Source organism: Anguilla anguilla, chromosome 3 (genome assembly GCF_013347855.1).
Source record: "Anguilla anguilla isolate fAngAng1 chromosome 3, fAngAng1.pri, whole genome shotgun sequence".
NCBI classification, from domain to species: domain Eukaryota; kingdom Metazoa; phylum Chordata; class Actinopteri; order Anguilliformes; family Anguillidae; genus Anguilla; species Anguilla anguilla.
The window spans coordinates 42748185-43036542 of NC_049203.1; the positions used below are offsets into that span (position 1 = coordinate 42748185).

At 43.0% G+C, this 288358-nt stretch overlaps 5 protein-coding genes and 2 long non-coding RNA genes across 17 annotated transcripts in view; 5 read left to right on the forward strand and 2 right to left on the reverse strand.

Moving 5' to 3' along the window:
• LOC118223255 overlaps window positions 1-1271 on the forward strand; it is a 4017-nt gene extending 2746 nt beyond the window's left edge. Inside the window, exon 3 of the long non-coding RNA XR_004764416.1 lies at window positions 1-1271. This exon is cut by the window's left edge and continues 484 nt beyond it. This is a non-coding gene — a long non-coding RNA (uncharacterized LOC118223255).
• Window positions 1272-3012: 1741 nt separating this feature from the next.
• On the forward strand, window positions 3013-180763 carry LOC118223253 (syntaxin-binding protein 5-like). 8 transcript variants are annotated; one of them, XM_035409522.1, is made up of 30 exons: window positions 3014-4037; window positions 26273-26370; window positions 87280-87361; window positions 95501-95601; window positions 110079-110213; window positions 122955-123018; window positions 125409-125492; window positions 126838-126961; window positions 130994-131072; window positions 133042-133199; window positions 134997-135069; window positions 136811-136958; window positions 137758-137825; window positions 138911-138951; window positions 139556-139770; window positions 141365-141528; window positions 145465-145590; window positions 146959-147110; window positions 149542-149613; window positions 151328-151393; window positions 156452-156556; window positions 159537-159590; window positions 162407-162583; window positions 168678-168782; window positions 170946-171185; window positions 171626-171989; window positions 173903-174068; window positions 176035-176146; window positions 177386-177606; window positions 178008-180763. In XM_035409522.1, the coding sequence occupies exons 1-30, from the start codon at window positions 3870-3872 to the stop codon at window positions 178047-178049; spliced, it is 3804 nt and encodes a 1267-aa protein (XP_035265413.1). In that variant the 5' UTR covers window positions 3014-3869; the 3' UTR covers window positions 178050-180763. The 8 variants fall into 8 exon arrangements, with proteins under 8 accessions (XP_035265415.1, XP_035265416.1, XP_035265413.1 ...); XM_035409523.1 differs by having other exon boundaries at window positions 3870-4037; window positions 133045-133199; XM_035409524.1 differs by lacking the exon at window positions 159537-159590 and having other exon boundaries at window positions 3013-4037.
• Window positions 51661-60464, forward strand: LOC118223256. Its single transcript, XR_004764417.1, has 3 exons — window positions 51661-52153; window positions 59326-59604; window positions 60230-60464. It is a non-coding gene; the product is annotated as an uncharacterized LOC118223256 (long non-coding RNA).
• A 525-nt stretch (window positions 180764-181288) lies between the features above and the next one.
• Window positions 181289-192714, forward strand: LOC118224351 (interleukin-18 receptor 1-like). The gene is made up of 11 exons (XM_035411807.1): window positions 181289-181850; window positions 182304-182354; window positions 183057-183135; window positions 183426-183597; window positions 184208-184355; window positions 185947-186015; window positions 186446-186575; window positions 187207-187355; window positions 187613-187759; window positions 188988-189140; window positions 190090-192714. The coding sequence occupies exons 2-11, from the start codon at window positions 182312-182314 to the stop codon at window positions 190467-190469; spliced, it is 1470 nt and encodes a 489-aa protein (XP_035267698.1). The 5' UTR covers window positions 181289-181850; window positions 182304-182311; the 3' UTR covers window positions 190470-192714.
• Window positions 192715-196628: 3914 nt separating this feature from the next.
• On the forward strand, window positions 196629-214320 carry poglut2 (protein O-glucosyltransferase 2). Of its 4 annotated transcripts, XM_035411852.1 has the most exons (10): window positions 196630-197198; window positions 197848-198053; window positions 199449-199654; window positions 200118-200195; window positions 201370-201542; window positions 203854-204091; window positions 205788-205997; window positions 207283-207372; window positions 212932-213036; window positions 214133-214320. In XM_035411852.1, exons 1-10 carry the CDS (start codon window positions 197008-197010, stop codon window positions 214148-214150), a joined length of 1515 nt encoding a protein of 504 aa, XP_035267743.1. In that variant the 5' UTR covers window positions 196630-197007; the 3' UTR covers window positions 214151-214320. The 4 variants fall into 4 exon arrangements, with proteins under 4 accessions (XP_035267742.1, XP_035267743.1, XP_035267744.1 ...); XM_035411851.1 differs by lacking the exon at window positions 214133-214320 and having other exon boundaries at window positions 196629-197198; window positions 212932-214126; XM_035411853.1 differs by lacking the exons at window positions 196630-197198; window positions 214133-214320 and adding an exon at window positions 197254-197301 and having other exon boundaries at window positions 212932-214126.
• A 1705-nt stretch (window positions 214321-216025) lies between these two features.
• On the reverse strand, window positions 216026-220572 carry slc10a2 (solute carrier family 10 member 2). Its single transcript, XM_035408707.1, has 6 exons — window positions 219905-220572; window positions 219207-219325; window positions 218302-218390; window positions 217801-217976; window positions 217355-217512; window positions 216026-216890 (listed from the first exon to the last, which is right to left on the reverse strand). Exons 1-6 carry the CDS (start codon window positions 220303-220305, stop codon window positions 216727-216729), a joined length of 1107 nt encoding a protein of 368 aa, XP_035264598.1. The 5' UTR covers window positions 220306-220572; the 3' UTR covers window positions 216026-216726.
• Window positions 220573-222405: 1833 nt separating this feature from the next.
• gtpbp8 (GTP binding protein 8 (putative)) lies at window positions 222406-231320 on the reverse strand. Its single transcript, XM_035407768.1, has 7 exons — window positions 231169-231320; window positions 229920-230292; window positions 228259-228357; window positions 227953-228083; window positions 225673-225772; window positions 224538-224656; window positions 222406-222617 (listed from the first exon to the last, which is right to left on the reverse strand). Exons 2-7 carry the CDS (start codon window positions 230247-230249, stop codon window positions 222506-222508), a joined length of 891 nt encoding a protein of 296 aa, XP_035263659.1. The 5' UTR covers window positions 230250-230292; window positions 231169-231320; the 3' UTR covers window positions 222406-222505.
• Between the last annotated feature and the right edge of the window lie 57038 nt (window positions 231321-288358).

Below are 288358 nucleotides of genomic sequence, written 5' to 3' on the forward strand. Positions count from 1 at the left end.
AGAATCATTAATGATTTAAAAAAATGGTCACAATGATAATCACACCAAGAGAAAAGAATACAATAGTATTATTGGGTTGATGTTGTTTTCTGATGTGTTCAATGTGAACAGGCCTGGAACTAGAAGTCTCACAATATGCGATTAGTCAATAATGATACGCCTTATTTGTGTGTGCATGTGATGTCTGTGTTAATATCACTATGTGTGTGGATGTGGACGTGAACATGCATAGTATCACTCTACATAATTCTACATCATTCAACATACAGGTCTTAAGTTGTTCACTCATGTCCCATCCACTAAGCAATCGTAACAGATTGTTAAAATGCAACACTTCAACATTTCAATGATTGTTGTTCAATGATTGTTGTAAACACAGTGAGCTTCATGATGTTTGTGACAAAGACATTATCTCGATTTGGCTCTGTACTCAAAACATTATGGAGCGCACTGAATATTTACTGTGCAGCAGGGTCTGTCTGAAACCATAGGTTACTCAACCTCTATAAATAGATTTGAGATGGTCAATAAAAATCAATAATTGCTTTAGAACATACATTATTAGATTGTTTTGCCATGTTCAGATATTTTTGTCCTAAAAATATAGTGTTGCACTGTGTATGATGAAGCTAGCATACAGAGCAGTGACAGTACATGATACGAAAAAGAGAATTTAAAGACACTGCCATATACAGTAGTTGTTTAAAAATTACCTGAACTTTCTATATAAAGCTGAAATCATTTACAAAATCTGGGTGGACAGACTAAAATCTGAGGGTTGGGGAGATAGTGTTCTATAAGGTATAGAGAGACAGGTGGTGTTGTTCAAAAACCTGAGGATAGCATCAAAGAATTACTGGGCTTTTTATGAATAAGCCTAATATGTGAATGCTGCTGCTCTCCATGGTTCTGAAGAACCTTAAAGTTTGGGCAGCATCAATAAACTCTGATGTCATCCCCTAGCCTCGCTGCAGACTTACCTTTAATTAACTTGAATATCTGGCAGACATTGATCAATTCCATTTTTGCAATACTTGTTCTGCCTTGTTAAAATAAACACAAATTTAGGAGATACTTCTGAAATAGCATGACCTTCATATAAAGTGTCTCAAATTCTCTCCATAAACTTCTTGATCCCAATGACAAATGGCTTTGTCTTGTCTCCGGCTTTATAAAATGTTTATTATGACTGCCTTGTTCAATGACAGTTCACTTCAGGGGATTAATATTTTTTTTATATCTGAACTGCTGTTCCTCCAGTTGTATTCTGTCCGCCAATCTGTAATTATTTCCATATAAACTACTGTAAAATCAATTAATGCGTGCGTTATATGTATCTGCCATTTTGTCCTACTGTATTTATTTTCTTATATTTTGTAATGTCTCATTTTCACTCATTTTGGTTGTCTGTCACTACGACTGTTTTATTTATTTTTATTTTTATTTTTTTAAGGAAATATAAACATTTTGACCGGTCCAGGCGTGACCGGTAAATGTGAGAGAAATTCAGTCATACACAGTAACACACACCAACAGGCATGCGCTGTATCCATTGCTTAAATTCGCTAAAAGTAATTTCCATAAGAATAGGATGACGATCACGTACATCGCGTCGCCGTTGGCAGGAACATCCACAAAAGAATTTACACAATTGTGTTTTCTTAAGAACATAATGCAGAAGTTTGGCTGCTGGAATGAAAAAAAAAGTTTCACAGCGCTTATGGAACCTTCCAGCTCCCTCTTGTCTTCCATTAATTCCCTAGTTTCTTTCTGGGCCACCTGACGTGCTTGTGCCCTAATCCCCGCCGCGAGGTTTTAGTTGTAAGATTAGTCATACCCCCTACCAGGTTGTTCAGCTCTATGCTGTTGTCTAAGCAGGTGCGTTATGTTGAATGTTGTGTACACAGGTGGTGCGATGAAGAGGATTATTTTGCCTGTTTGTTGCCGCCTTCCGCACCCTGCATCACCTATCTCATTTCATCGTTGGATTTGCTTTTCTAACGGTGCCACAATGTGCAATTAAAGAAAAAGTCAGACTGTGCAATTTTGCTGGGTCTTCGGTACAACTGTAATATTGCTGTGTGCCCGTAAGAAATTTAACAATAGCAGAACAATAGTGAACATACGGAGTGTCCTGATTTTGTGTCCATTTAAATAATAACAATAATGACGATACTACCTCCACTGCTGCTGCTACTACTATTGCTACTACTACTAATACTACAGCTACTACTACTACTACTAATACTATTATTATTATTATTATTATTATTATTATTATTATTATTAACAACTGCATGCATTGTTGGATGAGTAATCTCACATTTTTCTACACATTTTAAAATTAAAAATATTAGGGTGTGTTTCCCTATATACACACAGCTTATTGTATGATTGTGTTATAGTTATTAGATGATTTTCTGATTGCTCTAGTGATGACGACAAGGATTTATTTTTCTTAGTGCAGTATTTTTAAACAGCAGACAAAACAAGTTCATGTAGTCTTCATGACTTCTTAGGAAGCGCTGAGAAGTAAGATTGACGAGGTACTAGGATACAAAACGTTCGGTTCAGTGCGGCATGTCCCATGACCGCGAGGCTGTGGAAATGACTGAATGGATAGGTATTAGCCACAGGAGTTGGAAAACTCATGTTTTCTGGCTGTAGTCTTCCAGCGCTTCCGCTGACGATATACTGTGCAACATTAAGCCTCGAACTTCCTTTTGAATTGTTATGACAGCGATTAATTGCACAGCTGTCAACTGCAAACAGCTGGGAATGGTTATAGCCGACCAATCCGCAGAAGGTCTAGCCCTACTGCGTCCAGACGTGGTATTTACCTCAGGGCTAGAACAATAGGCCAATGCGGGTGTCTGTCTGCCAAGAAAAATGGGTTTGGTGGAAAACACAATAATAAATAAACATACACAAATACATTCATCTTCAAACGTAGGGGGATATACAGAACCGAAAGTAATGTACAATGCATTCATTTTTAAATCACCAGTTAAATGACTGGAGTTTTTCTAATTTGCCCAATCGGAGCGTGGAAAGGGCGGGGAGTCTAGAAACGAGTATAGAGGCGGAGCACAGGCGTTAGATTTCAGTACCGTGGACAGCGCCTCGCACTTTACTGCAAGAAATGTGAATCCGGAGATTTTTTGTTTACTCTGGACCTACCCCCTTCGACATGAAAACAAAATTGAATGCGCGAATTCTAAAACTTCCTTCTTCGACGTGTGCGATTTATTTTTGTTTTTGAGCGACGGAAACAAGCTTTCTGGAGCTGCAGTTTGTATGTGTGTGCGTGTATGTCTATGGGTGTGATTATCAAATAACCCTGAGCGAAACATAAAGGATTAATTAAGTTAAGCTTTAAAACCTTTTTCAACAGTTTAAGGAATGTTGCTATCAGATAATCGCTTCTCATAGCGTTCACCTACGAAATCCTCTTCATTGCGTTATTTATGTGGTTTTAAAAAGGCGCATTATCATGCAGTTAAAAACATAAAGTTTCTCAACCTCGAACCTGCAGTGCATTAGAATGTATCTATAAAATACGTATATATTTCAATTTTTCGTTTTATTTTGAATAATCCCCCGGTAACCGCTGCCTTATGGACCTAGATTGTTTTGATGACATAACCCTCCTGAAAAAGATGAAGTCTCTCCACTACTTTTTGAATTGTGCTTGGAAGCGTAGGGGAGCGTAGTGGCGCGAGGATCTGCAGGCGAAGCGCGTTTTACTCTCGGGAGACTCTCCTGAATTTGCCGGTCTCCTCGCCAATGTAATTTATTTTTGACCCAAGACGAATTTTATCTAGATTTATTTTATTTTTAAAAATATTTTTTTGTATACCCCTTCCAAAATGAAGAAGTTTCGGAAGGTTTTGGACGGACTGACAACCTCCTCCCCAGGCAGTACCGGCGGAACCCCGCTGTCCGGCAGCACAGCCGGTACGCCAACCGCAATGCCATCTCCCAGAGAAATAGAAGTACAGGAGACGTTAGTATCTGAAAACTTTCATATTTGTAAGGTGAGTTTTCGACTTTATTTATTTATTTATTTATTTATTTAAAAGGCTTTGGTTGAATTATTGTCTGTTAAGGTGAAGACACGTGTGCCGCCCATTTCGTTGATTGACACAGTTGTCGTGATGCTTTGTGGCGATTAAAAACATAAAATCACACACTCCAGGCAACTGCTCAAAGTTTAACTGGCGAAACCATGAGGCCCTGCTAATCATAAAACCCATGCCTCCGCACCCCGAAGTGAACATTATGCTGGAGTACAATACAGCATGTTGGCTTGATTTCATGCGATTAAAATAAAAAAAATAAAATAATAATAATTTTATAAAAACCACTATTTTTGTTTATGCCTTTAAAAAGCAATTCAAACCAACACACCACATAAACGTCTAACAGATGGATCTGTGTTATTGTCTTTTGATCATTTGCGTGTGGTGTTCTGTAGCCGTTAAACGGATATCGTCTGTTCGCTTTGCTTACCGACGGGAGGATAAAGCCATTGGCGTAATACACGTTATTATTTACAGTATCACATGTCAGCGATAGTCAATATCCCTCCAGCAGGATCCCATTAGCACGCTTTACTGCCTAAATCGGGGCACAGCAGAAACGCCTGTTCACGAGACAGGCTCTGATTATTAATTCGACACAGGCTCCCGCGTCGGGTCTCCGCCTCATCCATTCAAGCTTTTCGTCTCCGTTTGTTGTATTTCTGCAACGATGCGGTTCCACTCTCGCGGACTCGGGACCTCTATCTGCAGTAAGAAAAACTTGGGTCTAAGACTGATGACATAATTGGCCTGCCTCACTTGAATAAAAAGTGACGGTCCTGCAGTTAATGTGGTTCTCGTTTGGGGTTATTTTTAGAAGCAAGGGCGCCCGTTGCTGATCCATAGGGCGCTGACTACAGCGATTATTCCTCCGCTTTCAGGAGCGAATTTTTGAATCTGAAATGAATTATTCATTGCAGAATGAATGAGCTCGGGTATCTAAAGCAGCCAGTACGGAGTGCCGGGAGGAGGGCGAGAGCAAACGGGAAGGGAAAATAGTCAAACGGGGGCCGTCAATTGGCTTCCAGCTAACGGTTGCGGCAAAGTGGTCGGGGCGTGGAAACGGAGAAAGAACTGGAATGAACTGCTGGTCGCCGGTTAGACCACGTGGAGTCGATCTATGTAGTCGGACAGCGCCCCGCTATCAATTGAAACGCTGTCTAGTTTCAATTAAATCAGACTCTTTTGACTGCAAGGTGACTTTAAAAAGCATTGTTTTAGAGCTAGCTTTTGCTCCACATGTTTATGCATGTTTTATGACAATGCAAGACTTTATATTTGTCGGCTTGTAAAATAACTAAGTAACTGACCAACTAACTATATGAGTTTCGAGTGTTGGAGTTGTTCCAGCAGAACTTTCCATTGTAAAACTTTAATACTTGTTAAAATAATGTACTCCTCATTCTTGAAAAGATAAGAGCCCCATTATGCTTTTAACACGAAGTTTTATGACATAATCTCTCTCTCTCTCTCTCTCTCTCTCTCTCTCTCTCTCTCTCTCTCTCTCTCTCTCTCTCTGAATGTGTGACCTTTACTTTTTGTGATTGCTTGTGGGCTAACACGGCAGAGAAAGATGAACCTTATACTCCGTAGAGAGGACAAAGTGAGGCATGTGAGCTAACAGAATTCAAATATTTGTTTGTCTGTAATATCCATATGGTTTATTTAAAATATATGTATATGTTTAAAATAAATATGCGTAACATAGCATAGATCTCATCGCACGTGCACATGAATAGTTATATTTGTTGTTCCTGGTTCTAGGAAGTTATGAGTTATGGGCCAGAGGGGTCATGGTGTGTGTGTAGAGCTGTTGTGCAACATTAGGATAAGTCTGCGCTTTGATTTGATTGTTGTTTCGGAACTTCAGTAGCATGGTGAACATGGGCGATGGCATCATTCCATTTTGCTCAGCTTGACATCCTTAAGTTTTTATATACACACAGACACACACTCGTGCTCAAAAACACATGGACTCACGCACACCTGCGCACATGCAATTCACACACACACGCACACACACACACACACACACTCATATATATTCAAGATGCATCGAAAATTGATGTCATAATGGACATATTTTAAATGACAATAGTAACTGCAATAACTGAGTCACTGATGCAAATAGATTTTTAATCCGGCTTGGAGGAAGAAAAAGGAAATGTGAAACGCAGACGTGAGTAATGGAAGAGGAGTTACAGATGGTGGAGGGTGGGGGTGTGGTCAGAGTGGGAGAGATTTCTGCACAGGAAGTCCCTGCCTCGTGGCCAAAGCGCTCAGGGGAAATTTCCCCCCCCCCCCCCGTTTGATGAATGGAGCGGAGCACGGGCGCTCTTCTCTTCTGCTTGGCTCCTGCTTCCGCTGAGCGCATAACCGTCTCGGCCTCCCGGGCTATTCATTTGCAACGTGGGCGTCTTCGAGTGCCGCGTCTGTGGGCCAGGGGTCCCTGAGTGCCTGTTAATTCTCTTTAGCGCTCCCCGTCGCCCCCTGCGCTGCTGAAGAAAGGCCACGTGCCTTTGAGTGATGTCATGCCGTTTTTTTTCACCCCGACGAGCGTTACGTCTTCTCGGAGCGCCCAGAATTCCCGGCTCACGAGGAGCCGGAGGCATGTACCGCACCGGGACTTTGGATTTAGGGGCTTCAAGGGTCCTCCGGGGCGGTACTCGACAGAGCGGCCCTGAGTGGGGGGATGTGCAGGGGGCGTGTCCTGTCCGTCACGTCTCATTGGTCCTGGCCGCTGCCGCTGTGGCACCCGCCCCCTGAATAGAGGCAGGAACCACTGCGCCCGAAACTCCGCCCACTTGCCCACGGAACCAGTCATGTTTCTATTTAGCCATGAGTTAGGGAGAAAGCCGTACCCACACTGTCACTGCTCCCATATGCGCTGAGGATCACATCCCTCTCCATGATAGGGAGAAAGCCGTACCCACACTGTCACTGCTCCCATATGAGCTGAGGATCTCATCCCTCTCCATGATAGGGAGAAAGCCATACACACTGTCACTGCTCCCATATGCGCTGAGGATCACATCCCTCTCCATGATAGAGCGAAAGCCATACACACTGTCACTGCTCCCATATGTGCTGAGGATCACATCCCTCTCCATGATAGGGAGAAAGCCATACACACTGTCACTGCTCCCATATGCGCTGAGGATCTCATCCCTCTCCATGATAGGGAGAAAGCCATACACACTGTCACTACTCCCATATGTGCTGAGGATCACATCCCTCTCCATGATAGGGAGAAAGCCATACCCACACTGTCACTGCTCCCATATGCGCTGAGGATCACATCCCTCTCCATGATAGAGAGAAAGCCATACACACTGTCACTGCTCCCATATGTGCTGAGGATCACATCCCTCTCCATGATAGGGAGAAAGCCATACACACTGTCACTGCTCCCATATGCGCTGAGGATCACATCCCTCTCCATGATAGGGAGAAAGCCATACCCACACTGTCACTGCTCCCATATGCGCTGAGGATCACATCCCTCTCCATGATAGGGAGAAAGCCATACCCACACTGTCACTGCTCCCATATGCGCTGAGGATCACATCCCTCTCCATGATAGAGAGAAAGCCGTACACACTGTCACTGCTCCCATATGCGCTGAGGATCACATCCCTCTCCATGATAGGGAGAAAGCCATACACACTGTCACTACTCCCATATGCGCTGAGGATCACATCCCTCTCCATGATAGGGAGAAAGCCATACACACTGTCACTGCTCCCATATGCGCTGAGGATCTCATCCCTCTCCATGATAGGGAGAAAGCCATACACACTGTCACTGCTCCCATATGTGCTGAGGATCACATCCCTCTCCATGATAGGGAGAAAGCCATACACACTGTCACTGCTCCCATATGCGCTGAGGATCACATCCCTCTCCATGATAGGGAGAAAGCCATACCCACACTGTCACTGCTCCCATATGCGCTGAGGATCACATCCCTCTCCATGATAGGGAGAAAGCCATACCCACACTGTCACTGCTCCCATATGCGCTGAGGATCACATCCCTCTCCATGATAGAGAGAAAGCCGTACACACTGTCACTGCTCCCATATGTGCTGAGGATCACATCCCTCTCCAAGATAGGGAGAAAGCCATACACACTGTCACCCCGTAAAACACACATCTATGGGCGTTACATTTTTTACATTCTATTTGGTAGACGCTTTTATCCAAAGCGACGTACAATAAGTGCATACCGAAGGTCATCGGAGCAACAGAACACTGGTTCGATAAGGTGCAATCAAGTACCAGTTATCCATAGCCATGAACATGAAGGCTAGTTCACACAGTAAACGTAGGCTAAGTCAGCGGAGCTACGGCTAGTCAAAATTAGAGCGGGTTCCCTTCGCTCGGGCCCGCTCTGCCCCGCAGTGGAGTGGCCGCCCGCGGTTCCTCTGTAGTGCCGTTCCGGCTCCGGCGCCGGAGCGGGAGCCCGAGCGCGGACAGGAGGACGGAGACGGAGAGGCCCGGCTCTGCGATGGCGATCAAACGGCCGGACGCGGCGGCGCCCCGGCGCTCGCCTCTGATCTCGCTACGCCGGCCCTCGGCCAAACGCGCGCTAATAACGGAGAGCGCGGCGGGCGAGAGGAAAGCCGCTCCGCCTTCGGCTACGCCGAGCTGGCTTTCCTTCCATTCGGGGCTTTCCTTATCGCCACACCTCTCGGTGTTCCTCGTTATCTCTGCGGCGGTGGGTGAAGATTCAAACGAGCGTTTTTTCCCCCTCTGATCCCGGCCGGCCCTGCGTCATTGGCTCGGCTGGTCTAGGGTGGGCGGTCCTGGAGTGACGGAGCACACGCTGTGAAGTGCTGAAGCCCGCTCTTAATTAAGCTTCATTACAGGGCGCGTGGACTCGCTGCGGCCACGCCTTCTGATGCGCGGAGGCAGCTCGCTGGGTGTGCGAATCACGCGCTGAATTGACAGCGTCAGTCACCTGTGTTGCTGGGGAGATTTGGTGCCTGCCAGAAGTCATGTCCCTCCCATCTTTCCTCCTAGAAATGCTATTCCTGTGTTTTACCCTTTTAACCCTCCCTTTAATCTTTAGTCAGCACGCTTATCTAAGACACTTTATAAATATTGGCTCTGATCTAGGACCAGTTTTGTCTTTAGCCCATATTAAGAAAGGTTAGGTTACGGAGAGGGAAAAACTGATCTCTGATCTGCAGCCCTACGCTCAGAAGCTTTACGAACACGGGCCCTGCTTTCTGTGGCCGGTGAGTCTCCACGCTCGCGGCATCTCTGCCAGTGTCTGTGTGTCTGCGGTCCCACCCCAGGCAGAGACAGCTTAGCGTGAAATCGGGAGAGGGGTTTCTGTCATGTCCCCTGCCGTCTGTGGGTTTGTTCTCTCTTCCTTCCGTTCGACGGAGCGAAAGCTCACGCCGGCGACGCGCGGTGGCATCAGTCACGGCGCGGCGTCAGACACGTCAGTCATCGGCGCGGGCGTCGGGGGAATGGCGGGCATCACTTTGGCAGCCAGAACTCCTGATCTGAAAGCATTGCTGCACAGGCCTCTTCCTCAGGCTGTACCCTCTCACCACGTTCTGCTTCCGGAACTTTCCATCCTGTTTCACTCGCTTCCTCATTTGCTCACTTTCAGAGGTGGAAAGTGACAAATTACGACTGCTCTCATTACTGTACATAATTACATTAAGCCCTGTAATGGCACTTTTTTGACTATGATTAAATAAAAAAAAAAGCATTCTACTTTCCTATTTTAATTTTGATTACTTTTATGCAGAACAGAAATGTATTATGCAAAGACTAATGAACCAATTAGAAAAAAATTGAGTTTGAAGATTTGGTTTTTTAAGCCAGTCGAATGAAAGTAAGGGGCCGAAATACATACAGCTGGTCACATAGGGATATAGGTAGAGCCAGCAAGGGGGAGAACAATCCCATTTCTATCACTAGTGTGAATAGGTCACACTAGCTATCATTGCTATTTCATTATTTCATCGTCAGCAAATTATATTTAGTCATTGTTTCCGAAAGAACAGCAAAGGTCTTTGGCCAAACTGAACTGAATAGGACTCGAGTGCTGTACTGTTACAGCTACAGAGTGGTGCGAATCAGTGGTCTGAGGTGTCATTCCCCGACATCATGACATCATCCCCTGGTAAGGAATTACATCAACTACATTATGATCCACAACCATGAAAAGGTAGACCAACATTGGATAGCATTAAATATCAGTTCAGTTTTCACAAGACACGCTAGGTGAGCTATTAAGCTAATAGAATTGCAATTTTAAAAATATGTGATGCTCGTATATAAATTGCCATGTGGCAAAGGAAAGAATGCTAGGCTATTCTGCCCTACAAAGAGCAGTAACTACGCAAACAGTGAAATTGAGAGAAATGGAGAGAGATCAGTGTCCAAACATCCTTCAGCAGTAGCCTGGATGGATGTCAGTGTACTCTTGTCTCACCATCTTAGCTAGCTCATACTCAAGTTTTCAGGATATTTGTATTTAAATCTGAGTTCCACCATTGCTTTCACTCTGAATGGTGCCATCTTTATTCTGGTTAACTAGCTAGCTAAGTGGTTTTCTGGATGGGTGGGTGCCGTTCTAAAATGGCAAAATAAATGTATTTATTGATAAAGTGCATTTGTCCTGGTTGCTTACGAGGATATATCCTAGTAAGTATAATATTGCCTGATTTTTAGAGATATAGTTTTGTTGATTGTAGATGAGCAAAAAACAAAGTTAATTCTGTACTTTTGGTGAATGGACTGCATTTATATAGCGCTTTTATCCAAAACACTATACAATTGATGTATCTCATTCACCAGAGCAGTTAGGGGTTAGGTGTCTTGCTCAGGGACACTTCGACATGCCCAGGGCAGGGGATCGAACCGGCAACCCGCCGACTGCCAGACAATCGCTTTTACCTCCTGAGCTATGTCGCCACTTTTTTTGTGTACTTATTTACTCTTATTTGAGTCATTTGTGGTATTAATATGGAGAGTTGGTATAAATGTAACAGTTTTTGGATTTTGCTCTTACCTTTATTGAGTCGGATACAAATTAAACCAAAGTACATGTCCGATGTTACATTGATATGACCTGGTCTGCATAATTGTAACAGAGGGGCGGGATAATTGTAACAGTAAATTGAAACACCCTATGATGTGCGTATGGAGGTTTTTTTTGCAAATACTCATGTTAATCAAGTAACCACTTTTACAATGGTAACATGAGACTAGCCACATTCTCAGATTATGAAGCATGGGGCTTTATTCATGAAAAAAGACGTAAACAGAAGCAAATTCGTAACTTAAGGTGCAGTGAGTTGTGATAATGTCCAAGTAGATTAGGAAAGTTGCTTTTGTTTGTTTCTTAACACCCAGGTAAGCTTTTACAAAGCAAGACCAATCTGGTGTATGCTCATTATAAATGCCTGTGACCAGATGGCTGTTTCTTTTACATTAATTACTTGGAGCATCTAGAAGATGAGGCTATGTCAGGGCAGCAAGCACATTAGCTGAACACATTTAACATTAAACGCTGAACGAACAGAAAAATTCAAACATGATGGGTACAATTAATTTATTTAGCAAATATTAAACACTGTTTAAAATGCCTAAGGGCTCCCCAAAAGAACATTACATTGTAAGTGGTTTTCAACAGCATCTAGTATCCCTAATCTTCTAATCTGAAGCCCTTTTCATGACCTCTCTTGCCACCAAACCACTCGTTTTCTCATGATGGCATTCTGGAAACATATAACAGCAAAAAAAGCATGTTATTTGTTATAGCAAATCAGAAGTGGCATAACTGTAAAAGCTGTTACATTTATACATACATCATGTTTTTAGTCACCTAGCAAACAATGCACTCAAAAAACTATACTAACTTTTCAAGAACAGATGACTACTTAACCCCTTAAGTCACACTGGCCCGTACTTGGGCCAGTGTGGATTTATTTGCATTCATTCGATGTTTTTATGGTGAAACTTTCAGTCAGCCTGGTCACACGATATACCATTTGAAAGATTTAAAACTTAGAGTTCCTTGTTTTCTAACATGTGGGATGGCAAAACAAGCTTGCGGGTCCTCACCTTCTATGCGTTTTGGATATCCACGGACTACATGAATCATGGTAGAGTTGGTGTTTTTGTCACGGCAAGGACCCAGCGAACAAAATCCAAAGTCATTTTTATTTTAAAAAATGTAATCAAAGAACACGGGGAAGCATCTCTGGTTTGGATAGACTCTCTGAATTAATATGAGGCCACCCATAAGCTTCTGTGACGAGTACTGGCCAAGCAGTCCCTCAGTATAGCCAATGGAACCCACCGTACACCAGCAAATACTCGCCCTGGACAGTCTATCTTCTGCCCAATACAACCAGCCAGTGGTGAGATATTATAGTGACAAATGAAAAGCATTTTAGCCAATGGAATTACATTTCTAACGCTGTATAGTTTGTTAGGATTGCATGAAAGGACACGTTTTTTTTCCTGTGTAATCAAACAATAAGTTATTCAGTATGCTCGCTGAAAATGTTACACACCAGAAATTTTTAAAAAATTAACGTGGCTTTATGCTTAAAAGGCTGTTGTTTTACAACAAAAATGGATGACTTGGCATTTAGAGGCCTTAGAAGAAATCACTCGTCTGAGTTAATATTTCTGAGGAGGACAGAGAAGACAGCTTTGACTCCACAGCAGAGGGCATGTGGAACGAAGGACTTGATCCCATTTTATATTGACGAACATCTAAATAAATTCTCAAAATATACTAAATATGAACGTGAAATTGTGGGACATGCTTAACATTTTTATGGAGGTGGGATATTTTACAAAAGCTTGAATCAATGGACCTCAATCATTGGATTAGTAAACTATTTAGCTAATGTAGTTATTTTCTATAAGCTTCCATACCTGCTGCTGCCAGAGGTGGTGAGGGGACAGCAAAGTGAGAAGGTGGAGAAAAATGGCCTTTTCGGAAACTTGCCTACACATAGCTTATAAAAGCAACACAGAATGCTCATTTTAGTGATATTGTCATTAAACCTGAATCCGGATTTGTCCAGTGTTGTGGCTGTGGCAGCATTGCATTTCTAAATCCACCAGGCACACTCACATCTGTATCCATTAAAAAAAAAAAGATATTTTAGGTGAGAAAACCTGCCACTTCCACTGTGTTTGAGCTTCTCTTCCTTTCTTTCAGAAAAATGTAGCATATACCCCCAAGGGTTACCATTCAGAAGAGACCAGGATTATGCCTGCAGTCACAATGGTTCAAGAATAGTAACCATTTCATTTTCGTTATGTCATTTTGTCATTGTGTTTAAAAATGGGGGTGATACAGAAGGGCTTAAAATGTTGAATGATTTGATTCATTGTAAATAAAATAATGCCTTATAACCGAAAACGACTTGCAGAAGACATTTTACTTGCCTCAGTCAAATAATTCTTCTGAAATATTTCCCATGAAGGTTGTTAAATTGCTACGTTCTTTTGGCACACGTTAGAGGACTGAATTACGCATATACATATCTGAAATGGCTATGATTGCAGCAGTGTACAAAAAGTTATTGACCATGTTACAGTTATCAAACGTTACATTCATAGTGACTCTTCCCTACTTCTACTTTTACTCGGGTGAATTTTCACTGCAGTAGCAGTACTCTTACTTAACTTGGAATTTTCAGTACTGTTTCCACCTCATTGCTCATTTTCTGTTCACGGTTTGTCATGAAAATAAATTGGATGAGTGACTGTAGGATGGCAGATTCAAATCAAAGCACAGAATTGAAATATCAATACCACTCAGTCAAACGTTTCAACTTTTCCCACAATCATTCATGTACTTCATTGTCTTTCATCCTCCATTCTCAAATTTCCTAGACTTCAGGTTTTGGGGTAATTTTGTTACAGACATATGAATTAAATATATGGTCTGCTGGGTTATTCTCTCGTACTCGTGATCAAAGAATATACCCTGATCTCCATCAGTAAATATTCAGTTGGATAAAGATACAGCATCTACCGTAATTGTACGGGAAATTATGCAGAATGAATGTGCCTGCTTGGCTAATCAACAATAGCATTGTTTCATGGCTATAGTGGTTTAGTTTTGCTGAGTTCTTCCGGCAAGTTGCTTTGCTTCAGTGCTAATACCACAGCTTGGGCTCCTCATAGCAAAATATTAGTTCTCTGGAGCAATAAGAAGACCTGCATCAAGGACACATGAGCCAACAATTACCCCCGACACAAGCACTGATAGGCCAATGATGGACAAATTTAAATTGCTCTTCAAGGTCAGAAAGACTAATGAAAAGCATCTGAATCAAGGACGATTGAGATTATTTAAACTGTTATGTCATGTCAAGGACTGACAGAACAGAGAAATACCTGCTTCTAGGACATGTGCAATAAAAAAAAACCTTTATTCAGCGTGAGGTAAACCAATGAAAATCATTGCTGAAGGACACATGAGCCAATGAAATGTTTGCTTCCAGGGTATGAGAACAAATGCAAATGCCCGCCTCAATGTCAGACAACCGAGAAGCACAGTTTCACTGTTTCACTCCTTCAAATGAAACACCTTGTATTTTTTTTAATGATTCAGAGGCTTCCATGTTTAATCTCGCGTGCAGCACGAGGAGCGGCCATGTGACTCTGAGAAACCCCCAGCCTCCCCTTGAACGAAACATTGTAAAAATAAATCACCTTTTTTTTTTTTTTTTAGGGCCGGCACAATATTTCTTTAGCCCTGATGCACTGTGCATCCAACCATAATTATGTTTCCTTGTAAACTACCGGCTGTCCCAGAAAGAAAGAAATACGACCAGGTGCGTCTCCCTTAGTGATTCACTGCCGCAATTTTCTACAATTTAACACGCTGCATTACTTTTGTATTTACTGGCAATGCATTTTTTTTTTTATCCCCCTCATCCTAGTTTGGAATTGCCAATCTTAATTGCAGGCTTGTACCTCCTCTGCAAATTTTGCCAGGAAAATCTTCTGGCTGTGCACACAGGCAGGCACTCTGCTTTAGTCTCTTCGGTCAGCCGACAGGGACGCAGAATTATGCAGCTGGCGCGGTGGGTTTATCTATGTATTTATACAGAACTTTTCGAGCCTTGCCTTCAAAACCTTCAAAACCTTCAGAAGGGCCCCAGGCAGAATAAAGGTAAGACATACATGCGTATGAATAGCCAGATTGCTGGGACCCCATTGAGGATTTTTCTATTGATCAATAAGACAATGATAACCTACTGGCAGAAACCTTCCCTCCTTGGGAGGCATGAATGCTGATCTCCCATCACCCCACGGGGCTCACCGGCACAGCTTTGTTTCTCTCAAGGTCACGTGGCACAGTACTGTACAACTGCCAAAGCAGGGTGTTCCATAAGGAGACTAAAACAATGGTCTTTCAATGTCGCAAGCAAGCGTACATGTCACACAGTTCTGGTCTACTATGATTTCTACCGCCTGGTGCTTCCAGCCCTGGAGCTACAGTTTGTGGACTCCATTTTGGAGTCAGAAGACGTGTTTTCATTTTCTGGTCTTAAAGTGACAGAAAATAATAGGGTACAAAGAAGGCTTGCGCCCATCCAAATCAATGGTTATTCCCTTTGTTCAAAATGGGTCCTATTCAGACCAGAGATGCACACGGAAAAGTCAACTTCAGTCCTCAGTTCTGCAGCTCAGTAGCTCAAGCAACATTAAACTTGGGGTGTAACTGGTGCGTAAGAGAAGGGGAGCACATTTCATCCAAACACATTTTACAAACAAAAAATGTGCAAGGTCTAGTGAATCCCATCAGGGAGTCTAGCTGCAACTGCAAGTGGGCTCGATAAAATATATTTATTTCATGTAGAATGCATAATCAATGACATATATTTTGAAATTAGGCATAGAAATGTACTTTATATTGTCAAATCTAAAATTATTTCAGCTATTGTTGGGTTTAGAATTAGAATCATTCTTTAAATTTAACCTCGCATCTGTGTAAGTAGGAACTACACAAATGTTCTTTCAATCGATTATTCAGTAATTACCCCAGAAAATGTTACGCTCACCCAGGTCCTTGCTAAAATGAACCTTGAATTTTTCAGTCTTTGCAATCTTCGTTACTTGTAGATTTGAATTTTCTTGACCATCATCTTAACCTGTCAAATGACTGGATTAAAATGTTGATTAATGCAAAATTAGCCTTTAGAATAATGGAATTGTATAATGCTACTTTAGAATCCAAGGATAATTTTTTAAAGTAACTGTTCAACTTAAGTTTCAGTAAACTAAACATTATTATAATAAATAAAATAAAAATGCATAAGTGTAAAATATATTTATTCGGAAGAATAATTATTCATATTAAATTAAGTTTATATATCTATCACCTAGAAATTCCCGCTATGGCTACCAAGAAAGCTAGTTTAACATTATTTCATTTCAGTGGTTCCCAACCCTGTTCCTGGAGATCTACAGTCTCGTTGCTTTTCATTTCAACACTAATTTGGCAAACCTGACTCTGGCAATTAGCAGCTCAATGAGATCTCCAGCTGTTGAATGTGGTGTGCTTCGTTAGGGTTGGAGTGAAGCCTGCAGGTTTGTAGATCTCCAGGAACAGGGTTTATTTTATTCGTAATATCAGAGCCAGCTGTTGAGCTAGGGAGCTGTTATAGTTTTGCATGCAGGATGACATCAGCTAGACTTGACTGTTGACAGGGTGGGCCTGTCATTCAAATTTGATTAGGTTTAGTTAAGTTGAACACTCTTGTTTAACACTGTTTTAGTTTATGTATGTTATCGTGTTAGTTGTTTTATTCTGTGTGATACTGTTGTCATTGTTGTTGTTTTTTATGCTGTTTTATACTGCGTTGGCCCTGTCTTGGCTAGGTCTCACTTATAAAAGAGGTTTTATTCTCAATGTGACTTCCTAGTCAAATAAAGGTTTATTATTATTTTATTATTAAGTTCACAGCACACCAATTTTAAATAGTCCAAAAAATTTAATAAAACTAATTCAATCAAAAAAATAAATAAATTATCCCCCCCCCCCCCCCCCCCCGCCCCCCACAGAACAACTTTTCCTGTTTCAGCAACCATTACAATAAGTTCTCTGATGATTGAGGTCTTTGACAGCCCCAGCTATTATTGAAATTAGAATAAAACTTATTTATACCCTGTGATTTATTTAGCCTGATAATGCATGCCAGTAATATCAATGATAATGTGTGACTTTTTGACACAATCTTGGCAGGCATGTAGCTAGCCTCAGCATGCAAGCGCCCATTGCATTTTAATCTCCCAAAGGCATAAAATAATCTTGGTGCTTGTTAGTTAGTGATGATTACCGTGAGTTGATGCTTAGAACCATGGTACTGTACACAATCATAGTCCATAGAACTGCCATTGCAGAGTATCTCACACACCCACCAGGCTTTCTCGCTACCCTCGGGTACAAATTCACTGCTGCTGCATGATATTCATGGGTCAGGCAGAGTTGTTTTCATCTGAAGAATTTGTCCACATCTTCCATTTGAAGACAGGTAGCTAGGCAGCTTGAACCTTTTTCATGCTGCAGCTGTTCTTGACAAATTAGCCGGCTAACGATGCAGTCAGGAGTTGCCACTATTACCAACACAGAGACAAAATGCAGACAGCCTGCTGTCAAGAAAGGCCAACACTCTAAATACCCTTTAGGGGATTTAATTGTATCCCCTTTGCGTATGTATTTCACCCATTTGTTCATTCAGCGTAAAGTGGAAGGAGAGAAAGCTTTTTTCCAAGGCGGTACGCTGCTTTACTATTTAAATGATCAATTTGCCCCCCCCCTGTTTCAACACTCAAGCATTCCATGGGGAGAGGCACTCTCATCACATTGGTCAAGCAGAAACAACATACGGACTGTAAATCAATACATAAATGGATCTGCTACGTAGCGGGGGATACTGTCAGGTTTATGGTGACAAATTCTGTGAATGTGCAGAAACCTTTTTATTTCAGGAGGGCTTTGATCTCATAGTTCTTCATCATAAAAGTGTCCAGTATTTGCACAGTAAAATGTCCAGTGTTAATTTAACTCGAACAGAGTCCAGGCGGGACCGTTTGTACTCTGTAAAAGTTCATTTAACGCTGAACATTGTTCTGTGTAGAGGAATTACTGAAACAGCAGTGAAACTGGAAATCCAGTGTCAGTAATTGTGTGCACACACAGGCCCGAGCAACTTAACCTGAGCAAATTTACATTTTCTGGTTCGCGGAAAGAAGCTCCATCCGGGATTGAAGTTAAACAGGCCCACAAGGTGGCCCTGAATACCTGATTAGGAAAGAGATTTTTTTATTTTTCTTTGCCTAAAAGGGCCCGATGTGCTTTTGGCTTGGCTTTTTTTTTTTTTTTTAGCTTCCCCTTGCCGTCATGTCTTTCCTTTTCAATAAGCTTCTCACTGCTTTGCTGAAGATGCTGAAACATTACACGCATCTATGAACCTTAACGTTTTACTGGTTTACAGTCATCCTTCTCGTAAGCTCAGCTTGATAGCATTTAGAATGAGTTATAAATTAGACCGCAGCTTGTAAGATAATATCACCTTTCTGTCTCTCTGTGTTGCTGTTTTTAATTTCAATTGCGCACGCTCTGGGAACATGCAACCTGGACACACGTTCACATGCACCCGCACACACACGCACGTGTCTTTTTATTTTTTTGTTTTATCTCTGTAAATGTACTGTGGTGAACTTGTTGTTTTTAAGCAATGTTTGTATGTTTTTTGACTGACGCATGCCTTCTTGGCCAGGTCAGTGTCGTAAATGAGAATTTGTTCTTACTTTGACCTGGTTAAATAAAGGTTAAATTAAATAAATAAACATGCACATGTGCACACACACACACACACACACACACACTTTCTCAGTATAGTGTCAGCTGCACAAGCACGTTCACTCTGTCTCCAAGACATACCATAACTGGATTTATTACAACCAATTGATGACAAAAATGGAAAACCCTGCCAGTTCCAGAAGTAGGATTGGACAAACACAATTACAAAGATAGTCTTGATGCTGTAGAATGTGTGGCTTTCTGTCCCAGCGAAGAACAAAAGTAGGCATGACTGGAAGGACCCAGTAACCCGTACCAGTAATTTATTAAGATTATGGAGTACTTATTGATCCGATGTGTTGCACGAAACATGATCAGATTAAGGTTCTCCCCGGAATGACATGGACTAATTATTACAGAACAGGATTGCTACGCGCAGACACACACACACACGCACACACCCAGACACACACACACACACACATTCCATGAATTATTCAACACACTTCAATGAGTCCCTACTTGCATTTTGCCTGGGAGTGTCCACACAGATGACTGAAGATGTAAATGCCCCTAAAACGGGCCCATTTTGTTCTTACTGCCTTACCCAGAATGTGCATTTATGTTCTGCACCCAAGGTTGTGCACATAAGCACAGGTTATATTCAGAGTGCTGCACTTACCTGGGGAGGACGTGCACTTACAATACTACCTCGCAGGCTTGGCCTGCTCCTGCCGTCTTTGTCATTCTTTTGTACGCTCTATTTCATTAGGATAAGGACTGCATTGTAAACGGCTACTATTTGAAATGGAAGTGCAGGTTGTGAAGACCGGCCATTTTAATGGGGTAGTTCTGGTGATGAGTACATTATGTATATTTGAGCACAAAGATGCATAGATATAGAGTGAATGAGTAAGCCAATGAGTGAATGAGTGAGTGAGTGAGTGGGTGAGATAGACAGATAGATAGATAGATGGACCAGAGAGAAAGAGAGCAAAAGAGAGAAGTCACTGAAATGCAAATATTTCTGTGGGAAATAATCGTTCTGCTGGAATATAAAGGCCGTTGCACCGAGGAAGTTGTTAGTATGCATGACTGAAGATATCAAATCGAAAGTCAAATGAGGACCCAGAATTGAGGATGACAGAAGAAAACATTTTTCATCACAGTGACTCACAAGTCACTTCATTTAGGTGATTTCTGAACCATCCAGGCTGTTTTTGAAGGGAAAAAAAAAGATTTCTTTGAGAGCCAGGGGTGAAGGGAAATGTTGATTGGACACAGAGTGACTGCTGTGATAGGTCACAAATTAAGGTGTTCTCCACAGTGCTGTGTTCCATTGGTCCAATTAAACGGCACACCTGTGACTGCGCAGCCATTCTCCTGCCGCCGTGTATGCTGGGACGGGGGGCAGAGGGGCCACGGGCACTACACAAAAAAGCAGCTCCCCCGATCCAGGCAGGTCAGAGCGAACCTGGCCAGAAATAAGAGGGAGCCAATCCCAGCCATGTTCAGGAATAAATGGGTTTAGACACAGGTCAGAAAAACAGACTGAAATGTATTATGTTACAAAATGCAGCGTACCTCTCGAATGAATGGTATCTATGAGCTGAATGAAAAGCAGGCCGGTGGATTAAGCCAGAGGAGGCTCAGGGCCTTGTTTTGACTACCTCTGAGAGAAAAGGGAGGGAGAATACCTGACACTCATTAAGGGGAACGGGTGGGGAACGGGTGGGGTGGGGGGGTGGGGGTGAGGGGGTCCAGTCCAGTCCTGACTTTGTCAATACCAAAGAAGGGAAGAAGTCAGTGGAATTGTACTGAACATGTCAATAATAATAATAATAATAATAATAATAATAATAATAATATATGTGTGTACCATTATTCTTTGCAAATGTCTAACTGTTTGACATGCACAGTATCACAAAAATAGCAACAACAACAAAAAAACAATTAGGCCATTTAGTTACAGCACACACTCATGTGGACAATAAATTAAACAAAACCACTTTACCGGCATTTAGAAAACACTTCAAGTCTTGTATCCAGTGTGACTTGCAATGTAAACACAAGTGTAGTAATTCCCTATAGAGGGAAAGTGGAGTCCCAAGAGAGACTAAAAGCACAAGACTTGATTTACAACTTAACTCAATGAACATGGACTAAGTTATGCAAACAATAATAAAGCTATTTGGCTGAATACTGACTCGATCTAATAAGTAACCTGTAGACAATTCTTACCGCTTAAAATAAATGGTTTTCATCGCTCTCTGAAGGACTATATGAAGGTGAGCCCCTCGCCGGAATATCAAGTGGATGAGAACGCTGGTCTGGAGTTTGCCTCTCTTCTGAGTGTGTTTCACTCCTGGGAAAGTGGCCCAAAGCTGCTTTTATCCTTGTCACATCCCAGCTGTCTGAGATTGATTTATTTATGATTGCGCTTACTTTGCCCAGTTAGCCTTTAATCAAGATTTCAGTTTCCCTTTCTGGCTTGGAATGAAGGGGGGGGGGGGGGGGGAGGGAGCGGAGGCAAGTCCTGCTTCTGTCTGTATTTCAGCCTGTACCAAAAAAAACCCTTCTCCTTGCTCCTGGAGACCACGGCCCCGAGGACGTTTCTTGCAGCCGGGCCCTATCCTGGAGCCTCGAGGAGGCTTGCCGAATGGTGGGGAACGGCGTGAGGATGTAGATGTTTGGCGCTGGGTGGGGCGCACGAGGGGATTGATCCATGGTGTTTCTGACGGTGACTCGCCGGACAGAGCTGCCAGCCGTCGGTGGATTCCTCTCTCGGCAAACGCGGGCATTTATTTACGTTTTTAACTCCGTAACCCAACCAGCCAGAGCCTCACTCTGACGCGGCCGCAACAGATACAGACGGAGAGGGGACGAAGCACAGAGGTGGAGTGTGCGAACGTTTTCAATTTCAAATCCTTACTACCCCACAGGGAAGCAACCTTCACAACCCTCAGCTTTTTTTCATTTTTTTTTTTTTTTTTTTACAAACGGTGATATAACAAGGCCGGCACCCTGACGCCGGCGAAACACAGATACATTCCGTCATTAAAATTAACGCGCCAGCTCGGCGGGGGTGGGGGGGTTGGGGGGGAGTGGCGGTCTTAGCTTCGAGACAACAGCGGCGGTCTCTGAGAGAGAGAGAGAGAGAGAGACAGAGAGATGGACAAAATTGAAATATGAATGAGCGGAGGGCCGAGATTCGCCATCGCGCCGCGTGAATCTTTAATGGCCTTATCGCTCTCCGCGCGGGAGCGAGGGGTTGTCTCTATCCGCGGGCCTGATGAATGGGGCAGGGTGTTTTATCGGCCCGGGCGGAGCGGGAGAGCCCACTCCGGGGGCCGCTGCAGTCTGCGCTCTTAATTATTTAAGTGTTCTCATCAGCTGGATTAGATGTCAAACCGCCGGTGTTTTTGCAGGTCTTAATTGGTAGCTAATTAAAAGGTTCATATACAACCAGCTGGAAACCGCGCAGCTGGAGGAAGGCTGTTAGAATAAACACACACACACGCACGCACACACACACACACACACAGACAAGCACACACACACATACAGACAAGCACACACACACACAAGCACACGCACACACGGACAAGCACGCACACACACACACACACACACACACACACACGCACACAGACACACACACAAGCACACACACATACGCACACACACACACACACACACACTGTATATGTACTGGTCTAGCCGCAGAGACCAGACTAAGTCTGTATACGCTGTTCCAGCAATAGACTCAGTTAACTTTGTCTGCACTGTTCTGGCAGTAGAGACAAGGCTTTCAAGTACTGTTTGAAGACGTAAATTTCAGAACTCTGCACTATACTGTTTCTGAGGTTAGGGATTGGCGGATTCTGCACTGAACAAGACACTGTAACGGACTTCCCTGCGCTTAGCCATAGCAGTGCAGCCGTTTTCTGAGGCCGGTTTGACTCATGACGTTCTGCAGGGGTTGTACCCTGGGAACGATGCCAGATGTTTTACTGTAAGGATAAATCCAGTCTGAGCTGCTGGGAACCAGACCAGGAGTGCAGAAGAAGACTAATGCACTGCTACCAAGGAGGACCTTTGGGGGAGATTCAATCTAGAGTCCATTTCACACCAGTATTGAAAAAGGGGGGAAAAACACTCAACATTTGTAAAGATTGGTGCACTGTTTTGAGACTGCCTAAAAAAAAAAGGATTTTTGGCTTTTTATGCATGGAAATGTGCCTCCCAATCTCAGTGTCTTATAAAAATGCATTTCCCACGAACAACCACCTCTCCCTGACTCCTACAGAGAAGGAAATATTTTAATGCAATGTTCTTATGTTAATCTCTGTGTTGCAAACCACATTGGTGTTGCAAAATATATAATTGTGGGAATCCATTTTCTCACTGGAAAAGCTTCATCTCGTGCCTATTAATTCAGACTGAAATTCCAATTGCTACGTTGTTTCCCCTTTATTTCTCGCCTAAGCAACCTTTCCCATTTCAGCTGATGCAGTCGCTTCGCAAAACCTCTCCTCCCATACTGCTGAGGCTTCAGGTAGCGCTGTTGCTCGGCATCCACAGTTGCTCTGTGCCCTTTAGCATTCTGGGAAGGGTCAGGGGTCAGACAGCCGGTGCATAAACATCGCGTGAACGGGGCCGAGGTTACGCGCCGCCGCGGGGGTCCGCCCTGCGGTCGGCTGTAGCCTCCGGAAGCCTGGCTGTGTTCACCCTGCGGTCGGCTGTAGCCTCCGGAAGCCTGGCTGCGTTCACCCTGCGGTCGGCTGTAGCCTCCGGAAGCCTGGCTGTGTTCACCCTGCGGTCGGCTGTAGCCTCCGGAAGCCTGGCTGTGTTCACCCTGCGGTCGGCTGTAGCCTCCGGAAGCCTGGCTGTGTTCACCCTGCGGTCGGCTGTAGCCTCCGGAAGCCTGGCTGTGTTCACCCTGCGGTCGGCTGCAGACTCCGGAAGCCTGGCTGTGTTCACCCTGCGGTCGGCTGCAGACCCCGGAAGCCTGGCTGTGTTCACCCTGCGATCGGCTGTAGCCTCCGGAAGCCTGGCTGTGTTCACCCTGCGGTCGGCTGTAGCCTCCGGAAGCCTGGCTGTGTTCACCCTGCGGTCGGCTGTAGCCTCCGGAAGCCTGGCTGTGTTCACCCTGCGGTCGGCTGTAGCCTCCGGAAGCCTGGCTGTGTTCACCCTGCGGTCGGCTGTAGCCTCCGGAAGCCTGGCTGCGTTCACCCTGCGTTCGGCTGTAGACCCCGGAAGCCTGGCTGCGTTCACCCTGCGGTCGGCTGTAGCCTCGGGAAGCCTGGCTGTGTTCACCCTGCGGTCGGCTGTAGCCTCCGGAAGCCTGGCTGTGTTCACCCTGCGGTCGGCTGTAGCCTCCGGAAGCCTGGCTGTGTTCACCCTGCGGTCGGCTGTAGACTCCGGAAGCCTGGCTGCTTTCACCCTGCGTTCGGCTGTAGACCCCGGAAGCCTGGCTGTGTTCACCCTGCGGTCGGCTGCAGACTCTCTGGGCCCGGCGGGCTGGTTGAAGCTGCGGGGAACGGGCACACCCAGGCCCGCTTTGGAGGCGTAATGAAACAGCTCCCTGAATAAAAAATCGATGATCCGAGGCTTTCATTAGCGGGAGATTGAATGATGACTGTCGGGAGGTGGGAGGTGGGAGGTGGGAGGTGGGGGGGGAGGGGTGGAGGTGAGACTGATTGCCGGGGTTACACGGTCACCCGCTCGCGGCACCTCGGCCCCACGAGAAGGGCGACGCACGGTGAACGCCCGCACGTCTCCCTGTAGGCAACCGCTGTGGCTTTCTCTCCCTCCCTCCTTCTTCTTCTCCCCTTCCTTCGCTTTCTCTGTATCTCTGTATTGCAACCGCTTCATTTTACTTATTTATCTGTGTCCGTACAGTATAACAGTGCAGATGGACAGGAAGAATTAGGAGGGGAGAGAGGGCGGTCGGATTCGAACTGCCGACATCGCGGCTCGCGTCGAGCATGTGGTTTGCACTCTACGGGCTGCGCCACTAGAGGCCCCCTGTCCGTGCGTTTTTTTTTTTTTTTTTGTTTTACATTCATGAGCGAGAATGCATTATTGATGAAGGGGTGAGGCCGCAAAGCAAGTCAGCGCGTGGAGAAAGCCAGCGTGGCCGTGCGATTGCTCCGGTGCCAGAATGGATGGGGCGGGGGGGCGGGGGGGGCGGGGCGGGGGGAGGAAGTCCATCAAACGAGCCCAGAAGGTCTGATCCTGGTTGCGGTTCCTCCACCACCTGCTGTTCCTCCATTCTTCAAAATGTTACAGCAGGGATCCGATACATCGATCAGCAGTCCGTAGGTGTGCAGCGGGACGCCCTCAGGGGAAAAAAAAAAAAATGATGTGAAAACCCCCGAGATGGAGTGGCGCACGCCTCTCACTCAATCACGCCGAGTTCAGCCAATCTAAACCTCGAAGAAGAAAAAAAAAACTCTAAACTCTAAACATTGGTTGTTGATTAATCGTGAAATGCAAAGTCGAGCTCCCACGGTGGCCTTTACAGTACGTCTCCGTATATGTGTCAATGCCTTTTATTATTTTTTGACAAAATTGCGCCGTATTGCATTTTTATAGTCCTAATTAGCGTCGTTCTTGAAAGTCCATTTCTTGAAAATCTGCATCTGCTGTGTGAAGACGTGCTGTTCTGTGCATCTCAGTGTTTTTCCAAGTGTTCAGCCCAGTCACCACTTACTATAATGTATACTATACCGTAATGTTTTACCCACACTGGTGTTTTTTCCCCTCAGGAAAAAGCCCACAGCTAGAGCTTTGCAATAACCTCTTTTTAAGAGGTGCTATACGAAAGAATGATTCTTTTTTTAATCCAGGGGTTCTCAAACTCTACCCTGCACCCTGTGTTTGATGTTTTTTGTTCTAGCCACAATCCCAACACCCAAATCATACAGTAAAGAACTGTGGAGCGCTCTTAATGAAACACTTTTAATGTCTACCATGGATTGATTTGTCCACATTCTTTCAGAAACGGCTAAGCGTGTCATGAAACGAATGTCTCAATCGACTACCGCCTTCTTATAATGTGCTGTATAACAAATGCTAATTTTAGGAAGAGGGTAATTTTGTATTGGATCAAATTATAGGTTGACAGGGGACATTGGTGGCATTCTAATTGCTGAAATGAGTGACTGCGAAACATTCACTGAAAGGAACTGGTGCAAAATGAAGATATCGAGGCTAACTCAAAATAGAGACCAAAGCAAAGGCCATCAAGCCAAATCTGCTCACAGAAAGTGGCTCCAGGAGCAGGTGTGAGAGCCGCTGGTTTGGTTTGATTGAAACCTGCCTGCATGTATTCGTTTTTCCGTCTGAAGTCCTTGCATGTCCTTTGTGTTTTTCAGACGGTTCGTCACGGCTTCCCGTACCAGCCCACTGCCCTGGCGTTCGACCCGGTCCAGAAGATCCTGGCCATGGGGTCTCGGTCTGGCGGCGTGCGAATGTATCCTTTTCCCGCCGTTTCCTTCTCATTTCACTCAGCTTTTTTTGTGCCGCCACGTGGGCCAGACCGCTCACCGTCCCAAACCCCACGGGAGGGGGCGGGGGGTGGGGGCGGGGGTTTGGAGGAGGCGTGGAGCCAAGCGGAGCTCCCGTCCTGGCGTGCTCAGCCCACAAACAGGTAAGATATTCGCTCCCCGATGCGTCCCGCTGCCAGCCGGTCTCCGGGGGGAGCGTCTCCGGGGGAGCGTCTCCGGGGAAACGCTGATGGAGTCTTTCCTGTCTCGCGGGTGGCGTGACAGCGCTGGACTCTGGAAACGGGGAGGCGAGCGGGCCTGCGTCTGTGTGCGGGCTCGGGGGGGTCGTGACTCAGCGCCGGCGGACCGGAGCCCGGCAGCCGCTAACGCGGCGGTTCAGGCTGGAGGCGCCGCGAGCTCCTTTGAGCCGGGCCTATTCCCGTGAGCAACGCGACATCTCTGACACCTCCTCTCTCCTTTCCATCTCTCTCTACCTCTCTCTCTCATTCTTCCTCTCCCTCTCGCAATTTTTTCTTCCCTCCCTTGCCCTCGCGCCTCCGTCTCCTTTGAAGAAAATGACGGATTTCATTTTCGGTTAATTTTTTGACAGTTCGGAAGCGGTTAATTTCGGTTTCGCAAGCCTGGCGGGATGAGAAGCTCGTCGCATGCTTCCTGTGTGTCCTCCGCTGAACCCCGTCCCTCTTTCTAGTCCGCGTTGTAAATATTCACATCAACGGCATCTTTCATCTTTCCGTCTCTGAATTCCTCTCTCTCTCCAGTAGCCCCCCAGAGGAGCTGGACTCCTCTTCCGCGGCCCGGCGTGCGTTACTCCCGCTGTCCTTCTCCTTTATTTATGGAGGAACAGCGGCCGCTCCGGCCCGATATGTCTCTCTTTAGGACGGCGAGGGCGTAAATAACACGGTTTCTTCCAGCGATGTGAGCAGCGATTGGTCGAGATTGAGGTGCTGACAGATAAGGGGGGGCTACAGGCTTTGATGAATTCATTCGGGGTTTGTTGATTTATTTATTTATAATGTGTCGGTGGTGTAGCTGTTACTATGAACGGGTTTGGAGCCTTTTAAGACGCAGATGGGCTGCGTGTGAGGAAATGTGTGGAAAGCGGTAACGCCTCTCCGGTCAGGTCACAGGAAAGCGCTGCTAAAGGCCTTCCTAAGCTCTGGGGGGGGGGCGTAAACAGCGTTTCCTCCTCGGTGAGCACCGCCTTGCAAGCGTGTGGTGTGACTCGGTGGGTCAGGAACTTGTCTTATAACCACAGGGTTACCGGTTTGATTCACGTGTGGGGATACGTCGTGTTCCCCAGCAAGGTCCTGTGCTAATCCATCTTAGATGTGGACATGGGAGAAGAAAAACAAAGACTTAAATGGAAAACAAAGATTGTGTTGTTTATTAAAAAGGTTCATTGATGCGTGTGTGTGTGTGCGTGCGTGTGCTCGCAGGTGTGTTGGGTTCTTTGCGTTGAGAGCATTGGTCCCGGTGCATAAGAGGAGAGAACAGTTCAGTGGATCGATATTCTTTCCGAAGAGACTAGCTGCTCGCGGGTTCACAGAGACCGGCGGGGGGCACAGTGGGAAAAAGAGCCCGCGGCAAGAAGGAAAAGAGGGAGGGAAAAGAAGGAGGGAAACAGTATGAGAACCTCACTCACTTTATTATGCACAACCCATCGATCAATTAGCAATTAGCATGGAACCGAGATGAGGCCCTCTGCCGTGGTGGAGATCTTATGCAATCGCGCTCATGAGAGATTAATGCGGAGAGGGGCGGAGGGCCTCCGCGCTCAGAGGGGAGCCGCTCTACGCTCGTCCCCTGCCGGCCGGTAAGGGGTTCACAGGACGAGGTCCGCCGGCCATTAGGCGTCTGAGGAGGACGCCCGATCGGGGGGGCACTAGCGAAAAACGCGCCGCGGGGCAGCGTGCGGTCGCCTCTGCTCTCTCCGGAGATCGGAGCCTCTAATTGGCTGCGAGTTCGCCGAGCCCTGGTTTCCCGGATCGCACGCCGGGGCCCTCGTCTGCGTGGCAGAGGCCCGGCCAATCAGGACCCTCGATCGCGAACCACCTGAGACGGATGTCACGTGTTGCGTCCATTAGGGATGGTGCCAAATACAAATACCATATTCGGCAACATCAGGCAATGATAATTTGGCACAAGTGCATTCACTTCAAATGTTTTCTCCTCCTGAATTTGGCCAGTATTGTATAGATTTGAATCTTTTCTTCCCATCACTTTGGTGAGATTTGCTTAGAAGTCAGCACCACGTTTCTCAATTAGACACACACACACCTGCAGAGAGAGAGAGAGAGAGTGAGAGTTTCCCTTAACAATAGATAAGCCAGAGCGACACCGTCACACTTTGGAGACTTTAAAATGAGAATTAGTCAAACGCTGTAAATGCGATATCCTCCTCCTTCCGTGACTTTCCCAAATATTTGAGATTAAAATAACTGTGTTTTTTTTAAATCTGCAAAAACTCAGTAAAGAAATACAGGTAGTTTATGTCATTTTCTTCACAAAATCCCCCGCCAGACAATATATAACAACAGGTGCTTTTATCCGAAGTGCTAACGTGTCGCTGTCTACTTGCTATTTAGCATTTGAATGACCGGTGCTTTGATACGACTTCCCCATAAAGCGCTATTGAAACTAATTTCCCGCGCATGATGAATAATTGTGGAAGCTGTAGTTATGGAAATGATAGGCTTAGAAAACTGTGGAGATAACGGCACCAACATATTTTCGGGTTTTCACTGAGACTGAGACTTTGACCAAACTGAATAGAATAACTACATGACAACCGCGTGAAATGTAGCCAATTTGTATGCGTGCAGTCCCAGCAATCACAAAATCTGCGCATTCCCTTTGTAAATCATAAAAGGACAGCGACGGTACATAGACTATGTAAAAGCGCACTCCAAGGAGAATGGAAGGAGAAATGTGCTGAACGACCGAAGAAATTACTTTTAAAAAAATATTGCACTTTGTATTTCTTTAACTACATTTCCACCCGTTGTGTTTTGTCTTGCACATTTTAGCACTTTTCTCAATGTTCCTGTAATTTGCCTCCAAAAATGTTCCCTTAGCCTAAATAACAAAACCACTATAATTTCGAAATACAAACGTTGAAATTGTTTGAGTTGTGTCCTTTATTTCAAGAAAATAGTTTTGCAATATATGGTATTGTAATCTTTATGAAATTAGGTCGCTACTGGTGTAGAAATCGATGCTGGATACGTCTGAAGCCGCTGGCCATCAGCACAGTGGTAGTACGTAGTAAACTACCATTTTTTATTTCATTAGGGGTTCATTGCCTACATTGGTTCATAATGAAGATGAGGAACTATTTTTTTGTTATGAAAGCATTTTTTCAGTTTTTATTTGACTTCAGTATTCCTCGGGTAGCAGTGGTGGTGGGGTTCATGCAGTTCGTACTATGCAGCTCAGAGTAAAGATGAGTAACTATGTTTTGATTTATACATATATTTAGCCTATGTTTGAAACTTGATTTGTCTGTTTGTTTACCTAAGTGTTATAAAAGTCTGTTATGGCTATATAACATATAAGTCATCATTTGTTAAATACAGCTTTAAAAAACAAATTTCCTGTTGTTAAACTGGATTATTATTGATGTCATTGTAACCCATGACTTTAATGCTTTAATACCTCAATAACAGAAGTTCTATTTTTATCTGAATACAAATACATCCATCCATCCATTATCTATACCCGCTTATCCTGGTCAGGGTCGCGGGGGGTGCTTGAGCCTATCCCAGCATGCATTGGGTGAGAGGCAGGAATGCACCCTAGACAGGCCGCCAATCTATCGCAGGACACACACACCATTCACACACACCTATGGGCAATTTAGGGTCTCCAATCGACCTACCTGCATGTCTTTGGACTGTGGGAGGAAACCGGAGTACCCGGAGGAAACCCAAGCAGACATGGGGAGAACATGCAAACTCCACACAGAAAGGCCCCAAGCCGAGATTCAAACCCACAACCTTATTGCTGTGAGGCAACAGTGCTACCCACTGCACCACCGTGCCGCCCAATACAAATACAAATCCCAGTAATTTTGTTGGTTGAACAAATACAAATACAGATACAAATACAAATAGTGGCATCTCCCTCCACCCCTAGCGTCTATACGCGAGTGATGCATAAAAGCAGAGGACCCACACCTTTTCAGAGAGTCCCCCTGCACATCCTGTCTACCTGGATTCCATGAGTATAGTGCCAAAAGATTTCCCTCCCATCTTATTTTGCTCTCGTACAAATAATTTGTGAGAACCGGTAAGACGCGCAAATGTGAGAGTTTTAGGTGGTGTAAATAATGGGGTTTAAGAAAAGTCGGGTAGTGGCCATTGTGTACCTGAATAAGACTGATCAAACCTCCAATTTTCTAGGGAAGCAGAGCACTGTCAGGTGAGGACAGCTCGGTGCTGATTCAGTCTGTTTGCATACCAGGTCTTTTATTATCATTTTGTAAGAGGCATTTAACAGTCTTTGTCTGCAGCAGTTCTGAGGCTTTAGAGCTCAGATAGCTATGCTCCTGCTCTGTTTTAGATTCATTTTTCAGTCTTTACAGATTTCTTTTCCTTTTGATCCCTCTGTCAGGGCAGCTCAGGTGAATTCTCTATCTCTCTCTCTCTCCCTCTCTCTCTCTCTCTCTCTCCCCCCCTCTCCCTGCATCTCTCCCTCTCCTTTTGCTGTCCTCCTCTACACTGACTGATTCGTAGCTGCCTCTCCATCTGTTGAAGCGGGTTTGGCTCGTCGCAGTGAACAGCAGGCACATTTCGAGAGAAGGGAATGAGCAGAGGCAACAAAAGTCATGGCACACTTCTATCTAACACAGGCTCCGTAAAGCTGCAAGGCTGCACATGCCTGCAGGGTTATTCAGTGACCTGGAGGTCAGGTGGGTCATCAGGAGCATATGGCATAGGGTGAAGGGTGTAGGGAATAAGGCACTGGGTATCGTGCATAGGCCACGGGGTGCAGGGTACAGCTGATAGGGTCCTTGGCATCATGCAAATGGCACTGGGTGCAGAACGTAGTGCACAGAGCACAGGCTGTAGGGTGTAGTGTAAGTTGCTGTTGCTGAGTGTAAGAGGGGCAGGTGGGGAACATGTGGGTGGGACACTGCTGGGCAGTGAAGCCATTTCAAACAGGAACACCTGGAAGCCACTTCCCAATGCAGATTAACAGGAAAATGGTCCAGAACAAATACACGGTTGCTGCACATTCCAACTAGGTAGCAGGACCAAAGAAAAAAAGAAAAAAAGGAACACAGTAAGTCTGTACGCTGCGGTACATCACTTCTGCGCTGTTCCCTTGTGATGGAAAATAGTGTCACCCATCCAAACAGGGCTGGGCTCTGACAGGAAACCCCATTAAAGAGAGGGGATCCAGGCTTCCTTTTGAAACCAGCTGGAGATGCCAAACTGACAGGAAGCCAAACAAATATGAGGGAGAACGGCTGAGAACAACAGACAGTCGCGCGAAGCGGCTGTGCTCCCGTCGGACGAAATCCAGGCAGTTCCGCCTGAATGGTAACCACGGCAACGCACGAAAATATGCGCGCGCGTGGATCTGCGTCAAAAAAAAAAAACCCTCCAGAGATGCGCAGCGAACGAAGGCAGAGCGGAAAAGAGCGCTTCGCTCGTCAAAGGAAAACGAGCGAGAGCCGGGGAACGTCGTCCGCCCGGAGAAGGTACGGCCGAAGACGCGCTCCGTCAGGGCCTTCTGCCGCGTCGACGAAAGAGCGTCACGGCTCCGCGCGCCGTCTGCCGCTCTTCAGAGAGCGGGCGCGGCGTCGAATTCGGGCGGGTTTACGAGGAGGCCCGGCGGCTCGCGGTTCCATTGCAGTCTCGCGGCGCGGGCTCTCGTTAGCCCCGGCGGTTTACTGAGCTTCCAGACGTCTCCTCGCCCGGAAGCAAAGCTGTTGCTCTCTCTGCCGCAGACTTCTTGGGGGGAGGCCATACTGTGTTTGCAATGGGCCTGAGATCACACCGCACAGTCAAACTCTAGCTTCGCTTGATCTTTTTTCTTCATCTGACATCAGGCTGAAGCTAAAAGCTAAGCTACCCATGGCCGCACAGCTAGCGATACTATTTTCATGAATGAAATCTGAGTTGTGATGAATCACATTAAATAGCAGCAATAGTCCCAGTCTAGTTGTATGTCTGGCTGCTAAATAAAACTCAAATGACACTTTTTAATAACACGCTTTGTGTCTGTGTGTGTATGCATATGTGTGAGTAGGTGTGTGTGCCTGCGTGTGTATAGAAGTGTCAGCAAGTATGTTTGAGCGAGATTTAGCTTGTGTTAATAGGTATTTTTTCTGAATGTATGTGTTTGTGTGCGTGCACATATGTGCATGCCAGCACGTGTGACCGTGTATGTGAATGTGTGTGTGTGTGTGTGTGTGTGTTTGTATGTGTGTAAATGTGTATCTTTGTTGTGTTTGTCATGTTTATGTGTGTGTGACTGTTATTGTGTGCATGTGTGTTTGTGTGTATTAAGTGTGAGATTGTGAATGTGTGCTTGTGCATGTATTGTGTACTCTTTTTGTCTTGAACTGATCACCACTTCCTATAAAAGACCAGGTGGTGGAGATGAGTCAGGAGACGCTCTGAAGGGATATGTAGGGAGATTGGATCAGCATCTATCTATCTACCTTTATTTTTTATAGTTCTTTTTGGATTCAAGTTGTCATACAGCTCTTCACAATGAAGATTTTCACAAAGCTAGAAAGAAAGAGAAACCATTGAGACAGACAGAGTAGAGCACTATTAAGAGTGACTGGGCTATTCAGGTCCTGTAATTCAGTGACAAAAAAAGACCATGGGATAATTTTAAATCTCATCAGCACAACTAAAGCGATACCTCAAAAATCATCTTGACATCCAGCAACTCTGAACGCGTGTACAATATGATGAAGCCGCTATGCGCGATGATGTCAATTTGCTTTCACCACCTTGTGAAATTTGGCCAAAGATCCGAACGCGAGATGAGACTGAGACTGGCTGTTGGTAGCGTGCGGGCTTTAATAGGCACCGCGCACCCCTCCCAAAAGCTGGCGCACGCAGAGAGGCCGGCTCCCGCGCCCCGGCGCTCCGATGTCTCAGGCCGGGAGGCGGCGGATCAGGAGCGCCGGGCGCGTGTCACTGGGAGCGGAACCAAAGCTGTCGCTCTCGCCGCCCGCCGCGCTCTTCGGCTGCCAAGGCCACCGGCGCGCCGAGACGTGTAAAATGGCAGCTGTCACAACAGTCGAGCGCTGCGTTCCCTCCGCCCTCTGCTGGACTGTGTGTGTGTTTCTGTGTGTGTGAGTGTGTGTGTGTGTGTGTGTGGGTGTGTGTGTTTGTGTGTGGGTGTGTGTGTGCGTGCTTACGTGTGTGTGTTTGTGTGTGCGTGTGTGTGTGCGTGCTTACGTGTGTGTGTTTGTGTGTGTGTGTGTGTGTGTGTGTGTGTGCGTGTACATGTGTGTGTTTGTGTGTGCGTGTGTGTGTGCGTGCTTACGTGTGTGTGTTTGTGTGTGTGTGTGTGTGTGTGCGTGCTTACGTGTGTGTGTGCATGCGCATGCGTGCGTGTGTGCATATGTTTGTGTGTGCGTGCGTGTGTTTTAATGCTGTTAAGAAAAAAAAAATTGTGTTGAGCTTTTGGCTTTGAGACCACAGACTAGATGAGCTGTTTGTAAATCTTTGTCTCTGATAGGTGGGGGGGAAACATATGACCAAAGCCCTCCGGGCAGGTGTCTGACCACGTATGACTGGGTCTCCTACTGTACATACTGCAGAGTCTTTGAGGACTGAGAGAGGACAGGCAGGCCCCAGGTTATAATCATAAAGTGAGACTGGGCACAGCACTCTGGTTATTTTAATCTGCCCCCGTCTCACTCACTGAACACAATTGTACATTTAAATTGGCAATCTGCCTAGTGCATTATGGTCATTTACTTTGTATTCTCATTTGATTACAGTGTGCCCATCTCCCATGCCTTATACTCACCCATTTGCATTGTGAAAATGCTGCAGTTGAACACACAGATGAGCAGTCGTGTAATTTGAGGTCTTCAATTAGCCGAGAGCTTCCCAGCTTTTCAGTTAACTGAATCGGGGCCTGTTAGTGCTGCTGGAATATAGAGACCAGTGCAGACATCTTTTTTTAAATCGAGATTGACCAACTAAGATATTAACAAAGATATTAAACAAACTGGCTGACTATTTTAGAGCTTTCCCTCGACCTCTGGCTGCTGTTCGAGTTATTCCTTTCAGAGTGGTGGGATTAGTTTTTGATTCCGTTCAGTCGTATCTGAACCACAAGAAGCTTTTCACACTGAGCCGCATTAATTTCAGATCTGGCTCCGTAGGATTGCTGTGGAAAGTGTTTATACTTCACATTAAGGTTCCGTTAATCACCCATTGATAAGCACATGAATAAATTATCATTGAGATTCATTGCTGTGACCGCCCTAAAGAAGATATCACCGTCCCCTCGCAAACGGATTTAGGACAGGCAGGACAAATCAAGTGTTTTTGTTCCTCTGTCAGGCGTAGGCTTCGGTATGTGCACGTTGGCTGTGGTGCAGCCGTAGCATCAGTTCAGCTAATTACTCATGGTGTTAATCAACTTTGGATGAAAATGTTAAATTATTTATAGGGGATGCACACTGTTAATTTAGGAGAGGCATTGCAAATGGAGGAATTAATGTTAAAAACAACACATTAATAACATGAACAATGTTTTATTAAAGGTGACGGAACCACGTAATGAAATGTTACCTGATATTTATTCAGTGAATGCAAAGACCTTGAGGCTAGCAGGACCCCCCCTGGGCTGGGCTACTGTGTTCAGGGTTGAGTTTGTGGAGGGGTCACTCATAATGATGGGCCACATTGTCTGCCCTCGCCCACCAGTGCTTTAGGGTTTCACACTGCTACCCCACCGGTGAAGGGGGCTAGCACTGTGTGTGTGTGTGTGTGTGTGTGTGTGTGCAGACCAGAAACATGACCAGTGGTGTACCTATTTTAGCACTGCACTTTGCACTTCAGGATTTATATGGTCAGAAGCATTGTTGTGAGATAAATTCATAGTTCGTTAACCATAAACTTTAAAGCAGAGCATTTCCTTAATATGCACAGGCATGTTGTATGGAACTCCTACCCCTCATTCAGTGCTAACAAGTTCCATGAGACGTAAGGGAGGTGAAAACATTGGGGAAATCTATATGAGTAATTTAATTGCAGGCACTTCTACCCAGAATGATTTGAATACATTACATTTTTACTTATGATCCAATCATTCAGTATGGATACATGCTGTGGAAATGAGGCTGAATCGATACCCCCCCAACCTGCAGCTTCATAGCACACACAGCTCCTTACCCAATCCTGCCACGCCACTACTTAATAAATAACTTATGGCATTTATACTGTGCTTGATGGGTAATTAGCAGCACCCAGTTTGAAAGCAGCCAGCAGGACCCTGTCTGACCCCCCTCCCCCCATCACCCACTTCCCTCCCTCCCCCTGCAGTGCCATTGAAGTGTCTGTCTCTGATGAGAGCTTACACTGGGAAAAGAAAAGCACCGCTGGTTGTTTCCAGAACTGTTACCCATCCTCCCTTGGGGAAGGAAGTAGATTTTTCTCTTAGAACCGGCGAATAAACATATGTTTGTTCTGAGCGTGAAACTCACAGCTGTGGGCTATGTGCATGGAGAAAAAAAGTCACTGCACTTCCAAATTTCTCCTCGGGAAAAGATCAGGAGCATATGGCATAGGGTGAAGGGTGTAGGGAATAAGGCACTGGGTATCAGTATCACGTGGTGCAGGGTACAGCTGATAGGGTCCTTGGCATCATGCAAATGGCACTGGGTCAGAACGTAGTGTATAGAGCATAGGCTGTAGGGTGTAGTGTAAGTTGTTGTTGCTGAGTGTAAGGCACATAGGGTGTGGGGGTTGTGTTGTGTAGGGTTCAGGCAGACCTAGACTAGAGATGAAAATAAACCTCCGACTTAACTCTGGTACAATTTACTGGGTGCACATTGTCAAATCATACAGTCTCTATCCTGTCAAATAAATAAGCAAATTAATAAGTGACTCATACTGTAAATAATGACATTGTTGAAAATATTTGAAATGGTGACAATAAGCAAATGCTGCTGTCCTGTTTTATCGAATGAAAACTGGTAGTGAGTCATCGCGGGGGGGGGGGGGGGGGGGGGGGGAGTTGTGAATTCTAGATGGGTCCTCTGTGGATTTGAGAGGAGAAGAGATTCAGGTGATTCAGCTCCATAGTGTCCCCTTGGGCGTACATTACGAGTGTATGGGTTATGGCATGTGTTACTGTTTTAGACCTGTTTTATATCTATTATTGCTGTTTTAGACGTGTTTTATATCTATCTATTGCTGTTTTTGGTCTCTGGCAGCTGTGTCTCTGTCATGAAACAGGGAAGTGAAATGGAGAGACAGGAATCATGGAGGCACAATCTGAATACTAATGTAAAATAAGGCAAATATAAGTCAAACAAAGGAAATGTACATAATTACTGCAATAAAAATGAGGGAAATGCTATGATATATCCATAGCAGCACAGCAACCAAACCTCTGTGCCTTGATGGGTGTAAACGAGAAAGAACATACTTTAATCCCATTGATGTTCAGCTCTTTAAGGCATAAGCAGTCGTGTACTCTCAAAATATTTAAATAATAGAAAGTCCATGTGTAACTAATGAGCTAGTTATGAATATTGAAAAAATATTGATATGCTTGTCAATATTCAAGATATTGCAAAAAAAACTCAACTTAAATGATTTTGCAAATTATATTTTATTATACACAATGGCTATATAGTTTATAGACTCCTCTATTGGTTTATTTATTGACTTAGGATATAAGATAACATAGTAATATTCGGTAACTAGAATGCTCCCCACCTTTGAATCTTTAATGAATAAATAATTGCCTTAGTTGTGAACCCTATGATGCTAACACACTGTTCTGTGTCATCCGCTTACATTAATTTAAGCAATTAGCAGTCATGTTTATCCAGAGTAATCAACAGAAGTGCATTAAAAAAAGTACATCCAGCATGGAGAGAACATGCTTCCGGTGTGACCCAAGATTGCCTTGCTGGGCTAGAATAGGGATATTTATGCCGTAGAGCAATGGGAGCCTCATCAATAAGTATCGATTTTTCCAAAGTGGAGTGTCGTGGTCCTTGAAGTGGAGTGAGATAGTCCTGCCTTCAGTAAGGGATGGAGAGAGCCAGTCTCATGAGGTCACAGAGAAACAGGTCCTTGTACGGAGAAACTACATAACTCAAATAAATAAACACTCATGAAAAATATAGTGGCTTGCCCCACAGCATTGTTTAACATGCAGGTTAACATCCAAAACAAAGATTTTCTGTTCGACAGTCGGAAAAGTAACCTTGGGTCACTGCACGTTTGAATTTTTATGTTCTTTCTGTACAACGCTTAGAGGTGGTGGTGCACAGAAAGCAAAAAAATAAAATAAGTCTTTGAGAATGTCATTGCATGTACCGACCTTTTCAGCCAAAAAGGTCTCTAAAGGTCTCCAGTGCTGTTTGCTTGGATTGGAAGGTGCAAGAATGCTGGTTATCGGGTGACAAGGTGTTGCTATGATGCAAGGATGCCCCTTGCTGAGTTACTTCCATAGTGTTTGGTCAGTAGGGCTAAGGTTGACAGTGACCTTGCACTGCAGGTTAATTATGATGTCACAGAGTGTGGGAGGGGTTTAGCAAATGCTGTGTAATACGGGCATAGATTTGGGTAACTGGTAACCAGATGGTCAGCTCCTGAATTCCTTGCATCACGCTTACTTCTAGATCATAACTCTAATCATTCGTATTTTGAAAACTTTGCCATTATTACTTAAAAGCAACCATTTCAATTGCACATTTAATTAATACTACTGCTAATAGAATTTGGACTTGTATTTCATTGTTACTTCATAAACAGGGTTCTCAAGCTGCACTCTGTGGTATTGATGTAGAACACAAACCTAGCCACAGGTTTATATGATTTACCCCATGGCATTTCCCAGATAGATTTTGAATGGTACACACAGTGAATGACTTCATTCCACAAAATACAGTTGGCAATGAAAAACTTATCCAGAATATGCTATACATACTCAATTATTCTCAAATCTTGGTGACTGGTAAGGTCAGGACATATGGACATCAACAGTGATGTGTTTTTCAAACTATTTGTTGACAACTCAATGAAATATTTTAACATGAGGTTAAGATTATCACTCCATTTGATAAAAAAAACCAACATCAAACTTGCCTTCTCAGGAAATAAGTGCAGTCAAACCACAGCAGGAAAACGTGCCCAACCCTGTAATGTCGAAATGCAGTTTTTCTGTTTTATATACAATATATTTTTGTTCCCTAAATGTGTATACATCTAAGCAATGGAAATAACCTCCCCTTACTCTCCATATCAATTCACATTTCTCCTTTTAGAATAATAATTGAAACCATTTTTGGAGGTTTTTTTTAGTAGCAATCACAAATGACAGTGCAATTAACAATGGGGTAATTGTAATAGCCTACAATAATATTCCCTATGCTGCCACTTATTTAATTAAATGAACACGAATAAATATCTGTGTGCAGTCTGCTAAAAAGCTACTGTTCAAGGCTAGCCAGCAGTTCACATCAAAAGAAGCACATTGTGCATTTGGCTTTCATTTCTTTTTCAAATAATAAATACTTTTGGTCCCTCTCTTCGGGTACTCAAAATATCCTATCTGAATGTTTCTCAAACAGCACCTTCAGTCCCTTTACTGTGTGTGTATGTGTGCTTGTGCATGTGCATGTTTATAGTATGTTTGTGTGTGTGTGTTTATGTGCTTGTGTGTGTGTGCAGGTTCATTGTGTCTATGTGTGTGTGTGTTTGTGTGTTTAAGTGCATGTGCTTACTCTTACAAATATTTCACTCTGATTTGTCACAGTTTGTATTTTTTCCAGTGAACTTAAAACAAACCTGATGTTTTCATTGACATCATTGCTAGCTGGTTAGCTAATGTCGTTACATGGACTATGAACTACCAATGCAAATAATGCACGAAAGGTCACTGTAGGCCATGATCCATGCAAAATAAATACATAAATAAATAAATAAATAAATAAATAGACATGTTTACAGTTACCTAGATATAGTTACAGTTACCTAAACAGCTGTCTCTACATAATGATCACTTTCTGCAGATCTATAAGAACAACTAGTGATTAGCAGCTAGCTGGAGAGCTACCGGTGATGTGGTGTGTAGGGACGAGCTGGAGAAACACTGTCTCCTGATGATTTGCCCCCAGGCTTGTGGAATTTACAGAGCAGCAAGCTGTGCGACGGGCTGCTGTGGTTAACAATTATCAGGAACTGGGCTTGCAAACAGAAGGCTCGGATCCTGGCCGGGGCCATAAACAGATGTTCCAGTAATAGTCCAGCTGTATTCATGTAAAACAAAACAAAAAAATATGTGCAAATGAGGATATCTGTGGTAAATTATGTGGATGAAGCTGCATACTTATCAAGTAAATGCTCTAATATAATCTTTTGCAGCTGTGTTTTGCTGGAGTGTACTGTACAGTGTACCGAGTGTGCTATTGCAGTAAGAGTTTATTGTATCAAATGGTTATTTTCAACCGGGTTCGTCTACTTACCGCCGCTAAAAATATAAGTATTTAGTACTCATGGGAATGGTTGAGAGCCAAAAGGCGCAAAGCATTAAAAAAAACTAACTAACAACAGAGCATTCAAACTGTCCAAAATATGCACTTAATAAAAGCACTTAAAGCAGCAGCGTAGGTTAAGCAGACTTTGAACCAGAAAATGCATTTGTGCTTGCCCGTCCAGCGATACTACGGTGTCACTGAAAAAAGCTGCGAAAGCTTTTGGAGTCATCACATTTTGCCATTATTTTAGGGTCCCTTGTCTTTCGGCAATGGCTTGCAATGAACGATTCAGACTTAATTAAGTCACGGCTGTCGGGAGATAAAACGAATCCCGCTGTTATTCGATGTATTTCATTTGCAGAAATATGACATGGGTCGCTGCAGTTCAGTTTGCCGGTGTCTGTGCTCGCCGCGTCTGAACGGTTCCAGATATCAGGTGTCGTTGCTAAGCTCCTGCTGTACAAAAGCCTGTTTGTGAGGCAGGTGAGGTTCTGTTCTCTCTTTGGTGTTTGATAGCACACACCGATACGGAGGGTTTATCCTGGAACCCAGACGTGCAGGAAGCTGAGCTGCAGCTCTGATTGGCTCCTGCCATGTGCAGGAGAAAAAAAAAAAGAGGGAACAGCTCACTGCACTGCCCCCTTCCCGAGCTCCACCACCCCCCCTCTCCGAAAAAATAATAATTAGGTGGTTCAGCTCTGACAAGAAAAAGGCAAGGCACATGGGGAAAAGAATTACTCCCCAGTGACCCCTGACCTGAGATTTGATTTTCTGTGAAAAGAACAGAACTGTGTGTGTGTGTGTGTGTGTGTGTGTGTGTGTGTGACTGTGTGTGTGTGCAGTGCTGCATTTATCAATTTTGGGGCTGCCAAAAGTCCTGACAATGTGCTGACATAGCAGTTTTCTCTAAAAGCTACAGTAGCTTACATGAATTCTGCCATATTGGTCACACTGTTCTGTTTTCTAAACAAACCAGCTCTCTCCCTCCCCTGCCTGTAGTAAGAGGCACCCCCATCACTTGCTAGTGGAACGGCTCCTTCGGCCAGATTTTGATAACAAACATCAAGAAAGGAGGGGAAACTGCAACCTAGCTGGCCTGCACGTGTGGGTATTGTTGGTAGCATGATCTTCATAGACATGCTACTATTTTATCAACTATTTTAACTTTTGGGTGAGTGACTGTAGGCCTAACATATCTCTAATGTGTCTTAAAAATATCGCTTTTTGTAACTACTGTAAGTATGGAAGCAGGATGAGTTTGGTTTATAAAATCAAATGTTTTATATTAATATGTCTTTGAGTAAGTTGTAGAGTTACTTTTCAATGATATATGTACCCAAGGGTGTCACTTCTCATCTCATCAGGTCTATACAATGCGTATGCTATTATATTACTGATTTCCAAACTTGAACAATGGGCTAGGTGATCGCTGGCTGGCTAGCTATATAGCATGTCTTGCTACAGCCAAAAACTACACAAAGGTTAACCATACTAGCTAGCTAACAGCCTAATCATCTTACAATAAAATCCTTTTCTTACCACCTTGACTTTCGCTGTCCTCAATTACTCAAAAGCTACAGTGGGCAATGTGATGATACTCTCAATTCTAGGACATCAAGATGACAAAAAACACACAATCCCCAAGATTGCTATGTTGGGATCATAAAAAAATGGAACTGTAGTATACCCATTTCTTATCTGTTGTAAGCAATTTTCAAGATAAGAAAATATTATTTAATAAACCCACCATCACTGACCCGACACACAGTTCTGGATCTTGCAAATTACTGGCGCTTTCACTTTTAGAAACAGTGCATGTGGATGTTATCCTTAATCCAGATTTCTTGGTCCAGACTAACAGAGAACATAACAACTTTTCTCACAAAAATTATTATAACAGACTGGCATGGTGGCCAGTCTGTTATATCATAAAACCCTGTGTTGAGCGACCTCAGCTTTAAAACTTCAGCCATCTTCACTTTGTGTTTGTTTTGTATTCAGTCTTGCCTTCAGCAAGTGAAATGCATGTTCAGTTTGATTCAGGTCGGGCGATTGATTTGGCCAGTCAAGGACTTTCCACTTTTTGGCCCCAAAAAACATCTTGGTTGCTTTAGCAGTATGATTGGAGTCATTGACCTGCAGCAAGGTGAGGTGTGCCATCCAATCAGTTTTGAGGAATTTGGTTAGATCTAGCAGATAAGATGTTCCTGTACACTTAATTTCATTCTGCTGCTGCCTTCATCATGTTTCACAGATGAGGTGGTATGCTTTGGATCATGGATCAAGTTTCTATCTTTTCCTGCAATTTCCTCTTTCCGTCACTTTGGTACAGGTTATTACAAGGGCTCATCTGTCCAGAACTCAACAGTTTTTTTTTAAAGTACTTTTTTTTAAGCAAAATGTTAACTGGCTGCTGAGGCTTACCTGTGGTTTGCATCTTGCAGAGAACCGTCTGATATGCTGATGTAGTCTCCTCTTTGTGGTAGTCTTTGACACATCTATGCCTACATCCTGGAGAATATCCTTGATCTGTTCGACAGATGAATAAGGGTTTTTCTTCACAAAGTGTACTTCATTCGTCCACTATAGTGATCTTTTGTGGTCTAGCTGGTCATTTGATATTGCCGAGCTCACCCGCGTGTCCCGGCTTGTGACAAACGGCTGATTTTGATGCAGGCAAGGTTTTCGGCTGTCTTTCATTTTTCAGCTGCTTGATGGCCTGCTTTACTGGCGTTGTCACTTCTTTGGTCCTCATGTTCACAGACAACAGGAGCAGACTACAAATGCAAAAGCCTCACCTAGAATCAACTCTAGACCTTTCGTTAGCTTCCTTGCGCATGAACTAATGATGCAGCGACAGCGCAGCTAGCCCACAAACAGACAGCTGAGCAGCCAATTGTCTAATTGCTTTTGGTCCCATAAAATGGGGGGACTATGTATAAAAATGGCTGTAATCATCACCCTTTATGGATGTAAATACCCTCACATTAAACCTGAACCCATTCGCTGTTTCATTTCACTTTAACCTTATATCCATTGTTTCATTTGAAATCAGATGTGCAGGAATATGGAGCCAAAACAACAACAATTGTGTCACTGTCCAAATTCGGACTGCACTGTGTATTCTTAGGCTATGGTATAACATGACATATAATCTGATAATGAGCTTCATACAACAGTTTGTTCTGAGTTACTTGATTGGGCGGGAGGTACTTCGTGAGTGCTGCACTACAAATATTTACTGTGATGTGTCACTGGTTTGTTTACATTCTAATCGATACATTTTTGGAAAATCTTTTCAAGAAACTATTTTTTGAAATCTTGAAAGAGATTTGTTAGCTGAGCCAAATAAATGACATAATCATAATCTGTTGTCCCAATGATTACTTGATAGTTTATAGACTAGCAGAACTGGTGTGTAAAAGCTATACCACATTCAAGGTTGTGCTGCTGTACTGTATATCAGCGCAGCAGTGATTATCTTCGGCACTGAGCCATCGGCCTTGTGCCTTCAACCAAATCACAGCTGTGGTGATATACAATTTTTAAAATAAACAGCACTCCCGCTTGTGTGATATTTCTTAAGATTGCGGTAGTACATTAATGCCAGTCAACCAGTGTAAAGAGAAACCAAGAAGAGGATACGGCTTATATTTTTGTTCTCAAACATGCAGGAAAAGGATATACTTTCACATATATTCTTAAAAATACTCTTTTGAATAATAAAAAAAATCTGCAATTAAATTCTGCTTAAGTTCATTTCATCTGACAATACAGGGACCTTTATTGTGACCTACCATCACTTCCTGTAGGGTATAAAAAAGAGGTAAGACACATGTAAAATCTCGTTGTCATCCGTCACCATGGAGAAAGCCACAAAGCATGTCGGTGACAAAGCAAAATAGGCAGATGGTTGTTGACCTAAGCAGATCAGATAATGAGTACAAACAAAATATAAACCATTAAACATAGCACTTAGCAGTGTTCAGGCAATAATCAAAATGTCTAGAACAGCTGCAAACTTGCCAGGAAGAGGAGGCAACATCTTTGGAACTATACCTGGAACCTGGTACTATGGTCAGATGATCATGAAAAGAATGAAAAAGTTTGTTGTCAAAAGTGGGATGGATACGAGGAAAAGCACCGCACACCTACCTTCATATATGGTTTTGGATTAATCCTTTGGGGCTGTTTTACTGGCAGTGGCCCAAGGGCACTGAAGGCCAATGGCATGGTGAACTCCACAAGGTACCAGCCAAAAATCCAACAGCACCCAGCTGCAAGTGTAGAGCGCTGCAGTTTTAGGCAACCGCAGTTCTAGACTTGCTGTTTGAGACAAAGCATACGCAGTTTAGACCAATGGTTTCAGACGACAGAGTTGTTATACTTTATTCTAGTTTTTTTTATTTATAGTTATTGCTAATATATGCACAATTGAAAGATTAACAGCAAAAATGACTGGTAATACCACAAGGAGCAATAATACCAACCTGTGATTAGTGAAGCAGTCTTTTGTGTTTATTATCATTGCTGTCCGTTTTGGAATTGCGCACAAACCAAAAATTTTGTGTACAAAGAATATTATTTTCTCCAGTATGTATAGATTCTCTGGAAAAAAAGAAAAAGGCCCACCGATTAGCTTCTCTGACCAGTACTGGCCAAGCAGTCCCTCAATATAGCCAATGGGACCTGCAACAACTCTACATGGAGATACTTAATGCCTACAAAGATTGTTTTACAACAAAAATGAATTTTGCAATGCCTAAGCCTAAATAGAATATATTTGGAGGTCTTGGAAGACGATTTTTGAGGAGGATAGTAAAATTAGCTTTAAGCAGTTAGCATCTAAATATGTTCTCAAAAAGAAAAGAAAATTCTATATATATAGTGGGCATACTGAATAAGAAAACAAATATTTTGAGAATATTGAAAATTATTAATATTTTCACATGTTAATGGGGGTGGCATATTTAACATAAACTTCAATCAATGGACCTCATTTAACAGAAACTGGATAGCTAACGTATTTATTTTCTACATATCTTCCAGACCTGCTGCTGCCAGAGGTTGTAAGGGGAGAGCATGGGGAGAGAGGTGGAGAGGGTGGGGGGAAGGAGAGGGAGAAGTAGGGGGAAGGGCAGGGAGGAGAGGCTGACAGGCAGGGGGAAAGCAAGCCACTACTTCTTCCAAGAGCATATCGTATAAAATATATGACATTTTACACCTCCAATAACCCATCATATCATTTGGTTACCAAGTGTCCTTTTGGAGTCTCCAAATGGCTTTTTTGGAAACCTGCCTTGACGTAGCTCAGAAAAAAACAATACAGAATATTCAGTTTTCATGGTCATAAAATACGAACCACAATTTTTCCAGTGTTGTGGCTGTGTTTGTGTTGTTTCTACCCACTGGGCACACACACAATTCTTTTTATCTACTCAAAAAAAAAATCTTTTAGGTGAAAAAAAAACTTCCACTGTGTTTGAGTTTCTGTTACTTTGTTTCAGTCATAGTTAAGAGTATAATTTAGATTCTGACACTTGGAATCAAACTCCCAAGGGTTACCTTTCAGAAGAGACCAGGATTATGCATGTAGTCAAAAGGGTTCAAGAACTGTCACCATTTTGTTTTGGGCATGTCATTTTCAGGCTTGCAAATCTTGCAAATATAGTAACTACAGTTGGGCAGGTTGTAATTTGTTAAATTCCTTCTATGAAAGAAGAACAAAGAAAAATCCACTATCGCTGAAACTTATATTGCCAAAATGAATTTCAATGGGGATTCCATAGTGCACATACCCTGTCTAAAACTGCAGGTCTAAAACTCTGGTTGTCTAAAATTGTAGCACTCTGCAACTCCAACTGGATGCATCTCCAAAAATTTGCTTGTCCGTGGCAGGAGGCCAACATTTTACCATCTGTGCACATTCCACCAAGAAAATGACCCCAAAGATACCTCAGAATCAACACAGAATTGATTCTATGAAAACAAAACCATGTTATGACTGTCTCAGCCTCTGGACTTAAAACTATCAAAAAACCTGTGGCCTGAATTGAAGAGGGCGATCCATAAGCACAACCCAAAGGATATCAAGGATCTTGAAATGTTCTGCCAGGAAAAATGACTCAACATCCTTCCCAATGTTTCTCTGATCTTATCATTCATATAAAAAAAGGCCTTGTGCTATCCTTGCTGGGGGAGGCAGCACAAAGTTATAATTACTGGGATGCCAATGTAGAGTGGTATTACAGAAGTGGTGCCCCTTATCAGACCCCCAAAGAGAAACAGGTTGTGTTTATGGTGCTGACAGGGAGTCAGCAGGGCTTAATAATGTGATAGTGCTCAGTTGCAAAATATTCTACTGGATTAGCATTATGTAAACCTTAGGTTCTCAGTAATACAGTGTGCATACTTGGTATTGTTGGAAAGCCAATGTCACGAGGAACAAGTTGATGTCTTTGACGTTGTGGCATAGTGGATGCAGACAAAAGATCTTGATACTTATGGGTCAGTGCCCAGTCAACTACAAATGTTAGCCCGGTGTGATAGGCTTACAACAATAACGCAAGCAGGATAACTGATGGACTGTTTTGTAATGATTTTGTCTTTATTTCATCACTTGGGGTTTTTCATTGGTTCGGGGAGACTTGTCAATATGGTCTCCTGTGCGCCATACGTGTATATCCATTCAACTACACACACATTTTGCACCATTGTATATTTCCATTATTGACTCTTTACCACTGCACACCTAGCAGTATTATGGTCCAAACATACACATAAAACTCAGGCAATCTGCACCCCGAAGTCACACGCCTATACGCTAGTGCTGTAGCAGGATACACTTACCAGAGGCGTGTCTGTGTCTACCAAGATAGATCGCGATCCGTATAGAGCCACACTAGTGGCGGAAAGCAGCCTCCTCCTTCTGTGCATAACGATTAGCACAGAGGAAAGGTGAAAGACATTATTTTGGAGTCAGATAATTGTGATAACATTAAATCACACCCGTTCCAATACCACCGGGTAAGACTGTACGCGTTCCAGCGCCACTCAGCTACTTCCGTTGTTTGGTGTACCATAGGAGATTCTTAAACCGGTAATTATGAAACCTATTTTAGAAATAAATTAATAATTTCAAAAATGTGTTATTTTGGTTGATTCCACTCCACTGGAACATTAATAAAGTACAATATTCTATAATAGTACAATAAAGTACAATATTATATAATAATACATGCACATGTGGCAAATTATATTTCAGTAGTGGTGTTATTTGTTTTCTATAGTGTTTTATCTGCATCGTTTTCAAGAGTAAAACATGTGAATAGTGTGCACACCACAATTACTGCCACCATAAAAGCTTTAATCTTTTTATTTACCACACAAGAATCAATGTTTCCACCCACAGTCTTCATCTGGGTGCCAATAATTGTGGACCTGACTTTATTTTTCTGTTCTACCACACACTGTTCATAAAGCACATGCATATGATTATAGCATTATTACAGTTATGTCTTATGTCTATCGCAATCATTTTCACATTTCTGTCATTTGCACATAATCATTGCAATCACCTTTCATAATTCCCTATTTATTAAATTCCAGTTTTATTGGTTTGATAGATCCAGTCAAACTGAGAGAAAAATTATATTTTGTTATTGTTTGGGCATGTTTGGCTGCCACAGGTACTGGCTCACTTGTGTTCAGTGATTATGCAACTGAAATGAATTATTTATGATGTGTGCAGAAGCATCTTATCTGCTCATGTTCAAGCAAATGCCTCCAACCTCATTGGAAGGCACTTCATCCTACAGCAAGACAATAGGTAAGTGCTGTCATTTCTACATGGTGACTTAGCAGTGTTCAAGCAATAATAAAAATATCTAGAGCAGTTACAAACTTGCCAGGAATGTGCCACTGTATACACATTTGAACAGAAATGTAGAGATTCAGTGATACAAAATAAAAGTAAGACATCTCCAGAGATAAAAGGATGTGCATTTGGCATACTCCTCTACTTCGTCCTCTCCCAGGAAATTGGGAGGGGGGGCTTTTGACCTACCCATACCTGCTCTCTCTCTCCAGCAGAGGGTGGATCAGGGAGCAGATCGTGCGATTATCCGCCCCCCCCCCCCCCCCGAGAGGACCCTATTGACTGAGCGTGTCCACTTATCTCCAGGAACTGAGAGACAGCGCTGTCTCATCTCCTGCAGCAGGTCACTGCGATTTTCAATTACTGGCCTGTGGGACAGGCTCAGGGGTCTGGCTCTAATCACAGAGATGAGTGGGGGAGGGGGGAGGGGTGTGGTGGTGTGAGATGAGGTCACATAGAAAGGTACCCTCCCCTCCGCTGTGGGGCGTGTGTCTTTCGCGAATCCCTAGTTTTTTCCTAAACTTCAACAGCAATGCTGCTTATACTTATAACTTATGTACTTATGTGTATGTAACCTAGTGAGGGGTTTGTCCTGATAGCATGGCTGTAGCAGGTGTACGTCGTTTTCAGCTTGTAAGCATTGTAGGATGCCTTTAAAATTTCCCCTCGTTTCTTTTCCACGATGGGACTGCGTTCGCATTTTGAAACGTTTTTGTAACTCAAATGCAGATGGGAAAAAAGGGGTTGACTGGCAATACAGGTGTCCACTCAGAGAAGGGTTTTGTGAAGTCACGTGTCTGCTTGTCTGTGTTAAATGTTAACACTGAGACAGACGCATCCTCTGGCCTGGTCCTGCTGTCTCTCACCCTTTGTTAGCCGCCGCCGCAGGAACAGGACGTTTGCCCGGGGTGGGGGTGTGGGGGAGGGGGAGTGAAATGTGCTCCAAGCTCCTTGTGTGGGCAAAGAGCTGTGGTAATGGTAATAAGCGTGGGCAGCCGGTGTCCTGCCCTTTACTCGAGAGCTCCTCTCTTTCAGTCCCGCCGGCTCCTCCAGCTTGTTGATTCTCCTTCACGTCGGCCTCGTGATTGAGCCACTGTGGAGCACCTTGCCGATCCGAGGTAGGCGCGCTGCAGGATGTAATAGAGTTAGCAATTCCAGGGAGGGGGAAGGTGCGATTCTGTCGCTGTGAGAGAGAGACTGTAATCAGGCCAGGGGATAATGGCTTGCAGATTGAATAAACAGGTGGTGGCAGTCACGTGACTGGATAAAGGGGCGGTAGGTGTTGTGCGATTGGCTCGTTGGTGCGAATCCCAGCCCCGAAGGAAGAGTGAAGTGCTGGTGGGAGTGTGAGGTCTCCGTAACCTTTGACCTTACGCTTAGCGGTGCCACAGTGATGCGGTAAAGTGACCCCAGGCTAAAGCTCCCACATGAGAGCTGTGTTGGTGTACTGCACGCATATATGTATGTATGAGTGTGTCTGTGTATCAGTGTACGTGTGTGTTTGAGAGAGAGAGAGTGGAAAAAGATAGAGTGTGTTTGTGTGTATGCTTGTGGCCAATAGAAAGAAAAAGAGAATGGAAGACAGAGACAAAGTGAAAGTGTGTGTGTAGGTGTGTGCAAGAGAGATAGGGAGGGAGTGAAAGGGAGAGAAAGAGAGGGAAGGAGAGCTATAAGGGAAATTTAAATGTAAAAAGGAATATAAATGATTCTGGTGAATGATGCAAGAATAGACTATATGAGGCCATCCTAATATCAGCATGTATTTCGAAAAAGATATATTGTTTTCAATGATGCCAAAATGTGGTTAGTTTCCAATACAAGCCAAACAGTATTACTCTAGGGAACAATGAATATGGAACTCAACAGGGCAGTATTCGGTCAGGAGTTTATATAGAATATATCTACTGTATATATCTATTATATATCTAATTTTTGATGCATTATGCATTGTACTGAGGTTTGAGTGGCACATTTCTTGAACAGGCATTAACGTTATGGCTTCAACAATTGTGCAGGCACTAAAATGACTGAAACTTACAATGGTTGGACATCAATCTGGATCTTTCCAGTGCCAACTGTTGCCAACAGCCCAACAGGTAACAGACAATTTGCACTAGCATCACCAGGGATGGGAGAATTTCAGTCGGCTGCGATTACAGTATCATCTGTATCACCCGCTGGTCAATCAGATGCCCGTAGGTCCAACTGTTAAAATGTGCATGAAAAGTCTTCCTCAGACTCGTGTCTGTGAGAGCCCAACTTCCGAACCGTGGTGTGTAAGAAGTGCGGCTGCCCGAGCTTCGTGGCTGGGGAAGGCGTCAGTTTGTTCTGAATGATTTATGGATGTTTTTCGATTTTCCTTTTCTTTTTGTCTTGTTTTGTGGGGGATCTCACTTTGTTCCGGAGCGTTTTCTTGTCACAATGATAAAATGACCTCAAAGAAATTAAAAGCGCACAATTGGCAGGAGAAAGGGGTGAGAGAGAAAAATCGAGAGGGAGGAAGGAAGAGAGGAAACAAGCTGTGGTGTCTGGAGAATCTGAGTGATTCATACGTGTACTTACTTGATGTTATTATAATTGTTTTCAAAAGAAGATAAGTTGGGTCCATAGAATTCTTGGATGCGATTTAAGATGGCAATGACAGGTGACCTGTGACGTGTGAGAGAGGGCAGCTCAATCAGGAGAACGCAGGAATGATTCTAGGCCCCAGCACTGATGGAGGCGTGTCCACGCTCCATGCCACTCAATTAGGATCTCCGCTCCATCCTCAGCTGTACCCCATCCTTCAGAGTAAAACGTACAGTGCTGATTCAACTCTAACAGAATACAAATTGGTCTACTAGGGACCATATGTACTCTGTAGGAGTTTATTTAACACAGAGCATTTTACTGAGCGGCTGCTTTAGAAAAAGCACTTCCGTGATTATTGAAAACTATAGATGAAGGTGGAGGTCCAGGATATGTTGCCTCTCTCTTATGGAAATGGATGCCATATATTGAAATGACAATATACTATTTCAATATATTGCCAGATATAAGCAAGATATTGGAACACTTCTCAATATGGGGATACATATTGAATGACTGTCTTTTTCATAAATTGCAATATATTTTTAAAATACCATAGTGATATATTAATAGTGATTTATTGTCCATATATTTTCACTATATTCAGTTTCCATAAGGGTCTTGCTCTCTCCCTGGCTTATTCTTCTTTTTCTCTTTTATTTTTATGCTTTCCTTCCCATCTCAATTACATTTATTTCACTTGACCTTCATTGACATTACGTTGGCTCGACAAAGACACATGTACTGCCAATTCACAATTTAGAAATCACAATTCACAAAACACCCAGAAAACTCATAAAATAATGATAATAGAGCTGTCGAGCAGAAACAGTACGTGAATGTACAAGATAGACTGAATAAAAAATAGGATGCACCAATGAGCAATGGCAATCTACCAAAATGATTAAACTTTAACAAAACACCCTTAAGTAAAACAGTATTTTGTTAGCAGATTCTTTAGGTAAACTCTTTTGATGATTTGCTTTTGATGATTTGCTATTCTGATGAAGATTGTCCACAGGGAGGACTGGTTGTTGCGGCTGTGCACGATTTTTGTAGTCATGGTATGTGTGCACGTGTGCTTGTGTACCCATGCTAGATACTATACCTGGATAACGTTATCTTGATGTAGCCTGAGTGGCCTCTCACAGACAATGAATCTACGACGAGTTTGGCGTTCCCCATCGTCACTCCAGTACGTAGGGCTATGTGGCACGACAAATTGTGAGACTTGTGCCCGCACATCGTTTTTTATTTACGTAATAGTACATAGAGGAAATGTTTTAGCTGGGTTTTCTTTGCCAATCCACTACGCATGGTTTATTCCGGGAATGCGCGGTTTCCGTCCTCTCCGTGCTCTCCGTGTAAACTACTAATGAGATGGCGGGCGGGGGGTTTCGTTCGACCTTTTAATAAAGCGGTCTCTGCTCAGCCGCGGAAACAGCTGGCCCTGTTCAAACTGATGTAATTAATGACGACGTAGAGTACAGATGAACATTGCCTGGCCTTCTCCATCCGACGCGATGAATTATTGAGGCAGACGGTTCCCCGAGGCACTGCGTAACGTGAGCTAGCGGGGAGATCTTGCCTCACTCCGCCGAGAGCGGTGAGTTCCTACCTACATCATTAAAAGTAAGTAAATGATAATAATACGAACCTGAGATGCAGAAGGCATCGACCGCGCTGACTCAGAGAAGAATTCAGCGCGGCTGAACATACGGAAGGGGAAACTCTTCCCCCAGTAAGCAAGGAGTCGGCGTGGGTGTCTTTTCAACGTGCGCTTGTGAATGCAACAATACTTTGAACAAGACGAACATGTATTTGTTTTAATAATCGACTTAGTAAATAATGGCATGTTTGGTCGCGCTTGGTTTGTAAATATAATGCTAGCTAAAGAGCGTGAGGGCTAAATTGTTAGCCTACGGTAGGTGGGTGTTTTTATGTCTTAAGTATGGTACTGTAATGTGTGTTATTAGCGCCCCTGTTAGTGTGGGATTGCACAGCAAGCCATCCGTATCCTCCTGAGACCCGGCAATTAAGTTTTGTACCCTGTAGGGAACATGAGTCTCTTAATCTGAAGAATCATATATTCTATTATGCTGAAACCTACTCTATAAGGGGCAAAGACCCATTTGGAAGGGGTAAATCTTTGATTAGCTTGTGAGATGTCCTATATTTCAGCCAAAAATCATTTTCCCTGTACAGGAAGCCATTTGTTCCATAGCCTATATGTCACTTTGTGAATAATTTACCAAATCCATATTGCTATAGGGTTACTGTGCACTGCAATGCTATGAATTATTCCTATGAAATGAGCAATATAGGCATAGTCCACTTTCTGGAGTAAAAAAAAAAAAAAAACATCTGTTTAAGTGTAGGCTATGTTCTTGATTGGCCCAGTCAGTTTTTGTGTGTAATGAAGGTTCTTGTGATCTGCTGGCTTCACAGTGGCTAATACACTGGTCAAAAATTTCATCCACAGTCTGCAAAGTTGAATCAAGTGAACTTGTGTATTTCATGGCCTTGTGTTCTTCGTTTGGGCAATGGATATTACCAGCATGGTTGGTATACTCGATATGAAAATAACTCAGCCGTTCGGAGTGTTTATGTGATTGGTTTTGTTCTTTTTTTAAATTTCAAAATTATTTGAAAGTTTACGCACACAAAAAGAGGCTTTTAAACAGTATTTCAGTTGAGATAAGAGCATCATGAGAATCTGGGAGTTTAATGAGAAAGGTGTGTTTCAGCTGTGGTGTTAAAGGGAACACACGCCCTCTCTCAGTGGAAGAATGGATATTTTTATAAGAGCTGTATACGTTCCATTTGGAAAGGAAAGCTCAGAGTAAAATCTCTTGCTGTTTTTGGGTTATAGCCAGACCTGCTGTGCTAGGCACAAAGTCCTGTCTCATTTCTTTCTGTTGACTCTGATGCTGATTTACCTTAGCTATTTGTGCCATGAGGTAGTGTTGTAAGATAGTAAAGATGAACACGCGCACATGCACACACACACGCGCACACAGACACACGCACAAGCACAAACACAAACACAAACACATTTTTAATAATCTGCCGTTTTGCGACTACCGTTAGTTTACCCAGGTTCTCCTCTCATTCAAGTGGTTCTGTTTCCTCTGTGCGACTGAGAAAGATGGAGAGGGAGAGTGAGATGGAGGACAGGGGGCAATTGCCTCACACGGATGCGGATCTAGGCTGTGGCATGGTGTGATTTGATTGAGCTGTTCGTGGGGAGGAGCACAGCCCTACTACAGCGATGAAGTTCAGCAAGCTGTAATTACACTTGACTCAGTCTCTCTTGCCAAACAAGACAGCCCGTCTGAGCGAGAAAAAGCTAATCTGCTTGGAAAAAAAAACACTCAAAAAACACCCATCATTATTCAGTCAAACCCACATTTCGAATTGCATATTGCAATTTAGCATTTTCACCACCCCCCTCAAGAACCACAACGAAAACAACCTCGACAATGTAGCCCCGCAGCCAACTGAGGAACATGGATATGCCCTCGTATACAAATAAAAGCAGCTCATATGTGCCAGCCCAGTGACCTTATCTGAAGCCATTTCAACCACACGGTTCTGGTATTAATCTGTCTATGATGAAGGATCTCAGGGCAGTTTGGGTGTGGGTGATGTGATCCCCTGACAGGGACCAAGTCAGTGTGCGTATGCAATCCCCTGGATATTTACTTTGCAATTAAGCATTCAGTCAATCACTAAATCAATCAGCTGGGTATAAATACACATCGGCCTGCACACTGTATACACAATTCTGTTACAAACAATGCAATATAGAGCGAAATAATTGAAACATAAGTAAACCATTGTTTTTAAAAAAACATGAAATAATCTCGGTCAGTGCAACAGAACCAGCTGTGCTCATCTGGGACTGTGTCTATTCAGGCTGATGATGAAGGCCCAGCTAGCAGAAAATGTTTGCTCGATGTCACTGAACTGTTTTGTCAACGTACCACAATATAACGCTGCCACCATATTGAAGGAACATTGTGAGAATGTTCTCATCCTTTATCTCCCTTTCTCTCTCTTTCTTTTGCACTCTCTCTCCCTCCCTATACCAAAAAGCTGAAATCGAAATGTTGGCGGCGTGGGTTGCTTTGCGAGTGGCACAGAGGATATAGCCAGGCGAAGTAAGAGGCGAGCAGTCAGCGTTAGGTAACAAACGCGTACAAATGCACATTTCAAACGGGCGTATTCAAATGCACTGGCCACCCCTGTACACAGCTTTTTGTCAGGCATAGAGCACAGCAGCCATAATGTCTCATTGTGCGGGCCAAGCATGAGCGTGCGTGTGTGTGTGTGTGTGTGTGCGCGCGCGCGTGCGTGTGTGACTGTTGCATTTCCTTTTTTTCCCTCTCACACTCAAAGGAAAATCAGGAATTAGCAACCCACATCATGAGTCACAGCTTGCGAGTCGTGGTGCAAAAATTTTCTAAAGAGCGCTGGTGAAGGAGAGAAAGAGAGGGGGAGGAAAGAGAGAGAGAGAATGGAAAAGTGAAAGCGTGCGTGTGAGCGTCGAGCGCCGGCCCGGGGTTTCGGCTAAGTGGCGGTGGCCGGCGGCGGTGGCTGAGCGGAGCTCCCGCGGTCGACGCGGTACGGCTCCTCGCCCTGTGGCCGTGCGCGTGGCAGTGATTGGCCCCCGAGGGGACGGGCTGTCATTAGTCGCCGGGCAGAGGAAGCGGAACATCCAGTGGAAAAAAAAAAGGCCCCTCTGAAACGCAGCCATGATGCCCGTCGCCCGTATTCCTGCCTCGGGCCTGCGTCTCCCAAAAACACTTCAATATGTCCGCCGCTGAGTCGTAATTATGAAGACAACATACCCGCAAAAAAGAAATAAAACCTATATGAAGAATCGTATTAAGAGGCGTCCATTCTGTACCCTGGTTTGTTTGTCCCCTATTGCTTTGTCTTAAGGGCATGGCTAGATGAAGTGAAATTGCTTGTGAGGCTGTCCCTGATACGCACGTAGTTTTTTTAAACCAAGATATTTTCTGTACTTCACTCTGCTCTGTGTCTATAGTGACGTTGTCTGGATATGACTGGCAAACAAACAGGTGAGAGAGCATGAGATTGGACAGAAAGCAAGGAGCTTAATTGTGCTGTGTTTTATTTACATGCACACAGTATACACCAGTTATTTTGTGTATATACCTTGGTGCACTGTATATCTTTCTGTATACTTACCTCTTTGTGTGCGTTTGTGTGCGTGTGCTGTATACAGTATGTTTGTGTATGTGCGCGTTGATTAATTTTTTCTGTTTGTATTCTCTGATTTGGCAGAGCACGGATGGCACATGGCGGTAAACAGAAATGCATTATGGTCAATTTTCGCAAGTGACAGCCGTGTGATTGGCCCCTGCCTGGGCTTTTAAACACATTCAGCTCTGATGTTTCTGAAAGCTTTGCTCACTGTCCACCGACATATTCATTTGTCAAATCTGTTGTGCGATTTGATGAAATAACATGATCACATTGTGTGTGTGTGTGTGTGTGTGTGTGTGTGTGTGCGTACGCGCGCAAAATCCTTTCAAAGCGCTATTGTAATGATGTCATTAGTCACAAAGCAAAGTGATTCATTCGGAACAACGAGTCATAGACAGGTCACTCTTTTCAAATGATTAATGTGTCACTCTGAATTGATTCTTATTGTGCTTTGTGTTAAATGTGTGCTCAGAATTTTTTTTGTTCTAGTACAGTTTGAGCACACTTTGAAGACTAGGATTTTCTATGTGTACATTTGGACTGACAGACAGACAGAAAGACAGTTGTTCGACAGATAGATAGCCATACAGACAGATGGGTGATTTAGACAGATGTTGTTCAAATCCAGAACTAGCGGAAGTTCTGGAAGATTTTAAAAGATGGGTTTTGTAATACCATGAGCATTTCTGTTGGTTCATGACGGGGGACCCTTTGATGTAAATGCAAATTATTCAAATTTGCTCTGGATATCCAATTAAACTGTGCAATGCAACACGAGTAATGAGGGTCTCATATTCACATGAAATAAATCGCATCATAAATTGCAAAGTATTTTTAAATGCAGATGCTCTGCCAGGATTTACTCCACAAGTTCAGCAGTAGAGCGCACGCTTATGCAATGAGTGGCACATGCATGTTTCAGAGGTACACAAATGCACGTGTTGTAATATGACTTGTTTTTCCTGTCCCGTACCTGCTGGTACAAATCCACCTGTCATCCCACCAAAGCTTAGCTTTTCATGGAAAACTACACACACGCTCACGCAGTACTCGCACACCCAGACGCACACTCACAACACACGCTACTTGAACACGTGTGAGCGTGACCATGCCGGTATAAAGATCTTATCCCCTCAGTGGGATTGTTTGAGGCTTCAGAATCTGAATGAGCTTTAATTACATTCAGAATGCACGCGCGTATGCTGCGATTATGTAAAGAAGCTGGGGAGTTTAAGCGTTTATTAAGATGTTACCTAACATAAGTAAATCCTGTTAAATCAGCCCACGGTTTTGAGAGAGGACGCTAACTATCAGGATGAATACACGCTCGTTGCCGGGAGAAGGGAAACTGTGGATGTTTTAGCCCGCGGTCAATTGCTGCACTGCACCCTCTGTCTCCCCTCATATGTCTCAATGTCCCCCCCATTCTTCTCTCCCTCTGTCACCATCGCTCTTTCCATTTCTCTTTCTCTCTCTCTCTCTCTCTTTCCTCTGCCTCCCTCCTCACCCTCTATTTTGCCTGCTCTTTTCATCGTTTCTCTCCTTCCCTCATTGTTTCACTTTCTCACCCTCTTTCTGTTTTTCTGTCCTTCCCCTCCTTTTTTCTCTTTCCCACTCCCTCCCTCTTCTCCTCCTGCGCTGTGCAGGGCGAGCCCACAGAGATAGAAATGTGCGGTAATGACGGCTGCTTGTTGCTGTAAAAAGCCTGAAGGCGGAGAATCGATATCTCCTCATGGTTTAGCGACTCTCTCACACTCTCTCTCTCTCTCTCTCTCTCTCTTTTCTCTTTCTCTCTCTCTGCTCCTTTCTCTCTTTCTCTCTCTCACTTTCTCTCTCTCTACACCTCTCTCTCTCTCCCTCTCTCTCTCTCTTTCGCTCTCTCACTTTCTCTCCACCTCTCTCTCTGCCTTTCTCTCTCTCCCTCTTTCTCTCTCTCTACACCTCTCTCTCTCTCTCTCTCTGTCTCTCCCTCCCTCTCCCTCTCCCTCTCCCTCTCTCTCTCTCTCTCTCTCTCTCGCGTGCGCCGGTGGGCGTGGCTGTTCCAGCAAACAGGGCTGCAGTAAAAACTGCTCTTAAATCCGCGGAGCAGCAAATGCAACATGCCTCGCGTCTCCCTGCGGGCCCGCGAACGCTGCTCGTGTAAGATTTGAGGGACGAGCCGCCGAGGAGGGGAGCGAGGAGGGGAGGCACTCGCTCACAAATGGAATCTTGGGAAGGCCCGGTTCGCCGTGATTCGCTCTCCGAAAAGAGGCTTTGGGATGGCCCGTCCCGCAGCCCGACAGCCCGCGCGTTATCCAGCGCCTCGCTCTCGCCGCTCGGGAAATTGCGCTCGGCGAACCCGTCTCGTCGGCGCGCCGCAGATGATGATGGACCGCAAGCCGTTTTCCTTCTGGTCGCCCCTGCAGCAAACGCTGTGGCTTTCCGCTCGGAAAGCCTGCAAAAGGGGAAACGACCGCTCTAACTCCCACAAGCCCTGGGCGGTTAATAAATAAACGTGCGTGTCTGAGTGTGTGTGTGTGTGTGTCTGAGTGTGTGTGAGTGTGAGTGTGTGTGTGTGTGCGCGTGTGTGTGTGTCTGAGTGTGTGTGTGTGTGTGTGTGTGTGTCTGAGTGTGTGTGTGTGTGTGTGTGTGTGTGTCTGAGTGTGTTTGAGTCTGTGTGTGTGTGTGTGCGTGCATGCGCGTGTGCGTTCATCTTTATTACCTCACAACACTACCTGACGGTGGGGATAACTGAGGTAAAACAGCGTAAGAGCAAACGGCTGAAACAGTTTGCGACAGCACTTTGCGCTTCACCTCTCCTGCTTAAAAAGCAAAGTGGATGTGTCTGCAGCCCAGAACAGTGGAAGATCTCCCTTTGAAACTTTCTTCCTAATGGAAAGCATACAGCCATTACAACAGTATCCATGAAAGAAGAGAGCGAGAGAGAGGGAGAGAGGGAGAGGGAGAGCAAAACTAATGTGTCTCGTCCCATTCATCCCCACGAGACGAGGCATGTTTCTCCCTATCTTCATACTGGCGAAATGCTTTTCTCATTCAATAATAACCCGTCAGAGTTCTCCCTGGCGGGCCCGTAGCCACCGCCGCTCTGTTTATCAACGCTGCAGATTTTACACCAGGGGACTGCCCTCCAGACTGTGCTGCCATTGACCGAACGCACCAAATGCATACAGCGCGTTGAAAAGATGCGAAGTCGGGGTTGTTTTCGTTTGGGTTTTTTTTTTTTTGTCCTGGGGTGTGAAGGTTAGCGACGCGTTGGACTAACGAGCCGTGGGGCAGCTGCTGTAGTCTGGGCCCGGTCTCATCGTCGACCCGGGAGCCGCGACCGTTTCTGTAGCACGACGGCAGCAGAACATCGGGAATCCGGCGCACGCTCGTGAGGGAGAAGGTTGTTGGCGTCGGTGTCGTTTTGGTTGTGCATCTTTCATAGTTCTGTAGCCCCACCCCCCACCCCACCGCTACCTCCACCTCAGGGTAGTCTTTGCTTGTGATGCATTCAGTTTTAACGGTTCGATTTCTATTTAAATATGTTTTTTTTTTTTCTAGTTGAGGGGATGTGCTATGGAGACAGAGCGTGAAATACCTGGATCCCGACAGCAAAGCGGCCTACTCTGCAGTGTGCCCTTCAGCAGGAAGGGGATCGTAGATGAAGCGATTGCTTTCATCACGGGCGCGGTCGGGCCATGTGTACCCCAGGCTTGAGCAGAGATCACGTGTCGACGGCTGGGGCTGCTGCTGGGTGGAAAAACTCTCTCCATCCCGCCCACCTGCGTTTCTTTCAGATTAATAGCCAGGCCCACCTTTCTGGATTTAATCAAAATCAAAGTATGTATTTAGCATCTCTCCCCTTTCTAATTTCATGCCACTTCATTGGCACAGCTTTAGGCGCTGTTGGAAAAGGTGAAAAAATCTAACAAAACAACAATATAGGAAAAAATCATATTTTTCTCTCTCCGTCTCTCTCTCACTCTCTCTCTCTCTCTCTCTCTCTCTCTCTCTCTCTCTCTCTCTCTCTGTCTCTCTCTGTCTTTCCAGTTTTCAGGGATAATAGAGCTTTTGGCTTCTGTGCCTGTGGGGCGCAACTATGTCTGATTTGGTGGGGGGGGGGACCCTGTCCCAGTATCATTTGAACTGAGTCGATTCAAGTTTTCCCAATCAGCCTACCCATTTTGATTTACCATGTTGTGATAGCTTTGAGCCAGAAACCATGGCGCTATTGTTAATATTAGACGTGTTTATTACGTCCGGAATCGTATTATTTTTATATGTCATGCCGTGTCCTATCTTGACCCCGCCCGCAATCCGGCGGCTGGTCCCGCCCACAGCGCCAGGGCTGGGATGTCTCAGCGCTTCTTCCAGGAAAAGCAGCGGGCGGTGCCTTCTCTCGCTATTGTGTTTGCCTTAAAATCATTTGACCATTGATTTAATTTTTATTTTTTTTTATCTCCAGAGGCAGAACATCTTGAGGGCAGCGAGGACTGTAGATAATGCTCATAAAGATGGAAGAAAAGGGGTCAAGGGACACATTGTTAGAGGCATGTTATTTTTTTCTCCAGTCATGCCGAAAGATGATTCTTGGTAGGTTTGAGTAAATAAATATCTCTGTGAATCCCCACAGTTTTTCGATAGACAGTACAATAATATACCAATTATTACCTCCACCGAGGAGGTTATGCGATGATGTACATCCGTTCGTCTGTTCTTGATGTTTGTCTATCTGTTCGGAACAGATATATCTAGACTCCATGACCTTTCCTTTAGTGCCACCATTAGGCCAAACTTTCAATTGTGATCGAAAAGCTCGAAAAGCCATGAAATTCGCTGTGCACATTCATGTTCTCAAGAGGAAGAAACCTGTCAATTTTGGTGACCCCGTAACCTTTCTTCTAGCTCCACCATCAGGTCAAACATATCTCTAAAAGTAATGACTGGATTGCTAAGACATTTGCTGCGCTCATTCATTCGAGGGGAGATTGCTGTGCCTTGGTGGAGGACTGCACTCTACTAGTAGTAATAACATCATTTAGGACACCGCTTAGTATATACTTTTTTTAAAAGCATGTTTTATTCTTGACCACTGCTGTGTCGGTTTGCTACAGTCAGTGGGTCATGGCATTTAGACTCGACCAAAAAAACGTGTCAATCAACCAATCAGTGGCATTCATGCCAAGAGGCTCAGCTGGGAAGTATCCCCTGCTGTTGGTGGGTTCCCCTGCTCCCTGTTGGTATTTTCAAGGAAGCTGGCAGGCCTTTCCAGTCAGATTAATAATTGATTTGGTCACTGAAAAAAACAGATTGTTAATTCCAGCAGAATACAGTGGCAGGGTTAGAATAAATGTAGATAATGTTCAGAAATTTAACCCCCCCCCCCCCCCACTCCCCAGCCTCCTACCCATAATGCAAGTTCATTATTCCTAGCATGCAGCTTACATACTGTGGTCAGTTTCAGGGAGAGAAGCAGTAGATCTTTAACAGACACTTCTTTCTTATTTCACATCTCTCCATAACTGAAAACTCTCTGTTTCAGTTTCATCCTATTTCATTCTTAGGGCCATATTTACTAAGGATTTGTGGGGCTTTTACAGACACTAACGAAGCAATTAGTGTTTTTCCATATTTGCTAAGGTGCCGCACTGGAGGTTTGCACTGTTAAAACGACAGAGATACGGCATCCCTATAATGTGTGTGTTTGGGTTAATGCATATGTATCTTATGGTGGTCTGACGTTAGACCACAACAATATGGGAGGAGAGAATGGAAACGTATGCATATGACCTGCTACAGCCGATTTATCATGGCTGGTTGCCATTGCGGCAAAGGTAATTGTGTCTGTTTTTTTCCATCTGTGAAAAGCGGTTAACTTCTTGCCAGTGCAAGATCAACATAGCCATTTATAAGAAGAGACATCATCAGCGTGTTCGAGTAAGGGAGAGGCACCATAAATGCAACAGTTTTCAAATTTTCTTCATTTATTCAGAAAATATTTAGCCTGGCACTATGAAATTTTACTTCAAACAGCTGTGACATGTCAGCAGTCTAGTCCTTAGTCGATTCACTTACAATCATAACTTGAACCGGATACAATTAAAACCAAGTGTGACTATCAGAGCTGCAGAGTAACAGTAAATGAAAATAGTCTATAATGTCCGTATGCAGGTTTTGTCTGCAGAAAATACTATTATTAATCAAGGATACACATTTACAATGGTAACGTGAGACCAGCCACATCCTCAGATTATGAAACAGAGCTTTAGTCATGAAAAACAAGCTGTGTGAAAGCATTGATGCACGAGGATGTTTGTTTCTTAACACCTAGGTAAGCTTTTACAAAGCAAACAGCTGACCATATGGACCAATCTGTTCTGTGCCTATTATAAATGCCTGTGACCAGGGTGCTGTTTATTTTCCATTAATCACTTGGAGCATCCAGAAGATGAGGCTGTTAACGCAGCAAATTAGAAGCAAACACATTTAACATGAAATGCTGAACTGACTTAAAAAGTCAATCATGTTGATGGGTAAAATTTATTTCTTTAATATGTATTACACACGATTTGATTAAGGTTTCCCCAGAAGGACACTACGTGTACAATATATGTTTTTCAATACATTTATCCATGACCCTCTCCATGACCTCCCTGGGTACCAGCCCTCTCATTTTCTCTTTAGATGACTCACATTGTTTGTTACAGCAACTCTGAGGCAGCATAACTGTAACAGCTGTTACATTTATACAGATTTTTTATCACTTTTTTTTTTGGTCACCTAGCATCCAATTCCCAGTAGAATACTCTCCGAAAACTATACTTACTTTTCAAGGACAGATGACTTTAAATGAGGTATTATTTGATTTATTGCAGCCTTAAACTCCAAAATTACTCCGGAACAGTTTTTGGAAGTATTTCCAGCAAAGGACATCACATTGCTCTTTTCATTTGGGAGGTGGTAGAGGACTGAAATGTGCATATACAAATCTTAAATGGCTATGTTAGCCACATTGTACATTAAGTTATTGACCGTGTTGCATTTTATCAAGTGTTACATTTATGGCAACTCTTCCCTTTGTTTGTAAATGGAAAGAACCTTTTAAAATCTTTTTAAAACACATGACTCCTTCATCTTTAGGAACGGTTGTGTTAGAGATGCTGGTAGACAGTCACTCTGGAGATGGTTGGCCATTCGATATGGAATTAAACAACTTGAAATATTAAAACTGTTCTTAAATATATATATATATATATATATATATATATAATGAGACGTGTTAACATTTTGCTCTCATTGCTTTACCCTTTCTATTATATTATTCTTTCGTATCTCCACCTTGTTCTTGTTCTACCTTTTATTCGTCTGCATCATATTGTAAATATATGAACTGTGATAAATAGACCTGAAATCAGTACACTTTTGCAGTATGTAATATTCACCCATAATTGTGAAGTGGTGTCACATGAAGTGAATATCTTTCCAGATCATGATAAAATATTTTATTTCACTATATTTGTTTTCCACACAAGCATTGTCCATGCTGGACATTCACAACTGAAGCACAAGCGGAAGCTAAGCTGCACGCCGGAGGAGTCAGGATAAGGGGGGAGTTAGGCCTGTATTTAGGATAAAATTGGAAAATTTGCTCTAACTGTTTTTTGCCATGTGCTTTTCAGCCAACAGTGCTCGTCGAGCTTATCTAATCCTTGTACTAGCAGAAGGATGGATTTGCAAGTCGATAAACCAGTGTCAGCCCCCATACCCCCCCTTCACCACCCTCCCTGCCATCAGCCATCACAAACAAACTACCCACTGTAGGACATTAGCACAGGCGTTGGAACCGCCCTTTGCGCGACCCGTCCCGCTGTCTTTAGCTGTGTAATTTAATTGATTGCAGTCATTGCGGCCGTCACCCTTCCATCCGTATCATTGCTACGGGGGACAGTGGGGGGGTGGGGGGTGGGGGGGATGGGGTAGGTGTTCCGGGCGATTGTGCTCTGGAATGCCGGGTGCCAAGATGCAGCTGTGTGCCAGTCAGGGGAGGGGGAAAGGGAGGAGGAGGGGGGGGCGGGGGAGGGGGAGGGCGGGGGAGTCTGAGGACGATGTCTACCCTGTGATTATGGAACAGCTGGGCCCGTTTCAACTCTCCATTCTTCCTCTCCGACAGTCAGTCAGCGCCAAGCCGGCTGCCTTTCAGACAAAGTCACCTTTCAGGAGCCGGAACGATCTCGCTTTAATGGACAGCGAAAGCGGGAGCTGTCTGAGTTACGGCTGTCATCTGCGTAGCACTCCCAGTGCCTTCCAGCATTTTAATTACGGAGCGCAGGTAACGTGCGTGGGGCTGCTGCGGGTTTCAGTCCGCGCACGCGGCACAGCGGACGAAGATGAACATCGCGCCGAAGGCCAAAGGTCCCCAGCAAAGTGTGCTAATCGCACTCTGATTGCCTCGGCGGGGGTGATGTCACCTTCCGTAGCAGACATTCACACGCTCGCTGACATCTCTTAACACACAGAAGCTTAAATTACACAGAAGCAGTCCTTTCAAATCTGTCATTCCCAAAGAGTGCAGGAGCAGGCTTCTTGCTTAAGAGAGCAGAAACGGCTATCAAGCACCTGGTATTTACCCCGACAACATTCTTGGCCCCAAATCTCAAAGCACGGCTTCACATCGTTAAACCAAAAATAATTCACGGAAGGATTTTTATGCCCGATCTTGATAGAGATATGGGTTGAATATATGAAGGATGCATTTCATGGCTAAGAGTGGCTGAGTCTGTTTGTCACAGAGGGGCTTCTCATTTATTACCACTCTCTCAATCTCACGCTTCTTCTCAGGTCGTCCTCAATGCGGTCCTTACCGCTCCCCTGCCTGCTCTTTCCCTCATTAAATGGAGCGTGTCAGGGAAACGCACTCATTTACCTGCTCCCTCAACACCTAGATTTTGGAAGGGATAGGGTGGTGGCAGGGGGGAGAAGAAGAAAAGGGGAGCATCTGTCTTTTTTTAATCTCCGTGACCAGTGGCGTAGGTTTCGTTTGAACATTGGGGGGGACACATTAAGCAGGGGGTCCAGGAAATCTTGAGCGTCAAACACTTCATTTCCTGCATTCTGGTGAATTTTTATGCACTAATTTGTGCCTTTTCTGCATCAATTTATGGTGGAAATGTAAAGGAAAACACAAAATTCAGTGGGACAAATGGACATGTTCTAAATATTGAGGGGGAGCTAATGTTAAAAAGAGATATCGATAGCTAAAACAAACTTATGATTTTACAAGCTATGTCCATAACCTTAGACAAAACATTGGCTAAAATACTAACACTGCAACATGGGGAGTCACATTAATTCCCTCCTTAGCAACTGAGTGCAGCTATCGCCAGGTAGTTTTCTAAGTTCTGTGAACATCACATTCAGACAGTGTACCGACAGCTATTAACTAGCTACGTATCATACTATCAGATATTATAGTTCATTCATTGACAACTAGCTAGCTAACATTGATGTTAGCTGGCATATTGATAGGTAACGTTACAAATATAAGATTACCATTACCGTTCTTTCCAACCATTCTGAGTAACTGACTTTAGCTGACATTGTCATAAAAGTTTTCCTGACCATGTAAACCATAGACATGTATATATGTCTGTGGTGAAAACTGCCTGTCTTGTTTACATTTTGGACAGATGCTAGTGGGTAAATCTATCGCTGTTTCTGTCGCAGAACTTTCGACACAAGCAAAATCGGAAGTGCTATCCTAAAATTTCTTCCTACCATTTTTATTTCTATAAGGGTTATGGGAAGTGAAGTCCATAGTATGATCGGCTTGAGCAATCACCTCTAACTGTTGACTACATATCCCATTTGTGCTTTCGTAAGCTCAAACTTTTCGTGGCCATGGGGGTAAACTATTGTTACTCTGTGAAGAGGGGAGTCAATAATTCACGTTATGTTTACAGGCGTTACAGACCTTTCCGCATAATTTTGAAGTAATCTTTTATTGCTGTTGAAGCCTTTATTGTATGAAAGCTTTACATGGGAGAGGAATTAGATTCTTTACAAATATTGGGGGGGACACGTCCCACCCGTCCCCCCTGGTTCCTACGCCAATGTCCGTGATTTATTCTCCCCTCCTTCTTTCTGCGTTTCGAGCGCAATGTCGCGACCGCGAATAACCAGCCGCGCTCGCCCACCCGGTCGCAGCCCGGCTCCTCATGAATGATTAAAGTCACGGACGAAAAATTGAAAATTAAAACCTGCCAATTACTACCTGACGGCCCTCGCCGCTTCATGCATATCCTACCCTTTATTGTAATTGTTTTCTGCTGATGTGAAAGGGACCTTAAAATTGGAAAAGAGGAACAGGGGGAGAAATCCAATCAAGCGCCGAAATGCCAATAGACATCGGAGTGTCAGCGTAGGGTTATCGCACGCCGAGGAGCCTGGGATTCTGTACCGACGCCAGCCTCCAATCAGCACCCCAAGGCAAAAAAAAAGGACAGATAATATTTGCCATTTTCCAAATTCTCATCTCGGCCACCTGTATCTCCCCTTATCAGCCCCGGTTTGGCTCTTTCCAGACGGGGGGCCTCTCACCTTGCACCATCTGGCAGATATCGTCAGCCGCTTGAGCATGGAGATTGTGACATTGCTTTTCTTTTTTTTTTTTTTGTCTCTTGCTAACAGGTGTATCAGCTGGCCACCAGATTCTGCTCCCCCAACTGAAAAATGCAATTAGCGAAGATAATTAAAAGCAATGCCCCGGCTACTTATGCATTAGCACAGCTCATCAGCCGCCCGGACAACTGCTCCGAGAGAAAGAGAGAATGAAAAAGGGAGGAAGATGATGGGAGTTACAGGGAGAGATGGGGGGGGGGGGGAGAAAGAGCTAGAGAGATGAATAGGGACAGGGCCAGAGACAGAGAGAGAGAGAGGGGGTAGAGCGGGAGGGCGTCAGTGAGAGAGGATCTGGGAAATAGGAAGCGATACATGAGACCGGAAGAGGTACCTTGGGCACTTGAGGTCAATACCATATTTCCAGTTTGTTACACGATACCTCCTTTTCTGCAGGGACAGTGTTCTCTTCACTTCTCTAGCTGAAAGATATGACATGGAGAGAAATAATCACCATGCATTTCCTTAATGCTCTATAACACATTTAAAACATGCTTAATAACATGTACATTACGTATAACCATCAATGGTGTGTTTGTACTTAATAGTATAATGTATAGTTAAGTAATGGCAAACAATCTGTTAAACTTTGTTTTGTGTAACACCAATTGTAATCAGATTGTCACCCAGAATATCACTGGCAATCTTCTTTAAAACAAAATAAATAAATAATAATTTAAACCCCTGTGGGACCACTGAAAATGAATTCTTTAACCCACATAACAAGTTGCTTAATTAAACTGAAAATCAATACAGGGGGATACTTCCGAAAGGAATAGTGTCTTAAGATACTGAACAAGGTTAATACGTTTGTAATACATGTACCTGAACTATGCAGTCAATACAACCTCGTTTCAAAATTAGAATTAGAAATCCTGTGAATGTTCCATAAAGCATTTCCTTTGTTCTCATAAGAAGTTACTTAATCAAAAAAGATCACCATTAAATCACATCTCTATATTCAGACCAAACATACTTTAGTTAAACTCTTCTTCCCAATACTTCTGTTTGTCCTTGAAGGTTTAACTAATCTTGGGAATAAGAGACTGGTGCTTTCTGAAGGCCGTGCTGCACATTTGTGATTTAGTGATTGGCTGGGCTCTGAATTATTAAAGCCAGTGCTTTAACCAGACAGAAATTCTGGCACAGCGCACACTCATAAAAACCGTCTACAAGAAAGGAATTCACCCAAGGAACTACCAAGGCCAAATGTAGCTATGTAGCACACTCTTTCCCAGTAAAATTAAATAAAAAATATAGATCATCTGCAAACTTAATGAAACAAGTTTACACATTTGTATTATTCTTCACCTTCACCTATTTCTTTTTCTTCTTACTGCAGAGCATTTTGCATGTGAGATGTTTTTGGCTCCAGAGTGCCTGACATGTTAGTTGCCTTGACTGCCCAGTGCCATGCAAAAGTCCAGCCTCCTGAAGTGTTCATAAATATCATCAGATGTACTGACATTGTAGTATAATGGGTAAGGGCGGCAGTGTAGTATAATGGGTAAGGAACTGGGCTCGTAACCCTAAGGTCATAGGTTTGAATCCTGGGGTGGACACTGCTGTTGTTCCCTTGTGCAAGGTACTTAACCTGCATTGCTGCAGTATATATCCAGCTGTATAAATGGATGCAATGTAAATGCTATGCAAAAAGTTGTGTAAGTCGCTTTGGATAAGAGCATCTGCTAAATGTCTGTAATGTAATGTAACATTGACCAACATGTCATGGGCTGTCTGTCTGTGAACTTATACTAACGCCTCACCCATCGCAGGAAGTGTGTGGATTTCAGACGTAGGGGTTTACAGCTGCTTCCCAACATAAATACCAACAGGTAACCGAGGCAAACTGTTGCCTGTGACGACCCTGGACAGAAGCTGGTAGAAAATGGAATTCGGTAATCATTTCGAATGCACGGAATAAGAGAAAGACAGGGTCTATTGATTCTGCCGTGTTTCGCCGTTGTAGTTTGTTCGTCTCTTGTTGCTGTCCTTTACCTCTGTTCAGGCGCAGCGCTGGCCCGATGTCAGGCTAATAGAGCTGCAGAAAATGCGAAGAAAAAGGGGAATGTAAACAGATTTATTGATTTCTAATGGGCGCTGTGAGAAATGCCTCAGCCGTTGCCTTCCGAGGGCATATGAGAGTGAAGTCCTGTGCGTCCCCTCGCACTCTCAGGCAAGGCATTAGCCGCAGGTGCGCGCAGAATAGAAACAGCAAAATTACTTTTTTGTGGAAATGAGCATCGAGTTATACATTGATTTATTTTGCTGAATACATCGCAGAGCCACAAGATTAGCAATATTGGCAATTTTGTGTGTGGGTGCGTGTGCGCATGCGTACGCATTCATCTTTATTACCAACGCTGCCTGATGGTAGGGGCAACTAAGGTAAATCAGAATCAGTGACTTAAATGTGTTTGTGTGTGCATGTGCGTGTGTGTGTGTGTGTGTGTGTGCTTGCAGAATTATGCCAGAATTATGGTTTCTTGTTTCTTGTGCTTGGGGGTCTAATTCAGTTTTTATTTATTGCTTTATTCTCTTTTTCCTTATTTGGAATGCCCAATCATATCTAGTGTCAGTGCAGAAACCAAACGATTTAGGAGAACCATGCGTGCTCCTCTTAAGCATGTGATATCAGCCTCCGATTGTTATCACACCATGGTTTACACGTCAAGCTCGCACAGACGTGAGTTGGAGGAAGGTGCTTCTTGTGTACCTCAGCAGGTGAAATCCTGGTTCCCTGTTGACCAGGGGTCGCTACTGCATGATCAGACACTGTCATCCAAGCCAAATGAAACCCTCCCTTCCCTGGGTGATATATATAGCACTGGCACAGCTGAACAGAGGCCCAAAAGCAGAACACGAAGCCCATTCCCTGACGAGAGCTGTGCGAAATCTCTGGTTTATTTTGCTTTGTAGAGTCTGTTCTTTCCTTCTGAAGAGATCAGTGAAAAGCGTTCATCTTTTTTCGAAACCCCTTTCTGACCATGTGGGCGAGAACCTGCAGGGTGTGAGTCAGGCTCTCAGCTGTAAGCTGATCTGGGGTCAGCTGTGACGCATTAACTGAGCCTGACCTGCAGTCCACACGACTGCCTCTCAGCGGATCAGGGAACAGTGAGAGGTCGGCCAATACTGAGCACCTTCTAGGGGCCCGGAGAAGAAAGAGCTTCAGAGGAGATGTGGGTGTGCTCTCCAAACCGGCAAGGGATCTGTTCCATTCTTCACAAAGAGACAAAAAACCAGCGAGTGAAGTATTAACATTCCTTGTTGCACACTCAAACACACACACACATGCACACACATTTGTGTGCACACATACAAAAAGGAAGGCTTTATGATATATATTTGAAACTATGAGAAGTAAATGCCAAAATTAGAGCGAATCTTTAATTTTTCTTATTGTCTTTTCTCAAAAAGTATTAATATTTTGTTTTCAGAAACAGGTTAACAAAAAAAAACGAGATAATTGCTGCTTGCTTGACTGGAGAACAACCTAGAATCTGTACTCTCTTACAGGGCTTGCCTTTCTTGGCGTTGATTCTGTTTGACAATAGCTGTGAGGCTAATTACTCTCTGTGACATTTCTGTGACCTGCATGTCATCCACGTGCCACAGCTAGGGATGTCACCCGCCCGCCCGCATCCGCTGCTCTTCCTCTCTCAAAACTCCGCCGCCCAGCTCCGGATCCCAGGCTGCACATGGGCGTCAGGTCAGCGATTGCGCTTATGCACTTCACACCTAGGCAAGACGGAATTCTGAGCAACAGATTTCCTAGCAGAGCTACACATACGCATACGCACACCCTGACATGACCATGCACGCTGCACACACGCGTACACTCTCACACGCACCATCGGCCAAACACACAGACACGAACGCTCGCACACACACTCGCACATGCACGCGCACATGCATGTATGTGCACACACGCGTACACGCACACACACAAATAGGCGCACACATGCTTACACACACAACCATGCGTATATGTACATACATTCAAACACGTTCACTCTTGTGCATATAACCGCACACAAACGCACACACATCCAGTACTGTCTCTTAGCTGAAGCATGCTCTGTCGGTACAGGACAGTGCAGGCTAGCGCGCATTCCTCTGGCGCACATGCAGCCACATGCGGCGCTACACCCGCAGAACCGCGCAGTCACTGCACTGGAAGCCTGCAGCACTTCAGCAGCTGGCTCAGGCAGCACACAGGCGGTCATCCGGGAGATGCACAGGTGTCTGAGGCTGAAACCTCCCTTCCCCCAGTGGCACTACGGGCAATTACACCCCGACCCGTGGGGCAGCCAGCGCAGTTAGGGCCAGCTTGCGGACAATGGCTCCAGCGCCTCATCTGCATACACCTCCCCGACCCCCGTAACGGTCTCATTATTAAAAAAAAACACCTTTTGAAAAAACAGGTTAAAAGCATTCACCTCTTCCTCAACTGCAGCCCTGAACAACACTGATCAAATGAAGCGATATTATAAAGAGAAACGTCCCAAAAGTTTATGACGGGGAAACGATTCAAAGCAACAGGACCGGCCTGTTCCGTGGGGCCGTGGGAGGAGAGGAGTGGCGATGCCCGACAAACACTGGCACCGCGCCACGCGCCTTGGCGCCACAGGGAGACATGCGGAGAAGCTTGGCCCTGCCAGACCGGGCGGCGGGGCTGCGGGCGAGCTCGGCAGGAAGGGAATTAGGAATTTACACCCTGCTGAACTTTTACGGCGCTCAGACGCCGCCTTGATCAAGCGTCCTTCACTCAGGATTAGGGGGCTGTCTCCCATAATTCCTTTAGCTCTCGCGACGGGCCCCGCAGGAAGCGCCGCTTTATCAGGCGGCTCTGGAGACGCCTCTGAAGGGTGACTGGTCCCTTACACGCTCCCCCCCCCCACACCCCCCACCCCTTCCCCAACACAGTGTTTTAAAAGCAACGTACAGAAGTGGGCTGGCTGAGCCCGTGGGTAACTTTTAAGTGACAGGTGGGCCTTGGGCCTGGATTCAGTCAGCCTTTGTCCTTCGCTTTGACTGACAAAGGAATGTAGATGTCGCTTTTATGCTTTCTAGAGTTTTCTGTGCAGATATATTTTACTGAGTTGGTCTTAAAGTACAAAGAGTGGGGAAATAGTTTTTAGAAAGGAAGGGGTTGAGGACTGGACTGAAGTGGAAGCTCTGATATTAGCTTTAAATATGTATATTCTGTGAACGTATATCTGCATATACGTTCCTTGCGCTTGTACATAATGATACGCCATGTGACCCCACTGGGTGGGCGACACAGCAAATCCAGTTTGACTATGATTTACCTCATAGGGACGGAGGGAGAGCGTGTCCCACAACCACAACAGACACGGAAACATAACAATTGTCACCCTTCCCCCTCAGATGTTTTGGTAAAGTAAACAAAATAAGTGAACAAATACAAAACCAAGCAAACACTGTGAAAGCTTTTCAGTTTTTAAGCTGACCAGCTCCTCAGCTTGTCATCTACATCACTCTCTCGTTGTTTCTCAAGAACAGCCTCTCTCTCTCACTGCCCCTTGTCTCAGCTTCATACCGTGAAGTGGAGCACACCTTTAAACTCCTGGGTTGATTAGTTAACACAATTAAGAAGGGTATACTCACCGAGAGGTGGATTGAGACCACTTTGACTCTCTTCCCAATCAAACCCAACTTGCAAACAGTGAGCTCCATAATGTTTGGCTCAAAGACATTTTTTTCTTGATTTTGCTCTGTACTCCACAATTTTAGATTTGTAATCAAACAATTCTTGTGTGGTTTAAGTGCAGATTCTCAGCTTTTATTAGAGGGTATTTTTTATATATTTTGGTTTCACCATGTAGAAATTACAGCACTTTTCATACAGTACATAGTCCCCCCATTTCAGGGCACCATAATGTTTTGGACTAACGGCTTCACAGGAGTTTTTGATGAGTCAGGGGTGATCAATTGCCAACATGAGGACAACATTTGTCAACATGAGGACTAGAGTTTTAATGATAGTCAAGGAAGCCATTATGAGGCTGAGAAATAAGAGAAAAATCATCAGACACATAAGCCAAAATCTACTGTGTGGAACATCATTAAGAAGAAAGGGAGTACTGGTAAACTCAGTAATCACTAATGTCCTGTTAGGCCCTGGAAGACCTCTTCAGTTGGTGACCTAAGAATTCTCACCAAAATGAAGAAAAACCAACAAACACTTGTGTGACAGATTAGAAACAGTTCAGGAGGTAGGTCACAGAAGACCTCATGAACAGAACTACAGAGGGTGCACTGCAAGATGCAAACCACTAGTTAGCTGCAAAAACAAAATGGCCAGGTTACAGTTGAAAATAAATACCTAAAACACCTGTAGGGTTCTGAAAAAAGGTACTAGAGACAGATTCACTTGTATCAGAGTGATGGCAAGATATTGGGAATTTATCTATGAGCATTCTTGCGCTGAAGAGTTGTTGGCACCCTGACCGCTCACAGTAGTTCCTTGCAGCAAACCTAACCTTCACCTGAAATGAGAGTCACACAGAACTTGCCTGGAAATGTAACACTTGCATTTAATTATCAAAGCTAAGCTGTTGACGGTTGTTGCTCCTCCTCCCCCATGGCTACATCAGAAGAGCGTGATAAGTTGACCCAGGAATTTCCCAGTCTGCTCTAGCCCTCGTAAAACACATTATTAATGCCTATTACGGTTGTGCGTGAATGGCAAAATGCCATTTTGACCTGGATGCTCATAACCAACTCGAAAATAATCCTTCATGAAAATGCTAATCTAATTATTACCAGTGAGCAGACCCTCTTAATGCAGTTAATAATGTTACAGACCATGTCAGAGCCATTAGCAGTAGTAGACTGTTTTTCTTTTGCTGGGAAAGTTAATCTGTCACATAAAAAGAATATTGCCCAATGGGATTGCGAGTCAGTTGCCTGTTGTTTGAAGGAAGTTGTCTCTGAAGGCAGTGCTAAAAACAGAAAAGTCCCTCAATGGGAAATGTATTTAGGCGGTGCTGTGATGGTACAGTTGCCACCGTGAGCATGTGAGCGTTGCAAACAAGATCAGTGTTTGCAAAATTACCCAGGGTTTACAGTCTGGCATAAAAAAAATTGTTTTTTTCAACCATCTCTACCTACATTTCTTTCTTTCTTTATTTTCATTATAATGTTTGTTTTGGTAAAATTTATGTTCATGAATATCACAGTTCACTAGCTAACCTTTATTAGCTAGCATTACTAATTACTAATAGCTATTAATTAGCTTACTGAAAACTCTTACTTGAGTCACAAAATATCAAACCTACAACCCATTTCTCGACTGAAAGGTGGTATCCCCCAGCCAAAACTCTGCAGAGGCTAAACCCCAGTTACAATTCCTCAGGCAAATGTGTTGTCTGAAATTGATCTGGTTCCAACAGAGGACATCCCGAGGAACCCATTTCAGCCTAGTTTTACTGAGTTAGTTTTACTTCCTTTACAGAAGATCCAGATTTGTGAGCTCTGGTATGCAACTAAGGGCATATATATGGTAGTTTTACCCCAGCTACAATCCCTAGGGTGAATGCATTACTTAAAATGGATCTGATTTACACTTTACACTTTAGTTATAGAGCAATCCATTCCCCCTAACTTTTACTCAGAATCATTTGCTTTTGCAGGAGGAAAAGATTTGCTTGGAGTATTGCATTGCCTTAAATTGAAATGACCTAAATTGTGGCTACCCATGTAATAGTTATACCCCAGTAACAATCTGTGCGATAATACAGAGATTTGAAACCTGTTTTAGAAACTAAATATTTAGAAAAATCAGATTCACTACACATTTTATTTGGTATCTTTTTTTTGTAATAAGATTTTGAATTCCCCACAGTCTATAATACATATGGTAATTACATAAAATATTTTGCGCAGTTGATAATTTGCCGGGTAAAGTAATGGATGTGCGCAGTTGGGAATTGGCAGGGTAAAGTAATGGATGTGAGCAGTTGGGAATTGGCAGGGTAAAGTAATGGATGTGAGCAGTTGGGAATTGGCAGTGTAAAGCAATGGATGTTGGCTGTTGAGAATTGGCAGTGTAAAGTAATGGATGTGAGCAGTGGGGAATTGGCAGGGTAAAGTAATGCATGTGAGCTCTTGGAAATTGGCAAGGTAAAGCAATGGATGTGAGTTGTTGGGAATTGGCAGTGTAAATTAATGGATGTGAGCATTACCTCAGAATGATGTGACACTGGCAATGGGCAGACAGTTGCAAGTTTCCAAGGTTTGGTGTTTACTCTGCCCCCCTGTCCAGCTTTAGATTCCTCCGGTATATGTGCTGGTCTTAGTTTACAGGAGCTGAAAGTTTTACCGCTTGTTTAAGAGGATGCTACATATACCTTCTGTACTGTACCTCTGTGAGTCAGCCTAGACCTCTGACACTGACACTATTCAGCATCGGCCTCCTACTCTCTCCTACTCTATCAGCCTCTTCATTCTCCCTCCATCTCTTTCTCTCTCAGTCTATCTCTTTCTCTCTCTCTCTGTCTCTCTCCTCTCTCTCTCTGACTCACCTGGCTTGTTAAAGCACTCCATCTAATCATTTTTGGTCTCTGTCTCCATCCCTCTTTCTCTCTGTGTCTCTCCAAACCTCTCTACCTCTGTCTCTCAACAGTCACTCACATTTACATATCCCCTCACTCATGTGCACACACATTGTCACTCTTTCTTTCCCTTTTCCTCATTTATCTTGTTCTTTCGCATCCAAATACGCCATCCCCCCCCCCCACCAGACACCTCCAAACACCTCCGGTCTCCAATCTTTCACACACTGATCCTTGGGAAACGGACACTCCGGCTTTCTCCAAGATCACTTTGTCTTTCGGCTCTCTAGTGGACCCTCTTTCCCTAACTTTAAGCCACAGCAGCTTTCCCAATTCAGTCCTGTTCATCAGATTGTTATTGGCTGGACAAAATTGGCAGGGCCTCTATTTCTACCCGTTAACCTCTCTCCCCGTCTCTGTGATGCCTCTCATCTTCTCTCAATCTCTGCCTTTAACGTCTCTCTCTCATACCTACACTCCGCTGTTTCATCCTCTCCTACAATATCCACCCTAGCACTCGTACCGCAATCTGGGGCGTTATGACTTACACGAGGTTGTACTTTGGAATCCTGGTAATTTCATGAGCACAGCTGATGAAGAGAGGATTTTGATTTGTCCTTTTAGATCATCTTTATTGTTTCTGATTTTCTTCTTTTTATTTTATTGCTGTTTGCTTCTGTGTGGTTTTAGTTGCAGGGCTTTGTAATTGTTGATGAAATCACGTGAGGCTGTTTTTCATTTGCATTTGTGCATATTCAATAATGACCCAACAAATCTGGATTGAATTCTCAGTATTTAAACGTCCCTATCTCTATTCCTCTACATCCATCTCCTGTTACCCATCTTTACCTCTTATGTTCCTCTATCTCACTATATCCCTTTATAATTTGCTCTCTATACCTCCTGCCCCCTCTCTTCCAGCCCTGTCTTCAATATATTTCCAGCTCTGTGTAATTCCCAATGTTCTACTACCTCTCTACTCATTCCCCCCTGCATCCTTCCTCCTCCTCTCCTTTAACTCTTTCATCTCCCCACCCTTGTCTCTCTCTGACTCATTGCTAGTCATCCCTGTTGCCACCTTCAATCTCTCTTTTTCCCTTTCTCTCTGTCTGGCTCTCTGTCTCTCTGTCTCTCTGTCACACTCACAATGTCAAATTAAACAAACGACTTCAAAATTAGACGGATAAATGCAGAGAGCTTGGTTCCACGATGAATCACTGGCCATCCCTCCCCCCCCCCCCCCCTCCCCCCTCCCCGAAACATGCTAAACTCTTTCCTCTCCTCATGAGATAAGTATGTCCATGCTAATGGAGGCCACATCGAGATAAGGCTGCGATCATCTGCTAGGGAAAAGCCATCGCCATAGAGGAATGTCAGGCTTTGAGAGCAGATCGTTGTGTAATGGGATCAGACACTCAGTCGAACGTGTACAGGTTCCAGCATTGTACTGACACATCTCGCCTTTAGCAATGTTTACATCTATTTCGGGAATAAGCCCACGATTTTTCCCCCCCTATTCGCCGGAGAGCGTGTTATGCGCTTGCTTGCTTCCTCCTCTATACTCTCAAACAGCATTATTAATTTTCAGGAAAATTAGGACAGGATTTTTGTTCAAGCTTTTGATGGGTTTGGAGCCAGTTTATCAGAACGATTATAATGAATGTTATTTAAGGAAGGGCTCATCTCATCGTGTTTACTCATGGAGCCTAGACCGGTCCTATAATTCACAAACTCTTGTTCCTAATGAGCCAGTCTGGGGCAGGCCAGTTTGCTCTTATGCTTCTCACAAAGACAAAAGGGTACCATGGTCTCTTTAGCTGGTTGGAATGTTGACTGAGAACAAGCATCTCTCATTGTGAGCAATGCATATAATAACATGTAAAGTATGACATGTAACACAAGTAACTATGATTCTAAGCTCTCTCAATGACTCGCATTTCTCTCTCACTTTTTTTGGTAAGCACTTTATCTCATCTAAGCATTTCACCTGCAAAGAATGCTGAGAAAGCAAGCTTTAATTCACCCCCTGCAAAGTGTGGAACATCCCTACATCACTAAAATACCATAACATTCCAAGTTAAAGTTCTACATTTTCTTTATCATAGTGGTGTTTTGCATGGCATATGCTTAAACATTTAGCAGGGACTTCTCAGGACAGGAATACTAATCTAAAAATAATATTTTAAAATATTATGAGATAAAAAAAATGTGGTGATGGCATTGAAACGGTGGGATTTGTGTAAAGAGCCACAGAAGCTGACAGATACACTCTCCCAGGGGCTCCGAGCCACAGGAAGTCAGAGGAGAGTCTTACCTGCATATCTGCCCTGTGGCTCGTGACAGCTGTAAGGTCTGACTGGCTTTAGCGTGTAACTTCTCTCTCGCTATGCAGTGACCTACACCGGCTGTTTTTCATTCCAGTATGCCATTGAGGAAGAGGGGTGCGAATCATTCTCTCTTTTTTTAGAGAGAGACGGCAGAGACCCAGAATTGTAATGCAAGCTCTGTTTCTCCTGGACCTTTTGGCTTCTCCGTGTTATTGCACCAACTCGCACGGAAATATTCACGATCTCCTTTTGAATCAGAATGCTTTTAGCATCACGGTGATACAGACAGAAATTTCAGCATTAATCGGATTAGTGCGCAAAAACATCCTTTCTGGCAAACGTCGGCGATGCTATAATTGTATTAATCCAGATGAATCCCGCTGAGGCAGAAATATATTTTTTGAGGGAGACCAGGTGAAGAGAGCACTGCGTGTAAACGGTCACACGTCACGGAGTAGCGCAGGACATTGCTAAAACAACAACCATAAAACAGTCTTAATCTTAACGATTTTACAGTTTAACAGCACTTTAATTGTTATAGCAAGAGCCTATCTCAGTCGCTGGGGTTTATAGAGAACGCTTGAGGGATGAAGTCTAGAAGATGAGCTTATTTCTCAAGCAAATTCACGCACCACGAAGCATATTTAAAAGCAGTTTTCCGAAATTTCGGAGAAAAGTCTGGGCACTGTAAAAGCGACAGTGAACTAGCTATATGTAACTAATTACATGCAGCTGGCATGCTAGCAGCCTGGCAATGACTGCAATCTGCTATAAAGCAATATGCAATTCACTCAAGGTACCTGTCTATTTTCTTTAAGTCTCACTACTTTCCACCACAAGAAAAAATACTGTCCACTGTTTACTAGCCACTCAACACACAGTATAAAGTTTAGTGTTAAATCGACACTGATGAGATACATTTTATTCTGAGAGAGTGCATTTGATCCCTCTTGGATTCATATAAACTCTAAACACTGTGAAATGTACTTCGCCTGTTACTTGTGTGAATATGCCATTATAGTGCTAGCGGTTGCAAAGATAAGTCACAAAATGGTAGGCTTAATTGTTTATTTGGACAGCAGTGATATGATGTTCTTTTTTTTTTTCTTAGAAATGTTTGTCCATCCTGTGTTGTCTTATTATATTAAAGCAATCCAAGTCATACGCACTGAGTAAACAAGCAAATGAAAATGACCGCTTTTCCCTCTGACTCACAACGATAGCCCACGCAGAGCAGCCCCAGTTCCTTTCTATAGTCCCACTGATGTCAGCGACAGCCAGGAAGATGCCCCCCTTATAGACACTAGAGGTTTCATTTGACGCCCGCAGTTTTCCGCAACAGCGGAGCTGACATGTCCCGGGTTAACCCAGGCTTTCTCAAAGACGGGTTTTGAATGAAAGGTGGTGGTGTAACGCAAGACATGCGTCATTTAAGCGATCACACTCCGCCTACCATTGGCCTTCTACCCAGGAGACAGTCAGACTGGCACCCCTGAGTATATTTATAAAGGTAATTAAGGTGAAGGAAAATTAACAGACAGTCACGCACCATAGACAATTAATCCTGTGATGCCAGTACCACACACACGCGCGCACACACACGAACACACACGCACGCACAAAACCTGCTCTCATTAAGAGCTGTGAGAAAGTGCTAGCGATGACACTGTCTCTCAACCTAGTGAGAGACTACACGTCCTCCAGAGATAGAAAATGTTCTGTATAAATTTAGCAGTGCAATATATAACTGCCTGCCAGATGGTGACACTAGTTGTATGCCTAAAATATACAAACTCACCTGTTGAATACACAATTACATTTTATTTCACTTGCCCTGTATTTATTAATATTTTCACACAAACATGCTTCATTTGACGTATCACATTATGCAATATCGTTTTGAATAGGCTATTGCATTTTGAAAATATTTGGTCGTTATATTTGCATAACGTTTAAGTGACAGCTACGTATATTCAAATGTGCTGTGCCATTGTCGCACGTTTTGAACGTTTACTTCGTCCAGGAACGAACAACTGCATTTTCATTGCTTATTCGCGGAATTGTCTTTTGTAGATGTTATCGAGTTTTAAAAAAATAAAAATAATGTATTTATTTTTGTTTGGTTGCTTGTTCATTGAAGTATTTATCAGAGTTTAAATGTAATGCCCCACCTCCCCCTTGCTGCAGTCAGTACGCCTGCAGAACAGTGCAGCTTTGCGCGGGGACGTTTGTATATTGAATCTTGCACCCTTGCGCTCTTTGCATGTTGCTGCGCCATCCTGTCAGGGAAATGAAAGAGAACGGCCCATTTCATTTGTACTTGGTATGCAAGAGGGGGGGGGGGGGGGGGGGGCATGAATTACACAAGCTGCCTGCTTGTGCTCAATGTGGTCTCCCTCTGGCCTCTAAACCCCCCCTCATTCCCCCACCCCTCTCTCGACTGATATGTGACAGTCCCGGAATGTTAATTTAGATCGCTTCATTTCGCCGGCTGCCTGGTGTTTTTTTTTTTGTTTTTTTTTTTTGCTTGCGAAAGGACTGGGACTCGCTAGCGATTAAACGCGTGGAAATATATAAACGAGAAAAAAGAAAGCTGGACGTTTCCTCGCTCTGTAAACAGGCGTGCAGAATGAATGAATTCCCCCCAGCGCCTGCCTCCGTGATGTCGCTACCGTCGGCGCTGCTTTTTCGGCACGCCTCAGAAACATGGTAATTACTCCTGCTTATTTGTATGCTCGGCAGACGCCCGCGGTCCTGGCCATCCATTCAGCTGGATTCTGAAGCGTGTCAGGTTAAGTACTTTACCCAGGGGTACTGCTGCAGTATCTTGCCCGAGATTCTAACTCAACACCCTCTGGTGACCGGGGCTAATCCACAAGCCCTATACTGCATACTGCCCCCCGCCGGGCGAGTTGAATTAACACTGGAAACGTTCTTCAAAGCATTCATATTTATGTGCTTACACGTACATTAATGCATTTTCAAATGCAAGCACTAGTAACTACAGACCTATATTTACAGGTTAGGGTGGGCTGCCCCCTTTTGATCGCAGTTGTGCAAACACTCCCAGGCACAAGTGAAGTGCTAATTTCGTTGTTTCGTTTTCATAATTTGGTATGTAGGTTTGGTAGGTTTGGTAATCTGCAGTTAGTCCGTTTATGTCAGCATGGGCTGGTTTCACAATAGTTGGTGTGTCAGTAAATGAATTGTACTGCACTGTGCAGGTTTGGTTTCTCATAGGCCTAGTTCGTTTGTGGTTTTAATCCACTCGGACCACCTTTTAATTTCAATTTTGGCAGCAAATGGTACTTTGAACATATGGGGCAGCCAGTTGACCACACTGTCTGGATGTTTAATGGATCTTGAGAGAGAGAAGCCATCTCTACATATTGTATAAAATATACCTTTGTAAATATGTGCAGCTGAAACTTTTTGGAAAGTTTTTATTTTTCTCTGTTTTTACTTTAATTTATGCCAATTTAAGGAATTCTAATGCTTTCATTGGGTATTTTACTTGCATTACTGTTGCTTTAATTATGAAAAGGCGGCTTCAATTGTATAGCCCTGAACGTTAGTTTGAATTGTCCAATAATAAAACCAGATGTAATCAGGTACTGCTAATTTCATTAGAACTGCTTTCGGCATCTGTTTTCCGAACAAAGCAGTGCTAACTTTATTAGCAGCCCCCGGTCTCAAGGTTGGTTACCGAACAGGATCACACAGTGACACCCTCAAACGCGTGCAACACAAAAAGAAAAACACAAATAAATGATTGTAATGTAATTACATATGACAGAGTAGAGTACATTTCTTTTGACTGTTGCAGGAAATTCTTTGGAAAGATTTGCAACAGTCAAATCATGTTTCCTGTACTCCTTTTTTATGTTTATAAGCACCTTGATAATTATTTATTTAGGTTTTTCACTGGCATACATTGGAGCACGCTTACTGTGTAGCCATGCAGGATGGGCAAACGTAATAGGCTAAACTGCACTGTTTAAACAGCAATATAGAGTGATCATATTATTCATCCTTTGAATATAAAGTTGTTATGGCTTTTTAAAGTTAACCTTGTATTCCACTGCATTTGCTACAATTTCACTTTTTTCCAAATTAAATTTTAATAGTGCTAAAATTTATTTTTTATAGCATTTAAATTTTTTGTGAATGGAAAGTGATTCTTTTTGGTTTAATGCTCAGGTTTTCACATATTGCTAAGGCATGCTCGTATACGCTGCTTCGGGTTTCTTACAGTTTTGATCGACTGGGATGGATCTGTTGGTTATGGAAAATCTGAAGTTCAGCAATGAAATGTAATTGAAGTGGAGAGTAGGCATTGTATTGTTTAAATAATCTGATAAACTCAAAAAGTAGCACAGTCTATAAACACATTTTAGCACACCTACTACAAATTATGAAGAAAAAATAAATAAATTGTGAACAATAAACCAATGGGTCAATTCAGGCTTATGTCTAGCTATGAAAAAACACACAAAGCCATGCCACATTTTCCTTTTGTAGTTTGCAAGCTATCTTGGCCACAAAACCTGCCTGAGGAGGCTTTTTTGAAGTGTCGAAAAGAGACTGTGGAGAGACTGCATCTCCCAGCATCTCCAAGTATGCCAGACGTGATGGGGCCGCTGCTTGTTATGGCCCAGATGCAGCTGTAGTAACAGGAAAGAGGGTGATCTGACTCTAGGGGTGCTACAGTCTCTCGACTGAAATTGCCGAAATGAAGGTGGACGTGGCTCCATTCAGCTCCGCCTTGAGTTACTGCTAGAGCTTGAGCGATTGTGCCTCGGCTGTGAAAATCGGGCCCGCTAGCTGTGTTCGATAGTGAACTGCTGTTCTGCTAGTAGACAAGGTAGGACAATGCAATACAGCAAAGGAAGAATAAGAAAAGTGTTTTGGGAGGGAAATAAAAGAAGAGAGAGAAATATCTCCTATTCTGCTTTGAAACAAGTGATAAAGTTCCTTGTATGTGTCTGCAACTCTCAGTTTCTTCTTTAACTAAGTAATAAATTGATTATAAGTGGGGTGCAATATACAGAAAGAGTACATCTACAGTAGGGTGGCGTAGGAGTCCTGTTAGAGAAATTCAGACAATGATAATGAGGCACTTCCTCTCGTACAACGGGGGGAGGAAAGAGTTCATCTGTAAATCTGGCCTTGGTGCGTCATTCTTCCGTACAGTAGATATGGAGAAATGGGGTCAGAGAAAAGCAGAGAATTAAATCTGCAGTTTTGTTGATGGGAAAAGCACCTTTCAATTTGAGCGCACAGCAGGGAGGTGTTTTTTTTGTGTGCAGGAAACCCTACTTTTTTGGCCTGGTGTAAAAAACAATGGCCAGGAGGACCATTGAAGTAGGCAGGAAATGGGCCTGCTTGTGGAGGTAGACTAGGCTGTTAATGGTAAGCAAAAATGTAGGATTGAGAGAAAAATGATTTGCATCGCAAATGAAAAGTCCAAATGTTTTGAGTTAAGGAGGAGTTCCAAGCAAATATTCTCTTTATTCACAGGCAAAACTTAAATCTAAGTGCAAGAAAAAAAAAAAAATGACTGAAGGAAAAAACTGTTTATAAATATTTTGGCCTACAGTTCCACCACCATTGGTTACCATTCCCAGAACTTTTCCTCTTTTTAGTTAATTATTTTTAGACATTTTTTTTGACAGATCTCACTAAGAAGAGGATGTGTTGCCATATCTCTATTGGTCATTCAGGATTTTGGAGTGCCAGCTCCCCAGGGCTGTTACCACGGCCACTCAATGAGTCATCACGGGATTGACATTGAGCGCGCGAGCATAATCACAACATGGCGGGCCGGGCTCGACCGAACGTTACCCGGCCGTTTTTTTCCTCTCTCCGCGCGTTTGGAGTTATCTCTCGTCTGCGTGTGTCGCACAGAGCATCGCCATTTCCCCGCCGTCTCTCAGAACGCGCTTCGGCGCTCGGAGGCGCCGCGTTTCATCGCGCGGGAGGCCCGAGTCACGCGGCGCTGTTTCGCCCCGGGCCCGTGCTCTCCTTCCCCTTCCGTTTCGCCAGGAAAAAGGGCTTCCATTCGTCCTCGGCTCTTGTAGAAGAAAAAAAAAAAAAAAAACCCCCTCTCGAGTCCCGCTCTTCAGTCTCGGCGGGCGTGCTTGTGTGTGGTAAAGCAGCTGAACGCAGGGGCAACCGCGCGCGAGAGAGCTTCACCTCCGTGAGTCATTCAGCCTAAGCAGCGCTTTCCTCCTGCCAACAGTGTGCTCCTGAGGCCAGAAGGGATTAGTCATCTTTTTTTATGTGTGTTTTTTTCCAGGATGACAGTAAAGAGAAAAGTAAAGACAGCTCTGTATTTGTGCCACTATTAACCATTGTTTGCTCCGCTCAGTGAGAGACCCCAGGTAGCCTATTAACTCAAACAAGAATAACATCTAATGAAAAAAGTTTAAGATGAAAAGAATATTAATAAAAAGAAGTCATCCTGTCCAAATGAAGTTCATAATGATGCCGGCAGGTGGTAGTTTTAGCAAGGATCCATGAATTTGGTTTGAGTCTCAGAATAAAAGACATTCTGTCAAAAATTAGGTACATTTTTCATTTACATATGAATATATTTATTTATATAATCTGACGACCAGCCACAGTTTTTAATTGTCCACCTTGAAAGTAGACAAATCACACAGATAGATTGTTTGTGCGTGTGTCCATTTGCCGATTGACAGCTTCACTACGTTCGATAAACTCCCTGTTGCACCAACTTGCTGTTAACCACAAAATACTATTGCTTGTATTGAGCAACAGAATCGAGAATAGAGAGAGACTATTCTTCAAGCGAAAACATACAGGAGAAGGAGGGGGGAGAGCGGACCCGTAGTAGGGGAAAAAGTACACCGATGGAGAGCGAAAGAAAGGCAGAGAGAGAGCACAGAGGAGTGGATAGTGTGTCTGTGTGAGTGGGGGAATGTATGAGTGATCGTTGGAGTGTGTCTTTTGAGACCGGCCTATCAGCTCGTACACCTGTTCTCCCAGCCTGCTCAGCCAGAACAGAGCCACTGAAGCTCGAGGCCTCTGTTCACCCGAGATGGAGAACAGTGCGATGCGTGCGGGCCGTGGATCAAGGTGACGTCAGACATCTTATTACTATTTCAAGTCTTAACATTGATCAATTCTGTTATACATTTATGTGTTTTGTGTTGAAATATTCAGGATCGGGGGATGTTTGGAGGTCGGACAGGCCGTGGGATCGGGGGGGCTTGGCAGATCAGATCAGAGGGCTGTCCCGTACTCTGGCAACTTTCTGGGACTATTTTGTTTGGACTTGGTAGCTTTACCCAGTGGTAGACTTGCTTAGAAGCTTCTGGTACATGGGCAATGATTTTGCTATATCAGGACCATGGACAGTGGCCTCACTGGCACATGCCACACCCTGGACAGTGGGAGCCTTGGCTACAGCCATGCACAGATAAGGCTGCTTCGCACTCATCCCAGGTTTTGCTTATCAGACCTGAGGTACAGTCTGCTGCAGCATTAGTAAGGGACCAACATTAGCAGAGCAGCTACCTCTGGCTCTCTTGCTCACATGACCAGAACAGCTTGACACTTCTAGAAGGTTTACTGTACTTTCAGCAGACCCAGTATAGAGAATGTTTCCCCCTTATTTTCCGGTCTCATTTTTTTTGAGTTTGTTTTGCAAGCGATGGGGATCAAAATGGCCGCCTCTTATGTGGTCACCCGCGGTCACGGTGGCCACACTTGCCTCTGTGCCGCTGGTCATTTCATGGCTGCCATGGCGACCGGACAAGGAAGCAGCCTGGAGCCTGAAGCATATCTGCATTACTATTATTATTGTTATGAAAATGATTGTTCATGGGAAAGTGAGATAGAAGACATGGGTAGAAGTAGAGAGAGGAAAGAAAAGCAGAGAAGTTTTACCCAGGCGAATATACTGTAGAAACCACTTAATATCACTTTATTCATATTCATTACTTTTGACTTTGCTGCTATATATTATCAGCTGTCAGATATAATATATAATATTCATATAGGACAGCCTTTCTGTAAATCTATAATACATCCTTATTATGAATTATTCTGACCTGAAAAAGTTTGAGCAAAATCATCTTGACTGTTCAAATATTTGAAGTTGGAACCCTTACCCCATATAGAGAGAATGTTCCGGTGTCAAATGATTAGGCATTGCCAGGCTGAGGAGATGGGAAGCTGAGCTCAAACAAATGTGTTTGCCAGGCTGAAGATTTCAACTGACTGAAAATATAACCTTGAGATCCCATCCCAGCTCCTTGGCTAGTTTTCACAGTATGAATTCGCCATGAAGGTTTTTTATTTTCATCTCCCTTTCCCCGATATATTCCCCTAGCCTTTCTGTGTTCAATATTGTATACATTTATCTAACCAGTAGTATTCACAGTAACAGCATTGCCAGAATGTACTGGCTCCACAGCTTTTATTTAAAAAATAAATAAATAAAGAAAATAAAGAGTAAGTAAATGAATATGCATTATTGCCATGTGACTGCCAGCAATGCACTTTCCTTCCCTCCTCATGTTGTTGTCAATGACAAGAGTCTTTGCCTTTGTTTGCCATTAGCTTCGCTGATTAGCCTCAGCCGGGAACACCATTAGGATCCTTTCTTCATCTCTCTGGATGGCCAGTTCTCATACACAAGTGCATGCTGGTCTTTCTCTTGCGTCTCTATGACAACATTGGCTGCCGAGGGAGAGGGTGAGCGGGTTGGACGTCTGTGCATGTGCGGGTTTGGCGGGCTCCAGCAATGTGGTCCTTGTGCAGTGTGGTGCTGTCGGCCTACTACGATGTGAAAGGAACTCGCACAGTACACTTAACTAGACCGTCTCTCCAGGCCTTGCATAGCTTTGAATGCAAAAGACATGCTCTGTGTATGTCTGAGCAACGTTTTATTGGGATGCATGAATTAACGATTGAGCCTGGGGGTTTATGGAGTTATCTCTCAGACACAGTGTCAGGCTCTTTGTGTGTGTTTTGGTTGTGCGATGCTAGTAATTTGGGAACATTTGTTTTGGGGTAACACACATTTAGGGACATGCGTTTCAGTGTTTTTTTTTTATGTTGTCTGGTTTGTTGTGTGTTTTTTGGGGTGGTGTACTTGTTAGACTTGTAAAAGTGGGGAGGGGGGGGGAGGGTTAGGTAGGGTGTTTTTTGAATGGGAGATGTGCTATATATTGTGTAGCTGCCTGTTTATGATTGAAAGATATAAAGTTTGTTTTAAATGTAGAAACATATTTTTATTGCAACACATAGCTGATGAATATACTTTTATTAAACGTGTATGCAAATCTCAATGTTACTGACACTTACTGACACGTGAGCCCCTCAGCAAATATAAGAGCAACTCCATGTGGTTATTCATGTGAGAGAGTGATCAGAAAAGAAACTCCTCTGGCTTGAAAAAAGCAGCCGCTTGGCTAGCATGCAGATTACTGTCCTGACTTCTGGATTGCTTTCCCCTCGCCTGGAGGTCCTATTTCAGATCTCATACTCAATTCTCCAATTACACGACTCATTTAATGTTTGGAAGGGTGTGACTTTGTTGAGTGGTTACAATGGATGGAAGGTTATCCACATCATTTAAAAACTGACAGGACAACCAAGAGACAGAACTAAGCTTGATGCAGGTAGAACTGGTAGACTAGAAGTTTCTTCTTTTTCTTCATTCATTATTATGATTATGATTATAACTATTAGTATTATTATTGTTGTTTTTTTTGTTGTTGTTGTTATTATCATTATTATTATATAATGAAGCTCTTTTTCAGTTCTGTTTCTGTGGCAACATTCCTCAAGCATCACCTGAGATGGACAGAGAGATGAAGTACCTAATGAAGTACTTGTCTTTTAACTGGTCCCTGATTCTAAGCTTGTGTCAGTCAACTTCCTTGACCTGATGATGTCATCAGACTGGGACGCCCTGGCGTGGACTGCTACTGCCAGCATGACAGCGGAGCGGCCGTCCTGCAGCTGCAGTTCCTCATTAACGAGGTGAGTCTGACCCCCCTGGCTTTACGAGCATTCTGTGGTACGCAGGATGTGCCTTTGATCTCAAGGACTCCAACTTTGTGCACTCAAAAGTTCTACTGTTAAATATCAACTCTCTTATGAAATGCTGTTCTCATTCTCACCTCAACCTCCCTCATCTGCATTCAGAGTAAGAGTAGATACATGAGCTTTTGCAGCAGTTTGTTCTGCTGAACTGGGAAGGACTTTTATTTTGAAAATGGGGTGGGGAGGGATGGGAAGGATTCTGTCCTGACTTTTCCTCCCATGCCAGGAAACTGCTGCTCTACCACTAATTACGAATGTGCCAATGAAGGACTTGGCACTTGGGGCAGAATCATTGTAGTGCCATGCACATACAATGGACCTGCACACCACAGGCAGTGGAAACATTTCCCGAAATGTGCGGTTTGTCCTCTAGGCCTGAGAGGCGTCTGGATGGAAGCTATGTGGAATATCTCCATATTCATGCTGAAGCCGTGAGCTGTGGACATTACAGCTGAGCTTTCCTGCAGAAAAACACCTGTTCCAAATTGTACAATAGTTCCATGATTATGTTTGAAAACAAAGAAAACAGAGTTTGCTGTCTTCAGCACTTATTTAGATAAGATTACTTTACAGATTGCGTGTGTTCTAATCAAATCCCCAAGGTCTTTATAAAGATAAAGCAACCGAAATGCATTGCTGTAGGTACCTTTCTCAAGCAAACAGGTGCACTTCCCTGATAAGGAATTAAACCTTATTAAAATGAAACTCCTGTACACAATACCGCCCTGCCTCTTGAATGGCTGTAGGCATACCTTCTCTGAATGCAAAAATTGATTAGTCTGGCATGAACTTTCATTTTTCTGAATTATACTGGTGAAATGAGAAAAATCCAAACAAAATAAAGCAAAAAAATGTGGAAACATAGCATCTATGTACGCAGTATATAGTACCTTCATACGCACTACATAATCATTTATAAATGCCATTGCCAGTACCTGAAAATAGATACATTGTGTCTTTGCAGTCACCAACAAAGTGCCATTGCCAGAACATACCAAAGGACATACACCAGATGTCTATTTACGGTCATTTAAATAAATATTATTGAATGTATATGTGGTGCTTAGGACGGTTCTGCGCAGTGCTCATGAAGGAGCTACGTAGCCGATGACGTCAATAGGAAGGTCTGGCCAATAGGAAAAGTTTGTGGAGCCCAGAGGAAGCTGTGAGGGCTGGGAAGGAGCTCCGAGGGTCGCCAGAACAGCGCGTCCGGGCCCCCCCGCTCAGACTCTGTAATCAGCCGCCCGACGCCATCAATCACTGTCGCGCGTCTGGCTGGACGAGAGCAGCTGCAGCCCCGCGGGCCCCCACAAACCCACCCCCCCCCCCCCCGACTCAGACACCAGGGCCGACGCTCCCCTAATAACCCTGACAGGAAGGAAGGGGCTAATTAAAGGGGCCGCTAATTGCAGCGCGCGGTTAGCGACCGCGCGATCGGCCTCCCCGCGGGGAGAAACAGAGAGGTGTGACGACGGCGGCCGAGGGGAAAGGCGCAGGAGGGGCACGGCTCTCTCAGAATTCCATGGTAACGGCGAGAGGGTGACGCGCTCGCGGCGCAAAAAATCAATACCTGGCTGCTTGTGCGTGTGTGTGCCTTTGTGTGTGCGTGTGTGTGTGTGTGTGTGTGTGTGTGTGTGAGAGAGGGAGAGAGACAGACAGAGATGGAAAGAGAGAGTATGTGAAAGAGTTCAAATTTTCTGGATGCAGAGGCTTCCGTTTGACTAAATTCTAGCCTTAACTGTTTTTCAATTTTGACCAAAAGGGTGTGAATCACACCTTTGCCGCTTTTTTTTTTTTCCTCCAGTCCGGAAGCCGACCGTAATCTGCGCGGTTTGGCAGGGCTTGCAGGGCTGCAGAGGTCTGCTGCGGGGTCCTCTAACGGCGTCCATTTTGATTGGGTCAGAACCAGTTTGCGAGCGGCTCACGCGCGGTACAACAGCCGGCCGCAACGAAAGGCGCACACGCGCCTCCGTTGTCCGCTGCGTCTCCCTGTGCTTCAGGATAGCGGTGCGCGGGGGCCTCTGGGCCGTTAGCCTGTGGAGCAGGGGCAGTTCAGCCATGCTGCCACCGGGGCAGGCAATCTCCCTGGCAATGCACGCTCAGTTTGAGCAGGTGCAGGACAGGGGTGACGGGTGCAAGCACATGCGCACGGACACACTCACACATGCACACATATGCACATGCACAGTCCTACAAACACGGTCGCAAACCACACAACAACATGTGTGCATTATAGACGTCTGCTTGTGTATACAGCACATATGCATATATATGCTCATGCACATACACACAGACACTTACACACATCCAGGCACGCACGTTTTACTCAGAAAAAGAGGTGCAGTTAGTCTAAAATAATTTCAACGCACTTAGCATTGCGAAACTTCCGGTAAGTTCCTTTGAGACGTATTAATGTAAAAAAAAAAGCAGAGTTGCGGACGGCGCCGAGTGACCCGGCGGGTTTGTGAGCGGCGAGCGAGTGTGACCGCCGCCGCGTCCCCGCCTCCTCTCTCCTCGCCGCGCCCGGTTGGTTTACGGGCTGCGGCGTAGCGGCGCGTGGCCGCGTAATGAAAATTTGGCCGTTAACTTTTATTGGGAGGCGGTGAAGCCGGTGGCTTTCCCGGCCCGGGGGCCCCGCGGGCGTTCATCCTTGGCCGCGGTACGGGCCCGGCGGTGCGCAGCGGCGCAGCTTTACGGCGCCGATCCGTACGGGCCCATGCTCCTCGGTTGATTCTTCTCCAGCGCTTCTACGCTCGCTTGGAACGGACTACATTTCCCAGAGAGGCTCTCCTCCCGAGGTCGGTTGGCGTTATGAAAGAGAATAAATCCCCGGCCAAAACTTCACCACGCGTTCGGTTTCCGAATAATTTTATGCATAGAGGCAAGGAGAGTGTATGTAAACCATAGTGCTGGAAGCCAAGCTTGTACTCGTAACAGGTCCAGAGGTCCAGCCGTCTTTACGCTGCGGAGAGAAATTTCAGAGATTGCGCAGAAGCTGCAGGGGCTTACCGATCTTCATGCCATGCGGATGGGCTTGCAGAGCAGGCTCATCTAACTGGGACGGGACCCATTAGGATACTATACAGATCAGGGAATGCACACAAGCCATCAACTCAGCAGCGATAAAAAAACATAAAAACAAACAAGAGAGACAGGCAGCCGAAGCCCACAGGCTCAGACGTAATATGTCACGCTTCGGTTTGATTTTTGCGGTTTGATTTTTGACACCAAAGAACGTGTGACATTTTTCTAGAAAAGGATCCGTAACTCTGCCAAGCATTCAGCTAAGTGCTGATCCCCTTGGATCAGCAGGACCGGGCTTGGCCGCCCCTGCTCTAATGGAAGCTGACAGGACGTGTGGACAGAGAGAGAGAGGACACGACCGCAGACCGTGCGCGGTCACAAGCCTGAGGGCTGCTTTTCAACAGCAGGAAAAAAGGCCACAAATATACAGAACGCAAAGGAACCTGGGAAAATTCAAGGGGAGAAATGTTCGTTTGGATGGGATCCTGGTGCGTTGAGCGGTGCAGCTGTGGGAGGGCGCATTGTTACTGTTAAAGGCCTGGTTTTGGTTTCTCTCCTACCGGATCTGTGACAGCTGTCTGGCAGCTTGCACATGATGTATGCCCAGTGGTTACTTCTCTCTGCTTCTGCACTGAAGGGTTGCCATGTTGATTCCAAATGCCCCAAGCGATATGATCAGTCAGCCAAAAAAGGGAAGCCGAAACCGTGGCGATGCATGGGACAATTAAAACATGTATCCCACAATTCCATTGTCTGTTGGGAAAAAGCCTGACTGGTGTCTTATAAACAGTGCAGTTGGAAAGTTTCCATTCACTGGAGAAGAGTTCACATTGGCTAAGACACTGTCTAACAAAACAAATTTTTAAAAATCTTGTGTTGATGGAGTCAAGTGAGTATATAGAGAGTTATGACTGAGCATTGTGTTCTAGAACTTTCTTCTCAAGTTGCACCCACTAAGTTGTATCTAATGGTGCTTATATTTTCTGGAGAATGCATAGCAGACCCCTCACAATCGGATGAATAAACGAGCTCACTCACTTAAAATCAGCAGTCAACTTCGTATTCTTCGAGAGATGAATTGTTGAAAAAACACTTTATGATTATTTTATTGTCGGCAACAATCGTGAAGAAATGCGCCCGTCTGGCTCATGACTTGCAGGCTGTTCTGTAAAGACTCGTACCTTCTGCTTTACGATGGTTTCCCTTTAGTTGGATAATGTCCCCATTTTTCCTGGATGTCTCACGCTTCGAAGGTTATATTTTTATTTTGTTTGGGGCGACAATTTTCTGCGTAACACCAAAATTGCTACTGAAACTATACTAACTCACCAGAAGCTGGTGGATTAATTGGCACAAGTTCAGCTAATCGGTTGCCGCAGTTCAAACAGTGCTTCTTAATAATACCTTCAACTGTTCGTTTCCATTGACAACAAAGCCTCAAAGAAATGGTCTGTCAAAACAAGATCGATAACTAAGGAAACAGTGATGGTTAGCCCTCTAGAAATGACCAGGTATGGTCTTCACTGTCTGTTTGATCGGTAATATGCTGATTAAAATCAAGGGAGTTTAACACATTTTAAAATCCAATTTTCAGTAAAACTAATAACCACAAAGCTTTGTGGCCTCTCTTACATATTGGAAGGGGGCCCAGTATAATTACCTTCTTGTAAGGCTTTTATGTGGACCACATGAGGAAATGAAATGCCTTTTCTGTATTTCTGATTTATGTCATCAGCGACATGCAATCGCAATTTCCACCTCACCATATTCTTTTAAAACCTTTTTTTTGCAATACTGGCTACATCAAGCACCCTTGCACCCGGCAAGCATTTAGTATGCACCCTTACCCTGTTAACAGGCCCTTATCTCTCATTCCAGACAACGGAGTCACCAATCAATAAAATGTCGTCCGAAGTGGAATGCAAGCTGCCACAGTCACTTAGAGCATCTTATTTCTTACTGAGCAAAATAAACACAGTTCCCACTTGTAGCGCACGACTGAAGACACACCGACTGTCTCTGCACCCTGCAGGGCTTCTGCTTTTTTTAATGAGTTGACGTGATTTTATATTTGAAAAAAGCTGAAAAGGCCGACATTGCCGGCTTGTGCCCAGCCCCACAATTCAGTGGGACGTCTGACGATTTTTTGGCAGGAAGAGGCAACGTTGGCAGCTTCGGTTAGCGAAGCCGAGTGTAGCTTTCATCCACGCAGCCTTCTCCTTCCCTCTCCTGGGCTCCGGGCCTCTTCAAGGTTTTAGACTCCTTTGAAAATCCGAGCGCAAAGTGACATTTTCTGTCTGCCAAAGGAGCCAGCCACAGCCACTGCACGGACACAATATAAAGGCCAGCACAGGCAAAACCGTTCATTCTGGAAAAGTCCAAAATGGCACCCGGCTGCCAACCGCTAACTAATCACAAAGGAAACACATTTTTCACAATTTCAGCCCAGGAACGAGTCCATCTTTCAAAAATTTTGTACAATTTTAGGCGAGAAGAAAAAATGCCAGTTGGCTGTCTCACCCCAGTCGCTGGTGCGAAATACCGGATAATTCAGCCGGTTCTGACGTATAAAAAACAAAACAAAACGAAAAAAAAAAAAAAAAAACCCCTAGATCTGCATCCAGTGGCCCCTTATGAGAGAACAGGACAGGCCTGGCAGATTGGTCTGAAAATCCCCTGTTGAAGGTGATATCATCTGTCAGGCAGAGAAGCTAAAGCCGTGATGTTTTGCCACCCGTATATAAGCCAATAACCACAACACCGTTCCTTTTGGAAAAAGCCAGAAATGCCTACTGGCATCCAACAACAAACCAATCACTATGGAAACACAAGCACTGCCATTTATACCCAGGAATGAGCCATTCTTGCCATTACAACACAAACAGTGTGTTTTAATTAAGTTGACATGATTTTAGGAGAAGAGCCAAAATGCCAGCTGGCTTTTTCAGTCCTACAGCTCAAAATTAGCAACAGTTCAGGCAATCTGGCTTAGAGACCGAAAGCTGGTGACACTGGATTGCAGTGCAGCCTAGCCTAGCTGTTTAGTCACAGTGTAAGGGGCAGTGAATGGGAAGCATGGTGTCAGACTGAACGCGGATGCTGCCTCTGGCCCTGACAGCCACTGGCCCTGGCCTCCAGGTCTGCTTCTTGCTCTATGGTGCTGATGTCACATGATGTCATCCCCCTGGGGAGATTTACGTTTGCTTGTAACTGAAGAATTTAACCTTAGGAGTTGCCCTTAGTGATGTTGGTTCTCAGAGCAGGGGGATCTGATACACCTGCACTGTCTGAGTACCTGCATGAATTTTCAAGCCGGCAAAAACACAGTGGGGGAGGGGTTAATGGAAGGAGATGTGGAGAAGGTTGTTAGGAAAGGGTGCGGGGGGAGGGGGGAGGACAGAGCTGCATGTATCCAGTGTGAGAGGTCCAGAGCCAGAATTGTCTTTGGCCCACAGCCCCATGCTGAGGAAATACGACCCCTGTCCACTGGTGAGTAATAAACATCCACTAGACAGCCTCCAGAGTGTGTCACTACATTGTGTCCGAACCGTTTTTAGAGCTAATTACACAGTAATGGAGTTCAGGACCTTGTTTTTCCCTTCATTCATCTCCCTCCCTCGCCTTCACTTCCTATGCCTCCTCTTTCTTTCAGTTTCCTCTGTCCCTTATTATCTTTCTCTCTCCCTCTGCCTCCCTCCCTTGCTCTGCCTGTCGGTGTCCTCCCCCCCCCCCCCTCCCCCTCGCTCGGCGCGTGCTCAGTGAGCTCACCAGCGCGTCTGAGAGGTGAGACAATAGAGGCCCGGGCCGGCTCCAGTCTGTAAACACAGACGCCGCCGCCGCCGCGGGTGACAGTCACCCTGGAGACGGCTCTCGGAACAACGCGCTCCGGCGTTAACGCTGATGCTCAACCACTAGAGAGAAACACAAAAGGGTCGCGCAGGGAATACAACTGAACTCTAATAGGACATACGCATTTTATGATGATGATTATGATGGTGATGATTTTTTCGCCTAGGGAGTCTTGCTTATAAAACATTTGTAGTTATTTCTGAAAAGACTAACATTGATTAAACATCATCTAAGGTGGACTGAGAGAATTATTCATCCACTTATGTTAGTGCAGATCATAAGTGGGTGAAGAGCAGATGGTCACTTTGCATTTGGACAAGGCACTAGGAACCCCTTCTTTCCAATCAGTGGCATTTTTAATGACCATTGTGAAATCCAGTACGGTTTAACTCATTTATATTCTTTCACTTGTTTTTAACTATTTTTTCTACAATACCACCTGGCTGTACTAAAGTAGTATATTGGAATTATTGGTACTTATGGGTAATAAAAAATGGAAACATCAGTATGACGTTACTTAATTAGATGTTGTGGCTGGTGAGGCCTGTATGCACTGTGGCATAGTCAACCAGTCCTGATGTCTGGAGGAGGACCACGATGCTGTTCTTTCATGAGAAAGTCAATCAACTCACGCAAAGCTGATGGAAGTGGGAAAAGCTGTCTCTGGTATTCCAGTGACCTTGCCTTCTAAGACTGTCTTTCACCAAGGTCCCACACAATTACACAACCATCAGAATCGTTTGCTGTTGAAACATCATTGTTACTTTTTAAGGGTTTATTTCAGGCACTTTAAGATTTGAATACATTTTTTTAAAAGTTTCAAAAAGCACATATATTTAGTATCCAAAAGCATATTTACAACATTTTATTATCGAATGACAAATCTAATAAAAAGAAAGGATAACGCAGATTGTATACTGTATATAAAAATATATAGTTTGGGTGGTGTGCTTTCTGACTTCTCGTGGTGGAGAGAATGTAGGAATATGACCCTCTCAGAATTAAATGCAAGCAGCACCTTTTCCCTTCAGACGTATTATTTTTGTATCACATCTTATTTTCAGACCTTCCTTGTCCACATCATGACTCAGCTCTAGTTCCTGAAACATAGAAGAGACACTGTGTTGCTGGTATGGAAGAACATGTTTTTTTTTTCCCCGTATTTACTTGGGTGTCTCTGCACTTCCTTCTGTTGTCTGGCAGGGGGCGCTAGTCACGGCCTGTGCAGATGACACACTTCACCTGTGGAACCTGAGACAGAAACGGCCAGCTGTGCTGCACTCTCTCAAATTCAACCGAGAACGGTGAGTACACACACACTCACGCGCATGCACATACACACATACGTTAACGTACTTACGAAACATGAATACATGCGCATGCACACACACACACACACACACACACACACACACACACACACACACACAATCCAGTATTTGTGTGTAACCCTCTTATGCTGTCACACAGACATGTGCACACGTGTCTGTCACTCACATTCTGATTCAGTCAGGCATTGGTATGCAAATTCATTCATGCACGCAGAAGACTCATGAACATGATGCATGAGCAGGCACACACACACGCACAGACACACACACACACACACACGCACAGACACACACACACAGACACACACAGTACAGGCCTCCGGCCAGAAAGGTTGCATAAAGCAGCTGCTCGGTACAGGCTGAATCAGTACCCGCAAGTGTTCACAGCTCTCCGCTTACGGATGTTTTTTTATGTTAAAGGTTGTGTTTGTTTGCAGTCGGATGTCTGCTCTAAAGAAATACCAACTTTAAGCCAAAGGGCATATCTCCTTATTCAGACCTTTCATGCTTGTGAAAGGAACGAAGACCCTCTTTGGCACTTGATTTAGTATTTTCCTTTTCAAGGTTCAGGTAAAAGAGTGGAAAAGAAGAAGAAAAAAAAAAAACGATAACCTTGTGCTATGAATTTTTTTTTTTGTGGGAGCTGCGTAGGTTGGGCTTGATTGAAAGCCAAGGTCTCTGAATGGAAATTTCTCACATTAGAAAAATGTGAGTTTTTGTCAAGAACAATTTGGTGATCATCAGAGCTAGACTTTTAAGAGGAATGGAATATAACCACACAGTGCAGGTGCTATGCAATAATGTTGTACAGGAAATCTCTTCTTTGAAGACTGTGTTTTTTACATTTAGTAATTTTTCACTTAAATTCAGTAATAGCTTAATTTTCTCAGAAATTCACTGTTTATAGCGTATACATAGAGATGGAAAATTTCAAATATGGTCATTAAAACTGAAAATCTTTTATAGCTGTTTTGTACAATATCACCACTAACATATTAGCTTGGCAGTCACAGTTTGCTTTCACTGAAACTATCCGAACCTGATTGGTCAGTTCTCATCACAGGTCTGTGGTGTAAATTTAGTATGTTATATATTGCAGTATATTTATTTTCCTTTCATCAGTTCAGGACAGAAGGGTCTTGTTGGTCAAATGGGTAATTATTTTGCCTGTGTCTGTTCATAATGTGCTGCCCTGTACAGTCAGAGAGTGTTAGATGTACAAACTCCATATAGTGTCACCATAAAGTTGAAAATCATTGTCTGTACCTGAACAATGATATATGTTTTATCTAAGTCAATGTATACATCTTTTTTTTCATACCAGTTTAGGATGCTCGATTATATCTGAAAGACAGACAGACTCAAAACAATAACCTTCCAACCTTCTTCCATATCCTTGAATGAAATTGATAAACTGAACAGTGACAGAACAGTTATATGTTTTAAAGTAATGAGCGTATGACTGAACAGCACCTCTTACAGCTCCCCTCAGGGAGGTGCAGGTTTCCCTGCTGTGGGTAGTTTCTCCAAAGGCATGATGGGAGAAGGCATGGGAGGCTTCTTTCCTGATCACATCAGTTTGATGATGGTACAGCACAGATGCATGCTCAATCAATGGAATGGATTGGACAGAAATGGATTGCTGCTAAACATGTTTATTGTTGTAAATACGTTTGTTTGTGTTGCATTGGACATTCACACACACAAACACACACACGCACAAAGACACACACACACACGCACACAAATGCACATGCACACACACACACACACACCAAGTGAGTCAGTTTTTTTAAATCCAGGACAAAGGAGGAAATGAGATAACTGCTAAAGCCAGCTGTAAGAATGGAGAGCATTTAAAAATCTATGGTGTGAACATCACTCTGGATAAGGGTGCCTGATAAGAAAAGAAATACCATATATTTAGAAATAATAAGATATTTTTTTGAACCCCATGGGGTAATTTGTCCTCTGCATTTGACCCATCCTAGTTACTTAGGAGCAGTGGGCAGCCACAGGTGCAGCGCCCGGGAACTCCAGTTCTGAGGCCAATGCCTTGGTCAAGGGCAACTGCAGGAGCGCATCTAACATGCATGTCTTTGAGTGTGGGAGGAAACCGGAGCACCCGGAGTAAACCCGTGCAAACACGGGGAGAACATGCAAACTCCACGCAGAGAGGATCCGGCCGGACCCGGATTCGAACCCGGAACCTCCTTCTTGCAAGTGCTAACCACTATGCCACCCTGCCCGTAATGTAGTGGCTTCACCTCGGTCTGCATCCATCCTGTGAGTGACAACAAAGAGAGTAACCAAAACGTAGTTAACCCTCTATTTCCTCTGGGTCACTGCCTGTTCATAAACACACATTTTCCTCATGGTCAGTGAAAGACTCTGGCAGCCATGTCATTTCATTAGGCTTAGAGGCTCTGTTATTTATTTTGATTGAATTGTTTCTGAGCTCAGTGTGAGAGATATCTGATTGGTCAATTAGTGTAATCCAGAGCTGGAGATTGCACCAGTTAGATCTGCTGCATCTCATGTTGCACTGTGTGGAGTGTGCGGGATAAGGTTAGCATGGCGAGTAATATCACAGAGATTACCATTGCATTCAGAAATAAGGACCTGTGGCTATCTTGCTCGGTTTCTCAGAAAAACAACAACAGCAAAAGCTCAACAAGCCTGCTGAAGGGGGTCTTAAAAGCCAGATTGCAGTAGGTCACCAGAAGAGGCTTTTAATAGTCATGAAATAGAAGGAAAGCAGAAGTAGTCCAACAATACTTCCCGGTGAGATTCCATAGATAATGTGCAAATTCTATGAAACATGGGGTAACGATGTACTGTGTAACTATACACAAGAATGTACGGTCATACAGAATTCTGATTAGTTGTAGAACTCAGTTGTTCTGAATAAACTTGACGAAACCTCACTAGGATGGGAACCCAAGTTTCCGAAGAACCGTCTTCCTGTATGTTTACATGTCAAAAACCCGTTTTTTTGAGATTATTAATTTATCAAAGAGAATAAGAACTAACATTGGCACCAGGTTAGTTCTTTTGCTACATTCACTAGGTTATGTAACTGGTGCCAGGAACTGCAGAGTCTGTTCACCTCTTTGTGGGATGTTATGAGCAGGGCTGGATGGTTGGAAAGAGTGTTGGACTCAGGTCCAAGTCAATAGTTCAATAACCTGAAATTTAAGTCCAGGCCAGGTTACGACACATGTGTAGACCTCTGTTTTTCTGCGTATCCCAGGTGTATGAGATGACGAATGCTGTCTGTTTGTAAATTTTATGCACAATCCTGTTCATGTGATTAACATTATGAAACAGCCATGAACAAATACAGATAATAAAAAGTGATGAATGCCGAAATGTTCTTGGAAGCATTCTTACACGCAATTTGTGATCAAATATGATTATACACGTTTCGTGAATGAGGCCCATTGTCTCTAAATCACCTACAGGCTGTATGGGGAAGGGCTGCTTGAAGCTTCAGTGCTTGATAATTATTAATATATACTTGTTCTTGTTAATCAGGCTAATACGTAAATGAAAACAGTCATATAGCAGCCATCTGGAAAACAAGGGTATATAAGAACAAATACTTGGTAGCTTTGGCCCAACCAGACATGGATAGCCCACACAGACACCTTTTTGCTAATACGATTACGTTAGTTTTTATTTGGCAGCATTGTTTTTGTTTTTGTCTGATTCTGATTAGGCAAATGTGATTTCAGTGCTAGTTTGTACTTGGCAGGATTGTTGTTTGCTGAACAGGTTACTATACAGGGTTGGAGTCCAGACCTATGTGGTCACTTCTGGCACTACGATCTTTACTTCACTCTAGTGTGTTTCTTTTGCACCTCTGCACCTTGAACTAATGCACTTGTTGTACGTCGCTCTGGATAAGAGCGTCTGCTAAATGCCTGTAATGTAATGTAATGTAATATAGAAATGCAGGACTTCTGGTTTTGCATGAATGTTTTGTATGATAACTTTTTTCCCATTTATTTTAGCTGTGGGGTAGACAGGGGTTGCGGAATTTTGAGAGGACTACGTGCCCAGAATCTGGTACAGATTGGCGATCTTGGTGTTGAGCAGTATTCTTGTGCCTCGGAGTTCTTGCCCCCTTGGCTGCTCTCCCTCAGGCTCTTTTTTTTAACTTGCAAGGAACTCAGAGACCAATATTTTATCTTTATATACTTTATACTAAGTTATCTGGCTTGGTACTCAGAGGTCCCTTGAGACTCAGAGTCGGTTGCTAGAAACTCAGTCTTGAGGCTTGTTGCCCAACTCAGTGCTCAGAGAACCCATATGACTTTGAATCTTCAGAAACTCAATCTTGAGACTTGTTACCTAACTCAGGACTCAGGGTTTCCTCAAGACTTTGAATCTGCTTCTCAGAAACTCAATCTTAACGCTTGCCCCAGCCCTGGGTGAGGAGCCAGGGCCCTAACTCCAAGACCCAAGAACACATACCCTTGTGCCCAGGACGCTGCACCTCAGACTGTTTGCAGCAGCTTTTAATGGGTCTGTGTACAAACAAGAGCCTTGTAGTGCTGTGGCCAGAGTGGGAGTTATTTAGGAATGATTGGAACATACGAAAATCATAATGATTTATTAGTGCATTTTTTATAAGCATAAATGAAGAAAGTAAAACCCTACACATACATCCAAATAAATGTGCTAGCACACATGAGTCATAACACGCAAGTCCTGATACGGATATATAAGTCCTGTCATAGGTATAAGTTCTAACAGACAAATATGTCTCAGGGCAATGAAATTATATGATAGCAACACACCCAGATGATTCTGTACGGAAGAGACTATGTCTGCCAGGAGGCCTGTTTCTTTGGACTTCCCTTAAATACAATCCCCAGCAAGCCTTTCACACTCCACAGTTTCCTTTATTTCCAAATAAGGTCTGGACACAAATAGGCCTGTAACACCCTGGTTCCACCACCAAGAGACCCCTTCTACTTTCCAGGAAGAGAGAAACTGCATAGTATACACCCCCATAATCTAGTGATAGTAATAAGATGCTTTGTATGACAGCGCATGATCTTAAGATCATTTCCCAAGATGCTTTTCTATGAAGGTCCAAGTGGTGGTCCCTTTATGATCCAGACACTCATGTAGGCAAACCCATCTTCCACAGTTCTCCTTCTGGCCACATTCCCACATCTATCCCTGTCCATATGAACCCTTTCACATTCAGTTCCCCATTCATGCACATTTCCTCAACTTCTTCCCTCATTCATTGTGCGTGGGGGTGCTGTGGCACTGTCAGTGTGTTCCAGAGCAATTTATTTCTGTCAGTCTCCTGTCTTGTCCTTCGCTTTTGACCCCTCCACCTGGTGTTTCCAGCCATCTTTTGTGCTGTCATGTGTAACCTGAGACATATGTGGCTTCAACAGTCTGCAGCAGTGGAATTACAACAGTTTGAGAACGCTTTAAATTGCACCTTACAGCATGAACCACGACCTGCCTGCTTTTACTTGTTCTTGTTAATCAGGCTAATACGTAAATGAAAACAGTCATATAGCAGCCATCTGGAAAACAAGGGTATATAAGAACAAATACTTGGTAGCTTTGGCCCAACCAGACATGGATAGCTCACACAGACACCTTTTCCCCCACGCGGACACATGTGCAAGAACTGCACTTTCCCACTTTCAACTCTCCTCATCTTATAATTGCTGTGACAGCTCTAATAAAGACCGCGGCAACAAATAGACTCATGCTATTACTTTGGTATTGTTTATAACAAAATGTAAAAACAATTATATTATTTGGACGTAATTAGTATCTGTTACAATGTCACTATTTGTGCATTTCCAACTAAGGCATTCATATTTGGACACACCCCTACTATGCAGGGCCACTTTATGAGGGAAAGTAGGGAAGCTCTGCAGAGTCCTCATGGAAGAAAGTGGGGAGCTGAGCTGTAGGGGATCTCTGTCCTTGGTTCTGAAGGACCTCTGGTTTTCTCAAGCATTAAGTTCCCTCTCCATGGTGCTGACGGTTTGTCCTGGTGACTTTTGGGAGATACCCACCTATTATGACCACACCTGTCCTCCCATTCCAGCATCATTTGGGGAGGTTAATTTTTTTTTTTTTTACATTTTATAAGGTAAAATACCACATTGCGGTATGTGATAAATGTGATAAATAAATCTGAAAAAATTCATATAATATTATTTAGCTATTAATAATGATTTGATACATGCTTAAAATAATTGCAAGAATGCATTTTTCTTTCTTTATATATAAATGTTCTTTTTTTAATTTTCATATACGTCATGCTAGTCTAATTCAATTATTGGGCTATTAATTATTCACATCACCTCTGTGGGCCTATACTTTTAAGACTTTGGTTGATTCCATTACCTATATGTCAAATCCTTTTCGATTATATACGGTAATGTCTTATTTTGGGTATATGTCTGTCTGGTATGCGGCCTTCGTACAATTGAGAGGCATTTCTGGTGTTGATCTATCTGGCAGTAAGAGCTTGTCATGTTCTTTCTGTGCTTGTTTTGTTCAATTTAATTATCGCCAATTTTAATCCCAATTTCCCCTTTCTTCTTGATTTTTAAAGGGCAGGATGTTTTGGTAAGCCTGTCTTATCGCTGCGACATCCTCCATATATCCAGGAGCGTGCTGACAGGCACACGCCTTCTCTAGAGCTGTTAGCCGCCGTTTATTTCCAATCTGCAGTCTGCCAGCCGAGCTGTGCAGCCACAACGCCTGCATGCAGCTGCCACAGGCATACCACACAAGCGGTGGCTGTGAGTCAGATGAGGACAGTCCCATGTCCTGAAACTATCTGTACCTGGGCCAACTGCCCTGCAGGGTTGCCTGCTACAGCAGGGGAATAAATAAAAAATAAAAATAATGGTCAGACATGTAACAATGTCAGCTTACTTGTAGAAAACAGGATGGCACTACCAATCATGGAATGCGTTGGTAACACAGCAATTGAACAACACCGATGGTGATTGGCCGATTCTTGCTCCCTGCGGAATCACCCGGAAGAAGCCAGGTAGCATCCCCATACTATAGTTTTCTTATTGGTTATCCTTAAAGGAGTACCATGGTGGTTGAACGTGACACTTCCCAGTTGTCTTCAGGCAACAACAAAACAAATGTGCATAATTTTTTTATTCTTCAGTCATGTCGATGTACTTTAAAACGTATTTTTCAAAGCCTAAATTTCCCACTATAAAAATTCACCCGAACCGTCTGGGCGTGGTAATGAGAACTGTCAGTTAGCTATGATTGACAGACCGTGCCCCGTTACCATAGCTACCCCCATGATACGCGCTCTCTTTGGGAGACTGAATTTTCACAAGCTAGCTAGCTTAGTAGTATATCAAGTATCGATAGATAGCTAAGGTAAGGACGTTGACTTATATCCAATTATAATTTTTGCTATCTAACTAGCCAAGTTAAGATAAAAGCACAACTATAACGTCCTCATAAAAGCAAACTAGCAAGCTAACGTTATCGATAACATTGCCTTATGAAAGCAAACCTCCTAGCTAGCTAACGTTAGCTAGCTAGCTAAATGAATATAACCAGAAATAATCTAAAGGCACTCTAATTTAAGTGAACCTAACGTTAGTCAAATATTTGCATTGTCTGAACAGCAGGACGGTGTGTCCTGTCAGATTTCTTTACGGGGCGTGGAAATGGGAGTGGTTACTGTATTCGTGACGTAGAAAAATGACAACTTTCTCAACCGGTTGAAAATAGGACGATGAATTTAAAACGCATATTTCTCCAAAAATACAGAACGGACATATTTAATACTTTACTCATTGTGTTTCTTCAATGCCTCTTGTGCAAATAGCACATAAAACCGAGAAAGTGTGAAAATCACCATGGTACTCCTTTAACAAACTTTATTTATGGAGCTTGCCATTGTTTTCTTCCAATTAGGTGATATCACCACTGTATGATCCCTATTTTATTATCCCTGGGCTGCAATATGAATGGTGCTCTCTGGATTGAATACCAGGCCATAGAGCTGGAAGCGGAATGATAAAACATAGTCCAGTCTGGCAGTTACCAGCACGGTGTGTTGCTCTCTTGTGTTTCAGTACCTCCGGGGCTCTGAGCCTGCCTATAGACCTACCTAGGTTGAGGTTTAAGGTTGAACAATTTTGGTGCCCCTTTGATTGATTATGGTCCATCTCTGCTCTGTAGTTACCAGGTTACTGCATCACATCTATCGCTGCTATTACTGCCAACCCCAGCTACTGTGCCTCTGGTCACTTGCTCTCTCTCTCTCACTCTCTCAACCTTTTCTGTCTTCGTTCTGTCTTTGAACTGTGTTACTATGTATTTTCCCCATGTCTCACTTCCTCTCCCTCCCTCGTCCTTTCTCTTCTACTTTCCCGCTTGATTATCCCCCCTCCCCGCCTGGTTTATTGTGGTCTCTTTCTCTCTTGATGCGGCTGTTTCTTTTCTCTTTCTCTCTCTGCTCTGCATATCATCCACTAATCCAGGACGGTCCGCTCAGTATCAATGGCCTCTGTTTTCCAGTCCTGCAGTCTCTTTCTTCCTCTCTCTTTCCTTCTCTCTCTCCCTCCTTTTTTTACTATGGGCTCCTTATGGCGTCACCAGATATCCATTTAAATGTTTTTTCTATGGGAAGGGGGGAGGGTGTCATATGGATGGAGGTGGATCTGGCAGGATAGCAGCAGAGACTGATGATACGTTAGGAGTGAAGCTGGCCTCTCGCGATATGACCTCACCCGTAGACATGCTGCTGATAACGCCATTAATATTCCGGCTATTGTGCGTCCCGTCCCCCTAATTACGAACCAAGGTCAGTGATTTATTGCAGGGTTGACTGACAGGTGTCAGGGACACCGGTGAATGGTAAACAGGAATGACTCACATAATGGATTATGATTACCCTGCCTTTATTTAGATAGATGGACACGGTAACTAATTTGACCGTGCTTTGTAAGTTTCCTTGCGTGGTCTCGGAGGGGAAGGGAGAGGCTGAGCCACGGTGCAGAGGATGATTGATGCTCATCTCCTCGATGTCACGAAGCTCCTGATGTTTTCCTGAAAGTTTTCATCCTCCCACACCTCCTCCAGGAGGTGATTTTGGGCTTCTATTTTTGTAGCCTCTTGACTCGCCTCCCACTTACTGGAGAAGAAGGACATGGAGACATCATGTAGGCAGAAGCTGTTTTGTGAACTCCAGCTGCATTACTGGGGCTTCTGCCATTGCTGAATACTGCACCCGTACATGTACTCACACATGCGCACGCACACACATGCACACACGCACACATTCTCGTGCCATGCATGCACACACACACACATGCAGCGAGCCCATGCACACAGACATACACACACACATACACACATACATATGCACATATACATCCACACACATGCATGAACACACACATGGTAGGAGTCATCAGTATCAAGTTCTCTCCAGAGGCAGCTGCAGCCCGATACCCAGCCAATGCCAGCACAAACAGGAGAAATTTCCATTTAACAAATTTTCCATCTGCAGAGCCTGAGCTCAAATTGGCTTTAAGTCCAGAGAGAGGGCAGAACATGGGAAGAGGAGTGCAGGGGATGTGATCAATCATCAAAATCGTCGAAAAGAAAATTATCATTATGGAAACTGCGTACAAATTGGCCAGGGTGTCTGGGCAAACACATATGCAGCAACAGACTATTGCTTTCCATTGCTCTCCGTTGTCTTTTTAGGTCGATCTATTGTATTTTCCTTTACAGAAAAGAACTTTTGAATATCTGTGACTTAGAAAGTGACTGCAAGAACCCTCCCTGATGGTCTCTTTCTGGATCTGGTGTCGACACATTCATTCTTCCCATTACCCACCAAAGACCCTTTCCCATAAGTCCATAAACATAACCTGACCCCCACCAGGCTTAATGTGATCCCACAGAGCGCTAAATGCTTATTACGATGCCCCCCCCAGACTCCCTCCATAATTAATAAAGCTCATGTTAATTGGAGCAGCCAAGATGGAGGTTAGAATAGCACTGTGATTATTATTATTTTCCATTTCCCCGGAGAAAGGTAATTGACACAGACAGGAGGGAATTAGAAAGCATTCCCCGCTGTCTTGCCTTCAGAACTACTTACAATAATAATGTATGCTGATTATGAATGAATTACTGCATAAATGCCACCGCTACTGCCAGCCTTTGCTCGCTGCACGTTTGCCGGGGCGCCGGGCACGTCGTCTAAGCCGGGGTTATCCCGTACGGTCAAAATATGCAAACGGCGCGGCGATTTCGCGGTTTAAAGGAACGGATTAGCACCGGCTCCTGCTCCCTGCGTCCGCACAGCAGACAAAGCTTTTGTCACGGTGTTCTTTTCAAGCGTTTACCGCGTGGAGTCCAATGCATGCCTTTCACGGAGAAGAGCTTCATTTGAAATACATTCACGTACGTTCACGCGCAGACCAAAACTCACACGCGCGTATGCGCGTACACACAGACACACACACACACACACACAATAAATATGTGTGCTGATTGCTTCACGCTGTTGCCATAGTAAGGGCTTTTCACTGGCTTCCTCAGCCAGTATTGATGTTCATGCTCAGCTCTTTGCTCTACACCTGACTACAGAGTCAATTTGTTAGCAAGATAGAGGCAGAGAAAGCGAGGGAAGGATGAGAGATGGATGGAGGGAAAGTGGAAAAAAAAAACCAGAGACCCATTTCTCTCAGACTTTGTGACAGCTCAGTGGAGGTTTCTTTGGTACAGTATCAAACTCAAGTATATCTGAGTTTATGCCTCATTAACTCCTGCTTGTTCTTGAGGTAATGATCCCTTCCTAACTGTTCTTACCTAAAGCTAAAATAACATTTTCGCTGGTTTCTCTTGAAACATTCTGATAAATGAGACATATGTAAATCAGAGACCATTTGATATTTCACAGTTCAACACCTTTACATTCTGTGTTTTTGTAAAAGGACATCCATTACTATAAGTGCAGCATTTAATGCATTACCTGAGTGTATTGCCAGCTAAACAGCTGTTAATGTGTCATTGCAATATAGCATAATGGTTAGAGAACCGAAGTTGTAACTCAAAGGTTGAGGCATCAATTTGCAGGTGGGACTGCTGTTGTGTCCTTAAGCAAGTTACTTAACCCGGATTGCTACAGTAAATGTCAAACTTTGTACACGGATGAATATATACAATACATAAATAAAAAAATAGATCCCTGTAAGTCACTATGGATGAGAGTGTCTGTTAAATGTCAAAATGTAATGTAATGCAATAAGCTTTGACTGCTAGCATTAACCCCAGACCTAAAGCACAATGAACAGCATGGAGACCTGATTTACAGAGTCTTGTCCCCATCATTGTGTTATCAGAGCTAAGGTGACCTTTGCTCTCACCGTACCTGAATAGAAGATCTTCTGTTATGTGAAAACATTTGTATTACTTATGCTGAGAAATTATGAAGACCTGGAGTACATATTATTCTTATATTTACAGAAGATCCTTGGTCCTATACTGTGCATCAGATTATTTGAAACTTCTTTACAATTCTCTGGAAATAGTAACAGCAAGAGAAAAGTAACCAATATAATAAACCAGAATGGAAGAATGGGAAAAAGACAAACAAATAATATATATTAATATACATTAATGAATATTCAAAGTATTATTTTTTTTGGTTTGGCACTGAAAGGATCTGCTTTAGATACATCCGTGCATGCACCAGCATGTACTGACCTATCAAACTGGGATTACAGTACCAGCCGATTTAAACAACAGGTGGAAGATGGGGTGGTGGAGGGTGAGTGCAATTCTGTGAGCCGCAACACTTTGAAGGCATGATGATGTCACAGAGTGTTCACATACCGACATGAAGTCAATGTTTACCATTGCAACAGGTTTTTCTTTCCAACTGAGAGACTCAACGCAAATAAATACTGATTCTGTCATTGTAGCCAGAATTGTCCTGATTCTCTGTTGAAGGGAAAACAAAATTAGTTTTACGACCTACTAGCCAATATGTCAGTGTCTTATTTTTGGGTTTTGACCTGATTATCTTGTTAAATATGTTAGCTGGATAGCCAAGTTAACACTACATTAGCTTTTTCTATTGGAAAGTAACATGATTACTAATAAGTTAGCTGGCTAGTAGAGAGAATGCTCACAAGGCTTAAAAATGTAAATACACTATTCCAGTGTATTGAATAATTAAAATCTACTTTTAGATGTGACTATAGAAAATGATCGAGTTCATTGTGCATTCACATTTCCACCACTTCATCGGGTTGAGCCGCCATTAATTTAATGGAAGTGAGACGCCCGAGGCAATCGCAAAGACCTATGGGATATCCTTCCTGCTGAAGGATGCATCAGATTTTGCCTATACATTTCACCAAAGTAAGGCACCTTAGAAGGACAGATTTGTTGATGACTTCCGTTTGGGAAATGCCTACGAAGGACAAGTGTGAAAAATAGTGAAAATACTGCCTTAAAATGCTGCCTTCTAAGGCAGCTGACATCATATTGGCCTGTGTCCGTCTTATGATTAATCATTGCATTTTAGGTCAATAGAGAACAATCACTAGCTCTTTAGTTAATACTTACAGCCTGTCAGTCATTTTAGACACCATCCCCTTTGGGTGACAAACTAAAGCAAAACTTTATTTTTTGAAAGGGAAAGAGGCTAAATTCATATTAAAAATGTGCTCACTTTAACAAACAAAAAGAAGGAAATTGTATACCTTGCACATGAGCAGGGAGTGTAGCGGAGCGAGATTCACAATCAGAAATCCTCTTGCAGGATTTTCTAATAACGTGACCCCCAGTGCTCAACCATTCACACCCCTATAACTGCACACAGCTGGGCCTTCTGCTGAATTGCTGTCCGTACAGTAGTGTAGTAGTCTAATCTTCGGCCTGTGGCACGAATGGAAATGCAATGTGTGTTCAGTGTTGAGGACCTTGCAGGGTGATGCTGCTTTGACGGTGTAGAGACTGTGTCATTAAGGTCCTGCCAGGGGTTTGTCCTGCTAAAGCACTTGTTCTTAATGTACTGATGTGTCCTCTGGTCTCCTGACCATCCCAATGCTACCTGGCCGGCGGCCACATTATAAGTCTTAATATCATTCAGAGAGTGATTTCTTTGATCAACGGGATTCGTTTATCGTGTCTGGTCCCTCAGAAGGTCATGTAGTCACATCCCACTTGCAGTTTACTTTGCTGAATAAGGTACTTTGCTTGAATGTGTCTGGGCTAAGCATGGGTCGGCTGTGCTGCTTTCCTGGGTCATTGGTTGGACCGTGCAGATACAATAATAGAAGGGTATTTGCTATCGTGTACTGCATTATGCTCTATGAGGTCTATGAGGTCATTTAGTATGACGTCTACATTAGATTCTATATGGCTCCTTGTGCATATAGAGATATTCTGGTGCTAAGCACACTGTGTATGCTAAAGCAATTACTGCTCAATGCTCAGATACTTCAATAACAATGTGAATGGTTGGTGTGTATATTGTGTTCTTGGTATTGCTCCTGGAGAATGCATTGAATGAGTTTTCACGGTGACCTTGTAAGCTCTCTCTAAAGTCTATGCAGTGCGTGCAGTTATTGTGTGTGTGAGAGACTGCTTTCAAATACATGCAAATACTGTATGTGTGGAAATCATATATAGTATATATATATATATATATATATATATATATATGTGTGTGTGTGTGTGTGTGTACACACATACATATTCAATATTGTAAAATGTATAATTCAGTGTCACTGTAGGGGAATGACAATGTACACTTTTCATTAGAGGTCCTGTCATCCCCCTTCTGTCAGTTTTTATCATGAAAAATGTGAGCATGACACAAGGCTGGAACGGAGACGCACGAGGGCTCAGCACACCATATCTTCCAGTCTGGACAGTGGCATCATCTGACTCCATGCTTACTCATGTTCTGTTTTCTTTTCTTATTTATGCCCAAAATTCTATTTCTACTGTGATTTGCAAAAAAGCTCATTACAAAAAAAACTTTGATATTGATTTAAGAATGACTACCTTAAAGCTTAATATATTATTGTGAACATCCACATGTATAATAGTTACTGGTATAATTATTCTCTCAATTATTGATAGCAGACAGTCTAGTAGAGGGGATGTCCAATCTTGTCTGAAAAGGGCCGGTGTGGATGCAGGTTTTGTTATAGCCCAGCGCTATCACATCTGATTCTACTTATCAAGGTCTTGATTGGAGACCATGATCAGTTAACTAGTTGAATCGGGTGTTGCAGTTGCTGGGCTAAAACAAAAACCTGCACCCACGCCGGCCATTTTCGGATAAGATTGGACAACCCTGGTCTAATATATATGTATATGATGTATACAAAAATGAGTATTGATATTCTTTCTCTCTCCACCTTTCTCTCTCTCTCCTCCAGCATTACATTCTGCCACTTGCCCTTCCAGAGTAAATGGCTCTATGTGGGCACGGAGCGAGGGAACACGCACATGGTCAACGTCGAGTCCTTCGTCCTGTCCGGATACGTCATCATGTGGAATAAGGCCATTGAACTGTGAGTCTCTCATTTCCTCTAATGCACAACAGTAAGAGTGAGAGACATTCCATCTTTCTAATGCTAAACTACAGAACTGAGTTCCTCTGTTCCGATAATGAACAACAGTGGGGGTGTGAGACATTGTAGCTCTCTAATGCCGAACTGCAGAACGGAGCCTCTCTGTTCCTTGAATGCTCAACGGGAGTGTCAGGAATGCCATCTCTAATGCTAAACTGTGGAACTGAGTTCCTCTGTTCCTCTAATGCACAACAGGAGGACTGTGAGCCATTCCATCTTCAATGCTGAACTGTAAAACTAAGACATTTCACCCCTCTAATGCAGGACCATTATAGAACTGAGACGTGATATCCTTGAAGTGAAGCACTGTGGCTGATGATGATGATGATGATGATGTCCGTTGGTATTAAAGTGGGTGTGGTAATGTGTACAGCGCGACTACTCGTAACTGATGATGCTAATCTTTGTGCTGAATAATGCATGTTGTGGCGAGATTAAGTTGGAGGCTGTAGGCGGAATCACTTCGCTTAATATTTGGGCGTGACTCTGAACAGAAATAGCTGTGGGATGTTACGCCGACCCTTTCTGTAGATGTCTCGTTCCCTCACACAGATAGTGCTGGGCGTAGTGCGGCTGGTATCTGGAGTCTAGACACGCGTCTGTCCCTGGTGTGTTCTTTTGCCGCTGAACTGCGAGGTTTTAATGATGTGTCACCCCAAGCTTAATTCATAACTCATCACGGTTAAATACTGATCTTTCTGCTAAAGATTTTCTGTGGAGAGATCTTAATTAAAAACTATTGGGACATGTGGGGATAGGGCTTAGTCCGTAAAGGTGATCCTTGCCTTCAGAATGGGCCCTAAATCTTAGACCAGGGGACCCAAACCTGAGGTAAGGTGGAGCCTCTGATTGGTGCCAGCTCTCCTGTAGTACACTGTGTGACACAGTGTCTGGGTGGAGCATGAGTGAACATACACTTTATCTGCAGTGCTTCCAGCATGGCAGGCATGAATAGAACACCTGTTCTGTTCATATTGGACAGGAGACGGTCCAATTGAGAGAACGCTGTTGGACAGAAAATGCATAGATTAACACATTCACACGCACACACACAAGCATACACTGGCCTATAAACATACGCACGCATGCAAGCACACACAGACATACACATGCACAAATATACGCAAGACACACACACACACATACACGCACACACACACTACACAGACCTACAAACAAATATGTACGCATGCAGACTAATTATGTTTTTGTTCTAAAAGCTCTTGGGCCAGTTTCTCTGGGGTTTAAGCTGAGGGGCCCTCAACACAGGAAATGAATTAGCTTTTCATTTCAACACGGCTCCTATGGGCCATAAAAGCACCTAGAGCCACTGCATTAATCTTAATACGTCCACAGCACCGGATGTATTAACTACCTCAATCTGTATACAAAGCCATTAGCTCCTAACAATCAGGAATTACCAATCGGTCCATCAAGAGTCACTTGCCTGATAAAGAACTGCTCGGTTCCAAGCATTCCGTGCCTTTACCCTTTCAGTATTCCCCTGATCGGATCACATCCATTCTGTTTCTGCTGTTGTCTGATTCTTTTCTTAATTTCCCAAGGGCTTGTCAAGCCACATCGACTGCCTCGAATAGCCAAGCCCATTAAGTTCAAGTTCAAATTTTATTGGAATTTGGGTCACATTTCATAATAATGTCCGTCAATAGATCATTAGTTAGGCATTTGTTCATTATTTACTCACAATTTATAAATCATTATTCCTACATGTACAAACATCTGTAAATGTATTAACATGAGTTAGTGTATCTAAAGTTGAATCTGTTCATATTTTATTCAGGTTCATAAATGACCTATTCTACACATATATGTATATATATATTAGTACTGCTACCGGAACGCAGCACAGACAAGGCAAACAGTGCGAAAAAATTGCCTGTGAAGGGGCTTTTATTTCGAAAACACAAGTGGGATTAGAAAATAACACAAATAAGGCTTCCGCTAACTCAAAGTTAATAGTGGGAAGTAAGGTTGTACAAGTGCAGGGGTCAGGCAGTACGTCTAGGGGACCAGGGTTCAGGGTTCAGGCCACGAGGAGGGGCACGTCCGCGTCTGTAGGGAGAGTCAGAACGACACAGTCAGTTAGTCTCAGCAAGCCCAGCTGTCCCCCAGAGTGAGGCCGCGAGGGCTACACAGGCCCGGCAGCCACTCGGGTTAAGTGACGGCAGGTGTGGCGCGTTACTGCCGTGTCGCCGGCGACCCGATTGGACCGCTGAATCGGAGGCCTCGCGGCGCTGGCCAGGTTTGAGAGGGGGGCGGCGGCGCTGAAAACCCGGCCTTGTCCCGCCGGCGCTGTCCGCGGCACTGCAGGTTGGGCCGGTGTGAGAGTGAGAGTCAGCGGCCATAGGGGGGTGGGGCTCCAGGGCCCTGCTCCACTGTTATACTATATATATATCACAATTAGATGACTATATAAATCATCCTTTAATGACCTGTGCAATCAAAATTTAGTTGAACCAGGTTTGTCTAATAGAGATGAATGCCTCTTCTGCAAGAGAGACCTGCCAAGATAAACAGCAGTGAGGTTTCCGCAGCATTTGAAGCAGTTTCACAGCACAATCCGTAAAGACAATGCGAACACTAAAATTTAAAAAACGAAAAGTCAGAAACTACATTAACCTCTTGTCATGAGATTCTGAATGAGTTTTTAATCCCACAAGTTCTTACGCCGCCCACTGCTGGAGGATCCGGTATTGGTTTTTGAAGACTTCTTTACTTCCTGGAGTCATCAACAAAGCAATTTGCATAAATTACATTTCTCACCAATCAGCAGTGATGGAAAACAAGCTCACTGAATGAATATGTTAATATGCCCGCTTGTCATTTTACCAGGACTAACTACACCATTGGGACCATTGGGGTATAATGGCTTGGTGTATAAGCAGCTGCATGGACATTTTGATAGCAATATAAAGGTAAACAATAGCTGTGCAGGGAGGAATGCATTGTTGCTCAAATGGGATAGTTAGTTAATAGCACACCGTGTCTATATTGGGGTACAGTTAATAATGTCACTAAGGTTCATAATGGCAAGCTATTTAGCCTGTCACTGGGGGACTTATATTAGGTTACACGTGTATCGCTCTGATCCTGTCCCTGATTGGGTTTGTATCATTGATGTAAATGTCGGTGCCAATCTACACATAGTTCTTCATGTGCTGATTGGTAATTATCCAAACACTAGTTTGAGTCCATTTAGTGTGCTGCCTAAAGGGAACTTGTAAATATTTGTTGCGGAAGGTGACTTGCAGTGAACAGAACTGAGTTGTAAACCAAGCTGCGTTGGCTCTGTCTGCCACTTCCTGAGGCGTCGGTGTATTCGCTCCGCGTTCAGAGTCGTGCGTAGAGCGGATCCGCCTCGCAGTCTTTCCTCCATCTGTCCCTTAATTTCTAATCAACGCGGAGAGATTATTACTTCATCATTAGGCCAGGCTGTGAGTACGCGGTGTCGTTTTCGACGGGAGAACGGCAACGCCGCCGCCCATGCTTCACGCTAATTTAGATACGTGCAGATACGCCTCGCTCCCCGCCCTTATCTCTCCGCTGGTGATCGGCGAAACGGAAGACACGGCAGACGCTCTCTAATGCCCTCGGAACGTGTCATTAATAAACATCCGGTCATTAGGCGACGGTGATGTTCTCGATGCTGGTGCGACTACGAGAGTCAGCAGGTCGCGGTACCATACACGCACATTGGGAAGAGAAGACTGGGTGTGCGAAGGACCAGGAGTGACTGTGGAACGCCCATGTTCCGTATTTGGAATTTAAATAAAATACCCATGATTCATAACTGGGGCCATCTGCTTTATGCCACTCACTCCCATTCCTCCCTTACTCAAATGCAAGTGGATGTGTGTGCATGTTCCATTGAGCATAGCTCAGACCATGCCATTTTTACTGGAGAGCCTCTCTGCAAAGGGCAGTTTGATAGTCTGGATCTCTGGATCTGTGGGCTAAATTGCCAACAATATTTGTTGGGTGTAATTGATTTAACCCCCCCCCCCCCCCCCTTAATTTATTTTCCCCTCCCCTTCTCCTTCTATTTTATGTTTTCAGTAAAAAAACAAAAGAACAGAGGCATTTTGGCATCAACAATACGAATGTTAGCTAATGCTAGCTAATGTTCGCAAAAAAAAAGGAATGAATTCAAACCCTGTTTGCTAATCCCAAACAGTCCGGTATAGTGGAAAATATCTTCTCCGGGTGTGATGTGTCGTTTGTTTTGGCTCCTTGTCAATGGTGGAAATGTCCCACAGTCTGTAAGAGCCGGCGTATTGACTAAGGTGTGCTCTGTGTATGTGACAGTCTCTACACCAGGACTGTAAGGGTTATTATGACATTCATTATCCTGGCCACTGTGGACCTTGTCTCTGGTGGGAAAGTCTTCATTCTTTGTTCTTTGCCTTTGTTACGTTTCTTGGAGTGACCCCTGTGGCCTTTCTGTTGCTTTTTCCGTCTTTTCCGAGCGTGGGGGCAGAGAGGTTCACCCAGGTGGAGACTGTTAGATTTTCAGGAGAGGAGGGGGAGGGCATAGAGTTCTGCATGGGGCTAGAAATGAGGACTGAGCTCGCCCATGCCCAAAGTCATTACGGCCCGACCCGAGCCACCTCGACAAGCTGTAGCCAGATTTTAAGCCTGAAACCGATAAAGCCTGATCGCTGAAATAACAAGCCAACAACACCACACTGCACAGTAGACAACAATGCAGTGTTTCCAGCAAGAAAGCTGCAGGTAAAGGTTCTTTTTATCGCATGCCTTTGTGATGGCACAAAGAAAAGCTTTTGGTTTTTGTAGTGCACCGTTATGCTCAATTAGAAAATGACAACAGCCATATTTGAGGTTTCAGGTGTTTTTTAAGACACATTTTTCCTTCTTTTAAACGTGATGTTAATACGGTTATCACTGGCATCTCTGCAGCAAAAATCACAGGAGCGACCTTCTTGTTTTTGTGTTTGCATAAAGTATGTTTGTAACCTAATAGCATTATTTATGTCTTAGTGCTCCTCATGATCAGATCCAGATAGCCAGCTAGCTGTAGTGCAGTTTGCAAGTACGTTTGTCACTCCTGTGCTGTCTACTACGGCCTTTAATTTGCCATACCATAATGGTACCCCACATAAACTGGAAGCTTTGAGCCATTGCTGTCAATCATTAACCGCTGGCGGAAGTGTTGCTATGCTTCTATTTGTTGCTATGCTTCTATTTGTAAATTGTATTTGTATTTTGCAGTACATACAGGAGAGGTCTGTAGGCAAGCGACCAATCTGACCCGACGGCAGGGAGCTAAAAATAGGCCCGATACTCGACAAAATAACAGCTGACCTTTGACCCCTTGGGTCTCGGGCCAGGATGCAGACCTCTACCTGGGCAAAGGGGAGCTGGAGCCGTCAGAGTTGCCTCATGCTTCAGAACACTCTAAGAAATAAATCTAATATTGGTTCTTGAAAGGAGTTAAAAAGTCATTTTCCTTTTATAATTCTTCTCAAATATGTGTGACGCTTGTTCTTGACTTTTAAAAACGATCCATCAATTATCCCCAGAAAATCACTCTCTTTCTCTTGGTGTTGTCCATCTTAATTAAATCAATGTCATTGGCAAACAATAAAGCCTTCCATTTAAAATTGTTCTCCAGTAAAGGTTACAAGGGAGCATAATTAGATGTGAACGATCTCCTTGTTCAATGCACATCAAAAGGGGTGTTTGAACATGATTTTAGTCTGCTTTGTTCACAGACATAAAGCCTCTTTCATTATTTGAAACATAATTGCTTACTGCAGTTCTTCGGACTGAGTTCGGTGCCGGATTTAAACCAGTTGAGACAGCTGTCATAACTGAACACTGTGGTGAAGAAATATTTACAGAACCTGGAATTCCTTCTTTGGTCAGATAGTGTTTTTTTGGGTTTTCAAGCTGCATGTCACCTGAGCTTCTGAATTAACATTCTAATATGGTGGAAATACCTTTATATCTTAATATGGTGACAATGAATCGCATAAACAAAGATGTGTTTGTGTTCTCATTTGTGAAATAAATAAATATATGCATTTAAAAATGCATTATATGCTTTCGTGTCCCAGAACACTGCATGATGTATTGTGCATGCATTTGCAAAACTCGTGGCTGTATCAGACATAATTCATTTTTCCCTTTTCATTTCAAATGAGATATTGCATTTGGAGCTCACAGGAATTTCATGCTAGAACACATTAGTCTGTTTCAGCAAATTAAATCGTTTCAATTTATTTGACTCTATGTATAGCCATGTAATATGTATGAAAACTGCAAGAGACCAAGAACAAAACAGAAAAGACAAAAAATCGCATCACAATCATTTGAAATTGTAATCTGCGAAACGAGAATCAAATATGTACAATCAAATCTTCTTTTCATTTTCATATATTGTAGATATACATACAGTTTATGTGTGAATGTATTTATGTATGAATGTGTGTATGCGTGCATATGTGTGTGTGTGTGTGTGTGTGTGTGTGTATTCAATCCTCTATTGTTGTATACTACTCAATGCTCTTCTCACAAATGTATTCCTCAGCTTGCATGAGATTGGCAAGATGGGACGATAGGGAGTCTATCCACATTTATTCAAGCACAGCACTGTGACGCTGTTGACTGTGGCGCTTGCCTTTTCATCAGATGGTCGATGGTTCAAATCCCACAGTGTTAAAGCTTTTTTTTTGATCCAAAACAAAGTCACTGACGGTGAAGGTGAGCTGAACCAGACACCTGATTTTTCTGATCGCTCCTGGGGCAAATGCCTGAATGCTACGCTAACTGCTCTTAATCAAATGCATCCCTCTCAATCATTATTCATCCACAAACCAATTAATTTAAACCCCAGGGGTTAGAGACACCATTGCGAGAGCACAGAGCGTGACGTCCCCTCCGACTCCCCGGAAAATTGCCGACCCTCAGCGTGTTTTTTTGTTTTTTTTCTCACTCCGCTTAAGACCTGCTCTGGGACAAATGGACAGGCTTGTCATGTTTTACGATCGGATCTGACACGGACAAACGTCGCGCTTCCTGTCAGACGTGACGCAGTCATCTCGGCTCGGACCCCAAGAGAAAGTTCCGACGCCCAAGGCTAGGATAGCGGCGCTGGAGAAATTTTATTCACAGCATATTATTTTAGTGTAAATGTCGCTCTGTGGGGATTTCACCTCCATGGCTGAAAAAATGCTATTCTGTTCCTTTTTAAAAACAATTTTCCTTTCTTATCCTATTTGAAATTGCAAGTACTATAGGGCTGCCAGCAACTTTTTTTTTTAAAACAACACAGGAGACACAGAACTACAGAAAAGCCAGTGGCTATTTTACACATCCAGTAGAGTCCTGTTGTTGCAGACTGACAATCGTAGTTAATGACAAAGCTGAGGCTCAAATCCTGTGTCCATAGGGTCCAGCCTGCTCTCATGAAGAGTGCTTTTACTGACTGAACCGCTCTATAGGACCAGCCTGCACTTGTGGTGAGAGACTTTACTCACTTGAGAGTGTTTTTACTTGTTCCCAGAATTCCCGAAGAAGTGTCAGCATGTAGTTCCCTCACCGTCATCCCAACATATTGTCTTTGCTGAGAAGCACGTGTGCGTTCGTTACTGTCTTACACATTTCTCTCTGACGATCCGCACACTCTCCGGGGTAGTTCATGCAATTGCAATTCAGCATTGTGGCAACATTACTCATGTTTAACAGTGTAATTATCAGCAGCCTGCAGGCTCATTCTTGGAAAGGCAAAAACGTCAGACAGTGCTCTGGTCTGCCTCTGTAATCAAACCATAAATTAGATAACTATACTACTATGTTCATCACAATCAGCTATATTTACGGTGCATTTCTCTCCATTGGCTCCCTTCAACCTGTAAAGTAAAAGGCGCCTGCTTCCGACGACCGAGATCCTTGGGTCTTTGTGAAGCTGCACTTTCAGGGCTATTATATTTCCACGGGTTTTAATATGTAAATGTCTGGAGGTTAAATATTTTTACCTGTGGGGTAGGTGGAGAGGAGACAGGCCCATTCAAATTGGCCCACTTGTCTGCAAGTGGCAGGCCTTCCCAAATAGTGTCATCTCCAGGCCCCTTAAATGGCTGCGAAGCTGCCGAAGGGCCCCCACCAATAAAATCTGTAACATTTATCACTTCTATCCAATGCTGACTATAGGTGCAACTCATTTCACACATATATAAGACATGTTGCTCTTTACTATATGTACTATTTACAATATAGTCAATAACTACAGTGAGCACAATATTACAAATGTATATATTTATATTTTATTTATTTCAAAAAATGAAATGAGAATGGGAGGCGATCTTATAAAATAAATAAATAAAGAAGAGCACTCTACATGCACAACAACAGAACAAACTGATCCCAGCATGTCACTGCCTTTGGGGATTTGGAAGCTAATTGCTTCATCCTTCATGGTAATTATGCAAAATGTATTACGGATTTTACTGAATGGAACAGAGGTGTTCTCTCACAAAATATGGTGTGTTTTAGATTTCAGAACCTTAAAAATATATGTATAATGTACAGAACATTCATCTTCTTTGAGTAACCCCTCAGCTGATAAGCGTGAATACCTTTGAGATGCCTTCACATGGAGAAGACTCATTTCTCTTCGGGGTGGTTCGAATGTTTTTTGGGAGTTGAGAACTCTCATACCAATTTGGAATGTGTTATTTAACATGTCCTTGCTGCCTGCTTTGAGAATTCTGGAGGGCCTTTCAGGAGTCCACTGACTGATAGCAGCGTCCTAGCCACAGTGGGGGTGCTTTGGGCAGAACCGAGCGCTGCGCTCAGTGCTCCTGAAATCAATGACCTTTCCCCACGAAGGGTTCCCCCCCCGTCCCCCCGCGTCGGAGCCACGATTCCCCCGGGGCACATACCAAACACACCCTAACCTTTGAGAGAGAGAGCGATTACCCATACCCAGCACTGCTGCTAGCAGGGACAGGAGAGGCTCCGTGTGGAAGGCTGTAGTTTCCCAGCAAAGTCTTGAATAATTTCAGTGCTTTTTTAATACAGAAGTGAAGGAATGTTTCTCATAGTTAATGAGCAAGCAGTTGGGTCAGTAGACCACATAATTGTCCCCGTGTAATCATTTGGTGAATTTTATTTGAAATGTCACTGCGCTTGCTAAACAGTTAGGGGTCTGTGGTGGTGTGTTCATGTTTGAGGGTGTTTATGTGCTTTTAATATTAAAGAATGGGATCAGAAGAGTTCACAGAGTGGACTGACTGAACAACAAATACACATACAATATACAAATATGCATACAATATACACTATATAAAATATGAGCACTGGATTTTCTGTGTAAGCTGAAATCAGGTTTCCTTTCAGGTCATATATAGATACAGTAGTATCTGGTAAATGCTTTATTTCCTAAGTTAAGTGAAAATAACTGTCATACTTATATCATCATATTGATTAATTTCCCTTGATTTATTTCCCTAAGGCACAACGATTTTCTGACCCAAAAATAAGTCGAACAGATGAATTTCGGAAACTGTTTGCGAGACTTTCAATTGAGCTTTCGATTGACTGAAGCTATTGATATGACTGATCACTCTACACAGGGTGGAGAGCAACCCTGTCACCAGTGATGAAAATAGTGACCTTCATCATCTGTGCTCAGATTATTGTGTACCAGCGCGGATTTACAGTGTACATGTTCATGCGTGTGCACATCCTTACGATGACCGATAGGATTAATCCACTGAGCTGAAAATCCAGGTCCCAAAGTAGAGCGAACCAATCGCATTCCCGCGTTCACCCTCCGGGTGTTTGCGTCCGCCTCAGCAGCCGGCTCACATGGGATTCTGCTGCTTGTTACACGTGTGTGCGCGTGTCTGTCATGAATGGCAGGAATAGGTTAAAAATACACCAAAATAAAAAGTACCTCCAATATAAATAATGTAAACTATAAATCTATAAACTACATTCAATATTGTGGAGGCTTAGGCTGCTTTGCATACTGGCAAATGCATATTTTAAATGCGTGCATTTGGAATGCTGTCCATCTCTGACTATAGATTTCGGGAATGGGAATGCTGTTTCTGGTAGTGTCCTCCTATGCAAGATTTGGAAATTTTACACATGCCACAATTTTAGACACATGCCCACCTAGACCTGTCAATAGTTTGTCAATAGTGAGTTCAACCCGAATGACTGTGTGTAATGTTATATTTCTCATTTTGAAAATTGGGAGGTAGGAGGCATGGGAAATGATGTAACATGGGGAAACTGGAAAGGTGGGGAAGGTACTTTTGGCTCCTTCAAAAAATTGAATATGCCCTCCAACGCATCATGAAAATGTCTAATATGAGCCAAAGCATTTTAACATGTATCGAGGCCCACAGAATCAAAGTTTTTTTCTGCATGGAGAATTCCAAGGTGACCACTTTGATTATTTTCCATGCCACCTTGGCAAAAAATATGACTAGCATTGGCAATAAAAAAGCCTATTTAAAAACATTGCACAAAATGAAATACTATCATTTGAACATGCAATGGCAGTACCACACCATAGTGGTGCTACAGGGTAATCAGCACTAGCACACCGGGAGGACAAGGCGATGATGATGAAGAGGAAGCTACTGTTCAGCCCATTGGCAGTGTATAAATGGATGACGGGACGCTGCTATTTTCAATGGGCGAGATTGAAGACTGATCGTATCACTTCCTGATCGGCCTCTCATGCAATGTATCCTGGGAATGCACAAGATCGCACAGACGCCAAGTCTGCAGTTTGTGATATAAAAGATGTACTCCTGCGCTGTAGGCATTTTATCCTGAACATTTTGATGTATGAAGTTATTCCTCATATTCTCAAAATAACTCACTGTAATGTGTAGTGTGGATGATTGTTTCCCTCTGTCCATAGGACAAACCTCCATTGGAGTTTCAGGATTTTCAGGGAGCTTCTTCTTCAAACATACACTCTGTGGCAGGGGATTTCACCCTTTTCTTATCCATGGACCCCCACCAAGACAGAAAGGCATCCTGGGTGTCGCTATCAAAAGTTAAAAAGGGTTATATTTTTAAAATAAATATCCCTGGACCATTATGGCAGGGGCTCTTTAAAGTTAGTTGAAAACCCAGGCTCTCATACAGTAATTACAAGCCACAATAAGGCTTCTGGGTTTAGGCTGGCGGTTTGTATTTGCAAACCTTTTTTCACCAAAGTTAAAGTAAGTTTTCTGTTCTGCAGTTTAAGGAGAAATGATAATTCTGACCACAGCTGATGCCTCAGGTTACATTTATGGAATTGACTTAATGCTTACTACTGCTACAACCAAGCGAAATGCGTTATGATGCGAGTTATCAAAACTATATTGGGGAAAACATAATATTTTTTTTTAAATGTATTTATTTGTATGAATTTATTGTTTTATTTATATTATTTTTTATAATTAACTATTTAAAATGAAATATTAGAAATTCTTTACACTGTTTCAAGGGCAGTAGCAAACTGACACAACCGGTGGTATAAATTTTTACTACAAATATATAAAGGTTTTATGGAGCTACAGTAGAATAAAACATGATTAATACATTGTTAAATTATGTACTTTAAACAAACATTGATAAACTAATTAAAGGGAGACTATGCAATGTAATTCCCATATGTGCCCATAGACTAGGTATTCAAAATGTTATTGCAAAAAAGCAGATACTAAATAAATAGGGATGGGGTGAATCTAGCTCTTTTAAATGTCTGGTTTCTGAATCAGGTGAGTTTCACGTCACTCTGTTATCATGCTAATTGTTTCTGGGGTACAATTGCAAGACTGCCAAAATGGGGCCATTTGAATCTAAGGGGTAGTGGTGCAGTCAGGATGAGCATGGCAGGACAGCACTGTAGCGTGTCCTGAGTCATGCAACATGTGCTGTGAGACTCAATATTCTATAAAACCCTGAGAAATCCATTAGATTGGGACAATGTCTGTGGGTGGGTGGGGGGTACTTTCATGCATCACCGACGGCAGCGATGGCACGGCGAGTTGCCCGACCTTGTGGGACTCTGTTGCCATGGATCCCAGAACCTGTTAAAAGTCAGGTGTCCTCGGTTGCCCGTTGTGAGCAGGCGATTCACGGTTTTGTCCACTTTTGTAAGTCAATTTTTGTTATTTTCCATCACTGACAAAATTCACGGTCAGGTTGCTTTCCGGAGAAAGCAAGCTTCTGCGTTTGTGTGTGTGTGTGTGTGTGTGTCGAGGTCTCCTTTCAGTGAACAGATAACATCTTAGACACATACAGAGCTAAACAAGCGCAGAGACTTTTGAAGATAAACCTCAGAGCCTGGGAATTGGTTGCGATAACAGTCTCGGTAAAGGTCACGTTGTACTGCAACACAAGGGGTGGCCAGCAGCACCTTGATGCAGTCTCAGAGTCCGGGGGTTGCCTCTGCGGGTTGCCACAGTCTAGACAAAGCTGGGACTTGCTTACATGTGACCTCAGGTTTCAGAAAGGGTAAAGAAAACTTTTCCTTTCAGAAATAAATATGAGCTGAGTGACAGGAGAGGATCTCAGGCGCAGTAATTGGGGACTTTCGGACTTCTGAAATCTTTGATGGATAAAAAAACAACAACATCAAACCCTAGGTTGTTATTCCTGTCTTTTCTCTTTTTTTTCCCACAGATCGACCAAAACTCACCCCGGTCCGGTGGTCCATTTGAGCGACAGCCCGAAAGACGAGGGGAGGGTGAGTTGAGGCGGGGTCGAGGGGGGGGGGGGGGGGGGGGGGGGGGCGGCGAGCCCCACTCGTGGTGGCAGAGAGCTCTCCTTTGAACCGGTAATCGTCCCAAATCCCTTTTTCACGGCCAGCGAGCTTCCAAATCCGTGGTGAGGACCACTCACCGACGGCTAATTCCTTTTCACTCCATGCTGGGGCCTAATGCGGCAGGGTTATGTTAATATGGCCACTTCGCATTCAATCAGTCGCAACGAGGAGGCCGTCATACATTATACAATCGTTGTGAAGATAAGAGAATAACTTTTAAGGGACTCTTTTTGGCGTCATTCAAACGATTTCATTTGAAGTGCTAACGCCATCACATTAGACGTGATCGAGTACATAAAAGGACCGAGCTGCTTAATGGGGGAGCTTGATTTAAATGGGCACGCTCGTTAATCAGAGGAAAACTGTTAAAACGCAGGCTACTGCTCCTGAGACTTAAGGCTCAGTCAGTAAAGGCTCTCGGGCTGGGAGGGCCATCTTCTCTGAAGGAGCTCGCCGGACTGTGGGGAATTTCGCGCTGCGCGGCGCTCGGCAGAACGGAGACCGTGCCCTGTGCTCGCTGCAGGCGCGTGTAATGGGCTTCGTTTATGTCCACCTGTGTGAATGCCCGTCGCATCTGGGGGTGTGCAAATTACGGCAAATCTGCTTTTACAGGCACATTTGAGAGTGGCTTATAGTGGAATTTTTTTAGTTGTCATAGCAGATTGTGTGCGTGTGTGTGTGTGTGTGTGCAAGTTTCTATGTGTGTGTGTTTGTGTGTGTATGATTGTGTAAGTTTCTATGTGTGTGTATGAGTGTGTAGGTTCCTATGTGTGTTTGTGTGTGTGTGTGTGTGTGTGTGAGGGAGTGTGTGTGCATGTATGTATGAGTGTGTAGGTTTCTATGTGTGTGTGTGAGTGTGTAGGTTCCTATGTGTGTTTGTGTGTGTGTGGGTGTGTGTGTGTGTGTGCATGTATGTATGAGTGTGTAAGTTTCTATGTGTGCGTGTGTGTGTGTGTGTGCGCGCAGAAATGTGTGTCCCACAGTCCAGCGCACAGACAGGCAGAGGTGCTGTGACATGCTGTAATGTGACAGCCATCCTCATGTAACACTCCTGTGGGATGTTAACACGTCAGAGCCAAGAAAGATTCTCCACACCTGACAGCTCGTTTGTCAGATCAGCTCACCTGTTCACACGCTGATCCCCCTGTGATCTCCGCTTTTCCAGCATGTGTACAGGGAGCCGTTTAAATATATTTCACTGTGGTTCCGATTCGTCACGTCCCCACTACACACGCATACACACACAGACGCACAATCATACAAATACACAGAGAGACACGCACAGACATGCACCTACCCATATATACACATGCATGCAAAAACACACTGCGAAGACAGACAAACAATTGTAAAGAGTCACTGAGACATGCACAGACACACACATGAAAAATACCATAAAGAGACACACACATTTATACGGATACACAGACAGGCATACACACCCACCCACATACGCATGCATGCAAAAACACTCCCTAAACACAGACCCACTTACACATATGCGCACACACACACACACACACATTTCCTTTTTATGCTGTGAAGATATATTATGTGACAGTCGTGCCTCATAATGCTGTTAAATTCTGTAATCCATCTTCAATTTAAATTCTTGTTTTCCCCTAAATCTGCTGCTGCTGTATTTGGAAGCGCACAATAAAACATTACATGTGTTAATCACATTCATTCAAAATTGAACCTGGGCGGCTTTAGGATTTTTGCTGACTTACCCCAAGGGCTGCTTCCTTGCAGAGCCCAATCCACCACCCCCCCCCCCCCCCCCCCCCATCTCATATGAACATCTCTCCCAATCCTGCTCCTGAACAATAACAACCGCCCACCACCCCTGAACACTAATCCAGAGCAATTTACACCCAGGGATAAAACCCCCACTGGAAACAGATGGCACAATTCCAGTGCTATGCCGACAGCTATCCTCCCATAAATCCCTGTGATCACATATCTGAGAGATATGGAGAGCTTATCCCAGGAGGGGGCACTCTTTTACGGGTGATAAACCCTCACCTTGTCAGGTTAGCCTCTGGAGAAGCACAGCTCTCTCATTTCATCATTATTAGAATTCAATTTCCAGTTTATTTCCTATGGTTTTCTTTTGAAGGATATACGTTCGTGCATTACGCAACATGTGATTGTACAATATAAAGAATGATATTTGAGAAAAGAATGCTATCTTTTTTTGTTTTTCATCACTTATTCAGAAATGATTTCAGTAAAAAGTGACGCACTATTCCTTATCTTCATGTGTGATTTATATATTTACTGGCTGTCTGTTCATCATTCTTCCTACACAGCTGCTGATTGGCTTCGAGAGCGGCACGGTGGTGCAGTGGGATCTCCGGCTGAAGAAGGCCGATTTCAGAATCTACTACGATGAGGTGAGTTTGGAACTCTCGAACCTTTCACGTCCGGCAGAAGCCGATCCGATGATATGTCCTCCTACGGACGGTTCAGCGATAAGTGAGTGAGTTCTTGTGAGATGCAAGGTCGAGGCTGTGAGCTCAGTTTGGATGATCGCGAGAAGCGAATGTCAACTGATGGGTAGTAGTGCTGCAGCTTCCTATATGTTCTTATAGGAGCTCCTCCTGAAGCATTGGACGCGCTACTGTCTGTCAGAACCAGACTTGGTGCAATTGGATGCTTCTGAGGAGTCATGACCGGGTGTCATTCCCCATAGGTGGATCTCGAAACGAGATGACGAAAGAGAATCACAGTCATAGCCACAAGCTCTTGACCGATCCAATATTATGTATATAAATATAATGTATTGAAGCGTGACTGAGCGGCTCTATCTTGAACGCTAGCATGCTACTACACACAGTTTATGATCAAATGTGATTGTACGCATGTTTCGTGAATGAGGCCCATTACGTGGACATTCTTAATAACCAGGACAACTGTTATCTTTGTAATATCAATAAACAACATTTAAAGATTCTTCAGGTTTACAGCTCTCATGCTGTCTTTTTTTCCTTTTTTTTTTTTTTACCTCAATTGCCATTAGAATTACATGAGACTCAAGGGGTGAAAAAATGAAATGCTTTTCATTTAATTCTTTATTTCTAACTCAATTTGGGAAGAAAGAGAAATGCACAATTGATTTTTATGTCGACCTGGGCCTCGTTTCGCGAGAGCGATTTTCAAGGATTTTCAATAGCGGATGGCAATGTCTTGTCAAAACGCGCTTCACAAAAAATCCATCGCTTGTAAGTCGCAAATAAAAGTGTGAGGACTCCAGGCCTCTCGCACATCCAATCCTTTCCTCGCAGGTATAGTGTATCCTTGATTGAGTGGAGATGGAGACTCCAGAAAAGTGTGCTGATTGTATTAGATGGTTTTAAATAAGCCTTTTTCAGGATTTGGACATATAATATGTGAAGCCTGATTACATCATCAAATAATTTGTTCCCCTCCTGTCAGGAAGACTGAAATTGAGTTGAAGTTGAGTTGCTTGAAATGTGACTGCAATGTTATATTGTAGTCTGACGCTATTGTTTTTTTATATGTTCTTCTATATTGTCAGAAGTTTCATGAAGGTTTTCATTGGGGATGACAGTATAAATAAACCAAATGATAAATTGGGGGTACGAACACTAACCCAGCACGTTACTGTTCCTGATCATTCACATTTCCTTATGAATGAGTAAAATAAATACTCGCGCAGGATGGCAAGCTTGGAGGCGGCGGGTTGTCATGGGAACGTCTGCTCTGTGCCCACTGCAGGCCATCCACTCGGTCAGCTGGCACCACGAAGGGAAGCACTTCATGTGCAGCCACTCGGACGGCAGCCTGACCACCTGGAACATGCGCAACACTGCCAGGCCCGTGCAGGTCACCTACCCCCACGGTGAGCCTCTCCCACCCTGAGCCGCCCACTCTGCTCCCACTCTGCGGTCACTGTTCAATATGGCTGCTCAACCCAGACCTGCAGTCACTGTTCATATGGCTGCTCAATCCAGACCTGCAGTCACTGTTCATATGGCTGCTCAATCCAGACCTGCAGTCACTGTTCATATGGCTGCTCAATCCAGATCTATAGTAACAGTGCAATAAAGCTACTCAGACCAGACCTACAGTCAGAGTCCAATAGAGCTACTCAACCTCAGACATACAGTCACAGGGCAATAGAGCTACTCAGCTCAGACCTACAGTCACAGTGCAATAGAGTAACTCAGCTCAGACCTACAGTCACAGTGCAATAGAGTAACTCAGCTCAGGCCTACAGTCACAGTGCAATAGAGTTACTCAGCTCAGACCTACAGTCACAGTGCGATAGAGTAACTCAGCTCAGACCTACAGTCACAGTGCAATAAAGCTACTCAGCTCAGACCTACAGTCACAGTGCAATAGAGATACTCAGCTCAGACCTACAGGCTCAGTGCAATAGAGATACTCAGCTCAGACCTACAGTCACAGTGTGATAGAGTAACTCAGCTCAGACCTACAGGCTCAGTGCAATAGAGCTACTCAACTCAGACCTACAGTCACAGTGCAATAGAGCTTCTCAGCCAAGACCTACAGTCACAGTGCAATAGAGTTACTCAGCTCAGATCTACAGTCACAGTGCAATAGAGATAATCAGCCCAGGCCTACAGTCACAGTTCAATAGAGATACTCAGCTCAGACCTACAGTCACAGTGCAATAGAGTAACTCAGCTCAGACCTACAGTCACAGTGCAATAGAGATACTCAGCTCAGACCTACAGTCACAGTTCAATAGAGTAACTCAGCTCAGACCTACAGTCACAGTGCAATAGAGTAACTCAGCTCAGACCTACAGTCACAGTGCAATAGAGTAACTCAGCTCAGACCTACAGTCACAGTGCAATAGAGATACTCAGCTCAGACCTACAGGCTCAGTGCAATAGAGATACTCAGCTCAGACCTACAGTCACAGTGCAATAGAGATGCTCAGCTCAGACCTACAGTCACAGTTCAATAGAGTAACTCAGCTCAGACCTACAGTCACGGTGCAATAGAGTAACTCAGCTCAGACCTACAGTCACAGGGCAATAGAGCTACTCAGCTCAAACCTACAGTCACAGGGCAATAGAGATACTCAGCTCAGACCTACAGTCACAGTGCAATAGAGTAACTCAGCTCAGACCTACAGTCACAGTGCAATAGAGATACTCAGCTCAGACCTACAGTCACAGGGCAATAGAGCTACTCAGCTCAAACCTACAGTCACAGGGCAATAGAGATACTCAGCTCAGACCTACAGTCACAGTGCAATAGAGTAACTCAACTCAGACCTACAGTCACAGTGCAATAGAGATACTCAGCTCAGACCTACAGTCACAGTGCAATAGAGATGCTCAGCTCAGACCTACAGTCACAGTTCAATAGAGTAACTCAGCTCAGACCTACAGTCACGGTGCAATAGAGTAACTCAGCTCAGACCTACAGTCACAGGGCAATAGAGCTACTCAGCTCAAACCTACAGTCACAGGGCAATAGAGATACTCAGCTCAGACCTACAGTCACAGTGCAATAGAGTAACTCAGCTCAGACCTACAGTCACAGTGCAATAGAGTAACTCAGCTCAGACCTACAGTCACAGGGCAATAGAGCTACTCAGCTCAAACCTACAGTCACAGGGCAATAGAGATACTCAGCTCAGACCTACAGTCATGGTGCAATAGAGTAACTCAGCTCAGACCTACAGTCACGGTGCAATAGAGCTACTCAGCTCAAACCTACAGTCACAGGGCAATAGAGATACTCAACTCAGACCTACAGTCACGGTGCAATAGAGTAACTCAGCTCAGACCTACAGTCACGGTGCAATAGAGTAACTCAGCTCAGGCCTACAGTCACAGTGCAATAGAGTAACTCAGCTCAGACCTACAGTCACAGTGCAATTGAGTAACTCAGCTCAGACCTACAGTCACAGTGCAATAGAGTAACTCAGCTCAGACCTACAGTCACAGTGCAATAGAGTAACTCAGCTCAGACCTACAGTCACGGTGCAATAGAGCTACTCAGCCCAGGCCTACAGTCACACTGTAACAGAGCTGCTTAACCCGAGACCTACAGTCACAGTCCAGTAGAAATGCTCAGTCCCAGAGCTTCAGGGTCTCAGTCCCATAAAGCCACTCAGCCTGCGAATCTACAGGGCCATGGTCAGACCACAGTCCATTCACCCTCTGAATCCCCCCACCCTGGCCTCCTGTCCTCCGGTATGGTTACTCAGCCCCAGACTGGTAGAGCTACAGTCCAATAGGGCATTTCTCTGCTTTTCTCCACAGAACTGACACATAGAAATGAGAAATGAGGAGATGCCATAAGTGACTTCAGTTAAAATGACGGATTAGGCTCGCAGTACTTCAGTGTTTGTTTTGAAACACGCTGCATCCTCGACTATGCCCATAAAATATGAAAATGTCCGCTCCGAGCGGCAATTGTCTTTTCAGACTCGCCCGCCTGACAGCGCAGCGGCAGACTGCGCGCACTTGCTCACTCACACAAGTAATGGAATGAAAGCCCGATCTGATGTTTACACACCGTGCTCTTTTAGGGACACCGAGGCGTGATTCATGCATATTTTAACCAAAACAAACCCGATGCTTCATAATAATCTTCCCCTGTCTAAACAATGAGGCGGCGCGTCTGCCTGGCAGAGCCGCCTGTCTTTTCTGGAGAGGTTTTCATGAGGTCGGAGACTGAAAGGCTTCTAAGGCGTAATTCTCCAAACCCGATTGGCTGGGCCAGGTGGGTGGGTTACGTAAGTGACCCGAAGGCCGGCAGACAGTCTGGCCTTTGTGAACCGGCGAGGGGGCGGCGTCCGAAACGTGTGATATCTGCACCCCGGCTGTTCTACTCGTCTGAAGAACAGATGAATGGAGAAGAGCAGAGGTGAACCTGTAAAGGAGGGGACTCACAATGCAGCCGCGTGGTTCGCTGTGTGTCGCTGATAAAAGAGAACAGGGCTGCCCCACACTGGGCTGCGTTAGCATTTGGGGGGGGGGGGGGGGGGGGGGGGGGGGGTTGGGGTGGTCAGGGTGGGGTTGGGGAGGCAGTGTTTGAGCAGATAAAATCCGGAGGGCCTTAGGTCACACTCCGGCCTGGGATGGGTGGGTACTGTTTTCTTGTTGTGAAAGATGTTACCATGACATCGTTTCGCGTACAAACACGAACCGGTGGACGTGACAACAGAACCGTCTCCCTTTCCTCTGATTTTCGCTCGCTTGGTGTCTCAATTAAATGAAATCCAATATGCTTCACAAGCGTGAATAAATCATGCAAATGTGGCCGAGGTGTTCTACACAGCGCTGGGAAAAACACTGAAATCATTTCCCTGAACACATTTCTGCTTCTGTTCCTGCTGTGCTTCTCAGTGTATACTTGTTTCCCCTCTCTCTCTATCTCTCCCTCTCTCTCAATTTCCCCCTTTCTCTTTCTCTCCCTCTCTCTCTATTTCCCCCTCTCTCTATCTCTCCCTCATTCTTCATTTCCCTCTCTCTCTATCACTCACTCTGCCCCCTTTTTTCTCTCTCTCACCCCTTCCCACCTCTCTTCTCTGTGTCCTCCTCTCTTTTTTGTGACGCTCACTTATACCCGCGATTGGGAAACAGATCCGTCAGATCTGTGCACGTAGCTTCGACGCGCACTGACAAATGGCGAGCGGCACGCTGACAGCGACGAGGTCCAGCGGGTCGCCACCCGCCTGAGCCGCCATCTCCGCGCCCCCCTGTCACCGAAACCCCTTCCCCGCGGTGCGGCGCCTGAAAGCTGCGCTGACGTTCTCGGCGTGAGGCGCTCTCGCGCCGAGCGGGCGTGCTACCCACTGAGCGCGCTCCTGACCGGGTGCTGAACTCCCATCGTCCCGCGAGGCTCGAGCGTGACGCTCTGTTTTTTTTTTGTTGGGTTGGCGCAGGTAAGACTCAGAGGGACGGGAAGAAGCCGGAGTCTTGCAAGCCCATCCTGAAGGTGGAGTACAAAACCATGAGGAGCAGGTGAGCGTTAGCCGTCGCTCCTCTGTGACTGCAGGGCCTCAGTGTTCTCTAAAAACTGGGGGACTAGGTGGACCAGGTCGGGGCGGCAGTGTAGTATAATGGGTAAGGAGCTGGCCTGGTGACCTGAAGGTCACAGGTTTGATTCCCAGGTAGGACACTGCCGTTGTACCCTTGAGCAAGGTACTTAACCTGCAATGCTTCAGTATGTATCCATCTGTATAAATGGATGCAATGTAAGTCACTCTGGATAAGAGCATCTGCCAAATGTCTGTAATGTAATGAATTTGGGCTCATACTATATGCTGGACACAGGCTACCACATGTCATGGGATTGGGTAGAGACAGATTACAGGTCTCATATCATTGGGTGCAGATGGGGTGACTCTGGTCTCGATTGGTCAGAGCCAATTCCCCTTTGTTGATGTGATCTGTGTTTCAGTCTTTTACTGCATCGTATTTAAGAATGCATTTGAGTGTCAGACAGCATGCACATATACAATTAATGTTGTGGAGTATCTTTATTTCTCCCCAGCAGATGGTGATTCTGTGACATTAGAAATGTGTACTCCTTACTCCTACGTGAAAAATAGTGTCGTATTTTATGAAAGTGAAATAGACACAGACTGACTGAATATAAAAAATCCCTTCTCTAAATAAAAAATGGAAAAGAGCAGGATTTGCGGAAGGCGCCCTCATCGCTCAGAAGGATTGGAAACTTTTAAGAAGCCATGTGACGGTGGGGCTTTGTTCTCGGAGCTGTTTAGAATGAGCGACGACATCATCTTTTATGCTCTTCAATTGCAATGGATTTAGGATTACGCCTTGACTGTTGATTTATTTATTTAACATGAAGTTTTATAAAGTCATTATTTCAAAGGAGGCCAAGGGGAATATTGAGAGCCTCGTGAGTGGAGAGATGGATGCGTTCCCATACGGGAGCAGCTCTTGCCCGGAGGGTCTTTCATATATCACACACATTTATAGCATGTGCCTGGTATGCTGGCGTGGATTAGCTCTGACTCACTCCACAGAGCAGCGTTGCACTTTCAGATATTGGACTGTAAATATTAATAAAGTGCTTTGGAAGTTGCCTTTGTGTTTCAGAATTTACACACCTGTGAGACGTCGGTGGCTGCTTAGCTGGCGTTTTTTTTTTTTTTTTTTTTTTTCACATACAGGGGCTGTTTACCCTGCTGAATGTTTTACTGCTATGGTTCATGCAGTAGCTCCTTGCCTGGAACCTTGCCTAGCGCTTTGTGTGTTTTCAAATTTACAGGAAAGGACGGGAGAGCGGGACAGTTGTAAAGACATGTCTGTGTAGTGCTATGAGATAGCGATGAAGAAAAGCTTGTGTTGTCAGACAGTGGTAAAGACATGTCTGCGCTGTGACATAGTGATAAAGATGAGTCTATGTTGTGCTATGAGATAGTGGTAAAGACATGTCTGAGTTGTGCTATGAGATGGTGATAAAGAAGAGTTTGTGTAGTGCTATGAGATAGCGATAAAGAAGAGCTTGTGTTGTCAGACAGTTGTAAAGACATGTCTGCGCTGTGACATAGTGATAAAGATGAGACTATGTTGTGCTATGAGACAGTGGTAAAGACATATCTGAGTTGTGCTATGAGATAGCGATAAAGAGCTTGTGTTGTCAGACAGTTGTAAAGACATGTCTGTGCTGTGACATAGTGATAAAGATGAGTCTGTGTTGTGCTATGAGACAGTGGTAAAGACATATCTGAGTTGTGCTATGAGATAGCGATAAAGAAGAGCTTGTGTTGTCAGACAGTGGTAAAGACATGTCTGCACTGTGAGATAAAGATGAGTCTATGTTGTGACACAGAGATATGAGGACATGTCTGTGCTGTGAGATAACAATAAAAATGAGCTTGCATTGTGATGAGGACAGAGATGTCTGTGTTTCAAAAATGTGGTCAAAAACGTGTCCTTTAACTACATGTCTGTGCTTCAGCAGTGAGCCCTTTGTCATCTTCTCCGGCGGGCTGTCGTATGACAAGGCGGCCAGGAGGCCCACCTTGACCATCATGCACGGCAAGGCCATCACAGTGCTGGAGATGGACCACCCCATTGTGGACTTTATGGTCCTCTGTGAGACGCCATACCCCAACGGTGAGGGAGATGGGAGGGTGGGGGGAGGGGGAAAGAAAGAGAGAGGGAGCTGGTCGTTTTATCTCAGAGAAGGAATGGGATATATAAAAATAGGGAGGAAAGAGGAAGAGAGAATCATAAGCCACTCCCTCTCACTCCTATTTTTTATTTGTGTTAATGAAACCAACTGACTGTTGAATGTATTGCAAGGTTGATAAAGAATAGTGAAGTAAATATTGAAAGCATGTAAACATTATGAATAATAATAATAATAATCATCATCATCATGACAAAAAACAAAAACAACAACAACAATAATAATAATAATAATAATAATAATAATAATAATAACCTTGTGCTGATAAGGAGCACGGCAGGATTATGAAGAGAGCAGAATAAATGCCCCTAACAGGCATGGAGAGAGAAAACTGTACCCTGAAAAATCATAAGGAAGAAAGAGGTTCTTGAGGTACATGGTTTCAAAGCGCACGTACTGTTCTATGGATTGCAGCACGGCATGGAGCACTGTAATGACTGCCACCATATGCTTTAAAGCTGACTCACCTTGATGACAGACATTCAACAGAAAAAAAAAAACCTAGCTCTTCTACATGGAAACAGATCTTCTTTGTGAACCGCATTTGGGTAATGCAGTAAAGTAATTTCTTATGATTGGCTGACTGGTCCCTTGGAACATATACATACATATTGTCAATGTTGTGTCTGTATTAGAAATTTCATACTACTCATTTGCGGTCCTAAGACCTTCTCAGATGCATGACAGAACAAAAAATTGTTTTCTTAAATTGTTTAAAATTAAATGTCAAAACACTCAAAATGAAACCACTGATGGACTCAGGATCAAATAAAAACAAGATTAAAGTGAGAGCAATAAAAGCAGCCTAGATCAGTGCAAAGCTAACTTAAAACGATGCAATTTCAAGTTCATCTTAAAATTAGCTATGGTTGGTACCTCTCTGATCTGAAGAGGCAGTCTATTCCACTGCCTAGGAACATAAAAGCAACACGAAGCTTTGTTCGTTCTTTCGCAGATCATTTTTGGCCACTGAGAAGTAGAGTCTCTGTAGATCTAAGAGCATTTTTGGGACTAATACCCTGCCCAAGCTCAGCTATAACCTTTTGTGCCAAACCATTTAAGATTTCAAAAACAGCTAAAAGGATATTGAGATCAATTCTAAAACAAACAGGCAGCCAGTACAGAGATGTCCTGGACTAATATGAGTGTCAATACCTTTTGCAGCAGCATTTTGAACAAGCAATCTTCCCATATTGTGCTTTGTAAGGCCTATCAAAACACATTTGTTTTTTTTTTAAATGACTTGAAACGAGTGTGTATTCATTTCAGACTGCAAAGCAGAGGCTTTTACTTTTGTAAAGTTCCTAAGATGAAAAAGGACAGCTTTGCAACGTTTCTTGCATGAAGCTGTACTGTTAGTCTGAATCAAGGACCCCCCTTGGTTTCTCTGTGCATCTTTTATGACTTTAAAAATTCTGAAGTGTGGAGATGGAGGAAAATTGAGTTTGAACCCATTTATGTGACACTTAAATCAGAGTACATGCATACCATTCTTTTCAATTTTACTGAGAGGAATCAATTCCATGTGAACAAGCTGTAATTTATAATTAACGTGTAGATTAAATAAATATCCAATTATAGAAATTAATTTGAGGAAACGGGAATATAAATATGCGTGTGTTTCAGTGCTGGACGGACAGGCGGGTCGTCCATGAAGACTAATTGATATCGGCGGCTAACGCGGCTAGGCTAAAGCGCCTCTGTTTCTGTCCGCCCCGCAGAGGTCCAGGAGCCGTACGCCGTGGCGGTTCTGCTGGAGAAGGACCTCATCGTGCTGGACCTGACCCAGAGCAGGTGAGCGAGGCCGCGCCCGGTCCTGCAGCCCGGGCGAGCGAGGGGCGCGGGTGCGACGGGGGGAAAGGCAGACGAGAGGACGGTAGCGGGGGGCAGGATGAGCGATGGCGTTAGCCGCCCAGCTGCGCGATCGTCACCCGGGGCTCGGATGAGCCCTGGCAGGCCGACGGGGGGCAGGGCTCACGCTGGCGTGCGGATGGCGCGGTTTCCCAGCCACCGGCGGGCGACGGGGGGCCGCCGGCGCGATGGCAAGCGTCTCCGCGCGCCCTGAGAAATGGAGACGGAAATGTCAGCGTCAGCGACATGTCACCACGGCGTGGGGCGACAGGGAGGGCGGGAGAGGCGTCACACCCTAGCGGCTGCTTCTTTTTCTTTTCCTCGCTCAGAAAAGAAGGCGCTGTAACATACAATCCCAAATACACAAGCACACAAACACATACAGTGTGCGCACATACACAAGGTCACAAGCGTGCGAACACATACTGTACAATCTCATACGCACACAATGAGGCACACAAAATCTCAGAAGAGTGCACACGCACACACGCACATATACACACACACACGCACACACACATACATGCAAGCACACACATGCACACACACACACACGCGCGAATGCACACACACACACGTGCACACACACACATAAACACGCACACACACACACGCTCACACACACACGCACCCACACACACACACGCTCACACACATGTGCACACACACACACACACACACGCTCACACACGCTCACACACACGCTCACACACACACACACACACACACACACACACACACACACACACACACACATGCAAGCACACACATGCACACACACTCGCCAATGCACACACACACACGCACACACACACACACACACTATGTCGCTGACTCTCAGCCGCGCGTTGCCTGTGGCGTTTCTCCCGCTGTCATGCGTCTGCGAGGACGCGCGTGACAGCTCCGCCGCTTCGTACCCCGGCGGTTCGTCCGCCGCACAAATCCCCCCTGACGGGAGAGGTTAAACACCCGGGGTGGGCTCGCCCGCTGCCTCCTCTCTCGCCAGTCTCGGGAGGGAAGGGCCAAGAAAAAAGCCCGGCCGTGGCGAGTTATGGGTCCGAGCGCCATCGATCGCCCGCGTCCCACGCTCGCAATTAACGCTCCGCCATAACGGCCCACTTTCCTTCGCCCTCGAATGATCACCCGGAGAAACTGCTCAATAAAGCGTACGCTCGACTCATACTTAACGAAGCGGTCCGGACACGAGCTCAGGCCCTCTGCCGCGCTGCATTACAATAAGGCATAGGGTACGAAAGCACATACTGTAAAACAGAAGGTTCACATCTGCCTTTTAAATAGCGCATTTCATTTATAAAGAGTGCGGATATAACATCTTATGTGGATATAACTGGTGATGATATGAGAGCAAATATTTAAAAAGTTGCTGGCATTTATTCTGAATAATTTTCCTTTTTTATGTTTAATGGCAGTGGATGTTTAAATAATATTATAAGCATGGTATATCTAGCAAGCCTCCAATAAGTTTTTTTTGAAGCCATGTGGTGGACAGCCCTGAGTCTTGGCCAGTGCTAGGTAGTTTGACTTGTTTAATGCACGTCCTCACAGAAGTGTATGTGTTAAATGTATTACTAAATGTCATATTGCATATTTTTGTTATGCTATTCCATGTGCCTGTGATGCTAAGGCAGTGAAAAGGTGACTCGTATTCATTTGTGCCCTGCAGCTTCCCCATCTTTGAGAACCCCTACCCCATGGACATCCACGATTCGCCAGTCACCTGCACGGCCTACTTTGCAGACTGCCCACCCGACCTCATACCTGTCCTCTACTCCATGGGTGCCAAACACAAAAAGCAGGGCTACAGTCACAAGGTAAGGGAGGGGCCCACCTGTACGCTAGGGCTCTGACCAATAAATCAATCAACCAATCAATCAACCAACTAACTAACCGACCAACCAACCAATCAATCAACCAATTAAACAGTGAACCAATCAACCAACCAATCAGTCAATCAATCAACCAACCAACCAACCAATCAAACAACCAATCAATTGACCAATTAACCAATCAACCAATCACTCAAATTACCAATTAACCAATCAACCTATCAATGAACCAAATCAACCAATCATCCAATCAATCAGTCAGTCACTCAATAATCAATCAATTAGTAAATATTATTCATCAACCAAGCTGTGCGTGCTGTGCTCAGGGGATGGAGGGCTTCAGCTGGTGGCATTGTTTCTATCTCGTTAAGCCAAACTGACTCCACTCAGTCAGACACCAGCTGTTTGCCGCTAGCAGCTGCTCATGTAGCGTACACCTCCAGCTCCGGGACCGCACAGCTCAGCTGGCATCCCTGTGAGCTCCAGAGGGTCTCTGCAACTGACAGAGCAGGCTGCCGCAATGACACGGGTCTACGAATATGAATTCAAAAATTTGTAATTAATACTGTTTCATTTGTAACTAAAAAAAAGTAATAACAAGAGGGAATTGGGAATAAAAATCCATTTAAAGTGAAATGGTTTTGCTGGAGTTCAGTTTTTTGACATCTGCATCATCAGGAAGCACTGACTGAGCACTGAGCAGCTCCATTTCCCCTCAGCAGAAATGTGTCGCCTAATGAATGCTCTGGCCTTTCTCTCTCTCTCTCTCTCTCTCCGTGGTCAGGAGTGGCCGGTGAGCGGGGGAACGTGGACGCTGGGGGCGCAGACCTACCCGGAGATCATCATCACAGGGTGAGGGTGCGCGGCTGGGGAGGGGGGACGGGCGTACCCTCCATTTTGAGGTTCTGCCGACCAAACGCGGAGAGGCTGTGCCAGCTGCGCCGGGGCGGCACCGTGCGGTTTGGGTCTCTCTGACCGTTTGGCGGAAACGCAAATTACTGCCTTGGTCATGACTGTCTGAACTCCTGTTCTGCGCTCAGGAAGTTCCCGAAATTTACCTGGTGCCTCTTCATGACTTTCTGAATGGTTTCATATATTGTGTGAGTTTGCATGAGAGGGCACTGTAATTATACCATGCTAGTGATGTGAAAATTGATAAACTGAATCTATTAGAGTTTATATGAGTCTATGAGAGATCAAATATAATTTATCAGAGTAAATAAAAGAACTCTAACATTTCATGAAGCAGGATTACTGAGGTAACTGGATAACTGCATGGAGTAAAACCTGCAACGGCTGTTTGTACTTCAGTCCATGTTCCAGATTTGGGAGGGTTCAGAGCAGTTATCCAGCTAACTGAGTAATTCTGCTTCGTGAAACAGGGCGCTGATGTAACATTGAGAATGTATTGTGTTGCGCAGAAATACTCAAATCCTGCCCTCTAGGCCAGTAGTACTGCTGGTTTTCATTCCTCCCCTCTAATCAGGAACTTGTTTAAACCTGGGACAGCAGATGAGGCAAATCTCCGCCTGATCGGTGGCGTTAATCGATCAATTAACTATCGGGTAGGAAAGAGAAGCAGCCGTGCTACCGACCCCGAGGGCCAGGTTTGAGTGTCCCTGATGCAGAGTGTATTGGACAGTGTTAAGTGAAGGTACTGTTCTGCCTCTCCTGCTGAGTGAATGTACGCTGAACGCAGCTGTTTAAGCAGAGTTTCGACGTTAATGCTCTCCACTGTGGGAACCGATTTGGATTAAATCCGGTCGGCGCAGGTCTGGGCAGGGGCGTGCGCACACGCTGATTTTAACTGCGCAAACGTAGCTAAAGTTCCCCAGAGCGAGTTTTTATAGGTAAACAAATCAGATCGTATCGGCACCATTTAATTACGGTATTGAAACGGCGCTAAATTTCCCTCCTCTGCCGTTGTCCCCCTGCAGGCACGCGGACGGGTCGATTAAGTTTTGGGACGCTACCGCCAGTAAGTTCCTCTGCCGAAGTTCCTTCTGTGCTGCACCTCTCAGTCGCATGCCTCCCCTGTATCAGCAAGCACACATTATTTTCATATATTCATCTCGCATTATTTTGTGCAGTACTGACTCATTCAGTGTCACAAGTGTGTCGCGTTACCCATCTGGTGATTCACATGTGGAGATTAAATGCACTGTAAGCTGTGAAATTAATGTATTGTTTACACCACATTCGTGTTTGTGGATAGCACAAAATGCTGTGACAGCAATAAAAGTCTAAAAAACTGTTCTAGTTCACCAATGTTCCACTATCATGTGGCTCTTGGTGCAGATTATTTACCTGGCTCATTTCAGCCCACATTTCAGAACCATTTCTTTATGCACAAATGTGTGCTGCACCCTTTCTACTTCCTATTCATGCCAACTTCCTGCCAATTTCCACTTGCTGCACATTTATACTCCTGTCCCTTTCAAATGCTTCCCATTACCACTTCCCTCCTCTTTCAATTTCCTGCCGACTTCTTACCCTTTTCTTCATCTTGCTTTTTTTACTTCCCACCTCTCTCTCCTTCCTGCCCCCTTTCCACACCCCATCCTGACCCCCATCCCCGTCAGTTACCCTCCAGATGCTGTACAAGCTGAAGACCTCCAAGGTGTTTGAGAAGCCGAAGGCGGGGGAGGGGCGGGGGGTGGAGCTGGTGGACGAGGACCCGTACGCGGTGCAGATGATCAGCTGGTGCCCGCAGAGCCGGCTCTTCTGCGTGGTGGGAATCTCCGCCCACGTCATCCTGTACCGCTTCAGCAGGCACGACGCCACCACGGAGATCACAGTGAGTGGATCTTCAGCACCTAGGGGCACAGCCGAAAGGGCTGCAGGTTCAAATCAAATTTATAATCATTTCCAGTGCTTATTGGACATACAGCGGGACAGAAGTTCATCACATCAGTGTTAATTTGCCCTATTTCACCAAATGTTTTGACTATGAGTAAAATTAATCTGGGTGTTTTTGTTGGTTAATTAGTTGTTTTGTTGTTGTGAGTAAAGTTAGTCTGGATGTCTTTTGTTGGTTGCAGTCCCTGACTGTGAGTAAAAGGAGTTGTAATGTATTTTGTTGGTTGCAGACCCTGACTGTGAGTAAAGGGAGTTGTGATGTCTTGTGATGTCTTGTTGGTTGCAGTCCCTTACTGTGAGTAAAGGGAGTTGTGATGTCTTGTGGGTTGCAGACCATGACTGTGAGTAAAGTTAGTCAGAATGTCTTTTGTGAGTTGCAGTCCCTGGCTGTGAGTAAAGGGAGTTGTAATGTCCTTTGTTGGATGCAGTCCCTGACTGTGAGTAAAGGGAGTTGCAATGTCCTTTGTTGGATGCAGACCCTGACTGTGAGTAAAGGGTGTTGTAATGTTTTTTGTTGGTTACTGTTTCTGACTGTGAGTAAAGGGAGTTGCAATGTCTTTTGTTGGTTGCTGTTTCTGACTGTGAGTAAAGGGAGTTGTAATGTCTTTTGTTGGTTACTGTTTCTGACTGTGAGTAAAGGGAGTTGAAATGTCTTTTGTTGGTTGCTGTTTCTGACTGTGAGTAAAGGGAGTTGTAATGTCTTTTGTTGGTTGCTGTTTCTGACTGTGAGTAAAGGGAGTTGTAATGTCTTTTGTTGGTTGCTGTTTCTGACTGTGAGTAAAGGGAGTTGTAATGTCTTTTGTTGGTTGCTGTTTCTGACTGTGAGTAAAGGGAGTTGTAATGTCCTTTGTTGGTTGCTGTTTCTGACTGTGAGTAAAGGGAGTTGTAATGTCCTTTGTTGGTTGCTGTTTCTGACTGTGAGTAAAGGGAGTTGTAATGTCTTTTGTTGGTTGCTGTTTCTGACTGTGAGTAAAGGGAGTTGTAATGTCTTTTGTTGGTTGCTGTTTCTGACTGTGAGTAAAGGGAGTTGTAATGTCTTTTGTTGGTTGCTGTTTCTGACTGTGAGTAAAGGGAGTTGTAATGTCTTTTGTTGGTTGCTGTTTCTGACTGTGAGTAAAGGGAGTTGTAATGTCTTTTATTGGTTGCTGTTTCTGACTGTGAGTAAAGGGAGTTGTAATGTCTTTTATTGGTTGCTGTTTCTGACTGTGAGTAAAGGGAGTTGTAATGTCTTTTGTTGGTTGCTGTTTCTGACTGTGAGTAAAGGGAGTTGTAATGTCTTTTGTTGGTTGCTGTTTCTGACTGTGAGTAAAGGGAGTTGTAATGTCTTTTGTTGGTTGCTGTTTCTGACTGTGAGTAAAGGGAGTTGTAATGTCTTTTGTTGGTTGCTGTTTCTGACTGTGAGTAAAGGGAGTTGTAATGTCTTTTGTTGGTTGCTGTTTCTGACTGTGAGTAAAGGGAGTTGTAATGTCTTTTGTTGGTTGCTGTTTCTGACTGTGAGTAAAGGGAGTTGTAATGTCTTTTGTTGGTTGCAGTCCCTGGAGGTCCGGCTGCAGTGTGAGGTAGATGACATCATCACACCCTCAGAAGGTGACACCAACCCTGGATTCTCAGACTCAAGCTCGCACTCGCCCCAGCCCCAGCACCCCCCCGGCAGCCCGGGTAGCGAGAGTGTGCGCGACAGCGTCCCTTGCCTCAGGTGAGCGTCACGGCAAGCTCAGTGTGTCTTCCTCTGCATGACTGTGAGTGTGTGCGTGTCACTGTGTGTGTGTGCATGTGTGTTTGTGTCACACATGATCTTGTCATATGTCTCAGTATGGACTCAGTGGAGCTTAAAAGATTCAGCAAAGAAACATTCAAGCCCTTAGACTATTACCTTAAGCTGGTATGGTTTCCTTATACAAGAATAAATCAGCACACAGCACACACAGCACACAGTCTATTCTCTTGAATCAGCATTTTCTGCCATTCCTTTACATCCTTTATTCTTTTTTCATCTATCTTCTCTCCTTTATCTTTGAGTTCCCAATGGTAGGTCAACTGCCTCATGTCAGGTGCAGTCTCTGGACTCCCCAGACTCCAAACCCAAGATCAAATACATTAGAATGTTTCAAATGCAGTGTTCTGCACCTGAATAAAAACCCATTTCTATTCTACAGACTTTTGTATTGCTGATGTTATTTGTATGATTTTTGTTATTTGCATTCTCTCTGTCTCCCATCTCATTCTTTTATGTTGTGATGGAAACCAGAATTTCTGCAGGGTTTTTTTTTTCTTTCTTCCAATTCCGCCCAATGATAAATAATTTTGACTTGTGGAGGACGTGTTATGTAGGAGGGATACTGTGTCCTTCAACTGCAACCTAATATATAATAAAGCAGTCCTCTCATTTCGCTCCTTCTCAGTGTACTGCCTGTCTGCGCTTTTGTATTACTTAGAAAAAATGATTCAAAATGTTTTAAATTAAGTGCCTCTTTGCTTGCTCTCTCCTCTCTTTATTCAATACATTTGTTGTGGAAAGACAAACACTTGGTATAGGATTGCATAAGCATAACTGTACACACATAATAATAATTAAACAATAATAATACTAATAACAATAACAATAATTGTTATTATTATTATAAATTAATAAATAAAACGGTAAAAAAGGTAATTACTTCAGCAGGGACATTTGCTACAATTGCAATGTTTAGTGTGTCTTGCTCTGATTTGTATTACATATTTTGCATACATTTCAATGCTTGTTTGTCTTTGTCTTATGGCACTGCGTGTTTGGTTTGAAAGTTGAGTGCATTGGTCCATTGCAACAGTGTGAGAATATTCCATGTTATTTCAGCACAGCATAAGGTAACTCTGTTTCATTTTCATGCTCTGATACTTTTTTGGTCAATGTAAAGATTTTGGATTTGCCAATAGAAGCAAGTCCGCCTTCACTTTGGTCGCTTAGCTTCCAAAGTATAGTATATGGGACAGGGCTAGGCAGCACCCATTCAGGCTGTCACGTTCATTTAGACTATGCTAGGACCGGGGCACAGTATGTGAGTGGGGTACACTGGCATTATCATTAGCATAATTGTTAAAATTATGTTTAGTTTCATTTTGTTTTGATTAATAAGGGTGCAGTTAGTTCTGACATTTAGCGATGTTTATTTTTCCTGATATTTTTATGCTGTTGCCTATGTTAGATATTGGGGATTTCATTCTCAGGAAGAGGGCCTACCTGTCTGCTTATATACAGTATTTGCACAACTTAATAAACTGATAAATAAATGTAATATCAACATAAAACAAAAATGATGAAATAATGAACATTTGTGTTAAACAAGTAAAAACCATTAAACCTTCTTATATATTTTACAGCTGAAGTAGCATGATTTGGATCATGAGTATGACCACCAGTTTCTCCCCATTTTTCTTGCATGGTACTTCAGTCCTCCGCCAACCTGGAGGTTGCAATAGCCTCTTTATCAAGCCACTTCTCAAACAATTATCCAATCTGCAACACCTCAATCATCTAAGTTAATAAAGTAATTGATACTGCTTAGGCACAGGTAATGATTGAAAGCGATGTTTACAAGCGACACTCACAGTAAATTCAGTTTGATTCCTTACTACCACAGATATGATGCAGTATTTTAAAATGTTTTACTGGCAGAGGCATGTTAGTTTTTGTTAGAAGCAATGGGAACAGCCTACATTTAAAATGAGAGGCACTGTATAATATGTAACTTGCACAAAAATGTTTAATAAAAATAAATCATATTAGTAATAAGACAAGTTTGCAGTGGTATATTAAAAAAGATACATTAAATAAAACTGGTGAATGTCATGTACAAAGTTCAAATAAAAACTCTGTGATTATATTTTATCATGGCCATTAGTTTAACTGTCTCCTGTCACTGATTCATGATTCTTGGTGAAATTTGCCCATAAGGTTTGGAAATATTTCTTCAGCTGTATCCCAGAATTCACCTACACAGGTGCTAATTAAATTAAATGCTAATTAAACTCTAACAGTGTTAATTTAAATCTTAACTGATAACATTTGGACCCACTCTGGAATGTGGGACCAAATGTTATCTGTTGAGTTGAATTAACACTGGACATTTTACTGAGTAGTGACATGTGCAATGTTGCTTTCTTGTGCAAATCATTTATAATTTCCCAGCTTCGATCTACAGTTTTTGTCAAAACCTGGAATTGAGTTTAGTGGGAGGGTTGACACATTGAGTCTGTACACTTGCTTGGGATCAAAAATCCTAACAGACTTGGGAAATCTCTGAGCTGATTTATAGAAACATGGTTTATTTTTGAGTTGGTCTGGTTGTAATACATTGTGAGTTTCTCTGTGCCTTCACTGAAGGTTGACAGTTTAGTGGATAATTGTTTTGTCTGTATTGCTATACATCTGCTGAGCAAGTGTACGGTATTCATTTTTGATACTGCTTCACCTGTTCACTCAAAGACATGCTTTTTGAAGCATTTAAACTTCCATCCATGTTCACTTACCTTTCTCAGACTCTCCACATATTAAATAAACAAATTGTTTTTTAAACATCTCAATTAGAACCAAATTCACATAACCTCTAAGGTTATGCTGGTGTAGTCTTTTCTTTATGGTAGTCTTTGACACATCTTTGCACACACCATGGAGAGTGGTCTTGATATGTTCGACAGTTGAAAAGGGGGTTTTCTTCACAATTGAAAGTATTCTTTGGCCTTCCATGGTCTGCCAGGTTGCTTGATATTGCTGGGGTCACCAGAGCATTCTTGCTTCCTAACAAAGTAGTTGATTTTACACGCCCACTGTTTTGGCTGTGTCTCTGATCAATTTATCCTGACATTTCATGATGACCTGCTTTACTGGCATTTAAACTTATTTTGTCCTTATGTTGAGAGTCTCCAAATGCAAATTCCACACCTAGAATCAACTCTAGACCTTCAGTTAACTTTCTTGTGCATCAACTAATGATGCAAAGTAACTCATTACTTTTGTTCCCCTAAATTGAGGAGACAATGTATAAAAAGTGCAGTAACTCAGCAGATGTTCTAGCTAAAGGATTTAGCCAGGAAATGTAGTTTTTAATAGTCTTTTTATCTGTTTGAACGAACCAGGATTAATAGATAGGATTTAGATTCTGATCCACTTCAGTTCAGCAGGTGGTGGTAATGCTCCATTAAATGGTTGCCATCCGCCAATAAAAAAGCACAAGCAACCAACCAGTCCACTTAGCAGTCGGGTTTAGACTGCAGGGGAGTAAACACCCCCATTAGGCTGAAATTAGCACTGCTTTGTTGTCCTGGCTGGAAGCAGATAATTGAGACCAATGACTGGTCATTTGAGACAGAGTCGTAGCATCTTCAGTTTTGTTTTGTTTTTTTTGTTTTTCTCTGTTTTTTTTTCTTTCCTGTTGTTTTTTTTTTTTCCACTTTCTTAGTGACTTTATGAGTTGAATTAGATTTTTTTCAGTAACCAAGAATAAAAGATGGATTTTTCACCAACTTCCTGTGCTTTCTTACCACTCCACTTCCGCTCAACCCCCCCCCCCCCCGCCCTCCACCCCCACCCCCCCCGCCCCAGGCCAGAAAGACACAGTATCTCTTAGTGACGCTCCCTTTAATTCTCTCTCAGGGTGAAGAACAGGCCTGTGAGGATGCCACCGGGCTACCAGGCTGAGCTGGTGGTGCAGCTGCAGTGGGTGGACGGGGAGCCTCCCCAGCAGATCACCAGCCTGGACCTCAACTCTGCCTACGGACTGTGAGCCATGCCCTCTCCCAAACTCGCTAATAGCATGAGAAGAGAAAGTGTCATAGGTCCGATGTACCCTGCACATACACTCTCCCACACTGGCAGCCTGGTCACCCAGCACTATAAACTCTTCAGCCCGATGGATCTATCTCTCACAATTCACTCACTGTTAGGTTAAAGGCCGTGTTTCATTGCTTAATCAGTTCTGGGCACCGTTCTCCTCTGTATCACCTTGAAAATGTTCTGTATAGCTGACTTGTGAAGGCCTACATAAGGAGGGGGACTAAAACAGAAAAAGGCAGCTGTCATGGTTGCAGTGTGTGCGTTTATTTATTTTTGTCCCTTCGTTTGGCACCCGCCCCCAGACGGATGGCGCCCTAGGCAACCGCCCTTGTCACCGATGCCTAGAACCGCCCCTTTATATACAAGCTCCTCCTCTTTCAAGCCAATACTTTCCCTCTTTGTCGCTCTACCTCTCGTACTTCAGCCTCTTAACTCTCTTTCATTCTATCCCTTCCTTTTCTCTTTGTCATTCTCCCTTTCTGTGTCTTTCCTCATCTCTGTTTCACTCTCACGCTACCCCTTCGCCGGTCTGCTGGCTCAACAACACCTTTTTATTGTTGAACTATTTATTTTTCAACAGATTTAATTTCATAACATTCATTGCATCGTCATTTCATAAGTGTAGATACTTTTTATGCATAGTAAGTTTAAAAAAAATACCCCCTCTTGTTTGACCTACATTAGTGTTCTTTTTCTTTTTTACAATATAGAACCATTGTCATGTCCACCTTTGATATATACCGCCCAGTCCTAAACTAGTCATTTCAGTGTGATTAAAATGGCTGGAAGTGAGCAGATAGCGCTGAATTACACTGAATAAAACTTTGATCTCAGCGTGACCAAATTATGTTGGCTTAATGCCATTGATGAGCAGTGTCATTGAATAGCGCATGCAAAACACTGTGTAGATTGAGTCTGGCCGGGATCCATTGTTTTACAGACTGTCATGAAGCAACAAAATACAAAATAATTTTTTAAAATTTAGAATGTAAAGGTATGTGTTAGAATTTGTTTGAATATGAATTTGTGTGTTTGTGTTTGTGTGTGTGGTATCTGTATGTTTGCGTGCATGTGCGTGTGTGTGTGTGTGTGTTTATGTGTTTCAGACAGACAGAGAGGCAGAGAGAATGTGTGTTTTCAAGACATTTTTATGCACCATTAAATTAGTTTTAGGAGCGTATAATACAGCATGCAGGTGTTGCTTTTTGCCTCATGAATCCTAATTAATACCTTTGGAACTTGTTAATGTGCAAGCGACTGTCTGTATTTTTATGTGCATGTGTATGTGTTTATATGTCTGTGTGTTGTGTGCAGGTTGGCTCTGGGGAACTGCAACGGGCTGGTGGTGGTAGATTACCTGCAGAAAAGCATCCTGCTGTGCATGAGCACGCTGGAACTGTACGGCTCCAATGACCCTTACCAGCGCCTCACACGCTCCCCCCGCAGGAGCAGACCGCTTACTGCAGGTACGGAGAGCAGAGACGCTGTATGCTCACACTCTACAACACTCTGACACTCACATGCCTGCACTTTCAAACACATTCACATATACTCACACACACATGCACGTACACACACACACGAACAGTGGCATGATTTAATTTACACACTGCTTCACACACGCACCCACACGCACAGAAACAATAAAACATTTGGATGTACACACTCTACTACTACTACACACTCACATACACACACAGTTGATCTACACAATCTAATACACACACATGCACAAAGTTGAGCCACACACACACACAGTTGAGATACACACAGACACACATACACACACACATACTGTTGATCTACACACACACACACAGTTGATTTACACACTGTACTACACACACACACACACACGCGCACACACACACCCACACACACACACACATACACACACACTCAGGTTGCATGCTTCGTGCTGCACTCTGTTGGGGTCATTCTGCATGACCTCTCCATCTGTTACTCTGTGTTGGTCCTGCTTCGCTGTACCTCTGCTGTAGATCTGAAGCCCTGCCCAGGATAGCTGCCCCCCCCCCCCCCCCCCCCACACCACCAATACCCCTGTACCTGCACTCACACAGTCTTTTCCAGTGTCACAGCTAATCCATCGACTGGCAGGATTTCAGAAAATCACTCTCCCAACGGACATAATATAATTTTATCTCATCAAGATAGCGCTGATTTGAGAGAATGTTATCTTGATGAGATAGCATTATATTATCTCTGTTGAGAGAGTGATCTTACGAAAGGTGTCTGTTAGGCTGTTGAACTTGCAGGTAGCCTTCAGCAATATCCCCTCTCTTCACCAGGGATTATACGAGCCCCCGTTTGAGATTAGCTTTGCACTTGCTTGATCATAGCTCCAGGTTCACAGTATATGTTTAGGTGAGATTTGGCAGAGGACAGCTTATCCCTTATGGTTAACCGCTGTACTTTCACAGAATGTGAAGAAAAAATTCTGTGCTCTATTCTATAAGTGTCTAGTTTCTGGTCATGTCGTATCCATTGATCTGCTATTATCGATGTTGTTATTGTCACATATCTATCTGTAAGCAAGCTCACTGTGTTCTATGTCAGCAGTAATATTGACTGTAATTATCGCATCAGAGAATGTGGGTATTTTTTCTGCTAGAATTTGCTGCTAGGCTGACATACAGGTAAATATCTACAATATCATTAATGTCAAACTGAGATCTGGGATTTGATGTTTACGACATGATTTAGCATTAAGATTGAAATTCATGAAATGAGACTGTGTGACTTCTGTATTGTCAGGGAGGGATATAATGTGTTGCTTCAGTTTATAAGTATTGATTTAAACTGTTTACGATACTGATATTTTTATGGCACAGTAGTGCAATGAGGTTTCGTCAAAACCCAACCTCTTGTAGTGCTGCTAGACAATTTATGAAATTATGTTAAATTACTTTTGAAAAATAGAACAGTTTCTAAATAACTGTCCTGCTTGAAAAAACTGGGTGTTTTATTTTATTTTTCAAAATGCAATTGCTTGTGATTTTCCATCCACATCTCCTTGCTTTCCAGCCTAAATTTTCCTCAGGGCACAATAAAGTCAGTAAAGAAAAGTAAATATTTGACAACATGTAAATATTTAATTCTCGCACATAAGGCAATAAGGACACATTTAGTCGAACTCCAGTTGTTCTTTCTCCTTAGTGCTGTGTAAGTCACTTTGTAAGCCTCTTTTTAGTTGTTTTTACATTGTCATGAATCTCGATTGTGTAAGTCACTGAAAAGCATTGTGGTTTTATTACCCCATATTGAGTACAGCACTGAAGGTGCTGCACTCGCAGCCAAACGGAATGTTATAAACCTTACTGGCTTCCTGAATTTATTCAGAACATTTGCCATTATAATTGAGGCAAATGTTCTGGATAATTTGCCATTATAATTGTGAAGGGCGTCAATCAGAATAAGAGTTTTACTGTAAATTAGTCTGTACTGTGATTAGGTCACTGAGTCATAGGCCATGATGACCCAGTATCTGGAAGTCATTTAAATGTTGCTGATAAATGATTGCTACAGCCTTACACAGATCTTTTTTTTTTTTTTTTTAGCGTACTGCTGGTTTGTTTATTACTGTACAATGCACTGTTTCTGTTAACTCACCTTAAATTTGTTCCATGTGGCTGCAAATCCAACAGCCAATGTGTGAGTGCCGTTGAGACAGCAAAGAGCTAGCAAGGATGTGGAAGGATCACAGGTCCTTGCTCTCTCTCCCCGACACCAATTGGATGCTGGCTTGCTGGTCACTCTCCTTTTCACTTGGGCCTTGTTCTTTTCTCTCTCTCTCTCTCCTCCCCTCCCTCACCCCCTCCTCCCCACACATTTCTGGTGCCGTTCTGCCTGCTGATGCACGGGCATGGTATCTGGCAGACAACTTTTGCATGCGAGGCCTGTCTAACTTTTATTCAGATTCAAAGAAAAGGATCCGTACTTCTTACCAGAGTAAGTGTGGCCTTGATTTGGGGTGTGTTTGGGTAGGGTCGGGGGGTGGGGTTTTGTGGGCAGGATAGGATGGAATTGACAGATTGAAAGGATCTTTAACTCCACCAAGAGTAATTGGGTGGAGTTACCGAGGGCAGGATGGGAGAATGCACTGAAAGGAAGACTGGGACAAGAGGGGGGGGTCACTGGAATGAAAAACTCCAGTAAAAGCCCAGTTGACAGTTTAAGACCAAGAAAGCCGTCCATTGTAACAGAATATGCCATAAAGTAGAATACAGCCTATCTGAAATGGAGCCCTATGTCAATCGCAGCTCTCAAAAAACCGGGGACATTTATAGATAAGGCAGCCAATATTCTTGCCATTCTAATATCCCAATAACCCTTTGTCCTGGTCACTCTGTCAATGTGTTTTCCTATTGCTGGGTTTTGTCACACTCTGGGTCCTCAGAACCAACCAAATTCAGGGATAATCATGTGTTTTCAGTACAGCGGTTTTATCTCAGTCACAAATGGACTGTTTATGCAGCATTATGTGCTGTGTACATTGTCAAGTATCACACATGACACATTTGAATCATTTGAAATGTACCATGCAGTAGCCCAACAGTGCTCTGAAGCAGTTTTTTTTTTCCATTTTAATATTTCAAAATGAATCTTTTACTATTTGCATGTAAAACTTCTGCTCTCTATATGAGAGTATTTACTTTTTAGGCTGTTTGAAGAATATAAAATCAATTATTTAAGTTTCTATATGAAACATTCAAAACCTTCTGTATCACTCTTACTTTTCTGTTACAGTGATTGATAATTTATGGATTTGGGCTTTGAGCTCCTGGTTTATGGAACAGCTGTGGAAAAAAAGTCTGTAGATACGGCAAAGCGAATGACAAGGGAGGGCGAGATTAGATCAGCCTCCACAGATTCCACTTGATCTCTCAACGTTAGTAAAAACAAACTTGTCTAAAGTTTCAAATCCAAGCTCTAGTTTCTGAGTTTCTGACCTTTGGAGCCTGACTGCACCCATGAGCTTTAGAATGCACACGATGTAAATGTGATCCTTTTACCTCCACTCCAGTTTCTGGACCAGGAATAGGCAGCCCCTTTTCTTGGAGTACAGCAGTGTGGTGCTGCGGTTAGAGGGCCTGAGCTTTAACTAGAAGATTGCAGTTACGAGTTCTTGGGTGGGGACCTCCTGTAGCACTGCTGACAGAGGATGCATAAGCTGAACTGCTATCCTGTGAACATCCAGCTATCTAAAAACAGATAATCAAATGAAATGGGATACTTCATATGAAAGTAAATATTAGCAAATTTTGAAGTTAACCGCACACATATGCGGTACTGTTTGAGCAGGGGTGCCTCCTACTGGTGAGAACCGTGTAGTACTGGAGTGGAGTTTGTGGCATGTCTCCTGTTCTTACTTTCTGTTCGCTTGGGGCCCTGTTTCACAAAGCAGGATTCCTGAGTTACCTGGATAACTGCACTGGAGTAAAACCCGGAACGCTCCCAATGTGGAACATGGACTGAAGTAAAAAGAGCTGTTCCAGGTTTTACTCAAAGCAGTTATCCAGGTAACTCAGTAATCCCACTTTGTGAAATACCCCTCTGGTGTGTTTGATCTGGGCTAACTGGACCTTGTTCTCCCTTCCTCTCTCTCTATGCTGATTGGCTGTGTTTGGTGGATATACCTCACACTGCTGATTGGCTGCTCCAGGCCTGACGGAACTCTCAGACAACCAGGTGTCCCTGGACCTGGAGCGGAGCAGGTCGCCCACCTCAGGTACCGCGACCCCGCCGTGACCTTTCCCGCTGCCAAGGCCTCTCCCAGCAGCAGCCTCGCTCATTGGCTGTCATAGCCCACTGCAAGCAAGCGCCATACGGTCTGTTTCACATGGGGGTTTGGCCAGATTAGACATTAGACATACAGCGATGAACGCTCACCTGTACCTCACAGTACTCTCCGATGACTCAGGGTGACATAAAGACAGAGCTTGTCTTTTTAAAATGAATTATGCTGTGATGTTTTCCTCAGAATGTCGTTTTCATGGCAGAAGCAGCTTTCGTAGTACTAAGCATGATGTCAGCTTAATATCTGGAGTTGTAGCAAGATGAGAGGCCACATGGATGCATGGGGATGAGGAGGGTGTTCATGGAGGGTGTTTGGGCGAAGATGTGTCACGCGCGTGGGGGTTGGCGGAATGTTTGGCAGGACCTGATGGGAACTTGGCGGTTTCGCTGTATGTAGTGTTCTGGGAGGGGCAATGCTGAGGGAGAGCTGAAACTCCACGCAGTGAAGGGAATACTGACGGACTTGGAGGACACCGGGACAATCCAGTCCCCTTCAGGGCTTTGAGGCCGGTGTGCAGATTTAAGCCGGAGTGTGACTGTAAATATAGACGTGTCTGTGTTTGGTTTGCAAAGCTGGGTGGGTATTCGTGACAGACGTTCGCTGCGCGTGTGGAGGACTAAAAAGCAGACAGCTGCTCTGTGTTTGCCTCAGTCAGCTCAGTGTAATCCTGTCAGGAAAGCGGGGTACACAACAGATATGACGGGGAGTTTGGTTTGTTTGGGAATGATCTGAAACACATTTGTTTGTAGCCCTGATTGGGGATTTGTGTCAAACAGCTACTGGATTATGTGTGTGTGTGTCTGTGCGTGTGGCGGTGTGTGTGCGCATGTCTGTGTGTATGCGTGTGGGTGTGCGTGGGTGTACAGGTGCCTATGCGTAATCACACACACACACACACACACACACACACACACACACACACAAACACACACACTGTGCTGAAGATTCAAAACTCTCTTTCCTGGTGGGCTGTCCCAAATGAAGATCGAGCTCCACTTACAGCAGGCCTGTAGTGCTCACAGTTAAGGCCCGGGGTTTGCTAAAAGCACGGTGCACAGATGTGTGTGTGACAGAGGCGGACACGGCAGGGCTTGCAGGATGGATGCGGTGTGCCTTTAACCGAGAGCCACTGATCCAGCGGGACGTGATGCGCACTGTGCCGGTGCTCCAACTGCTTTTGTTTGTGTCCTTTTAGTAATCTAATTATGTTACGGTGCATTGTAATCAGTTGCGTGTAAACAAGAAGGCGGTAAGAGTCGTTGAGCATCTCCAGCCTGCGACGGTTATTTCGTCGCATCTTTGGTTGATGTCTCCTTGGAGACGGAGTCGAGGCTCGTTTTTTGACGGCTGAGTTTCCATTAGCGTCGACTCAATGGAGAAGTTGTCGTTCTCGTTTAATTCAGGGACCTTCAAACCCCTGAATTCTCCTCTGGAGAATCTGGCGTGGCCCTTGTGCATCCGCGCGTCTTCACGCGCAGTTAGCGTAATGGAGATATAGCCAGCGAGGGAGATCTTCACACCTCTGAAGGAGTCCGCGGTGTGCGTCTTTCTTCTCGTCCCCCCCATCCTTGTGAGATATTCTCGGTCCGTTAGAGGTGCTCAAACCCGTTGGCGAGTCGCGGGAGAGGGCCTTCGGAAAGGCCGGCTGCCGTATCTCGTTGTTTGATGCGCTTTGGTCGCGCTCCTAGTGGCGAGGTGAGCCGCAGGGTCCGCGAGTTCTCACAGAAGCACGGAGAGGCGGAAAAGAAGCCTTACTTGCATTGTGGAGGGAAGTGGTTTAACCAGCGCTGCAACCGTTCTACCGCACGGAGCCGAAATGGAAACCTGAAACTGGAGCCGAAACCTGAACTCTTAAACCTGTCATCAGAGAGAGGCTTCAGTTGAAATGCATTGTGGGTCTAATAGGGGAGGGGGGAAGGGGTGGAGACAGAGGTCAAAACACAGAACAGTTTCTCAGCAGCCTTTTTCTTACTCAGATTTCTTTTTTTTAATGTCCCGGAATACAGCAGGGAGCTACACATTTTCAAATACTAGGTCCTTTCACCGTTTTTTTAGTTTTCGTTTTTTTCAGAAACTTTGAGAGTTTATGGAAGAGTAATGAAATATTTAGCCTGTAGGCTGAGGTCCTTCCATGGGATTATTGGATAGTGAATGTAGTGTAATGCTGTTCTCCTCGTGGTACGGCATGCTGTACTCTTTTGGAAATGGGATTAGTACATTAATAATTCATGCTTTTCAGACTTAGATCCAGGCAGACAGTATTCTCAGGCCTGTTCTCGTTCTGACTGAGCCCTGTGGATCTTCTCCAGCTGATATTTTTAATGCTCTTTATTCTGTAATTTCATATTACCAAATCAATCTGTACTGATCAATCTATTACTGTTGATCTTTATGGTAATGTATTGTGGTGTGCTAACTACAGTTTTCCCCACAACACTCTCCAACCTCTTAACCTGTCTCCTCTTGTCTTTCTCCTGTCTGCTCTACCTCCAACCTTTACCAACCAAAGTTTCCTACATCTCTGTGTCCAACCTCCCACCTTTTACCTTAACCAACATTAACGTCCTACATTGCTGTGTCCAACCTCCCACCTTTTACCTTAACCAACATTAACGTCCTACATCGCTGTGTCCAACCTTTCACCTTCTACCTTAACCAACATTAACGTCCTACATCGCTGTGTCCAACCTCCCACCTTTTACCTTAACCAACATTAACTTCCTACATCACTGCGTCCAACCTCTAACCTACCTTAACAAACATTAATGTTCTACATCGCTGTGTCCAACCTTTCACCTTCTACCTTAACCAACATAAACGTTCTACATCGCTGTGTCTAACCTCCCACCTTCTACCTTAACCAACCCTGCACCTGTGTTCAGCCTCCAACCTGCGTCTGCCTCTTCCGCTGACTGTATGACAGTGCGATAGACGATTAGCCCACGAGAGCTTCCTGTCCTGCTCAAACCCCTGTAAATCCCAGCACTTTCTGTACTGGGAAAACTGTGTTCACTGAAGAAAGAAGGAACAGAGACAGTCACTTCCAGGCGGCTGCATGGCAGTGTGTGTATGTGCATATGTGTGTGCACGCATACATGTGTGACGTGCGTGCGTGCGTGTGTGTGTGTGTGTGCACGCTGGTGCACATGTGCATGTGATTGTGATTGTGTGTGTGTGTATGCGCGTGCGTGTGTGTCCGTGTGCGTGCATGTGTGATTGTGTGTGTGTGTGTGATTGCGTGTGTGTGTGTGTGCGTGATTGTGTGTGTGTATGTGCGTGCGTGTGTGTCCGTGTGCGTGCGTGTGTGATTGTGTGTGCATATGTGCGTGTGTGCGTGTGTGTGTGTGTTTGTGCGCTCTCGGTGTGTTTTGCGCTGTCTGTCTCTGGTCATTACGGAGCACAGCCCTGTCAGCGCCTGCCTGGCGCCCGGCATGGGTGTGACTCGGGGAGGCTTGTTAGCGAGCCTGTGGACCTCGCTGTCCTTGCCTCTTCACTTTTAATAGACAGGCCACACGCCGTACCTTTCACAGCTCCACGAGGCTTCCTTTGCTTATGCATTACTTTCTCCTAATTGGCCGGGCTCTTCAATCCGCTCCCTTGGATATTGATGTTTCTGTCTCTGGACTATTGTTGGCGACCCTGTTCATTATAGCATGCTCTCTGTCTATAATAATCTGAGATAGCGGCGTGTGGATTCACCCCCTTGAGAAATCCTGAGGCTGCGGGGCCGGGGAAAAAAATATAAATAATGAAATAAGTAAAACAAGGCTATTTTCTTCAGACCTAGCGAAGGAAATCATTCGCTAATCGATCTTCGCGTTCCTGTTCCCTGCTCCCGAGCAAAACATCTTGCAACTTTAAACCACGGGGGCATTCGAGATCGCCAGGGGTGAAGGCTTGCGGGGAAAATGTGAACATGGTGTTTTTCTCTTTGATGCTACCTGTGTTAGAAGTGGGAGGAAAAAAGCGTTCCTTTTGAAAATAGCGTGCGGCTGCTGTGTGGATCTAAGGACGCAAGAGCAGAAGGACAGTGTAGTGCTTCGGGAGCTGGGATCGTAAGGTTATGGGCTCCATTCCCAGGTCATTCCCATCATACCTCTGAACCGGGTACTTAAACTGAATTGCTTCATTAAATATCAAGCGTCTTAAATGGATTGCACATAAAAAATAAAATGGTGGCTGCATTAAGAGCATCTGCCTCATGCCAAAACGTAATGGTGCTATCATGCTTGACCCATATACTGCCAAACTAAGAAAAAAGTTGGTAGAAAAGTTTGAGACTTGCACGGACAAATGAAAAATGATAATATTCTTAAGCGCTGAAGCACATACCTTTTTTGTTATACTTTGTCTTATCTAAAGAAGAGGTGTGTGTAATTCTTCGGCAGCTGCTGTTGTTTTAATGGGTTCTGAGGTAGCCGAGTAACACTTCCCCTTATGTCAGGAGCTATGTAGCATTATATAATGCATTTATATGTGTTCATATCCATCACAGAAGACGTAACAACATACACACATTAGCCATACATATACACTAATACAAGTTTATAAGGGTAAGCATAATACCTTATGCAGTATCAAAAGAGGTTGTAGTCTTAGTTCCATTATGCTTTACTATCAATTGTATATTAATAGCACCGGTGACTTTATGTCCTGTGCCTTATGTCCTAACAACCCATGGAAACAAGTCATTAACACGCGAGCCAACGAAAACACAATGAGCGTAGCTCTGCAGCCTAGCCCGGGATCGAGCCTGAGGGACGCTTAATAAGGCTTAATGCTGGTGTTAGCGCACGACACGGGCGGTAGGCTGCTGTGGCGCTCTGGCCTTTTTCCATTGACATTGACACTGTGCCGCCGTTTCTTTGTCCTTGCCTTCTTTTATCTCACTCCCCAGACCGTCACGGAAGCGGCAGTCTCCCCCGTCGGTTCTTTGGCTTCGTTTTTATTTTGTCTTGTTTATGTTTTTTTTTTTTTTTTTAATTTCAGTTCTGCACCCTTCCTCCCTTCACAATGACCCCCGGGGCATGCACGAGCCTGCGGCCAATGTGAAGGCCAGCCACTACAGCCCCGTCTTTCACTTGCTGGACAACGGTAAGCGCGCGAGGCCAGGCCGGAGCCAAGCGGGGGAGGGGGAGCGGCATCGTCGTCATCCGGCCTGCAGGGGGCGACGGTGTCTCTGAGGGCCCTGGTGCATGCGGTCATCTCTGGTGGTCCGGGCCGTCGCTCCTCCCCCCCCCCCCCCCATCCATTTTACGCACGTCAGCCCTGACGCCTGATCCCGAAGCTCTTGCAGTGATGTTGTGATGACATCCCCCCCATTTTGTGGAAATGATTTACAGTAATATCGCGTGAATGTTGCCTATTAACAATGTTGTGTGGGGGGAAGGGAAGTGGGGAGAGGGGAGGAGGGGTGTGCCTCGCTGTTTTGTGGGATATTCGTCCGTGTACTCTGTGAGTGGGGTAAACTCGCACCCTTTTCTCTCATCGTAAAATGTGATGGCTGTTTTTTTTTTCCTCTCACCAGACCGATTCTCACCACATCTCATTCCTTTAATAATAGCAACAGCTTGCGCTGTAGAGGCTGGTTTGCTTGTTTATATTTCTCCGCAAAATATTTAATACTTGACACTGAGTTCAGTGTGGATGACTGCATTCATAGTTTACGTTAAAAGTGTGTTTGCCTCCCAGGCTAGTTCTGCAGACTAAACTACAGTAACTCTGAGGTATCCCATTTGAATAAATACAGAAAACAGACGGTTGCACTGTGGGGCCCTGGTTGTCCCAAGATGTTTCCCTTTCAAGGCTAACCAGCAAGAATACAGAATATCATGTATCCGAAATATATGCAGTGTGTGCACATATGTACACAATTTCATATGCAATACAGGTTGGTTTGCTACGTCTCCGCCATTTTGACTGTAGTTACATTTATTGGTGAAGGACTGCAGAAAACGTTAAAAATGTTGTTAGTGTTATGAAGTGTGTTTTTGCCCATCCCAAACCCTCGTGGCTCAGGAGCTCCTGAATCCAGCGGCGTAATGCTCAGCGAGAGGATGCAAACTCAGCTTTCCTCGTTAAAAAAAACGCCATGTTCTGCGCCCCAAAACGCCCGACACACTTTTTATCGATCCGGAATTCAATTTCGCAGCACACGTGCTGGCGGTTTCCCTCGCCTCTCTTCCTCTTTTTTTTACGGGAAGCACATTTCATTCTGACTAAATCTCATTCCGATTATCAGCAGGGATGTTTACTGAAATAAGAAACGCAGCACTTTTATGTCTTGTTTTTGTGAGAAACTGCATAGTAGGAACATTTTTGTAATACTTCGCCTTTTCATAGAATGTGTAGGGATACTGTCTTTATTTATGAAAACTTCGTACTTAAAACTAAGAATTTCCTAGAAGGCATCATTATTAATCTTTTTTTTCCCCTGTTTTTAAGGTCAGTCTCATTCGACATGGGCAAACGGCCTTGTCAGATTCAGCTATTTTTCAAACGAATCACCAACATAATCTCTTATTTGGTATAGCTTTGCTTGTAATCAGTTGGCAAGGCATAAATCATGACTGCAGCACTAGGGTTCTGTGAGGTAGCTCCAGTGCTCTGTGTCATTCGGGTCCACGGTCTGACTCCAGAATTTAAGTCGTTTATGCTGAATCTCTGCTGTCTTAGAGGCTGTTTCAATGGTCAAGTACACGTCTGGAGCACTCTCAAATAGGGTCATTCGCAAGAGGACTGCGTCACACCACAGACTTTTTATTCCAAAGATGAACTCAAGCCTGTGAACAGCTACACATGCTGACAACAAATGTTTTCTGGGTAAAATGTCACCCCAAGGCTTCACAAATGCAGAGGGCAGTATGTTGACACCCATCGCCCCACTGGTCTGAAGCGAGAGAGATTTGCTTTGTTCTTTCAGAGTGAGAGTGAACCAGAACAGTTTAGTCAGTGTAGTATTTTCCTTGTACTTTGTGCACACATACAGTTGAGGACCTAAAAGATTGAATCACTAAGGTTATGTCCTCATGTTGGGTCACCATGTGTGGCCAGTACTGTATGTACAAGCTGTCACAGTATGCAATCTACCAGCATCTGTAATTCAGCAAGGAATATTACTTTGCTTTTCTATAAAGTCAGTCATCTCACATTTAGTTTATGGAAAACACATAGACAGATACATGCACAATGAATGTACTGACCTAATGCCTGAGTGTGCAATATTTTATATTAATCTAATGCAGTCCACACATTCAATCTAAAATGTGAAAGGATCATTTCCAGCATTTTATTAACCTTTGCAGTTTGTATGTACTGCAAAATGCTTGCAAAATGTTAAATTTTATTTTCTTCGTTTTATTTTGAACATTGTGGCATAACCATTCTATATTGAGTTTTTTTTTTCTTCTCCTGTATGCAGTCTTCGGGGCTTTAACTCCTGTGCTGAAATCACCTAATCATTGACTACCCCCCGGCCACACCCCCCCCCCACCCCCCCCCCCCGCCAGCCCCTCGAAAAACCCCCGCTGGCTCCCCCTGCCTCTGTTTCCGCTGGACCCGTGGGTCTCCAGCTCTCAGGTTCAGTCTTCATCACGGTGAAAGTGGCCATAAACATGGGTGACAGGCCATGAATTAAAGCGAGCGGTCAGTGTTATGGACGCACTGGTGCGCTGAACGAGCGGGATTTAAAGTGAGAGCGCTGAAATGCCGTGCGTCACCAGCAGCGGCGAGAATATGCAGTAAATATGGAGTCATGCTCTATACCGGTAGCGCTGTATATCAGTGGCTGCCAGACCGGGGGGGTTGGGGGATGGGGTGGTGGGTGGGTGGGTGGGGGGGGTTGTCGCTTGTGGAATGCGTCTGAGCATGCGTGTTCCAGCACCTGCCTGCAATGTTGCATTTTTGCACTCTTGCACGTTTAATTTGTTTTTTTTTTTCCCAAATATGGTTATTCATTTCTTTTCTTATGTATGCTTTCAAGGTTATTTCTCATTTTTTTGGTTACAGTTCTGTTTTTTTTGTTCTTTTCTTTAATGGATTAACAGCGACTTTCTTTCCTGTTTCTTTTTTTCAGTTAGGGGACCAGGCAGAAAGCTAAGTCTGCCCACAGATCTTAAGACTGATCTTGGTACGGTAGGCGAAAGCCAACAGTTCCTTTTAAAAAATTTTCATTTTGTTTTTCTTCACTTTCTCTCTGTCCTGTTTACTGATGACAGATATTTTAATGTTCTTCGCTTTGCACCACAAAGGCATTTTCTCTTAAAGCTCCTCTCAGAGCTGTCCATTTAAGTCTGTTGGCCTCCCTCTTCCGTGACTTTTTAAAACATTTCTTTTTGTTATTTTAAAAAATGGTGTTCAGCACATTTTGCAAGTGTTTCCAAAGGTCGCTCTTATCTCATGTCTCATGATCCTTGGTGAGGTGCTCTCTTGAAGGGCCTCCCTCCGCTCATTGTGATTGGTCCATTCAGTCTCTGACTCAAATCTATCTCATTACATCATTGTGCTTGACTCCACCCCTTTCTTCTCTCTGGCTTTTGCCATAAATATGGCTTTGTTTTTGGTAAGTCATGTATGCGGTTTTACGCTATTTCTTGCTGGGAATTAAAGCCTGGAAGTGTGATATCTGAATGAAATGTATGGTAGAGATAGTATGTGATTTTTGACAGGCCGGTAAGTGTGCAGCAGTAAGCTGTAGGTGGTGGGAGAATGGTTCCTGTAGGGGACTGCATAAATCAAATTCATCTGAAAGTGTGTGTGTGCGTGCAGGCGTGTGTGTGTGTGTGTGTGTGTGTGTGTGTGTGTGTGGTGTGTGTGTGTGGTGTGTGTGTGTGTGTGTGTGTGTGTGTGTGTGTGTGTGTGTGTGTGTGTGTGTGTGTGTGTGTGTGTGAAAGTAAGAGAGTAAGTATGAATATACAGTTTTATCTACTATATATCAGCAGTGCATAAACATTAAAAGACAAGTTTGGATAGTTTGGATTGAATCAAAAGAATGATCCAAGAATTATTTTTAAAAATGCATCACTGGTCTCCTCAAGACCATTGTATCGAAACTGACATGTTTACAATGCATTCAATTCCATCTAAATTCCAAGCCATGAAAGTATCTGTCATCCAGTGAGAAGAGATTTCACAGTGAGTCAAAATTTTCAATTTATGCTGCCTACTGTCATATCCTCTCAGTGCGGAAATTCTAGGATTAATACAACAACCCACAATTAAATCTGGCTCACATACTCACCTCTATTTTTGTGCTTTTAACACGTTTTTCTTTTGTTTCTGTGAGTTTCATGAGTTTTTCAAGTTTTTATGGTGAAGGTGAAACTATTAGCCAATCGCGTATCTCGTTTTTGGCCCCTGTCAGAGGGCACAAATTATGTGTGCCTAATTATCATCCCATCAGTCGTGAGAGGTAGCCCCGAGGGTCTAATGAGTGTTAGCGATTACTGCGGTGAGCACGGGGACAGCACTTACTGTGGGAGGTCAGCACCGCCTGCATTATGTGATGCTGACAGCGTTGTGCTATCAGGAGAGCCTAAGTGCGGGACACTGTGTGCTGGGCTGTCGAAAGCCTACAGATAAATTACGAATTATGCACGCACGTGCTCTCTCCACCCGTTTTGTTCTTTTTGGATGTTATTAGCAGGTGCAAAAAAGCCAAATCCATTAAGCTTTGACCTCTCTGAGAAACTCACGCCGCCCAAGGTTGCATCATTTGACAGTTCGCTCGGTCGCTTCAGAAATCGCACCCGCATTGGCGTTTGAACGAGCGGTCGAACGGGCCTTCGAATCTGCTTCCGCATTCTAAAAAGGGAGAAATAATAGCAATAAAAACTTACGACTGCCGTCCTCTCGTTAACCCTTCTTTGCTTCTCCCAGGTAGTAGCAGGGTACCTGAGCTCACAGTCCTGTTAGAATCTGTACAGATGAATGACACAATGCCTCCAGACAGCCTGCAGGGGCTGGTTAGCCGTCAAGAACTTGGCAGAGGGGGGGACCACTGTTCTTTTTCAAAAACATAAAAAAATATAAAATATAATAAATCTGTGAAACACAATGGAGAAGGTTTCGGCACACCGTGCTGTATCTCAATAGCATCAAAGGCGAATGCTGTTGAGATATAGCACGACACCACACATCCGCACAGAGACGGGCAGGTAGGCACACACATACGCGCACACACACACACAAACGTGCAGTCGTGCAAACAGGAATACTACAGCAGTAAGAAAGTCTCATCCTCTTGAGTCTCTGCTATGCATGACATGCTGTTAAAAATGTTGATTTCCTCTTTCAAGCACTAATAAAAGATTGAACATGCTGTATACATAAGAAAAACAGACCTGCTTTTGAATTTCTATTTCTTTTTTTTCTTTTTTTTCTGGACCTTGAATGCTTTGGCTCGAGGGTTCAAGCTGTTCCAAGATAAATAATTCAAAATGTGCACATTCTGTGATAAAGAGAGAGAGGGAGAAAGAGCGAATGAGCGAGAGAGACTGTCAACTGTCAGATGAATTTGATTTTATTTTTTCCCTCTGAAAAATGCATTTCCTCTGGATTTATATTCATTTGTCACACAGGGAATGAAACTCTCCCACCTGCTGGGCATTCTACGTTGGTGGGGGGTGGGGGGGGGGGGGGGGCTGGCTGTTGGGGCACCTCTTTGGGGGGTTCATTCATTTGATTCTCTCACTCTCCTTCCATTCATCTATGTATTTCTTTATTCTTTATTTTTGATAGTAGTTGTGGTCACTGTTTCTTCCTTTCTTTCTTTCTTTCTTTCTTTCTCTCTTTCCTACGATTGTCCTTTCCCTTTTTTCTCTCTCTTTCTTGTGGCTTCGATTGGAGTTTCTATTCATCCCATCCTTTCCTGTCCTCCTGGCTTTGTTCTCAAAATGACTGCTGTGCATTATTTTGTCCTGTACTAATGCGGTGCCGTCATTGCAGATCATGTAAACGGACACTGCACTAGTCCCACCTCCCAGCCTTGTGCTGCTGGGAGACCACGCCCCCCAGGTCCCGAGGGGACCAGGTTGAGCCGACGGGGGCCTGGCCGACCGCCCTTCCGGAAGGCCCAATCCGCTGCCTGCATGGAGATCTCCTTGCCCGTTTCCCACACAGAAGGTGCGTGCGCTTCACCGTTCATTACCAGGTTTAATAAAACAGGAAGCAGACTGTTGTGATGTCACCTTGCTGGTAGAAAACAGTTCCACCAATCATACAACGGTCAGTTCTTTCAGACTATACTTCCACAGTGAGTAAAGATGCACAGCCGGAGAGTGACCACCAATCACTGTCCGCATTGTTTGGTTGATACCTGGGGTGGAAAATCTTTGTTCAGGAAGTAAAAGTCATCCCCAGTATTTTGTGCCAGTTAGCTGGATTTGCCAAATTAGCACAACTCTTCAGCCAGGAGGTAGAACTAATTAGTGAAACGGGTAGAAGAAACACATGGCAGAACTTTCTGACCCCTTGACTTTCCACCTCTGGTTGTTACCAAAGTACCCTGTGATTGGTTGAGCTCCTCTTTCGTACCAGAACGGTGGCTTTACCTCTGTCTTGCCCCTGTTTATATTAGCCCTGGCTATTACCCCACTGCTTAATGGGATTGGAGGGGGAAAGAGGGAGGTCCCTGAGGGGGAAGGGTGGGGGTGGTGGGGCTGGACAGTGTAAAAGTTGGTAACTTCGGGCTCTTAAACATAACCAACTTTTTTATTTTCCCCAAAGCTAAGATAGCTCTCTGTCTCCTCCAGTCGGTGACTATTTATTTATTTATTTTTCCAAAAAAAGACAACCTCTTTATGTTTGGATCAGTGCTGGTGTATATGACAGAGCTGAGCTATCTCATCCATCCTTGAATTGCAGTAAAGCGATTTATTCTCACTGCACTTAGCCGTTATCCCTCTGAAATCTATGCTGTGTCATGCTTTGGGCTAGTAGGTGAGCACGCAAACCGCAGGATAAGAACAAATGAGAGTATATCACACATCACTTCCACGCTACCATACTTCTCACCTTTTCTAGACCAGGTGTCATTGCTGTGACATCACCTCGCCTCGCTGTTCGGCACCCCGCCTGCGTCTCCAGGAGACCGAGGGGCGTGGCTGTACCCGCTCTATTTCCGTCCCCCCCCCCCTGGCAAGTTCACCTGGACGCGCTGCTGCGATGCTGTCGTGCTCCTTCACCTGGCTGCGTTGTCAGGGGTGTGATTTTTCCAGATCAAGATATAGATCTATACAGACGTTAAGCCCTCAGCCCAGAGGCAGTCATCGTGGGTACATCATAAGTGCATACGGTGCATCAAAGTCTCGGCACGCTTTTACAGCTGATAAAGAGTTCTCAGCAATCAAGACACAAATACCAGGGACTCGGGGACATTTTAAAGTGTGAAAATCAGTATTCTGCCGAGTAATCAGGTACAATCACATCTTTGTGTCTCAGTCCACATAACGATGTGTAGAAGCCCCAGTCTCTACTGCGTGGGGTGTTTAAACATAGCGGCCATCCCTCTGCATAGAATAGAACTGCAGGATCTGTAACTTCAGCTTTTCCCTTCTACACTCATGGCAGTGATTCTGTCCATTTTTCTGCTGTGGAAAATCAGTGAGACTGATTGCCATACAGTCATATAAAAGACATATTTAGTTATTTGCATCTATTGCATTTGCTTTGCAGTCACTCTTTTTCAGAGTGACTAGTACAACTTTTTTAATTAGCTTTTTTTTTACTTTAGGAATGTTTTTTTTTTCACCAGCTTCAACGACTGCATCCTAGCAAGTTGCATTAGAAAACATGTCTGTCAAAGATCCTCACAGATTGTAGGTTGAGAAACAGGGAGTTTTTATAAAGGGTACTTGTGTTTATGAGCATGGCAGCCTGTGGTTGATGCAGTCTTATGACTATCCACAAAACCTCACCCATTTACAGGAAGGTCACTGTTGTCTCACGTGCGGACGCTGCGTGGTCTACAGAAGATAAACAATACTGAAGAAAGCCGAGTTCAACCATGTGCTGGGTAGAAGTGTATTTTCTTGCAGCTGTGAGTCTCCTCTCGTTAAAAGGTGATCTTTGCCACAAAATTTAATGGCTGCAGGAAGTCTGGCCCTTGGTTTAACAGCTTTCAGTTCTTAAGTGATTTATTCAAGACTAAATTGTGTGAGGATTTTCTGGTATGAGTGGGACATGACTGTGTTTTAATCCCATTGATTTAGACTCCATAAAAAAGCCAAGCATCATGGCAGTTTTAAACGACACGGTTAAATGCTCTGTCGTAGCAGACATAATCACACCCTGCTTTCTCTGCCTGGTAAAAGTGACCCAATTTCGATTTTTTGCTCACAGCTGGGTGGCACAAATCGGATATGTACTATGTACGCATAAACAGGAAAAAGCGGACGAAACCGACTATTTTCAGATCCGTTTTAGGTCACATTCACATGTGGAAATAAATTCGATAGGAATCGGATATCTGCCAATGCAACTCGTCTAAACGCATATATCGGAATAGCCCGGTCATTGCCATTCGCACGTCATTCATAATGCGATATATTCGTACGTTTTTTCTCAATTGAATAACACTTAATCTATATCACATGCACAACCGGCCTCCTGGTAGTAATGGTAAATGTTAAAAGAAGTTAAATGGAGGACGACGGCTCAGTCCAGTGGCGAATACCAAGGTTACGGCCTTATATGTGGGGCGAAGAGGTATATTACAGGCCTAAATACAGGGGATGTTCATTGCGGACCTAATACGCTTCGAAAAGAAACGGCTTCAATTATTATTTTCGTCCCGTTTTGTAACCATTGTAGATGGCGATACGGCCGAGGCGGCGTGGTTGTTCGAACTTTCGTATCGGTAACCAAACACTTGGGTCCGCATGCGGGCTGTTTCAAGCATGAACCGTGTGAGCACGGGTATCGAATATGAGTCACTTTTAAAAGTAGACGTGAACAGGCGGTCAAAAAATAGGATATATAGACAAAACATTGGAACAGGACATCAAGACCTGCGGTGTAAATGAGCTCATTGCGCAGGAGAGAGTGGGAAGGAGCGTTCGCAGCGAGACTGGGTATGATGCATTTTTACCGACTACAATTTATTCCATGAACGAGCACCAAACCCTCCGACTGCTGCAGTTGCTGTAGGCTACCCATTTAAAAAGCGTTTGCTTTTGCCCCGCACGGCACAGTGTCTCACTATTTACCAGAAACCGATTTTTGTAAATCTTATAAACTCCTTAATTGGGCACCCAAGCGGTTCCGCCTTATCTTCCCTTTTGTTTAAAGCCTCGTTAATAGTAGAGTCATTTAAAGCACGTTAAAACCTCGTTATCTAGTCATGATCACTGATGCCTGCATTCTTATCGTGTGACATCGATGGATATCTGTCAGAGACCAGAGAGGACATTAGCACCCTCATCTTCTCGAATCTGTTCTTGCAAACTCGCTCTGACAGTGATATGGGTCTGACAACCCCCCCTGCTGCAGTCAGACAACTCAATTACACATCCCGATCAGCTCCGACATGTTCTCCTTAATTAACAATAACATAAGTCGTTTTGTAGGATTTTCGCACTCTCCCTTTCCCTCATCCCTGTTATTGACGGCCCACCACCGGCGAATGGTTTCACGGGCTGTTCCTTGGTTGGTTTGTTCCCAGCTCAGGGAGGGACGCTTGCTTGTGAGTGCCATGGGACTGTCGGACACACTGAAAGTGCACGTGTCAGGAACACAGGGTTGTGCTTGGTGGTCGCCTAGAAATGGGTCTGTTTGCCTGTGATTCATTTGGGTTTAGGCAGGCCTTTTTGGTCGTTTTTAACAGAGCTGAGTTGGACTCGCCCAGGGAATCTAAAATATAGGCGAAAAGTTTGACCACCTTAACGGAACGACAGGGCCAAAGTGCAAGTAAAAAAAGTTAAAGTAAACAAAAAAGTAAGGCAGTGCAGGCGCTCCAGTCTGCATTTTACTACAGTCCACTGCTGCTTTCCTCGTGTTGTCAGCTCCTGATTACGTTTAAGCTTTACGGGGTGGTGTTGGTGCCTCGTACTTCTGGTGTCTCGTCTTATTAAGACGCAAGCGTGTGCTTGCACCTTACTGTCTGGTATCAGATCCTGACAGCGCTAGTACCGATTGCGGAGGGAATTCGAGCAAAGTAACCACAGCATCGCGAAAGTTTGCTCATGTCTCATTGTGCACCAGCGACCTCTACTGATGGATAAGGTGCGTGCAGTCTGGCTGCGTCAATTGCTTGCCAGCCGGTGGATTTCGGAGTGAGATTAACCACTGGCTGGCCCCTCTGAATCAATGGTGGAACACGAGACCAGCCTAGAAATATGTAGCCTTCAAGCATTTTCTTTTTCAATTCTTCCTTTGACATGCCTTGGATGTTTCTATGTTTTAATTTTAATTAATAGCCTAAGGGTTATGTCATTTTTCTCCTGCAGTTAGATTAGAAAAGTGTTATTTATTTATTTTTTTTCTGCCTGGGCCTATACATTTCTCATGTTCATAAAGCAATTTATTTCTATTATATTTATTTTTTAATTTTATGATATGGAGACATCCATAAAAAAATATGTGGATCAACTTCCATCTCAAAACCAATAATTAGCTCATGGGTAGAATTTAATTTTAAAAGTGTATACAGGACAAGCATTTTCCCTGTTCTATTTGTAAATCAATAATGTATGAATGGATGTATTGTACTTGTGTGTAAACAAAGTCAATGGCATCTTTAATTAGTTATAGTTGTGTCACTAGTGGGATATATTCTGACACTGCAAATACAGAAATGGACCATTTTTGATGCATCTGAATAATGATCAAAGGGTGAAGATGTCTATAGTATTTCTGTAGTGGGCTGCATTTGACCATGGCTGACAATACTATTTCATACTATGCCAATACCCGCATCAGTGCTAAAAATGTCAGTGTGAATGCCTGTAAATGCCTCCCTCCATTTTGGGATACGTTTGTGGTAGGTTTCATTCTGTCACAGTTTACTGGTGTCACCTCAACACCGACACACACACACACACACACACATGCAGACATGCACGTACGCTCTACGGTAAGTTGGCTGAAAACGGAATTAGTGAGGCCCCATGCCATGCCGCAGTGAGGTCACACCCAAAATGAAAGGTTATGTCCTCAGCCTCCTAGCGGTGTAGGCGGTACCACCTACAAAATGATCAAATGAGGGCTCATCGCATATTTAAATCAGCAATTTAGTGGATCATGACGAACGAACAAGCCGCTAGGCGGCACTCTTCAAGAGACTTGTCTGCAGCCAGCAACACCATTTTTATCCTGATCAGCTCTTAAGCTTTTAAGGGTGAGGGATACATAAGGTTTAATATGGGGTTGCTCACCTTTTTGAATGTGTGTTTTACACCTCTGTGCCTCCTACAATGTCTCCGTCCTCCTGATGACAGGTTGTAGGTAACTACAGATTTAGTAGATTACTGTGTCGTGCGTCATCTGCGATAAACAGCAGATTTCTTGTGTAATTTTTTTTTTTCACTCCTGCGGTTGCCACCCTCCCCAAAAATGTTCCATTTCCTGTCAGTGTGCTCTGACAGTTAAACGCAACCAAGCAGCACCCGCGCAAGAACATCGAAACTGAAGTCCCGAAATGGGTCCCTCAGCTCCAGTCAACTAAAAAAAAAAGCCATTATGTTTTTCCTATGTTCACATGTTGCTACCAAGATGAGGCAGTAAAATGAAACTGTCTTTATATACCTGGGGGATATTCATATCTTGTTTATCAACCAAAGGAGAAGTGGGTTTTGTGCGTTCCCTATATTTTTTCCATGGTTGATATGTTCTGTTAAATTAGCTTTTTCAAAACTTTTTGCTCATCCAAATGGACGCAGTTTTTGTGACTTCTGATTATTGTAACCTTATTCCAGTTGTCTGAGACGGTTGTTAGTGTGTGGCAGTCTTGATTGTGGTTTTTCCTTTTTAATTCCAATAGCATTAATCAATGTATGGTGACAAAAAAAAAAAAAAAAAAACTGATTTCTGAAAGTTGAAGGCCATGTAGTTGGCTGTGTATAATCAGGAAGTGAGTGTGGCTTTCTGGCTTTGCACTTCCTGTTCAGCTGTATCTTCTCTTTCCCTCTCTGTGATCGTTTGGCGCTGCCTGCTTGCCTGTCCGTATGTGTGTGTGGCGTGCGTGCATGTGTATGTTTGGTTGGGGCGGGGGGAAGTGTAGGGTTTGCTTCCAGACGGGCAATGCTACATCAGCTACATGGAGTCAGTATGTACTCTCACGAAGAGCACCACACCCCCACCACCGCCTACTCCTGGGGCGAGAAAGGTAAGGGCGTTGCCGGGCGTGGCCTGGGGCTTTGTTTTGGTCGCCCTGTCCCCCTTCCCTGCCCGTTTGTCCGCTGGTGTCCCAGCCCTTGAGTTTGTTCTTGTCCAGTGCCGGCTGACTTCCTTCACCTGGCCGAAAACAAATAATAAATAGATATATACAGATATATTCTGTATATATTGCTAAAATAATATTGTCTGTACTACATGGGTATACGTGTTCAGTAGGTCTCTCAGGATGTTTGTTTCAATGTTCGATGGTTGTATGTATTATATACATTAGTTGGAAGTATATACACATTTTGGCAGTGTTAGTTTTTTTGTTATTGCCAACAACATTAGGGTAGGGGTGCTGAGTATTTAGCAGTATTTAGTGCAGGTATGCCAACATGCTTTACATTTCACTGCAAATAAAGACTAAAAAAATGTCTATGATTCCCCCCCCCCCCCCCCCCCCCCCACAATCCATGATCTTAATCACCAGTACGCCCACAAACTCAGTATCCCCCCACCCCAGCTGCAAAAACAAGAAACATCACTCCGGCCAGTTGGTTAAAATTGGCAACCTTGAAACGTTTATTTTCACTTCATTTGGATTAGCAATGTCTTTAAATTAGCACAGTTGCAGTATTCAGGATGTTGGTATGTTGTTAGCTTCGGATGCAAAGCTTCACTGCCAGTCCTACAGAAGCACTTCGGACAACCCTGCTGTTGAATGGCTATTTCCATTTACCATTTGGTTAGTTTAGCAGCTGACTCACTTGAACCAATCAAATCAAATTTGGTCTCCGCAGCAAAACACAATCATCGGTCCGCATCAGTGAGAATACGGTAGCTCCACCCATTTTGTAACTCATGGGGCCTAACTAACATCATTTTAGTTTCCCTTTCCCGGATCTGCAATGAGACATAATCAAGCAGTGCAAAAGTGTATGTCTTGGACTTGGAAGATTTAATTATGTGAGGAATGTAACGTCTAAACATTTAAAGGATGATTTGAGTAAAGGGCTGTGCGTTTCTTTAATATGTGGGTTTAGCTCATGGTTACTCGTGTGGGTTTCTGTGTCTGTGTGTCTATGCATGAAATTCAATGTTTAACTTACTTTTCTGTAAGTTTCCCCTGTCCTGATTTGGGAAAACTTAAGGGAGCAATGAAAGAAACTGAAATAAATGTGTCAAGGTTCCTTTCTTACACGTTGTTTTAAGTGTATTGATTTCTCTCCTGTCATGTGATCACCCTGGTCTGGACGCTTCTGTTTGTTTCAGTGGAAACTGGTGCCTTTGTTCCTGGTGTGTGTTGTGCAGCTCGGTAGTTGTAGAGCAGAGGTGGGCAACAAGGGGCATATCCATTTATGGTTTTCATGTCAACTTCTGGCCTCAATTACACAATTAGCCCAAACATTTACACCATCTGACATTTTAGATACATTTCTTGATCAGCGCATAAATGACTTCTTGTGTCCCTATATGAAATGTTTTACTGTTATCTAATCTACAAGTGAACCAATGTTGCATTCTGCAGCCAATTAGCTCATTTAACCAGAGCAATTGGTTGAAACTTACATACTGATTGGCCCTCCAGAACTGGACTTGCCCACTCCTGTTAGAGCTTAGTGAGATTAGAGCAGGGCTGCCAAACCCTGCTCCTGGATATCTACCGTCCTGTAGGTTTGCACTCCAACCCTAATAAAACACACCTCATTCAACAGCTAGAGATTTTGTGGAGCCGCTAATTAGTAGAACCACACATGCCAAATTAGGGTTGAAATGAAAACCTACAGGACAGTAGATCTCCAGGAACGGGATTGGGCAGCCCTGGATTAGAGACTAGAGCAGGGGTGTCCAGTCTTATCCGAAAAGGGAGGGTGTGGGTGCAGGTTTTTGTTTTAGCCCAGCACTAAGAAACCCGACTCTACAAATGAACTACTAATTAACTAATCATGGTCTTCAATCAAGACCTTGATAAATAGAATCAGGTGTCGTAATGCTGGGCATAAAACAAAAACGTGCGCCCGCACAGGACCTTTTCAGATACTATTGGACACCCCAGGACTGGAGCACGTGGGCAGGTTAATGATGTCTAACCGGGGTGTGTTTTGCTTCCTCTGCTCTTGGGTTTGTGGGGCCTTCGCCACTCCGTGCCGCTCACCGGCGCCCCCCGCAGAGAGCCGCGAGAACTCCTTCAGCCACTCGCGCAGCTCCAGCGTCTCCAGCATCGACCGCGAGACCAAGGAGGCCGTGACCACGCTGCACTTCATGGAGTCCTTCGCCTGCAAGACGGACGCCGCGCCCACCCCCTGCCTGTGGGTGGGCACCAGCCTGGGCGTGGTCCTCATCCTCGCCCTCTGCGTCCCCGCCGACGACGAGGACCGGCTGGACGAGCCGGTGACCGTGGCGCCGAGCGGTGAGCCCCGCCCGACACGCCCGTGACCGACAGTTTCGGTGGATCAACGAACGGACCGTGGATGGGTCTGCAGTGACGTTCAGAACGTTATCTTATGGCTGTTTCGTTTCTCCTCTCTATCTTCTGCCCTTCCTTCTCTGTGTCCTCTCCTGTCTCCTCCGCCCTCTCCCCTCTTCCCTTCTCTGCTCCATTTCTATCCTTTCTTCTGCTTTCTGCCCTTTTCCCTTTCTTCTCTCTCTCCCTTTATCTTCTCCTCTCTGCCATCTCTTACCCTCTTATTACTGTGCTCCTTTTCTTTTACTCTCCTCTGGTCCCTCTCTCCCCCCTCTTCCCTATCTCTCATTTCTTCTGTCTCCCTCTTTCCTCTCCATCTCTTTCTCCTCCCTGCCCTCTCTCTCTCTCTCTCTCTCTCTCTCTCTCCTCCGTCCTGTGGCGCCCAGGTTCAGTGCTGATGCTGAAGGGGTCGGTTTTGAGGTTCGGGTCGCTGGACTGCGGGGGCGCTCTGATCCCGAGCCCCTACGAGGCGTGGCGGGACCCCCACGCTCACGAGGACCACGACAGGCCCCGGAAGCGCAAGCTGGTGAACTTCTCGCCCGGCTCGTCCCAGGACGTGGCCAGGGAGGGCCACCTGGCGGTGGTGTGCTCGGAGCGGCAGGCCAAGGTCTTCCTCATGCCGGCGCAGACCTGCCTGTTCGCCCACAACATCACCGAGTCGTCCTTCGTCCTGCGGGCCGACGTGGTGTCCGTCTGCGGCAGCGTCGGCCTGGCCTGCTTCTGCGCCAACGGGCACATCATGATGCTCAGGTAGGGACTGAACCCTACTGTCAGTTACTGAACTCTACACTCCCTTACCAATGTCACTGATCATACCCACCCTTATCAATGATTACTGACCTCCACTGTCAGTTACTGAACTCTACACTCCCTTACCGATGTCACTGACCCCTACTGTCCACTACTGATCATACCCACCCTTATCAATGATTACTGACATCCACTGTCAGTTACTGACTTCTACGCAACCTTACCAATACTCACTGAACCCTACTGTCAGTTACTGAACTCTACACTCCCTTACCGATGTCACTGACCCCTACTGTCCATCACTGATCATACCCACCCTTATCAATGATTACTGACCTCCACTGTCAGTTACTGACTTCTACCCAACCTTACCAGCAATCACTGAACCCTACTGTCAGTTACTGAACTCTACACTCCCTTACCAATGTCACTGACCCCTACTGTCCACTACTGATCATACCCACCCTTATCAATGATTACTGACCTCCACTGTCAGTTACTGACTTCTACACAACCTTACCAATGTCACTGATCCCTACTGTCCACTACTGATCATACCCACCCTTATCAATGATTACTGACCTCCACTGTCAGTTACTGACTTCTACACAACCTTACCAGCAATCACTGAACCCTACTGTCAGTTACTGACTTCTACACACCCTTACCAATACTCACTGAACCCGACTGTCAGTTACTGACCTCTACACAACCTTACCAATACTCACTGAACCCGACCGTCAGTTACTGACCTCTGCACACACTTACCAGCAATCACAGAACCCGACTGTCAGTTACTGACCCCTACACACCCTCACCAGCAATAACAGAACCCGATCGTCAGTTACTGACCTCTACACACCCTTACCAGCAATCACTGCACCTGTCATCAGTTACTGACCTCTACACACCCTTACCAGCAATCACTGCACCTGTCATCAGTTACTGACCTCTACACACCCTTACCAGCAATCACTGCACCTGTCATCAGTTACTGACCTCTACACACCCTTACCAGCAATCACTGCACCTATCATCAGTTACTGACCCTATCCACCCATATCAACGACTACTGACCTCTACCATCAGTTACTGACTCCTACCCACCCTTATCAACGACTACTGACCTCTACCACCAGTTACTGACCCCTGCCCACCCTCACCAAAGATCACTGACCCCTACCTACCAATCCCTATTGACCCATGCTGCCCTGCCTTGCCCGCTTCTGAGCCAACAGCCACATTATGATTCTCGGGTGCCCAATGAGGGCTCGTATTCAGTATATAGGTTTCACCCTATCCTTATCTATTATTATTATTATTATTATTATTATTAATAATCTACTGGTGAAACTGATCTTAGATCAGCACACTTATTCTTAAAGGCTATATGAATGTAAGCTCTTATTTCCAAAACTCTAACAGGTCACCATACTGTCATCCTCAGTAGTAGGCACTTTCAAAAGTAAGTGTGTAATGAGTCACAAAGGGAAAAAACTTCCCCTCATTGTTTACCACGTCATTGTTAGAAGAATTAAACTGGGATATTTTTTATTTCATACATTCTCCCTCGAAGTGTTATAATGAATACACAGGCTCCATTTTTCATTAGTGACATATTTTCATCAATTACGTAACCAGGGGTGTCACACCACAATCCTGTAGGCCTGCAGTGTCTGTTGATGTAGACTGTTCCAAGCACTTAGGTGCTTAAATTAAGCCACTGATTTTATAAAGAGTCCACACACCTTATTTTCATGGCCCTTATTGGTTGCTGATGGAAAGGAAATGACAAAAGCGCTGCAGCCCTCCAGGACCTTATTTGACACCCTTGATGTGAAGAGATGTGGACAGGGTTTCTGCAGACAGCTGTGTGCGATCTCCCATTGGCTGGTTTCTTGATGTCGCTGCAGCCTGCCCAGCCTGCGCCCCCTGCTGGACGTCAACTACCTTCCGCTGACGGACATGCGCATCGCCCGGACCTTCTGCTTCACCGACGGGGGCCAGGCCCTCTACCTGAGCTCCCCCACTGAGATCCAGCGCATCACGTACAGCCAGGAGATGTGTGACAGCCTGCAGGTGTGTGTGCGTGTGTGTGCCTGCGCGCGTGTGTATGCGTGTGTGTGTGTGTGTGCGTGCGTACGTGCCAGAGTGTGTGTGTGTATGTGTGCATGAATGTGTGTTTGTGTGTTTCAGAGAGACAGAGAGAATGTGTTTTTCAAAACATTTTTGGCACCATTGAGTTTGTTTTCGGGGCATATAATACAGCATGCAGGTATTTATTTTCCCCTCATAAATCCTAATTAATACCCCTGGAACTTGTTAATGTGCAAGCAACTGTCTGTATTTTTTTATTTGTTTGCTGTTCTCCCCGTGATCCCAGCTATTCAGCATGTTTTAGGGAAATATTGCTGCCTGGATCATCATCATATCAGCCAATAACTTTGGAAACACAGACTCCAAAACACAGCAGTGAGGCTAACAGCGAGTGAATTGAGAACTTGGTTTGTAATCACTCGTCTCAGGGTGCTGCCCCACAGTGTTTTGTGTTACCCTGGTGCCGAAATCAATTGCTGGATGAAAGGATAATGTGCAATTAGCATTGTGAGCTTATGCAAATCACCCGTGGTAAGGGTGCTGTACATCACACTCGTGCTGTTAATTTTAGGCAATAATCCTAAATTCATGGCTTTCCTATGCTGTCAGAGCTATGCTGAGCTAAGTCACCAAAAGTCCCTCTCTTTGCCATAATTGTCTATAAGAAAGACAAGTAAACTAATGCCTATGCCTATCAGTAAAGCAGCATTCACCTGGGTGTGCACGCACACACACACACACACACACACACTAGAGTCCCCAGCCCTGATCCCGGAGAGCCACACACTTGGATTGCTTTTGTTTTCGCCTTAAAATCAACAACTAATTTAGACCCAAAAAGCTGAGTTAACTGTGTAATTAATCACTTTAATCAATAATTAAGTGCTGAGTAGCAATAAAAACAAGTAGATCGTGTGGTTCTCCAGGACCAGGATTGAGAAACCCTGATACTGGTAATTAACAAAAAATCACAAAGCAACGTAGCAATTAATCAAACAACATCCCAGGATGCATATACAAACTATCTCCTCTAATTATAACAAACTGGGATGTATGAGGAAACTTTAATGACTTTTAAAGGCATACTATGCAGGATTTATTTTTAGCCTTGCTGTGGTCTTGTGTTTACAATCAACGAAGTCTCCTCCTCTGTCTGCAACCCAGCCCCCTTACTCTACTTCGGCTATTGAGGAAAAGCAATTCCAAGGTTGTCTCTGGTTTTTGAACGAGCCCTGTCAGCTTGTCCGCTTCACTGTACTTCATCTCCGCCATTGCAGTAGCTAGCAATAAAACGCTCTGCTGAAACCTGATCCCACCCCATAGGCCACACCCTCCCCTCCCCACATTTAAAAGAGTGTCACATCCAGAAACATCCCAAACACAGTTTAGACAAAGAAGTACAGGCAGAGGAGCACGGATTTGCCAAATGTGCGCAAACACAGAGATTGTCAGCGCATCATAGATATGACTGAACACGGTTATTTTATAATATTATAATTAATATAGGCATGATTGTTTTTCTGAAGCTTCAGTGAACAAAAACGGCTGAACACGCTGATGTTTCATGAACTTCACTGTCTAAATTTAAAACTGGAATGGAATTCAAAGTGTAAGGCGTTATCAGCAGTAGACAGAATCATATGCTTAAGATTGTGATTTCCATGCATTCATTCATTTCAAATGCACATCAAAACAAGACAGCAGCCACACATCAGTTGACTGAAAAATTTTGGGTGCATCCTTAGCTTGGAGCAATCAGTTTAATCACAAACAATTGACTGATTGGTTGGTTGATTGAATGGTTGTTTTAGATTGATTAGCGGTCCAGATGTACAGATGAGCAGATGGATTAAAGGGATGTATAGATGGATGTGAATGGATGCATGGACAGATTGATTTATCGGTTAGATGATTAATTGATTTTTTTTATTTGATTGGTCAATGGCAGGATATGCTGGGGGAGCTGTTCACTCCGGTGGAGACCCCCGAGGCCCAGAACAGAGGCTTCTTGAAGGGCTTCTTCGGGGGAAACACACAAACCTTCGACAGGGAGGAGCTGTGTAAGTCACATGAGTGGGAATTAATCGCTGCCATCACCACTAATGATAAGGAGCAGGGCTGCACAACTCAATTTCGGGAGGTCTGCAGTGTGGCCTGCCTTTTGTTCAAATTATTCTGTTTTAATTGTATAAACACCTGTATACGGCAGTGCTGGTTCACTCCTACGTTTGACAAATGTAGATTATTTTTCCTAAGCGCAATCTGCAACTGTAGCGCACCTTATCAAAAATGGCAGATGAAATAATTGATTGGGCTGATAAAATAATAAGCAGCAAGTTTGCCTGAAATCCTAAAACAGATTGACCATCATTGTGCACCCCTGATTGTCCATCCATTATGGTGGTGCTCAGCCTTGAGAGACATGGGGTCTGGAGAGACATGGGGTCTGCTGGTTTTTAATGTCTGCAGCTTAAACAGCACAACCCGGTGAGAACCCAGGTGAGATGTGTTAACTGTGTAATCAGCTGCTGCTTCCAAGTAACACGAAAAACCATTATAACATGAAAAACATTTTATAATATAAACAACTATCAAAAATAAACAATAAAGATATAATGAATGAAGAATAAAGAAATAAGTACATGAACGGGAAAGAAATGAGAGAATCAAATAAGGGACCCCACAAGAAGGTGCCCTAATCCACCCCCCCCCCCCCCCACCCCCAACGTAGAATGCCCGGCACGTGGGAGAGTTTCATTCCCTGTGTGGCAAATGAATATAAATCCTCAGGAAATGCATTTTCCAGAGGCAAAAATAAAACCAAATTCATTCCCTCCTCTTGCTGTTTCTCTCCTGCCCTCTCTCTCTTGCTCTTGTTCTCTCTCTCTCCTTTCTCCTCTTGCTGTTCCTCTATTGCTCTCTCTCTCTCCTCTCTCCTCTTGCTCTCTCTCTCCCTCCCCCTCTCTCTCTCCTCTCTCCTCTTGCTGTTTCTCTCTCTCTCTCATTCCACCCATCTCTCTCTCTCTCTCTCTCTCTCTCGTTCCACCCATCTCTCTGTCTCTGTCGTTCCACCCCTCTCTCTCTCTCTCTCGTTCCACCCATCTTTCTCTCTCTCTCTCTCTCGTTCCACCCATCTTTCTCTCTCTCTCTCGCTCGTTCCACCCATCTCTCTCTCTCTCTCTCGTTCCACCAATCTCTCTCTCTCTCGTTCCACCCCTCTCTCTCTCTCTCTCGTTCCACTCCTCTCTCTCTCTCTCGTTCCACCCATCTCTCTTTCTCTCTCTCTCTCTCTCTCTCAGTCGGAGAGGCCGCAGCAGGGAAGGGGTCGCGCAGCCTGGCCCAGCACATCCCGGGTCAGGGCGGGGTGGAGGGAATGAAGGCGGCGGCCGGGGGGGTGGTGAGCGACCTGGCCAGGGCCCGCGTCGCTCTGGACGAGCGAGGCCAGAGGCTGGGCGAGCTGGAGGAACGCACGGCGCTGATGATGTCCAGCGCGGACATGTTCTCCAAACACGCCCATGAGGTACGGTACAGCAGGGGAACGGTGAATCCTGCCTGCCTTTTATCTGACACCAAATGGCCTTACAGTATGTGACTGATCCGATCACGTCATTAGTAGCTGAGCCGTGGAACAGTACGTTTTTAGCACCAAATAATATGCAAATGTAACCTTAAGATGTGATGTGAAAAAAGAGAAACAAAAATAATAAATAACAAAAAAGAAAGAAATGTGCTGTACAGTATATTCTGTATTTCTGTAGCCTGTCTATACAGTATTTGTCCAGATCATCTTTGATTTCCATCATGAAGAATGCTGTTGTATGTACAGTTTTGGTGATGAAATTGTGAATAGAGCCATATTATATTGTATTAGAAGTACTGATATTAGGACGTTTAGTTCATGCCTGTCTTTACTTCCCACAGCTGATGCTGAAATGCAAGGATAAGAAGTGGTATCAGTTCTAAAATCCTGGAGGAAGAATAATTTCTCTTCCCTGAGGGAAATGGACGAATGAAACGGGGAGAGACATGGCACTAGCACTGGCTTTGTGTTTCTGTTCTTCCTGGCAACCGCTGGAGAGGACAATTCCCATTGGTTGTCGGAGCTGAACAGCATGGTGGATGGATTCTGTAGACTATGGAGGGACGGTACCTGACCAAATGGGGGGTGGGGGTGGGGGGGTTTGTAAAGTGAGGTTCCTCGGTATTACCCCCTCTCTCTATTACCCCCTGGATCGTGGTTCATTTCCGTTTTAGGATCCTCTCACCCGTCACGTCTCAGTGGCTACTGTAACAAAGGATGAAAATAAGCCAAATTGCATGAAACAAGAAAGGTGAATAATCAAACAAAAAAACTGCCATACTAGAAGCAGCATGTTACGACATTTGAAAGAAAAAAAGTTTATTTATTAATTTAAGTCAATTTAGAAACTAACTTAAAAAAAAAAACTTTCTATTTTTTGAGATCGTTTAAAAAGTACAAAAAAAAAAAAAAAAGTAAAAAGAAACAAAAAAGAAATATACCCCAAATTGCTACAAGGCCAAAATATTCTGGGCTTTTATGATTTTTTTTTTCTCTTCCTTTTACAGACAAGTGATATTTTAGAATAAAGCTATTTGCTTTTTAAACAATGCTACTCTAAACACTAAATCTTCTTTGCAAGAAAAAAACAAGATCCGTCATGTGCCAGCCTAACTCTGATACACGTTCACTCAAGCAAATCTATTTTTCAGGTGCGGTCACTGGTTATTCATTGGTGCGCAGTCTAGTTTGCAGTTCAGTTTAACCAGATATTTAGCTTTTTATTGGCTGCGACTACTTTTGGATTCAGTATTACTCCTTAGACATCCCAAATTATACGTATATACTGTACATGGAATGAAAGCTGTTTCGAGTGTATGTGTCTGGTTATGGAACCGAGGTTGGAAGACATGAATAAATTCCTGTTTTGTTTGTTTAGGTCCATATGCATATCCGTATTTCATGTGCCATAACCTGGATGGGTGAACTCTGATTGTAAAGTAGTAAAGCTCATGTGCTTGACCTAATACATTTTCTATGGAATAGATAGGTGGCCTTTAATGGATGTTTGTCACAGTTCTGTTTAGCTTGTTTTGGTTTTGCTTATACATACATACACGCGCACACACATACACGCACATCTATATTTGCACATTTTGTCATTGCTACAGTATTTTGATTCCCCGGACGCAATTCAAATATGAGCTATAGGCTCTGCCAAAGCAATCAAAGCAATCAAACGTAAATGACAGATCTATACGTCTATATTGCTATACGTCAGACTGTCACTGTGAGAGAGCCATGCATTTCCATTTCATAAAGACGTCCTCGTTAGACTCTTTTATAGTTTATGGTGTTATCAACATTTATTTCTATATAAAGTATATTTAATTAAAAACTAAAAAAACCTTGGTCAGTTGCTGGTCACCTTAGGGAAGAGATGACAGAGACTGAACTGATCCACTATCAAGGTATAGTCATGAAACATCTTGTGGTTTTTGGATATTTTTAACATACATGTAAATAGAAATCCTGTAGTAAACTGACTGGTCTTACAGAGTGCAATGGCAATCATGTGTGTCTCTCTTTCATACTGATGCATCTTCAATCAACATTTTCTGCACCTTACTCCAAATGCATTTTATCCTTCAGGTTATATTTGTTTTACATGCTTTTGCCTTAGATACTTTAGTAGTAGTCTGCAATAACAATCCCTGCCCCATAGTTCTTGGTGACAACCTTTCTGTGAGTATTTGTCCTAAAAATGTGCTATGTTGTTATGTAATGTATATGTTGAGTATCTCAGTGGTAGTGCATAACAACAACATGTTGAAGCGCTGATCAGAGGCATTTTGGATTAAATAATACAGCGGATCACTGTGTACGAATGGTGTAAGCACAGATATTAAACTGAGTGAAATTGGTTTTAAAAACTACTCAGATTCCAGCAATGAATCCATCTTCCTCTGGTTTTCATGCTGAAAAGACATCCATGGCTTTTACATATACCTGTCTGAATTCCTTCATTAGCACCAGCACAAGGTCTTCAAAAATGCCAATAATGCCATTCACTAAATGATGCCAAGTTGAAACTGATCCATTTCCTACCTAGAGCCCAGTGTGTGCTCTCCACAGTGTCCAGGTCTGGTCATGGATAGTTGGTAACTGTGTGGACATTGTGTGTACAACAAAATGGGGTTGCAGGGAATTCTTGTTGTGTGCCCAATTCAAAGAGATTTGTGTTCAGCCCGTCAGTGTGACTGTCCTTAATGGCTATAAATTACAATAATATTGACTGGGTGTTTTGTTTGTACACTTTCAATTTTCATATTAATATGTACATCCCGGGGAACAAATACAGTTCTGAGAATTGTCTGTGGCTATTGTACCTGTTTATGGGTGGTACTGTAACTGATGTTTCAGTTCTGTGGGAGTCCCTGAAATACTGTATTTCACTCTGTAGTTTTGTTATTGAATCATTGTCTCGTTTTTCTTTTTTTCTTTATTATTTTTTAATCAAAAGTGGCCGCAAAGTTTGTCTCCTTTAACTGAATCCTGCCACTTTGTTTTCTTCTTAATATCCTAGTAGTGTAGTAGAAGTTACAGAAAAAAACAGAATATGTTGATGCAAAATAAACATTGATTGATGTTCACACTAGATTCTGTGTGTATGTTTTGTGTACAGATGCTGTGATAACCTCAAGTAGACCTAGTGATATTCAATCAAGTTTTAATCAAAAGAATTGGCTTCTGACAACAACCACTTGGGAGGGGAGAACATTCCTGTCTGAACTCGACCGGAATTGACAAGAAAGGTCTTGCAAAATGGTCAGGAAGTCTGCTTGAAATTAAAGCAGTCAAGAGTGTGTACAGAAATGGTAACCCTCTTCCTGAAAATGTACCATCCTGTAGATTTTCATTTCAACCCCAATTTGGCATACCTGACGACTAATTATCAGCTCAATGCAGATCTTTAGCTGTTAATTGAGATGTGCTTTATTGGGGTTGGAGTGAAGACCTAGAGGACGTTAGATATACAGGACTAGGGTTGATAACCAGTGGTGTACAGGGTGTGCATAATAATTGGCAGCATTCAGGTTTTTTTTTTTCTTAAGGGGCTAAAAGAGCGTGAAAAAACTGACCCAATTTCACAACCGAAAAACCTTACCCTTCATTCTTTCTGTGGAAAAGAGAAGAACAGACCGAAACTTCTTTCTATTTCCCCTCCCAAATACAGGCGTGTTATTTACGAATATTCGTTGAAGTTCTCGCCAGGAGGTAGGGCAGTTACTAGGTTGTCAGCCGGCTATCTAGTTTTAAATATGTAAATGTCTCGTTATGCAATTTTTTTTTTTTTGTCATAGCGTAATTACCTATATGTCGTTTGAGTTAACACGAGATAGGGGGAATCCCATACTGCCTTGCAGTTGCATTTTTCTTTTCTTTTTTTTCTGTCTAAAAAAAGTGTCAAGAGGGAGTTCCGTGGGAGTTTCCGTTGTTTCATGATCCGTTAGCTGTCACTATGGATTATAATTTTAATGACTGGCTGCATATAGCGCTAAATTAAAGTTTTCTGTTTAATTGTTCGTGAATCTGTATTAGTATGGATAGTATAGGGTATGGTACCTATCGGCAATTACCAGGCATCAATTAACCACAGACACAGAAAGCTAAGAAGAAGAAAAAACGCAAAACAAGTCTGATTTCTGGAAGAGTAAACGGACCTATCTGAAAACTGTTACAAGGTAGTCTACGAAATATTATTAATCGATCACTGCACGCACTGGTAATCATTGTAGCGCAACACAAGGCAATGCTGAAAAATGACGGCACCTTCTTACAATAAATCTTCGCACAATCAAGTCGCAAATTGTAGATAACTGCTGTAAAAAAATAATGATTAAAAAATAAATAAAAATAACAATCTAGTTAACTCATTAATGTACGGTGTAACTGATGATGTTCAATAATGTGAACGTAATTTGTCTGATTCACTATCATTCGCACATTTCACAAATTAAGAGACTGTAGTACAGATGTTATTGATAACATACTAATTCTGTTCGTGTTTTTCCTATTGATTTAAAATTGGTCGACAATGCAGCTTGAAACAAGAGTATTGCTGTTCATGTGTTGATACTTCTGTGTGGTCTTTTTCGTCATCGCTTTCTTACTTATATCATTCGATCAATTTTTAGAAGAGAAGATGAAACTCCTGTTTTTCGTCATCTTTCTCTCCGGCTCCCAAGGTAATATTGGATTGGATGAATTATTGGATTCATCTCCATGTCCAGTGTATTTATAATGCAGTTGTTCCATGACAAAACGAAAGTATGTACTAATCATATAATGGAACTTAAAGAGCAATGCATTGGATAATATTTTTTTAATATATGGAGGCTCTCCAAAAAACATATTCTAATACATGAAAAACACGTGTCATCCACGCTTACTAGATTCAGTTTCTTATCAGATGTATCCCATTGAGACCAAAGAGGCAGTACTTGGTCCATTTTGCTATAATTCAATCGTTTCTCAGTAAAATTGGAAAAAATCATTTGCATTTCAGAAAACAGAGCCATGTTTCATAAATAAATAATTGTTATATCTGAATATGCGAGTCTCAATGCTCATGATATCATCAGAACATCTCCCTGATGAAGAATCAAGAATGTCAATATATTGGATCTTCATATTTTATATTGCATTGTTATGGTGATATTATCTTCTCATGTTCTCCCTATAACACTGAAGTAACAGGAGGTGGAGATACTGACATCATCACTTCTTTTGCAGATACAGAGAAAATATTTGATTTTAACAAATGAAATACGAGACACAAAATAGGGCAGAACTGGGCATGCCTCCATACAAAGATAACTGTGGTGCCTCCAGCTCCTAAACTCGCTTGTATCTTGTTGCCTCTGTTTGTGTTGCTTTGATTTGCACAGGTCTGGCTGGCCTTCATGCCTCTGGCCTTGTGAAAGCCGAACAGGCTGGTGCGCACGAGGGCCAAGTGGGAGCTTTGACGTACGTACTATGTGTGTGCAGTGTCTTTAGCAACATCCTGTATGCTTGTGAAAAGTCATCACGATAATGCATGAAATCAGTTTAAGATTAAGCAGCGATGTATGCCATCAGTATATTGCGTTATGTGGTAATGCGTGCAGACGGTGTAGTGGATTATGTAATTAGGCCTGAGATCCCAGGCCACATATGCACAGTGCCCTGCATATGATTTCATCCCATAAACTTCTTCCGAAAACCCCACTTGTTTTACCTAGTATCTCATGCTGTCTCATGATTTGTCCCTTTTTAAGTAATGGCAGCAGCATCCTTGGGCAGGCCTGGTCTAACCTGACAGTGAACAGAGGAAACTGCTACACAGAGGATAACCTGTTCAGTGTACAGGGCAGCGTGGGGGAGTCTCTCGTCCTGAAATGCCACCGGCAATCTCGTGCTTCCCTTAATTCCAGCATCACCTGGAAGAAGGTATCATATGAAGCAGATGTGCAAAAATCTGCTTTAATGTTAAGAATGGAAAGCTTTACAACCAGTGAAGACTAAAAAAAAAGACTAATTGTTGTTGAGAGTGGATACACTCCCCCTCCAAGGTATGGAAAACAAAATGGTTTCCCTAGGATCACATGCTGGTCAGAAGCCTTGGTCATTCTATTGCAAATGAGCCTGTGAAACTAAAACTGAAACTAAAACTACTCTGAGATTGAAGAAAATAAAGATCAAGTAATTTCTCATAATGACAAATTTCATCATACCTTTTCATGATACTGCAGATGCACTATAGTTTCTGTAGGAAACCTCCTGATTTGGAAATTGTAACATTATGTGTGTGTGTGTATGAGTCTGTGGTACCTATGCATTTCTTTACCTATATATTTCTTTAAAGGCAAAAACTGCACGTGACATTTTCTCAGGAAGTCAGAAAATTAATCGAATTTCAATTTGTGTCTTGAATTGCCTGAATTGAAGTTAAAGAGACCTCAACACTGGTATATTGTAAGTGAAAGGAGTGAAGGTTTCCAATGTCTCTGGCTCAACGAGACCCAGCCTTGCACTGATTTGAATTGTTTTCCTCTTCTAGAACTGCTCATCGGAACTGCGCTCCGGAGAAAGCCTTATCTTTCAAAGTCTTACGACAAGTGACGCTGGATATTACACCTGCACATGGTCCTTCAGCAATGGAACACAGGTGTACACCATGTCTAGAACCCAGGAGCTGAAGGTGAATGGTAAGATTTCTCTCCAGCAGTTTCTCTTTAAAAAACGACATGTTAAAAAAAAAAAAAATCTAGCAACTGTTAATATGAGATATCAAAAGATAAGAAATGCATCACGAATAAGAAGTTGAATTGTTTTTATTTCAATTGGATGTCATCTTAAAGCACCACCCATAATTTATTATTTGTGCTCATTTACCCTTGTGTTTAACTGTGGCACAGCATCCTCTCACCCCCTGCAGTATTGATGATGATTAAGGCTGGGTGTTTACCACGGAAATCATTGGTTGAAATCACAGAGGTGTCAAGGCAGAGTTGTTGTAAATCACAGAAAAATGGACAAAAAAAAAAAGTTAATTTATTGAATTCATTAGTAGATCTCAGCAGTGAGAAATTATTGAAATAACATGCGCAACTACAGCAACAGTAACAAGTGTTTAAAGTTTTTAAAAAAAAATCAACAGACCCCACAGTGTCTGGAAACTCCTTGGTCTGGGGCTGTTTTTCATGATTTGGGTTAGCCCCTAAGTTCCAGTGAAGGCAAGTCTTAATGCTACAGCATACAATCACATTCTAGATGATTTTGTGCTTCCCCAGGGGGAAGGCCCTTTCCTGTTTCAGCATAACAGTGCCTCCGAGCACACAGCAAGGTCCATATAGAAATGGTTTTGTTGAGAACGGTGTGGAAGAACTTCACTGACCTGCACAGAGCCCTGACCTCAACCCCATCCAACAGCTTTTGGGATCAGTTGGGAAGCTCAATCAGTGCTCAACCTCACTATTGCTCTAATGGCTGAATGGAAGCAAATCCCTGCAGAAATTCTCCAACATGTAATATAAATCCTTCCCAGAAGAGTGGAGGTTGTTATAGCAGCAGGGTGGACCAACTCCATATTAATTCCCATAATTTTGGATGAGATGTTGGATGTCCAGTTTCCACATGCTTTTGGCCATATAGTGTATATAGCCTGGTTGATTTAATTGCTTAATTTGGAAAGAAAGGGCATGCTTTTTTGCCTTTTAATCTAATAGAACATTGTTAGAAATAAAGCATTCTCAAATTACAGTACTAAAATAAAACATGGTTTTGATACAGTGTTGTACATAGCAAGAATTGAGTCCTTGATGGAGCATCTGTTGTCATTGACTGTACTGACTGTGTCACTGTAACAGTAATGGGAAAATGAGCCTTGGACATCAACACTGTTCACAGGGGCCATCAAGCGTCTGATTGCAACAACTGACAAGGATGGAAATCTTGATTCCAGCTCACTCTAGAATCGGTATACATGGTCACGCATTGTTTCTCCCAGCATTTAAAATGCTTCGGCCTATACAAATCACACTGTAGGCTGCATTAAGGTTCATAGTTACCATCCAAAACTGCCGAAAAATCCAGAAAGCACTGAAACTGTAAAAAAATTATGGAAATGCCAAAAAATAACAGAATTTGTGACACCTGTGATTCCCGTGACAAACACCCAGTCTTAAGGGTGATTCAGAGTAATCATTTCTCAGAACTGTTTTTCCCTGTCAGAGAGGATTCTGAAAAAAAATTTAAGGGACCAAAATGAATCTTTCGCTTTATGCTTTGTTCTGACAGAGGGTCGTGTTGTGCTTGATCCTAAGATTATTCAGCCGCTGGACAATGCCGAAATAAAGGTGGATGTGGGTAAGGGAAGGCTCTCTGCCTTTTTGGTGTGTATAGCACTATGCACATCAGGTTGTCATAGTGATTTATTGTGGGAATTTTCTACAGCAAAACGAAAAGCAAAAAAAAGAAAAAGGAAATCATTTGAGTTAAAGAGGGGAAAATTCAAGATGAACTGGAAAACAAACTTGCTGCAATTTTTATCATAACATGGGTAATGTGTGTATGGGCATTTGCAAACTGCCTAGTCATTTTGTCATAGTTTTCAATCTGTGAAAACTCTGATACTTTATAAATGCCACAATCTGTGAAAACTGTGACATTTATCAACATTGACATGATGCAATACATCCCTGGAATTTAAAAAAGAAACAAAAAAACATTGGACTTTTTATGGAATGGCTAACTCCGGTCTTAAATAAATAATTGAAATGTGTGTGTCTCTTTAAAGGGAAAGCAGCTGTGGTCTCATGTGTAGTGGTGCTTCATTCTGAGCCAGAATTTGAATTGATTTTCTGGATGAAGGAGACAAAGTGGGTATCAAAGGAACCCAGCGAGCCTGTCTTTTACAACGAAACCATGTAAGCTCCGTCTGACATCACAGACCTGCCTGCTCCCAGCTCCCACATCATCCAAGTGCCCCATTTCTGTTTCTGCAATGTTTCTGCCACTCCGCAAAATGAGAAGAGTCAAAGTCAAAGATTAGATCATGACAACTTTACCCAATCACCACGATGCTCAGGGAGCTCAGATGGTTAGAAAGAGTCCCATGTGGTTAGTAAACAAACGTATGTTTAAAAATACTGAAAGCTACATTTTGATTATTTCCCAAGCTAAGATGGTCTACTGTTGGTCCATGGCAGTGCCACCACCACCCTAAATACCTCTCATGCAATGTCTCATTGGTGTTAACGTCATATTCCCATTAAAACATGGCAGCTAATTGTGCTCATTTATGACACACTACTTGCGATAACGCCAACCTTTAGCCATGAGTACCTTTGCTTCAGCTGACCCAATAGACCAGTTTAGAAGGACGAGACGTGCATGGCTGAGGGACCAGGAACGTGCTCCTGAATCCGTGTCAATGCCCAGGCGCAGCTGTGAAAGAGCAATGAGCGCTGCAAAGCGCTAACTGATCTGGGATCTACATGGCTGTGGAAAGGCAGCTTGTGCGTTCTTCACTGAACCATCCTTTTGTATCATCCATAGAGAGCCGCAGAGGGACGGGAAATACCACATGATCGCATCACTGGTGTTCAGACGCGTGACCCCAGAACACCTCAACACTAAGTACACTTGCAAATTAGACTCACCAATTCCTTCCTCAATTAATGTGTCCATCACCCTGACAACGAGAGGTGAGAGTTCATTCATATGTGCCTGTGTGTATAAAAGCATGCATCTGTTGGTTTGGTATTGTTCCATGGATTGGCGTGTGTTTGTCTGTGTGTGTGTGTGTGTACATGTATGTGTGTGTGTGTGTGTGTGTGTGTATGCGTGCGTGCGTCTGTCTGTGTGAGTGTATTATTGTTCTATAAATAGGCTACAGATTGGTGAGAAGCCGCAGTGAAAAGTTTGGCTATTTTTCATTTGTATTTGATTGTCTGTTTCCTAGGTGATGCTCCATCACCTTTCCTGTGGTCGGGGATTGTGGCAGTGTTTGCTGTCGTTGCATCAGTGGTTACGGTCATCTATGTGAAGCTCAAAATAGACATTGTGCTGTTTCTCCGACAACTCAGGGGTGCTTCCTTCTCTGTTAAAGGTGAGGCAAGGTTTACAGGTTGTGGCCATTAAGGACAGCCACACCCCTGTTTGAGTAGGAGCGGTTCTTAAAGAAAGTCACTCCCTGGTAAGAGGAGAGGGAGGGCTTTAAGGACAGCCAATCCCCTGTTTGAGTAGGGGCGGTTCTTAAAGAAAGTCACTCCCCGGTAAGAGGAGAGGGCGGGCCTTAAGGACAGCCACACCCCTGTTTGAGTAGTGGCGGTTCTTAAAGAAAGTCACTCCCCGGTAAGAGGAGAGGGCGGGCCTTAAGGACAGCCAATCCCCTGTCCACAAAGGAGTGTCACTTAGAGACAGTAGCCCCTTTCACACATGCAACATGGAACACTGCCGTATTTACTCTCCTGGCAATCTAGTGGCTTTTCTGATTCACACAACTAAGGACTATCCAGTATGTTACCAGGATGATAGCATGTACACAGCATAATGGTGTCAGTCAGCTGTTTTGTTGTCTGAACCAGCCCGGCGGGGTATAATGTTGTTACTTATCAGAGAATCAAGCTAACCTTTCATAAGTAGCTTACTAATCCAGAAAAAGTTAAATATAATATATTTTATACGGCTATATTTTAATGTGCACGTGCACCTACAGCAATATATGCTATCACCATTACACATCCACAGCATATAAATAACTATGTGGTGGTGATAGCATGTACTGCATAGCATGTTAATAAGGTGGAATGACATTTATTTGGTGTATGTGCTCTGTTTATGTATTTGCAGTAGTAAGAAACAACATGCTGTAGCTTGATGGATGTCTTAGCGAAATAAGCCGAGTTTTTGTGTGCCTGTTTCAACAATATTTTGGTTTTGTTCAAACAAACGACAAACAAACATTATTGGAGAAATTGTCGAAGGGACTTCCTGCTTTAGCAGGCTCTATCTCATTCCAGGACTTATAAATGCTGAAGTTCCAGAGCGTTGCTGGGTAAGGCTCGATGAGTAGAAAGTGCTTGTAACACCCCCAAGATGAGAAAAACTCTGTTAACTTGCTGAAGTCAAGGCAGAGAGGATACAATTTGCTATGAACTCAAGCATTTTTAGTTTTAATAATTTACATTAAGTACAGCAAATGCTTTGCACCAGCAGTGAACCAACAGGGTTTCAACAGAATATTATTTAGTAACACAGTTACGTGCTGAGAAATTGCAGAACATTAAAAAAACAATAAAAAATAAAAACTCAGCCAGATTTTTCTCATATTTCAGATGGAAAGCAGTATGATGCCTACATAATGTATTATAAGGCAGCCAGCGAGGAGGCCCTGACAGAGGAGGAGCAGAGGCTGATCCCCCGCATACTGGAGACTGAGTTTGGCTACCGGCTGTGCCTGTACGAGCGAGACATCCTCCCAGGCAGAGGTGAGGCCCGGCTTCTTACTCCTGCTGGTTTCAGTGCTACAAACGGTACAGCAAACAACACAAAACTCTCCCCCGTGGGTCACACATCAACTCCACCAAAATGAAAACTCTCTCACTCTTGGATAACATTGGTCACAGTTTGTGGCTAACTAAAAGTTACTTTAAAAAAAAACTTTTTCCAGCTGTTTTATTGTTCCCATTTTTGCTCTCAATTTTGGACTTGTTGCATTAACTGTCAGTCTGTCCCATTTCTGATATTCCATCATCCTCCTCCAAAGCTCATGTAGCCATGAGATACTTATTTGTGCTCTAAAATCCATGAGTTTAGCTGTGTACATAGCATGCTGGAATATATTGCAACTGAACTGGCTCAGGCAAATGGCAAATGGTACAGACCAGAGGAGGCACTGTTGAGCAAGGAAGTAGGTTATTCCTTTGTGAATGATACCCTCCCTCTGGGAGATGGATATCTGACTTCAGTGTGGAAGGTGCTCATCATTTTTATAGCCTTAATAAGTAATGCTGAGTGCACATTGGGAATGTGACTTTGGTTTATTACCCATATTTTCATTGTTAGCAGTTAAGTTTTATTTTTATTTTTTAACAACATGTGAATGGTTTCACATATTTAAACAAAATGTTATATTAGACAAAGGAAACACAAAACACATTTTAAAATAATTTCATTTATTTAGTGAAAAAGGTTATCAAACACCCACATCACCATATGTAATTGCTTATTTGAGACGAGCTTAACCGTGGTGTAGTGTGTAGATTTTTTTTTTATAACGGTGTTTGTTTTGTGTGTAGGTTGCTTTATGTGCATGCAGATTGTTGTGTGTGTGTGTGTGTGTGTGCGTTCACATTTAGTTGGTAGTATATCTCACTCTGTATGAGCATGTGTGTATAGACTGGTTCATACGTCTCTCTCTGTATACTGCTGTTGCAGCGGTACCGGAAGCGGTGCTGGAGCACATTGGGCAGAGTCGGAGGCTGGTGCTGCTCCCAGGCACCCTGGAGGCGGAGCACGAGAGCTGGGTGAAGGGCACGGCTTGGGGCGGGGCCGGAGACGAGCAGGGTCTGCTGAGCGGGCTCCACGCGGCGCTAGTGGATCGGCAGACCCGGCTGATCCTGGTGGAGAGAGCCCCGCGCGGCAAGCAGGACTCCCTGCCCGAGCCGCTCCAGCTGCTGGTCCGCTCTGGAGGCGCCGTAGCTTGGAGGGGTGACCGCTCCGCGCCCCTCTCTTCCCCCTTCTGGAAGAAACTGCGCTACCATATGCCTGCCCAGAAGAGCCCCAAGCACAGAGCAGAAAGCATGACTATGCTGTGAAGGAAAGGAGAGGGGGAACAGAGAACTGTGTGGAATTCCTGAAATGTGAAAGAAGAGAGAACGCCAGCTCTGTGAAGTACTTATTTTTATCTGCTTTGGTTCCTCTCAGATGGTGCTCTGATTTTTAGGAGCACCAAGGGTGCATAGGACACCTATTGTTTTTGCTAGGATTCTTCTTCTTCCGCCTCTTCGCACCATTTTGAATTTTTTCAAAAACCTGATTCTCACCAAATTCAGCATGTGTTATCTGCAGCCCATTGCTGTGTTAAATTGTTATACTTGTTATGTTATGTTTTATACATAAAACGATGGCCACAGGACTGTAATTTACATTTAGGAAAAATGGCTGACCACTCACAAAATATTTGTATGGCCACAAATTCACGTTGATTGCAACGATACTTCAGGGGATGATAGATAGCAATATTATGGTCGACCGTGCACAGGCTCACTGTGTCATAGTGAAATATGGCCTGTAGGGGAGCGCTTGTTGCAAAATACTAATTTTGAATAGGCTCTATACATGCACAAAATTTCTTCCTCCTCATCCTGAAAAAAATTTGCTCAGAGAACTCTTAAATTCTGCCCTATTGGATTTTCTGCCATTTTGAATTTTTTGAAAAACACGAATCTACAATGTTAGTCCAATTCTCACCAAATTTGGCATGCATGATCTACAGCATGTCCCTGTGTTAAAATGCAGAATACATTTTGATATTTCCAAAGATGGCCACAGGACAACAATTTACATTTAAGCAAAATGGCTGCCCACTTCCAAATTATGCGTATGGCCCCAATTTTAGGTTGATTGCTATGGTACTTCAGGGGATCTTAGATTGTTTGTTAGATTACAAAAGAACACCAGCACCAATGTCGACAGTAGTATTGTGAATGATAGAATTGATAGAGTGTGTGTTGTTAATAACGTGTTACGTCCCCAGCCTCTGCTTGCCTGGGTAGTGCAGGTGGAGGTAATACCTAATTGCTTAATTGCTTGATTGCCTCCACCTGCCTGTGGCCCAGTATAAGCCCTGCAGTATGAGGCAGGGGAGATCTTCTTTGGGGCTTCTTTTGTGTGGTTTGCGTTTTGGTGGTTTGGGTAGAGATCTTCTATTGTGTGAACTTTGTGTGTTTTTGTTTGTGCCTTAGTTTGTAATTTAGATTAATAAATGTCTGGCTTTATTTTTAGATCAGTTTCTGTCTGTCTAAATTGTTAGATCAAACTGCCCTGATGTGAACCTGCACATTTTATGAGAAAAAAACATGCATTATACTAGTGTGTATTTCTGCATTCCGGTGTATTTGCGTGTTTGTATGTGTGTGTGCTCACTAGTGAATTACATGATTGTGCGCAGGTAAAAGTCAGATACCCTTGCTGAATGTTGCACAGGATTAGCACACAGAAAAGTGTTTACACAAATGAGGTTGGGGTGGGTGGAGCTGATGAGTAAACAGAGGTTATTTTTTCACACCTGTCACAGTGTCTGTGGCGAAAATTGCACTGATAGCAGGAAATTCTGCTGAACACCTTTGTGTATAACCGTTCTTTCTCCACCATACCACAGGCTCGATGGTGTCTTTGTCATCCTCACACCCCCGCCCCCACCGCCCAGAAGTAACTCTACTGCTCTCGCATCAAGAAGCCTGCTTTTGCACCAGAGGTCAAGGATAACCTCTTATAGGTGCAAGCGAGCAAGAGGGTGAATGTGTTAACTAAGTGTCATGAGCCTGTCTAGAGAAGAGCACTGTGTGTGATTTGTTTTTAAGGTGAGAGACGAAGTTGTTCAAAAACCTCTCATCTCTTTATCAACTGCAAATTTGTGAATTTCATTACGCTGTAATAACATCGTACTGAGGGGGATGAATTAGCACTGCTTGTGTATATAAAATCTGTACAGATATTGTCCATGGTATAGCTATGTGGTATAGCAGAAACTCAACTCTCTTCTCTGCAGCTGACTGTGATTTGTCTGTGACTTATTTGATTCACAGGTTCCATTCAGAGATTTTCACATATACTAGATTAAAACAATGAAAACATACAGTAGATATAATTAATGACAGGAACAATTAACCAGAACATTTCTCAGCCACGGGAGAATGAACCAAGCCTTTAAATGTAGCTGTGGTCATAAGTTCACCCATTTTAACCATTTTTGCGACGTATTCCAAGTCCAGGGTGCATCGTAATTAAAAGCAGTCTTTCCAATTTCAGAAAATGGATGAGATATTAAAAAACCAACAACGCTGAGTTTGAGTGCCAATTGTAATTCTCTGTTTTTTTTAAGTGTTCTTATTGTCTGCCAGGAGGATATAGTGCCCACTCCCCTTCATGCAGAAAATGTCAGTGAATAACTTTCCGTCTATTTTTGAGAGGGAACCTTGTGAGGAGGATGATAAAAGATGGTAAAAGAAAGTCAGGACAGTGATATTAAAGAAGTCAGTTATTGTTTCCATATTTCAGCCCTACATGGAAACAAAAAATAAAAAATATAAAGAATGCGTAGGTGGTGATCTGAGTGTAGAGAAGCCACCTGCTACTGTGTGCATTAGTCTAATTTGTTTCATGTGGTGGTTGTAGTAGCAATAGGTTTTTGATATAATCTATCTTGGGTCACTGTAGATAGACCTCATATTTATAGTTTCATTTCGACTCCAATGAAATCCTATACATACTATAACTGTAGTCCAGAGACAACAAAACAACAAAATGGTGTCACTGTCCAGATACTTGTAGACTGCACTGTGTACACACACACACGCACACACACACACACACAGTGAGCGTCATAATGTTTGGAACAAAGACATATATTTGTTCTTGATTTGGCTCTGTACTCCACAATTTTAGATTTGTAATCACATGTTTAACCACAAGACAATTCACATGTGGTTAAAGTGCACATTCTCTGATTTTATTTAAGGGTATTTTGTACTCTTTGGTTTCACAGTGTAGAAAATACAGCACTTTTTACGCATAGATATACAGTGCATGCAGTCTGTGTGTATTTGGACTGTGTATTTTTGTTGTTTTGCCTCTATAATCTTGCTAGAGTGGGTAGGCAATTTAGCCAGCTAAAGATTATCAAATTTAAATACATTTTTTTCATTATTTTGGTAGATCATATAGTCAAACTGTCATTATAAGAGAAAACTGATAATGATGACAAGATCACACCAGGCCACCTGGTAGAAGCAGAGACCCTTGTAGTCTTCAAAAACATGTGACAGTGCTGGATTCTCGCTAGACAGCAGACCTGGGTCAAATACGTATTGGTTTTGGATTAAAATACTTTTCTATGCTTTATTGATCTTGTCTGGTGAATTGGAACCAATGAAATACTCAAAAAAAGTGCAAACCTGCCTTCTGGTCATATTTGGCAGGCTTAATTACACCAGGCAAGATCAGTAGAGTACAGAAAAGTATTTGAATCTGAAACAAATACATATTTGACCCAGGTCTGCTAGACAGCAGGCAAAATGACAAGCTTACATAGGCTGAATGACCTGGTCTATTACCTGGAAACTATTTTTAATTTAAATTTAAATTTTTTATTTAAATCCAAGAGCATGTTTATAAATCAGACCCCTGAATTGGTGAAATTTGTTATTTAACAATCTTCATACTAGGCTACATCCTTTTTACCTAACTGAGGACCCAAAATAACAGGATGTAGCCCAGTTTAAAACAGCTACCACTGACAACAATAAGAAAAGTATGGACACAAAGTGTTTGCTGAAACCTGCTTGTCTTTGAGAATAGTTCAACCTGTGCTTGAGTTTTTGGTCACCAACACATCCATTCCCAGCCACTGTTAGCTTATTTCCTGCCAAAAAGCCAACAATTTCCAATAATATAACAATTGCTGCAACTACTGGAACATTCATAATCCATGTGACATGGTTAACCAGTCAAAGAAGAACCACCATTGACATGGCACATGTACAGATGGGTGACAAATTAAAGGAGAAACCTGAATAAATGAGTGGAGAAACATAACAAATGCAGATGCTTCCATACAGGTGTACTGCATGCTACAATTAAGCAATTAACATCTTATCATGGTCTGCCTTTGGCATGTATAAAAATGCTGAGAAAGCCCTGTTGACCTCGATTTTGGAAAAGATCAAAGCGACTTTGAATGAACGTTCATTATTGAGGCATGGATGGCAGGAGTTTCAGTCACAAAGGCTGCTCAACTAGCTAGTGTTTCAGTAGGAACAGTGACTAAAGTGACATCTGCATTTAGATCTATGGGAAAGACATCAGTAAATAGGGTTGAAAATTGCACATTTGAGAGTTCAGTGGTGCAAAAAACATAGGCACTGGTCGACAGAAATGGGGAAAAAAGTGACATGGTCAGATGAGTCATCCTTCACTATATTCTCCAGAAGTGGGCGACTGCATGTGTGGTACACACCAAGAGAATGGTACAGGCCTGAATGCTTGATCCCTACAGTTCTCTGTTATGCTGTGGGGTCGCATTTTCCTGACATGGTTTGGGTCCACTTGTCCCCTTAGAGGGAAGGGTAACTGCAAATCAATACAATGTTATTCTGAGTGATCGCCTTTATTCTATGATTAAATATTTCTGCCTTGCTGGGAGTGGTCTTTTCCAGGATAACAATGCCCCCATACACAGGGCACAAGGGGTCACTGAATGGTTTTATGAGTATAAAAATGATGTGAATCATGCTATGGCCTTCGCAGTCACCAGATGGCTCATGGTAGCCCAACACCTTACTAAGACACTTTATGTTGGTTTTTTTCCTTTAATTTGTCACCCTTCTGTATATTATTTAGTTTTTTGTAGACTCTGGTGGTAGAGTCAGCCCCTTGTTGCTGCCATGGACACAAGTGTAGGTTCAGCCATTGTAGTGGCATTGTGGTGTATTGTTTCAGAGGAAAGTCATTTTAAATTTTATTTTACAATACAAGTATGCATATTTTTTATATGCACAGTAAAATGTTCACAGTTGAATCAACTCTTACAGAGTACATATGGGCCCTATTGTACTCCTATGTAGTCTGTCAGGGTTTAATTAAGACTGGACATTTCACTGTGTGTGGTGTTTTGCATCAAGTGATGCCTAAGCAGTATGAGATGTGTTTTCCTACAGGAAGTGGCCCACAATCACAAGACGCAAGCAGGCAATGAAACCACACACCGCAGAATTCAGTTTCTCATTTATAGGAAAACGGTCACAGCGTTTACAGATGGATGCATTGCAAACTGTACTGAAACCTGACCACACGCACACCATTGGACACGTGCAGGTTAGAAGCAAAGACCATGGCATGAAGGCTGTTCACACAAGCTCTAGCTCATTAAGTTTAAGGTGGACTTCAAAATCTGGCTACTTAGCAGACCTGAGAAAAAAATAAAAAAAACATATTATATTAAGTGTTATTTGGCAAGAATTGTGTCGCTGCTCTGGATGTGCAAATATTGTTACTGATAACAATTTTGGTATTAGGCCCTATAGATGATTCATCTTTCACAGAATACAGGTTGTTTGTAATTCTTAAAACTTACAGCATGCAAAATATGGGTTCAGACAGTGTCATTTTTAAAAAATCTTGTAAGATTGTAATGTGAAATACCATGTAAACATCATAGGAAGGATTTGCATCAGTGCTCAATTTTTAAACATACTTAGACTTTAGTGCCTGAGGTGACACAACATTTTAGAAACTAAATGAGAGATGACAAAAACAAAACAACAGTACTAGTAGCATTGCTTTGGGATATGGCTTGTTTACATAAAAGTACAAAATATTTTTGAAATCAGAAATTTTTTATGCAAACAATTTTTTTGTTTGCTTGAAAACGTTTTGTTGAGTTTACATTTTACCAAGGGCTTAAAACCACTCCAATATTACAAAACAGGCCAAATTCCCCCATTTAAGCCAGTTTTACAGCCTGGCCGCAACAAGGGGGTCAGTAAAAACAAGTAGATCAGACCCAACCAGAAGCAAAGTTCAGAAATAAAAACATGACCTCCCGAAGGCTACTGGCTGTTGAATAAAACACGCGGCCCAGATTTTCGTATATGATCCCAGTTCCCACCCTTTACTGTACAACAGCTTCATCCAATCGGAATTCTGTTGCTCCTGCTTTGTCCAATACCGCACATTTTAGAAGCGACGAATCGGATCCGTCGTCTCTGCTTGTGTGGCTGCCTGCAACGAAGTTTCTTCCTTGTCAACCGGAATGTGAAATGTGCATGTTGAATGTTTACCGGGCGGCAAATAAGTGAATATGTGTCAATAAAGTGGCTTTTGCAATAGCTTTTGCTATTCTAAAAACTAAACATGTAATTCTGGGAGGTTCTCCCTCAAGTCTGTATTTTTTACGACTGATATATCTGTATCCGTTTACTCCTGGAAGCCAGATGTCAAATTTTTGGACGGCTGCTAATTGTTCCCAGTGGGCAGAGGCATTTTAAGGGGCGATTCCTTGTTTGCAAAAATATTTTTGTGCAAAAAAGAAAAGCTCTGATTCGTCTTCTCCCTGTGCAACAGACCATAGCGGACATGTTGAGGAAGGTGCTGTCGTGGTTTTTTCTGTACTGTCTGGGTCTGTGTGTCCAGACGCCGCTCGTAGTGTCGGTAAAACCAGCGCCTAGCGCCGCCCTAACTTTGGTATGGGGACCCGGACTGGAGGCTAACATTGTTCTTCCGGCTCGTTTCTTCTTCATACAGGCTGTAGACAACGGAGGGAGAAAGTGAGTATGTCGTCACTATTCACATGATCAGGAGCTGTGATCAGGAGTGACGCGCGGAGAATAGACCACTGTCGAATGCAGTGAACGCAAAGGACAATTTGACGTAATGCATCAGTTTGCTACAATGAAACTATGATTGCCCAGTACAGGCTCAGAGATAAAATGATACGTTGGATACACTGCACAGATACACTGCTGATACTGTGATACTACACGGATAATACACTATACTTGGACAGTACACTGCTTGCAAACCTAAGCTATTTGGCTACGTCACAAACCAATGAATGTATGTTTGGAGGTTGAGGTCTCCGATCGTTTATTTATTTATTTATTTTCTCGTTAATTCATTAATTCCCCAGTGGCCTAGTTGTTCCTCTTTATGTTCACGGACTGCTTTGTCATTTTCAGATGCTTTTGTCTATTTATGAACCAAAATCAACAAAGTAGATTTATACTGTATACCTGTAATGACTATACGGGTAAAAACGGACTGGTCCAGATTTCGGCGTGTGATATGTAGGCTGTTGCATCAGCTCTCTTAGGAAAGGGAAAATAACAGATGAAGGATTTAGGCTGTGTCATGTGTAGGTGTGTTAATTTATATCCATCCGTCCGTCCCTCTCACTATTTTTTTTCTTTTCTGCAGTTTTACAGCATCTCCAGGTGAGAACACCTTCGAGATAAAAATCGTCGCTCCAGGTGAGCCGTTCTCTCGGATCTGGGTTCAAGTCCTGGACCGCAGGGACGGGTCCCTCCTGGTCCGCTACAGAATGTATGCTAGCTACCCGTCCCTGCATGTGGAGGTCCTGCTCAAAGGCGCACACGTGGCCAAGTCGCCTTACATTCTCAAAGGTAAAAGGAAGAATGATTAAATGCTGTTCCTGGACATGTGATCACTCAGTAAGTCACTCTAAAGACTGACACAGACAGCTGAGATGACAGTGACCTCCCCTAAGTCTGTAGGTTTGGAATCTGCATTGGTGTGTGTAGTTTATGGGTATGCTAGTTTTGGTCATAGGTCAAAGTGTTAAAGTCAGTGTTAAATAGAATCTGAATTGTCCTGCATATGTGCATGTTGTTTATATGGTGCCATTTGTTCAATGTTGTTCCATGTGTGACTTGCGTTTTTCCACATTTTTATACTTTATGGACAGAATTGGTGTAAAGATGTATAGCTGAAATTTTGGACACAGTGCTTTGTTACTGAATGAATGTTTACTTCAGCTTTGTACAGTAGGTTGATCAGAACTCAAACAGGAGCCCTCTCTTATTTTAAGTGTTTTTAACCAACCAGAAAACAGTGGCAGGGGGGACAGGTTTCCTTTTTACCTAAGAACAAAGTGTCCAGAAGACGATGGGGTTTGCTGAGCAAGAGTTACAGGAAGATACTGAACTGATACCTGCCATAGCATCCTCTGTGACCCCTGGACCACCTGCCTGACTATCCATGCATTTTGTAATATGGGCTCATGTTCTGATACTAGAGATTTAGGATATGAGAGCATATACCTGTGAGTGTTTTTATTTGCATGTTTGTGTGCATCAGTATCAGCTGGATTATAAAAATATGCTGGCAGCTTTTGCGTAAAAAAAGACTGCTTACTCTGTCTGGTGCCCTGATTGCTGTGTGACCACAGAGGCAGCTTCTGCCATGAAGTTCCGCTTTTCAAGAAGCTGAAGTATCTGCATTTGCTGAGCAAGCGAATTCACATGAAATCAGTCGACCCCAATGAGGAAGATTGCATAAGGCTGTTGTTTATGAGAAACAGTTGAAGAATTGTCTTGTCTGATGATTTTTGCTCCCATGATCATTGTTCATTTGATTGCAGTTCATTGTTCATTGTTCTCGGCTCGAAATAGCTGTACAAAATAAGTAATTGTACCTTACTGAACCCGTGTTCAGCAGTTGTCTACGATCATGAAAATGCACTTTTTTGTACGTCGCTTTGGATAAAAGCGTCTGCCAAATGAATGTAATGTAATGTAATGAAGCATTTGACCTTCAAAGATATGCATAAATTCGTAGCAGTCATACAGTATATGTAACCAACACATCACAGGGAGCGGGACTTCCCCGCCCACTAACATTCTTTCATGTATATATAGTAAAACAAAACTTCCCAGAGAACAAAAACCAAGAAATACCTTGTAACGAGATTAAATGTGCCCTCTGAATGATTAAGATGTGAGTAATTTTCTGTCTCTGCTGAGCTTCCTTCTCTTTCTAACTGTCACCCATGCGTGCAGGTCCAGTGTACCATGAGAACTGTGACTGCCCAGAAGTTAGTGTGGAGAAATGGCTGGAGCATATGCACTGCCCCTCCTCCTTCCCTCAAATCCAGCAAGATCTCTCGTACTTCCCTTCTGTTGACCCCGATCGCAACGCGCAGGACATCCCACGCCGATTTGGACTGAGGCAAAGCCTCTGCCACTACACCATCAAAGATAACCAGGTACAGTCCTATACTAATCCATCAAACATAACCTGATACCATGATATGGTAAAACATCAAAGATGACCTGATACCAGTACTAAACCATCAAAGATAGCCCGATACCATCCTATATTACACTATCAAAGATAACCAGGTACCATCCTATCCTAAACCATCAAAGATAACCTCATGGGACCTTATACTAAACCATCAAAGGTAACCTGATACCATCCAATCCTAAACCATCAACATTTACCGTTATTTTAGAATAGTAACCTTACAGCACTATACCTGACGATGCTCTCAGTCAAGCCTAACTATGAACAGTGAACAGCTAGGCGAAATGAGTTCATGATGATGATTGTTTTAATTATCGCTGCACTGAATACTTGGAGGTATTTGATAGAGCAAGGTTAAAAAGTTGGGTGGCTGACTGGTGTCTGTGTGTTTGTCTCCCTGTCATCACTGTCTCCTCCTCCAGGTTTACATCAAAACACACGGGGAACACGTGGGCTTCAGGATCTTCATGGACGCCTTCCTCCTCTCACTCACAAGGAAAGTGCGTACTGAACCTCCTGCTATTGATATTTGCCACCAAGGTTGTTGCATTTGGTCTTGTTGATTATTACTGTTGTTGTTGATGTTACTTCTGCCCTTGCTTCCAACACCGTTGTTGCTGTTGTTATTCTTGCTGTTATTGTTTACTGTCGCTAAGACAACAGAGGCTGACTGTGCTGACTGTTTGACCCCAAATGCCACACCGTGTGTGTATTTAGCTCACATTTACTTGCGCAGCCTTTAAGCAACCAATTCTGAAATTGTTCAATTTCAGAGGTGCACAGCTTTGGAAGTAAGCTGACTTTGTGCATGTGCAGCTGAATAGGCCATTAAAAACATTTCTGAAACATCTGGACAAAGGTGGAGAAACATTACTTTTCCTTTCTGTGTGTTACTCTTCTTGAACAGCAGGTGGCAGTGTCTCACCACTAAAATTGAATTTGATTCCACAGCAGTGGTTCTTGGCTTTAAACATGTATGGCTGGAAGGATGGACACAGTGCTTTGTTACTGAATTAAAGTTTACTTCATCATGGTACAGTAGGTTATCTTTTAACTCAAAGAGGGGCTTAGTTTTGTAGAGCAGTGTTGAACGATATGGTTGCAGGTTTCCCTGGAGGGACATTGCAGAGGTACCCTTAAGGAAACAAGTTTGATTTGTTACAGTATATGTTCAACTGTGTAACTGTTTTTCCCATAATTTGGAATACCAAATAGTGTTTTTAAGACCAGATCCCGTTTCTCTGACAACTCCTTCATTTTGAAAACTGTCAGGCCAGCATGTCTTGTAAACTGCATGTGGCTGGTAGTGATCCACCAGGCCTAGACGTGCTCTATATGTCTGGATTTTGTGAGCAAGGCTCCTGAGTGCTGGTGTTTCTATTTAATGGATGAAGGGATGAATTGCATTTATATGCTGCCTTTCATCTCAAGATGCACTCTACAGTGAAGGAAGGAAACTCACCTCAACCACCACCTGTAACACCAACCTGAATGACACAGGGCAGCTGTTTAACACAAGACCGCTCATCACCCATGAGTTGAGGTGGATGGGGAGGTTGAAATGTACAGAAAACTTTCTCTGTCAAAGGAAGGTACGGATATGGTGTTGCTGTGTGAAGATACCGGTCTCTCTGGTAGAGTGAAGTTCAGGAGTGGGGTTCATTTATTTTGCAGGTCAAGGTGCCAGACGTAGAGTTTTTTGTAAACCTTGGGGACTGGCCCTTGGAGAAGAGGAGGCCTCCAGACGTTCTGCACCCCATCTTCTCCTGGTGTGGCTCCAATGACACGCGGGACATCGTCATGCCGACGTACGACCTCACTGAGTCCGTACTGGAGACCATGGGCAGGCAAGGCCATCTGAACCTCCTCATGATCCCTGACTAACTCTTTATAGATATAGATCTTTATAAACGGGGTTAAATCACCATGTTCTTTCACTGCTGACCCTTGTGCCTCTAACATTCCTGTGTGCACAGTCACACATTTGGAACACAGTCATTGCGATTGTCCATCAGACAGTGCCACTGCAGTTATGCAGCGAACAGCAATACCCTGCCTTACTGCAGTTCAGAGTCATTTTATTGGTGGTTGTTTAGCGGCAGTCTGGTTTTTTTGTGCTGAGCAGGCAGTAGGGGTTTCATCTGGGAGCGAACCTTGTCTAGGCCTACAGCTAGGCTTGCATAGTGCAGAGCCGGCAGAAGACCTGTCATGTGCGACTTTAGAATGCAGTCTATGGGTGCCCAATTGACCAACAGAGGTCACTCGATAGCGATGAGCACAGAACCCTGTCCAACTGAACCTTCCCAATCCCTGGGCGACGCAATTGGCAATTGCGTGTCACCCTAAATACCTACTGGTCACAGTCAGTTTTGGCACGGTCCAGATTTGATCCGAGGCTGTGAGGCTCATCCATGCACCACAGCGTGGTGCCTTAACCAAATGAGACATCAAGCAGCCTGTGTCAGTTGTTCTTTCAGAAGTTTTCTCCTGCTCATTTGCCCCCTCGTACAGCTCCCGATCTATGTCCACAAACCGAGGAGCTCATCACTGGTTTCAGTCATTTTTGTCTGGCCACCCTTAATATCGTTTCTCCATTTAGAAACAATGTTCTCTTATCGCATTTACACCCTGGCTCAGTGATCGTATCTGCAGTATTACTGCAGGCAAGCAGAGGGCAGACGGAAATTGCCTAATTAAGAGTGCACTAAGGGCATCTAATCTTCTGAACACTTAATAAAGCCGATAAAACATGATGCCTGAGACCTGTCTCAGTTCTAGATTCTTGTTTAATACTATTAACGGTATTGCAAACCCCAGTCCACTGTGAATATGGACTTCTCTCCAGAGCAGGGTGAGAGGTTTTTGTCTTTTTTATCAGCAAGATTGTTGCCATTGGAAACCAGATTTATCCTCTTTTTAAGCCTTTTCGTCAAATTCATTTCAAGATCAACTTTACTTATTATGCCTGAGATGTTACTCTGTGCTGGCTACCTGTAATTTTAAGAATTGTTTTTAAAGTTCTCTCTTTTAGTTTATGAAGCACTGAATGGAGCGCATTAATACATTAGTGACTGTCTAACTGTCTTATTAGACAAATGAGCTGTCCATTCTGCCGATGTTTTACCCAGTATGAAATATAAACACAGAGGAAAGTTTGTTTTTCATATACCAAAGTTATGTAACTCATTACCACATCACTTAAGAGATTCTCCATCTGTTAGTGGTTTAAAATATCAAACCTATTTCTTTTCTTTTGTCCATACTATCCACATACTTTTGTTGATGAATTCCCCTTTTAGAATATACCATCAATTTATAGTCTTCATTTTATTAAACTTATTTTTTAAAATCTGTCTTATGTTAGTTCCTTTAGTTTCTTGCTTTGTCTTTTACTGTTAAACCTGTGAAGAGCTTTGGGGTGCATGTTTAGTATGAAAATTAAAGTCTCTTCAATGATGAAAAAAGTTAATAACTTTGTTGTTAAAATTATTGTATCTTAAATAAAGTATGGTTGCAAAGAGTTTTAAAAAATCCAAACCAGTGAACGGATACCTTACACTAAACGGAGGCCATTTCTCTGTTCTGGGTCAGCTTGGACATGATGTCAAAGCTCACCATGAACAGACCAATGGCCTCGGTTTAGTGTAATGTTTTAGCTCACTAGTTTAGTGTAAAGATTTAGCTCACTAGTTTAGTGTAAGGTTTTAGCTCACTAGTTTAGTGTAAAGATTTAGTTCACTAGTTTAGTGTAAGGCTTTAGCTCACTAGTTTACCAGAAGTTTTAGTTCACTAGTTTAGCGTAAAGGTTTAGTTCACTAGTTTAGCGTAAAGGTTTAGTTCACTAGTTTAGCGTAAAGGTTTATTTCACTAGTTTAGCGTAAAGGTTTAGTTCACTAGTTTAGCGTAAAGGTTTATTTCACTAGTTTAGCGTAAAGGTTTAGTTCACTAGTTTAGCGTAAAGGTTTATTTCACTAGTTTAGCGTAAAGGTTTAGTTCACTAGTTTAGCGTAAAGGTTTAGTTCACTAGTTTAGCGTAATATTTTTAGCTCACTTGTTTTGCATAAAGTTTTAGCTTATTCGTTTAGCATAAAGTTCTAGCTCAGTCTCAACGAATGGGCTAAAACTTCACGCTAAACGGAGGATGTTGCTCTATTTCAGGGTGAGCTTGGACATGATGTCAGTGCAGGCCAACACGGGACCTCCCTGGGAGGAGAAGAACGGCACGGCCTTCTGGAGGGGGCGGGACAGCCGCAAGGAGAGGCTGGAGCTGGTCAAGCTGGGCCGTGCCCATCCCAGCCTCATGGATGCCGCCTTCACCAACTTCTTCTTCTTCGAACACGATGAGAACCTCTACGGCCCGCTGGTCAAGCACGTTTCCTTCTTCGACTTCTTCAAGGTAAGGAGGAGACTTCTCCTTCCGGACCGGGTTCTGGATACACAAAACAGATTCCCCCCCTCCCCCTCTTAAATGGTTAGAAATATGCCATGTATCCAACACAGCTGCTCTATATTAATCTCACCTGACTCTGAGGCCTGGATTCCATTGACATTTACCCTTAACTTGACTCGTAATTAATTCAGGTGCTATGTTTTATTTATTTTTTGCTCTTCACAGTTTGGCAAGTTCAGCAGTTCCAACAAATACATTTTGCCAAACTACGTATGTGAAAAAAGTGACGCTTGCATTTGTTTGTTAGTCATATGTAAGGATAAATATTGATTCAGTTCTAAAACTGCATTCTACAATTGATTCAGTTCTAAAATTGCACTCTACGGTTTCCAGAAACCGTAGAATACCGAGTTATGAGTATTCGCCACCCGTTCCCATGGCCTTTGTGAAAAGCCTTTTGTTTTCTGGTTTGACTCCGTAAGACCTCAGTGACCTCGGCCCTTACTAAGGTGTTGTGTTTGGCTTTCACAAAATCTTTTAACAGTCATTAAAGGAAAAGAAGTCAACAGCACCTCTGACCCACTCTGGTTAAGTCCCAGGAGCAGCCTCGATAAGGATTTGTGCGAAAGGCGAAAGGAAAGTTTTTTTAAACTCGGTCTCACGTTTGCGTAATTCAGTTTACAGCTTCTTTAATGTTCGGGGGGAGCGAGAAAGAGGCATAGCCATTGTTCCGCAGAGTAGTAAAAAAGTTGCAGGACAGTCACATTCCTTTCCGCTGGCCTACAAGGCCTCTGCTGTCTCAGGTGCAGGTCTGAATTCTCACATGTCAGACCTGTCTCCGACCTTCGGTCTCCGTGCTTCGTTTCAGGTTGACAGAAAGCATTTCTCACATGTTTGCGGATGGAGATGTTATCTCTTTTGTCTCAGCCTCAGATTTCCTGTATAGATAAAAAAATATCTAAAGGACAATTTTGCTCATACAAGCTTGGAGCTTGGAGCTCAAAATTTTACTACCTCGTTACGAAAGAGCGTTTGATTCTTAAACCCAGAGAAGGTGTTTCGTTAGATGGCTTGCAGACTTCTCTGGCGAATTAATTATACTCTCTCAACTACCGCTTCCCTTGGGTGATTGTTCTCTATATTTCTGAGAATAGTTGTGACCTTTTAAGACATTTTGTAATTTTTGTGGTCATTTCTGCTGAAAGTCTACATCAGTCAAAATGCAATGCTGCACGTCACTCAGATTGCAAGCAGCTATGGCTGTTTACTGTTTGTTTGTTGGCCATCTGTTTGGAGTGCTACTTACACATTTAAGCTCAGATGTCTTTGTCTCTCCAAATACAGGATGCTATATATATATATATATATATATATATATATATATATATATATATAAGCGCATCTGGCAAGCAAATAGTGAATATAATGCAAGGCACAGTAAAAACAAGTAAGAAGAGTAAAAGACGTGTGAAGCCATTCCGTTTAGCTCAGCGGTCCCAGAGAACTGCAGGGGCTGCTGGTTTTTGTAGTCACTTTAAGACCAAATAAGTTTTAGATACAGAAATATAGGTGAAGTGAATTCACTGTTTTCTGCTATTTGAATGGATCGCTAGTGTGCTCAGTAACAGTAGCTATGGCAGGGCCAGGGTTGAGCACTGTGAGAGTTTTATGTGGGCCTATTAGCATTTTTTTCTCCTTTCAGTTCAAATATCAGATCAACGTGGACGGCACTGTTGCGGCCTACAGACTGCCGTACCTGCTGGCTGGAGATAGCGTGGTGCTGAAGCAGGACTCTCTCTACTACGAGCACTTCTACAGAGACCTCCGGCCCTGGGAACACTACATCCCCTTCAAGAGTGACCTCAGCGACCTTCTGGACAAAATCCACTGGGCCAAGGAGCATGATCAGGAGGTAAATACACCTCCCTCCTGGAAGTAGAGGAAGATGAGGATGATTATGGAGAGTGTAGGCGGGGGCATATTTTGTCTTATCAGAAATCTTTTTTTTTAATGACCTGATTATTATTTTTTTAATCTATTTTGCTCACAGTTTAATCCATTTCCATTTAGAAATTGGCAGCTGTATTTATAGACCTGAGTCATTTCTGCAGCCAGTGCTAATAGTACACAGCTTCCCCATTGTAAATGATTAGCTTCCACTGTAATGCAATAATATTTATCAGCTCTGCACAGCTGATAGAGTTCTGATTTAATTTAATTGAACAATTAACCCGCTACTAGAATTTTATTTGTATTAGCGTGTGGTGCTGGGTGTGGAGCAGGGTGTGTGGCTTGATTGAGGTTCGATTTCCTCGAAAGGACCTTCAAACACATCATACCTTCCCTGTCTGTTACTCTCTCTGCTTTCCAGCAAATTGGAAAAGAGGGTGGACTGTCTGCTGTCCTTTTTTAAATCAATAAATAGAATTTAGCACATAAACTGCTTGTGTCACAATAACTATTTATATGGCATTCATTTGATATGAGTCTCAGTTGACTGGTATACTAAAAGGTCTCTGCTATGAATTGTTCTTCACTTTCATTCATAAGGTAAGTATGGTTTGTCTGGTAGAGGCAATTGAGCACTTGTGCAAACTGTGTATTTCTTCCTGCTCTGGTCAGTAGTGATTTGGAGAGTAGAGGTGTTTAGGGTGCACTGACAGTATTGTCAAAATTTGCTACCGGTACATTTAACACCGACTATTCTCTGTACAACTGTAGTTAACTTTGTATGTAGCAGTGTGGGGGAAAACAAATCACTGTTTTACGTATGATTTAAATTGGTATGACATAAACACTTGCACTGCTTAGTTAAATTATTAATAATTACAGAGCTGGTTTGCAGGTTTTCAGTGTGGGTCTCTCCACACATTTCAATGAAAGTGATTGTGGTGAATTTTCAATGTGAAAGACAACTAATTTAGCATATTTAAAAAAAGTTGAGCTATGTCTGTCTCTACGGAAATTTATAGCTGATGGCCAAACTGTCATAGACAAAACAATGTCCCAAAGAAGTTCTTGATTTTTGATTGAATTAGTTATTTTGATTGGTTTTTCTGAAAATATGGTTTGTGGTTCACCTTAATGATTTGAAAAAGAATATATATTCAATATATATCTATTTAGTGGATATCTAACAATTTAGTATATATCTATTACATCAGAGTAATCTGAGTTCCCTCTCATCTTCTTTTCAGGCAAAGAAAATTGCCAAGGCTGGCCAGCAGTTTGCCCGAACACATCTCATGGGAGACAATATATTCTGTTATTACTTCAGGCTCTTCCAGGTAATGTTCCATTCGTTATTAGTATATTTCTAAATGGTGTGAGAGACTGAGATGTAATTTACAGGTATGGGTTATGCAATTGAGACGGTTAATCATTCCATCTTGGAAAGGACATTGAAATGTAGTCAAATGCCTGACCTTGAAAAGTCTTGGAACAGTGCCTAAAACCTAGAACTACCCTTATGGTAGTAGAATATACTGCAGTGTGATGAGATAAATGAGATATATTATCGAGATTAGAAAAGGTACTCCAGCACTTCGCAATATATGGGCCAATATACAAATTATTGCCGCTTTCAGGTATCGCAATGTGTATACTTTTACGGTATTCTTACTTTGAAACTTTTATTTATATTTCCCAAAAGTCCACATGTATACAGTTTAATTTCTTTGAGAGCCAGTGAAAATCATTTCCGTTATTTCTTTGGAAATGTTACTGTTCTGATGTTACCGACACACTGTGCTAACTTACTGTCTTAAGCCCATTATCAGGTAAGTCTTGTCTGGCAGTGTGAAAAACTCAGAGCAATGGTGGAATAACTCAAAAATGTATCCTACCCATATCCATTGTCAGTTTTATGGGATTTGGATAAATTGCAGTACCAAAATGAAAAAAAAAAATTGCCATAAAGAACACTGTAAAATGTGTCCTGTAAAATCCATCCATCCATCCATCTATCCATTATCTATACTCGCTTATTCCTGGTCAGGGTCACAGAGGGTGCTGGAGCCTATCCCAGCATACATTGAGTGAGGGGGAGGAATACACCCTGGACAGTGCGCCAGTCCATCGCAGGGCACACACATTATTCACTCACACACTCATGCCTAAGGGCAATTTAGACTAACCTAACCTGCATGTCTTTGGACTGTGGGAGGAAACCGGAGTACCTGTAGGAAATCCATGCGGACACAGGAAGAACAAACAAACTCCACACAGAAAGGCCCAGGCCGGGATTCATACCAAAGACCTTCTTGCATTGAGGAGGCAGTGCTACCCTGTAAAATGTAAATGAGCTTATTTAGCGTGGGAGCTTGGGTAAATGCACTGGATGGCTAGGCAGCTTAGCGACTGGCACAGAGGCGCGCACCATACAGAACCCGGAGCAGGCAGCCCGTGTCAGGTGAATGAAGCATACGGCAAGAGGAGGAGCATTTGGATGCCGCTGCCTGGATTTCAGTTCCCTCCTGGCAGGGAACAGCGCCTGCCCTACAGTTAGTCCTTTGATGAGCCAGCGCTTGTATCTTATCTCCTAATTTCCTCCCACCTCCGCTTTTTATGAGGCTTTCTTCAAGGACGTGTGACAGACGGATGCCAAAATACAGATTCTGTGTGCGCGACCTTTGACCCCTTCCTCCCACCTTGCTGTATTACACTAGATCAGGGATTCCTACACTCGGTCCTGAGGCCCCCCCCCCCGTATCGCAATCCCAGAATTTTAACAAGCTGTTATTTTTTTTTATTAATTAGGCGCTAATGTTTACAGGGATTATTTACTCTCTTAAGCCACATTTATGTCTGAAATACCTTTTCATTCCATAAAGAATAAAATTCATATTGTGCGTATTGTGTTATATGCAAACAATTGCATGAAAGAGGCAAAACTCAAATTAAAGACTGAGCTGTCTCATTAGGCTCCTTTTTGGTGGAAGTGTGGACACCTGGCAACTAAAACTAATCACCTGGAAGATAATGAATAATTCAAAGACAAAGAAAATGATAATGTGGCACCACACAAACCAAGTAGCCAAACCTGTATTGTGTTAATTATTGTTTAAGGAAAAATTATGAAATAAATTAAACACGTTTAACAGTCTAATTAAGAGCCTATTGGTTTACCTTAATTATATTTTATTTGATCAAAAAAGTTACCTTTTAATGTAGTTGTTTGCAGTGTAGCACAATATGCACAATGTAGCACAATATCAACATGGAATGCATAGCTATTTCTGTCATAATGTGGCTTAACAGGGTAAATAATCCCTTGAAACATGAAAAGCGCCTCATCAAGAAAAATGAGCAGCTTGTTATAATTATGGGATTGTGATTGTGGTTGGAACGAAATCAGCATACAGTACACAGGGGAACCCCTGCACTAGATAGTCCCTCTAACCCATTAGCCTGCTTGTGTTGTTACTTCATTTAAAAATAATGTATGATAGATTCGTTATTTTAAAAAAAAAAAGATACAGTTAGCTGGCATTGTTTTTTCAAATATTTTCAAATCTTGTTAGCATAACACAGTGGAACCACATTTGATACTGTGTGAGCTTTGGGCATTTATGTTTTTTTATTTCAATTGCATGAACATTTTCTTTTGTATTCTTTTAGTTTTTAGATCGGAGCACCTCAAATGAACCAGTTTCCTCCATTAGGGAATCTGTGCGAAGTGAGCATTCTTATGCTTTTTTTTTTTTTGATCAGACCTTTTTTTGTGGCACAGTCTCATTTGGAAGATGTACTCTTGATTTTTAGTGCTGCTGTTTATTTTCTGTTTTATGGGCGCATTGTCCTTGAGATAAACCCGTTACACAACGTACTGTAGGGGTGTGGTCTCGGTCACTCATGTTGTATAATGTTATACTCCGTTCTATTCAGGTCTGTCTCCTCAGAGACCTTCCCTGGACAAACCTTTAAACGGTAGCCTGGTCTAGCTCTCCTTTATCAGACTTAGACACCTTCCCCCGACTTATCTGCCTGTCTCCCTCCAAAGAATTATCATGCCGACCGCGCTCTGTGGCTCCCACGTCATTTACTACGGCGTTTCGCAAATTTAATTATTTCATGTGATTTTGTGTCATGTGATTAAGCATATATGATTTCAGATGACTTGTAACCTTGCAATCCTGCATTTTCAAAAAAGCAGTCGCGCAATCTGTCAAAGCACAATCGTGCCGTGCACTGTAAAATATGTAAACTTTGGCTGTGGAGAATCTTAACAGAAAAGATTGTGTTATTAATGGATCTCTCTATATCAAACATAGAAGCAAAACAAAAATGATGGCAACCTTTCTGAGAGAAACAGAACAAAAACAGCATTAGCTAATAAATACCATGAGGAAGCTGTAATGTAATGTAATGTGGGAAGCTCTCATTGTGAAATGTATAGAGCCCGACCGATATATCGGTTTGACCGATATATCGGCCATTATTTGACTTTTTTGACGACATCAGGATCGGCAGTTTTGCAGCCGATGTGTCCTGATTTTTAAATAAGTTTAAAAATAAATAAGTTTAATTAAATGCGTTTATACGACCACTATGTTTATCAATCCTCATTATCAAGCGAGCGAGCTAGCTAACATTTGGTTCACTTTAGCAAGCTAGCTAGCTAGCAAGCCTTTATGAAGTGGCAGTGAGCACATAAGCAGTGTAGGATCTACATTTCCAGAGGACATCGCTGTATTCTCAAATAAATAGCCAGCCAAAATAAAATGGTGATTGAATGCATCACACATTTGTTTTTTTATCTGAGATAATGATATTAGCTACTATATGATGCTGTGTCAATAGCAAAGCGTTATTGCAAGCGAGTGTGTCATCTATTCACGCAACATCGTAGCAAGCTAACCAGACAGTAAAAACGCAGATAAAACACTAACGTGGATCATTTTAAGCCATGTTATCTAGCTTTGTCGTGATAACATGAGAGAAGGATTGCTGTTGGAGAAGTGAATCAACCAACAGTTAGCGTGGGTAACCTGCACGAAAGTGCATTGTAGTTTTTTTCACGTATTTCATCCAGTCAATTTAATTTCATCTAACGTTACACTTTATTCACTCATTAGCTCTGCTAGATAATGTCTTACTCTTTGAGATCATGTAGTAGAAATAAAATAAGAAAATATAATTCATTTAACTTACTGAGAATATATAATAAGAAATAATGAGGCTGTGTCAATAGCTAATGCGTTATTGCGAGCGAGTGTGTCATCTAGTCACGCGTCAGAGCGCATTGTAGTTATTTTCACCACCAAATTCTCATGGACAGGGAAGCTCGGTAGATAAAGTCTTACTCTTTGAGATCATGTAGTAGGAATAAAATAAGAAAATATAATTAATTTACTGAGAATAGATACTAAGAAATAATAATAACAAATTAATAACAACAACAACAATAATAATAATATTCATAAAAATACATGTTTGAAACTGGAAAACTGATTTTTTTAAATTAATTTTTTATAGATGGCTGGAAAAGAAAGGAGTAAAAGCAAGGTGTGGAGTTATTTTGATTTCACACACTTAAAGATGGTGTTAATATATATATATATATATGTATATATATATATATATATATATATATATATATATATATATATATATTTAATATCATCTTTTACATTTTTTTATCTAAAAAGTTATTTGTGTGTTTATTTCTATTTTTATTTGTTTGCTTAGTTAAATGTTCTTAAATATAGAAACTTTAAGAAAATGTAAGTTTTTCAAATTGATTTGAAAATGTTGCACTTTTTGACAAAATATCGGTCAAAACATCGGTAATCGGTGGGCTAGGACTCTCCAAAATCGGGATCGGCATCAGACCCAAAAATCTGGCATCGGTCGGGCTCTAGAAATGTACTGTATATTTTTCCTTTTGCTAAATGTGTGCATGGTTTCTCTTCCTCTTCAGTCTAGTCACAGCCCACTTTATCCTCCACAACTGGAGAAATGTCTTCAACACGGGTTACATCTTTACATCACTTTTAAAAGTTGTTTTTTTTCTCCACTACCAAAATGATAATAATGATAAAGGGGGTACCAAAGAAAGACTTTGGTGGGACTCTTGAGTTTGTGTCTCAGCCTGAATCGAGACAGTGGCCTGTACTTACAGTGCGCTTGCTGTGAGTGTCTTATTCTTATTTGTTTTTCAGAAATAATTTTTTTTTCTTTCTGCGCACCTGGGGGCATGTGTAACTAACACCTGAGCACAAAGGTTAAAATGGCAGAGAACGTGGTGAAATGTGTGCGTGGCTGTAAATATAAATTCCTTTTCCCCCTGCACTGAATGTCTTTTCAGTGCTTTATTGTATCTCATAACTACCGGAGAAAAAAATGAATGTTTAAACGCACTTTTGTGTTTCGTCCATAAATGCGTGCAGGTTTTAGGATTATGTTGGTGTGGTGGGGAAAGTTGAACCCACCGTGATTAATGATTAGCAACAGTAGTCCTAAGGTCCCATGTCTAATGTGAAATATGTCGAAGTGATGATCTTTTCTGTTAAATTCGGTAACCTGAAATTGATGTGCCTGCTGGATGGGAAAACATTTAATGTTCTTTTCTTTGGGAATGTAGCGTTAGCTTTACAGTAACATTCTTTATGTTACGTCTGCACTTAGCATTATAATGGCTCTACAGGTGACAGTCTTGCTGCAGCTTCCTATGGGAATACACTTTCTGAATTGTGTCCTGAATATCTACCCTTAATATCTTGTGATGTAAATGTAACACATATTAGTGATTCTGGATAAGAGCTATGTAAATACTAGAGTATTATTATTATTATTATTATTATTATTATTATTATAGTAATAGTTTTTGTTTGACTGTGGTCCAGGAGTATGCCAAACTCCAGGTCAGTGAAGTAAAGATTCGGGAGGGGATGGAACTTGTGGAGCAGCCAAAAGACGACCTGTTCCCCTGCTTCTGCCACAGGAGGAAGGTAAGAGAACGAGTCTCTGATCTGCCGTTGTTCAAAACGAACAGACCAACAGGCCCATTTTCATCTGCGTCACTCCATCACACACACACATTTAACTTTCTAAAACAATAAAAACAAAAAAAACCGCACGGCAGTGCCTTCTTCGGGGTGCCAAGTAACAGAATAATGTTTCCGGTCCTCCTGTGTCCATAAATCTGCTGGATTTCCTCCGAATAGTTTAGGAAAATGTGCACAATTCTTTGTGTTCTAAGGAATGTGAGATTTTCCATTTTGGAGGCTCTTTAAGGAAATCATATTTTGGGAAGACCACCAGAGCAAACATGAGAATTGGCTCGCTGCTTGGCTGTTTCTCTGGCGTTTGAAGGGCGTGGGGCTGCTGTCTAAAGCAGCCAGAAATGAGTCACCACCTCAAAGAAAAAAAAATAACACTTCCTGCAGTATATTCTATTACTGTAAATTAGAGTACCCTTACTGTAAGATTCACTTGGACTTTTAAGAACATACAGATTGTAGAGATTGCCATATGGTTAAGAAGTAAATGGCAGTATCTGAAATTGCAAATCATTCCTATATCATCATGATGATGTATTTTCAATATGGTGTTACGACAAAAAATGATGCAGTTCTACAGTGAATTTATCTCTGATCTCTTGACCCAAATTAGCTGGCCTTGTGGCAGTATCCTGTTTTGTCAGTCCCTGAATCTGCTCTCTGTACAGTGGATAGAGAAGTTAACAGGACACTGTTCTGCTAGATTTATGTCCAGATTTGTTTTCACTACTGGACCAAATATTATAATTGTGAATATGGCTGTCGGGCATGACTTCAGAGATAAGATTTGCCACAGCTTTGTTATTTCACTTGCTTCTTTTGCTGAACAAGCTGTCATACGTTATGCTATAAATTTCCGAAAACAGCTAACGTTTTCAGAAACTTCTTATAAAATTTGATAGAACAAAATAACTCAAAGCATAATTTCTGCGACCCTTTTATTTGATCTGTAGGTTGATCAGAAATGTGACTGCCTGTGCTCCGTATCTGAAGTACGTTTTCTTCTGTGTGACTTTAAGTGTGATTCATTGTTCGTGTTTTACAGGTCAAAGACGAGCTTTAATGGGCAGATATTCCGTCCAAACGATAATAAAATAATTGTATTTTATCTGATTGGAATTTTATTGGATTGTAAAAGCCTTGTTTTAAGCACATTGTTATATTCTGTGTACAATGTGTTTATTGAATGTTAGCATTTCTACAACAAATAAATGTTTTATATTATTTGTATAACAAATAGTGGTGTCTTTTATTTTGTCTTTTTTTCCACATTCCATTCTGTACAGGTATGCTACATGTCGGCCTCCATTATACGTTCTTCAATATGTGAGGCTACTGAGCATTCATTCAGTACCATGTACTGTCTGTGTTCTCAATTCCCCACAAAGAAATTACAGTTTTTTCTGATTGCTTAGGCACTATCTTTGAAACTATAGGCTATTTTTGCCAAACTCTACACATTAACCACAAAACCTTACACCAAACCAGCAAAACATTATACGTCTCTTGCAAAAGCAAAAAATTCTTGCAAAACTCTTCAAACTCTTTTAAAAAATTGTGTTTTTGTGTCAAAACAGTACACACAAACCATCATTTGAATAAGCACACAAAGCACAAACTACGTACTGATAGTATAAATGAAAAACACTTGTGGCTTTAGCTTTTTCTTGGTAGTAAACACATACACACAGGTATCAAAATGTGTAAAGTATGGATGTGTATTCCGAACATAACACACTACCATTACAAATAAGGGGAAAAAATGTTCTAACACTCCTCAAACAACAAAAGTGCAGTAGAAGAAAACAAAAACATTTGTGTTAGAAAAAAAGAACAGAAAAAAATTAGGCTAAATCTCGCCTTCTTTGTGGGTCTGGTCCTCCTCTAGTTCTCACCCCTCTCTGTCCAATATTGGCCTCCATTGTTGTCCAAACCAAATGTTTACCTGTGGCCTATTTGTAGTGCTCAAGCTCTGATTTGTAAGTGAACTCAATATCTAAAAGTGTTTTCACATGTGTCAATGTGGAAAGACAATTGGCAAAATAGTGTAGCAATGAAGAGACCAGTGTTTACAGTTTTGCTAGAAGTGTGTTAATAAATTGAAAACTGAGTGTAAAGCAGAGAACGTGCAGTTTGGCACACTTGATAAATGCAGGTGTTAATGGTTTCAGAGAGGTTTTCAGTGCTTCAAGAATCACTGTTAGTGTTTAAGCATTCAGAAAAAATTGTAAGATAATTATGAGGACACCCTATATCAGTTTCTATTTGTATGTGTAGTGCGGTTTCATGGAACACACTCTTACTCTTGAGTAAGAACATACTCTTTCAGTCTTGACTTGAAGCAAGAACATACTCTTTCAGTCTTGACTTTTAAGACTAGCCCCTAGATGCTAGGCATAGAATGACTTTTCTGTGCCAAAGAATCCATTGTAAATATTAGCATTTAGCAAATTGTGAAATAGAAATTAATGTATTTCTGATCACAATTTGGGCTCAGTTAATGCCAATATTTATTATGAGCATGGTAAATGGACTGCATTTATATAGGGCATTTTCCAGCAACAACTGCACAAAGCACTTTACAACGAATGTCTCTCATTCTCCCATTCACACACACTCTCGCACGCCAACGGCGAGGCAGCCGTGCAAGGCACCAATCAGCTCGTTGGGAGCAGCTGGGTTAGGTGTCTTGCTCAAGGACACTTTGACACGAAGAGATTCTGTGATATTTGAAGTGTATCCTAACCTCCAAAGACAAGCAAAATGAATACAATAGAATACATATTTAATTTGATGGTACTTCTGTTTATTCAGTCTTTCTTTTTACTGTACGTTTGTATGCATAAATAAAAATAAAGAAATTAAATAAAGCATCAGAATGCATGAAATGTATAAACAGAAAATCTTTATTGAATTGGGCTTTGAATAAATATACATAATGAATATAGATTTATTATTTTGGAAAACATGAACAAAATTTAGACCGTTTAAACTCATCAAACTGATGGAAATAACTATAAAACTTCATATTTAACTTTGTGATTAATAATTAATACACAATAAATATACATATGACAAATATTACAATGCTCATGAATTGAAACCTCCAATAAGACATACAATTATGTGGTTATTACATATAGAGTTATCTGTAATAATCACAATTTTATTTTATATTTATATGCAGACGGCATGTAAACATAATAAATTAGTTTTGTTTTTACAAGTATATATTATGAAAATTGCCGTTTTAAAAATTCCACTTGCCATTGTCCCACTAGTTTATGAGAGTCTTCCTAACTCTAATCCAGCACACAACATCAAGGAAGAGTGAGTGCGATGGACTTGTGTGGCAACCAAACAGCTCTCCCTCAAACTTTTCACTCTGTCAGGTCTTCTCAAAGGCCAGAGTGTCCATGGACCAGGATGGAACACAAATGCCAGTTAGTTGATGCGTCTGTTTGTTACTCTGCATCAATTTCAGCTAAGTCTTTTTTTTTTGGAGAAATGTCCACAAAAACCCTGCACTTATTGGTCAGTTGAAATGGCAGTACATGAGAGTGGCCTGCAGGGGTCAGGGCATAAGGTGCCTGTGCTCCAATCAGGTGCATTTTTGAGACGTGCGTGGTCTTCACGCATTCACAGCGGGGTGAACTTGCCGTCTAAGTTGCCGTTCTCGTCGCACTGGAACCCGCCGTTCTCCAGAGCGTGCTCCTTCTTCTCCTCTCCGTCACTGGGCTCCGCCCCTTCGCAGTCTTCAAGGGGCGACGCCTTCCGGCAGTGCTTCTTGTACAACTGGTAGGCTGAAGGAGGGAGGGGAGATCAGCCTGTTGTGCCATGTTGTTTTTTCGTGACCATGGAATCAAACCCTTTTGTTCTCTTCATAAAATGCACAGATTATTTAGCTATTGTCTGAGGATGCACTTATAATATCCTCAGCGGTTCAGAACAAGTCGCAGAAGATCACTTGTGTATAGTGTTATATAGTATAAATGAGTAAGAAAGCGGAAGGTAATGGTAAAGATTGTATGCAGTGGTTATATGGCAAATTCTGCAGTTTTATAGACTGTTGAATTAGGTGTACAAAAGGAGGTAAACAGAGTCGGTCAGACCCAATAACCAACAAAATATATAGTATTTATAATGTTGTGTTGGTGGTGGGCTAATCAAATCCTGCTTAGGGTCCCCCAAAGGCTAGGGAAGGCACTGCTGGTAAAGATTTTACGTAGCAGTTAAATGTTAAAGTGGTGCAGCAACCAGCCCTCACCTCCTACTGATCCCACGGCAACCACCAGCTGGAAGATGCTGTAGATGAGCGGGAAACTGAACATGACCTCCAGCTCCTCAGGAGAGAAGGACAGCTGGATGATGGTGCTGCAGAGCTGCGCATTCTGGAAGCCCGTCTCCAAGGCGATGGTGCGACACCTGCATGCGGAGAACACGCGCACAATTCGGTCAGTCAGACTGCTACTCACACGCGCGCCCATGCATACACACCTGGGTCAGAGAGGATCCTTGTTCCTTTACTAAAATGTGCATAAACACACCTGGGTGAGAGAACACATGCACACACACACCTGTGTACTGTATATAAATGTGTGCTCTGACTCATGCACGCATATGCACGCGTCTGTGCTTGCTATCTTACAGGCACGTGGTAGCAGACGTGATTACCTGCCGCAGAGATTGACGGACGGACAAGTGGAGGCTCACCTGTAATATGGCTGCCCTACAAAGCGGGCCAGCAGGAAGCCCAGGCCGAAGCCTATCACGGGGTAGATGGCGCCGATGACCCAGAGGTAGGGGGAGATGACCCAAGAGGACTGGTACAGAACCCCACCCACCACCGCGATAATGACGATGAGGGCAATGCCCATGATGGAGCCCACCTGTCAAGCACAGCAGCCGTCAGCACAGGCCAGTGACATACTGCCATGTCAGGTCAAAGGCAGAGACAGCGTTTCAAGAAGGTAGACCTTAAAAAAAATATTTTACTTTGAGGGCCAAAACTCATCAGTTTAATTCACTGTGAACATAATATGTAAGAATAAAAGCATAGTACATTATAGTGCTTAATCTTGTTGGTATCAGTTGCCAAGCATTTTCGGTAGTTGCTACAAACTCTTTTTAATGGAGTAATCCCTCTGCATTTGTGATTATGCTTATGATTTCTTTCCTGAGTAGAAGAAGAGGAGTGTTTTGATTAGTTCTCACCTGGAGGATCTTCTTTGCGGCTGAGGGCCACCGATTCTTGACGTAGATCCCTAACGCGACAGGGATCAGGAGAGATACCAGAGTGATACCTGTGTAAAAAAAGGAGAGACCAGTCGCATGACTCCTCCCCAAAGGCCCAGTTACACACAAAAGGCAGATGTCTCATTTAGCCACACATGCTTATTTGGTCTAATGACTTATTCTAAAGTCATCATGTGCTTGCATTCTGAGATTTGATGTTCAGAGAAGTGTGTGCTGAGCTCAGTCTACACATTTTCTGTTTTAGAGAAATTGTACCTCCATATTAATTTTTAAACCAAAAACAAGCTACATTACATTGGAACTTCCACATTATGACATAGCATAATTGCATCAATTGCCTCATACATAGGCAATATGGATGATACAACAGAAGCATGTACACAGGGGATATTATTGATACAGTAGGAAGTTTATCTGTGGTCTTCTACATAGGGGATATATTTAATCTCTTCATAAGACATAAATAGTCAAACACTGGTGTCTGGTTTGAGTCAAATTGACTCATTTAAAGCGTATTAAAAACAGAACGAGGGGCAGTCATATACACACAATATTCCTTTGTAATTAGGGCATATAATGGGTATAGAAGAATTTAAGTATATTTTGCATATAGATGGTGATTTAACTATGATTTTGAAGAGGGTATGTATGATGATAGTAGACAATACATATGATCCTGTCCATAGGTCATAGAATGCACAAGTCTTATCTTTACTCTGGTAAAGTTAAAAGATCTATGCATTGAAAGGGGATTGGATAATATAGTAGGTAGGGGATTGGATGGTATAGCAGCTTTATCTATGCTCTGGTAAGGGATCTGGATGGTATAGTATGTAGGGGATTAGATGGTATAGCAGCCTTACCTATGCTCTCATAGGGGATCTGGATGGTGTCTGCAGAAGTCCAGACGGAGGTGTAGATGAGCAGGCACAGAGGCATCATTCCCATGGCCAGTATGGAGGAGCAGGTTGTCATACTGATACTGTAATATGGACAAACACACCCTTACTGTTACTGTAAAAGAATCTCACACACAAATTAAGATTGCAAATCACACATATACTGCAGTATTTTCATATGCATAACCTGCATGAGATAAGCAAAAATATGAGTCTTTAGTACAGTGTCAAATTTGTCAAAACATAGGGAATTAACCATAGAGAGTGAGAGAGAGAGAATGAAAGAAAGATAGAGAGAGAGAGAGAGAGAGGAAGACTTGACATCCTTCGCAAAAAAAAATGAATTCAATTAATTTCAATGAAAGAAAAAGGTATATCAACCAAAACACATTACAAAAAAGCCCTTACCCCCTCATTGTGGATTACAGTAAACTTATCTCACAGCCCTCCATAGCCGCACAAACTACACCCCCAATACACCATGCTCTACCAAACATTTCAACATAGTTGGAAAATTTGAGCTAAGCACACACAACCCTGGCGATAAAGAGAGAGGGGAAGGGGAAGCATCCATCCCTCTCAGGGGAAAGACTGCCTTTCGGCAGGAGGGAGAAGAGAGTGCAGGCAGGCGGACACAGAGCGCGCGGGAGCCCCTTTCTCACCTGAGATCCATGTCCCCGTCCAGCCAGTAGGCCAGGATGTTGGAGCTGGACCCGCCAGGGCAGCAGCCCATGATGAGGATGGCCACAGCCTGGATGGGCAACACGTTGAAGGCCAGGGACAGGGCGAAGGCGGTGAAGGGCATGATGCCGAACTGGCACAGGAAGCCCACGAAGATACCCCAGGGCCTCCGGATGTGGCCCCACAGCTTGTAGATGTCCACGGTGCAGCCCATGGCGAACATGACCATGGCCAGCATGACCGTGAGCACGGCGCTCAGGACCACGCTCAGGATCTCGTTGAAGTTGCTGGGAGGGACCAGGCAGGAGGTGCCCGAACACAGGGTGGCGTTGGAGGAGCAGGAGGGAGGGAGAACCGCGGAGGAGGAGGCAAGGGCGGACATGGTGGAGCCGGGAGTCTGAGCCTGGGAGGTAGAATCCAACTGAAGGAAGTTGGCGACGGAGTGTTCCCAAAATGTGCAGGACTTCTCCAGAAGACTCTCGCGTCTACCAGCTTCTGTCACTTACAGTAACAAGCAGCACACTGGGCTCCCTCTCAGTGAACCAATGCCTTTTAATACCCACCTGACCGAGGACAGGGAGAATTCTGAGAGAAAAAATTAACCTGCACACATGGTTTTATGAGGCTGGTGACAAACTTACACAGGGAAATAAGTGTCATTGATTCATCCTCGGGGACAATAAATGTAATTGCATCTGCTTTTTAAAAAGAAGTTTATCACGCCCTAAAATCTTTATTGTCCTGTTCCAGGCAGTTGTCATGCATCACGCCCATGATGATGCGTGTAACCTATGGGATACGCACACCCACATGCAAGCATGTATGCAGAAATGTGTATACACACATACACATACCTGTACATACACACAAGGTTATGGTTCTGCGTGTGTCACTCTAAGTTCCTTCATAAAAAAAGTTAAAAAAGAAGATGAGATGAAGTGGACTTTATCACTGACAACAGACAGAGTATTCTTCTGGAAGCAGGAAATGAGGGATCCATGCTCACACTTACATTAACCAAAGCCCAAAGCTGATCATGCTGAGGTTCTCCTGTTGGAGGTTGATGGCTCAAAGTTCAGTGGAGGAATTCAAATGGGGTGGGAAGACACAGAAACACAGAGACACACAGACAGACAGAGAGACAGACACTCATACACAAACACACACACACAGTGGCTGATGGGATCGTGGGAAACATCTTTAGAGTGTTCTTCCAGGATCAACAAACATTAAAAATCATTTGCTAGACACTTCAGTCAAAAGAACCTTGCAAGGCCATTGTGGTAATCCAGGATAATGAAAAACACCAGAAAAGACTACACTGTAGTTACTGAGTACATGCCCATCCAGAGTAACAACCCCAGTTAAATTAATTCAGAAATACCTCACATATTCTTACAAGACATTACAATAAATATTAGAAGACAAACCGGAGGAACTGAAAGCAAATCAATAAATAAAGGGGGCTGCTGGATGGCTCATTCTGTTAAGACACTGTTGCATAGAGTGGATGAGCCGGAATCCTGGTTGTGGCAGCCTGCACTGGTGTCGTATATGCTGTAATGCCACATTGGCAGTGCAGAGACTGTTGGCAGGATGACCATTTCTCATTGTGAATGCTATGTTTTTGTATGAAACTGCAGCTGGTTCTGCTGTTACCACGTGCCATCCATAGTGGAAAATAGACACTGGCTCTCATGTAGTACTGTATGGAAAGGTGTAATAGCCACCAGCTCTCCTGTAGAACAGTGTGAATGGTGGGATGTAGTCCTAAACTTTCATGCAGCACTATTTGGACTGTAGGGTGTAAAACAGTCAGTGGCTCTCCTACTGTATAGTACTATGCAACCTATAGACACTGGCTCTTCTGAAGTACTGCATGGCCTGTAGAGTGAAAACTTGTCACTGGATTTGCTGTACTACTGTCTGGCCAGTAGGATGTAAAATAGTCACTGGTGTTGCTGTAGTAATGTGTGGCCTGTAGAGTGTAAAATAGTCACTGATTCTGCTGTAGTACTGTGTGGCCAGTAGGGTGTAAAATAGTCACTGGTGTTACTGTAGTACTGTGTGGCCTGTAGAGTGTAAAATAGTCACTGATGTTGCTGTAGTACTGTGTGGCCTGTAGAGTGTAAAATAGTCACCGATGTTGCTGTAGTACTGTGTGGCCTGTAGAGTGTAAAATAGTCACTGATTCTGCTGTACTACTGTGTGGCCTGTAGAGTGTAAAATAGTCACTGATTCTGCTGTAGTACTGTGTGGCCAGTAGGGTGTAAAATAGTCACTGATGTTGCGGTAGTACTGTGTGGCCTGCAGAGTGTAAAATAGTTAATGGCTTTTCTGTTGTATTTTTGTGGCCTTTTGGGTGTAAAATAGCCACTGGCTTTGCTGTAGATTCACAGGCAAGAGCATCATAGGAGTGCATACACTGTGGTATTGCTGCTGTAAAAGCAGGTGAGGGTGACTTTGTCGAAATAGGAGAAAAACACAAACATATTTGCATTACTGCTTTTATTAAACCAATCAAATGTTTTTTTCTTCTTACAGTATGTACAGTCACACCCCCCCTCCCCAGGAGGGGAAGGTCACCTGACCCCCTTTGGCGTTCCCTGATTGACTGCCATCTCCAGGTCAAGATTCCCGGTCACATGTGCAATGAAACAGCGAAGAAGGTAAATCCCGGAGAACTGTGTAGAGCTGTCGCAGAAAGAGAGAGAGAGAGAGAGAGAGAGAGCACAGGTGCATGAATGGCTGTGTGTCTGAGTGCATGCTTGCTAGCAAGGCCTTTCAATGAGTGTGTACAAGCATGTGTGTGTGAAGTTCAGCATGTATGGCTGTGTGTGGTGTGTGTCTTGGAGGCAGTTCATTGTATGTGGTATTGTGATCTTGGCTGGGCGGCACAATTTGTTGTATAGAAAATTCACATGCAAATAACAAAGCACAAATCAAATCAATCCTCAAGCTTTTCCATCATAATAGTCTTAATCATGTCAATAAAGACACTCAGTGCCAGATATATGATACAAATAATTTTATTCACAAATGCGGGGCGTCCACAAAATCTATGTACTGTACAATGGCTTGGCTGAATACACAATTCTGATTCGCTGGGACTTTTCTGCATTATTTTATGCCCTGCTATGACATAGCACCTACAAAAGTTCAATCACCGTTATAAATAAGTACGCATCGGTCTGACTTGATAAATAAAGTGGAAATCTGTTAGAGCAAGCAAACCAAATTACAATATCATACTTGCAACAGTGTCAGCTTAATGTCCATAAATGACTGTATAGGGAGTAATTAGTCTAGTTATAGCTTGACAATGTAATAGTTTAGCCTCTGTTTTAAATATAATTAAGTAGTTGGCTAGCTAGCTATCTGTGATAACAAACATGCTGTGAGACAATTTGGACTTAAAACCAGACTAATGTTAGGTAACCTGGTTCATGTACTAGAAAGACACATTTATTGGGATAATGTATGGGATATTTGGAATACTTAAGTAACGTTTCCATTGCGATGGAATCATATATTTTGACACAAACTGTTTTCATTGCAATTGATGAGCAATTTCCTTCAGCACCTGCTCAACCGATCGTACATTATCCAGCTTATACAACAAATTACCAACAAAAAGCATAATTGCAATCAAAACAAGCATTTCAAAATATATATTTATTTTATTCTGTTTATATTAGATGAAGAAATATCCTCTATTTTACTGCGTTTCTTCTTTTTTTACATATCATAAATAAATTGAGCTAAGTTCCAACACACAGTTTAGCTGTACACGCATAGCCTTTAAGAGACAATAAAAAAGAACGATCAATCCACTACTCGTACCCATCGCTAGTACGCGGCTATGTGGTAGCTCGTCAGTGTCCCTGTCTTATCAAGGGGGTTATCTGGGAAGCAAGCTTCTGGCTGGCCTCACCGCCGGTGACCTGCCCTTTGAGTGCCTGTGATCTTAATGTGGCAAGAGCATTCGGCTTGCTGCCCTGCCGATCGCATCATATGTGCGAACGCCATCTTATCTTATCCGATCTGATCTTATCTAATCTAATCTGAAGGCCTATAGCCAGCTAACTGATTAGTGGTGACAGAAATAAGCAGAATGAATTACTGACTGGACTGATTCTCCACTCCTTTTTCACACACTAGCTCAGCAGATGAAGAACTGAAAAGCGATTTAAAAACCTTGTGTCCTAAAAGCCTGTGGCATTTATATAAGCGGTTTTGTAAAACTGTAGCATTTGTAAAACCACTATGTAAAGGCCAAATACATAATGCTTTTTACAACTATTCAGTCTTCTCTCAGGCATTAATTTTTCCTCCTAGAATAAAATAAAATAAAAGAACCTCACCCCCCCTCCCCACCCAACCTCTCCCCTTTCACCCTATTACCTGGTAACACCATTTTTTTGTCTTATGCACTATGAAATTCAATTCAAATCAAATCAGTAATGGAATATAACATGCACATACTGCCAAAACAAACAACAAATTTTCACAAAACATGAAGCCACCTAGTCAAGCCTTGAATGCAGTTGTAACAATACTGTAATACTGGTTAAGGGCATCTTAAATCCCTTCTTCTAGAGCCTTCCGTCGTACCTGACCAGGAAGGGCTGGGGATAACATCCTCCTGTGTGCCTATGGATGACTTCCTGCAGCTGGAGCAGGTTTCTCAGCAGCACCCCCCGACTGCCCTTGTCAATCTTCGTCAGCACAATCTGCACAAGACGCCGAAGGCAAGAGTGCACGGGAGGGGGAAACAAAGAAGAGACGGTCACTCATGTTTAGCAGCACAATACATTTCTGCTTGCTATAACCTGAGGGACACTGAGTGAAGACCCACACACAGGAAAACATAATTCAAGCAATCTTTGCTCATTTTTGTGGTCATTTTTACTGCTGTTTTTTTAATGGTGTTTGTCAACTGTATTACCTTTGCTAACTAACAAAGTTATTCTGTTTGTACAGTGTTTCCTAACTGTTCAACTGTGATAATGTCTAAAAGCCTTGTTTGCTCTGGAGACATTTAATGGCAATAAAGCACCCTGAAGGTCAGTTTATAGTGAGTGAGATCAGGAAATCACTTCAAGTGTCAGCTATGCCATACGACACTCTATCCCCAGATGAGATGCTGTATGTTACGGTCTCACAGAGTTTCCGGCATACCAAGTCTAAACCAGAACCAAGCTTTAATTCACCAAACCGAAAAGATTACAAGTACAACCAAGTATGAACACAGCACACATCTACAGCCACCCCCACAAAAAATCTTTGTAAAAATCAGTAAAAAATCACATTAATTGGTCAACTTGTGCCACCTGTTGGCAAGCCCTGGAAATACAGGAAGGACTGCACCATATCAATACTCAGCAATGTTCCTGCTCTTGGTCAAACTGCATAACCCTGGCCTTGTCTACTGTAAGAAGAAAGACCCTCAGCCATTACTTAGTCGCGATGGTCATAGTTATACTGAAACAGCTTAATGATCCCACAATGCCATTAATTACTTATCTACGTTTAACAATATGCGAAATCTTTAAGCATTCTTAAAGTGATGAGTTTTCCATAGCTGTAATGAACCGATAACTAGCATTTCCTTCCTGTCCAGAGCAGCTGGTGAATTCTGCATTTTCAAAATATAACTTTCACGCATGTAAACAATTTAGCAAGCGCAAAAATGCTTGTTGTGCACAAATACAGCATCAACATCAAGAGGTATGTCGGTTTTACTCACCACGTAGGGCAATCCCAGCTCTTCACACATTTCCACGGCAATCTTGTCCACTTCCTGCAGCCCCACCGAACCGTCAAGCAACAGGAACGTCCTCACCAGGCTGGAAAACGTGAGAAGAGCGCCACCCGGTGGGACTAATGAGTCCTGCGGTTACGTGGAGCTCCACGCTTCACCGGCGTCAGTTACGTAATATTATCATGAACTGACTGCATGCATGAAAAGCATAAGCCTATTTGCATGACTGACCACCCACCAAGCCAATAAAGATTATGACCGCTTTGCGTGCGAGTTTTTAATGTCAACCGCATCGAACCCCCGCACCCCCCCAGGACATGGAAATACCCGGACTAATACATGTACTCACTGAGGAGAAAGTAATGCTAACTCACTCTTCCTGCAATGCTAGCAGCTGGATGTTTTTATTAATATTCCTGTGGGTTTATTTTGTTGGCTAATGCCATTCTTCTGTAAATTAGCATTGTTCATGAAACTGGTGAACATATCGGGGGACCTTTTTAACGATTTCTCCATACAAAATCTTCCAATATCCTTCTATATATACATATATAAATTAAAATATATATTACATTTGGTCTGCGCTTATACACTGCCCTTCTGCAATTCAAACCACAAACGTGATCACGCCTGGAGTCTCAATTCTGGAAACTGAGCTGTTCATTGCCAAACAGTCATTTTGTGGTCGGTTAACTATTCCTTGCTTGAATCTGAGGTATGCTTGAGACACACTGTTTTGCTAAAAGACCCATTTGCAGCCAAGTCTGAGCTTCCCAGCAGAGGAAAACAGGTTTTTGGCCAAAATGTTTTGGTATGTAATGGAGCTCATGATTCCAGTGACCTTCTTTATCAAGAGCCCAGTAAATGCAACACAACTCCATGCCAGGCTGCATACATCACAGGAAAATAAGATTCAACATAATTTTTGGAAAAATTCAGGAAATACCCACATGTACTGTACAGCATCTGGAGACATAATTTATTTGTGCAAACTGCTGTGGAGTCACTTGCAGCGTATATTTTTTCTTTAAACCACAAACTCACGATTGCCCCAAAACCAGCCATCATGAAGTCGACAGGTTGTTAGAAACTTCTAGAAATATCTAAAATAACCTTCAGCACACAAAAACGGTCTGACAAACTGTTAGACACACACTGAAACTGAAACTCCAGAAACTGAACTATCCCTTTAAAACAAAAAAACTACACCAAGTGCTATGCCAGCTTAACTCAGAATATGCCTTCATTATTCTTCCTGCCAGTCATCAATAATGGGCTGTCTGTCACTGCCTCGATAGAGCGTGCACTCAAGATTTAATTTGCGTTCGAAAGCTTGGACGTGACAACGCAGCAGCAAGAGCATGGCAATGCAGCTCAAAGTTTGTGCCAGCTGTATAAAACGCGAGCCGCAGAACAAAGCACGCACGCTGCGGTTTAAAGCCAGGGTCGGGTGCGTACAGTGGTTGCGCTAGCCCATGAATTGCTGCATCTTTGGAACACAGAGCATTTTTAAAATCGGTTTTACATTAATTTACACATGCATTCTGATAAAAATAACAATTCTGCCATAATATGCCAATTGACAATAATAACACAATAAATACATGTCGTTCATTGTTTCATTATGACACTTGCAACAGAAGCAGAATGAAACAGTGGGATTAGCCAGATGAAGTAAGCTACAAGTAATGTTTTGGCTCTGATCAAAACGAATTTTTTGCCACACAGGCTAATAATATTAAAAAACCCTAGGAGTGATTTCTGTTCTTATTTACTCAAGTCGAGCACGCTAGCTGAGCACGACATTTCTTGACTTTATTAAAATGAAGCGCTTTCTCTTCGAATCTCGCAATGCTACCAATGGCTGAGTAAATATTTTGATCAATAAACAACACAAACGTCAAACACCGAAAGACGTTTGTCTCAAAGAAACAGGAGTAATTATTTTGTTGTAGTTCAAGACTGGGTCATTGCCTGTTGTAATCTGCTTTTCTGGCTCTGTGTTCAGGCTCCTTTTTCCCTGTCCAAAAAAACATAGAAACCTGCATGAATGTGACCACTGGCATACTGAGTACTGGTGCTTCTGGTTCATTGAATGGCGGTACACTGCTATTATTCAACTGTATAGCCCAAAGATGTGGGTTACAGTAGTATATATGACACATTAGATACAGCACGTGACGGATACATTATTCAAAAGGTGAGGACCCACATGTTAAAGAATTATTTTTGATTGGAGTTTAAAGAGGAAGCTCAAGGCCATACCTTGTCCTTTCCTCCAGGTAAGACTCCACCATGTCCCGGAAGTCCTCAGGGGCCCTGTAGCCGTAGCCTGGCATGTCCACCACAGTGAAAGCCTTTCCCACTCGATAGAAGTTGAGCTTCTTTGTGTGACCCTGTGTGGACCATAGACCCAAACATGCTCACAGTGAGGGAATTAAGGATGATGGAGAGAAAGACAGAATTGCAAAAAGAGGGGGCACAGCCAAAGAAAGAGGCTCACAGAAAGAAGACTTAGAGAGAGATGCAGAGAAGAAGGGAAGGCAGAGAGGGAGACAGTCTTTTCCTCACCGGCGTTTTGGAGACCCGGACCTCGAGGCCAGGCACCAGGGAGAAGAGTGCGCGGATTAGAGAGGACTTCCCCACGTTACTCCTACCTATGAAACACACCTTGAGAAAGAGAAAGAGAGATCTTAACGCATGCGTGCACGTACGCTCGCAAACACATGCACACGCACACAATATCCCTGACACACGCTCAGTACTAAAACTGTTAAAGTCTAGTCAGAAGGTTAGGCAAGGCCAGACAGTCTAAGTACAAGCGACAAACTGGGTAAAAAGGGAAGCACTATACTTTCCTGCCAATTAATTGAGTTCTAAATCTTAGAACTGATGTGAAAGTAATTAGCACTAAGCTAAAAGATCAATGGACAGGTTTTAAGTCTTATTGAGCTCCCAAGGCCCTCTGTTTTGTAGACGTCAATATCTCATCTCAGACCAGGCAATAAGCCCTTTCACAAGAAACTAACCAGATAGCGGCATCGCCGACATGATTTACTAACTCGGTTCTGATGCTTTGTTATGCTACCGGTTAAATGAGACCCTCCAGGTGCTTGCAGTGCAGTTTAATTTTAGGTCGACAGATTGACTCAACAATTACTAACATTTAAACCATGTGATTTTCTTCAGACGGCACACATTTCTTTGCTCAATGGAAAACGAATGGACCGGGACGTATTTCCCAGCAGAAATGTCTCTGTGATTCGACCTGCAGGGTGATATGGCAAAGATTAAGGGAGCCCTCTCTTTATGAGGGGAAGGTATATAGACCGTCAGGCCCATTTCTCAGTTGATTTCAGTGATTAATATTGTAGTGTAGGACCCAGAGGGGACCAGCTTTCTGTGGGAGATTACAGAAGCGATGACTGCACAACCCCTTCCCCCCAAGGGTCCAAAAAACAATCTCAGGCCACAGAGGTAGGACAAAAAGTGTAGCAAAAACAGTGTTTCTCCAGAACTTCGCTGCCCCCTACAGCCATTTTCTCTCTCGGCGCAATGAAGCGATAATTAGATTTATACTCTCCAGAAGGGCTCTGACATAGCGGTGGTCCCACATTAAAAGGCAGCACCCGCTGGCCCACTCATGTCTGCGGCAGGCTGAAACCGACACCAAGGGAGGCTCCACTGGCTTTTATTTTGAAGGGAGGACTAGGAACTAATTTGCCTATTATTTCTGCATCAAGGGTGTATGAGTAAAACCCTTCAGTAGATAACAGGAAGCAGGTGCAGAGTAAAGCAGGTGGATAAAATACATACAGATTTAATTAGTCTCAAACAGAAATAATGATTATTATTCTGATTATACTATACATAAAAATGTTTTCCATAATGATTATCTGCACTTTAATACTAGACAGCACATCAAAAATCAATTTAAACCAGAATATGTTTTGAATGTGGTTTGATGCAAGACACACAATAAATATTTTATGTTTACATGAGTCATGTAAGATCAAGTAAGAACCACCTGAGAAACAGCTGAGCTCGATGTTATTAAAAGACATTTTTGCTGCATTTCCTATGTTTAAGTCAGGAACTGTTGTTTCCTGACTTACCCATTTGACCACAGCCACCTAATTGAATGACCCAACCAAATTGCTAGCCTCCCCACCAAACCAAACTGCCCTATTTCCACACTCAACTCCTCCCACCGCCCACCCACCTGTGCTGACCTCAGGCTGCTGCATGCCAGGTGCATGGTCCATCCTAACAGCAGAGGTGAAGTAGTCAATGCGGTGTTTGGTGGAGGGGGTGAAGAGCTGCTCGGCCCTGGAGACGTCCCTCACGCTGGGCTGGAACAGACTGAACTCCCCCCGCCGCACTCCGGGGGCCAGGTGACCCTCCAGCTCGCTGAAGGGGAACAGCAGGCCCCGCAGCCTCCTCTCTGGCAGACGAGACGCCTCACGAAAAGAGGCCAGGGTGTGGGTGTGCCGCTGCCCCAGGGGGACGGCCCAGAACGCAGGCTTGGCCAGCAGCAACACCCAGGCCTTTGGACGGAACATCCTGCAGGGGTCTGCTGTCACAGCTTTCACCTGGAGGGGTACACTGCAAATATGGGAAGGAGACATAGGGAAACATCGAAACAAACAGCAGGAGGTGGAGTCAGAGGGTGAGCTGGGAATTGTATGACGGTCCCCTGTCTAAACTGCTGACCTAGCACTGAGTTTAAAAAAGGGCAGCAGTCTGCACTGAAAACTGTCTTAGGGTTAGCATGCTTACTGAACATGCTACACACTGTAAATATGATAAAAGATAATATTAACAGGTGCAAAAAACATTATCTAACATATCTGAATTTTGGATAGAAACAAAATGGTTGGACCCTGCGCTTGTTAAATTACCCAAGTAAAACTGTTACTGGAGTTAATTTTCTTTATAGCCAACAAAAGAGTGAATAGTTTTAGGCTACTCTTTGTTACGATTAGACTTTAAAACCACAAAAGCATATACACCTTACCCAAGGTTTAATGTTGACATGGTCGTGGTTGAACGTACTTCATACTTATCTGTGCGTTACACAAAGCCGTCTCGAAAATATGACATCAGTTTGATCACTACATCAAAAAACCCCAGCAAATTACCCAGCCATGCCACAAGGCAACAGCTAATGTAAGTTCAAGGTTGTGGGCTGGGTTGACATCTAGACCGCCTGCATAGTAAGAACATTATGGCATGTGGAATCGGTCACGAGTGACGCGCCTTGTCGAATAAAATAATGAATCGTAAAATCGTAATTTTTCCCAGTTTCCAGTGCTACTAATCAGTCTGTTACCGTCCGGTCTTGTTTCTCTAATATCATAACTCTCTACTAACTTCTAGCTAGTCAGGTACAGTTTGGTGGTAGACTGCATATCTTGCATTGCTACCGCTAGCTAGTTAACAGCTTAATTTTACTGTTGCGCGAAATATTTGATTACGTACCAGATCAGATCTTTATTGATCCCTGTTCACGGCTTTGTGTCAATGATCTAACAACAGATCTACTGACGCAGGAGTGCCGTTACTTCATAATTTCCAGCTCGCATATTGAAAACATCTCTCTAGCACTTCCATGTTTCGTGTGGAGTGTTGCACTTACTTTCGTCCCAGTGAAACCGACATTGATTAGAATGGTACCGCACTTCTATTTTAATGTAGTCTATACTATTTGCGGAAATTAATCATTTTGTGGACGTGCTATAATCTAATATAACCATATAAATTAATTAATATATCTTTATTTTTCTATTGTTATTATTTGTATCAATCCCTACGATAATTCTGTAACACTAAAACTAAGTAGTACTCGCAATATATATATCTTTCTATTTATGGAAGACAAAACATCAGCATTGTTAGTTTTTTGTTCTATTAATATTTTCAAGACTTAATATTCAACATTATGTATTAAATTATTTATTGAAATGTGTCGCAAAATACTCAATATTTTGAAATGTATTTTTGTTGTGTGAGAGACATTCATGTATTTGTATTTTTAAATGTAGCTGGTCTTGTACTTCAGTTTTCATATGTTCAGCTGCCATGTCTGCAGCCATCATTTTTTTTTTTTGTGCTGTAAATGAAGTGGCCTGCATGCTCATGAATTTATCTGCTCCCTAATGTTTTCATTTCAGATAACACAATATTTACAAAGCCATAAAACAATTATGGAGCAACAGTTAGATTAAAACAGTATGAATGATGTCCGTACAGAGATGATTCATGCCTGTGAAGAGGATAACTTCAAATCCTGTTAATCCTTTTTTGGATTCTGTGAAATCCTCCTCATTCATACCAAGTGACGTCCTTTATAATGCAAACGATACTTAGACATTTTTTGGCCACTAGTCACTGGTTGTAGAGTTGTCAGAGGTTGTTACTTTCCTGTCCACAAAGCCCTCCGGTTTCATGCAGTAGATCTGACTCACACACTGAGGACCCATTTCAGGCTCACACATGCCCTGGTTCCTCAATCATCCATTTCAGTGACAACTATTGTACCGAGTGACTTTTAGAAGGCATGTTAAGTACAATTTTAAAGCAAACATTGGCAAGAATATTGTATTTCAGAACAAATTGTGTTGTCTGCTGCCTCTGCCACCTCAAAAAGGAAATAAAATACTTTCACGTTGTAATAATGGACTGAAAAATCCTTAGGCCTAGGAGATGTGCTTATTTGACAGAAAATAAATGTTTTCAAAAAAGAGTTGGTCATGGGAGTTGGTCATGGGATAAAACAGTTAGAAAAACTGCCAAGGGCAACAACACGATCTTATTATACCCCCTTTCAAAAAAAAAAAAAAAAACTGTGAAATGGATAAAGATGGGTAAAGATACAATGTGAATAGATGTATGTGGACTCTTCTGTGATCTTCTTCTATTATAAAATAAACATGACACCCAACATTTGGCTACCAGCCACAGTCGGCACTGGCACATAATATATTTGATCCAAGACCTTGGGGGTATTCCGTGCACTACAATGTGGTGCCTTAACTGAATGAGCCACCCAGCAGCCCAATGATTGCCTTGTTGACTCAGCAGTGTTTTTTGTGGTCTATTTTTCATTCATATTTCCCCAGGTATCATCATCTTGCACTCCTTTAAAGCGCACATACAGTTATGAGTTTCCTCCGACAGCCAACAGCGTCCGGTGGAGACGTCCAATCAGATTGCTTGATTTTATACCCCCACAGACCCGATCCTGTCTTACTGAATTAGAGAGACAGCACGGTGGTTTATTTCAGAGGCTTCACGCGAAAAAGGTCCCGTAGTGCTCTAAATCACATTTACAGGATATATTACTGCAGGCAGTCAATAGTCGACAGTTTTACAGCAAACAGAGCATCAAGTTGAGACACCAGAGGCCCTCTCTATGCTCCTAAAGCAATATAAATCACTATTTCATTAAATCTGTTAAAAAAACTGATATCAACTGTTGTACCTCATTGTTAATTATACATGCATGGGATTAAATACCAGACCAATCAATCTCCCAAAAAATAGACAACTAATGTGGGTTCGCCATGAAATTTTATGTTCTCTGGCAACACATCATTAAAAATAAAACAAATCATTAAAAATATTTTGCCATTTCTAATCTTTGTTTCCATCCCTCTGTATCCCTCTATCTCTGTCTCACAGCACCCAGTTATCTTGTTTCTTCTCTTGTATGAGGTATCGGATGGCTCTTTGGTGTGTATGCACGTGCGCGCGCGTGTGTGTATGTGAATTCAATTAATTGATTTCTGCTAAAGCCCTTAGCTTTCATCAGAGGAGAGGTGGGTGGGTTGGGAGGTAATAAGTGGCACAGTGTTCTGTTACAGATTTATTTCTGAATATCTTCTCTTTCTTTCCGTTTTATAGAACTCCCTCCTGCTCGAATACAATATACATATGTTGTCAGTTGGTGTATACAGGATATTACAGAGCTAGCATCCAGCATTCAAAGCTTATCAATTTTCTGTGAACTGCTAAGAGCTTCGTCCTCCTTCTATCAATGCTTGAAGAAGGAGGAGATGGGTGAAAATGACCTTGAGACAGTAAGGCAGATAACCCAAAATGAAGAAACAAATAACTAAACAAATGACGGGATCCAGAGATCACTGCCTGTCCAGAGAAACCACACTGTACAGTTTGACAGAGGCCTACACAGATTAAGCTTTGTAGATCTGGTGTGGTGGCAGTTCCTTCACTAATCATTCAGAGCTTCCACGTTATGTGGTGTTTTGGAAACTGTGGGTCCTAAAACCACACAGAGTGATTCATTTGGAGTTTTGAAAGACATAGGCACACACATAACCATGCAAACACATAGAAAATAGAGAACAACTTTACAAATGCTATTGGGAATTTTTAATGACAAAAGCCCATCTACAAGGGATGCAGTGTTGTTGTTAAATTTAAACTCTCAAAGTGAATACTCTCCTTGGAATTATGGGAATTCGAGAAGCGATGTTGTGTTTTTGTGGTGGTACAGCCATCTTCCTCTCCAGACACTGGTTATCTGCCTCTGATCTCTGTCTCTATAAAACAGTTGTTCTGGTTTTCTCTGATGTGTGCATCTATGTTTCAAGGCTGCGGTTTCTGTCTTATGTCAAGTTAGACTACACTGTGCTGCTGTCACTCTCTCGCTACTCGCTCTTTATCTGCAGTATCTCTCTCTCTCTCTCTCTCTCTCTCTCTCTCTCTCGACTGTAGTTGATTTATATCTGAACCACTAACTACTCTCCTCTTCTTTGCCAAGGTTGAGAAGAGCTCCATTACTCTGCAGAGAATGCTAATCCCCACACAGATGAGGTTCAAGCTACTGTGGCAAAGTAAATAAAACACTTCCATCATTGCCAGCTTTGTCTTGTGTTATCATTTTTTATCTCTCTCATTAGGTACACCATAAAACGTTTCCAGATATTATATCAACAAATTTCCCAATTTAAAGAACAAACACTTCATTACAGCAGCAAGGAGATATGGCTATGACTGGGTATCCTACTTTCACTTCCCCTTTAGGAACATTGGATTGTTCCTGAGGGCAATGCAGAGTCTCGTAGCACGTGTACATGTTTGTCCCGGTTGTGACAAGTGCCTTGAGTTCCTCTTTTACGAGGAAGCGGTTCAGAGCTGACGGTGTCTGGTTCTGGATGTCTGGCCTTGCATTACATTGCTGGCAGATGGAGGGGATTGTGTGAGCGAGCAGCAATGATGAGAGCACAGTTTGGCGCTGCACCAAGCCACTGTCCAGAGAGGGGGGACCTGTAATTAACCTGCAGTCCATCACCACCACACCCCCCTGAGGCACCAAATCACTGCTGTCTGCCCAACGAGACAGGAAAGGACAGTTCCCTCACTGGCTTTAAACACAATTTAAGGGGAGATTGTGTGTGTGTGTGTGTGTGTGTGTGTGTATTATATGAAAAAATGGTGCCACATAACCTCCTTTATTTTGGAGTCTAAGCAGTAAAATTCTCACTATGAACTTTAACAGGTTATTTGAGTTCACATAAAATATACCAAATCACTGTAAATGTACTCAGGAGTTGGGTTTACTCTGAGCAGCTTGCTGCATCTCTGCCCTCTGCTCTCTATCTCTCTTTCTATCTCTCTCTCTCTCTCTCTCTCTCTCCCTCTCTCTCTCTTTCTCTGGCTCCTCTGCCTCCTTTCCTGCTCAGTGATGGGTTTCTGCTTTCTATAATTGCCCTATACTTTTTTTTCATTTTGCACAGTCTCTGGTGTTGAACTAAACAGGTGTAAGAACCTACTGTGGTTAACAGAGAATGGGGCAGAGAGACCCTGGTTAAAAATAGACTGAAATGAGGATCTGCAAAGAAGACGCTGTGCTTATTTCGGGGGGAACGGTGAGCTGGAAATGATTTTTCAATCATGTAGCCATGATGTCTAAAAGCCAATTTATCTTAGGCTATAGTTCAGGAAGGGGGGCAATACCTACTAAAAAGTTTTGACCCCCCAGTGGTGGAACGAACCTCCCAACTACAATAATTACAGCAGAATCACTGGCCATCTCCTATTACAGACTGAAAATGCACATATTCAACCTGTACACGGGTCAACTAATTCTGATCTCATACCAGCCCTACCTATACTACCTCTAAAAATATGAATCCTAACATGTTTTCTAAAATATGCTAACTAATAATTATACTTAGTCTGTTTCTTTCTTGCTCCTTCGTTGCCATCTGTTCATTGCCTAATCTGTACTCATGCAATGATGCAGGTCTCTTATACATGCTAAATGCATAAATGTAAATGTATTCTATATAATTTATTATAATAAGAATTATGATGGATTTACTCAGAAGAAATATAATGGAAAGAGTAAAAAAGAAGTACAAAACTTCTTACAGAATTTGGTTGTCGGTCACAGTTCTCCACCAGCAGAGGGTAGTGGAGGACCACGGATTCGGCAGTAGGGCTGAGTCAGTCCGAGATTATCGTCTGTTGCATGGAGCGAGCTCCCAGGCGAACCCAGACGTGGTGCTTGAATCCGGCGCGTGAACGTGGTTTCTGTGGAGAGTAGGGGAGAGGGACAGTACCGGGCGGCATTTCCATGGCCTGTAGCCTGTCCGTGTGTCTGTCCTTCAGCTGGCCTGCTGCCCTCCCTCCTCAGTCTTACAGACACACTGACGATGACAAGCTGGCTAAGGGCTGATGGCTTCTTATTTATAATTGAATCTTTTGTGCTTGTTATTGTCTTTATGCATTGAAGCCACTCGGGACTTTTCCCAATGTCTCATTTAATTGCCATTAGCGTGTAGCTGTTGTAAGCAAATTGCATTAGAATTTGAAGGATCTGAAATGTTAACATATTGTGGCTATTTCTTCACTCAGTGACTTATTTTCCTCTGTTGCTCTTACCCTCAGAAGTCTATTAAAATTTAATTTGTCTCTCTTATACAGATATTTAAAAACAGGTGTCTCCTTATGATTGCATATCCCTTGGAAAAAAGGCTATTTATTCACATTGGGTAATTTGTGGCGTCTGGCGTTCATGATAAAAGTTTAATGTGTGAAGAGATGTCAAATTAACTCAGAAGTTTATTTTGGAATGCATTAAATGCTTTTCTTAACCAATTCTGTTCACAAATTACACATAAATCTGTCAATGGTTTCAACCATGATTTGTTATTCATTCCAGACTCTAATCTTGTCAACTTAAGGAAAAATTAATTAAGTACAAGCATTACTGGTGAGGAATATTTGGACCGATCTGCAGACAGCGACATTTAATTGCCCTGATCTCACAGCAATGCAGCTATATATGTAATCATCTTCTGGGCTATTTGTCAACTGTGGATGTTTCAGTGTGAGTACCTGACTTGCGAGAGTGTTTAGATTTGAAAAGTATTGTCCACAAGAATACACTAAACTCAGCCGACGAGGAAGAGCAGCGAGGTCATTATGACTCTCCTAAAAGTAAGACCATAGAGATTTTTTAAAATGTAAAAATGTATATTCATTTGCATATCATTTTCCACCGTGGATGAGACACACATTTTAATTTTTTGGACTATATTCCATTCTAACTTGGGTAGGCTACTTGCTGAAGATACTGGGGTGAAGTGGCATGCTCAAGGGAATTCAACCCTGCAACCATCTGGCTAGAAATTCCAATTTCCCCACCACTTCTCCACAGTAACGCTTCGGTATTTTGGCCGGGTCTGGAAATAACCTAATTTAGCTTGAGCGGGATTCAAGCAAAGCCTTGCAATCTGACAAATGTCAAAATAAAAGTTAAAAAAAACCTCTCTTTTACTTGTACATTGACTCAAATTGAAGCAAAGTAAACACAGCCCAGCACACACATTCATTCTTCAGAACCACCGGCTGGCACAATTTACAATTTATTCTACTTTTCCTAACCCCCCCCCCCCAATACCTCCCACCCCACCTCCTCCCTGCACTCTCCCTCTCTCTGTGCGGATAGCTCTTAATGGGTTTAGCATATTGACTTAAGCCGAGCGACAGGAGGAAAAGAAGGCTGCGGCGAATTAGAGTCGCGGGCCATGAAGCTCAAAGAATCTCGGCGGTTTCGGGTTCGTTACTCCGGTTCAGCGGCTCCAGAGGAGTGGCGGGACGTCCTGGGCTGGCGGACTCGGCTCTGGGTCTGAAAAGGAGGCCCTTTGCGGCAGAGCAGGAAACCTGGCATCGGGAGGGCTTCTGACTCAATCACTTGGCACAGGTGTCTGTCAAAGCACGGACAACAGAGAGACAGGGGGCTCTTTAGCAAGCTCTCAAAGTACACGGAGCAGGAATTATATAACCCCCACCCCCCTCCCCACCAAGGAACTTATTTATTGATAGTCACTCAGCGCTGACTGTCAGTCAAACAGGAACATTCATCATTTTTGTTCATTGAATCACGGTTTATATGACATAATAGTCATAATCATGAAAGAGGCAGTAGGGGTTTTATGGAGTAATGGGAAATGGAAATGGCATTGGCTTGTAGTGCAAAAAAAAAAAAAAAGAAATTGTCTAGATACATTTTGTGCCCTCATGATTTTATATGCAGGCATGTGTGTGTGTGTGTGCGTGTGTGTGTGTGTGCATGTGTGTGTGCATGTGTGAGCGTGTCACACTCACACAAACTAAACTCTGGGCAAAACTCTGTGGGGTAAAGGCAGAAGCCAGTTCCATACGAGACTGAAGGCATTAAGTGGGGTTAAAATAGTCTTTTTTTAAATGCACATGTCCAGTAGAACAGGCTATGTCACTCAGTCCCACAGGAAATAGCAGCCAACAGGCCTCCCACGCCCTCATCTGAAAGCATGAGCTCAGACCTTTAGATATTCCTGAAGTGGTCATTCATAGTTTTAAATCATACAGGCTATGGCATAACACCTGGTAATTTGTCCAATTGGTACTGTCATTTCATTTACACTTACAGCACAAATCCCATGACCTCACCCGAAGATACATGACCTCTGTCTTCAGTCAGGAAAATTTCACACCGGGCCATTGCCACAGCAATTGAAGGGTTGGTGCAAACATGTGACGCTTTCACTATTATAATTATTATTATTTTTTCTGATTTCTGATCAATGCACGCATGGCTATTATTCATAATTAAGTGCGCATCACTGTCTTGGTTTGTCTCACAGCAAGCCCAGATGCGCGAGGGAAAACTGAGTTCTGAAAGATTGACAGGTACTGGAGGTGTGGCTTCAGATGAGGGGCGTGGTCAAGTCGGTGCTGTGGGCCAGGGGTGCAGGGCCGAAGGGTTCTGTCACAGTTCAGCTCAGCGGCAGAGCACCAGGCACTTCAGCCTGCTGATAAGCAGCTCTGCCTGGGCCCCGGGCACTATGTGCGCGGTGGTCCCCTCCACCAGAGTGAACTGAGAGATAATCAGAGCTGCACATCTCTGAGGACAGCCCACCCAGTGCTCCTGCTCCCTTACAAATAAAGAGCGAAGAAACCATGCTGTAATGCAGAAATACACCTGTTGGTAATAATGGAAAAGAAACAATGCTGTGACAACCACCCTGTGCTGATTGAATAATAATAATAATTATTATTATTATTATTATTATTATATTATAAAAAATACTTTTTTCTCAGTGATTATTGATTATGCTTTCGCAAAATGTGCCTATGGTATACCATACTAATGAAACATTTAGTTGCAAAACTGAGATGGATTTCAATAGTCAAAAGGGCAGAGGATATAATCTTTATATGTCTGTGTTTACCTCAGCTGTTTTTTTAGAAAAACAAGAATTAAAAAAATAAAACAAAGGGAAGCAAGAAAACCAGACAAAACAATGAAGAACATAATTCATTCATGTTATCAGGAGAGTGAAAGAGAGTAAAAGGTAGGAGAGAGAAAGAGAGGGGGGGGTATAGATGGGGGAACACAGTGGCAGAGGAAACCTGGATTTGACACAGACCATGGCAGTGTCGTTACTCTGCTACAAAATAGCTTTTAAAAGAGGAACACGGAAACTCCATTTACAAACAAAGAAGTGCCAGAGACGTCATCAGGCTGGGAAGACAGGACAACGGCTTGAATCCTGACATCACAAAGTCAAAAACGATGATTTAAATCATCATGGCCGACTACCACTAAAAATACCACCTGAGAGATTTCTCACGTATACAAAACCCTTTATGTAACCCATGTGCCAGAGAGGAAACAGGTGCCAACTTAACAGAGCAGTTAATGTTTAAGTGTTACCCTTTCTGGGGACTTCCTTGGGTCTCCTGCTGAATGAAAAAGAAAAAACATGGAGACAAAGCCAATGTGCAGTGACTACTTCATAAAGACCACTGTGATGACTTTTGTGATCATTACTGTAGTTTGTAGATCTGTGACCAGTATAATGACTTTTACGGTCCCCACTGTAGTTAATAAAGCTGTGACCACTGTACTGATTATTAATACTACATTATTATTACAACTACACTATTGGTTTATTTAGAATTCTATGTAAGTCACTTATCCAGAGTGACTTACACAGTATATGATCCATTTTAACATCCATTTTTCTGAATGTTTTTCTGAAGGAAGTTACTGGGCTCAAGGTTACAACGTTAGTTACCAACATGCGATTTACTGGTAACATCCTGAACAGGTAAGGTCATGTTTCCAAACCACCACACTACATTGACCTACTGTGGTTATGTACTGACCAGCTCACTGACAGCTGTAATTATCACCGCTGTAGTGAAAATACCATGGAAACTATTGTGATCAAAATGGAGGGGAGAGGTGGTTGTCAAAAAACTAGGATGTATTTTAAATTCTAGGTGCAGCACTGTTGTCATAAGTGGGCAAAGTGTTGAACCTGTATTTTCTCATTTAATATCCCGCTGTATTTATAGACTGTTTTCAAAACATGAACTGGGTAGGATTCCCTAGATACAACGACTTGTAAGCCAGGGAATCGTGTGATTTAAAAGGGCATGGCTCCACTTTTCATAGCCAGTGCTTCAAAGATGAGAAGACAGAGCTAATATTTGTATGATCCATTCCCACACCAGTAGCTACTGCTCCAGAATCCAGAGTTAAACAACAAAACAAGCAAAAAAAAACAAAATAAAAATTCCAAACCCCAAACTTGAATGAATCCATAAGGTTATTATGCTTCCGTAAGACTATTATTTCAAAAGGCATTTTGTGGCCCCATAGATTACTGTTTCTTTTTTAAGGATAGCAGAGCTCTTGAGTCATGTACTTATCTAATGTCATTAAAAGACATCTTGGCACTGCTCCAATAATAACTCTCACATAATATGAATACCAACAGTATGTATCTCACTTCTCTGCAATGGTATAGTACTAACTCTCTCAAGATCAATATTACAAAAACCTGCTAAAAAAAAGTACTGCTCAGAACTGACCCCTTGTATTACCTGAGCATGTCCCCAGTCCTACCATAATTCAGGGAGAGACAACAGAGGTAGTTGAGACTGTCAAATACCTTGAAATTACAGCAGACAATAACCTCAGTTTCAGCTACCACACCATGGACATTCACAAATTCTGCCAAAAGGGACTAATTTGCAAACTATGAAACCTGCACACCCAACCTCCTCCTCTTCCAGTACTGTAGCATTATTGACCCAGTTCTTGTATATGGTGCCATCTGTTTTTTTCAATATGCATACTGTCTCCAATAGGAACTAATTCTTCACAATCACACACAAAATCATTGGTCTTCCCACACACAGCTGACCCAGATCATCTCCACAGCCATAACACGTAAGGCACATACAACTGCACACGACCCAGAACCCCCACCGCACTGTCATTTTAACCTTCTCTCCTTACGTCGCAGATACCCATGGGTAGGAGGCCTCACCACAGCAAAAGCTTCGTACTGTCTGCCATACAGAGACTTAACAACTCTCACCTCCCACTGTGATTTAGGTTTAACTTCAGTTCAGTATCTCAACTCAATAAAATCAATGTTCTGATATGTTGTTGTGTTGTAAAGTCAATGTCAATTTTGGCTGATAGTGTATTAAAGCGATTGTAAAGTGGCTGAAAATAGTTGTAATAACCATAAATTGTCACAGAGGGATGTATCCACTACACATCCACCAAATATCTATTCAAAGTAATGCCAATAACAGTAATAACACTCATTTCAAATCAGGCATAAAATCCACATTGAGAAGACTTCAGGATTGTATGGGCGTGGTTGGGAGTGCCCCGCCACCCCACCTCCCCATTGAACTCCCACCCACAAGTAAACAAACACACGTGGCTAAAACAACATACATCAGACATACACAAAAACAGTATCCCAGATGCTCAATAGCCCCAAATGCAATTTGTAAAATTTACATAAAGATATCACGATTCTGTCGCATTTAGGTTTATCTGTAAATTCTGCCTTTTAACCCAAATTCCGTGATTCAGTCCACAATATCTGCAAAACAGAAAATATGCCCCTATATATAGCCTACTGTAGCCTACCTCATAAAGGAAAACAATTAGCAATAGTGTACACCCAACTTCTCAATATTAGAGGATATTTTCCAGCAAATTCTTTAAACCTTCAAGGTGAATGTTCTGCAGGATTCATAGGCATTAACATTGAACAATATAATTATCCATTCTTTAATGTGTACTAATGTAGATAAATTAGATAATGCATTGTTCTTACAATCTTCTGACCACTGTTATTTATGTCTTTATAAATGCTAGTAATATGCTAAATCCGATATATTGTTGTAAGGGTACAAACACAAAAACATAAAAAAATAAAAATAAATAATGCTAGTTTGTAACAAACTTGTTAGAAATACTCTGTTATTTCTGTGCAGTTTTACAAGACATGGTCTTGCCAGTAAAGTACCTGAACTTCATTTTACAAGCCTCAAACTTTTTTGGGGCTGTTCGCTATCTGCTAATTCACACAAATGAACCTGTGAGGAGAGCAGAATATTCTATCTATATGGATAACACGGACAACTCTTCTCTATGGCAAAGGAGTGTTTCAGGAATGTTTTGCTCAGATTCCAGCTGTTCTAGTGGGAGAAAATACTTTCATTTGCCTCAAACAATGGGAGGAGATAGGCAATGAGACTAAAACATTTATCGGACATTATGTCAGGTCCTTCATGACATCATGACGGACCTGGACCCAACAGCTAAGAGCTCAGTAATACATATACTTCATCCATTCCACAAATAGGAACTGATGGAAATTTAGACTGATATTATTCGATATTGCAATGCAATTGATTTCTTGTACTGTCACAGAAGCTTAATATATAGCATAGTAGCCCCATACAATGTAATCTGAAACCATTCACAAATTTACCTTAACAGTCAAATATGTTAATAATTTTGGCACTGTCCGTTCATCCATCCATCTATCTATCTATCTATCTATATATCTATCTATCTATCTATCTATCTATCTACCTACCTAACGTCATTAATTGTATATTCGATAAATAGATTTATGGTACTCAGACACACACATATACATACACACACACACACACAAGATCGTTTACAAACACGCTCTGAATGCAGAAATTAAAACTGTGGGAACGTACTTTGATGCCAAGGACCTACGAATGTGAGCCTTTGATGAAATGTGTTTCTCTCTGCAGAGCTCTCTCTGGGCAGTTAATCAGAGTAACACTCCCCAGCGGGATGAGGCATGGGGGTGGGGAGGGGAGCAGCCTGGGCATTACCTCAGATTTGATCCTTGTTACTGGATTTCACAGTTGTTTCATATTTAAGCATGAGCATTTAAATGCAGGAAAAACTGCAGACTGGCAACAGATAAGGGCAAAACAAATTAATATCAAGCAACGTGTCAATCATGATAATGAAAAGGGTGCTCACAACACATCTCATGTGTGGCTGTTTTCAAGACTTAATCCACTTTCAATCCAAATCCCCCCCAAATCTCACTTTTGTTGCAGCTGCTTAGAGATTGAAAAACAGGCACTTGGGATCAAGCCACGATGGGTTATTTTCGTGAAACCGGGGCTGGCGTGCCTTTCCCTGGTTCTCTCCCACAGCTGTAACGTCTGAACCATCGCTGACTTCTAACGCCATTTCTCAGTCCTGTTGCAAACCTCAGGGCTTCCGTCTCTCCCCCTGGCAGAACGCAGGTGAATAAATAAATTCAGCGGCTTGAGCTCTTTCATGGCTTCCTTCCCTTTGACCTTTCGTCTTTCCCTCTCAGCATGCTGGCCGTGCTTCTGCAGCACCAGGCCGGTGGGCCGCTGGGAAGGTAGGTGTGGGTCGCGAAATGTTTGAGTAAGCAACGTGTTCGATCTCAACTAATAACATCCCAAGCGCTTGGTTTTAGAGCTGCAGAAAACAAATCGGAGAAGGAGGGGGGTGAGGGGACAAACAGTCTTGTATTTTAGCATGTCTGTTCCTGCGAGGCAAGCAGACAGTGCCGAAGGTGAGAGCGGGGTCGCGGGGTCACGGGGGTCGACAGTCTGCCCGGTGTCGGCCCGGCTCCTGTATCTCCGGCGCTTGTTCTTTGTCTCAGCACGTCGTAAATAACGCAAGGCCCCGCCTCGCCTGGTTCAGCCAAAGGAGCAGCGTTCCTTGATATCGCCGCTCCTGACAGTGTTTTACGGGCTCCGAGCTCCAGTTCCCCCCGAAAACCGATTTCCACTCTGGAACGCAGCCAGCGCGACTGACCCCCCCCCCCCCCCCCCACACACACACACACACACTCCCCCCCATCCCCCCACCTCACCACAACACGTTTCCTCCAACCTGAAGTGAGGGAAAAACATGCCTGCCAATGTCACCGCCTTGCGATGGGGGGGGTGGGGGGGTGGTGGGAATCCGCGTGCGGAACGTTAGCCGGTAGCGCACCATTACCTCTGCATCAGGCCCTCTGGGACAAACCGCTGCCCAGATCTTCATTCTCACCACCAGAGTGGGCAGCAGAGGGGGATGATGTCACACGTAAGGGGAAAACAATTTTCTCTTCTTTTTTTCGTGCTGATAAGTTGGCCTTAACAAATAATTCAAGAATCTCAGGAATTAGAGGGAGACGTAGAGACAGAGAGAGAGAGAGGAAGAGAGAGAGAGACCCTCTCTTCTCCCTCCTCTCCACTCACTGGCTGATGTGAAACAAATATCATTATTCGGGACAAAGCCAGCGCCAACCCAACTCACAGGAAAAAAAACATGGCTGAAGCACCATCAACGTGCCGAGCCACTAATGAGATTCCCAAACCGCTTTTCAAATGGGCCTGGATTTCATGCATCACCTGAGGTGGGGTTTATTGTCTGGTCTGTGGCTCCCAGAGGGCTTTAAAATGATTACACACTTAAACACCAACAGTAAATCCTGAGAGCTTCATCTCCGAGACTGCTAAGAGCTTCATTACGGAGGCTTTGCATTCTTCAGCCTCAATGTACCCCTTTTTCAGTTTAGCTGGGGTTGGAGAGCCCTGGGGATTGGAGAAATTAGCGATCGTAACCGAAATTAGAGAACATCTTCGGTCGCAATTGATGGACGATTCGCAGGGTAAAGCATGTCGAGGGCAAATCAACATTTACAAATTTCCAGTGCTGCTTTTCTGGAACACGGAACCAGTTTCACTGCACCTGCCGTTGCCGGAATGTTCCTGCGACAGCTGCTCTCAGCAAACATGAGTCAGACTTTGTGGAACCTGGTGGTGGTGGGGGGGGGCGGGGGAATGAAAATGAAAGTAATCCCGGTGGGAAGTGAAAAGGGGCGTTTACCGAACACGCTAATTATCAAGACCCCTTTTAGGAGCGCCATTTATAAGAGGCCATTTTGCCCGGGCACAGTGTTCCTGAGAGCCAAATGGCCGTCAGTTATTTGATGCATAGATGCGACTTCCGGGGCCAGAAACTCAGCTGTATCCCTCCTTCTCTCGCGCTGATCCATTACTCTTCCTTAAGGATCATTGATTTGTAAAGTGCTGTACCATGCTAACAGTAGCAGTAAAATAAAAATGCATGAGGCAAATGAAAACACTGCCCGCTTAATTGCTTTGAGCTCTTCTACACTAAATCTATAGGCCTTTCCTCGCACTACCCCCATCTCTTCGTAGACTTCCTGTGGAAACCAGGGATCCTTTGTGCGTGTCTGCGAACACAATGTGGATTTAGCATTTTTGAACTTGGGAGAGGAGTCTGCATACAGCTAACTGACCCAATTAGCCAGAGTCAATGGGGAGCAAATTAAAAAGCCCTTGGGTGTGGAATCTCTCAAGAAATGCTCGCGGAACCAAAATGGTTGGGCCCTCACAAAAGACTTCGCACCATGGCTTTCATAGGACTCTGAGCCCTCTGATTAAACTGGAGATTTTCCTTTCTCTGAAGGAGAAGGATGAGAAGGAGGGGGGGTCTCTGGCTGCAGAAACGTTTAACGTTGGGCGAGACCTATTGACAAGGCTCACTGAGGTGTTAACCAGCAATCCCTACGAGACAAGAGCGAAAGAAAGAAGAAAAGGAAAAGAAAAAAGGGATCAAACCTTTCACCGAATTTGGCACTGGTGAAAAACAAAACCGGCAAAATGTAACTTGCTGCTTTTCACAAAAAAAAGCAAAAAAATAAAAAATAAAAAGCTCGTCTGACATCCAAAATAGGTTCAATCGGCCGCCTTGCTGTGTTTCTGTGCATCAGTTCTCAGAGCTCAGACCAGGGGCCTGGACCGGCTCTGGGGCACACAGTCAATGCGTCGCTTTCCCTGACATGAGAATCCTGAGGAGCCACCATTCAGTGAGCAGAGGTGATGCGTCTCCTGGCACGGAGAAGAGGGCTGTGGCTAAACTAATTACAGCCCTGTCTCGCTGTGCTTTGTGCATCGGGGCTTATAGGAACAATGGGGCCTCTAATGCTGATTGCCATTTCCCTTCAGTTATAACAGATTGGTATCACCGAGGGTCACGGAGAACTGTCCATTAGTGTAATTAACAGTGAAATGAAATGCTCTCTCTTTCTTCACGGTGGAGCAAGATGTGTAGCGTTTTTTTTTTTCCTTGTTTCTTTCTTTCTATTTTTCCCTTTTGTTACTCATAGACCTTTGATTTGTTTGATTTTGTTCAGTGCTTCATCAGCAACAAATGAACGAGTGTTGAGGGAAACACAAATGTGAAGGCATTTTGCTTTGTTCTTTGCTGGTTTTAAAACGCCCAGACATTTTTGGGTTTAATAGGATTCCTCACGTGTCCTTGGCAAATAAATAGTAAAGTGAATCTGACATCTATTACATGCAGAGTCACATGCTCGTGAGCAGGATGTGAATTGATTTGGTTTTTAATATTAATGGGAAAAGTCTGTCAAAGTAAACAACTCAATAACTGGATGAACCCATTTTCTCAAAAGGGGTGACCGTCCTTGAAAATTCACTTACATAAAATATGTTTGTGTGACATCCAATAGCATACACCTAGTTATTGTAACTTAGATCAGTTATGGGTCGAAACAATATATATATATATATATATATATATATATATATATATATATATATATATATATATATAGTATTGTTATGACCAATAACTTACCTGCGTCACAATACCCCGGTGTATGCTATCGGACATAACGCAAAGCCACCTCAAGAATAACCACAACCTGAAAGAAAACCAAGTTGAGTGATGTATAAAAGGCAAGAAGGTGTTTATTATGCAGCAGAGCAGGGCATTAGATTTATTTGTCCTAAAGGCAATCTAAGGTGTCCATATACATATACAGGTTCAGCACAGGTTGCAGGATCTCACCGGGTGGGTAGATGTAACCCACACCAGAGTTAAAGATGGTCCTCTTTTCTAAAAGTCCATCCTCCAGTTCCAAAGGAACCTGAGTAAATAGAAACACAAAATATGACATTTAAAAAAAAATTATCATGTAATTTATTTAATGAAAAAGGTTTAAATGAAATGATAATTTAAACGCCTGTATCACCCATGTAGAAAGTACACTCATCTGTCCATAAAACATTTTTCCAAAATGTTTGGGGGTCATCCAGGTGCTTTTTTCCAAATGTGAGGTGAACATTGATGTTTCTCTTGGTTAGCAGTGGTTTCCACCTTGCTGCTCTCCCATGAATCCCATTTTTCCACAGTCTCTTTCTTATTGTGGAGTCAAGAGCATTGACCTTAGCTGAGGCTAGAGAAGTCTGCAGATCATTGGATGTTCTTCTGGGACCTTTGTGACTTCCTGGATTAGTTGTCACTGCACCTTTGCAGACATTTTGCAGACTGGCCTTTTCTGGAAGATTCACCACTGTTCCAAGTGTTCTGCATGTAGAGATAATGGCCCTCATTGTGGTTTGGTGGAGTCCCAGAACCTTAAAAATGGTTTTGTAACTCTTTCCAGACTAATATGTTTAAACAATTATTTTCTTATTTCTTCTGGAATTTGCTTTGATTTTGGCATTGTGTGCTTGAAGAAACGCTATCGTGACTACTTCACTTTAAAACTAGGTTCAATATGAGCAAGGTTCAGATTCAACAGAGCAGGCTGCAATCAAGCCTGGCTATATTCAGTGAGCTGAATCTCATAAATTAAATTTGGTTAACTGGTTGATTAACTAAGGGGGAAATTACTTTTTTTACTTGGGTGATATTAGGTGTTTGGTAACTTTTTCGCCTTAAATAAACATAGTAATAATTATAGAAATTAGTTATTAATTTTGTGCTTACTCAGGTTCCCTTTGTCTAATATTACATTTTGTCTTAAGATCTGAAACCTTTCAGTGTGACAAATATGCACTAACAGGGGAAATAACGCTGTATATTATGTGGAGGTGTGGCGTGGTTAGGGCGCCGTCTGCAGGCAGAGAGGAGTGGTTTAGCCAGCCAGCAACTGCAGCTGTGGGCAATTAGATGATTACTGCTAAAACTTCATTCTGCTTGCAGTGCGATTGGGGGCTGGAATGAGAGATGCACGTGGGAGCTGTTTTAAATGTCTGGGAATTGTTACAATCTTCTGTGCTCCTTTCATGTGTCTTGTTTGTTTGCTGTAAAGAAATAAAACCCATGTGGATCCAACATCTACGGACTAAGTGGCTCGTAGGGAGATCTATAACTGTGACTAATATACATATATACTGGTTGGCCAAAAGTATGTGGACACCTGACATTCAACATCTCATCCAAAAATATGGCCATTAATAAGGGTCCACCCTTTGCTGCTATAACAACCTCCAGTTTTCAGGGAAGGCTTTATACTAGATGCTGGAGCATTGCTGCAGGGATATGTTTCCATTCAGCCAGAAAAGCATTAGTGAGGTCATAGTGAGGTGATTAGGGCTGGCTCGCAGTTGGCTTTCCAATTGATCCTTTTCCAAGGTGTTGGATGGGGTTGAGGTCAGGGCTCTGTGCAGTCGTGTCAAGTTCTTTCCCACTGTTCTCGATAAAACACACTTCGATATGGAGCTTGCTGTGTGCCTGCGGTCATTGTCATGCTGAAACAGGAAAGGGCGTTCCGCAAACTGTTGGGGGAGCACAGAATTATCTAGAATGTGATTGTATGCTGTAGCATTAAGATTTGCCTTCACTGGAACTAAGAGCCATAGCCTAAACCATGAAAAACAGCCCCACACCATGTACTGTCCAGGTACTTGTGGTCATATAGTGTATACACACACACACACACACACACACATACACACATATACATATATATATAACTTTCCCAGCAACTGCACAATGTATCAACTTTCAACATTGTTTCAATGTGTCCTTAATGTCCAAATGGGCTTCATGTTAAAAGGAACTGCATAAACTCAACTCAGTGTCATGAAACAACTCAATGGAAAATGATTCTTATTTAAATATTATTAATAATTGTTCTATTAGATAGAATCCGATTATAATGTAATTTAATGGAGACAGTCAAAAGAATTTAAATATGAGTCTCATTCATATTTTAACTAAATTTGTGCAGATAGATAGTTTCAGGTACTGAATAAATTCATATGAAATCTCTTTCTTACTTTAATAAATAGAATAGCCTTTCCCAATTTTAAGCCCTCTTCAGAATTTATTCTTGTTAGCCTATTCATATTGATTTTAAATATGCTTGTTTGCATCTGTCACTGGTATCTGTTATTCTGTCAGTGATCAAGTGGTCTGGAAAAGTATAAATACATGATGTAATTTAATTTTATGTGAAACAGATTTCTAAGCATGTCATCTCTTTCAATCCCTCTCTTTGGTTTTCTGAAGGTGTGTGGTCTCAGTCTGCTATTCCTGGGTGGGGTGGGGGTGAGGGGGGAGGTGTGGGTGCTCACAGTGGAACAATTTACTAAAACACTTTGGGTGTGCCCTACCCCGAAGAGACCAACAAAGGGGCTGTGAGTGCATTTTATGGATCACTGTTTTCAATTAACCCCAGAAGTGTACATTTAATAAGGGACCACTCCCATACTGGACATGTTACTGCTGCGTATCGATTTTTTTCTTCAGATGAAAGTGATACAGGATTCTTTTTCTCTTTTTTGCAATGGAGAGGTGATTCTCAACTAATTGCGTATTCATCTCCACAAACTGCATTCTGTAGCAATGGTACTCAATCTCAGTTCTAGGCCCCTCTGTGTATTCTAGTTTTAATTCCAACCGCAGTTGCGAAAACTGGATTATAATGACATGTTAATTATTCTTGATTAGACACTTTTAATGTCTATCCAGGAATGATTTACTCTTCTAAGAGAACACAATTTCAACACATTTCCCATATTAACAAGGTTTTTTCATTGGACAGACCAACTATTGATTCGTTTTCTAGAATGTTCCATATGGAAAATGATTCCTTCAGAAAGATTACATTTTTAATCAGTCAATGTATTCAAACGAACAAAGTTGGATCCTAATGGCCGAGAATGTGGTCACCAGGCTGGTCACTGACATTAAAAAATAAATAAACAAACATTTGCAGGAAAGGGCAAATGCAAAGCAAATGGCAACTAGTCAAAACCATACTGTGTTAAAAGATTAAAAAGAAGTCGGTGGAAATAGGGGGAGAACTCAAAACATATCTTTTCAACAACGTTAACTGAAAATGTGTTTGGCTGTAAAAAAGAAAAGAAAAAAAGCAGAACTCACATTAGCTTCCCAGGAACATTGCTCTGTGGTGCTCGTCTTCTCTCTCGGCAGAGGAGGCAGGTGTCGCTGGCGTTATTTTGCCTGACGCGTCCTGCCGCTCGATAACTGACGAATCGGTGCCTCGGCTAATTGGGGCGAGGCCTCGGAGACGCCGGCGCTGTTCCACGAGTCACACACCTTCGGCCTTCACCACTTAGCCCTGTGCCTGTCATCATGCAAATGTGCTTTCCTTTCCTGCAAAAAAACACCATTCACCACAGAGCATCATGCTGAAATTGTGTGCAAACAGTGCATCGTCTTCGATGCTGACAGCTTACGTAAGTGTGAGATTGTTACATGACCATGGAAGGATAATTATTCTTTAAATGATGTAACGGTAGAATTTTTTTTCTATTCTGAGTGACACGTTTCAAAATTCTGTCCCTCACATTATATTAGTGTTCTTTGCAGCTGCCTGTTCCTTTCCAAATCAGTCTTGAAATTGGCATTTTTACTGAAGGAATTTAGCTTGAGCACCTTGCTTTCTGGTCTATGAGTCCATCACCCGAACCACTTTGTCACATTGACACACAGCCTGTCAAAAACAATCAGTCATCGCTGATTTTTGTACAGTGGATTGTATAGAGGTGTGATGTATACAGTGAAATTATTAGTGTTTAGGTCTACTCTAACAAAGTTCATATGAGTCCAAAAAGGATTTTTTTTTTAATTAAAAAAAAGAATTACGCTGGCAGAAAATGTACGCGATAAAATAAAACCTATTACCAGGAACCATGGACCAGCCACAAATCATATCTTAACGTTATGATGCCTGACTATGTTAAAGTCTGAGTTACAGCTATAGAAGCCTCTCATTGCAAAATGTCTTTTGCACAGATTCTATAGGCTACCCAGATACTCAGCTCTTGCACTTCTTCCATCCTCTCTACCTTTTCATTACAAAAGGTTCCAGTGAATAACAGGAGTTCCATGTGCTATCTGGTGGGTCTATAGCATCTTGCTATGGGGTTCTGGAGTAACTGCCCTTTTTACTGTATATGAATAATATCACTGATTCTCTGGAGGAAGCTCTCCATGGCAGGCACTGGCCAGAAAGGTCAAACCTGAGTCCTATAAACAGAAACCCTTTCTGTCTCTAACATCATAACATTAATCAGCATTAATCCCCTCGGTTTATTTTGCCTTGTTTCCCTGATACACACCAAACAAATTCGAATTTACATACACTTCCTGTTACGAACTAGTCCGATTTTACACATGGCAACAAACAATAATTAGACTGCTATAGGATCCATTTGATAATTTCATATTTCAATTTCAAGACTAGCTAGGGGCAAAGACAGAACAAAAGCGCTCAAAAAAACCCCTCCAGTTTAAGGACCAGTAAAACACAGTGTTTTGAAAATGTCTAATATTCTTCCTTTCCAGAGTTGTTAGTCTATAACATCACCTTCACTCCCTCCAGTGATGTAATGTGAACTAACAGTGTAGTTCTGTTTTGAAAATGCCACCCTCTCATTTGTGCTAACTTTGCCCTTGGTCTCTTACAGTCCCTGAAGAAGGTCACCCAGCTGGATTGCAACCTCAGCAGTTTTTCTCCAGCCTGCATAAGTGCCACGGCAGGATGTAATGCTATGTTAACAGAGCCAATTAAATGCGCGCTTTTCCTTCAGGGACCTTTATCCAATAAAAAAAGAGAAAAGAAAAGGACTTTAACTTTTTAAGGCCCTGGCTGCTTCTATGCTTTGCAGACATTGCTGACTGTGATGGGCTCTCTGGGATAGTTGTGGCTCTCAGAATGTGACATTATTCTTGGTTTCTGATCAACTCTGAAGTAAACTGGGAAACCCTTCATTTGGCCTTGCTTGGGGTCATCCAGCTGGTAGCCCTTTCAGAATATGATTTCGGCACCACAGGCATGTAAGGACATCCTTTGTCAGCTCCCCGCCCCCCCCATTTTATCCCCTATCATGTCTCATATTGCAGTCCAGGCTGTGAGGTCTAGCTTTAGCAGCTGAATTTGGTTTAGTTGTTTGTTATTCCATGTTGATTGATGGGATTTCCGAGACATTTTTGTATTTTTCCATGAATACAGTGAAAAGCACACACATGCAGACAAACCCACACACACACACACACACAAATGTACGCACACACAAACACATATCCACACATGCACACGACACACACACACACACACACACACACACACAAACACACGCCACACACACCATGTTGAGATGTGATTTATTGCACTGCGAGTGGTAAAGCCTGGACATACCTGCAGGGAGGTGCCTCGAAATCAACAACACACAGGTCAGGAACACAGTGAAGTTGGAGGCGACTCTGTTGGTAAACTGCTCCAGCTGCAACTCAAACACAGGCCCGGAAAGCTGAATAAAGCATAAATCGCACAGGCCCCGGAAGCCGAGGAAGAACGGAGCTTGGTATGGTACACCAGGCACGTTCGCAAATTTCGATCAGAAGGGTTTTTACAGGAATGAAAGAGGAAAACCATTTTACATAAAGATGTAGCAGCAGTGTTTTGCATGACCTACGGTGCGCGGCAGCAACGCGCGTCTTCACATTCGGTCAGGAGAACAAGGAGGGACAGACGGAAGTCAGGCAAAGGTCCATTCAGCACGGATATCAGGTAGGGGTGAACTGAACTCTTAACCCGTCCTGTGTTGGCGTACCGGTGGACATCAGATGAAAGCACAGGTGAATGGCTGCTCTGGGCCCCGGAGCTGAAGGGCACTCTTTAATAATTACGAAGCTTTAAGAGGCTCAGCGCCAGACGATGACAGGCACGAGTGCCCCTCTCTCTCTCTCTCCGCCGTGGAAGAGTAAAAAAGAGTAAGCCTTTTCCATTCTTTATCATGCCATCAAGCTGTGCCGCAGGGCTACCTGAAATTAATTGTAAAACACCAGAAGGAACGATAAGGGCTTTTAATGGGGCCACTTTCGGGAGAATGAAGAAGTGATTTCCATTTTTACAAAAAAGGACTGAGCACAATGAAAGGACCCATTTTTCAGATTGGAACTTTTTTTTTTTTCCTGTCTCTTTCTTCTTCGTAAAATATAAATGAACAAAAAAGATGGCAAGAGTCTGTTTTTTTTTTAGTCCCCCCGTTGCCTGGGAAATAATTGGGCTTTGATGCTTGGAGAGTTTTATGTGACCCAGGATGCCGGGTCTGTTTGGTAACCATGGAGATGATGATGCACTTTATTTCTAACGGAAGGTGAAATGGGTGTGCCGGCTCTGTGTTTTTTTTTTTTTCATCACTGAGACTATATTGCTCAGAAAAATGGGACAGGTGCAGCACGGAGAAAATAATACTGCTTTCAGAACACCTGCTGTCGCTTTCATTGTGCGGTTCGGTTTCTTTTTCAGCCGCAAAGCCGCGCGTAAGCCTGGCCTTTTCTGTTCACCTCCACGAAAAGAAAATCGCACCGATGGGAGATTCTGCACAGTCATTAGGACCATCTGGTCGCCGAGAGGGTTTCGCTGCGTTTCAGACGGCTCGGTGAATAATGGAACTGACCTTCCGCTCAACTTTCGCGCGAAAACATCGGCCCCGCTCGCGGACGTTCCTGAGAACCCCCGGACGCCGCGGGGAGAACAGAACTACGGGATTTCGCCTCACCTGAGCGAGGCCCACCTGTAAGCGGTCGATTGGTTTCGCTTTAGATCCCGCGAAGCGCTCCTCGCGCGCTGAGCTACAGTCGGGCGAGGGATTAGAGAGAGAGCGGCGGCAGAGGTGGCGCCATCGCGTCCTCGCTCTTCGCCCGAGAGAGTAACGCTTCTTCGCGATGCGTGCGCGCGCCGGTGAAATGCAAGAACGGGCGAGGCGACGTTCGTTTTGCGGTGCGGCGAGGACGCCGTCGGCCGCGTTCTGTCTCAGAACCGAAGGCGGCGCAGGGCGACGCTCGGAGACTGATGCGCCGATCGGCGCTCTGAGATCAGAACGGAGGGCTGTATCCTCCTTTGCATCGGCGATGGCACGCAACCCGCCTTCACAGGGAACCGTCCTGTTAAAATGACACGCCGTTCGGGTCAGTGTCAATCATAAGGAACTTCAGTGGGCTGTCAGCGCAAATCATCATCACTGGTCGTCAGTCTGCCTCGCTGGCCAACATCATCTGACAGCCTCCAAATAGCTCCGGAAAATAGAAATCTCCTTAGCACATGCTCAGTCCAGCTCAGAACCTCGCTGGTAACAAGTACATAAATAAATAAATAAATAAATAAAAAAATAAATAAATGATTGAAAGAAATTCCATCTTTCCTCTGTCCCCAAATAAGAATTTAACAGCACACAAGTTGTTTTCAATTGTTTCTCCTGGGTAAAGCTTCATTTTGACATTTATGAATGATCTCTGAAAATAAGAATAGATTTTAACAAAACCAACTGTAGAAACATGGTGCAATATTTTCAGAATTTTTTTCTGAAGTTTGTTTGAATATGCTAATGTGTGTTCATTTTATTTTTTCTTTGCTATGAACTTACTCTTGCTAAGCCAATGTTATTTAGAGAGTTGTAATAAAGTGAATTGTAAAACCTTTGAATAATGTGTTAAGTGGTGTGATAGGCTATAGCACCTTTAATTTAAAATGTTCCTGCTCTTCCTTTGCCCTCCATGAAGAGTGTTCCAATCAGCTAAATAGACTGCTTATGCTTGCTCCATTTTAAAGATTTAAGAAGAACTAAAACATGGCTTGTTTTTCAATAGGACCTGACTGCAGGATCCACTTAGTGAGCACATGCATATTACATCAATTATGTTGTAGACAGGGCAACAAAACAGACAATGGAAAAATAAAAGCACAAGGAAAAACAAGGGGAAAAAACTACAGTTTAATGCCTGATAAATCTAAGCGATTAGCTTATATTAATATATTAAATATATTAATATATAAGTTGTTCCGGTAGCTTTAGTAAATAAAATTCCTTTGGCCAATCATATCATAAACATGAAATCATAACTTGTGTCAATCGGTGAATTTTGGAGTAAAGTGTGCACTTACTAATGATTTATTGCTTTAACTTTTATATAAAGAAAATGCCATGCTTTGCCTCCAAGTTATTTAATATCTGGTGCCAGCATTTTTTAAGTAATTGATATAATCTTTGGATATAATAATGCAACCACATATTATCATTCATGCAATTCACCTCATCAAGATGACTCAATACGAACACTATAGAAGTGCCATGTTCTAGTATGGTATGTGATCCAGTTTATCAAAACATTGTCATGGGACATTATGCTTGAGTTTTTTCGTTGTATTAAATATCATATTAATTTATTTTTTTCTCAGATTAAGTTGTAATGAACTATAACCGTACCACTGAACTTGTCCTAATTATCCAGGATACATTCATATACCACCACCATATCACTAATAAACATCTATCCTGGGTGATATGTACATAATAGAACAGAACACAACTACAATACAGATTTACTTTATTAGTATAATAAGGGACAATACATCATCTAACATGAGTCTTACTTTCAGAAAATATTCACATTTTTAACAAGGGTTACCTTGCATTTCCTCTGCAATAATTTGCAGTTGTTCTAAATAGACTAAGTGCATATGTGGTCATGATTGTAACAACTGATGAGGAATAAAAAATACCTTTCTGTTGACATGTTTACCAAATCTAACCTGGGCGTCCTGAAAGTTCTCTTTCCTTCTGGCAACAGACACTGGTTCCAGGTCACCTCTCAGTCTGAGGAGGCAATGGCAAAAGTGCATCTGCTGGTTTGGCAGACAGCTTTGGCATAGTCCCGCCCCCCTGGCACGAAACCAAATGGACAACCATTAATTTCCGTCTCTGAACAGTTTTTTTCACACAGAGGGCAGCTGTAATGGCCCTGTGTTCTACAGTTTAAATTGCACCAGGATATCCTGTATTGTGCAAAAAGCACTTACAAAAAAAAAAAAGCTGAAGTTGGAGCATGGTAGTGAAATGAGGACAAACGGAATAATGTAGATGCAGTGGTCGCTATACCATCCTGCCTTCACATATCAATGCACTCTCTAAGTGCACCCCCATACACTTCTTTGTCTGTGACAACATTGGCTTAAATATGTGCATAGAACACATTCAGCAGTGATAAAGCGTAAAGGAGGATTTAAAATTTTTGGGGGTACTTCTGCCGACCACAACACATATAAATACCTATAATCAAAAATAATAAAACGACACATTATCACAGTATTTGCTTACAATTGCTTTTATATTCAGTCTAATTACATTAACAGTTCATCTAGAAATTCGATTTATGACAGCTACACTCACATGTTAGAGCTTACCTTTATCAGCCATTAAACGTTTGTCCTATCACAATGCTAACAATAATCAAATGTTAGCACAAACATTAAAAAGAGAAAACAGATCAGGTAAAGTTCACGCGACATAATAAATGTTTTAATATGACATTAATATACTAATATATATAATATATGATGATGAGCCTATTACTAAAAGCCACTTTTGCACTTTGTCGCACTTTCTACTACGTAATTGACATTGGCCTTGTTGTCACCCTTGTAATCAACTTAATACATCAATGTGTTCTGAGAGTGCATGTGGCCTGACAACTCATGTGTTCTCTCAGTGCATCCTGCAGCCAGGCCCTTTACTCATTTTTCCACAAAGGTTAAAAGGTTAAATTCAGAAATGTTCCTGATTTAATAAACCACATTTTTTGCAACATGTTTTCTTAATATATTACATTTCTCTTAATATGTTAATGTGCTTCTACTTTTTTATTGGTGTCAGTCTGAAAATTTCCCAAAAGCTTTAAAGAATACATCGATTGTATATTTAACACAAACTTAATCAAGAAATAAAAGATGAAAATAAGAAAGTGAATGAATTTCTGTCTCAGTGTCTTCGCTGTTAAATGGGAGCTTTACTCCCATTAGCAATGACAGTTTACTTTAGTAGGAAATGTCAATGTAGTTCCCTGTTTATAATTATCAATGTCGTTTTTTTTCTGGCCAGTGAACGAGGCCAGCTTTAACTTGAAAAAGATCTGTAGTGGGAAACGAAGCAACAAGAAACAGGAATAAAATCAAAATGGAATGGAGGATGAGAGGAATAAAATAAGGAGTGGAGAAGGAGAGAAATAAAATTAGGAGTTGGGGATGAGAGAAATAAAATGAACAGTGGGGAAGGAGAGGAATAAAAATGGGTAATGATCCTCTCTCTGCAGCTGGTCCAGGGACTCTTATAGAAACAAAACATTCTGTAATTAATTCTCAGAAAGCAGGAAAAATAAAAGCATTATAGTCAATTGTCCGTTGCAGAAGATAGGTGATTGGTTAAATCGTTGTCATTGCACATTGATGTCACTACACACCCAATTAGCTTGCTTATGCCTGCTTTGAGCACATATGAAAGGATGAAGCCTGGATAGTTGCCATTACACCCCACCCACAACCCCTCCCTTTGCCCATTGCATCCCACACCCTCCCAGACCCCGCCTCATTACACCCCAGTCACACCTCACAGTCTCATCTGCACTATCCAATCCCAAACGCTACACCCATCCCTCTCTATCTCCTTGGTTCAGTCACTTACGGATGAAAGATAGGCTTTAACAGGCACGTAATGCTAGGTTTTATACCTGTTTATTTACTCCTTGGTTGAACAGAGCAGAATCATTTTCATGCTTGTCATCCAAACTTTCACATCACTGCTTCCAACCGAAAACCCATTTGAAGTATCCCAAAACAGGAAGACCAAACATGTCTACTCACAGACTGTAAAGGCTGCACATCAATCCTGACTTTCCACACAATTGGTTTCTCAATCGATGTACAAAGCAGCGGCGTCGTCTTCGCTCGCACCCTGTCAGGAGATCGGGGACGCTCGTCTTTCTCTGCTCTCTCTCTCCCTCATACACTTTCCCAGACTTATTTTCTATCAGGGCCTGTGAGAGGTAAATTAACCCTGTGATGGAGAGTTTATCCACTGGCTGATTTTGTGTGATGCGTAGTCCATATTCTCTGGGTGTGTTTAGAGATGGAGCTGACATTTCCTTTTTGCTGATTCGCTGCCTGTGGGATTAATGCGCAGCAGTCTGGCCGCCCACGTCTTGCCACCATTCCGGTTCACTTGCGGGCTGCTGCATCTCCTCAATCGCAGTCCTCTGGCGGCACCATCCGTGCAACTTTATCTTTCCCCTTTGTAGAAAACTTTCCATCCAGCTGTTCTCTGGCCCAGGGGTCGGTAGCCAATTACAAACTTGGGGATCAACTGAGTGATGTTACGGATTGTTAAAGGCCACACTGTTCTCAGTGCAAGGGGGGTGGTAGTGGGATGGGGTCTAGAGAGAGGGGTCAACTCAACATATGTCTTTATTGTGTTCCACTGACAAACTGCATCTGCACTACTGCAGTATAACTGACAGGTGAGTCTTACAGCAGCAGTACTAGAGGAGGTACAGAGACATACGTACAAGAAGAGTTGAGTACTAACGTGAAGCTAGGAAGTCTGATGTGTCCTGAATGTGGAACAAAAATGGACATTTTACATTCTTATGTTACTTTGGAAATATATGACTGATCTCTTTTCCTGCTGTTGGTCCAAAGGTTAGCCATCTATAACAGTCCTGTAGCATTTATTTGGCGTGGAAACAGTACATATCGCATCAAAGCCGCCATGTTGCAAAGCTTTTCCAGGAAATACTGTCCTGAATGAGGGCTGGTTGTCAAAGGAATACACAACAATGCCTGCCTCCCATGAGCAAAGAGCGAAAGCTCCACATCTGTAAGAGAGTTTCAGACGGCCATCTGCGTCTGTCGACTCAACCGTTATTGTTATCAGCCCCAAACCTCCGCACCCCTTTCTTTCAGATTCCAGCCCCCTTCCCAGACTTCACCGTCTGTGTCGGAAATGGGTCATTTTGCCCTTGCAGTCACAGTATGTCAATGTCAGATCCCGCACCATGGGAAGGGGTGTACGTCGGGCCGACTGGAGCAGAACCAGCTATCTCCTCATGAGTCCTCCTCTGGCCAGAAGGCTTTAATGACTGCTCAGCGACATCACTGGTGGCGTACTGCATGCAAGCGTTTTCAAACTGACCTAGTCCTCTGTGCCTAAGTTCCGTGCAGCAGTGTGGAGTTTGGCCTTGAACTAGTGACTCACAGGCTTTGTATTACACTCCTGCCAAACTCGGGGCCTTATTCTAACTCTCTGCCGTATAAATTAGTTACAAAAGGCCGTTCACGGAAAGCAGTGGGACACAGCTTGGGTCTGCCTCACAGAAATGCATCTGGGGGTCACCGGACTCCCCGCCCGAATTTCCCACAGAGGACGCCAGCGAACAACGTGAGCCTCGGCGCGGTGCGTTTTTCATATGGGCTTTCTGAGCTGCTACATGATTGTGTGTGACAGGGGAAAGGAGAAGCCTCTTCCCCGCTGTGGGAGAGTTTATGAGATATCACCAGCGGGCTCGTCCTTTGCCCCAAATAATGGTAATTATGGGAGCCGGAGGAGTGATCCACCACATCTTGCGTTGAATTACAGACAGACTTGGGGTCCTCGCTATTAATTTTCTCAGAAACATTTCTCGGGGATTTAAGTGAAGAGCCCATCTCCATTCTCCCACTGTCGAGGGACTTGTGTGCATTAGTTTTCCAGCAACGCAAGACTTGACAGGAGGAGTTTGCAGGGGGTGGGGTGGGGGGGTGGGGGGGGGGAGTGAGGGGGGATTTATACTCTTCAAATTAACCAGAAACTATACTAGAGAGTCAGCAACAGCAGAGTTTTAAAGGTCATTTTCCAGCGGAATAAAAACGGGCACCAAAACAGCAACATAAAAATCTTTACACTGGCTTTCTGTTGGAAACTCATAATCTCTGACCTCTTGATAATACAAACGTTGAATGGCCAATTGTTAGGCAATGTAGCCTTTTTATTTTAATGGAGAATATAGATGTAATTCTCATCCGACAGATGTGAACACACTGCTATCAATGCAGACGGGTTTCTCCTCATTCTCTGAATCACTTCCAACCCCCTATTATTGTCAGGAATCTCTCTCTCTCTCTCTCTCTCTCTCTCACTGTCTGTGTGTGTGTGTGTGTGTGTGTGTGTGCGCGTGTGTGTCTTTTTCTTATGAACACACTCCCGATGGACGTTCCTGTCATTATCTCGCTAAAGATGGCTGGTGTGCTTCCTTATATCCCTTCTGTTCTCTGGTAAGGATTCACACCTCATTAGAGCACAAATGTCAATGTGCCGTCAGTGTGGCTAATAATCTGGACTCACTCTAAATATCAATGAAGCCACTGCCATTACGGGAAAACGAGCGCGGCACTTAAGATCCGGCTGCAGTAATGTCACATCGCCTCGCCCCGCCACCCTCAGTACCCCCCAACCCCCCCCCCCCACCCAAACAGAAGCCTTTTCAACACTTTGGTGTCAAAATGACTTTAGCAACTACTGTGACTTCCGTTTAAATGGCACATTATTCAATTATCTCCATGTTCTCAGTTCAAATTTAAAGTTGAAACTTTATACATACGGTAGATATGCTGCAAGTGTGGCAGGGTTATTTACTTTTTTTTGGCTTTTTGAAAGCCAGCTGCACAAAGGGAAAGAAATATCAACTTAACCACTACTGCTGCTTATTTTGACAATTGATATATGATTGATATACATACATACATACAATCAAAGCACACTGGCCGATGCCATAGCACACTGAAGTCCAGACAATATTATGGCAAGGAAGTACTGAGTAATTAAATTGGTTCTAGCAAGTTTTTGTCCACATTTTGTTATAAATCAGTGGTTAGTTGGACTGAATAACTGATAACAAGCCCACCTACTGTATATGAGAACTGGGAGTATCCAAATAATTTGAGCAAGCTGATCAGGCTCATATTACCTTAAGTGTATGAGAAACCTGGTCAGATTTAGTACAGTAAAGTTATGAGCAGCCTAGCCAGGCTCATTGTACTATACATTTATGAGAAACCTTTAATGCAACCTAGCTTTGGGTGTTGTCCATTTGGGAGCTCATTCAGACTGGGTTCTCCTCTGGAACCAGTCCTCCTAAACCCATATATATGTACTCTAAAAAAAAGTATTATACTATAATGCATGACATATTCCAAGGCAAAATTCTTAGGGCCTGGGTGGAGCCCACTAGTAATATATAATAGAATAGAACTAGAATGGTTGTGTTCATGGCGTCTCTGACTTCATTCAGGAAGTGTAATTTAGCTGTACGTCTCTCTTTTATTTAATCCCTACAACCCACCCACCCTGAGATATTACTGTGATGCAGATTACATGCAATTATACCTCTCATTTTAGTCTGATAAATCTGACAAGTAAGTTGTTTTACATGATTGTTTAAATGCCAGTAATTTCTTTCAAACTGCTCTTATTTTTTTACCCCAGACAGTATGGTTTTCATGATTAAACTTTGCATTAATTCCCACATCTGTCAGCTCTAGCCTTAGAAATGCAGGTGCCATTTTAAAGCAGGCTATGAACTCTGATAAACATATCAGGTTTTTGACTCATTCTTGTTTTTTTGTTTTGTTTTTTGCTATTGAGGAACATTGCCAAACATACAGTAGGCCTGTGATGTCTCAATCTGAGATGGAGATGATTTTCCAATCATTTTTTTCATATTGCCTGGATTATTGTAACTGTCTCTTTACATGTCATAGCAAGTCATCCCTGGGCCGTGTACAACTGGTCCAACGGAAGGTCTCACATCAATTTTGGATCATCACACTGGCTTTCTATCAAATTTAGAATGGATTGTTGAACTCAATGAAAAAAATATTCAGGAGAAACAATGCTTATAGTATCTACTGCATTTCTGGCAGCAGCACGGTGGTTTGAGGCTCATTTGATACCTTGGACCCTTGATGACTTAAAGCCATTTAGCCTACACATGTGTTCCATACTGTATCAGCATAATTTACAGCTGAATCTAGTCCCACCCCCCAATTCCCATGGAGATCCATTCAAATGCAAAGAGTTTTTGTATCGCTTTTAGGACAACCTGACAATAAGATATCCAGACTCTGATGATGTTGATCACAGGTCACAGACATCAGGAAGTCATGGCATGCAAAGGATAAGCAACCAAATACAAAACATGACTATTTTATTTGACATTATGTTCATTTGAACTAAAACACTTAAATGAGTAAAACGTGCTGTGATTACTACATGGTGAAACCAAAACGTATAAGAATCCCCTTTAATAAAAGCTCTGAGTCTGCGCTTTGACCACGTGTGAAACAGAGAAAATAAAATACTAAATCAGAAAAAAGCAGAAAAATGCAGGTGGTTTTAATGTTGTGGCTGACTGGTGTATCTGTTTTGAAAGATGTAATAGATTGCATATGTGTCAGTAGAGCCTTTGGATGGGTTAAGAGGTGGAAGGAGGTGGTGTTGAGGTGTACAGTAGCTCTTCTTCAACCTTGTTCAGTAGGCATGGCTCATCTGCAGCCCACACTCTGTGTGAGACACATTTATTACACATTTATTATTTATGCATTGTGTTATGTGTCGAAAAACAAAATGTTTGTGATGTATTTACTTCATGCATTTCAATATTAGAGGGATAAATACAGTTTAATTGGGTTGATTAAACATGATACTTTAATTCTTATGCCCTCTTGAGGGTGTTTATTGCTAGCCTATTACTGACTAAGAGAAATCTCACATACATACAGAACAATAAAAAAAGAACAAAGCCAGCTCTTTCAGGTGAGAATCAACGAGGCTAGCATGTGTCTGCATTTTGAATACCCATAGCTGGCTCTGGTGGAACCAATGAACTTTTCCACTTAATATTTATTGTGGTGGCGGGTGGGGGTATGTGTCTCCTCCAATGTCAAACTCACTCCGAAACCCCTGCGGTAGGACCTCAAATCATTGGGAGTCTCCTTGGTTGTTTGGTGTCAGAAAACTAAAAGTTGTGTCACATAATTCAGGAAACTGTTAAGACAGTTTTTAGCTGGTATCAATTTTGCAGCATGCTCCAAATCAAACATTACGTATAACGATAGGCTTGACAGCCAGCTCATTAATCTCGGAAAACATTTAGTGTTTGGGAGTTTGACGCTTTTTGACACGGCTGGGTGACTTTAAAAGGCTTGTTCTTGCTAAAAATAGCGAGCATGTAAAAATATCACATACTGTAAGCATTAAAATGATGGCGCTCACAAGTATGAAACAATGTGTTGTTCTAATGTGGCATTGGCTCATTAAAGGTTTATTTCCTCTCTGTTCCCGGACTCAGTGTGTGCCCAGTTCTCCTCTGCTCTCCCATTAGTGTGAGGAGCCAGCCTGAATGTTCCATGAGCTGGGCCTACTCACAAACTGACCCATTTTTGCACTCCAATGGCAAAGCAGGACTCCTGCCTGTATCACAGGAGGAACGCTTTACACCCCAAACACATCCATGCTCCCAAACTACTACTACACACAAACACACACACACGCACGCACACGCACACCCACACACACACACACCACGAGTACTTTTTTAGGTGTTGCCTGGATGGATTATTGATTAAATTAAAGTGGTAACAAAGAACCAAACCCAGAGCACTTTGGCGAAGAACTCATTGCAACCACTTGCATCATTTACACATGGGAGATCGGAGGTGGTCTTGGAAAAAAATATATATTTAAAGAGCTACCCTCGTTTCACTATTCATTGATTTATTTATCAAAGACCTCCAGAAGATAAGATCTGAAGACGGATAATGAATTGCTTTTTGGGAATGTGCTCATGTAAAAAAAAATGATGCAGTTGTTGTGATTCAATTGCTGTAGATGTCTCACTGGAGTAGCTTGAAATGAACAGAATGTTTTGCTGTCCTTTTTTTTGTTTTGCTGTTTACAAGTGGGTCACAGCATTGCCACTAGTGTATGGAATGCTTGTGCCTTTTTATCATTTAATTTCTGAAACAATGACATTCCAAAGAAATATTTATTTGCAGTAGACTCTCATTTAAAAAAGATCTCAAGTGCTCACTTCCATGGAGGCCTGTTTCTAAGTGGTTGGCCTACAATCTTGATGAGTCCTCATTGCTGGAAACTAAACTCCTAATGAAGCCTGCATGCATTCATAAATATGCTGTTATATTTTACTTATATTCATATTAACCTGTTTATTGAACCATCATTTTGTTTCCCAGTTTCATTCACTTTCATTAAATGCAGGGATCCGGTCTGGGAGCATATCCTGCTGGTTATTTTCAAAGGGACACAAAGGGTTTCTGGGGAAATGCGGTTTTTGCAGCAACCATCTCCCTTTCATTTAATCAATATGCTCATCAACTGCCATTTGAATCTGTTGTGCCATTGATATACACAAATATGCATTCATATCCCACTTTTTTTTCAAAGGAAATCTAATAACAACCCTCGAAGAGAACTAAAAAAATAAACAATTAGACCTAGATATGTATGATCCATAAACTTAATTCCACGTTCTGGATCAATATCCTGGAAAGTGTTAGGATAGGCAAGATCAATTAGACTATTGACCTCCAGGTGCAGACGACAATGGTTTGAAGAGAAGAAAAAAGACACTGTACAGAAACTACAGAAATATATTTGTTATTTTGTTTTAATCTCTGAGACTTGGAAGCAGACCCTATTTACTCAGAAAGGCAAACATGTGGAGAGCTTTTAAAGGGACATGCTTCTTCAAAAAAACATTTGATGAGAGAGGAAATATGGACATGTATTTTTTTCTAAAACCTCTCAATAATTCAGCGCTGAAACCCCTTTCAATCAGACCCTGCCTAAAGAGGGTCATGGAGAAAAAGGAGTGTGTCACGTTTCATATCTCATATTTGATCTTCCCGTCTTTCATGTTATAAAAGCTTAGCTTTTAAAGTAATGTGTATTCCTTATGGGTGAGAGTTCACCTGGAGTGTATCGCTTTTTAATAGACATTATCCAGAAATTCTTCAACTGAAAAACAAGCTGCGGAGTGTTAGATTGTTGGAGAAATGAAGGGTTCACATCCTGCAGAGCGTATAAGAGCCATCAGTGAGGCTGGCAGAGTAAAGCAAAGCTGACATGAAATTATGGGTGTCCACATTTAAAATCAAACGATTATGACAGACCGACTAAAAATAAATTTGAACTAAGCAAAGACATTGGTGGTTTAAATTTGAAGTTGAAGTGCAACTGTTTGTATGCTTTGTATCTGTTTGTTTGTGTCTGTGTGCATGTGTGTGTGTGCGTGTGTGTGTGTATGTGCGAGTGTGTGTTTGTGTATGTGTGTGTGTGTTTGTGTGTGTGCATGTGTTTCTCTGTGCATTTAAGTGCATATACATTAGTGCATGGGTATGCATGTGTGTGTGCCTGGGTTTTTTATTTGTTTTTGTGTATGAATGCATGCATAAGTGCTTGTATGTACATGTGTTTGTTTTTGCATGTGTGCATATGTGTGCATGCAAGTGTGGATCTTTTATTTCTTTTAAATTTTTCCTCCAAACCCAGGGGCTGTATATATCTAAGTCCCACCCAAATCTGGAACGCTCAACTGTCTGCAACCGCAGACGCGTTCCATGTGCAAACCACCCTGCCAATTCGGGAGCACTGAGACACCCACGGTTCTCCCCCGAAACTTGCCCAACAGCGACTCCTTTTCGTGCTGCAGACAGCAGCAAAGCTTGCACAGAGCGGCATCAGAGGAAGAAGGTTTATATGCGGCTTCGATATACAGTGCCCTTTTTGGCAAGTGGGGGTCACTCAAGCACAGCGAAACAGGGCTCCCTACCCGACCGAACCCTCCCATGCCCTGGGCGATGCAGCACCCTTTGGAGCTACTGGCCACAGTCGGCTCTGGCGTGGTCTGGATTCGACCCAAGGCCATGAATCTCCCCTTATGAAAAATCATGTATTCAAAAACTACACTCCACATGTGACGAGTACCCATGTGAACTATAAAAACAATCCCACTTATAAGATCAAAGCGGGAAAAGGTAACCTGTTCTATTTTAAGACACTTGTTTAATTTTCACATGTAAAAATTTCTGTTCATACAATTTATAAAAAAACAAGTCACCTGTGAAATCGTGGAATTTCACTTGATTTCATGTCATGTTTTGTTTCGCAAGCACAAATATTCATTCATGTGTGTAAAAATCCAATCACGTGCAATGTCCAGTTCATGTGACATTTTTTTCATGTGGACATTTTATTACAAATGTGAAAATGTTGTTATTCTCACATGTGAAAAGACAAATTTCACATGTGATTTCTTTGTGAGGGTTATCCATGGACCATAGTGTGGTCCATTAAGAAAATGAGCCATCCAGTTGCCCATATATTTAAACAAAAAAAGTACATCTTTGTACATAGGCGAATATATTTTTGTGTATGTCTGAAATGTATGCTTTTCTGTATGTGCATGTGTGCGTGTGTGTGCGTGTGTGTGCGTGTGTGTGTGTTGCACTGTTCGTTACTTACAACAAGCTTTCAAATGGAGCAAGGTCAGAGGTCACGAGGCCAAATATGCTGCTTAGAGTCTTATCTGGAATTAAATATTCTACATTGCACTCATTTTTTATTGGTTTTAGCAGGGGTACAAGTAAACAAAAAATAACAGATTGAAAACTAATAACAGTGAATACATATGGATGTTTTCTTATTTGGCAAGTTTTCAAGGACAATGAATATATTTTCACATATTTCTTCATACGATTCTCCAAGGGGGAAAAAAAACTGAAGCTTGAAGAAGGAGCAGCAAAAATATTGAAATTCATTTAGGTTGCATTACACTTTGATGAGACAAAACTCCCGGGGTATCTTCCACAATGTGAGCATACACCCCAGCTACATTCCATTTTGGCTAGAATGATATTCATGCATGCATCACCAGTATGAATCAGATGAAGAAAATAAAAATAATATGGAAAAGTTTCACCCCAGGTTTGGGGTGAGTTTTAGCAACTCTTTATTTTGTAGTATTGCTTATTCAAGCAATACTTACACTGTACATGTGATAGAAACAAACAAATCAAACCAAAGAGAAACAAAAACCTAATGGTTAGGTCAAATAGTAAAAATCAAGCCTTCATCCCGTAGAGAATATATTGCTACCTGTATACGCCTGATTTCTGTGGAATAGCCAAAATCATTCTCTCAACAAACCTGCTGTATTATGTGCCCGCTCCTCCCCATGCCCCTGCACATTGAATCCATTCTTTGCCCTTGCCCATGTTGCATTTCACATTTCCCGTTCCTGTAAATGGCCGCTTTAGCCTCCCCAAGCAGAAAGTTTATTAAATGGCCCCTCATTCTCTCATTTTTAACACACTTTGACACCAAAATAAATACAGCCCTGTCAACCACTGCCCCAAGCGTTTCAAACAACTCCAACAGCCAGCAGCTCAAGCGGAAGCCCCAAGCCTAGAGCATTCAGGAAACTTTATTTATACAGCTTTTCTCACAGTCATTCAAAGCACTTTCCAAAAAAGATAATATACTAAAAGTAAAGAAATTTAAAATAAGGCAGGTACTCTCTAGTGAGAAATGGAACTCAAGCGGGTAAAACAGGTGCTCTGCTCAACACAGAGACTCCACCCATCTTTGTGGCAAAACAGTCTTCCAACCCCATCCTGAACCCCCCAGGAGGGAGAGGGTGACTTTAATAATTCACTGTTCTAATTCACTGAGAGAGAGGGGGGGAAAGGAGGGTAACTGAACCCTATTTAGTAGTCAAAACACATTTGGCATTTACATTGCAGAGCATCCTTGACAGAAAACACAAGAGAACTAGCCTTGTTCACAAAGCACCTACAATGCATACAATCGTTAGTTGAGCATTTTTTCCCTCTGTAAGATCAAACTGTGTATGGACATATGCAAGAGTCACAACTGCAGAGGTCAGGCAGGACATAGGTGGGGGAAAGGTAGGCCACTTCACGTGCTAATGAGCAGTAAACTATTGCAGCTTGCAAGAGAGTGAGTGAGCCAGCGTGTGAGAGAGTGAACGTGTGTGTGTGCTTGGCTGATTGAGTGAGCGAGCGTGCCTGTGAATGTTTGTTTGTACACATAATGACAGTCCTCGAGTGTCTTGAACAAATGTGCAATACTTATTGCTGTCAATGTAGTCATAACAAAAATAATGCGTTTTCCAATAGCACATCCCCTCCCTGTCAAGGTTCTAGTTTCAAATTAGTTAAAGTTGAAGAAGGGGCTGTTACTCTCTGAATGATGCCATCGGCAGATACTGGCATTTCCTGTTGGAAATATATATACATACTGTATTTACACATACTCATATACACACAAGAGTCTGGGTGTCAGTAAGGTTTTTAAACTGGCATAAACATGCCTTACAGCCCACACCCTATTAAAGTGGTGATGTAGTTCTCTATGTTAGCACTGGACTGCATGTTCTACACTGGCACTGTCCAATGGTAACGTCATTGGCTTTGGCTGCCATCGCTGCTGCGGTCATATGGCACCGCCATGTCCTTTGTAATATGTCTGCAACCATTCAAGCCTTCAGACAAGTCATTAACAGTGATTTACCACACTGGAGAATGAGTTAAAGATCTCATAATGACCGTAATGAGGCGACGGGGCGCCAAATGTGGCTCAAACGCGCCCCTCAGTCCCTGCCAATAAACGCAGGACGGGAAAGGACAAGAGCGGAGGGAAGAGAGAAATTCACCGTAAAGCTGCCATTACCGGAGGTAAGAGAATTAAAATAATGCGGTCGAGTGGGTGAGATGGGGAAGCTATCAAGGCTATGGTGAACAAATGAATAATATTGTGGCATAGCCTACCCAGGGTGTTACAGTCGAGGGTGTGACAGTGAGACTGTTGAAGCTGTTGCAATACTGTAGAAGCTGTGGTAAATAAATAATTGAAACTAAACAGGGAGTTTAGTTTCAATAGTTTCGTTTTTGTTTAGTTTCAACAACAAAGCATTTTATCACCTTGGTCTGGTTTAATTTTCTCCAGGAAGTGCACACACAAAAGACCCTTGGGCCCACAGTGGCTTTGCTGGTGCTTGGTGCTGCACGAGGCAATGTAATGGAACACATTGCTAGCCTTCTGAAGAATAGGACCGGGTTGGTCGTTTGTGCGTAAGCTTTTCATGGTCAAGAGGACTGACCTCACCTTTTTCAGCTCCACTGCTCAAGTTAAAGCTCTCCACACAGGATGACTGAAGATCCTGCCTCAAAGGCTAATTAGTCTCACAGGTCTCCCTGTTGACGTTTGTGTGTGTGTGTGTGTTTGTGTGAATGTGTGAGTGTGTGTGTGTGTGTGTGTGTGTGTGTGTGTGTTTGTGTGAATGTGTGAGTGTGTGTGTGTGTGTGTGTGTGTGTGTGTGTTTGAAGGTGGGGGTTGGTCATAGCAGGCACAGCCACAGAGACTGCAGTTAATCATTCATCTCCTCATTATTGCTAAAGGTAGGGAGGTTTAGAATATGTCAAATATAATTCAGATCAGGACCACAGTTAGGTTACCAGAAAGACTATAAACAGAAGATTTAGTTTCAGTGTCTTACACACTTTATGGCCACAATTTAAAGATGCTGAAAAAACTTTTATTGCAACTTTATAAGGTTCTTTCGAGTACTTCAACACCAAAAGTTGACTGTTTCCAGGCCCAGGGGGCATAAGCTGCATTTAGCTTGTCTACACAGTCTTTCACTCTCCATGAGGAAACCCGAAAACTGGAAGCCTTGAATGCTCTCTCCAGCCATTCTGAGGTTTATCACTCCTCAGAAGGTTGGGAAGGTCACCCTCCCGCTCTCCGTGTGAGCGCGACGAAGGGGGAAAGTAAAACGGAAGCTGATAACTGAATTCTCTTCGGCGGGTTTCGGAGAAAACCCACAAGCCTCTGCTGACAGGTCAGTCCCGCCTGAGGCGAGGAAGCAGGAGTACGCCGGCGTACAGGTATATTCACAGAGACAAACGGGGCCTTCAAATACCAGCAAAACTGTCATGCTCTGATCGCTGTGTTCACCCCAGCGGTGCAACTAGGTACATCAATCATAATCTTTCAAATGCAAAATACAAAACTTATCACTGTAGTACAGTCAAGTGCTTAGTAAAATACTACTGAGTGCATGACCAAAGGTACTTGTTCATGTTAGAAAATGTATTATTAATAAGGAGGTCACGGTGGCCAAAATATGTGAGCATAACATGGCTCGATCTGCAAATTGCATCCTCCAAAATATTTCTTTTTTTTTTCATTAGCAAGAAATGAGAATTTTAACATACTAACATATTATGCAGTTATTAATGACTTATTATACATTAAAAACTGCACCAAAATGTCCACAGATGTAGGCCTGTACTTCACACCTGGTAACACTTTCACCTCACCTGTATCCTCCACACCGTGTGCTGCATAAGGCCTTTCACACCTGGTACTGTAACAGTTGTGGAAGTGCTGCTGGTCTCCGACCGCCGGGGTCCGTCCTCTCTCTTATCGTATTCCACCCGCTGTGAACTCAAATCCGAGGCAGCAGGGGAGGCGACAAGCTCAGGTACACCAATCTTGACCTGTTGCCTGCACAACAAGGGACCGTGCTTGTGGGAGACGAGCATTTGAGCTTCTCGGCCAGGGCTCTCCCTAAAGGTCGCCAGACAGTGGAGTGAATGTAAAGTTGCTCGTGAATCACTCTCATGCCTCATGCAGTAGGAGGGGGAAAAAAAATAATGCAAATGGTAGCAGTCAGCAAACCATGTTTCAGTACAAATGTCAGATTCGTGGGAGGTGCATTGCATTGCAAGAAAATAGATGGGCTTGGTAGCAGTAGCAGTGCCATGAGATTACAAAAAAAAAAAAATCTGTTACATTAATAATGAATTTCCTGACCAGTGTATACAGTACTGAAGTCACAAATAAATAGTTGAACTCACCTCATTTTCCTAAAGTTCTAATTATTTATTGTTCAATATGGAAAACCCATTTCAGCCATGTGTGTCACGGTTTCTGTGCAGGTAGATCATTTTTCTGTGCCTGCACCGGCTCAGTGGTTAGCATTCCGATTAGCCACTCGGCTAATCGTTATTTTGGGGTGTGGGGACGATTAGTTCGAGCTTGCAGATTAGCCACTCGGCTAATCGTTATTTTTGGTTCCTGTGGGAGGATTGTTCCTGCTTGAACATTCCATGCATTCCTGCAGGGTTACCTCTGATCGGTTTCACCTGTGGGTTGCTCACATCTTCCGCTGATTACCAGCCACACCTGTGGCTGGGTATTTAAAGCGTCAGTAGGCAGTGGAACGGTGCTTGAGTGTAACGTGTTTTGCTCTAGCCAGTTCCCTGTCGTATTTCTGAGCAAGGTGTAAGGAATTTAAGAACAAAGAAATTTAAAAAGAATTCTGACTTCAGTTTGTTTGTTTTTTCTTTTGAGAAAAAGGTATTAGGACGGTATATGTCCAGATTCTGAGGCTGGCGGTTTTAAGGGGTTATTGTGTCACCGTTGGGGCACAAACCTTTCTGCCCCTTACTAACTAGTTACCCCCTTGGTTTTAGTTGGCCTCAGAACGTCTTTTGTTTGTTTTTTGAAAAGACATTTTCTTTTTCTCTGCTTCGGGTCGAAGTCGTTTTTCTTCTTTTCTTTTCCCTGTTCCTTTATTTTCTTTATATACTCCTTCTTCCTCAGTTACCCGTTTAGGGGTTTATTCATTTTTTGGGATACGTCCCTTAGGAGTATAGCACCCCCTTCTCATTTCGTCTCTCACGAGACTCAGTGGTTACTGGAGTGCCCCTTTGGTAACTTATAGATCCCCTGTTTGGTCGCGTCTGGTCTTCACACTTCCCCTCCCTCACAATGTGACGTTGTTTACATCACATCCTATATGGTAGAATGGCTTGTAGGCATGGATATGAATTGTGATTTTGTAATATTCCACAAACTATTATGTACCGTCAGGTGTAAAACACGCCAGCAAACATTCATCATAATGGCTTAAAAAAAAAGCCAAAACAAGAGTAATTCCACAGAAGATCAAAGAAAAGCATGACAATGGGAGTGAGTGGAGCTGGTTTGTTAAAACTCATATCCTTCCAGGAATCTGATTTCCTGGAGTTACACTCTATGTCTGTCAGGTCGGTTGTGATCAGCCTCAAATGGGAGACACACAATAAGCTGTTTCTTAGAAAAATTGATCTCTTTCATAGTTTAAAGTGCCTCGATTAGATGGTGATTTTTCTTATTTATTCAGGTGTCATTGTTGCCTAGCATTCTGCCGCAGTTCTATTTCTTATGCAAGAAAAAAATAAAGGGGTGAATAATCAAAGCAATTTGCTGCAAGTCGAAATGAAATTCATTTGCTCAATAATGCCTTTCATATATGCAAGTTCTATCACTTAGCTCGACAGTTCCAATTTACTTTTTAATGAGAATTGATTATTTGTTTATTTATTTATAGGGAACATCATCCAATTTAAAAATTCTACTCAACAAGAACAATACAACAGATTGCACTGCATGTATATTAGTTTAGTCGATTGTATGTGTATTAGTTAACAGATGGCTTAAGTATTAGCAAATGTATTGCAGAACTTGTTGCCATACGTCACCAGTAAAGATACATTTGTAAGCCAAGACGGATGACCTTTGAGTTTTATTTAACGCCGAGCCTTAAAACCGATGTAAGTGTTGTCCTTGGTATTCAGAACCTGATTTCTCCTGCCCTTTCTCCAGCTCTAAAATCTGTTTGTTTTCTCTACTTGCATCAAGTCCTATCTTTTAATGAGATCAGTCGTCATTAAAGAGGCTCCTCTGACAGACACACAGGTCTGTTCTCCATACTCAGTCTTCTTATTCTTGCATGTGAGTATTGCAAGATGTAGGTGTTGGAGGGCTGGGGTGAGGCAGGTAGGCATTGTGGGGTTTGCAGTGAATTTTACGCAACCCTGCATTCCAGCACACTTACTCAATTCATTCAATCAGTTCTGGTTTTCACACAACAGTCCAATGGACATTTTCCATATACAGTATAAGAGGAGGTTTCTCTGAGACAAGTGAAGCAGTGCTTCACCAAAAAAGAAAGAAAAAAAAAACAAACATTTCCCACATACCGTACAGATGTGTAAAAAAGCAACATGGTCAGGAGGCATCCTTCACCATATTCTCAACTAGTGGGCGACTGCATGTGTGGCACACACCAAGAGAACATTACAGGCCTGCATGCTTGACCCCTACAGTGAAGGGGTCTGGTGGCTCTGTTGTGCCGTGGGGGGAATCTTCCAGGCATGGTTTGGGTCCACTTGTTCCCTTAGAGGGAAAGGTCACTGCAAATCAATACAAAGTCATTCTGAGTGATCACCTTGATCTGATGATAAAACATTTCTATCCTAAAGGGAATGGTTTCCTCCATGATGATAATGTCCCCACCCACAGGGCATGAGGGGCCACTAAATGGTTTGATGAGTATGAAAATGATGTGAATCATATGCTAAGGTCTTTGCAGTCACCAGATCTCAACCCAATTGAACATCTTCGGGAGATTTTGGACTGACGTGTTAGATAGCACTGTCCACCACCATCATCAATATATCATCAATTTATACAGTAAGTTTTGGGGCAAGCTCTGTACTTCGCAATTTTTGATTTGTAATTCGTATTTTGATTTGATTCAATTTGATTTAATTAGAGTAAACATACTCAGCTTTTATTTAAGGGTTTCACCAAAGTGTATAAAATAAATTATGTACGTTTTATGCAGTACAGTAAATTTCAGGGTAATATATTGTGTGGGAAATATTAGTGTCATACAAATGTACTGTAAGTGTTCACGTTTAGTACTTTGGCACATATCCTTTGCATGTGATGACTGCTTGAAGTCTGTGACCCATAGACATCTCTCAATGTATTGAGTATCTTCTCAATTTGACTTATATTTTCTCTAAGAATATGAAACGCATGTTCAGTTGGCTTCAGATCAGGTGAATGACTTGGCCAGTCAAGAATTTTCCAGTTTTTGGCTGTGAAAACACCTTTGTTGCTTTAGCAGTATATTTGGGATCATTGCCTTGCTGTAGGATGAAGCACATTCCAAAGTGTTTTGTGACATTTGCTTGAACCTGAGCAGGTAAGATGCTTCAGAAGCCCTTAGAATTCATTCTGCTTCTGCTATAAGCAGTTACGTCGTCCAGGAATACAAGTATGCAGTACCTTTGACAGCCATAAATGCTGAAACCATAACACCCCAACCCCCATGTTTCACAGATGAGGGAGATGTTTTGGATCTTGGGCAGTTCCTTTTGACCTTTACAGTTTGCTCTGGCCTTCCCTCAGATTCCAGTGAAGCTTGGTCTCATCTGTTCACAAGACCTTATTCCACAACTCTGTGTGCTCTTAAGTTCTTTTTTTTTTTTTAGCAAACTGTAACCTGGCCGTCCTGTTTTTGCACCTTTCTAGTGGTTTATGTCTTGCAGTGTAGTCTCTTTATTTCTGTTCGTGAAGTCTTCTGCAGATAGTAGTCACTGACATATCCATGCCTGCCTCCTGACGAGTGTTTCTGACCTGTCAGACAGGTGTTTATCTTCATTATCGTGAGAATTCTTCAGTCGTGGACCGTAGAAGTCTTCCTTGGCCTACCAGGCCCTTTGCAATTTCTGAGTTCACCAATGCTCTCTTTCTTCCAAATGATGTTCCAAATAGTTGATTTTGGTAGGCCTAAGGTTTGACCTATATCTCTGAATGTTTTTTTCTTATTTCTCATAATTAACTGAATGGCCATTGACATTTCATTAACAGACTCCAAAGCCAAACAAAAGCCTAGAATCAATATTAGATACCAAAAGCTCTCTTGTACCTGCATTAAGCAAGCAATTGGACACACCTGACTGATTAGAAACACGTGAAGCCATTTGTCCTAAATATTATGGTGTTCCAAAATGGCAGGCTATTATAAAAAGTGCTGTAATGTCTACATGGTGAAACCATAGTGTATAACAAATGGAGCATCGCGTAGTTCTGGCAGGCCACGAGAGTCAAGCGCTCCGGCTGTATCAGCTGATGGCTCAGCTGAGTGATGTTCGCCTATCACAGTACATTCACCTAACAGGGCGGTCTACTTAAACAGCCTCCCTCTACTCATTCGGCTGCCCCTCCTGCATGCAAGCTGCTGCACGTTGCTTTGTAAATCCCCTCCACCACCCCAGCTCCATCCCTATGAGTCAAGAATTTGCATTTCTCCATTCCTATGTGTTAAGAATTTGTATTGCTCTATCCCTATGTGTTAAGAAATTGCATTGCTCCATCCCTATGTGTTAAGAACTTGCTTTGCTGCTGGATCTGTTCTGTGTGTACCCCTCTTGGGGGGTTTGGCTGCTGGCCTCCCGGCCTTATCCACGCGGGCTGCGTGGTTGGCGGGAGAGCTCCAGAACAGAGCCATACCGCCAAACATAACTGTATTGCCTTTATTGTCAATAAAGATCTACTTTGATGACAGTGGTCCTGACAGAATGCCATTTAAAGCTGTGAATGTGCGCTTTAACGAAATGGGTATTGTTTGATTACAAATCTAAAATTGTGGCATGCAGAGCCAAATAAAAAAAAAAAAAAAAAATGACTTTGTCCAAAACATTATGGAGCTCACTGTATCAACATTTGAGGTTTTGTCTTTGGTATTTGTTGAGACATACGTATATTGGGGATGTTTTAGCCAGTATAGAAATGTATTCCCTGACACATTGAATTCTGATTAAGCTGGGATATGACAAAGAGACTCATTTTATAGAGTATGTGTAATATTATTATACATTTTGTGCTAATTAGGTTCTTTCTGTGTCCTGGAATATGGAATACTTGGAATGGAACATGGAACAGTGGCGACTATTCAATTCCAGATGGATTGAGAAAGGTGAGGACTGGTTTCTATGCTCCCCAGTGACTCATGTCACACCTTATAGGCTGCTATGGTGACTAACGCATCACAATGGAGACTGCTTTCCAGGCAGGCAACTGTTATATGGTACATATGCACATAGTCTGATAGCTGACAAAACACGTACACACACACACACACACACAATTTCAACACATTTTGTTCTAAAGCCTGGGGTTAGTCTAGGAAAAGTAGTTTGCTTATGGTCCAGATATTTTTCTAGTTGTTAGGTAATATGGAAGTCTGTGTTGAGCATTTGTTTATGTGGCTGTATATCCAAGTATCCATATACCTATTTTTGATTATGTTTTGCTTTGTAGTGTATCATAATGTTCTCACATATTTTTAGGTGAGTGCAATGATGTAAACTGCAATAATTTTAAATGATATGAACAGTGTAACAGTCCATCCTTGGTGCTGGTGAGTTCATAAATGTATCAAAAGTAAAACAATATGAAGGAGAAAACATAATACCCACAGTGGAGACAGGAATGGTAATTTACCATCATGCTGACATAAATACTGGCCTCTAGGCAGAAAAAAATCAGTTCTGGATAACGGAACACCGCCAGTTGTTGTAGCTCTGCAACCAATTCCTGCCATGTGAATTCAGTGCTGGAGGCTGAATGTAAGGAATGTAAAATAAGCAATTTGCATAAATGTAGAGAAAGGTCTTCTGGGCACTGACCCCTCTTTTACTGCCCTCCCACCACCAGGGGCAGCGTGGAGCTTGTTGAATAAACACACGGCCCAGCCGCAGGGCTATGGAGTAGTGAGAGATTCTCTATGGTGTTCTTTTCCTCACTGTTTTATTGGAGTTCGTTTCAGCCTGGAGGTGAAAGGCAGAATACTTCACCTTCTGTTAAAACAAGATGGATCTGAAAATGCTTTCATTACTGCCAATTCAAATCTGCCATTACACAGGAGCCTGCAAACAGATGAGCAAATGCCGGCCAGATTATGGATACTGGCGACGTCCGTCCACAGACAGACGATGAGGAGGAAGATGGGGGGGGGGGGGGGGGGGGGGCTGGGAGAGAATTGGTGATGGGGTAAAAGGGAAACTTGTAAGAGCTCTCTCTGTTTCATTATGCTGTTTCTCCAGAGAGGTATTCCTGTTTCCCAGCTCCTCTCTGCAGTCGCTGCACAACAAATAAGTTGCATTAAGCTGATATCATATCAGTGGTCTCCATTAATCAAGACACTGATCTCAGGTCAGTGAGGTCTCCGCTTACTGAGATCATCTCTGATCACAGTAATCTCTCTTTATTGAGAAAATGACTGCAGATCAGTGTGATTGCCTGTTATGCAAATACTGATCTCAGATCAGTGAGCACAGTTACTGTAGGCAATCCATTGGTTTAAGTTATATACCCCCAATGGCCATTCAAATTAAATGCTGGCATCTAGTAAGTATAATTTTTCAGACTGAGGGGTTAATTTCTCATCTCTAAAACCCAGTACATCCTATAGTATGGTGTCCCTTCACTACACCTGGGGGCTGATTCAGATGGAAGACTGCCCCCTGCTGGTTGGTCAGTGTGCGCCCCTCATATGGTAAATGGTAAATGGACTGCATTTATATAGCGCTTTTATCCAAAGCGCTTTACAATTGATGCCTCTCATTCGCCAGAGCAGTTAGGGGTTAGGTGTCTTGCTCAAGGACACTTCGACACGCCCAGGGCGGGGTTTGAACCGGCAACCCTCCGACTGCCAGACAATCGGTCTTACCTCCTGAGCTATGTCGCCCCGTGCGCCCCTCGTATTCAAATACTTGCACTGATTTTGACCCAAGGCACATGTATGCAAAGTCAACTTAACACAAATGTGCTCACCTCAGAAGTTTAAGTACATCTACACCAGTGCGCTAATGAGAAGGACTGCAATATGAGTAAGAGGAGATTAGACTAGAGGTGCTGGAACTAGGAGAGCACATTCCTACAGATTATCTGTGTCTTTTTATACATAAAAAATACATTAAAAAATACAATATCTAGTGCATCCCATCATGGAATATTGCATAACTACAATAATACACTATCTGGATGCTATAATTCAATATCTACATTATTTGCATCAGTAATTAGTAATAGGTTTGGAATTAAAAGTGTCTAAAGACTATTTTTGTCTCCACATTGTGCTCTTACCAAACATTCTCTTTTCCCTCATTCTCAAATTCACTTCATTCATAAATCATCACCTACCTGGGATGACATCATAAAATAAAGAAATATTGATCATTAATTTTATTGCTGTGTCACCGTGCTTTCATTGCTCAGTATTTCACAGTGCTCTGCTAGAGAGAGAGAAAGAGAGAGAGAGATGTAAGTGTAGTTCTGCCTCAGATAATAGGCTCATGTCCTGTATGCGATCCACTCTTTGCCCGCAACATTCATATTTCTATGTACGCAGACACGATGTGAAGTTTACCACATACCATTAAGCTGTTATAGACAACAACCAGACAAGATGTTTTTTTTTTGTATGCTTTTAAAACCACAATTTTCTAAATGACTCAGGCGAGAGAGCGGATAGCGACGTTTTTCAAAAGCCCAGTTTCAGTCCGACTGTAATCTCTCATTTCCGCCTCATCGGCCAAAAACGCATCATTTCACAAATAGAGGCTGAGAATCTCTCGAAGAACTCTTCCCATCCCTCCATGAAATATTAACATTTCTCTGAGTGCAAAACAAATGCCCTGTATTGAAGGAGAAGGAAAGACATAACAGAGTCCAGGTCGACCTGAGAGTACATAGATTTGTAGAGAGTCCCTGGGTAATCAGTCACATCCGTATAAAAATAAACATTAATGGGTTTCTCATCTTTAATAATTCCAAATTCCGAAGTCCCCAATCACCGTGTCCCTTTAGGGAACGTCAGGATTGGAAAGACGGGGGGAAGCCAGGAATACGCCACTGACCCAGGAGGAGAGCTCTGACAAGATGAGCAGGACAGGACTCGTAAAAAGTGCTCATAGGTGAAACTCGAGTTTCACGTTTTTAATTTTTTACCTTGTATTCATTATTCAATCGCATCAGAGGGGTCCAGGATTGTGTGGTCAACCGAAGAGGCCAGCTCCATCCAAAGTTTCAAAGGTTTTAAAAGTTTGCCTGGAAACAGCTCATGGCCGGAAGGGAAAAGTTCCATAAATGGAGCTAAGGCACTTTTGCGTATTTATTTTTGTTTTCAGCCTGTTTTTGTCACTTGTTTTATTTTTCCCTAATTTGGAAATTGGACTAATTAAGCTTGTATGCATTGCTGGAGGGTTTTCCATTGATTTGAGAGGGTGGAGACAAACACATACTGTATATCCTGCAGAGCATAGGTTGCAAGGCTGTGGCATATTTTCACCTCACAGTTGCTCTGGTACAGGAAGTCAAGGCGTACCCTTCTGACTGAACTCTGAAACCACCCCTTCTCTATTCGACCTTACGGCAGGTGTGGTGCTGTAGGTAGGCCTAACAGGTCTGGGCCCACTCACTTTTACTGGTGGCCTATCCTAAAATGACAGTGGTGAGAACATATTTTTAAACTCTTGTTTTCAGTTATTTTCATTAACATTAATTGCACAATGCATTTCATTAAATGCACAATAAATGAAAAAATAAATAACAATAATAACAAATTAAGATAAACATTTCCATTTATGTAAACTGAACGTAGGGGTAACTTTCTTCCCATAGCTTAGTTCGGCTTAGTTCTTTAAGCAGTTCAGAAGCACTCACTGCTCCATCTCAAGAGGAAACAACGCTATTTGTCCTTAAAAGGACAACTCATCACAATTATTTTTGTTTTGTCATTCATGGGTTTCCATACCTATGTAATGAGATGCTAACACCATAGTATACTGTAATGTTGCCTAAAATTGAATAAATGCTACATATATTTACACCAAACTACTTAGCTAGCTCAGTGTTGATGTTACTAAGATATTCAGTATAAAACAAGTGTCCTTATCATCCATTTCATCTTCTGAAATCAAAGTTGATATTAATATTTTTCTTGTAAAATATTGAATATGCTGTCCCAGGGTTGCATGCATACCTCAGCTGTCATGTTTATGTGACATCTTTTTCACCCAGCGTTCTATATTTCTATGGCAACATGGCAGCTTCCAGATGTGAAGAATCAAAGACATCATTTTCACAGTATCTCTGGTAGAAGGCAGGTGTTTAGAACGCCTATCAGCTTCATTTGACATAAGCAGCACAATACTGGCAAACCGTGCAGAGCCATAGCGCCTACTGTAAATAAATTAAATAAAGGACCATGGAATGTGCAAAAATCCTCATTTCAGCCCAGGCAAAATTAATTTGGCCAATCCAGAATTTAAATCCTGGTGTCGCTGCTGCCTTACGGCCAATCACACGGCCCAGGACTGCAGTCGGCTGTGGGGGTTTCTGTGGCGTGATGCGTGACTCCAGATTCAGGCTTGTGGAAGCATGAGTGATTGAGCACTAAATGGCTGGAAACAGGAGCGCTCTCTCTCTCTCTCTCTCTCTCCTCAAGGAAAGCGTACCGGAGAGAGAGGGACAGACGAGCCAAACAGGCTAACACTGCCAGCGGAACGCACCTTAGCGCACGGAGTGATGGATGACAACATCCAGGAGGAGGAACACATTTTTTTTCCCTCTGTCACTGATTCAATTTTGCAGGGAGATAAATAAATAAAAAAATGAATGTGTTGAATGCCTGAAGTTGAAAAAGGCAAGCCACAATGGTGCGTAGTGACTATGGCAGTAAATAGATTCAATTTATTCATAGATTCCTAAGAGAATGAAGGTAAACTGTTAGTCATTCTGTATGGGCTTCATTCCAGCCCAAAGTAGCACTTTACAGTGAGAAATCTTTGATCATTTTGACTGTTGACTGCCTTTGCACTGCTTCATGACTTTTTAATGTCACTCTTGAATTATTAGTAAGGATTACTTGAAGTGGCTAGCTATCCCATTGACTTTTCAGTCATTTATGATGTACGATAACTGTCATGTGATGGCTACTGTTTTCATAAATGTAAAGGTATGCTTTGATGTTCTTTACATTGTATATATATTTCTAAGTACTTCTGTACTTCTGTACATTCAGATAATGGTGAATTATTAAGAAAATATTATTTTGATGTCACTGGATAATCTCCAACCATGGGACTAGTTATGGGAGGTCTTTACAAGACCATGTTTTATCATTACCACTCATTCTCTGGACTCAAGACTCTGACGAAGGACAGATATGTCCAAAACACAAGTCATTATTTCAATCATTGTACAAACCTTGGTCATGCAAGGCTTTGCACAGTCATGCAAACCTTTAAGTAGTCATTCAAACCTTTATTCTCACACTTTTCATCCAAAATCCTTGTGCAGCCAGAGATATTTGAGAAAGTGAATAAGCAGAGCTAAGTGGTCATTATGGTCACAACCATCCCCGATTAACCCTGTCCCTATTTCATAACAATCAGCTATAATTCTGACACAAATAATGAATGTAGCACAATGGAAATAATGATAATTTGAGGCCTCTGCACCTCCATGAGGAGGAATGGGGGGGGGGAGGGGATTCTTTTGAAACTGAAGAAGTGTTTTAGATAGGAAGTTCTCTATTCAACTTTTGAGGTCAATCAAACTGCATATTATAGCACAAAGAAGCATGTTTGTCAAAAACTGTTTAGAGACAGGGTCATTTAGGTAAAGAGGCTTCTCTCCTCCCCTTTAAAAATGTTCCATTTGCCTGGATAAGTTCAACTAAAAAAAGTATTAAAGTTTAGATTTGCAAACCAGTTCAATCTGAACCAACATAAATCTCTATTTCTTAGTCATCTTGTGACAAAATTGATGTACATCTTCCAAACGGCATTGAATTATGGTTAGAGACTGACAAAATATCAATTTTCATTTTACAAAGCATTTAACTGGGAATATTTTTTCTTTAATAAAAAAAAAAGGTCAGGCAGCAGAATTCAACATTTTTCTCACACGGCAATATCAATCAATGTCAGCCTGCCGTGGAGCCAAATGCAGACGTAAACATATAAATGAATGAGGAAATATTAAATTGCCTTCCCAGGGGATGAAAAATTACAGGAGAAGTAGGCAAGCAATGATAAAGAATGGTCTTCAAAATGACTTAGTCTTAGTTTAATAGAGCGTCCAACATTTCTCATGCACCTGAGATTTATGGCAATCTTTAAATCATTACTGACGTGGCTCCTTTCTGCTTGGTGGACTGATAGATAGGCACAGGCCAACCTGACGCTATTTCCGACCGGCCTCTTGTAAAGGTCACTGTAAAGTCCGTCTCAAAGGGAGGGGACCGTGAGGCCATGTTACTGATGACAGGGTTTACATCACAAATCAAACATGATACGTAAGCTCTCATAGCCCATCTCATCCCACACCCAGGAAACTACAAATGTGAAGACATGACCTAACATAGCCTAATACATGCTTGATGCTTGTCTGACTTCACTTCACAACCTGACAATCAAGCCTTTTAGGACATTATTTAGTCACACTGTACGCAGTCATCATTTCTCCTGAACTTTGCGTCACATTGAAATGTGCAGTATGTCATATTTTCCACTTCACAAATAAAGTGTGGCGAGTTTATGTGTTGATCCTTTAACTTGCCAAACTACGTCAAGTGTTGTGTTGAATCTAGGTCATAGCCAATATACTGTAATGGCCATAAACCGAATATCCTCACATAATGTTTCATGTAGTGTGGAAATGCACATCTGTGACAGGATTCATTAAAAAAAAATGACAGGACTTAGAACAATTTTTCCATTTGAAGTTGTTTACTGATTTAATGTTCTAAAAAGCTCTTCTGGACATGACTACTGGAAAATAGGACAATGTTATGTCACAATGCATTGGACTGTCGTTTTCTGCCTATGCTTTACCTATGCTGCTATGTATTTCTATGTCTACCAATCAAGCAATAAATAAATAAAGATATAAGCACAGCCGTACCCAGCTCCTGCTTGCCTTTCATGTTAGTGTCCTCTGTGTAATTGGCGCATTGTCACAGGGGTCTTCGTTTCAGTTGTATTACAGCTGGCGCTAAAAGAAATGCCAAGCACTGAAGAACACCACGGGGCAATACGAGTTCAGCCGTAGATCTGGAATGACTGTGCTTGGCACAGCGCGCGTTTAGCAGTCCTGTCCAATACGCGGTCCTGAGACGAGGAGACGGAGGGGCTACGGAGCATCGCGGCGGAGAGGCGGAATTCACACTGCCGATGTACGAGGGAAACGAGGCTTACTGGCCGCGCCATCTGAGAAAACAATCCCACAATCCTCCCAGGAACACAACTCTCTCTGTATGCCACTCCCGGGATTAAAGCCAAGGTTTATTGGCATAGCGGTGCCGTGGAATTACAGATGAAATTGCTTTTGTGTTTTTTGAGGAAGTGTGGGAAGTGTTTTTTTTTTTGTTTTTTTTTTTGGTCTGCATCCACTCAGTATCACGTCACTGAGTTACTGACCAAGTAATCACTTCAGGCAGAGGTTGTCAGAAGTCCTATTTCATTTATTTATTTATATTCCCACGGCAATATTGGCAGGTGAAGTTTTCATAGAAGAGAGAGTATATCCGCACACTGTTTTTCTTCTGATCCCAAGTGATTTATTGGTACAACGTTTCGACCTCAAAGTTTTCACTCTCGTTTTCGCGTGAGTGCCTGTGTGCATGCATGCAAGTGTGTGCCGGTGGGCTCAAGTGTACATCTGTATTCTGACCGGCAAATGTTTGCTCATTAAATAAATATTACTTGTGTAACAATCAGAACGCATATATTAGGACAGTAGAATATGACAACCTGTGAAACAAAGTTGACTCCTCCATTAATTAAAGAGGCTGCACTCATCAAAAAATACTGCTGTATAAGTAAAAGCAGTGAGCAGAAAAGATTATGACCATAAATCGTGCGGAAATTAAACTTAGGGGGAGAATAATGATTTTTCCAATTTAGGGCAATAAAATCTATAAATAAATAAATCATCCCAGAGTTATCTACAGTATGATATATATTAATTAAATAATTTTTTTTTTTTATGGATGAAGTTCTGCAGCGGTGCAGTTTTGTCTTGCTGAGTACACTCTGTTTAATCTAAATCCGCAACACATCTATAAATTATCATTAACTTGTTATTTTAGCCTGCTGTTTGAGCCCTGCAGTTGGCTGACGGCTGAGAGAAACATACTGAGCAGCGAGGGCATTTTGCTTTCCCTGGTTTATCTTGAGATTTGTTGATAGCGGATTGGGTGGTAAAATGGCGTCTTGGTGAGATAATGAATGAAGAGAGCGCATGTTGATGATATTCGCGCTCGTATTCGCGGGTACCCGTGCAGATGGGACGGCGCTATTACACACTTCATCGCCTTCTGCTGCTGAGTGTGTCATTTTCACAACACCCCCCCCCCCCCATCCTAATCACATTAAAATAAAAAAATTTCCTTAAAGAAGGAATTGGCATCATTGAAAAGATTGTTTTTCTTTAAGCTTGTACATGTCTGTGCATACTAATTAGAAAAGGAAGTTCAGGAAGAAATAGCCAGGTCATGTAGTGGAGGCAAAGACCTCTAATGTACTCAAAATACACCACACACACGCGCGTGCTCGCACGCACACACTTACACACACACACACATTTGTATTGCTATACTTGTGAGGATTTCTCATTGACTTACATTCATTCTGTAACCTCTAACCCTAACCCTAATCCCAACCACTACATGCCTACCCTTAACCCTAACCTTAACCTAATTTTAACCCTAACCCTAACCCTAAGTCCTAACCCTAAAACAGCCTTTTGAACTTGTGGGGACCAGCAAAAGGTCCCCACCATGCGTAATTTTCCTCATCTTTCTATCGTTATGGGGACATTTGGTTCTCACAAAGATAGTAATACATGCCCACACACACACACACACACACACACGTGGAGGCAGGGAGTGAAAATATAAAGCCCAGCGGGTGGAGGCCATGCTCCACACAAACCACTGGAACAAATCCGCTCAACTAAATTAGAGGCCTTTGTTTGCTCTCAACCATTGGGGACACATAAATAATGTCTTACCCACGTTTGCTTATTCACTGGGATAAACCATTCCTTAAAGCAACATAGAGTAGGATTGCTCTCAAGTAGCAAGCAGAGTCAGTTAAATTAAAGTGTGTCCCTCGTCTGTGTTCGACCCCTCCACCTGCTCCTTCACAAAGGTAATGTGAAAGCAGGCACTCGGCATGAAGCAGACATGACTTGTTCCCCTTGCAGGATCTTGGAACGCCACCCTCCTGCGCTCCAGACATAGCTGGGGTGGGGGTTTAGAGATGCACATAAAATTTGTACGATTGTACATGGAAATTGATTATTGGAAAACTGGAAAAGGAATCATTCGACCCCCATCCCCCCCCCCCCACTCCAACAACACCCCAGACAGTCCACCTGCACAGCCCCCAGTCAGCAACTTTGTCTGTTCCAAAGTTTGCCAGGTCAATTTCAACCTCCCGAAGGGAATTCTTGGCCACTGTAACGACAAATCACGCTAGCCCGTTAGCTGCTGTCTCGGCCTCCCAAAAATGCACACAGACGCCCTCACCGGACGCTTGCCTCAGACGCTTTCCCAGGCTTCCTTTTTGCTCTCACGTTTTTATCATACCATCAAAACCGCAAAGGAATTACGCTTGTACCATGTATCAAATGAAAAGAACCAAAGACATTCCAGCGATAGCAATAAAACATATGACTGCAACGATAGCCACCGAGGGTACCTCAAGTAGATTTTCACTAAGGCGAGGCTGCAGGGACATTCTTTTCACAGTTGCATTTATTTTTCTCATGCTCAACTCATATCAAATGAATATGTTCAGAAGAATATAAATACGACAACAAAAGAATGGCCAAATCGAAGAAATACTAAATTTACCAAATAAAATACATCCCTCGTGTATTAGCAATGATGAACGGCAATGCTGGAGTGGCGGGGAATCGATAGCCCGGTGGAGCGGAAGAGGGACATGTGTAAGACGCTTAGCCTTTTTATCAGCCCCACGCTGAAAGCTTCGACAGCCTCCACGATGGCGTCGTTCATGCGAGCGCCTCATATCAGCTGACAGAGCGGTCTTAGAACACCCCGGGCCCAAATCCCATTTAATTCGGCTCGTATACTCAACACCGTTCCCTCTGTAATTCCCTTCTGCTCTGAGAGGACAGCACAGCAGCGAAGTTTCCCTAATCAATGCACTGCCATTTCAATACTGGTATTTTTTAATAAAATATAATATAATCGGCCTAATCAGGACCAGATGGTCTGTGCAGTAGGCCGACATTAAAAGGCATTTGCACCTGAATTAAAGCCACTCTTATGGCTGAAGTGGGCACTCCATTCTGCCAGCTGTTTCCCAGTAATAGCCCGGTCTGTCTGGCTGCTGCTCTATCCGCACCAGACCGATAATGGTCTTCATAGGACTCAGGCGGACCAAGCCTGAGTGCTTTATAATAGCTGGCATCCGTGGTTACTCTTAAACAAACAAACAGACTGCACGAGGAGGCTGGGTTTTTGAAAACATCCTTGGTTATGATTTTACAAGAAATAATTTGTTTACATTTTTTTGGCTAAATGAGAGAGAGAGAGAGAGAGAGAGAGCAGCATTGTGGGATACATGTATACAAGCAGAACATTGAGCATCCCTCACTATGGACTGTGCTTTATGAGAGTCACAGCAGATATGAGAGTCTGGAGGAGACAGAACCATGCCTGTGTCACACGCTTAGAGGGATTGCCCATCATGCACCCGTGTACATACCACCTACACAGCACACAGTCTCAAATAACCTGATAATGCTAATGGCATCAAATCTCCTGATTCTGTTCTTTAAATATGCCACCATCATTTCAGCACTATACATACAAGACAAGCAGAGATATAGATTTTTTTTAAATAATGACTAGTTTTTCACCAAAACAGCGTAATAATGCACTCAGATATTGAGTATTAAAAGTTGCAGTAGCTAAGATGCCATTTAGAGTTACAAACTGTATGTCCTGCATTTAAGATTAAAGTGTAACCAAAAAAGCAAAGAAAAAAACAAAGCAAAACAAAAAAAAACCATCCAGCAGGAAAAATGATACAATGCCCTTTGCCTCAAATTAATTGTGTTGCTCAGTGTATTTACAGTAAAAAGCATCTGTTACCTTTTTCATATAATCGTTATGCATAAAATTGTAGAACTGGTTTCTTAAATTTTATATAGTTTATATAGCCGTCTTTGTAAGTTGACACACAGCAAATTCACTGCCTGAATGTGTGCACTGCTGCTGAAGACAAAGCAATACAGATTTCAGGCATTCTAACGCTTTTAAATGACCTCTTAACTCCGAGAACTGTACATGTACAAGGAGTGGAATGCTACTAAAATTAAGTTAACTGAAAAAAAAAAAAGTTAGGGATGTTGTATCCCTAAGTGCATGAATTTGTAAAATGTGAATGTTTCTGCTGTAAGAGAATGCTGTTTACTAAGTATCATCCCACACTTGGATACTCCGGAAACTGCAAGGATGTTGTTGATAGACAAATGTATCAATGAAATCGTTTAGCTTCAAAGCACAACCCTAAAAGTGTTTCAGAACAAAAAGCTTTTCTCTAACAGAAACCATGACAGGAAAAAGACTAAAACTATGTTATCTTTTACAGAAGCT

What these genes read in the sequence shown, in the direction of transcription:
- slc10a2 (XM_035408707.1), bottom strand. Translation starts at nt 220,305, where the DNA reads ATGTCCGCCCTTGCCTCCTCCTCCGCGGTTCTCCCTCCCTCCTGCTCC. An exon ending in GACGGGGACATGGATCTCAG is followed by an intron (nt 219,326 to 219,904) that starts GTGAGAAAGGGG and finishes TCCATATTACAG; the next exon opens with TATCAGTATGACAACCTGCT. An exon ending in CCGCAAAGAAGATCCTCCAG is followed by an intron (nt 217,977 to 218,301) that starts GTGAGAACTAAT and finishes TGTGCTTGACAG; the next exon opens with GTGGGCTCCATCATGGGCAT.
- LOC118224351 (XM_035411807.1), top strand. Translation starts at nt 182,312, where the DNA reads ATGAAACTCCTGTTTTTCGTCATCTTTCTCTCCGGCTCCCAAG. An exon ending in GTCTTTTACAACGAAACCAT is followed by an intron (nt 186,576 to 187,206) that starts GTAAGCTCCGTC and finishes TATCATCCATAG; the next exon opens with AGAGCCGCAGAGGGACGGGA. An exon ending in CATCACCCTGACAACGAGAG is followed by an intron (nt 187,356 to 187,612) that starts GTGAGAGTTCAT and finishes TCTGTTTCCTAG; the next exon opens with GTGATGCTCCATCACCTTTC.
- gtpbp8 (XM_035407768.1), bottom strand. Translation starts at nt 230,249, where the DNA reads ATGTTCCGTCCAAAGGCCTGGGTGTTGCTGCTGGCCAAGCCTGCGTTC. An exon ending in CTGGCATGCAGCAGCCTGAG is followed by an intron (nt 228,358 to 229,919) that starts GTCAGCACAGGT and finishes CTCTTTCTCAAG; the next exon opens with GTGTGTTTCATAGGTAGGAG. An exon ending in TCCGGGTCTCCAAAACGCCG is followed by an intron (nt 228,084 to 228,258) that starts GTGAGGAAAAGA and finishes TGGTCCACACAG; the next exon opens with GGTCACACAAAGAAGCTCAA.
- LOC118223253 (XM_035409522.1), top strand. Translation starts at nt 3,870, where the DNA reads ATGAAGAAGTTTCGGAAGGTTTTGGACGGACTGACAACCTCCTCCCCA. An exon ending in GAGCAGGTCGCCCACCTCAG is followed by an intron (nt 151,394 to 156,451) that starts GTACCGCGACCC and finishes TTTTAATTTCAG; the next exon opens with TTCTGCACCCTTCCTCCCTT. An exon ending in CTTTCACTTGCTGGACAACG is followed by an intron (nt 156,557 to 159,536) that starts GTAAGCGCGCGA and finishes TCTTTTTTTCAG; the next exon opens with TTAGGGGACCAGGCAGAAAG.
- poglut2 (XM_035411851.1), top strand. Translation starts at nt 197,008, where the DNA reads ATGTTGAGGAAGGTGCTGTCGTGGTTTTTTCTGTACTGTCTGGGTCTG. An exon ending in GTACTGGAGACCATGGGCAG is followed by an intron (nt 201,543 to 203,853) that starts GCAAGGCCATCT and finishes GCTCTATTTCAG; the next exon opens with GGTGAGCTTGGACATGATGT. An exon ending in ATTACTTCAGGCTCTTCCAG is followed by an intron (nt 207,373 to 212,931) that starts GTAATGTTCCAT and finishes ACTGTGGTCCAG; the next exon opens with GAGTATGCCAAACTCCAGGT.